At 37.0% G+C, this 288,358-nt stretch overlaps 2 protein-coding genes across 4 annotated transcripts in view; one reads left to right on the top strand and one right to left on the bottom strand.

Moving 5' to 3' along the window:
• Positions 1-73,228: 73,228 nt before the first annotated feature.
• LOC134529298 (ATP-binding cassette sub-family B member 6) lies at positions 73,229-192,001 on the top strand. 2 transcript variants are annotated; one of them, XM_063363205.1, is made up of 15 exons: positions 73,229-73,418; positions 92,762-92,966; positions 95,557-95,875; positions 108,974-109,173; positions 111,827-111,977; positions 127,494-127,677; positions 135,414-135,580; positions 136,147-136,384; positions 137,874-138,049; positions 164,760-164,965; positions 167,320-167,527; positions 168,461-168,639; positions 181,188-181,302; positions 189,955-190,217; positions 191,494-192,001. In XM_063363205.1, exons 3-15 carry the CDS (start codon positions 95,579-95,581, stop codon positions 191,612-191,614), a joined length of 2,505 nt encoding a protein of 834 aa, XP_063219275.1. In that variant the 5' UTR covers positions 73,229-73,418; positions 92,762-92,966; positions 95,557-95,578; the 3' UTR covers positions 191,615-192,001. The 2 variants fall into 2 exon arrangements, with proteins under 2 accessions (XP_063219275.1, XP_063219276.1); XM_063363206.1 differs by having other exon boundaries at positions 73,234-73,418; positions 92,785-92,966.
• An 80,610-nt stretch (positions 192,002-272,611) lies between these two features.
• LOC134529296 (flotillin-2) overlaps positions 272,612-288,358 on the bottom strand; it is a 413,942-nt gene continuing 398,195 nt past the window's right edge. The window contains exons 8-9 of one of the 2 annotated variants that reach the window (XM_063363204.1): positions 286,198-286,344; positions 272,612-278,716 (exon numbers count right to left, since the gene is read on the bottom strand). In XM_063363204.1, the coding sequence (XP_063219274.1) occupies positions 278,687-278,716; positions 286,198-286,344 (177 nt within the window). In that variant the 3' untranslated portion in view covers positions 272,612-278,686. Of the gene's footprint in view, positions 278,717-284,438; positions 286,345-288,358 lie in introns of those variants that run through there. The other variant, XM_063363203.1, reaches the window with a different exon arrangement.

Below are 288,358 nucleotides of genomic sequence, written 5' to 3'. Positions count from 1 at the left end.
AAACCATAACCAGTTGTTGCAATTGTTCAAGACTTTTTCTAGCAGACTGCAAAACGACAACTACGCCATTATTATTAAAGCAGACAATGTGCCCTACGGAGAGCACGCAGGCACATATAATGTTCCAACTATTAATGAAGTTGCAGTTGTTATGGCTGGTGACCCATGTGAACGTCGGGACATTTGCATTCAACGCAGAGATAATACGATGCAAATAATTCAAGACAAACAGCGTTCTTGCGATGCATTGCAGTATCCGTTGATATTTTGGGAAGGAGAAGATGGATTCAATTTAAGTATTAAACAAAGGAATCCAACTACAGGTACAACTTATAGACTATCTTACAGATTTTTTTTTTCAAATAATTTCTGTATCTCTCATATATATATTTATTTGCAGGTGAAGAACTGGTCAAGAAAGTTAGTGCTATGAACTTCTACGCATATCGATTGATGATTCGTGCTAATGAAGACGATACCATTCTCCGATGCAGACAGCTATTTCATCAGTATATTGTCGATACGTACGTAAAAATCGAAAGTGAGAGATTACGATATATAAAATTTAATCAAACAAAACTTCGTGCTGAGGAGTACATTAATTTGCGTGACGCTGTTATTGGTAACGTAGATGCATCTAATGACATCAACAACATCGGTAGCGCATATATTCTCCCATCATCATACATTGGTAGTCCGCGTCATATGACAGAGTATATTCAAGACGCCATGACTTACGTATGTGCATATGGCCGACCAGATCTTTTTATCACATTTACGTGTAATCCAAACTGGGATGAAATTCAAAGTTTTTTGTTGCCAGGTCAAACATCGATGCATCGCCATGATATCACTGCACGTTTTTTAAACAAAAATTAAAATCTTTGATGAATTTGATTACACATCACTCGGTATTTGGTGAAACACGTTGTTGGCTTTACTCTGTTGAATGGCAAAAACGAGGTTTACCTCATGCGCATATTTTGATTTGGTTGGTGGATAAAGTACGCCCAGAAGAAATCGACAAAATTATTTCAGCCGAAATTCCAGATCCGAATGTTGATCAAGAATTGTTTGACATTGTAACTACTAATATGATCCATGGTCCATTTGGTACTCTAAACATGATGTCACCATGTATGGACAGTGGAAAATGTACGAAACATTTTCCAAAACCATGCCAATCTGATACTATCACCAATATTGACGGTTATCCATCTTACCGGCGTAGAGACGTAGACAATGGCGGTCAATCATATGAATTGCGTCTGTCAAACGGTGTGAGAGTAGATATTGATAATTGCTGGGTAGTTCCATATTCACCATTGCTGTGCAAAACCTATAGAGCGCACATAAACGTTGAACTATGCAGTTCAGTGAAATCTATAAAATACATTTGTAAGTATGTTCACAAGGGCAGTGATAAAGCTGTATTCGCTGTTCAAAATGTAAATGACAATGACGAAATTACACCTTATCAAATGGGTCGATACATAAGCAGTAACGATGCTATTTGGCGCATTTTTACGTTTCCTATACATGAAAGGGATCCTGCTGTTATACATTTGGCTGTGCATCTTGAAAACGGACAGCGTGTTTACTTTACAGAACAGACTGCACTACAACAAGCTCTAACGGCTCCAAAAACAACTCTTACTGAATTTTTCAACCTTTGTTGCCGACAAGATGTTGTTGGTCAATTCGCAAGGACATTAATGTATACTGATGTTCCTAAATTTTTTACGTGGAATAAACAATCAAAAAATTGGGAACCACGGAAACGAGGCATTCCAGTCCCAGGATTCACCGACATATTTATGACAAATACTTTAGGTCGAATATATACAGTTCATCCTAAGCAACGCGAATGTTTTTTTTTTTTGCGTTTGTTATTGGTTAACGTTCCTGGACCAACATCTTTCCGATATTTGCGAAAAGTCAATGGTACTTTATACGACACTTTCTTTGATGCGTGTCGTGAGTTACATTTATTGGAGGATGATAACCATTGGGATCTCACACTTGCAGATGCAGCACTGAGCTTATCTCCACAACAAATTCGTCAATTATTTTCAATAATATTGACAATGTGTTTTCCGTCTGAAGCATCTGCTTTGTGGGACAAATATAAAGACACAATGAGTGAGGATATTTTACATCGGATTAGAATTACTAATCAAAATCAAAATATCGAATTCTCCGCAGAAATATATAATGAGTCATTAATAATTATTGAGCATATTTGTATTCTTATTTCGAATATGCCGCTCATCCATTTCGGCATGCCAGCGCCTAACCGCCCAGCAGTAGATACCATCAACAGCGATGTTCAACGGGAACACCACTTCAATAGAACTTCTTTGGCTACTTTTGTTGCCAATAATGAACAATTGCTCACTGCTGAGCAACGAAATGTATATGATCAAATTAATGTATCAATTGCAGCGCAACAAGGTGGATTCTTTTTTTTGGATGCACCAGATGGTACTGGTAAAACATTCCTCATTTCATTGATACTTGCGCGCATCCGATCACAAAATAATATTGCATTGGCTATTGCTTCATCAGGAATCGCAGCAACGTTACTTGATGGTGGACGGACGGCGCATTCAGCGCTTAAATTACCTTTGAATGTTCACACAAATCCCGAAGCAATGTGTAACATAAAGAAGCATTCAGGCATGGCTCAAGTTTTGAGAAAATGCAAAATTATTATCTGGGATGAATGTACCATGGCCCACAAGCATTCTCTTGAAGCTCTCGACAGGTCCCTGAAAGATATCAAGGATACTACTAGGCTTTTCGGTGGTGCTCTATTGTTGCTGTCTGGTGATTTCAGACAAACATTACCAGTCATTCGACGCGCGACATATGCAGACGAAATAAACGCATGTTTAAAAGAATCTTATCTATGGCGAAGTGTCAGCAAATTATGCCTTACTATTAATATGCGCGTTCAACTTCAAAATGATCCATTAGCGTCAAGATTCTCTGAACAATTGTTGGATATTGGCAATGGTAAAATTGAATTGTATGAAGATACACAATATATTCGACTTCCAGAGAATTTTTGCAACATGGTGGCTACCAAAGATGAGTTAATAAACAGTATCTTTTCAGATTTGAGAAATAATTGTACTAATCATGGATGGCTACGAGAGCGAGCAATTTTAGCTGCGAAAAATTTAGATGTTGATGCTATCAATTTCAAAATACAGCAATTACTGCCTGGTAATGAAACTACATTTAAATCGATCGACACTGTTGTTGATCCTGATGAAGTTGTTAACTATCCTGTAGAATTTTTAAATTCATTAGATTTACCTGGAATGCCACCACATAATTTGCGACTGAAGGTTGGTTCACCTATAATTTTGCTTCGAAATTTGAATGCTCCAAAATTATGTAATGGAACGCGATTAGTTATAAAAAAAATCATGGGCAACATTCTTGAAGCTACTATTTTGAGTGGAAAACTTCAAGGTGAGGTTGTACTTCTACCACGGATCCCAATGATTCCTTCAGATTCGCTTATACCATTCAAACGTTTACAATTTCCAATCCGCTTGGCATATGCTATGACTATAAATAAGTCACAAGGCCAAACCATGACAATTTGTGGCTTAGATTTAGAAAATCCGTGTTTTTCTCACGGTAAATTATATGTTGCGTGTTCCAGAGTTGGAAAACCATCGAATTTGTTTGTTTATACACCTCAAGGATTAACTAAAAATATTGTACATCCAATAGCATTAAGATAAATTAAGTTTTTGTAAATTAATAAATAAATGTTATAAAATAGTTTCATTATAAGATTGTTTACCTTTACTTAAAACAAGTTAAAGTTTGTATTTACGATGCTGTTATTGCCACACTCCACGGATAATATCCCAACCTGTAATCAGTCATTTCATTCACTTAAAATTTTCGGTGACGCCTAGAAATATCCGTGTCAATAATCATAGACAGTGGCTGCTATTATCCAGTCTACAAATTTCATCCGTGGAGTGTGGTAATAGATGCATCTTTTTAGTTAACACAGCTTCTACATTTCACTTCACTCATACAGTATATGCATACTTACACACACAGTATATACTCACATGCTACCGATCGGTCGAATTTGTATAAGTGTACATGTAATGAAGTTAGATATTAAAATAACTCTTGAATAATAATTTTCATCAAAACAGTCCAGATTGTTACAGCTTATTGAAGAATGTTTGAAATTTTCGAATTAACGACATGTGTACAGGACAACGTCTGTCGGGTCTGCTAGTTGACCTATAAATTTAAAAAAAATCTTAAATTCAGCGGAAAAAAAATCACTCATTAATTTACATAATTAATCGATACTTAGGCAATGCACAAAATGAAGTAATTTAATTAAAAATACTACAGAAGTGACATGTTCAAGAAATAAAACACCACAAGTTCTTTTACAAACAAAAATGTTATTATATAAATTCCACACTACTACAAGTACAAAAAACACATGCAAATTACTAAAGTTTTGAGCATTTCTCGATTTCTGCCTCTGCTACCCAAGAATTAAAACGACGTGGAAAGCCCCACCACTTGACTTAGGATCGTCCATTTCTTCGTTTTATAATTTTCTCCACCAAGTATGTATCGGGATACAACATAGGCTGAATCTCTACAGCATAGAAGCTACCACGAATAGGGTTGCAGTCCAATTCTTCGAGGTAGTAGGTCCTAGGCTCCGATTCATGAACATGTGTCAGATGAAAAAGTTCGGGACTCCAGTTCGCAGTGAAACCTTCCTGGAAGATGCCTTTCTGCTTGGAGATTCACACAATTTCACCGACGCTAGCTTTAAGCTTTCGTGGATCTTTCTTCTTTATGTTGGAAAACACAGTTTGAAACAAGTGATAATCCTTTACGTCTTTAGGCTTTGTTTTCGTGGTAGAATGCACTGTGGAATTTTATTCGCTTATTAGTTTCGGCAATATGCCAAGCCACTTGTAATTTCCGTTAGCAATGAACTGTCGCCACATCTTGGAACGTAAAGTTCTGTTAAACCTTTCGACAACAGAGGCTTTGACATTACTAAATGTAGAGTAATGTTTGATGCCATACTTCTTCATCAAAGCCTTGAAGGTTGCATTGTAGAATTCTTTACCGAGATCTGTTTGTAGGTGCACTGGTACACATCCATCATGCAATATATTATCCATGGCCTTGGCTAGTTCATTTACACTCTTTGATTTTACAGGTCTAGCCCAAGCGAACTTGCTGAACACATCGATGGCTGTCAACATGTACTTGAAACCTTTATTCAATCGGGAATATGGTATCATCTCAACAAGGTCCGCCTGGAATAAATCATCAATTCCACAAACTATGACTTTGCGAAGAAGGTATTTTCTTCTAGCAGGAGCATGAAGTTCGTGAGCGATTCCGGTTCGACTCATTGTATGTAGCCAGCTTCCCTCAGTTCTTCGAGTATGAATACTATTTCGTTGATATGCGAATAGTTTCCTGCACTAAGCGAAGCATGTAAAAGTCTAAGACGATCAACTAATTCATTGGGGTCGTCCCAATACACATAGTCAAAGTTCCGACCACTTTCTAGCTTTTTAAACCATCGCCATGTACTGTTAGTTCACTGAAGAGATTAGCGATAATGTCGATTTTTCATGATCTTCGTAGATATTTTTCACGAACAGGCTGTATAGCTCTATAAAGGTCACTAGCCAAGTCCGACATTGTACTGGCTGAAAACATATTGCAAGACCTCCTTTTATACTTTTTTTTAATCGTTAGAAGAAACCTCTTTATTGTGTTTGGCTAAATCTGAATTTGTTGACAATTGAGTTAGTGATGCATTCAGACTACTTTGGAAAGTCCTCAAATCGTCGCGTCTTTGTGCATTTAATAATTCGATCATGTCGCTAATTCGAGAAACCGAGGCTTCCACGCGCTGGTCGATGGCTATCAGGTACTCTAGTAATTCGTTTTTCACACTTTCTACCTTTTGAGCCAGTAGTGAAATGTATTTGCGGATATAGATGTCGTGACACTTGAGAGCAATACGTAAGTCTCGACTGTCACGACCGAATTTAGAAATGCTATGGTTCATGTTTGACGATAAACTGATCGAAACCTTGTCTATGCCTGCATTTATATAGATGCCAGTCCTTGACCCTAACTAGGAATCCGTGCTCGTATTTCCAACACAAGCAGCAACTGTCTTTGAATTCCTGTAAAGTCATGTCGGTGTTTACGTTGTCGTCGTCCCTCCGAAGGCCATAGAGCCCGGCCTCCACCCGCCAGTATTAAACCCCGCTAAAGGAATGCTCCCCTAGCACATTTCACGTGAGTCAAGCGAGCTGCCGATACGTCCATATGCCAACACCACCAAACAGTTCTCACGCATCATAAATTGCTGTGATTAATTAAGTGATTTTTAATTAGCAGAACAACACTTAATAGTGAAAGTGTGTCGTAGGGGTGCAGCGGTTTCCCCCGTGGGAAACCGCAATTAATAAACATCCGGAATGTCCCTTGCGGCCATCCGCCAATAATTAACCACAGTGTTAACCAACCTAATTTACCTCCCTGTTTTTACTTGCGAATAGCCACTGGAGTATTCAACAAGTGACAGTCTCCAGCTTGACTTTTTATTTTCAAATATAATTAATCTAAATTTTGTTATGTATTATTATAGGCCTTCCGCCAACTAATTCAGACAGATGTCATTAAGATACGAGTGTTCTATAAATAATAATGACTAATTATGATTACAAAGTTGGAATAACGGCACATTAGAAAGTTTGGCGCGTCATGACGCTTCCTCCCCTCCTATGCCGGCACAAAGCGGCAGTAGAGTTTTACTCACGGGCCGGGGCGGCCATGTCATCCCGCGGGGAGACTTCAAAATTTTGTGCTTCTGATTCGTCATTCTTGTAACTATTATAATTCGCTAAAACCTTTTTCCTCATTTCTCTCCCCGCGTGCCCCCGTGCCCTTTTCCGGTGCAGGGCTTATCCCGGCCGCTTTAATTTTTGCTCGTTGCGGAACAAAGGTTCGTGACGCAGTCATCTTCCCGGCTACAGGTTCTGCGGCCCCGGAACTAAACTAGCGAAAAGGTTAGCGCGTGGTGACGTGGGCGTTAATTCTCGTTACGAAAATTGCAAGCAGCGCAATATTGCATATTCACTCAGCAAGGATCTGGAATCCAGGCACCAAGCCGACGAGATATTGGCACAGGAAGCCGAAGATATAAGTAAATCGTCGAACGCGGGACGAGGAGAGAAAATCGCGGCTTGTGGCGTTTCCAAAATCATGTAGGCAAAGACTAAATTAGGAATGGGTGCTCGTCGAGCTAGCTCCATCAAGTCAAAGACTAATTCACACAGGACCAAAAGCAAGACTGGTGCAGGCGTGCAAAAAGCCAAGAAAAAATTACAGACTCTCGACAAGAAGATTATTGGAGGATTTCTTCCTTTGCTTTTGCCTGCATTGGGTGCTCTCGGTGGCCTCATCGGTGCGATGAGCGATATAGTGCAGGCAGTCAACACTTCGAAGAATGAGCGCAAGCAGTTAAAAGAAGCACAACGACATAATGTCAGCATGGAAGCTATTGCCATGGGTAAAAAAATGGCGCAGGACTCTACTTGAAACCTCACAAATTAGGAAGAGGCATGAGAAAGAAACGAATGAAAAAATTCTAAGTTCTTTGCCGAAATGTCCGCTCACCAATATAGATTTAATCAAGTACACCCGAAAACTGAAGATACCAAATTTCCGAGGCGTGTTTATGCGAGATATTTTACCCAGCAAGCCAAAGACACGCGAGTGTGCCAATATTAATTTATATACGTCGTCAGGTCGTGGCACGCACTGTGTAACGTACATTAAGTCCGGAAAATGGTCGAGTACTACGATAGTTTTTGTAATTTACGACTTCCGCCATAACTTAGATGGTACTTGATCTGGGCCAATACGTTGTTCTACAATTACGAAACCTAACAGAGACCTAATCAATCAAACTGCGGACACTTGTGCCTTCGCTTTTTAACTAAAAAATATATATATGTTGCTAACAAAAAATTTGCTACTTAAAGGCTGTGCAGTGTTGATAATTTATTAGTCATGTCGATATCACTTACCTTGGCAGATCACGCATCTGAGCTGCGGGCGGTTCATTTCCCGCCCCTGGATTTACACGGTAAATGGTGTCTCCTGACACGTAGATTTTCAAACATATAATGCTATAACGAATATCTACGAAGAAAAATGCAAAATATGCTTCCTGAAAAATGATGGGACCGCTCATGAAATACAGTTACCTGTTGGCTCTTACGAAACTGACGACAGTGCAAATTACATCAGAGAAATTTTACCACATGATGTAGACTTTCAACTGCGTGGAAATCCAAACACTCAAAAAAGCATTCTAACATGCAGTGAAAATATCGACTTTACAAAACCTGGGGCCAAAGGTACGATGCTCGGATTCGAACCAAAGGTGTATGATACAGGAAGAACATATGAATCTACGCGTGCAAGTAAACATTTTGCCTGTGAATGTCATAAAAATAAACTGTAATTTGGCAAGTGAAATGTATTTCAACGGGAGACTAAGCAACATTCTGCACGAGTTTTCACCAATGGTCCCATAAGGATATAAACTGATCGATGTACCGCAAAGTATCATTTACCTTCCGGTCATCGCGAAGTGCGCACATGAAGTCGTCGTGACACCAAACAGTTATAAAAGAAATCGCATTGTTGTGAATAAGATCAGTTATCTACCAGACATCGGTGCATTAACATCTGACAGCATAAAGTATCTTCTTAGTATTAGACAAGTGCCGAATAAATATAGAAGACGAAGTACTCAACGTGGATGATACAGTCATTTTTGATGATAGCATTACGAAAATGGAATTGCACGAGTACCAGCCTTACATGCTTGGACCGTACGCACTACCTTCAGAAGTACGCATTGCTGTACAGCACCAAGATATCTGTACTTTACCTTCGCAGTCATTTCCACGTATAAGAGGCATGCTGATAAAAGCGGATGGTACGCATCCGACAACGAAGTCAATATCCTGCAATGGTATTCTTCACCTAATCGAGCGAATTACATATGTAGCCTACTCAATGGCATCGAGGTAGACCAGATGAGAGATTTAGGCATAACATCTACTATGAAAAATTACTTTTCGCTCACACCAAATGAACTGTCTGCTGCAAAGATGGCCGGTTGGGCTCTCGAGGATGAATATAAGCTTCCTGTTTATGCCGAAGGAAAGATCGAAGTTTTGTTCCACTGTCAATGCTCCTTGGATTCGCTGAGGACTACAAGCATATAATCATTAATTCGAAACAAGAGCTCGTACTGCTTCTAGCCAACACGCACATTAATGCAATTGTCGCTGCTGCAGAAAACCTCAAGATGTCTTGCTAACACTGCAGTCTATCGAGTGGATGCTGCCCCACATCCAAGTGAGTACGGTTGAACATGTCAAGATATTGAAGAACATATAAAATGGTAAGAACTTCGATGTGCCATTCCGATCCTGGATCCTTGAAACATATCCTGGCCTGCCTCACAGTCAGCGTATCAATTGGATAGTAAAGTCCAGCTTCGCTACGGAAAAACCAAGATACATCATCATCGGGCTTCAGACCGAAAGACAGCTCAATACAGGAGTAAGTCGATCCGTACTAGATTACTGTCAAATACGTAATGTAAAAAAATATTTTTGAACAGCGAAGCTACCCATATGTTGATATGAACATGGACTTTAAAAACCGAAGATTTCTTCTCGCATATAAAATGTATGCCAAGTTTCAGCAAGCATTCTATGGGCACAGACAGTCACCGATACTGAGCCCCCACAATTTCAAGAACAATGGTGTTTGATGTTTCCAAACATGATGATCGAATAAATTCAAACATCATCGACTGTAGGATCGAGATATCGGCTAGCGGAAATATTCCACCAAACACCTATGCTTTTTGTCTGATACTTCTCGATCGGCTTGCATCGTACAATTGTCGAGACATACTTGTGAAAATTCTGTCATAAATATCGGAGAGTTTTTGATATTAATTTAGTTACGACCGAGCATTGCTAGCGACAAGATGTACTGCAACCTGCAAGGTTTCCAGAGCCAATATGGATTCGTGCTCAAGGAAATTTCCGTTACCTCCGGAGACAAGACTTGAACCTGCACCTTCCAACCTCTGTATCCATGGAAATTATTAGACGAAAAAAGTAAACGCTCAAACGAATGGCTATGTAAATACTACAATGGCCTGGAGTGGGACGAAGGTAAAATTCCGTACCACCAAGTGAAAAACATTATTGAAGATTTATTATTTTAAAACGAAATAATTTACTTTGCTGGACCTGAGCAGAAGAAATAGTTGAGCAAGTTGTGTAATGTACCAGTGGAAATAGTAGATCTGCAGACCGACTACAGCTGTCCTTCTGACGTGCAGCCACGTGACAAGTTTGAACGAGTATGTGCCTGTACAAACTCGCAGGTAATGCAGAAATGGCACACACAGTGTTAGTAGGAGCCTGCATATTAGGGATGAGCGTTATTTAACGTAGTTGTTATATTTTAACCGTTATCAAATAATAATCGTTACGTTATTGTTCTCTTCGATTATCATAACAGTTACCAAGAACGATCACTAAAAGCTGATGGAGAACATCAAGCAGCCGAGCACACAACTTATCGGCACTGAAAAGAACTGTATGGTTATGACCACGTTATAATACTGCTGACATTACCTAGGTCGCGACACTGCATGCGCACTGTTAGCTAGCTAGTATCGTAGCTCAGCTCCTTGTTCTAACGTCATTTCCGTTCTGTAAACTGTTCCCAGTTCTTGAATAACAGTTTAGCACTTTTTTGATATTTGTGTCCCGATTTGAGTTAATGAATTAACAGCCTAATAATGTACGAACCAAAACGGCGTAGAACGAGTGAAATTTGGAACTTTTTCTCTCCCATTAATGATAAAACTGCATCATGTAACATGTGCAAGCAAAAATTTTCGTACAAGAGTACAATTAGTAATTTACGAAAACATGTTTTACTTAAACACCCAATGGTTTCATTACCTTCAACGACAGACGCAGGAAGATCACAAAGTGAAAATCGATCGAATGTAAGTTGACATATTACTCCTTTTTTGAGTAAGATTTTTCAATCATGTAATAAATAATAATAATAATAATAATGATAAATTAGCATAATTTTGTACGATATATATTATGTCATGTGAGTGTTTCTTTTAGAAATATTTTGGAAAATGCCTTTAAAGATGCCTATTTTTTTTTCAAATTTGCAATGAATGAAAATTAGTGTTACACTGAAAAAAACATCGATCACATTAAGTTACTTCAAAGATTGTTTTAAAATGATTTGTAGGCCTATTTGGCAATTGTTTCCCCACTGCAGAATATAATGTATGCTGATGGTAAATTGAAACCATTGTGAAAATATTGTCAACATAAATGTAGGGAATTACTATTTTTATCACATTCTTTTGTTAGATTAAATTGTGAGCATTTGAAATTTGGCGTCTGCACTCAACATTTGCAAACTTCTATATGTGGGCGCTAACGACTTTCCACTAAAAATATTATGTAAATTGGAACACGTCCAGCACATTTAGCTGCAGTATAGTTTGCCAAATGAATCTTTAAAAAAAAATGTATAATTTTTATGTCTTTCATTTTAAAATTTTATTAAAATTATTTTTTGATTAAATTTTGATGTACCGTATGTGTTAATTTTACTACGTGTTTGACATTACATTATATGTTTCAGGAGCATATTTGCGTGGACGAAGAAAGGGAAGACGATCCTGTTCCTAACATACAAGCAGCACCTTGTGAAATTGAAACTAATTTAAAGAATGGCGAGTCTAGTAGTGCGTCTGTTTATCAGACCATGTCTGCTACTCAGATGCCATCATCATCAAGAAATATTTCAACAATAACTGCAGCTTGTACTTCACAGTTTACTCCCAAAATGTGTTACCAGCAAAAAATATCTACATTCATGCCAAAAAAAACTAACCGAGAAAGGAAAGAAAAAAATTGATGAAAGGTTAATGCAGTTGTTTACTAAAGACTTCCAGCCATTTAGCATAGTAGAAGATGAGGGGTTTAAAGAGTTTGTACATGCTTTGAATCATTCATATCAACTTCCCTCGAGGCACTTCATTTCAAAAACTGGGATACCAGCATTGTACGAAGAGTATTTGACTGAAATGAAGAACTTAGTTCAGTTAGGAGACCATTTTTGTTTGAGAACAGATTGCTGGACTTCGTTGAATGCAGACAGTTACATTGGTCTGACTGCTCACTTTGTGGATGAGAACTTTGATTTAATTTCAGTTCTGTTAGAGTGTTCAGTGATGACTTCATCACATACGAGTGAGAATTTGGCAACCGAAATTAAAAGAATTGTAACTGAATGGGGCATAGAAAACAAAATTGTTTTGGCAGTTTCAGATAATGCTCACAACATCAAAAATGCCATTTCCAAACAGTTAGAGTGGAAACACTTAGGCTGTTTCGCTCATACCCTGAATTTAATCGTTAGTGACTCTTTGCATGTTGAAATGGTTACAAATGTAATTCACAAAGTGAAAAAATTGTAACTCATTTCAAAAGAAGCTGTGTGGCAAAGGAAAAATTGATGACATATCAGAAAAACCTTGGAGAACAACCTAAATGCAATACAAGACATACCAACAAGATGGAATTCAACATATTTCATGTTGGAACGTTTTGTAAAACTTGAGATTGCTATACGGAGTACATTAGCTCTCTTAGACAAAGACCTTCCTGCACTAACACCTGAAGAGTGGAAGATTGCCAGTCAGTTGTGTCAAGTTTTAAAGCCATTTCAGTCTGTTACCAAAACTATTAGTGGGGAGAAAATCTGTTCTGCGTCTCTTTTAATTCCGCTCACCAATGGCTTGAATAATGTGTGTGAAAATTGTTTGAAAAAGAGATACTCCAATTCAGTAATTGAAGTTGTTTCAAAACTGCTGTCAGGACTTAGTACAAGACTAGGCAATGTAGAAAACAGTACTACATTGTCAGTTTGTACCTTTCTGGATCCCAGGTTTAAGGGAATAGCTTTTTCCAATCCAAACTCTTCAGAGCATGCAAGAAAATTAGTGACTTCCGCCATATCATGCAGCTTGGTTGAAGTTTCTGGTGCAAACTCAGAAAACAGAAGTGAAGCTACAAGCACGAAACAAACCAACCAGGAAGATGACAGCGAGTTTTTGGTGTGGCAAGCTTTTGATAGAAATGCTGCAGTAGGAAAGCCTAGAGGAATGCCAACATCCCGAGCTTAAGTTGAAGTTCAGCGGTACATGGATGATGATCTTCTACCAAGGCAAAGCAACCCGCTGAATTGGTGGAAAGAGAATAGACAGAAAAATTTCCCTCAATTGTCGGTTTTGGCAAGGAATCTGCTATGTGCACTGGGAACATCTGTTCCTTGTGAGCGGTTGTTTTCAAAAGCTGGCCTTTTTCTGTCAGAGCGAAGAAGCCGATTGAGTAAAAACAAAACAAAATGTTGCTATTTTTAAATAGCAATGCACAGTGGTGCAAAAAATAAATGTATTTTTTTATTGTTGTAAGAAACTGTATGTAAGTATTCTGTAAGCAGAAAATGTAATTTGTTTACATTTTTGGTTTGTGTATTATTAATTATGTATATCAATTTTGTGTTTTATTTGTTAAAGTGACTGTAAAATACTTGGTTTAAACTACTTGGAACATTTTGCCAACTGTTTATTGGGGCCTATATTATATATATTATTTATAAGTAAGATAATGTATATTGTATAATATTTGTAAATATTCCTTTTTTATGATAAACTTCAAATTTTAAATAAAAGTTATGTACTTAGTTAAGATGAGCGTTATTATTACGATAACCGTTACGTTTCTGGTTATCAAGAACGAAAGAATCGAATTCTAGACTGCTATGGTAGCGCACACGCCCGATCTAGCGAGCAAATAAAATAGGTACTATAACTTCAACTCCTGTACAGGAGCTAGGTGTCGCCATATGTACATTTCATTAACGAAAGACCTGGTAAGACTTTTGTTTATCTTATTTAAAGTAATGATTGGACAAATGAAACAGAGTTTTTATATCATTAACTTACTATCCCACGTCTAGTAATCCATACTTGTTCGCTCTAACGAATTCTTGAAAGTCTTTTTTGGGATACGTTTTTCGCAGTTCTTGTGATCGTTACGTACTATCGATTCTCAAATTCGGAAGGAACGAATCTGACGATACCGATATTTACACAGTTCTCGTTATTCAATAATAGTTTAGGAGATGAGTTCTTGGGAACTGTTTATTATACCCAGTTCTGGACAGTTCTTGCAATCAATATATAGCTGAAAATGTTACTTTTTTTTAATTACAATGCAGGCTGGTCGATGAAATAAATTTCCTATTTGTTTTCTGATAAAAACTGCATTTTGGATATTGTTTAGTTGAATTTTTTTTTGTAAAATAATTTCTCACACATACACATGTCAAAGTAGATGTGTCAGTGCTTGTATTTTATTGTTTTTTACGTTGTTTTTTTTTGTATGTTGTGTTTTCGTGTTGTTTTTATACTGATGCTAAAATTAAAAATAGTTTTGTAGCTTCGAAAAAAGTAAGTTTTTGACGGGCCATAGTTATATTAAGCTGAATTATAAGAAATAGGTAATTTTTTTATTTGTTCAAATTTTAATTTATTGAGACCGTGTACACGAATGTATGTGTGTTATAATTTTTAAAAAAATGCTTAGTAGATAGTAGGTAGGTACCTTGTTTTAAAATTTTGTTGTTTTCATACGATATGATTTTAAAAACCTTTCATTATTTCAATTTGTAGCCAAAATAAATTAATTATAATATAAATATTCAACCTAGCATAGTTTTTGGTCTTATTTTACAATATAGTGGTCTTGTTAAAACTGAATTGACAGTTAATATGAGTTTACCAGAATTCTCAAATAACAGTTATTCAAAAACAGTTTAAATAACCTGTTATTCACCAAGAACTGTTATGGAAATAACTATTACAGAAAAATAACCATTTAGATCATCACTACTGAAAATGATAAAAGGTGTGCATCCGTTCGTGCCTTGAGTTCTCGTTCGACCTGCAAGAAGATGTTTTCGTTTCATCCTGCTAATGTGTATGTGATCATAAGACCTAGCTTCAGCAGTGTCGAGTACAGCTACTGGGATTCCGGGTATCTACGTACATATACGGAAACCTGTTATGGAGGCACTCAGCACTGGCGGTTTTCGCACTTTCCTGCGTCCTACGAACCGACTCAGCAGCTACTAAATTATTTCGAACTAAATTGTTTGTGCCGTCTATCACATAAGACCGCACACAATCCTTCCTGCTAGTATTCCCGAGGTGGTCGCCTCGTCTGCACGTGCAACACCAAACATGGACGTGTTGCAACTTGTTGCGACCTGTGATGCTTCTACACAGACGTCCAAACGACGTGTGTCTCGTCGTCGAAGTTAAGACAGTGAATCTGTCCCAACTAGCACTGAAATAAAGCCCAGGCGCAGACGTGGTCACAGAAGTTATCGACCATGTCTCACCAGAGTTTTCGTCGGAGCAGAAGATGACCAGCTGGAAACCCATGTTCCTGATCCTGTGACTTAAGAACCAGTTGGAACCGGAGTCGACGAGCCAGTTGGAACCGGAATCGACGAACCAGTTGGAACCAGAGTCGACGAACCAGGTGGAACCGGATTCGACGAGACAGTTCGTGCAGCATTAAAGACTTTGCTTGAGAAAATGCTTAATTCCTTAACCTTATGTGCATTTGTGTTATTATTTCTAAATAAATCTTTAAAACGTGAACTTGTGGGTTTTTATTTCTATAATTTTAAGGTACCTATAAAAAAATAATTTTAAATAAAGCCAATATTTTGACTCATGTAGTATACCAGTAAGCCTCGGGTATATAAGTGAGGTCCAGCTGACTGGACCCTCAGTTCACCTCTGGCCACGGTGCAGTATGGTCCGGCTCTCTTCAGTATGTTTTGGGAGAATCAGTTACTGTTCCAATGTCGACCTTGATGGATGATCTACCATCAACATCGGGGACCAAAATGGCATCGACAACGACAACAGTGATGATAACGACAACGGAGAGCTCAATGTCAGCGGCATCGGCAGCCGCGTGGATCCTGACGTCTTCGGTACAATCAACTGCAGTCATTTCGATGCAATCCGTGATACCAGCATCGGCTGAAGTTCCAACAGCAACATTTCAGACTTCAATGGATGGTGGACTTTCATCGCGTCAGTGGAAATACTGTGGTGCATCATTTGCTACCACTTCAAGTGCGCGCAGACATGAAAAGAGTGGGTGTCAAAATAATTTACTGAAAAGAATGGAGTTTCAATGTAACAAGTGTAATAAACAATTTGTACGACATGATAACTTGAAAAGACATCTTATGACCTGCAGTAGGTGTCTGATAATCTCTCGAAAGACATATAAGTGTGACAAATGCGATAAGGTTTTTTTCACATCGTAACAGTATGGGTAGTCACAAGATTATGTGCACAGGAAAACAAACAAGTGCTAGTATGCTTCCATACCATCAGACATCATCATTTATTGCTTTACCTGAGTCGATAGTCAACAAAAGAGCAGTAGCCAATTGCCTAAACTTGAAGGATCAGTTTTAATTTAAATGGAGTATTTTTGCAAGATTTGTCGAGGGAAGTCATCAAAACCGCGTTGATAAGAGGTATTATGCTTTGGAGAATAAACACAACTTGGATGGTCAAAACTATCCACTACCATTAAATCAGATAAATATATTTGAGAAAAATAACCCTGAAGTTTCAGTTAATGGGTATGTGCTAAATGAGGATAATAAGGCGTGCCCGATTCGAGTAACTAAACAAGAAAGAAAAGATCATTTCGATTTGTTTCTTGTGATAAATGAACGAAATGCTGCTCACTACTATTACATCAAAAACTTCTCCCGATTTGTGAGATCTCAGGTTACAAAACATCACCTTAAGATTTATGTGAATAAGATGTGCTTTAAGTATTTCGCTAATCATTCACGAGAATTTAGGTCAAACAGCTATACAGTGTCTTGAAGGGCACAAAATTAAATGTGAAAATATATCTTGAACAGAATTTGATTAGATTATCTCCTTCTTTAATAATTTGCCTGTGTTTTTTTTTGTACTTGTAGTACTTTAGAATTTATGTAATAAAATTTTTGTTTGTAAAAGAACTTGTGGTGTTTTATTTTTTGAACCTGTCACTTCTGTAGTATTATAAATTAGATTACTTAATTTTGTGCATTGCCTAAGTATCGATTCAATATGTAAATTAATTAGTGATTTTTTCGATGAATTTTAGTATTTTTTTTTTCAAATTTATAGGTCAATAAATATAAATTTCAAAGATAGCAGTCATTACGGCTTACTGAAGGCTGGTAGTAGAGGATTTTAAGCCTCTTTAAAAATTTTGAACATGATTTATCGAAATTATTATTTTTTACATAAAATTAAAAATTTTTCCATCGCCCGTAGAGCGAACCGAGCACTGGAACTGATCGAATCAATCAGTAAATTGATTACAAATTTTTTTGGTGAATTTTCGAATTTTTCCCCAATTTCTAGCTAAGTAATTACACGATTCCAAGATGGCGCCCAAATTGCAAGATGGCAGGCGCCTCAGTAATAATAAATAATAACTGCACTCTAGTGGATAATAATTCAAATAACATAACAGCAGCGCACTCTAGTAGACGAAAACAAGATGGTGGCCTCCAGCATACGAAAACAATATGGCGGATGTGACATCATACTATCTGGCGGTATATATACCTTGGCATTAGTGGTGGGAGTCCGGTCTACATGTAGCTTTCATGGAGGAAGGATCGGTCACCATTTTTTTTATTTTTGCTCTTACTGGGTTCGAACCGAGCACTTCAAGACGAAAGTGTGTTTTTAAGTGTTATTTTATTAAAATTTTATTATAAAATTTTATTATAATTTTTGAAATTTTTTCCAAATTTCTAACATAAAATTACGGGTTTTCAAGATAGCGGCCTTAACGAAAAGGGCAATGATCTAGAATCCAAAATGACAGAAATAACGAAAAGTGTAACGATGATCATACTCATCCAAGATGGCGGGTGTAACAAAACATGCAAAATTGATATAATTCAAGATTGTGGGCGTAATGATAAGTGCAATAGTGTTTTATAAGATTTTTATTTAAATTTAATTATTTTTTTTTTAATTTTAAAAAAAATTTTCATTTAAATCCGGATAACAATTAAAGATTTCCAAGATGATGGACATTACATCATACTAGCTGTCGATATATATACCTTGACATAAGTGGTGGGAGGTCAGTCTGCCGACAGCTTCCATGGAGGAAGGATCTGTCGCCATTTTTTTTACCTCGCCGGGTTAGAACCGAGGACTCCGAGCTCCATGGCATAACTGTATGTTTTTTATAATTTTTTTAAATAATTTTATATCTAGTTTTTTCTTAAATTCGATCAATTAATTTTTTTATGAATTTTAAAATTTTTCCCGATTTTCTAAAATCAAAATTATGGATTTTCAAGATGGCGGCCGTAACGGAAATTGCAATGGTGACGTCATAATTCAAAATGGCGGATCCAAGATGGCCACCAAGGTCAAGGTCAAAATTCAAGATCATCCAAGATGGCCACCGTGATGCTACAATCCATGAAGGCGGACATCGGTACCAGCACCACGCGCCAGCGTCAGGCGCAGGTCATACATTTGCATACTACTTTTGTTCTTGTTGACTTGTTGGCATTTTCATCATCTGTAACATATAACTCGATGGTAGTTGTACCATCGTCTACAGTAAACCGGTAATTAGTTCTTCATCAGTTACATCATCATCAGGTTTGAATCTGAAAGGTTTGTCTTCATAAACTAGGCACCCTTGCAGCTACTGTAATATGTTCTTCGCAGTTTCCAATGATACATGAAGACATGAAAGGAGCAAATGTGTAAAGAATCCTTCTTGTACGAAGTTTTGCTGCGATGAATACCATGTTTTTTTTACACGTATGGGCAGTTTTCAATGGCACGCGAAAAAATGTAAAAATTAAATCTGTGTGCCTACTGTTGAACTACCTGGAGACATTTCGACTCCTCGCTTTAGATAAGAGACTAGTATGCGTACAAGCACAAAAACATATGTTCAGCAGCCTGTACATGAATCGAAGCCTAAGACTGTGGTTGGTGCATTACAAGTAAATGATAATGAATTATTTTTGGCGAAATTTGCATTTCGTGGTATGTTGAAAGACTACCGTTATCTAAATACATTTAGTGAGTAAAAAGACATTTGTACTTTTCTTGATGATTTCAAGCAGAAAATAATCAATCATCTTACAGATGAAGTAGCATCATATGAATCTTTAAAATATAATTTGTGGCTGGACTACGTATATGGCAAACCATTTCCATTCGTGGACAAAGTGGAAAAGTTTGCATTTAAGACAGTGCATACTCCCATTTACAATTCCGATGATGTGAAGCAGTCGGTTAAACACAGTACCGAGAAACTCTACTGGGAATAAAAAGACTATTTAGGCAAAGGAGCTAAGAGTTAGTCAGTTCAAACCGATGCAGAACTAAATCTTTATTATATTGCTAACTTTCGCAAGTGTTCCTGTAGTTGAGTAGAAATTATGTAATCAATTGTTTTTGTACAAAAAGTTTTTTAGAGCTTGTCACTTTTATGTTAAATTTATGTGATATTTAATTAAATTTGAATTTTTTTCATCAATCAAGGATCGAACCGCTCTCAATAGAATAATTTAATACATTAATGAGAAATGTTTTGATGATTTTTTGGAATATTTCCAAATTTCTAGGTCAATTATTGTGGATTTCCAATATGGCTGCCAATATGTCATCAACATCTTACTGGAGGCTGGTAGACCAGGAACCTAAGCTGATTTTAAGACTTTCCACCATATTTTATTAAATAAGAATATTTTTAACCTAAAACTACCTTTTTTGATCGAGCAAGGATTGAACCAAGCACTGTAATCGATCGAATCAATTAATTGATTGCTGATTTTATTATGAATTTTGTAATTTTTTTCCGAATTTCTAGCTTTAAAAATACAGTTTTCCAAGATGGCATCTAATACGGCCGAAAAATGGCCAGAACTATGGCAATAAAGAATTACTGCACTCTATAAGGTGAAAATTAAACTAATATGGCGGTATCGACCTCCGCCATACGACAACAATATGGCAGCAGCACACTTAAGTAGACGAAAAAAATATATGGCGGCCTCCAGCAGACGAAAACAAGATGGCTGCCTCCAGTGAAAACAATATGATAGCTTCCAGCAGACGAAAACAAGATGGCGGATGTGACATCATACTATCTGGCTATATATATATATGCCTTGGCATTATTGGTGGGGGGTTAGTCTGTCTTTAACTTCCATGCACTAAGGACAGTCGTAATGTTTATTTTTTCCTCACTCGGATCGAACTCAATACTCAATTACATAAGTGCATTTCAATTAAAATTGCATTAAAATTTGATTTGTTTTTTTATTTTGTACATTTTAAAAATTACCTATTGAACATTTTGGAAAATAATTACGGATTTTCAAAATAGTGGCAGTGATGTCATATCCAAGATAGTTTTTTATAAATTGTAAAATTTTTCCCGATTTTCTAGCATAAAAATACTGATTTTTAAGATGGATGCCATAACGATGGTTTCAATGGTTAAACCGTATTTCAAGATGGCGGCCGTGACATCCTAATGGTCGAGGTCATGCATGACCTGTTGGCTTAGAGCAGCTTGTCGCCAGGGAATTTAAGCCACTTTGGAAAAAATTTCAAGCCGTTTGCATTTTTGAGGACTAAAACGGAAATTTTCCCTCAAAATAGAAATTTTCCCTTAAAATATGGAATTTTTCATTTTTCAAATTTTGTTGAGATTTTTGGTGGAATTTTCTCCCCAAAAACTGTGAATTTTAATGGATTTTGACGAAAGTTGGGCAAAATTTTGTAAATTTTTATTATTGTTTGGCAAATTTAGAATGTCAAGGTCAAGGACATAGGTCAAAGTCAGAGTCATCCAAGATGGCCACCATGATGTCACAATCCAAATCTGCAGACATAGGCACCGGCACAGCATGAAGACTGTGCCAGCTCCAGCTGTTATACACTAAAAATGTCAAAGGTCAAGGTCATCCAAGATGATCACCGTTATGTCACAATCCAAGATGGCGAGCACCAGGCTCTAGCTCCTCACTCAGAATCCAGCCGCAGGGCATATGTTTATATACTACTACTGTTATAATATTATACCTAAACTAATGTTACTATTACATTTGCCTTTTAGAAATGAATGTGGGGAAATATCTGGACAGAATTTAATATTTTAATACTAAAATCATAACATTTTTATTTTCAGGGATTTCGCAAATTTCAGGGAATTTATTTATAAGGTGGAATGAAATCCCAAAACAAGCAAATCGGGTAAAGGGACCTAAAAGCAAAAATGGAATGCTGCAAATTTACAGGCGCGAATGTTATAGCGCAAATTTAAATTTGGCGGTCTTCAGGGGACTTCTTCACTGGCTGAGAGGATGCGCGATCGCAGTTCAGTGCTGTTCAAATGCTACGCGGGAAGCAGGCAACGAGTCGGGCGCAGCCGCCGCCGATCCATCATACTGCCATCCGGGGCATTTAGTGTGTGCGAGACCAGAAACCGAGGTTTCTATAACTCGCTTGGTGCATTTGACGCCGTCCCCGTTGCCTGTATTAAAATTATTATAATTTTATTACGTTAACTAGAATTTGATCTCGAGGGCGGGGTTCTTTGCCTCGTGGCTGCAGGCAGGGACGCGTCTACAAAGGGCCCTCCGGGCTGTTTTGGCCACCCAGGACACCATAACTATTGAAAAACACACATAACTGGTTTTATTGCTGCGTCACACATTACAGTACTTCACCTTCTACAGTACATCTTCACGTTACTAGCCGTATCATCGTCTACCCTCTCATCTTCGCTCACACGGCCCTCGATTGGCGGTACTAATTAGCATCTGGCGGTATTCCAGGAGACTACCACACCGAGGGACGCAGGCTATCCTGAGAGTGACGGCGATGACGATTAAGACACGCGGCGAATTTAGTGATTAGGACGTGGTAGTCCGGACGGTATGTTACAAACAGAGTTCACTAGTTACTGATTAAGGAATTAGACAGAACACTAAAATTGACGCTTACGCATGGCTGATGGCAAACACTAACACTAACATTTGAACGATAGGAATTACATAGCACACGAAAACGACTCGTCGTCGAGTCACACATTTTACTGACGGACCGTACGACATGTCATACGGCCGATTTAGGGCCGGCCGTGGAGCAGATCAAAATGGATTTGGAAACATTACCTATTGAAGCTACATGCTGGTTCTGGCGCGAAAAGTTGGAGGCTCCACGTGCGCGGAGCTGCCGGCCCTGGTGAGTGCTGGAAGGCTACTGACGATTCTCCCTGGCAACCCGGCCAGAGAGGGGAAGAAAATCCACGGGAAGTTACGGAGCGCGGCAAGATGATGCCGGCCAGTTTTGTGAACGAAAAGAGTTTACAATTGCACTATTTAATTATTAAAGAAGATTTGACATTAAAACTTTTAGTTGGTGTTTGTACTTTAAATTGCATATGCACTGAATCTCCTTTTGCGCATTGCCACACCCGGCCGGGCGCTTCGTATACACAGCCGGCAGTGACTTACGTCACGCCGTTCGAGACACTGCTTCCCCCTACACTATGTTGCACGCGCGGGCGTGTTCGTAGCACTGGCCCTAAATCAGGTGTTGAGGACACATAACGGCCTGTGCTCTCAGAGGGAGCACCGACGGTGGCGTCAAATTGTATATCAGGTGCACCCCACAATTTTGTTAGAATCACTTGGATCAACAGGTGGGGTGTGTGTCTTGTGCGATACGTTAAGAATACGGGCCTGTGTGTGCGCTGGCTTGTAGTGTAATGCTAGAAAAGTTACGTGTACCTGTCGTCGGCGGGGGAGGGAAAATTTTTAAAGCCTAGGTCGATGTTGCTTCCTTTTTAAATTTTAATTTCATCTAGGTTTTTTGTGTTTTCGTTGCTCGGATGAGTCGTAAATCGCTATTGAATTTTTTAAGATGTTTTCATGTTGCGGTAGATCAAGGTAAAATTTGCTATTATTCTTTGTGATCATTTCTTTAATGTACGGAATTTTGAGTACTTTGTATATGGCTTCATTGCTGGTGTGTCGGGTGCAGTTTAAGATAGCTCTTAAGAAGTTATTTTGCATTACCTGGAGTCGTTTATATAGGACTGGGCAGCGTAGCCCCGCACCTCACATCCATAGAGAAGCTGCGGGCTGACGATTTGGGTATAAAGTTGGAGCTTTTTCCGGTGTGGTAAATTTTGTAGCTTTAAGCATCAGGTATAGGTTCCTTAAATTTCCTGTTTCTATATTGGTTGATTTTTTAATATGTTTATTCCAGAGCAGAGATCTGTCTAGTATAAGGCCCAGGTATTTGGCCTCATTGACATGGGGAATAGTCTGTTGAAAGAATTGCAGTTCCCTGTTGGCTCTGCCTCTGTGTTTTGTTATTATTAGTGTTGATAATTTAGTTGCATTTATTTTGATTCGCCAGTGAGTGTAGTAGTGTTCCAGAGCTGTTAACTGTCGCTGAACAGATGTCATGGCATATTTTAAATAACCAGATTGCTTAATAATTGCCGTGTCGTCCGCGTACATTTTCACATAGGCGTTTTCGTGTGGGATGTCAGCTGTGTATATATTATAAAAGAAGGGGGAGAGTGAGTAGGAGCAGCAAGCCGTTTCTGGGACCGATGTAAACATTGAAAGATGTAAACATTGCCATGGGGGCCGCCAACTTGTTTCATGAGGTCCGCCATTGTTGTTGACAAGTTCAACCTTGGTTACCAGGGCGCGCCACCGTCGCTGCCACTGGGGGCCGCCATCTTGTTACATGGAGGCCGCCATCTTAGTTGAGCCTTTGGTTACCGGAGCGCGCCACCGTTGCTCCGAAGGCAGGAATTGTATACAAAAAATCCTGGGTGGTATGGGGATTCGATCCATGGGACGCAGCAACATCGAGTTTACAAGGCAGACACCTTAACCACTAGACCAAGAGATCAGTTAAGAAGAAGAGTAGAATTAAATAAGGAATGTATGCTTAAAAGGCACCATACTAGCTATGTTTCAATTTCGAAAAGAAATAAAATGCCACCATGTTGTATGCTTAAAAACAATAGATGCCATATATAAATTTCCAAAAAGAATTAAAATACCGCCAAAATATAAAGTATGCTTAAGCCACCATGTTTGAAAATTTCCAAAAGAAAAAGTATGCTTAAAGCAAACCCCCACCACTCCACAAATGCTGCAACACCCCACCACACAGAAAATGCCGCTATGCTTAAAAGCCCCACCATACTAGCTATGACTAAATACAAAGAGTACACGTCACAGAGCCTAAAATTTTTCAGCCTAAAATTAGGCTGGATGTATTTTAGGCTGAGTGACTGTAGGCTGAGTGACTATAGGCTATGTTACTTTAGGCTGGATGTATTTTAGGCTGAATGACTTTAGGCTGTACGACTTTAGGCTGAGTGACTTTAGGCTGAATGATTTTAGGCTGTGTGACTGTAGGCTGAGTTATTTTAGGCTGAATGACTTTAGGCTGTACGACTTTAGGCTGAGTGACTTTAGGCTGAGCGACTTTATGCTGAATGACTTTAGGCAGAACGAAATTCTGATCTTGGCTGTTAATGTATGTGAGCGGTTGTATTTTTAGGCTGAACGATTTTAGGCTGAATAAATTTAGGCTGAGTGACGGTTCTGATACGCAATGGCATAAAAGTTTAAGTTTTGTGCGCTTCGCATCTCATGTAGTAACATATTTTATACCTAGGTGGCAGCACTGATACGATATATCGTAGAGGACGGTAGTGTCAGATTTCACCTGAAGATGGTGCCATGAGCACTACATTTTCGACCTTTTCATTCAGCGGCAATAACAGCTAAAGCCACAGAAATTAAACTTAAATGTATAATGAATTGGCAAGGCGAACACAACAAATATGTTGCAAATACTAAAAAGAATAATAGTAGTAATACGTTGAGAATTGCCATAGCATTATGAAAATGTAATAATAATATACAAAACATTTCACTTTATTGGTAGAGGTCGATTCTAAATGAATGTGTGCATTAATTACAAAAATAATCTATAACCTATTTTTAATAAATAAAAAAAACATTTTGGCAGGTCAGTTATTTGTAGACTCAGTGCTATTTTGTGCCAAAAAATTAAAACCATACTGAACGGCTTGAAATTGTGTTAACAGACACATTTAGAATAAATTGTGGACGTTATATCCACCACGCTACCATTTGACACTGGCGTCCTTTTCTTTCTTAATATGTTTTGTATGTGTACCTATAATTCAAAGTTTTGTAATTATTCTATGACATGTTTAACAACAATTTTTCTTGAAGAATTGCACTAATAAGTTTTAGGGTTCGCATTGGTATATTGTAGGAAGATGTAACTTTCTTGCGACGCGATATGTGTGTCATATTACAATAATATTAAATTCTTTTGAATAATTGTGAAGTGTGTGCATTTTGCATGGTTTTTTGCAGTTCAAGTTCAACAATGTCAGATAATTTGTTATCTGTGAGATTTTTTGAGTACACGTCACTGAGCGTCAGCCTAAGAATACAACTTAAGACGGTACAATAATCACTGCAATACGAAATAATTAGCAACTAGACACAATATAAAAAATAAATATAATAAGTCTTGTGGCAAGAAAATTCAATAACAAAGTTCTTGTCACCATATCACATAATGTGAAAATAAAATAATGAAAGACTTTACGTCCAAGGAATGAACATTGGCTATCATAAACCACACATATAACAGACACAATTACCATTAAAATTGCATAGCTTTGTAGAGCTTTACAATAAATTCTTCACTAGGACTTTAACTTTTGTGAATAGTACTTGAATTATTCCCTGGGTAAATCAGTAAATAGATCAACTGAAATTAATTTCTCGGGACCTCTGGGCTAGTACATTTTAAGATATATTCAATTAAACGTCAAGGACGAGTTCAGGAATACCAGTAACGTTTGAGCGATGACGTGAATTAAACTCACATATTTTAGTACAAAATACACTTCCTAAAAGTATGGGTCGACAATTTGATTAAACGAATTTTCCATGACTCCCTCGTAGGCTTCTCTTGTGGTGACGCTTGACATCGTGCACTAAAGAAACTATTTAAAACTGAATTTTAAACCAATTAACACTGTATTTTTACCTCAAACTGTAGAAAACTTGTTTACTGCCAAAACTATGCTGATAATAGAAGATTAAGGGCCGAATTTATAAACGACATTCGAATGACTGCCGGCAAGCCGCCGGCTGTCACCCACCCAGCGGCTTACTGGCGGCAATCCACCCTTTCCTAGTTATAAACATATGCCATTTGACCGCCCGAAGAATGAGAGTTGGATGGCTCTTCACCTTGAAATGTGGCAACGTTGCTGTGAATTTTTGTGTTTGAAATACTTCCGAACCACACTTTTTCGATATTTTGGAAAACGCCTTCGAAAATCATTTGCATTTAGCTTGTTATTGTTTTTGACTGTGAGCTAGGTGGCTCGAAAGTCGGAAAATAGTTTTCAGGTTATAAAATGTAAATACTAGAGTATGTGTTAAACATACTGTCATTTTGAATTAATAATGCTATTTACTTGAATATAAATAAGCGCGACGTGACGGAATACAAGAAACTTAAGGCAATTTGAATTAAGAAATTTAAACATGTAAAAAGGTTAGGGTGCATTGGGATTGGTCATATTTCTACTAATTGCTTTCGTCCTATTGTATATGTCCTAAAAAAATTTAATTCAACAACAAATATACAATAAAATTGTAGTTTGGATAATAAAATATTATGGTACACAGTCAAATGACTTACTCAACTCACGCATATTTGCTTGGATAAAGTTGTTAGTGTTAAATGAATTTAAAACCATGTTGACTAGAGATCAAACAGCAGTTGTATCTTTACCTGTTCTAAAACAAAATTGATTTTCTGATCTTTAAGATGGGGAGGGAAAATCAAAAAACTACTACCCTGCGTTTTTTTTTTCCAGCAAAAACCAAGCATAGTGGCAATGTCAGTTCAGAGTGTATCAGAAAATATTATCCATAGGCCACTCACAGTACAAAGCTCTGTTAACTCTGAACGTGCCATTAGCACAAACAACTACACAACTTAGGTCAACTACTCCATAAAGAATTGTAGTTCAACTTATGGTTGCATGTTGGAAATCTTGCACAGTAGACCTAAAATTAAAACAAAAAAAAAACGTGCTTTCTATCATCTGTAGCACCAAAACTAAGCAATAATGTCAGTAGGTAGTGTACATAATAACCTAGTTACAGTAACGGGGTAGGATGGTTTAGGAGAGGATTGGATCCTCCCAATAAAGTGTGATTCATTAACCTTTCCTAATAATTCTTCTTGTACCATTTTTGTTTTGTCCTACTGAGCGAAAGTGGCATTTGGAAAATGATGGTTTTTATATTAGTCATGTATTTAATCACATGGTTGTTGTATTCGAGTTTTGCAAACACTACTGATTTGCAAAACACCACCAAGAAAACATCACATCCATTGTACAATTACTTGCTCGTTACCACAATTATATTAATCGCAGTTTGACTGTCTCCAAGTTGGGTTAGCCACTCTATAATTGTACTCTGTAATTAAATCATCTGATCATGTGTTATACCTATCATATATGTATAACTTCTATGACTAGTCTGTATATAATTAGGTACTATTATTTCATGAATGAATTGTATTTGCTATAGGTAATAGGACAACTATTATTATTATTTTTATACGGGCGCCACACTTTAATATTACTATATTACTCATAAATATTTCCACTGCTATAAGTGGTTTTTCAATTGCGGCTTATGCCCAATGTTACCCATTTCAAATATTAATACAACTGAAAATTATCACTTTTATTTATTAAAATTATGAATAAGTGTAAACACAATAACAATAAAGCTTAGTTTGACACACATAAGGTGATTAACACTGGGAAACAAGGTTGCTTACACATAACTCATATAAAATAAAATAAAATATAAGTTATCTACATAGTTATGTTGGGCACAACCGAAAGAAAAAGTTCATTTATGGTAAATAATAATACTTAAAGTGAGTTAAAAATCAACTAACTCAGTTCCCTCGGATCACACAAGAATCTTTAAGTCGAGACTACTGGGTGAAAGTTAAGATAATTATGTTGTGCCATGACGAAAACCAGAGGCATTAACAGGAACAATCAGTTACTAGGCCGAAACAGTTAATATATGGGGTTCGCGGAACACAAAACTTCAGGCCTAAATACATTAAACTTTCGTACCTTATATTTCCATAGATAAAGGTAGCCCCGGTAATTAAATATTACCGTAACATTCGCCCCGGCTCAGGGGCGCAACAGCTCACTTATTCAGTGAAATATCTGCTGAAAATATAGCTGAATTCCGCGTCGGAAATGCCCGACGCGGCCACACACACCAGCCACAAAAATGGCACACAAAACCTTCCTCTTCATTATTCTCTCCAAAATTATATCGTCAAAATTCCAACAATGCCTAAATTTTCCATTTTAAAGGTCCACCGATCCATAGACCAATCACCTTCTCTTAATCACGTATCTTTTTCAAACATTAGAAAATTTTGTCAAAACATAGAGACATTGCTACTGCTCTGAGCAATAAACAAAACAAACTCTAGAGATTATTACAATTGAAAGACATATAAATTTGACATAAATAAAATTACGTGAATTAAAGTAAACAAACACTGAAAAATATAAATAAACAATTTAAACTAAAGTTTCAGTGTTCTGTGATACTTAGTATTATCACACCATGTTATATGGTTTTGTGAACATCTTTTTGTTTAACATCTTTTTGTTTTGTTTAACATCTTCTTTTAAAGATTGCACTCTTATGTTAGGTTTTGTTTACAAATACCGATACACACATATTTACAAACTGTACGACTATTTAAATTTATCACGTAGCAGTAATCAAACGGGTCTGCCATGTCCCAAAAGTATCTTTTTCGTACCAGCAATTATTCCGTTTACTCGATTTGTTTGTATAAGCTGAAAACATTTTGCATATGCTACCTAACCTCATCAGATATGTTGCCATTTTCACAAATAGAGATGTCGGATGTCCGCTGGAGGACCGCTGGCAGAGCGCCAGACCTCATCCACCCTGGAGTGGAGGTCGGTTGTTCGCCGGCGGTCAACCGACCTCCGGAAGAGGACTATAATATACGAAACCATCGATTGCGCTGGAGGGCAGTTGGTTTGGTTGTCATTCGAATGAAGTTTATAATTACGGCCCTAAGTTTCTAAACTATTAATTAGGATGAATTGAGACATGACTACGCCTCAGTCACGTCTTCATCGGACAAGGTTCGAATCAGCTTTGCTAAAAAAGCCAAAATCTCATTTAAACTGTGCACCAAAGATATAAAAATGTAGGTGACACTCAGTAAGGAAATATTTCACAAAGCAGTAATAATTCAACTGGCATAGTAATATGAGAATGTTCTAGCATAGAGAAAAACAAATAAAATATTAAATGAAATAAATAGCGTTATTTTAAAGAAATAAATCAATTAATAATTCTTAAAATAAACAAACAAAAATATGTTAATATTGGTCAGTGGGTAATTAGGCTATAAGTAAATAAACAAAATCTTAAACAGATAATTTTAACTAGACAAATATCAATATTACTAAACCGGATAAATAAACAACTTCTGTGAATTGATTCTTTCACAATAATTTGATTGAGTAGCATAAGTTTTAACACTACATATAGCACTTGAAGTGCATGATTATATGCCATTTGTGGTACATACAGAGATAGTCGAATAAGATTGTATCAAATCAAGATTTCCAAACTGACATGTTTTCCCCCGGAAAATTAACATATTATGGCAAAGATGATGAACATATAAATCTTTTTTTAAGTGTTGGTTTATGAAACTATAGCGTTTGCACATTAAGTAGAGTACTAATCAGTTATGAAGAAGCTGTTCACGCAAAAATAAGAAATTTCATCTCCAAAGGTATGGGAGTTGGATGAAATATGTTTTCAATAACTGGTTCAATATTTTTGACGCGTTATCGATACGTGATTTAAACTTAAATTGGTCACTCCAAATAATGTCATAAGATCAGTTAGTTTTATGAGTTTTTTTTTTGAAATTCTACGTATTAGGAAGTGAAACTACTAGTCATTTTAATCTACGGTCTGAAGTTCGCACCGATTAAACGTGGGGCATTTAAAATCAAATTTTATGATATTATTCTAAGGCAAAACATTATTACAAATTGCTACGAATATTTAACGCCAGCAAAGCCGTGGGTGGACGTGCACGCGCAGGTAGTATTCTAAAATAGGAACCGAGTTTATCTAAGTTCCCATGCAGCAAACTACAGTTGTCCGTTTGCACGTTTACTGCTGGCAATGCTGGGTAGCTTCTGGCTATGATAAATAATGGCTCTGCTAGCTTGTTAGCTATGGCCGACTTTCTAAAATACAACACTCGAAATTTCATTCATGACCCATTGGTAGAACTCAGATCGCTGTGGCTGTGAGCTGCTGCATCGGTGATGGCCCACATGCTACGCATCATGTTATAAGTGGTCCAATTTTTTTTGTGTGTACTCATGAATATATATTTACTTACCCTGCCTAATTTTTTCATTAGCTCTCCAATGTAGTAAAATCATTTTAACAGATTACACAGCTGCAGGCCTAAATCAGGTTCGTGTTGAACTTGAACTTGAGTTACGTGGCCAGCACACTCGTGTGAATATTGTTCATTGAACTTGTTCAAGGTTGCTTTAATTTAAATTTAGTGTACGTGCATATTACAAAGTTCTATCATCTCACATGATACTACCAAACATGTATGAAATGGGGAGGGTACCCGAGGGCAGGTATTGTACACCGAATGCAGATTTCTGTCTGGGAGCCCGGACGCAACTACGTGCGGAGAGTTGACGGAAACAGAAGATTCTCTAGAAAACTAGCCCGCCAACGGCAACGTCCACCACGGTTCCCACTTGCGAAAAATCGGGGGCTGACTCCACCGGAGATCGAACGTGAATCGCCTTTGTGGGTGTCAAGTGGTCTAACCACACTGACACTACTATCACCACTCACAAAATACTATTACGATGCTATGTATGAATGCAAAGTAAGATTATATTTATTTTAACTACAAAGCTATGTACAAAATGGGAATGCCCACAACTACATCTATAAACTAATCGCAAACTTTTTTTTTTAAATTATTGTTCACTGTTAGCATGCCTGCATATTAATTTCAGGACCGGAGGTTTGAATATTGGCACTGCTTTGAAAGTTTGAAACAGAAACAAATGGTAAGCACAACAAATATAAAAGTAATTCAAATAGAGGCAAATATGTTGCGGGCATAGTATAGCATTGTTAAAGTTACCAAGTTCGTTTGCAAACTTAACAGAATCAGATGGTAGGCACAACAAGTAGGAGAGTATTTTAAAATGAAGCAAACGTGTTGCGGGCATTATATAGTACTGTTAAGGTTACCCAGTTTGATTGTAAACTTTTAACAGAATCAGATGGTAGTCACAACAAGTAGGATAGTATTTTAAACCGAAGCAAGCTTGTTGCGGGTACGATATAGTACTGTTAAGGTTACCCAGCTAGTTTACAAACTTTTAACAAAATCAGATAGTTTCTAGAACCAAGTTATTGTAACTGTAACGGAAAGTGATTGGTGCTGCTTGCGAAACAGTTTGTTGGCTCAGCAGTAACATGTTTAGTAATTTTTACAATACTTCGAGACAGTATTTTTAATCATTTATACATTTGTAACAACAAAACTGTCTGTTCTGTCTACAGAGAATATAGTTCCTCCAACAGAAAACGCGTTACAAGATTTGGATTGTTCTTCAAACGATAGTTATTGTAATGAAGTAGGAAACAATCTGTTAATATTACTAAAGTCTTGTTGCAGGTACCATTTAAACGGATTACAGAACAGTTTTGTTGATATCTCAGTGACTATTTTTCTCAGTGGATATTTACAGACATTTTTACTGTGAGACAGTTTAGTGAAAAAAAACTTTCGGGTTCTATTTTATGTTTTTTCTCTCCTAACGGATTTTTAAATTATCTACGTCTCATTTGCACCATAATAGTAGACATTTGTTTCAAGTATTCAGTTTCAATTGTATAATAGATGGTCTAGCCATTTAGAAAAAATAATATAAATGCATATGAAGGAGAGCAAGTGTATAATACAAAAGTAAGTTCAATTCGCAGCTTTCGCTTCCTATTTTCAGAGACTAGGGATCAGTGACATCGTCGTACAGGTAAAGCGAACCATACGCTACTGAAGTCGTCTGCACGAGGTATTCCAGTGCACAGCAATTTCGGAGCTAAACAACTCGTTCCTATGCAGTTGCTATGGTAAAATAGTACTGTGCTTCGTTGAAAGACGTTTTCGTAGTCTTTTTTCATTTACCTTTATCGCAAAAAAAATTTTTGTTATATGATAACTTATTAGAAGAAGGCTGTACGTAAAATTACTCAAAAATATCGTGGGTATTTGCTGTTTTGGGTAACGCATAAACATCTCCACTTTGCTTGTATTACGAATTGACCACAGTTAAGGAAGATGGTTTTGTGAATATTATATTTTATATTTCTAAGATCGTAGTAGCATGTCTCTTACCTTCCCCCCCGCAAATAACAAGGAAAAAATTATAATCACAGAAAGGTAGGTTATGAGCCTCATTACTGCTGTCAATCAATGCGTTTCGTACAACAGTGTGCACACAGCAGACGTGAATTATTAACAACTATAAAGTCAAAGTATTATAAATTACATTTTACAGCTACCGTTCATTACTTCAATGGCTGTTATTGTTATAATGTTTGAAGTGCCGAACAGCATTAAAGTTTACAAGAAACGATTTTATTACTAGAAAATTAATTTTAATTTATAAAGTTTGATTAGCTACGCAGATATGAACGCAACGAGAAAACTTACAATGTAATATCTAATTAGGCCTTATGACGATACATTTCGCGAAAAGTCGCATTGTCATATTCCATCCAGCATTTTCCCCCAGATTCGACTCGAAGGTTACATTTGTAGGGTCATCACATTCAGCTTGTAAAGTTTTATGAACAGTAAAGTTGTAAACGTAATTTTACCGAAACATTTATAACATAATGGCTATTGTAGACATGATTACAATATATTTCGTGAAGCCCCATATTAAAATGTAATTCACAATTTCCCTTAGATTGGCCCTTAAATATTCCTGGGAAATACCTTGTCCTATACAAACATATAATTGGTTTCTATCGGCTCAGGAGACAAAAAAATTGTATTGTAATACTATACATTAGGATAGTCAATTGTGTGGTGATTACCTAGTATTTTCTTTGAGCTATTTTCTCAAAACGAGAGCTACGTATAAGCACACTGACATAATTGTTTGTTCAAAGTTTCTCTTCGGCAGTTACAAACAACAATTGTCTGTATGCAAGTTTGTTTTCCACGATAATAATAATTAATTTGTTTTTAAGGGAGCCGCTTGGCATGAAGACAAATACTCATTGCAACGTAATTGAAAACACGTTTTGTTCGACAGAACTATTTCACGTGCCTACATTTTGTTTACCTACAAAAAGAAAACGCACTCAAGACGAGGGCAGAATGTAACTTTGAAGACGACACGCATGCTAGAAATATCATTTTGGAGCGCTGCAACATAGTCAAACAGGGCTTCTTCACACTGAAGTATATTTCATAAATACCAACGGGGCACAAGCAAAACTTAGATTGAAGTATGCGTTAAATTTTGCTACAAATTTTTCACCAATAACATTTTACGTTAACGACTGAATGTCCCATTACAAAATGTGTCGGTCATTCCGCATACACGCCAGTTGGGAGCATTGATAACACTCAAAAGTGCTAGTGCACTCGGTACTCATAGCCGGATCAACCTTATCGCCCCATCTATTGCGAGCCTCGGAGCCCCAGCCAGGCGGCTGCCTTTAAAGTGAACAGTATATAGGTCTAGTGGACGTTTAGTAATTTTAAATTCATGCTGCCCTTGCTTTCAGTAGCCCTACTTTTTCCATCCATCTATAATAAAATACATAAATGAAAAAGTGAAAAAAAAAATCAAACACAATGTTTAATTGAGTAGGTTTAAGAAAACTGTATTTAACTCATATTTCCATATTGAGGTTCATTAGTCAGGTAGTTGATAGCTTACATTTTCTATTGTTGATAGACGAGATAGAAATAATAATATGCAATTTCGGTAGACATTAATGCACAATGTGCATCAATAACAACTTGTCATGCGATTGGTATGCAAAGCGAAACATTGTGCACGTTTCCCTAGGAATATTATGATTTCAGCGAAGCATTAAAAAGTAACTTAACCTTGTTTCTTCCAACTAAATATGGCGTACAAAAACCAAATGCAACAAATATCTGGTCCCATTACCATTAAGAAGGTTTTGTTTACATCCAGTACTGTGGATGCTAGGCCACTCAAACGGATATAACATCAGCTTCAGCATCGTTTTTCCTTTGCTGGTCTCTCCCTTCCCCACAGTTAATCATATTTAAGTTTCCCGCACCCCTTCTCAAAACTAGTGGTACACGAGCTATTGCCTGTCTGTAGCATGAAACAGGCTGGGGAAATTCCAGTGTCACTAATGTGTTCCTAAATGCCTTATCCTTTCCGGTCCAAATCACCTGCTAATTCCCCCCCCCCCCCCCCCCCCCACACACACACAGAACTTATACTGTCGTCTTCCTACCTGAAATTTTCAGATGAGTGAGACAACACGGCACCACTAGAGTGGCGGGTTGCATTTGATATATTTGGAATTTCAGGGGATACATTACTTCCGTTGGAGCTTACGATTTTGATACAGTAAGAGTCACATATTTTATTTTAGATGAATGTATATTCAGATAGGTATTTCGTAATATTGTATTATTATATGTTTTATACAAATTTTTTTGGTTCCAGAAAAAAAGTGAAAATTTCTCATATTCTGGCTCAAGCACACGAATAACTTATTATTTTTAAAAATTTTAAAATATATCTCTCATAGTATGCATAATGAACTTGTAAACTACCAAAAATGACTAAATTACATCGATCGGCTACTGAAATAATACCTACAAGAAATGTCATATATTTCAACTTTGAGTGCCTGTTATGAGAAAACTATAAGTTTTAGTGAAAATCGGTTTCGCAGAGAAACTTGTACGTATGAGGCCAATATAAAGACAAAATAATATGATATAAATGAATTTGGGCCTAACGCCCTTAATAATCCTGACAACTAACCATTCGGAAAAGTATCCGCTGAGTCCGTGCAGTTGACTCATTTACTCGTCACTATATGGCAGATGTAAATCTTAGCTGTATGCGAGTAGATGCGGATGCAGATGACGTCCTCGCCAATACCATATTTCCCCCCTGACACGAACAAGCGCCACACAACATTACATATTTCTCAATCTCGCTGGTAAAAATGCTCCAATGTGAGTGTTGCTGGAGACGGCCAGTGATTTTATCATAATTAAAACACATCCGCATTGACTGGCTGCGACGCCTGACGTAATGGCTAGCAGTCGTAATCAGGTGAACTGTATTAAGGCGGGTGGCCTGTGCGTTGGCTGAAAGCGTGTCCCAGATATCCTGGTTACCGCGGTCAGCTATTTAAACTTGAGATATTCTCACTATATTTGCGAACACAGTGCGTAGCTCTGTACCTAGGAAGCCCGGATAATGTGATGGCTTGTCTGGTATCGTATGAAGTATGCAAAAAGTGCTCTTTTTTTTAAATATAAAAGTAAACCAATAATAAATTATATCAAATAAAGTGTATGACCTTTAGTAATTTGTTAATTTGTTTAGCTCGCCGAATGTACTACTTCTTATACTCTAGAATATAGTTAAGGAAGGGATTTTGATCGTATTGAGCAGAACATACTTATAGTTTGTATTGCGATATATATTGTATGAATTACTTACAAATTATTTCAACAAATAAAGAAAAACATACAAATAATTACATTTTCCGAATATTCTTGTCCGTTTGAGTGTATTTGTTTCTGTTTTAATACCTCAGCAGTATAGCAAATGCATAGTTTGATATATATAGACTATATATTTGTATATATATTTAATTAAAGGAAACAATAACCACAAAATAAGATTGTCGAATGAATATTGATCTCAAGTGATTTCACATAACATATTGTTCGTCTGGATCTGAAAAGCAGCCCATTAATATTACCTTTCCAAGTGGTTGATATAATTAGATGAAATTGGAAATCAGCGTACACTAAAAATGCCAATAAATCTAGGCTTTTTTAGATGATTTCAACCAAATACTACTCGTATCACCAGAAATTCCCAAATGTTGTGACACTATAGTTACTTATTGCTGTCATGTGATTATTTCATACATGGACATAGTAAAAAAACAAACCCTTACTTTATTTAAATTACTTTAAACTTTCACTCGGCTGATGCCAAGTTATCATTACATACGCCGGTCAGATACACATTGAAACTATCATCATTTAAAACACACACCGTGTTTGAATTATTATTTTTGTAGACTAGTACATTCATATTTAGAAGCTTTCAATTGGGAAGTCACAGGCCTATATCGTCATTTGTTCAGCGATGGTTGCGATGTGGTCATTAACTTAATTCTGAAACACACAAAAAATCGTACAGCATTTTTGCCGTACACGCCACCGTTTTCGAAAAAATTAATGCATTTTGTTCGCGTCGTGAATTGTCCATACTTTTGTAATTTAAATGATAGAAACAAGCTTTTTCGGTGTTTTAATATTCACATATTGTTTTAAAAGATATTTTCATTTCAAATTAAAAATTTAACTATTATAAGTTTTTATTATTTTTTTTAAAATGTTTTTGTAGGTTTTGCGTGCTTTCCGGCATTCTGGAGCGTTCAATACTCCACAGCTTTGGTTCAAATAATGGAGATTTTGTGCTCCACAAGTCGTTCAAAATCGTTGCACTTGCCAACATCCATCGCAAAGCAGACATGAAAAAGGTTATGTAGGGTGATGTTCTGATTACAAACTAGCTGCAAAGTTATCTTTTTAATTAAGTTTTCATGAACAAACTGTTCTAAAAATGTGAAATGTGAAATTTAAAAATGGGCTATGTCTATAGAAATAATAACTGAACAATTACAATCGGCTTATGCATTTAACAACATATGCATAATAAACAAACTTGACGAAGAACGGTTTATACAGTAAGTATTGCTTATTTGTTTATGAATACTTGAGAAATAAGTACTTATGTCTTATAGTGACTATGAAATCACAATAAGTTGTACTTCAACAAGTATTACTTCACGAAGTATTACTTTAAAGCATTCGAATAAGTAATACTTATTTATTGTACTGTGAAATGAAAACAACGCAGTTCACTATGAATTCCGCCCTAACTGTCCTAGGCGCGAATCCCGGTTATTGAAATGCGTTGCAATCAGACATTGCAGTTCTTTCTTGAATCAGGTAAACAAAATTGCTTCCTCCCGCCACCCTCTCGTTTCTCGGAAAATCCACAGCTATGGCAAGCGTTAACCTTTCTTCCCCTTCCTCTGTTAACATTCCTCAGAGAGCGAAGCCAAGATTAACCTTGACTTCTTTCTATCCATCCCCTGGCATCATTTCGCATTATTTGATGGCAAGAGTGCTATTTCCTTATTTCGTGCTCTCGCATTCTGAATTGGGACAATGCGATATCTAAGCAATGTTAGTATGTATTTAAAACACATGATACGCGCAAAAAATGTATGCACAAATTAAAATAAATTACAACTGCAATGCTTTGTTGCATTGAAATATTGTGATGTCTCAGCACCATTTTTAACATGTCCACCGTTTGCAATAACCACGTTCTACAAATATAAACAATATAGCGGATGGCAGAGAGTACGAGAGAGTGCAGCAAGTATATAGCATCGCTTTCTCTGGTACTCTCGCTCTTTCGCACTCTCTCAGCGCATTATCGAGACGGCCAGAGTGCTCTGTACGATGAATAAATGTCGTAGAAACCTGAGCACGACAGAGCACTCTAAACAAATTGAGACACGACCTGACACACGCCCTAATATATGCAATTTGCTTGCTCACTAAATAATTGACAAAATATCCGGTCATTATCAAGTTGTTTTATAGTCATTAATATAATATTGTTTATCGTACTACCAAGCAATGTTATATTTATATGCACTTTTCATATTATCACATTTAGAAAACGCAGATTTTTTTTACATGTATAACCCCCAGTCTTTTCGTTCTTACAGCTGCAGCTTTTTGTGAAAAAAAAAAAAATTGTTAACATGTTTACCACGTGATTTCTCATACTATGCAGCCCTGCTATATTCAGTAATTTATTTGGTTTGTTGTTAGTTAACAAATTTCGGTTCAACGTAGCTGGAAGAATGTTAGCTCTACTATGTAAATAGCTAATACTGGCCGTGCATGCTACCTTTGATAGCAACCCAGAGGTATGCGAGTCAGGTACCGGCCTAGCGTGGTAGATAACCTGCAGAAAACGAAGAAACATAATACATCAACGTAACAATTTATTTACAGTAGCCTATGTGACGAGAGGCCGCGGTTGGTTACAGGATACTGCGCTCATCTTCTGGCACGTTTTGTTGTTGACTGCCTTACATTTACGTTTTCTATATATCAATGATCAACGAACACTACACTAAAATAGTCTTGATTTTGCTTTGCTTAGCTGTTATCATCATCAAACAACTGTACTCCATCCCATACTTTTACGTTTCCGAAATCTTGTAGAATTATATAGGTTGTAATATATATTAATCTTGTAGAAATTATATATATACATAAATAAAATTAATCCTTTACAGACAAATGCGTACTAAGATATGCTGTAAACGTAAAAAAATACTACACTCATTTCAGTGGCCTGCGCGTAGACGTGCGAGGCACTCAGTACGGATGTATAGCGTTTGTGCGCCTGAAGGTCTCGAATATGCTAAATAATTCTAGCCGGTTGCTTTCAAAACAGTAAGAAAATACTTATGTTACTCCCCTACCACTTCGTTTCCTCCATAAATAATGTTTAGTAGTACATTCTTGACCTGTTAGTGAAACGGTTTTCGGTTTTATATTTGTGTGATTTTACCAACGTCTGTATCATTTCGACGGCGCGACTTTAACAACATCTTAAATTTTTATTATAATTTTTAAAATTTATGTTTCTTTTAATAAGCAATTATACATTAAATGTTGGCACATTGCATTTGCTTTCATCTATCAATAACGGTATCTTCTATTTTTACATAAATACTGCCAACAGTATACACATGAAGCCACCACCTACCGTGCTTTTATGAACACGATGGCATGGCACTTGCCATCAGAATTATAAATAATCAGACAGTTTTGTAGGAGCAGAAAATTTATAGTGTGTTAACTTGGTTTGACAAGCAATAACGATGTCACAAATCTATGCTTGTACTGTACAAATGAAACGATATTCTATACTTCAAAAAGCTTAAAAAAATTGCCATAACTCTGACTTAATTTGCAGTTCAACAGAATTCTGTCAAAAAATCGTTTTATATTCACTATGATAGTAATAATGGGAGCAGAGATAAACATAACAGTTACAATAATATAATTGCACACAAACCATGTTCTAATGAGAAAAACAATATTTATTGATTTCGTTTAATATATTGATTTATTTTGCTGTTTGCTACAAAACACGTGGACAATAAGTTACATGAACGACAAAAGAGTTACCACGAATTCAATCGTATCCTGTATCTTAGCAACAATTACTCACTTTTTAAAATTGATACCTTCTGAATAACGATTTTTTTTTCTCTCGTGATGTATTTCAAGGCCATCTTTTTATTTACTTCGTATTTATATGCAAAGTGATGTGGTAATTTATCCAGTTCCTAGACAGTATCATTATATATACACGCAGAATAAAAATTTAAATAGTCACATAATTTGCCTTGGGCTTTAAAAAAAAAAACTAAAGGTTTACTAGGAATTCCCCGGCCAAGCTGTTATGTAGAATTTCTGCTGTATTGACTAGCTGTCAAAGGGAGGAATGGCCGGGGACCCAGACGTTATTCCCGACTTTTACTGGCTTTAAGCATGGCAACATGGTAGGTCGCGAAATAAGTTGTAGATCTCATCGCACCCTTGACATTGCCAACACGCCCCAGCGGATTTTTCCGAAGATGACAGGTACCTAACGCCGTTAATGTTTCAAAAATGCCGAAAAACTAATAGCGTCACATACACATGCCATAAGAAATAGGAAATAACAAGTATCCATCATACATTATTAATGGCAGGGATTCGGGAAGTTGCAAATCATTCGAAATACTAATCCCGGACTTCACAGTTCTATAACTGGCGTAATTGGTGCCATAACAAAATTTAAGTATGGTACACAAAGCATAGAGGTAATATACATGTGGATGATATCAAGACAACTTTTTATCAAAATGTTAACATAGTTGTGTCGTAGTAAAAAATATTTAACATAAAAAAAATTACGTAAATAGGATAATAATGAAAATCGAGAAATTTGTAAATTTTACATGTTGCATTACGTTCATAAAAATAAATATTTCAGAGCGTACGATCTATGTCATGGTTTCGTTTAAGTAATGCTATTAATAGCGATATAAATACAACATATTTTTACAATAAAAACCCCAATATAAAGTGTCAAAAAATCCGCAATTATACAAATGAAAACTTACTCGAAAAACTGAGAAACAGATTTGTGATATGTAAGCGATTAATCAGTGCTTACAATAAGAAGTTTATATTAAATGCATTTTTAGGCAACACATTCTTTGTTCTACTGTTCATTTTTGATGTTCTTCATTAAGAGATTCTGTTAAGAGAAGAAAAACAAAGAAATTTCACTTCTATGCGGTCCATCGTTTGCCATATTAAAAAGGAACACAGTCTGTCGCCCAAGGTACTCACTTGCTATCATGTCGGAATTTTTATATGTAGGCTACGATAAGTATAATAGTAATGCCTAAAAGATAACAGTACGACAAATAATATTGTTTTAAAAATTTAGTGTACAGTCGTACTAAAATAGAATTATGGCCAATACCATAAAAACTCGTCCACGTACCAAAGTTTTCGTACAGTATATACGCTGTCATGCTCTTTACTTTGTTACCGAATTTGTGATAAACTTTAATATTTGTTAGTGTGTTACGATTATGTTTATAATTCCTTTATAATAAAATTTAATATTTACACGTTCTTTTATTGAGTCACCCCTATATTATTATGTATGTGTAAAAACGTGGAAAAATTTCACAAATAAATTGTGCAAAGCTTGTGTTCACAGTTCGATATTGACTGCTTCCAACGTTATTATTTTAGGTTTAAGAAAATATAGCTGCTAAATACAAATGTTTAGTGATTTTTATATATGGTATATTATACTGAAGTGTCTCCTGTCATTTTTCTTCGGCTCGAATTTAATCCTATTTCATGCATGCAAACATATGAGCACATGCTGCTTATCATCATTCTGTGGGTTCCCCAATCCCTTACCAGATGTCAGACATTTTGCTTTGCATCTCGAGAGTTAGGTTTCGAGAATAGTTCCAACACTGCTTCCTAGATAGCACTACAATCACTGAGCGATTGTAATAAAAAATAACGGTTTTACAGCAGTCTGATACTTAAAACATAAGACTTAAACATTTTAGGCTGAACAACTTTAGGCTGAACGACGTTAGGCTGAGTTACTTTAGGCTGAGTGACTTTAGGCTGAACGACTTTAGGCTGAGTGACTTTAGGCTGAGCGACTTTATGCTGAATGATTTTAGGCTCTACGACTTTAGGCTGAATGATTTTAGGCTAAGTGACTTTAGGCTGAACGATTTTAGGCTGTGTGACTTTAGGCTGAATGATTTTAGGCTGAATGACTTTAGGCTGAGTGATTTTAGGCTTAATGACTTTAGGCTGTGTGACTTTAGGCTGAATAGTGTTTCAGAGAGGGTATTAGGCTGAACGATTTTAGGCTAAGTGGTGGCAGTCCAATACAAATACCTGGGAGCAACATAACCTCAAAAACCCCGCGCACAGAGAGTGAGATGTTGTCTGCTGGGGCATCACGCACACAATGTGCAATAATAATTCCCACATCATATTATATATATATTTAAAAGCATAATAATGTATTTAAATATTTAAAATATAAATTTTACCAACGCCGTGTGGGGAACAGAAGCCTGCTTGTGTAACGTAAAATATGCTTAGTGGTAGCATAAGAACAAATAACACTGGCTCTCTGCCAGTGGCATAAGCATAGTTAAAATTTATAATATTGTGAAGACAGAAAAATAAGCATAGTTAAAAAAATGTAGATCACCATTTAATAGTACTGGACCAGAGAGATAAAATATGCCATAGCAATAGCATGTCAAGTAATAAGCATAGAAATGTATTAAGCATAGTTAGGACAAAGACTATTTATTATTTCTCTTCCACTCCGTCAAGTAAAATCAATTTAAATAAATATCGTACAAACGTCGTGTAGTAATTGGCTCTCTACCAGTGTGTTAAGTAATAAGCATAGAAATGTATTAAGCATAGTTAGGACAAAGACTATTAATTATCTTCCACTACATCAAGTAAAATAAGCATTGTACAAATACCGTGCTGAGAGCTGGACGATCGCTCGTGCACCGCTCGTGCGCCGGCAACCAGGAAGACAACACAAGGGTAAAAAAGAATGTTGGTTTTATTTAGTTTGGCATATATAGTATCAACGTCGATCATTCATGGTTGGCGGACAACCCCAGTGACACGTCCCTGAAGGTCCCGCCAACACTTCAGTTCCCTCGGCCGCAGCGAGCGCACGGTCGAGCCATCGCTGCGGACAATTTCAGGGTCACGTCCCCAAAGGTCCCGCGGTGGATGTGGGAATCCCTCCACCACCTCCTCCATAAAAAACAATTCGGCTATCCTTGGTGGTATTTGGCTCGCCAAATCCTCGCGCGTGGACACATCCATCTTGTGGGGAGATCTGCAGAACAATACACACACAGTAGCTACAGCATAAAACAGATAACCCAAGTGTGTAAAAGAGAAAATAATTACATGTGTAAAAGAGAAAATATGTTAACTTGCGTAAAAAATAATTTATGTGTGTAAAAGAGAAATTAAATATATGTAAAGGTATGAAAATTACGGTAACATTTGTATTAATTACGTTAACATTTTTTTAAAGAGAAAATAAATATGTGTAAAATAAATTACTTGTGTAAAAGAGAAATTAAATTACGTGTGCAAAAGAGAAAAATAAAATGTTAACATGAAAAATTAAATTACGTGTATAAAAGAGAGAATAAATTACATTAATGTGTGTAAAATAAATTACGTTAAGACCATTCTAGCTTTAAATAAAAAAAAATTATTATGTTCACATGTGTAGAAAATAAAATACATGTTTAAAAGAGAAAGTATGTTAACATTTGTAAAAACCTGAATAAATATACAGTGACATACCAATAGGTTATTCTCCACGTGCAATAGTGTGTGGTTCGAGGGTGGGAGGATCAGAGCGCTAGGCAACCACCACTCGGGGACGACAGCATATCTGAACGTAACATACAGGGAATGGCTAAACCATGGTCCAGGGAAAGGCGTAGGTCCTTATGTCCCCAAGGTAGAGTGCTGACACCATCTTCAGAAAGCCAACGCTTATCATCTCCTGAAGACAAAGCTACCTTGGTCACACACTCTGTAAACACAGTGTGGCCTCACGATCGGAAATGGTATTGGGTCGCGAGAACCCGTGAATTTCGAAGCAAGCAATCCAGGTATTGAGGAAACAGGAATGAATGTAGTGCGCTGGCCTTGATTACCTTGGCCTTACGCGTAGAAGAGCCATCCTCCATCTTTAATGCGTAAAGCTTCGGGTGAAGACCAACAAACTCTGTGATGATATTGCCAGCAGCCTCATCCTTCATCACCCCTGTTACACCCTTATTGACCAAGGGGCAGCGTTGCTCATTACCTGGCGCATAATTTGAAGTGTCAAAACGTGAAGCTAAATCGGGGCGAATGGAATCATAAATGTTGTCACACACAACATGGTAAATTAAAGAATCCGTATCCGTGTACAAGAGATGCAGAGACTGTGGAGGGAATTTCTTTTGCATGTAATTATAATGAAAATCGTAAAGAACCAATTTTGATAAATCTAAAATGGCGACACCTGTGTACAATGGTCTATCAAAGGTAATCGACCCTTTCTGCAACTCTATGAGGACTAAATTCTCATCGATGATTCGCCAAGCCTTCAATGTCGGACGACCAATCAGCTCAGCCGCCCCATAAATGGAATTGTATCATGAAGCGATGCGTATATCCTTATGCTTTCATGTATTTTCTAAATCTTCCCGTACACAGAATTCGACAGTAATTTAAAAAACGATTTCTCGAAGGGGTTCGCAGCCTGGGCACGACGCTCAGCATTAAAGGCTATGTAATCCCGCATCCAGGCCGCCTGCTCAAACCGCAGCACGCGGTGAACCTGGCCGATGACCGCCCCATACTGAACGTAGTGCCGCAGTGTTTTAGCATGGACAACATTTTTAGTACGAGGCGCGAGAGTTAACAGTAATATACTCATACGCCAGTTTGGTGGTATGCCATTCACAGGGGCTAGAGGCAGATCTGATAGGCGATCGTGACAATCATCGGGAAAAGTCAAATCTACTTCCGCGAAAAATAATGTATCACCATCGATGTCAATGGTGTTGAAATCCCAACTCGTATACTCATCCCTGGGAACCCATTGGAAATTACCCACAGGAATATTATCCAACATTGTGTGAGCATACAGAGCGTTAACAACGAAATAGCAGATGTAAGAAGACAGAAGGCTCGTGTCGTGATTGGACATGTAAACATTATTAGCTTTCGTGTGATGTCGACTTACATTTGTAATACCTCCACGAACGGCAGAATCTAGGAAGAGGTATATGTCCAGGTCGGTCACAAGCTCAAGATGCACACCGGTTTTAATTAAAAGTGCATCCCACGCGAACGAGGGAGCGGTAATTTAATGAGCGGGATCTAATGAATAATGCTGTAGGCAAACGAAATGAAACGACTCGAATATGTCGGCCAGCAAACAAGTATCCACCTAAGGTAACTAAGTGCGTACTCTTTCAATGTGGCACAATGGAAGACGTCCCAAGCCCTTCGAGCGTGAGTATAGTCCAGATCACTCACGTCCGTGCCACTCAAAACATTATGGAATGCTTCCTTTGGTGGTAGCGAGGTAGTCTGCAATTGTTCACTAGACTTAACAAAGTCATAGGGAAACACACCTTTATGCGTAGCTAACTGAAACTGTGCGTCATCCGGAAACATTGAACGGGTGAGTTTCAACTGATCAGGCATGAGATTGCCAGCGAGAGTTTCCAGAGATGAATTTTAAAAAGTTAAGTGAATCAATAAATCGAAGACGTACAGCGCGCATGCCTCCTTGTGCATTCCCTGAGACATGTATGTATTTAGTAATACATTTGTAACTCTCTAGAGTTACGCCTAAGACTTTGACCTCGACGGGATTCTCCACAACAAAGGAGCCATCCGGCTGTGCAATCTGCCGCGAAACTAATTGCTTCATTAAAAAGTGGGCATCATAATTTTGTAAATGATCAAAAACCACGACAAGCTGTTTCTTTTGCATCCTGAAAGCTAGGTTGCATTTCGAATGGGCATAACCACGTATTTCACCAGTAAAATGGCAGTGATCAAGCACCTTCTGCCCAGCCAATACCTTCTTACAAATATGGCAATGGGTTTGACTCGCAAGCCTTGCAGAGACGGCTGGAGTCGGTGTCTTAACAGGAATGGTCTTTGAATAAATATCACATACCCACTTTGTCATTGAAACTAATTCGGCGACCATTTCAGCAATACAATTATCACCCTCGAATTGCACATACTTGGTCAAAGAGCTATCATATCCTCACACTAATAAAATGCTGCATGCTATGGTACATGTTCGTTTACCCGTGTGGTATTAGATGTCTCATCACCGGGTAAACAGGTGGATATCGGCTTAAGGTATGACTCGGTGTCACGGTACGCAATAAAGCCGAGGCGATCCTGTTTTGCAATGTTTGTAAATTGTAAATATTTGTTCTCCTCTGTATGGAAACAGGAACACACAGCTTGATGTTGGCTGCAGAGAACAGTGTGTGTAGTTAACCTGTCTTCACTTGTAAAGTATTGAAGACAGCGCTCACAAATCCATTTCTTATGAGTAGACTTTGACAGTTGTGAACGTAATAAACTGGACAGACTCTTAATAGTTACAAAGTGTAGGTGCTCTGTCGCTTCACTAGAACCAATCGCTAAAATATTTACATGCCTCACCCCTCGCTCAGAGGATATGCGAAGAGGCTAGATAGAGGATTCAGATTTGCCACTAAAACATTCATCAACAATATTCCTCTTACTGTCTACACATGCATAAACATAAATGCAAATATTATTGTTCCTCTCGAATGTTTTAACCTGATGGAGAGTAGACGGCAAACTCAAACCAGACATATTGAAAGCCACAAGTGTATCCGGATACGAACTGGCTCGGCTAACATTGCCTTCCGCAGTCATCACACCTGCCATAACGGCATACAGAAAGCAATGCTGCTCGGGACAATCAATATTGACACAGACTTTCCTATTGGACAAAAACGTCGGTAATTTCGTGTGCGGTGCGCCAACAGTGAAAGCCCTATAGCTTGAAACATGTACATCCATGTTAATCAATCGCTGTAGAGCCCACCCACTGCCACGAGCAGCGAAATCGCTAACGTTCCTATTGACTTCCGGAATGAATACTGAATCATAAATTTCCCCAACCTCATCAGAGAGCAGTACCACGGCTGAGTGGGTTGTAAAATGAAATGTCTCACTCTCGTCTCCCTCCACAGATTCTTTAACAAATGAAGCGAGAGTGAAATGTAAACTTTAAAGGGGCATATCAAGACGGAAGTTAAGGCCAGAAAAGGAACCCTACATCTCTGTAGAAACCATTCCAAATCGGGATCAATAGACCCAACATCATTACCGATCCGAAAGTCCACTATCCGGTTAGCAAAAGCGGAGTCCAAGATAACACTCTGCAGGGGAGGGGCAAGTCGCCAGCTTCATGCGGCTCCACCCCGGAAGCCTGCGTGCTGTCGCGAGTGTCCGACGTGGAAGCCTCACTGGGACAGGGTCGCTTCGCCTCGTGGGGAGTAGACATGGTGCGGAGGGGATAGACGGGAAGTTAGGTTCAGCAATTCAAATAACTCTCTGGAAAAATAAAAAATTAACATCATTATTCCTGTAAATATTAAAGGAAACGGTCTTGTGTATACTGAGTGAAGCCCAAGCTATGTGTACATATAACACCGTAAGCGCGACTGAGCACAATCAGAGTGAAGCCCAAGCTATGTGAACACATTACTCTGCGCGCATCGTAAACACGACTGAGCCCATTCCCCTCCGCACCGTGTTGTCATGACAATGGACCTTACCCCGCCCACAGTTGGGGAGGGGTGCCTGCCATTAATGCTCCCTGCCCCGCAGTCGGGGAGGGTATACGCCCCGCGTAGAGATGTGATTAATAGAAAATGTGTAATACATGTAACAGAGGTCTTGTAAGTTGAATCAAGCATGTTGCAGTAGAGACTTACCTCACGTAGCATGCGCGGACATCAAATGCATGCATTCACCTCCCGCCGGCGGTATTAATGCATGTCTAGCTAGGTCAGTCCGGGTTGGCCACACTTTCACCTCACATCCGTAAACATGTACGTCACACAGACGTTTTTTTATCTTAAGACAAAATTATGTGTTAACACATTAGTTCCAAAAAATATTTATGTGGTTTTCAGGGTCAAGTGTGAACACATTAGTTCCTAAAAAATATTTATGTGGTTTTCAGGGTCAAGTGCGAACACATTAGTTCCTAATGCGGTTTTCAGAGTTAAGTGTGAACACATCAGTTCCTAAAAATATTTATGTGGTTTTCAGGGTCAAGTAGATAGAAAAAAAAATACATCGAGAAATTTTGTTTTTATTAGTCAACGGTAGCCCACACCCGCTGGGTTAGAGTTACAAACCAATTATTGTATTAAATGATATATTTCTTTAAAAAAAATGATATTAACAATAGTTAGGTATAAAGATATTAAGTTACATTACACTGAAATAAATAAAACGTATAAAGCAATGTGACAATGATATTATGTTACATTACATGGAAACAATAATACGTATAAAATATAAGTTATTTTACACTGAAACAATTTTACGTATAAAGCAATGTGAAAAATGTAAGTTAAATTACACTGAAATCAATTTTACGTATATAAAAAAATGTAAGTTAAATTACATTGAAATCAATTTTTACGTATAAAGCAATGTAAGTTAAATTACACTGAAATCAATAATATATATAAGTTACACTGAAAGACATATTTTCTTTATAAGGTGTGTAAGGTTCTGGCAATGTCTAACACTCTTTCGTCCAATGCTTGGTAGTGGTCATTGCTCACCGCCGAACCTAGGTCGCCCTCATCAAGGCCTCGCGCTCTGCGGGAGGAAGGGCAGCATCGGCGTCTCGGCTCTACCGACGGCGGCGGCGGTGAAGTCTGGCTGCAGGACCTGTTACTTGGGTATTTAGATACGAAGGCACTGTGAAGTTGTTTAACTTTAATATGTAGGCTCGCCCCACTGGACACAAATGATGACTACAAGGCGTGTTATGCGTTTGTATCCATCTTGTTGGTAATTGAAGGTCATAGCGATAATGTGATGATCCGGTACACGACTCGACGTAACCGGATTCTTCAGCAGGTATTCTGGATGCTTCGAGGTCTTGATGCATGCATGGGTCTGTTGACTGGTTAGCTCTGGACCACCGAGGTATATTTATACCGACATATCATCGTCCCCTGTTATTGTTTTTTTATGCTCTCGCCGCTTGCTGTGACCTTGGAGCCTAACTGCGACGTCGATTCCGCATCTCCACCTACCCCTCTTCCTCCTCTGACATTTCCGCTTTCTCATTGTTCCCGGCAATGTTTTCAACCATCCAGGCTCTGAGCAGCGCTGCATTGTGGTGCGATGATACCGGTCTTGTACCTCTGCGGTTGTTGCTGTACGATTTAACTAATATCTTTAAGGATGGGCAGCAATATTCACTTTGAACGTCCACTATGCGTACATGTTTGCGACAATGTTTAGCTAGCCAACGTTTCTGTTCGGCCCCGGCAACCATTATAGTTCCACTCAGGTGCGCCGCCAATACGTTTGGCAGACTTGTGTAGGGAAATATTCCGTCTTCCCATTTCAGATTGTGGAAGTTGTTAGTGAGCCATGTATTTGTTCGTTGATGCTTTCTAATTAAATGTTCCCACGCAAATGGTAATTGAAACAAGCGCATAATCACATCCCCTTCCGAGTCTGCAATGCTAACTTCCTTAACGATAAACCCATGCTGCGAGAAGAAGCCTTAAAGGTTAACACACTTCACCATGGCAGCTGAGACACGACTGAACCTACATTGCTTTTAGCTCATTATTTTAATACTTTGATCCCTCGGGTTGTACGATACTAATCTATCGTGTAGAATAATTGCATATTCCTGTGTTAGCGGTGGTATATTGTTTGTTGCGGTAATGTCTATTTTACAATCTATGACAGTTGAGGTTAGTTTATCGTTTTGATGTGACATGTCGAATACAAAGAGAGGGGCTTTATCTTTAAATCTCTCTGGTTCAAGTAGAGGTGTATTTAGTCTACTATAGTAGCTCGCTTGGAAGTCTGAGAACATATTATATGCAAGTAGGTAGTAACCATTCGTAAAGTTTATTGCTAGGTCCGAATATGGATACGCCTCGGAATTAAGATAGACCTTGATATTTTGTAAATTACAATGATCGAATTTAGATTTGTTTGTGGTTAGAACATTATGCCTGCCGGTTTGAAATGCCACTAATATATAACGAGGGCGTTCACTGGAGAAGCTAGATTTTACATCCCAACTGACACTCTGTGATGGTGGTAAACTCGGGTAAACTTATACTCCCCAAAATCTGAAAGCTATATCTATGTCGCAACCTTTTTCAACAATTTTCAACAGTCGTGTGTGCTGGGCGGGGCTTACCGTTACATGCGGAACAAGCCAGTCGATAGATTGCAAACTTAATGTCACTTGCTGTGGCTGATCGCTTGTGTCCATTATAGCGTTAATATAACTGTTTGCGGTGATTATAACGAGCATTTGTTTACAATTTATTAATATTTGTTTGTAGTCTTCTGCAAAATCTAGCAACTGGTTCAACGGGATGCATATTTCAAACTCGCCTTGCGCTGTAAGTGGTAAACTGTAATCGCCGTCCGGACACCATCCCGCCATCTTACTTATGGATGTTTCATCACATGTGCGCGATAATAAGTTTTTCACTGTTGTCACAATTCCAACTTCGCGTACTTCGTCGATTGTCACACCGTTAAGTTCGAATGATATTTGGTTTATCATATGTAACATACCATTGTTTACGATTTTTGCATTGTCTGGTTTCTGCCTGTTTGGTTTCGTGAATGCACCGCGAATTCGCAGAAACGATTTAGCAATGAGTGTATACACGTCAGAGTTTTGTATTGCTATAACTATCTCGGAACTTGGCTCGTACGGTCCCGCAATGTATGGTTTTTACGTGTGCATTTCACATTTTGAGATTGCATCGTCAAACTGCGGTGACTGTAAACATCGAGTATACTATATTCCATTTGGAAATACTTTGAAACCTAATTTTTCTAGGAACCTCACGATGACAGGTGTTAACCGCTTGATGTTTGCTTTTGTACTGGCTCTATGCTTGCTCAGCCCCACCCCTTTATGCAAACCAAAGTATCTTACCCCAATACTTTTTTTAAATGTAAGCGTAATGTTATCACCTCGTTTCTAAAGTTGATTAATTTACCGTTCTGGTTACCACTCTAATATCCAACTCTCGTAATTGTTGCATGGTAACCGGACTGTAAATGAGTGTTTGAGGTGTATCACTGAGCTTATATCCCGGAGGAACGTCCGGGGAAAATTCGTGTATCGTACTGTTTGGTTTTAAGGAAGCTGTGGCCAATGATATTCGCCGTGATTCTAATCACATTTACCGGCATCACGTTTACAGGCTGCGTCGACTTGTAAATTATATTCGCCTCGTAGACTTCCGGTTCGAAACCAAGCATCGGGGATAGGGAGCAGTCGCCAGTGCAGTCGATTTGTGCATTGCTTTGCAATACGCATTGTAGAGTGTTTGGATTACCTTTCAACGAAAACATTACGTCTGTGGATAGGTGTTGTTTAATATACGTTTCAATGTCTAAGACTTCGTAGGAACCTATAGTTAATTTAATCTCTCGCGCCATCTGTTCATTCTTCAGCTTGTACCTAAATATACGGTTGTTTTCGTCCACGTTCGGGATAGAATTGTATACAGTAAAATCCACAAGAGCGAGTTGCCAGTACCCATCACTTACATCGATCGGTGGGAAGTGTGTTGAACACAGTTCTGATGTGTTTCCACTTAGTATAAGCGTGATGGACATGTTATTTCGAAGCAGGTTAGACTGTATGTGCTGTGGTTGATGCTTCTTATATACCGAGATGAGAAACTTTATGCATAAGTGACCGCAGTTGAATGAGTTTAACTTTTGCTGTCTATCGTAATTATATATTATTTTGCAGCCTCTCAGGTATCGCTGCATTTCTAAAGGGGGTGGCAGGTCTCCAAAACTATCGTAATACCGAGCCGTACCACCAGTCTTGGCATATGCTACCCAATGCGTTCCAGGTCCCTTACTCGTATCTAAATTAATAATACCGCTCTCATTGTAATATGGTTTTGTAGGTAATTTATCCTTCATACACATTTCTAAAATGTGGAATTTTTAATTTCCTAATTGCTGTCTTTAGATCTGTGGTGGTAAGGGCTCGCAGGTTACTCAGTATCCTCATTTCCTTTTCCCGCATCTCTTCCTTCTTCTCCGCTTGACCCCCCCCCCCCCCCCCGACTTTGGGTAGGGACGCAGGTATAGACCCGAACCGTTTTTTGCAAGCGCCCGCAATTTACTATTGTGCTGTACCTGACGCTCCACCTATCAAACTGCCTAGCGCTGCCAGCGCTGGGAAAATGAAAGGTAATAGCCCACCTTTTTTCGCGCGGTTTTTCTTTGTTGAGACACCGCCACCAATCTTATGTTTTACTCTCATTATCTTATTGATTCCTCACGCTGCGATCTTTTCACCAAATTTCGTTGTGGGGTTCTTTGCTATTTTTGCCGCTTGATTCGCTAACATACCGTCGGCTATGTGTCTGTCACTTAGGTTATTACTTTTAGAATAGCTAATATCGTGGAGACGACACGCCTCGTCAAGGGAGTTGACACCTGTATCACCGCATGCTAGCCTCTTGGCGAGTTTCGTTCCAGGACCGCAGAAATTATATCCTGGCAGATGTAATTCTACTGCTAGCTTGTTAATAACAGAGTTTATTATTCCTCCACCTCTTTGTACCGTCTTTCGTGTACAACACATTACACTATGCTGATTCGAGTTGGTATAAGTATGCTGTTATTATAGTTTTCTGTTTATTTGTGTGATAGAAGTAGTGCCACAGCGCGAGTCGCTGCCTGTGCGGATTACACAGGCTGATGAAGCCAGTGCTCGCGAGTCGCGGCATGGTTCTTTATTACCTTCGACAATAATATGTTTGATTGTCGGTCCATCCGAATGCGGAAATACGTGTGACCTACTTAGTTTACTTGAGGAACCGAACGGTCTTCGGTTCGAGAATGTGTATCTATATTCAAAGTCGCTGCAACAACCAAAGTATTAACGGTTGGCTACGAATCTTAGAGCGGTGGAAGGCTTGGGATTTTTCCCGTATACGGAAAATGCAGATGTGATACCTCCTAGCGAGGCCAGGGCAAATTCAGTGTTTGTGTTTGATGATATAATGTGTGAGAAACAAGGAATCATACAGCAGTATTTTTCTTTGGGTAGACACGCACATGTTGATTGTTTTTACCTAGGTCAAACTTATGGCAGAATACCTAAACATTTGCTTCGGGATAATGCGAATGTTATCGTGCTTTTCCACATGGATATGCTTAATTTGTGACATGTCTATGATGATCATGTAAACAGTGATATGGAATTTCGCACGATTAAGGATATGTGCTTCTTGTGTTGGAAAAATGAACATGGTTTTCTTCTTATCGTAAAGGATTATCCTTTACTAAATGGCAGGTATCGTTGTGGTTTTGATCATTTTATTGTAGTGAGTCATTGAAGGATGTCCTACAGTGTATCCAAGATTGGAGGTGGTCCTCTGAAACATCAGCTTGACTCGTGTATATCTCGCGATCTTGATGGGAATTGCGATTAAGGCAGAAAACTTTTAAAGTGTGTGGGTATGCCTTAGGATGCTGGGGATGGCGTGAGTAAACATTATTTTGACTCGGTCGCGGGTGTATTCACTCGCACGATGACAGAGGAGCTGTTGCGTCGGTTTATGGAGCTCAATTCATTGTTAATCAATGTACGGGATGTGCAGGTTGGTATTATCGAGTTTTTATGGAATATGGAGGTGAAGGAACAGCAGTCTGTGGATCCAATCAATTCTCGTCTGTCGGTACTGCCAACAAAGTTGGGTGATATGTATGTTAATTTGTTGGCGAATAAACTCGATCTATTTGAGAATACGATTATAGAAAAGGTAAATGATGTTATAAATATTATCTTGGCGGAACTGATATCGAAACTTACCGCTAGTAGCCCTGACATATCGCAACAGGTTTCTCAATTGGCTCGTACTATTGGTGTTGTGAAGAATGGTGTTGATGGATTGGTTTCTGCAGCGACTGCGAGGACTGTTGCTAAGCGACCCACACCTCAGAGACCACTTCCTAAAATTACATAGCTCTAGACATTTTGTAGTTCTGTACATAAAAAGGCTTTATGCTGTATGGTTATCTTCAGTCATGTCTGCCGAGGCAAACGCTTTAGATCATGTCATACGGAACATACGTGCCAAATATATTTTGGCTAAGCGAACGCGAATGGAGAGGGATGCGATTAATCAGGAAATATTCAAGTCTGTTAATTCGCGTTTGGATAAGCTTGGACAAGTCTCATCGCTCGTGCAGTCTATCCAGCAACATCATATTGTTCCGAAACAAGAGTCTTCGGAGGTGAAGCCAGAACCGGTAATGAGTGATGGTTATGATTCTGACACTAGTATACATCGCAATGTTATGACTGATTCTTTGGGTGAAGTACAGAATTATTTACGGAGCCACAACCTTCGCTCGGGTGATGGGACCTACGGTCTCTATAAACGCAACAACCGTTGGTTCTTAGGGGATACGGAAGTATTTTTTCACGATAATAATTTAATTCGCGTTAATGAAGAATTGATACAGCCTGCTCCTGGTTTATTCGAATTATTGTTCCGCCGATTGCCGCACACCTACTCAGAGTCCACCTTAAAACAATACGGACATTTACTAGGTATTACAAATGCTTATTATAAAAGAAATGATCCTACGACAAAATGTTATAAAAGCGAAACACATGCAAAGTTTGATATCATTAAGGGATTGTTTCCAACTATTGACTCACCTCAGTGAGGAAGTGGTTTGTTACAGAAATCATTGGATTTGCAACGCACAAAGCAATTTGTTTATTGGGAAAACCCAAACCAGATTGTTGCTCGCCTCAGATTACTTATGGCCTCGCAAGCTGCTGGCCATACCGGACATAGCAACGAGGTGATATCTATTCTTGAAGAGTTGAAAGAAGCGGGATATATTGCGAAATGAGTGTCGCACAACATGGGATTGCTAATGAACTGCATCGCGGAGTTCGCAGAGTTTTTCCTCGTAGACCTGTGTTGACCTATGGGCTTCGCGATTTATTACAGATTGATTTGGTGGAGATGATTCCGTACAGCAGGATAAATAGCGGTTTCAAGTACATCCTTACTGCTATAGATGTTTATAGCAAACGTGCTTATGCGGTTCCAGTTAAACGAAAGACAGGAATATTAGTTACCGCGGCCATGAAAAGTACTTTTAATGAGGCGGGAAGTTTTAAGAATATTCAAAGCGACGCTGGACCGGATTTTTACAATAAACATTTTCAAGCCTTAATGCAAAAGTATGCAATTAATCATTACTCTAGTTATAGTGAAGTCAAGGCATCTGTTGTAGAACATTTTAAAAGAACATTAAAGGATATGCTTTACCGTGAGTTCTCGGCACAAGGAAACTATAAGTGGCTTACACTTTTACCGAAATTACTTTCTGTCTACAATAATAGGTTCCACCGCACTATAGGCATGGCTCCGAATGCTGTGAGGGATAACTCTTTCCTACAAACAGTTTACAGATATGTTAAGAAAATTGATTCTAGACGGTTAAAGGCTCGCATGGGTTCCTATGTACGTATATTAAAACACAAGACGATGTTTGAGAAGGGATTCAAACCGAGGTGGTTGTATGAAGTTTTCAGAGTAGTCAAAGTTACGCATAGTTTTCCACGTGTGTTTCATTTGAGTGATTTGGACGGTAATGAAATTAAAGGCGGCTTTTATGGTCCTGAGATTCAGGTAACTGCGTACCCTGACACTTATTTAGTGAATAAAATTCATAAAAAGTGTGGCGAACGTTTCCTAGTGTCGTAGAAGGGGTTTCCAGTGTCCGTAAAGACGTGGATTAATGCTGGTGATATTCAACGGTAGGATGTGTCTTGACCATCGGAGTCGGTATCCGGGACTGGACTGGTGACAATAACAACTTTCTCCTCCTTCCCCCTCGGGCTTTGTTCTGGCCTTGCGTGCGCATTGGAAAATACTTTCACTGACGTCAGGCGGTTGTCAACAGGTCCTGCAGACGCGGCGCGGCTAGCGGTGCGCGAGCATGCTTACAGCTCCCTACACAAAGTTTGTACAACATTTATTTAGATTTTTATTTATGACCATTTTTTTTATTTATTTACTTATCATTACATGTCGCCGGGGTGGGCGGGGTGCTTCCGGTGAGTTTTTTTTGTATGCTTATTTGCTACATGTCGCTGAGCGCTATTTGGACGGCTAGTACTGTTTTTTTTATTTTTTTTTAACTATGCCTATATGTGTACATGGTTTATTTTTTATTACCTAGGTAATATACGTACATTTATTTCTAGCGTTCGTGTAGCAGCTGAGCGTTCCTACAATTTTATTTTAAATATGTTTATTACTTAACACTACATGTTAACTGTAGGGGTCCTATGTTTTAATTTTGCTTTTGGAGCTTCGCACAACTACTAACATTACTCGCTGCACCGTAGGGGGCCTAAAAATGCTTATTACTTTTCTATGCTTATTACTTGACATGCTATCGCTATGGCATATTTTATCTCTCTCTGGTCCAGTACTATTAAATGGTGATCTACATTTTTTAACTATGCTTATTTTTCTGTCTTCACAATATTATAATTTTTAATTATGCTTATGCCACTGGCAGAGAGCCAGTGTTATTGGTTCTTGTGCCACCACTAAAGCATATTTTACGTTACACGAGCAGGCTTCTATTCCCCACACGGTGTTGGTAAAAATTTATATTTTTAAATATTTAAAGACATTATTATGCTTTTAAATATATATAATATGATGTGGGAATTAATATTGCGCATTGTGTGCGTAACGCCCCGGCGGACAACATCACGCTCTCTGTGCGCTGGTTTTTTGAGGTTATGTTGCTCCCAGGTATTTGTATTTAAACATATAAGTATGGCGGCATTTGTTTTAGGCATACTGGTGGGGGGGGGGGGTTTGCTTTAAGCATACAATATGGCGGTAATTTATTTCTTTTTTGGAAATTAAACATGGCTGCATTTAATTTCTTTTTGAAATCCAAACATAGCTAGTATGGTGCCTTTTAAGCATATATTCCTTATTTAATTCTACTCTTCCCAACTGATCTTGTGGTCCAGTGGTTAAGGTGTCTGCCTTGTAACCTCGACGTTGCTGCGTCATACGGATCGAATCCCCACACCGCCCAGGATTTTTTGTATACAATTCCTGCCTTCGGAGCGACGGTGGCGCGCTCCGGTAACCAAAGGCTGAACTAAGATGGCGGCCTCCACGTAACAAGATTTCGGATATGCAGAGCATCCAAGAACACCAATATCAAGACCAGAATAAATGGATTAGAACCATCCCATTAGGGAAATAACCATGGCACAATAGGAGATATCATCAGGCTTCTACATAGTTCTCAGGTATTCCAGTACCATAGGATAGGAGGCCACTCACGGCACTACACTTGCCAAGAACTATGGCATATTCAATGAGACTGACCAACATGCAATAAGATCTCACAGCAAGAACAGCAGCATGAAAACGAGCACATGCCAACTATTTAGGAAGAGATAGCCCCTAGGGTATTATCAGAAATCTTACTTCAAAGGGGCAATGACAGTCTGTTACTTAATGTATGGGTCAAAAGTACACCGTGTCTTTGTAGTGGTCGCAAACTTGCCACCAACCATTATCAAGAAAAAAAATTATAGCTTCGCATTTTCCAAGAGGAAGGTTTCCATCAAAAAACAAGATATGGAGAGTATATTTTGATGTAGCTTCGTCATGTATATATATTTTTCTTCAAAACAACTAAAACATTATTTTGATTATCCTTCTTTACCAACATGTATAGGAAATATCTTAATTTTAAAAACCTGGACACAATTAAATATAATAATACAGCTATATGTTCATTTAACATTAAAACATTTATAGGATTGTATAAAATTTTCAGTTAATTATCGTTTCGAACTTGAACATTAAATTAACAGTCATATACACTTAAAAAACACTTATCTTTAAACTGCAGAGTCCAAATTACCCTCCCCATGAACGAAATGAACCTCTATTTATACTAATTCCCAATACCAATGATCCCCGTCTTCCAGCACCGAGATCTGTCCATATGCTCCCACCAACATGGTGCATGGGTAAGCTTCGCCTAGCTGCCCCCACATGTTAGTGGAATGTTCTGGAGTCAACACATACAATGTATCGTGTTTCTGTCTTTGTGCACTCAAGTATGTTGCTAACCGCCAGCCGATGCCCAAACATTGTGACTACCATGAATACAAGGTAAGAGAAATCAGAACGAGCAGGCAGGAAATGTGACGACCGTCACACAATAAGATCTTACAGCAAGAACAGTAGCAGGGAAATGAGCAGTAGTTGGAAAGAAGTCACTTGCCAAATCCTCAGGAAGAGATAGCCTCTAGGGTGACATTTGTACCCTTACTCCATAGAGGCAATGGCAGTCTGTTACTTAATGTATGGGTCAACAGTAGACAGTATCTTCTTACTTTCGATACTGGAGCATTAGCATCTACAGTTAGTCAGGAACAGTCACTTTTATATAGTCTGAAAACAGCAACTCGGTACACATCACCCGTACATTAACAGCTGGTTTTGGAGGTAAGGATCAGATCTTTAACATTTTAATGGACCTTTTAGGTCACTGACATCACTGATGAAGTTATCTTGGTAATGGGCAACTTGACTCATGGTGGTTTTTCGTGGAGCAGAAGGGCAGGCATGTATATGAGAGAGAAATAAGTAGAATTGTGTATTTCCAACCAATTGAAAGTGACACTAATGCAGGTAGAAGTTAATAAAACTGATTCAATTCAAGCCAACCATGAACAGATAAAAGCAGCCTGGATGAAGGGAGGCTCTAAGGTCAACATATGCTACATAATCGAGCCAAATTCGACTACAGTCCTAAAGAAAATACTGATCGCTCAAAGCATTGATAAAATTGGTGAGATTGTGCCAGTAAGGGCGGTCAACCTCGATTCGGAAACACCATTATAAATCAAGGAGAACCAATAACTAATTATGAGCTAGGATTTTTTGTGTCCCAGTGTGGAGCAACCTACTTCACATAATGGGCATACTGAGCAGTCACTTAGCCCTGGATTAGAGCAATTTTTGAAGGGATCTTAAGGAAATTTTCACCTGAAGAAGTGGAATAAGTTACTGCCTTTCGGTCAGGCAACCAAAATGTATTCTCCCTAGATGATACTGACCATAGGAGAACAAGAATATCTTCCCCCGCAAGATAAACACAGGTAATACAGAATAAACCCAGCAGGCACCATGGTGATTACCTTTAGAGAAAGAAGAGAAAATGATTAACAATATAACAATCATGGTGTAATAGAGCCATCAGAAAGTCCTTTTGGTAGCAAACAAAGATAGCAAACTGAGGTTCTGTGTAGACTACCGGATAGCTACAGGATAGCTACCCTCTTACACATAGCATTGTTACCATTGACACACTGGCTGGCACCAGGTGGTTCTCGACACTAGACTTAAGTGGTTACTGACAAGTGGAACTTCACCTTGATATAAAGTAGAAAACTGTTCAAACTTTAGTAGAATTGTTCCAGTTAAATGTACTGCCATTTTTGGTTATGTAATGCTCCTACCAATTTTAAAAAGACTTATGGGATTTGTTTTGCATGGATTGACGAGAAAAACATACCTAGTGTACCTATATGACATTACAATGGGGAAAATACTGTAAGAGAGCATCTACAGAACATTGTAACCCCCTCTTTTGCCTGGCCGGACCAGCAAACACTAATAGGGACCAAGCAGAAGGCTGGATTACAATAATAAAACCCAGGCTGATGGTATTAGTTTATAATATTCAGTTAAACAAGAAAAATATAAACCGTAAATATTCCACATCAGAAAAAGGCATTAATTCATTCACAGACTCCAACAGTCTTAAGATCATATAAAGGCACATAGTAAAATAGTTAGGATAACCGATGGGGGTCAAGGTCTCAAGCAAAGAGGGCATACAGGCCGTTCCCCTCCAATACAAAACCTCCTGCCTCACAAATTCTTAAACCACCTGCCCCCGTCCGGTGCACCGGTTACACCACACCACTTAACTCCATTAAAAAAAACTCATAAAAAATAATATAAATAACAAAATAGTATGTGTAAAAAATCTATATAAAAATATTTAAATTACTCTGTTCAGGTACTATTAAACACAATAATATCATACACATTAGGCCACTGGCTTTTCCACATTAATAAATATATTTTTAGCACCAAAAGATAGAGAGTTACTGAGTATTTGAGAATGTACCTGCACTTGTTCTAAAACAAATTATAATAAAACACCAATTTAAATAAATTCCTTCAAGCTGGACTGGCAATATAGTCTATACCTACTATGTACTTTGTAATCACAATATAATGCCACAGAACATTTAGAAAATTAACAATCACCTGACAAGTATTATAATTATACCTAACCAAGAAACAAATGTTTCCTCAGTTCACTATTTCCTTTTACGAATTTACTTTATAAAGTTCAAAAATGGTGAGCACTAATAAATATAATAAATATAATTTAAATGCCAACCTATTAAGATAACAGAATAAAATCAACTTTACTTTAGCAGGAAAGGCGATTTTTTACAAACTACTCATCCTATTTGTGTGGCAAACCTGTCTAAGCCTCAACACTACCTAATCGCCAGATTTACAGCCGAATTCTGAGTCGCCAGCAAAAAATACAACAACGAAACAGCGACTCAACGTAACATTAATTCAGAGCACAACTTCACGAGACAAAAAATTAATTCTGAGGAAGCCTACACATACCTAGACTCCTGATTAAGTGTACAATAAATCTTCGATAGATCCACAGAAATAAAAAGCCAACACTTACGGTTTGAAGGAAGACTGAACTAGAAAGAAAAATTAAATTGCCCCCAGCAATTTACAGAAGTCTTGGAGAAGCGGCCCCATTCTCTCGTGCCGCTGATGTGCCTTGAAGTCGCTGCGCTGACGTCATCACAGCTGCACTGCACTAAAACTTCTATTCGTAGACTCCGCCTTCTACTTGAATATCCAAGCAGGTAGAAAGCGGTATCCTCGTAGCAGAACTCTTCGTATCTTCATTCCCTCTCTCTGCAGTACATTTCCCTCTTGTCCTCGGCAAATAATATTATTGCAACTTCTCGTACCCCGACGTGTAGATTTATAGGAGCAAAACGTTTTATTCTCGTGATCAGTCCAATACTCCGACGCAGTTCGGCTTCATTTTTTCTCCACTTGCTTACTCATAATCACAACCCCTCGTGAAACTAATGCTGATTGAAATAATAACTCTCGTTAGCTAATCGATGAAAGGTGAACCTCTCTTCCGTTGTACTGTTGTCTCGGGTGTGAAGCTGAATTTTCATTTTAAAACGGCTAGTCATTTCTTGTGTAGGCTTATTACAGTTAACCCGTTTTAACTCCTGCTCCAACTCTTCTCTCCAGTAGGTACGACATTACTCCCCGAGGCGACTCACATCAACTCCCCAGGCCAGCTGTCTCACACAAAAGCCTAACGCACGGCCACTACTACCAATTCCTTTTCCCCAGCGCTAAATTCCCTCGCGTGCCAACTGCACTAACACTAACGTTCGCGCGTCAAACACACACCAAATCGCAGCGCCGCACGACAAAAACAGCAACTAACCAGACCACCACACGCGCTCGCACACAGATAGCGACCACGACTGCGCCCGCGCCTCGATCACACACAAAACCTAAGCAAACAAAACGTGGCACTCAAAAGAGTGTCACAACATCAAGGAATTTTTTAACAAACTTTGCAATGCGCAAATGAAGCTAAGCACCAAAAAATTGAATTTTTGTTCCAGAATTAAGCAGCCTGTCGTGTTAGTGCTGACCCTCATGTCTGATGGCATCGTTCGCCTAGCAGGCCTCACCTCCAGTGCCGGCTGTGTTCTGAAGGACATGAGATCTTGAATTGCAAGCAAAAACTTAAATATAAATAACTAAATTGCTATGCCTAAAATATAACCATAATGCTAATTCAAAATAGTGCGAAGCATACAGGTGTATGTACAAACCCCTCGGGTTCACTGCTTGTTGTGTTAGTTCTGACCTCATGTCTAATGGCATCGCTCGCCTGGCAGGCCTCACCTCCAGTGCCGGCTGTGTTCTGAAAGGCATGAGATTTTGAATTACAGCTTAAATAAATTAACTAAATTTTTCTTTCTTCGTAATTTAAGTGGGCTGGCTGGCAGCCAGGCGGGAAAAGACTAAAGTCGCCCCCGAAAAAAACCTGTTCCACCCAAACCAATGCGCACAGCAATGTTCAAGGCCCCCCCCCCCCCCCCCAGGGAAAATATACTCTTTTCTACTTTGTCCAACTCTTCTTCAGGAACCATCCCTCTGTTTCCTGTTATCAACCTGCTTGCCAATAATGCATGAAATTTTGCATCCCGCATGTAAGTGCCCAGGGTTTTCCCTGTGTCTATACAGGTTTTACCTGGGCCCAACTTATCTAGTTTATAGTCTAGAATAGTCAGTGAGGGGAGTTAGTCATGGCGCCAATCGCTGCCATGGCTGGCCAATCCCCCTCCTAGCACATGATGCATGCACCCTCTCCCGCATGGCTTATACCCTGCATGATTAGAGCATATAGGCTTCGGCCTGAGACACACTTAGAGTCTATCCCTAACATAGACCCCTTCCAAATACACTTAGTTTTAAATTAGGTTAGAAAAAAATAAATAAAATACATACCTACATACACTTGAGGTCAACCAGAAGCTCTGCTGTTTCAGGAATAGCCTGTTTACTCGTACACAGACCAGGTGGTATTGGTAACTCTTAGAAGTGAATACACACTCCACAAATCGGGGGGTAGCTTCCCCTACTGCCTAGTCACAAACCCATTTGACTTTGTCCCGGGTTTTGTTAGCCAGAGAGTTAAAATGTGTAATAGGGTGTTTGCTACTAGAGCAAAAATGGCTTCGGTGTCAGGTGGTGCCAATAAAATTATGCAGGAGTGTATTAATGCGCACCTGCCAAGCGACGATGATGCTGGCATGAGCAGTGACGAGGGTTATTTACCAGTCGTTGACAAAAAGAAAACGACCGGGGGGAAACCGCGACAGGCTGCGTCCCCAGCTTACAAACCCCGCGATTTTCAGGCAGCAGGCCGAGTGGTCGCATAAACAGCCATCAGTGCGCAGGACGAGCAACCCGGCCGGCCAGCCAACCAACGACAGCTGCAAATGCCGGTTCTAAACCCTGCCCCACCAAACCCCACCCCACAGGCAAAAAGATCACAGATTAAACCTCTGTATGTGTTTGTTGACCAGGGTCACAGCTACCTTGTGATAAAGGCAGTGCTAGATGCAGCACTGCAGGAAAAGTGGTCGTGAATCAGCCGTGGTCACGACCAATTAATAGCACATACTGCCACAGTGGTGGAGTACCACAGGGCAGTGCGAGCTTTGAAACAGGCCGGAGTGTAACACTCCGTGCTATTTCAATGGGACGAGATACCAAACAACTTCGTGTTTTGTCGGGTGCACAGCAACACCGACAAAGATTTCATTAAGGTGGAGCTTGCGGCAATGGGACTCCCAGTGCAAAACTTCTGGTTTCTGTTTAACAGGCAGACCAGGCAGCCAATAAACAAACTTGTAGTCGAGCGGCCGAATGCTGTAAATCCCGAAAGAATTTACAGTCTAAAATCATTCGGTGGCCTCAGCATTCGTGTTGAGGACTACTGTCACCCTAAAGGTCCCCTCCAATGTGGCAACTGCCAGAGGTTTTCCCACCCCACAAAGGGCTGCAGAGCCTCCCCTGTGTGTCGCTGGTGTAGCCAGGGCCACAGGATAGAGTCCTGTCCCCAGGGAGGAGATCGCGACAGGGCAAAGTGCGCACTTTGCGGCGGCCCGCACTGCGCCAACTACAGAGGCTGTATGCCCTATACAAGAGAAAACTGGCGTCACCTACCGCAGCAGGAACGGAAGGATAGAGAGATGCAATCCAAGCATGCAATGCGCGATAATAAGCGAGCTGCAGCCGCAGCTCAAGTCCTCCCGCCCCAAAAACAAGCTGCCTGACCCATCTAGCTACTACCCCCCGCCCCCTAGGCAGGCGTGGCGTGCCCCACTACAGTGGCAGGGCCCCAACCAGTATGCAGTACTAGGCGACAGGTACGAGCTGGAGTGCCCTGTCGTGGACAACGCCTGGAGGCCTAGAGACCAACCACAGCTACAGAGAGCCCTCAAAAGGCACCATTCGGGGCACAACAATGGAAAGTGGAATAGCGCCCCGATGAAACAGCCTGGTACCAAACAGTAAAAGCCTGCCCCCGGCACTCAGCCCCCCTCTCCCGCCGACCAAGCAGTCAACCAAAGTCGCGCCCCAGCCGGCGCCAGCAGCCACTGAAATGCAGATGGAACTGGTGCCTACAGTGCAGTCAACTGGCCCACCACAACTCAGTCCCAATGAAAAGCCAGCCCCAGGTTCAGAAGATTTTCTAAAGGTCGTGGGTCAATCCAAGACCTTCACCCAGGACCCGAACCTGGCTCAGGTCCTTCAGCCGATGTGCCAGCTAATGGCCATATGGTGCAACTCAGCCATGTCCATTCAGGACAAAAAACAAGACACCATGGGCTTTGTGACCACCCTAGCGGCCAGCTTCCATGGCCCGCAACCTTAAGTGAGTTACTAATCCCACATCTGTAGACAGTAGGTTGACCACCATCCTTTACTGGAATGCACGTGAATTAAGAAATAAAATAATTGAATTTACAGACCATTTAGTTAAACATAATATTAAAATCGCTGTAATAAACGAAAGTCATTTAATTCCAACAGATCGCTTAGTGATCTTAAATTACCACATCTATATGCACGATCGCGAAACTATAAGAGGAGGGGTCACCCTAGAGGTCCACAGTAGCATAAAGCATACATAATTTAATTTACCGGAATTTGATCAGCTAGAAGCGGTAGCTATTAATATCAAAGTTAATAACCAACAGATCGTGCTTATTTCAATGTACGCACCGCCGGGCAGATCATTAACTGAGAACGAGCTGAATATCCTTAATGGCTCAGCTCCCGCGAATTTAGCAGTTGGCGATATTAATGCCAAACATAAAGACTGGAACTGCCGGAGCAACACAGCCAATGGCTTCCTATTGCAAAGGCACGAGTCTAATAAAAATTACCAGGTCTATGTTCCCTCAGAGCCAACGCACGATAGTGGAGCACTAAGGTCTAACCCCGACATCTTATATATTGTTTTAAATAAGAGAGTTCATTCGGGGTTCGAACTCCATGTCGCACATGAAATGTCGTCTGATCATTTCCCAGTACACATAATATTCGATGACACGGACACTAACACCAATCCGCCGAGAAAAATTAAAGATTACAAAAAAGCTGACTGGTGAAGTTTTCAGACGTAGGTACTTAATTGACAATTGTCTACAGCCGACGCTGCCAACCTAGAAACAAAAGAAAATGTAGACTCAGCAGTGACGGAACTTACAGTTACAATCCAAACTCCAATGCACTCGTTCATTCCAGAAAAGAAGGTTAAGTATAAACAGGATGAACTGCCGGCGTATATTAGGGATTTAATTTCTCAAGAAAATAGGTTGAGGCGAGAATATAGTAGACGTAGGCAGCGTGATATAAAAACAAGCATAAACGAATTACAAAATAAAATTTCCGATGAAGTAACTCTGTGAAGAAGCAGCCAATAGGAGACGAATGTTTCCGAACTACAGGTGCAAGATGGCAGCACCTGGAGCATGACCAAGCGGTTCCTCCACAAGAGAGATAAAATTCCTCCTGTGCAAATTCACACTGGTGTCGCTTTTGAGCCGATAGATAAGGCACAAGCCTTCACGAATACACTAGAATTAGCTTTCCAACCTTATCTTCAACCGTTCGACCCGCGATTTAATGCTGAAATATATAGAGAACTTAGAATAAAACTTAATCAACCGTTAACCTCAGAGCCGTATCTAACACAATCACAAGAAATTAAACAAGCTATAAAACATACGAAACATCGCAAAGGCCTGGGAAATTATGGAATTCAGGCAGTTGTACTTAGAAAATTGCCTGAAGAAATCCTACAATATCTAGCCGAGTTAATAAACACAATGTTTGAATTACAATATTTTCCCAAACAATGGAAAGAGGCTAACATAATCGTTTTCCACAAGCCCGGTAAAGATAATACACTCCCGCAAAACTATAGACCAATTAGCCTCCTTAGTACAGTTTCAAAAAGGTAGCTGAGTATATAATATTGCAGCGACTCAATACATATCTTAGAGAAAATAATATATTTCCCAATGACTAATTCGTTTTCCGCAACGTGCATTCCACCACACATCAGTTGGTACGAATGACCAAGCAAATAGTGACTGAGTTTACTTGGAATAGTTACATGTAGCAACGTTTTAGACGTAGAAAAAGCCTTCGATAGGGTATTACATGCAGGGCTAATTTATAAACTATATCAAACAGGCTTCCCCGATTGCTATGTAAAATTATTGGCCTCATACCTAAATAATCGTTCATTTAGAGTTACGACAGAAGGCGCACAGTCTGACGTTAAATTTATTAAAGCAGGTGTCCCGCAAGGCAGAATTTTAGGGCCCTTTTTGTTTAGTATTTACATTCACGATCTGCTTAAGCCCGAGCATCGACTAGTACAGTTCAGCCTATACGCCGACGATACAATACTATTTAGTAGGTCCCGTAATTTAAATCTTGCAGCGGAAAGGCTACAAACTGCGTTAAATTCATTCGAACAGTGGTGTATGAAATGGCGAATTAAAGTTAATCCGACCAAATCCGAAGCCATAGTATTCACTCGGAAACAACTACCGCCACTAGAAAATAGGCCACGTTTAACCCTATTTGCTGAAGAAATACCACATAAAAACGTAGGTAAATATCTAGGCGTGTATATGGATCGCAAGTTACCATGGCGCGATCACATAGATGAGAAACGAAAAGCAGCATTTGCTGGATAATAATGACCCTCTATCCAGTCATGAGTAGACGACCAGGTAGCTCCGTAAAAAAGGGCCTCATCATTTATAACGCGTTAATTAAACCAATTATTACATACACGGCACCAGTGTGAACAGCAGCAACTGAATCACACCTAGTAAAGTTGTAGATAATACAGAATAAGAGCATTCGTATCGCAACTGATGCACCTGTGTATTGCCCCATCAGGGCCATGCACAGAGAGCTTAAACTAGAACTTCTGAAAGATTTTTACATCAGACTGCTCAAACATTTTATGATAAATGTTCCATAAGCATAAACTCATACAAATAGTATGTAAATGTATGTCCTGGGACAGGATTCAGGGTGTGGTGCCGTGGTGCCGACCGCTATCTTGGAATGTGACGTCACGGCGGCCATCTTGGATGACCTAGACCTTGAACTTTGACCTTCAAAATTTGCACAAATTTGCCCAAAATACCCCAAATACACCAAAATTTCCAGTTTTTTTGGAAACAAATTCCACCAAAAAATATAAAACATTAAAAAAAATTAAAAATAAATTCTTTTCGAGAGAAAAATTCCCGTTTAGAGGGGAAAATTTACCAATTTCAGTCCTTAAAAATACCAGCGGCTAGAAATGTCCATATGAAGGCATAAGCATACATGTCTACAGCCTCCGACAAGCCTCTGATGTCATCATGAATTATGACTTCACCGTCGCAATTTACGTTATAGCCGCCATCTTGAAAATCTGTAATTTTTATGTAGAAAATCGGGAAAAATTTTTAAATTCATAAGAAAAATAATCAATAGAATTTAATAATAAAAAATTTAGTAAAAAATATTTTTAAACAAATTCTAAAAAAAATGTGAACTTACATCATGGAGCTTGGAGTCCTCAGTTCAAACCCAGCGAGGTAAAAAAAAGATGGCGACTGGTCCTTCCTCCATAGAAGCTATCGGCAGACTAACCTCCCACCACTTATGTCAATGTATATATATCGTCAGCAAGTATGACGTCATGTCCGCCATTTTGGAAATCTTTATTTACTATCCGATTTTAATGAAAAAAATATATAAAATTTATAAAAAATTAATTAATTTTTAAAAATCTTTTAAAAAACCGTTGCACATATCGTTACGTCCACTATCTTAATTCTAGAAATGTTGCATGTTACATTATGCCTGCCATCTTGGATGACTATGATGTCATCATTACACTTTACATTAGTCCGCCATTTTATATTCTACAATGTTGCACTTTTCATTTTGGCCACCATCTTGAAACACAAAAATGTTTATGCTAGAACATCGGGAAAAATTTAAAAATTATAAAAAATTTAATTTATTAAAATATAATAAAATAATATTTGAAAAACGCATTTACGTCTTAAAAACCTCGGTTCGAACCTGGTAAGAGCAAAAAAAAAGTCGTCGACAGATTCTTCCTTCCAGTGTCAGAAATCCTTTGGTAGAAGATATTTCTTGAATTGACACTGTAAGACCTGTATAGCTAAGGTGAATAAAGATAACGAAGTCTGGGCTACAACATCGAGGAAGAAGAACGAAGGCGAAATATTTGACGACTATAATGATTACGAAGAATGTAAAAATGCTAATGCTAAAAATACTGTTCTAGATCACGATAATAATTAAAAATTTAAAACTAACGATGAAAGTAGCAACCTCATTAAAATGTAAAGATATTTACACCAATATCTAGTCGCCTCCATGTAAATGTGAACGATTAAGAACCACCTGAAGCTGACAAGGATGAAGACTGTGATGAATCATCTGAAGCTGACATGATTGAAGACTGTGATGACACATCTGAGGCTGACATGATTGAGGACTGTGCTGAAGTACCTAAAGTAGGCAAGACCGAAGACTGTGATGGTGTCCTGAGACCAAAACAATGGAAACATGGTAATAAAATAAATTATCCTGATCAAGTTTGTGATGATCACTGGTTCGATGACGAAAGTGACCTTGTGGTTGGTGTTAAAACGAAAGACATCAGAGATCATAATATTTACTATAAACATGCAACGAAGATGAACGTAGCAGAAGAGATTGATTATACGTCATGGAAAGATCCTAACATATTAGTTGATGGCTAAGACTTCTACATGCTTCGCTTTGTGTAGGAAACTATTCGAACATCAAATAAATATCCTTCATACTTAAAAAACTAAGAGAAGCTGGCTACATACAATAATGGCTTAAATTAAATGCATGTGTATAAAATTGAAGAAAAAATAATGTTTTTTATAATAGATTCTATCATTTCTCGAAATCAGATTTCTAAAAAAAATTATAACTTAAATGTGTAAAAATAATTACCATTAAAAGATTTTTAAAAAATGTAATTGAAATCAGTTGGAGCCAAATGTAGATGGAGCAGATGGAACACTTCGAGAAATTGGAGCACTTGGAGCAATTGGAACATTGGAGCTCTTGGAGCAATTGAAACATTGGGGCTGTTGGAGCTTTGGAGCTGTTGGAGCAATTTGAGCTTTGTAGCTTTGGAGCTTGGAGCTGTTGTAGCTTTTGGAGCTGTTGGAGCTTTGAAACTGGTAGAGCTTTGGAGCTGTTGGAGCATTAGGAGCTGTTGGAGCATTGGAGCATTTGTAGCTTTGGAGCTGTTGGAGCATTTGGAGCTGTTGGAGCATTTGGACCATTTGGAGTTGTTACCGCAATTGAATCTGCACATGCTAAATGGTGCCTCAGTCCAAGCAACCCAGTTTTGAGAAAAACGATTTAATCTGTCTCTAAGCAACCCTTTTAGCGTACATTAAGAATTTCGCTAGCTAATATTAGCTAACCCGCATGTGTGACTCAATCCCTTTTTGCATAGCTAGTGGAAGCTATCCTATAACATGCGATTTTCATGCTTAACTCACTTTGCCATTTATTGTGACTGAGGCCCTTTTAGCATGTGTCGATTCAATTGGAACATTTGGAGCTTTGGAGCTGTTGGAGCTTTGGAGCTGTTGGAGCTTTGGAGAATTTGGAGCTTTGGAGCTGTTGGAGCAATTGCAGCTTTGGAGCTGTTGGAGATTTGGAGCTGTTGGAGCATGTGGAGCTGATGGAGCATTTGGAGCTGTTGGAGCTTTTGGAGCTGTTGGAGCTTTTGGTGCTGATGGATCATTTGGAGCCAAAGACATTTGTACTTTCCTTGGTGATATCATGCAGAATATTATCAATCAGCTTACTGATGATGTAGCAACAAATGGTCCTTTAAAATATATCTTGTGGTTGGACTGTATATATGGAAAACCATATCTGTTCGATGATAAAGTGAAGAAGTGTGCATTCAAGACATCGGCTGCAGTAATTTACAGTTCTGACGATGTGAAGCAAACTGTTAAACACGTCCAGAAACTCTGTCAAGAAGAGGAGGACTAGTCAGTAAAGGTTCTGGGTGGTCTCTGTCTAGTATAAACCGATTGGAGCTAAAAATTAGTCATTTCATGCCTATGCAGACCTAAATGTTTATAATATTGCTAACCTTTGCAAGTTATCCTGTAGTAGAGTATAATTTACCGTATGTAATAAAATTTATTTTGTAAAAGAAATTGCGGAGTTTTATTTCTCGAACCTGTCACTATTATGCTAAATTTATGTTGTATTAAATTATTTTATATCGTCCAGGGATCGAACCAAGGACATAAGTTGATCTAGTTAATCAGTAAATTAATGAGTGTTTTTTATAAATTTTGGGATAATTCCCGGATTTTTAGATCATTAAATGCAAATTTCCAAGATGGCGGTCATAACAGCTTATATGTTATTGGATTGTTAGGAAACTAAGTATGTATCTTTTATGTCTTACTACCTTATTTATTGAAATTTATTTTTTTTACATAAATTTAAATATTATTGCATCGCTCAAAAACCGAACCAAGGACAGGAACTGATCGAATCAATCTGTATATTGATTGCATTTTTTTCTGGTGAATTTTGGAATTTTTCCCGAATTTCTAGCTAAGTATTTACACAATTCCAAGATGGTGCCCAAATTTCAAGATTGTGCTCATCACAGCAATAATAAATGATAACTGCACTCTAGCAGGTAAAAATTAAACTAATATGGTGGCCTCCAGCAGACGAAAACATAATGTGGGACGTGAAGTCATAGGTACTAGCTGGTGGTAGATATACCTTGGTATTAGTGGTGGGAGGTAAGTAAAAAAAAATTATTCAAAAATTTATTAAAAAAAAAACCTGGACGAGGGCATCTCTCTGCTCGAACAATAATAGAATAGGACAACCTTCATTTATTATTTTCACTTTCTATTTTTCAGGTGTAGAAGACAACAGCCTGGGGGCTAGCTACAACAATACTGGCTCAGCCTAACTTCGACCGAACTGTATTGGAACGCAATAGTTCGGTCCCTAAGGCGGCCTATAGAGTACTAACCTATGTTTTTTTCTTTTTTCGTTCACCAACACGACCACACGATGATATGCCTGTGCGAGTGTCGGCCAGGACTACCTATTACATGCACATATGGGCTAACTACCCATGCATGTTCTGTGTTCCTAGGGGTTCGGAGGAGCGGCTCGCACAGCTTTACAGTACACGCCACACCCGAGTTTAATTAGTTCACTTGCAAATACAGCACACTATCAAGCCTCTAATGCACACCAACATGACACTACATCACGCCAGCTAGCCGATCTAGCTGGTGGGGAGCTTCTCTCCCCCGCCGAATTAGGTACACGTAATTTATATAGCATTACACAACCTACCAGCACACACACAGGCCCGTGTGCCAAACTTATCCAACAAGACACGTGCCCCGCCCATTGATCCAAGTGATTTTACAAAAGTGTGGGGTGCACCTGATTTACAATGCACTAAGCGAGTTATAGAAACTTCGGTTTCTGGTCTCGCACACACTAACTGCCCCGGATGGCAATATGATGGATCGACGTGGGAGGTCAGTCTGTCGGCGGCTACCGTGGAGGAAGGATCTGTCGACGTTTATTTTAATAATTTTTGTTCTTACCAAGTTCGAGCCGAGGAATTCAAGGTGTAAGTGCGTTTATCAAATATTATATAATTATATTTTAATTAATTAAATTTTTTATAACTTTTAAAATTTTTCCCTATTTTCTCGCATAAAAATTATATGGTGTTCAAGATGGTGGCCGAAACGAAAAGTGCAACATTGTAGAATATAATATGGCGGACGTAATGTATAATGTAATGATGATGTCATAGTCATCCAAGATGGCGGGCATAATGAAACATGCCAAAATTTCTAGAATTAAGATAGTGGATGTAACAATATGTGCAATGGTTTTTTTAAAAAAAATTTATTAAAAATTAATTAATTTTTTATACATTTTATATATATTTCATTAAAACATTATAAATTTAAAGATAAAATGCTCTTCTGAAAATCAATTTCCAAAATGTGTATGGTTTACAACTTTAACGGTAGATTAAGTTGGGAGAAAATATGATGAATTTACAATATCGTGAGAACTGTCTATTAGATTACGTTAACTGCAATAAAAATACTTCTAAAAAAGTAGATGGTTTGCTAAGTTATTAGGTAGCTACATCAAAAACACTGTAAAATAATTTTATTATTTCATCCAAGATGGCGTCATTGCTTTTCTAACTCTTCACCTTAAATTCACTATAATATATTTCTGTATTGGTGTTTTAATAACTGTAACGCATTTTAGTGTTTTAAATTTTTATATAACTGTGCATCACTTGTAAGGTTTATCATTTTAAAAGAAACTAATAATTTTTATTTTTTAAGGTTAAAATTATTCAAAAAATAATTCCCTTAATATTTCAAGTTTTTTTTATAATTGAAAGAAATTTTCGTTTACAATGTTTCGGATTTTTTTTTAAGCTGTATGTTTGGTAAGAGTAAACCTGATTTTCAAATGATAATTTGAGGAGTAATATATTTTCTTCTTTGACAGCAAAGCATGACTTTGAAGTTTAGCTGTGGGAGCAAGTATATGATGTGATATATGATTTCTTTCGAACCTGTTGAGAATCGTATAATCTAACTGTAAGTGTGGTCTTTTTTAATGTTTTAAAATTTAATCTAAGATATTTTTTGTTAAGCTTTGGTACTTACTAGGGTGAGCATAAATAAAGTTTGGAACCACGAATGTTCCCGCGAAAGATTATTGTATGTTTTGCTTATTAATGTTTTTTGATTTGCCTGTTTGTTTTTTTGTGTACAACTCATTCTATGATTGTAATTTTGTGCATACTTCCAAAAAAAAAATTCATTTTTTTTTGTTTAAAAAACCAGAAATGTTAGGAATGTCAAGGTTATTTGCAGAGAAACCTTTCTTGCTCTAATGGTAGGCCTATTCTGTACTAATCAATTTTAAAGAATTTTTTTATTGCAATTTTTTTATTTTGTATTTTCTTTGAGCTGTAAGTTTGGTAGTTTTTAACCTGATTTTCATATTATATTTTGAGGAGTAGTTATATTGTTTCAACATTTACAGCATGACTTTGAAGTTACTTAGTTTATTGTAAAATAAACTGTGTACTTGGAACTGATATTTTTAAGCAGTTACGTAATGTCTTAGTTCTTTTCCAAAATGGGGTTGTTTGAATTCATCTTATTGGCTGCTTAGTTTATGAATTTTGTAGAAGGCTATTGCTATTAAAAAAACATTGTGGGGAAACAGCGATAAATATCTTAAGTCACAGCTTTTCCGTAAAGTAAAAGGAAAATTACAAAAATACCATTTACCAACACTAGAGATGTTCCTATATTTACCCTGAAAACAGCGTTAATAAATTCTTACTAGTTTCTGGGAAAACACAGTTTTATCACATTTCAATATCTGTGAATTGCACCGCCATTAATTGTTTACCCATGTGAGTTTGTGTGTTTGTTTTGATGAACTATATTCAAATATTGTGAATGATCGATTATGTAAGGTTAGTTAAGTACATTAAAAATACTTTCAAATGTTGTGGATGGTTGGTTGGGCTAGGCTATTATAGCTACATTAAAAATATGTAAAAATAAAATATTTTTTATGGTTGCTTAGGAATTACGAATTTAAGATGCAGCTATCCTGACCTAACCAAGAATTCACATGAATTTACAGTATTTTTAACATCGCTAACTTAAAGTAACACAAATTTAAAGTATTTTTAATTTAGCTATGCTAATTCAACCAACCATCCACAATATTTCGAAGTATTTTTTACTTCGCTAATGTAACCTATGAATCATTTGGTTACTCTGGATTCAAAATACTGCTTTAAATGAAATGTAAAAGAAAAAAAAAACCTTTCTTAATTCAATGATATTTGGACAAACAACCAACAATCAGAAAATAAAAAATAAAATCATTGATAATATATCCCTACATTTACAATAATGCTGCCATATTAACTTCTTTTATTATAAAACAATACTTGTTGACTAAAGTTCTCCAAAATAAATACAGAAACCAGTATGGGTAAACAATAAATGGTGGCGCACTGTCCATGCACGGGTATTGTAAGTTGAAAGTGTGATTTTTCATAAACTATTATGTATTTATTAACACTGTTTTCAAGGTAAATACAGGAATATCTCTAGTGTTAGTGTTAAAAAATTGTATTTTTGGAATTTTATTTTTACTTTGCGGAAAAGCGGCAACGTAAAATAGTTACTGAATGGCTAAAGCCAATAAGCACATAAGTACCCAGGGTGTCGACAAATCTGGAAAACAGGGAAATGTCAGGGAATTTTTTTTTCTGGAAATGTCAGGGAATTTTAACCTAGCCTCATAAAAGTCAGGGAAATTCTCAAGGCAATTAATAATTATTTTACTAAAATTTACAATACTGCTTGCTTGCTCATCAGTATTTTCTGTTGTGGTTTTTCTAGGACGTTTAACAAAATTAGTTGCATAGTACCGTACTTTCCGGTAGGGTGTGCTAGTGTGTTCCTTTTGTTCTGTGTCAGAGGCAGTTTCTTGTTATGTTTTGGTAATGTCTGCTGGCCGGATTCGTGTGTGTGGATGTTATTACCCTCCAAAAATTGGTAGTTTTAAAACTCTTTCTGCTGCTATTAAAGATCCCCTACTAGAAGCAAAGCTTGCATTCTTCATAACCCTGGCCAATCATGTTCAATCCTTTCTCACTGAATTCCAATCAGATCTACCTTTGGCCCCTTTTTTGCACAGTACACTCACATCTGTTTTGAACAACCTAATGACAAGGTTTGTAAAAGAAGAGGTATTTAAAACAGCAAGTAGTCCTAAATCTATAAATGTAAAAGATACTAAGAATCTAACATCATTTGAAAAAATTGATATAGGGTTTGCATGTCGTGCTGCACTAAAGACCTTCAGATTATGGAGTTCCGTCGTGATTGTCGCAATGCATTAGCGAAAATGGTGTCAAAGTTGTTGGAACGTAGTCCTTTAGCTTATCCACTGACAAGAACAATTACTTGCTTTGATCCTTCTGTCGCAGCTGATCCCAAACTTCGAGCACGGCGAATGATTTCTCTGCTTGACATTCTGACGGAAAATCGTTGGCTTTCTGGTTCAACCGCTGACGATGTTCTTACAGAATTTCAGCGCGTGTGTTCTCTTCCTTCTGTAACAGTATCTCTTAAGAAGTACACAAGAAGTAAAGTGCGATTGGATTCATTTTGGAATAGCATTTTCCAAGAGAATGGTAGTAATCCATCAGTTCTAAGAGTAATGAAGATGATCATGATTCTGTCACATGGAAACTCGAACGTTGAACGGGGTTTTTCTGTAAATGCTGAGTGTTTAATGACGAATCAGAAGGAGACCTCATTGATTGCACGGCGTATCGTCTATGATGCTGTCCTATCCTATGGTGAAGTAAGAGATGTCCCTATCACCAAATCTCTTATTCATGCGGCCAGAAATTCTTGAGTGAAGTATGCAGAGGTGAAAGCTAAAGAGTCCATTGATGCTTGTTCCAAGGAAAAAGAAAGGTGCCAAAAAAGGTATGCTGAAATTTCTGTGAAAGACTTGGAGAAAAAAAAAAGCAAAATTGCTGGAAGATGCTGCAAAGGAAGCAAGTCGTTTGGAAGCTGAAATAGACACACTGAGGAATCAGTAATTTTTCTGCGTAGTGCTGTGTTATTTCAGTTTGGTCATATGTTTGTGTGTGGATTAGTACAGATTTTGGGATTACATTTAAATGGTTTGTTTATCTATATGCATAATATTTTATTGCTTGAAATACTTAAACTTATTTTGAAAGTTAAAACATTTGTATTGCATGGTAAGTACACTATTGTTTACTTTGCCTTTAGTTTAAGTTTTTCATTATTTGCAAACATGTTACAATGCACCGAAGGTCTGTTCAGTTAAATATATAAGTTTTTTTATTTCCGTATAGATACTATTATGCAATCGCACGTGCACACACACACTCCCACACCAAAACTGGGGAAACAAAATTAAAAAAAAATAATCTTACAATTTACAAGAAAGGTCAGGGAAAATCACAAATTTTGATCTGGAAAACAGGGAAAAGTCAGGGAATTTTGTAGAGCTGGTTTTGTAGACACCCTGGTACCTGCTTGAAATTTTACACACTATACTTAGCATTTATGACTTAAAATGGCAAAATTAAATTGGAATAACCTTTGGTTGGTAATTATGGAGCACAGTATGTTTTCTATATTTTTTCTTTCTGACATGTTTGGTAAAATTCTTAAGTCGTGGCTTTTACAAAAAAAATTAATAATAATAAAATTCTGAAAATACATTTTTTGTACATCGGAGACATTCCTGTATTTACCATGAAAATGGTGTTGATATATTCCTACTGTTTTCCGAGAAATCACTGTACAGTAGAACCTCGATTATTCGTGACCTGATTAAATGGGCATTCGGTTAACTGGGTTCTCAATTAAAAATTAAATTTTTTTTTTTAAGGAAGAAAACCAAGCCTGCGAAGTGTAATTAATTGAGGAAGAGGCAAGAAAGGAATAATATAATTCATTTTTTCATTGAAACTGTGTCTTTTGCATCATTAAAAATAATTTCATTCATACATATTTTTAAAAAGTTAGTTTTTGATAGTTTGGTGAATTGCAATTTTGAAGATGAAAACTGAACTGGACTTAAAATCACAGGCAATAGTGTGAAGGTGAAGTTGCTGCAGGAAATCAAGATGGAGGTGACAAGCAACAGTGACGAGACAGCTCTATATTCAAGAGCTCAAGGGCAAAGAAAGACAGTGAGATGCTACAAGTGCAACAAGCCAAACCACATTGTGAAATTCTGCAATAGCGAACACAAGAGCTACAATCAACGACAAGACCACAAAAAGAACATGTCGAATGTCAAACCAAGTGAGAAGAAGGCGTTCCTGGCTGCAAATCCTAAGGACGTGCGTTCCAGAAACGCGTGGTACCTGGACTCATGTGCATCAACACACATCACGCTCAATGAAAAATGGTTGCACAACAAGAGGGTATGTGAGAACACAGTTACAGGGGCAAATGGGGATGAACTTGTAGCTAAAGCCTCTGGATGTGTGGACTTAAATTTTTGTGTGAAAAACGAAGTCATTGAAGTGATGTGCTACATATACCAACCTCAAATGTAAATCTCCTCTCTGTAAGCAAGATAGTTAGCAAAGGAAGCAAGGTATGTTTAAAAAGTAAAGGTGGTTTTATATATGGTCCAGATGGAAACTTGATAGCTAAGGACGATCTTACGAATGGTATTTATCGTCTCTCCACAACTGACACAAGTGAAATATGTCATTATGTTGCTAACCATCAAGCTTGTCTGTGGCATCGTAGGTTAGGGCATTTAAATCGCAAAGGCATGTTGCAGCTAGCCAAGGTATCGACAGGAATGGGGGAAGATGCGGTGACCAAAGACCCATGCAACTTTTGTGTAATGGGCAAACATTCACGTTTTCCATTCAAAATAAGTGGAAGGCGTTTGCAGGGCATTCTGGACTTAGTGCACACCGATCTTTGTGGGCCTATGGAAGTTCCATCCATAGGGGGCAGCAGGTACTTCCTGATTTTTATAGATGACCATTCAAGGTACATACATGTTTATTTCTTGAAGCAAAAATCAGAGGTCAGAGGTGTGTTCAAAAAATTCAAGTGTTTAGTAGAGAAGCAGACAGGTCGCTCCATAAAGGTTCTACGTTCCGACAATGGAACTGTGAATGGAGGTATGAAAAAATATCTCTCCTCAGAAGGCATTGTGCACCAACCAACAGTACGACACAGCCCACAACAGAACGGCATCGCGGAGAGAGCCAACAGGACACTAGTAGAGAAGGCACGCACGATGCTCCTAGATGCCAACCTGCCAAAGCAGTATTGTGCTGAGGCAACTCTCACTGCTGCCTACTTGACAAATCGGTCTCCTTCAAGTGCTCTCCAGCAGGATACCCCCTACAAGGTTTGGCACAAAAGTGAACCCAACTTGTCACACCTGAGAGTATTTGGATGCAAGGCTATGGTGCACATTCCAAAGCCATGCAGAAAGAAGTGGGATCCAAAGTTGGAAAGATTGATATTTGTGGGTTATTGTGAGAATCAGAAAGGGTATAGACTCAAAAATAATGAAACGGGAAAGTTAATCATGTCGTGACGTGTTCACGAAGCAAGAAGAGAAGCACACTCAAGGCGAGGAGGGAATGTAATTACTCTGTACAGTATTCACACAGGAACTTGAGACTGAAAAATTTCCAAAACAGCTGTGCCGGAAATTAGGCATTTCGACACCTTTTTTTAAATTTTTACTATAATTTTAAATTAATTTTTGGAAATTTTATTTTTTTCAATTTATCTGGTTACTAAAGGGGTGATTTACTCTTTGTTAGGCCGGTGTACGCCACGTAGTTAAACTTTGTGCCAGTGGACTGAAGCACCTTTCTCAGGGGCCAATCTGATATTTTGCTAGTCCATACCTGCCAACTTTTTAGTTTGGTCATCAAGAAAACTTTTAAATTGGGAAAATGTATCGTACATAAAATGCGGCAATTTTTTACATGCTTTATGTGCAATTATTTTCTATTTTTCTATTCCATTTGGTTTCTGCTAATTTGCTAATGACATGAAGGGCATAATGATGGCCTAGAATGAAAATCTAATACAGTCAATATTGTAAATGTACTGGGAAACTAAACCTATCCAGAATGTGCCAATTTACACAGCATGTATATGAAAAGCAAAAATAACCAAGTACAAAAAAAAACAATAGTATTCACTAAACAAGATTACATAAAGACATACCTTGCTATATCACATGTTTGTTACATATTTCAGTCATCTCCTGATTATCATCCTTGATGCAATTTTAAAACTTTAAATGTGCAGCAGTTGCCTTCTTTGCTTTACTTAACAAATCTGTGGTAAACCTTTGTTCATAACAAACACAATTTCTTGATTTCAACACAGAAATAGACTGCAAAGTTTCAGATGACATGGAGGACCTAAATTGGGTTCTGTTTTTTTTTACCATACTGAAAATGCGCTCACATTCTGAATTACTGTGGGGGATTGACAGAATTGATAGCATTATCTTTGACAGTCTGTTATACTTCAGGAAGCCATCTACTCCACGAACTCTTGATAATTCAGCCCACTTGACATCAACAGTGCCTTCTTTTTCTAGAAGAGATGAAATGTCATCAACTTGAAGTGCCACAAATTGTTGCTGGACTTCATTCATGGCTGAATCTATTATTTCATTGTCCTTCATAGGAAGGATAAATGGAAACTTTTCCACAAAAAACTTAACAGAGGAGAACTTTGCAATTTCAAACTCATTTAGTCGAGCCACTTCTGCATGTTTCAGAACTTCACTCGAAGAAAATCAATCAGTTTGTGTGCATCTAGACCCGACGCCTCTGGCAAATCTTTGAGCAGCCTTTCTACAGGATGGGTGATTTTTCCGTAGAAACTGGAGCCAGTTTCTGGGGCTGTCGTACTCCTCAGTACTGAGTCATGGAGATGAGCCGAGGGTACTGCCGGCTGAGGTGAAGGCTGATTTTGTGGTACCAAGTGCGACTGAGCGTGTTCCCGGTTCGCCACCGAGGGGCTGATTTGTGGTGGAGTGAGCTGGGGCGTTGTGAGTGGCGGCTGCCAAATACCAGCACTCGGAAGTGGGGGGGTTTGCCATGAAGGAAACTGTGGCTGAAATTGAGCATAAGGATTAAAATAGACCTGAGCGGTCGGATATGGGAAAAACATGTTTGGTGGGTATGGTTGCGTCATTTGGTGTGCCAAGGTTGGTAATCCCTGTGAAAATGTCACGCTAGTAACGGGGTGGGTTGTCACGTGACCCGTTGTAATGTTTGTCGCCGCGGTCGTCAAATGCACAAGCGGCTCTGAATGAGTGGTAGGTACGGATCTTGGTTGATTTGGAAGCAACGTCAGTGGCTGAGAGTCAGGGGCTGCGCCTGGCAATTCGCTAGTTTCCCTCTCCTGTGTGTTTACCGTCGCCCGTACTTCTGATTGTCGCGTGTCGGGTTGCTCTACCCCCAGGGGCAAGCTAGGAGAGTCCCCTTCCGGGAAGGCGGGACAATTGATGCCGAGAGCCTGTGCCTCAGCCACATAGTGCTGACTGCGTCGTGTGTCTTCCAAAAAGGCTGCTCTCGCCGCTAATTTTGTGTGGAAACCTGCCATCTGTTGCAAACATCTGTCTATCTCTTTTACATAAATTCCATGGAGAATGTCTGCCCAAAGCTCTTTCAGGTTTTGTAAGCGTCTGGTAACATGTTTTAGCCTGACTATATGTCGCTCGACATTGGGTAGATTTTCCTCAACATCTAGGTAGCTTACGAAAGCCGAAATATCATAAAACTTGGCGCAAGCAAGGTTGAATTCTCCCGTTACATCTAACTCCAAATTCGATATACTAGTTGGCACGCCATCATGAAGGGCGGCTCTGAGTCTCTTCCTGAGGACTTGGACATTGCCACTGGAGGGCAAATTGCGTAGCTGTAACTCATAGGTCAGCTCGTCTGACAGCAATAACTCCAGCTTAAACATACTTCTCGGATGTAATTTACTGCTAATTAAAACAAAAATTTATACATACATGTACGATTCAAACGTACACTATAAACACTTCTCTCTTAAGAACTATTCTTAATTTTAAATATCTCATAAGGCTTCCTATATTAATATAAAATACCATTGCGCGGGGAGTAAGTCACACTTTCAGGGGGGGGGGGTGTTATGTGCCCAAACTTATTTGCGTATAATTCCGCCGTGCTACTCAAACAGCTGCGCGAACTTCCCTCTCAGCTTGACTTGCGCCACCTGTATTACATCAACAGGGGGAATAACCTGCTGCTCGCAAGGTCGTCTGCCACAAAGGGCAGAGGGAGAGGGGTGTGTGGGGGAAAGGGGCAGAGTCCTCGCCCGCAGATTACGGGTCGTGTTGCCGGGAAGAGGGGGGAGAACTCCAGCTGAGAAGAGAGAGATAATACACGTAGGCCTGCCGTCTGGCCGGACGCCGCGAACTCTCGCGCCGCGCGCAGACTAAGCCCCCACGGGACCTTAAAACTCAATATAAATTTTAAAATAGAAAAAGCAATATAACTACAGGGTGTACCATCGATCAGTTCACAATGTTAAAAATACAAAATAGCTATCACAAAAATTAATTAATTATATATTTTTTTAAATATCTTTTTATATTTTATTTTAGGTATGCCTACTCGACTGAGGTATGCCTATAGACCAAACCATGCTCTACTACCAATTGAAACGCCCCTCGTGCCTCTTAATTAAATTATTTTAAATTAATTAAAAAAGACCTTGAAAACTGCTGTGTTCAAACATATTGTGGAAATTAAAGTTATTGACCAGAGGTGGCACGAGGTGGAGAACAAGACAATTTGGAACTCCCTGCACACAAGCAACTTGGGAGCTAGTGGATCGTTAAGGAGAATAAGGTATATAATAAATAAATAAACACTACACAAGTAGCTTGGTCTATAGGTTCCTGGTTTTATTTAAAAATGTAAACAATTAATTCGGTTTTTCATTTGTTTCGGCATTTGTAACTTTCCCATTAAAGGGTATTAACAATATATTTAACTCAGTTGAAAATGGGATGGCCCGATATTATTAAAACAACACATATTCAACTTTAACAAACGACGATTACATAAACAAAAAATTTGAAGTATCACACCAAAATTTGATTTGTCCAATGATTACATAGATAATTAGTTTCCTTGATTCTACATGTTCTTGAGGATTAAGCTCTTAAATCACAAATCACTGCTCGCTGGTAGGATACTCATTCTTTTAATTTAGTTCGTAGATAGAAAGGGGGGAGATGTTTATTTTACATTATCACCCGGGTCTTCACGGTAAGACGTCGGGCCGGGAAAGATCTCTTCTAACGAGACTCGGAGCTCGAGGTCCAGGACAACAAGCTGGGAGCAATTTGTCTCCCCAGCACTTGGACCCTGTCTGAAACACAAGTCAAATTCAAAACAAATTAGACCTGCTTACAGACAGTCATACACAGTCAGCACGAAAGGCCAACATACGGGAATTTGGGGAGGGAAAAAAAAAAGCCGGATTACTCACCAAACAGGGTGTAGATTCCGGGCTCACGAGATGTCTCGCGCCGACATCAGGATGGCGCGCACCGAGATACTGCGGATGACACGGAAGAAACCAAATTTTTAGTAAAATAAAAAAAAAATTAAATTTAACTAAACATGACTTTTTCTAATGACTACGCCTGACTGGCTACTGTACAAATGGGATCACATCCCTCAAGACCGCTGACTACATTCTTAATAGAAGGCGTTTCCGTCGTAGCCGCGACAACAGACGGAGAGAAGTTTCGCCCGAACTGCTGTGCGGTTAGTAGCCAATGTCAGAGTCCCCTCATGGAGGACTACGCTCCTAATTAAAACGGGCGCTAAGGCCCTAGGTCAAAGGAGGGGGAAGCTTCGGTTCTTGGGCGAAAATTTCCGAAAGAGTCCGAGGCGGGCGTGACAACAACACGACATGCGCGCTCTCTACCGGCGGTAACAGGAAGCTACAAAGAATCGACTTTAACAGGATGCGACTAGAAAGCATAGTGCCTTATGGCGTAGCAGGTGGTGAACTCTGGCGGCCTAAAGGGGAACTAACGGAGACGGTGAACTGACCCGCCACCAGGTGTCACTGGCATTGTCTCTGCTCGCTGGCCACCAGGGCTGAAGTTGCTTTTTCTGCCGCTAAATGTCGTGGAGGTCTCTGTAGGACAAGGGAGAATGTCCTTGGAGCAGGCCATCGTCTTGGCTAGGTTCACGTCAAGTCACTGCTCCTAGCATAATTTATCAGAACTTACGGAAGGTGGAGAGAGAGGGGAGGGTGGACAGAAAACGCCACTAAGCTGGGAACGGAGGTCCACTGGAGACTCATTCGTGACGAGACTCGCTAGTCTCAGCAGGCCTCTAAGAAGTAGCAGCTTGCAGCCCAAAAGCTGCTCTATGCAATTTTGGTCATACAGGGAATTAATATTACAAACCCAGGACGTGACTGCAGGCGAGAAAAATTTCAATCGGCCTGCCCACGTTCACATTAGACTAGCATACCTGCCAACTTTTACGGATTGTCCGTAAGTTTTACGGATTTTAATACTATTTTACGGTTTTACGGACGTCTTCAATATCTTATGGATTTATTTTTGCGTGGTGGTTTATTACCGTTCACTGTAACGGCCATGAATACCTGCCATCTTTTACTGTACCGGCCATGTTACCGACGCACCGACGGAAGGCGCAATGAAAACAAAACAAGAGATAGTTATTTGTATTTTGTATACGGTTTGGACTGAACGGTCTGCGGTTGTTTTCCACTTACCGCAACGAAAAAGTGCTTCCTTAAATGGAGGAACGGACCACAATAATTGTGACGTCAGCCTTACCTCCTTGGTCTGTTCCTTGTTCCTTATATTATGTTTAAAATGGCTGACTATTGTTCGTAGTTCCAATTTTGTGCTGCGCAACCGTTTTTTTCGTGTGTATTTACGTGGTGGGAACCATGAGTAAGCCAGCCAACAAGAAATATGTTCAGACTTACCGTGCTGCGTATAACAACGAATTCCCGTGTATTCTGAAATCGCAAAAAGGAGAAACTTTTGTGTTTTGCACAGTGTGCCGGTGTGATTTTAGTATTGCTCATGGAGGTAGGTCCGACATAACTACACACGTTAAGTGTCCTAAGCATAGGAAAAACGTGCTTTCTGAGGAAGAAAATAAGAAGATTGATAGCTTTTTCACCAGTACTGCACACACGGGGTTGGAAGTGACGAAAGCAGAATGTCTCTTTGTTTCGTTTTTGAATGAACATAATATTGCATTAAACGCAGCAGACCATGCTGGTGCATTATTTAGAAAGATGTTCCCGGACTCTGAAATAGCAAAGAAATTTGCTTGCGGTCGTACTAAAGCAACATGTATCTTAAATGAAATGGCGTGTGATGTAACTTCTGAAGTTGTGAAATGTTTGCAGGTTAGTGCATTTTCCATTGCCACAGATGGAAGTAATGATACAGATGAAAAGCTGTACCCGATTGTAGTTACGTTTTTTGATAATGATGAGAGTAGAATAGTTAGTAAGGTTCTCTCAGTGCCTAAGTTAATCGGTGATTCGACTGGCAAGAACATAGGCAATATGTTGCTTTCACAGCTGAAAATGAATAATATACCTCCAAAAAATTGTGTCTCGTTTTGTTCTGACAATGAACCGAATATGCTCGGTTCTAAGAATGGTGTTGCAGCTTTGCTGAAGGAAAATCATGAAGAAATAATAGTTATTGGGTGTTCATGTCACCTAATAAACTTGGCAGCAGAGAAGGCTGTAGCAAGTTTGCCACTAAAAGTAGAAGACATCCTGATAGACATATTTTCCTTTTTGAGAAAAGTGCGAAACGAAAAGAGAGCCTGCAGAAATTTCAACAGTTGCACAATAAAGAAACAAAAAAAAATTTTGAAGCATTGCTGTACGAGATGGCTATCACTTGGCAGAAGTTTGAAAAGATTGATGGATCAGTGGGAACCATTACTTAGTTTTTTTAAACAAGAGGTGTCTGCAGCAAAGAAATCAAGTAATGCCATTTCTCTGTCATCATAGAAGATCCCTAAAATTCAGAAACCTGCAGATCCTGTTCCATCAAAGGGAAGTGAAAAACATGGGAAGAGAGTATCCGACGTGGTTGCAGACACTGAGGCAAGTAGCAGTAAACGAATTGCATTGGATGATAGATATAGCAGTGCTCCAGTTTTGAAAAATCAGAATCTGTCTTTGAGCCGTGAGGAAAAATTATTTCTGTTTCTTTCCTCTAAACTGAATTGTACATTTTGTACGTTCCTTCTAAACACGATACCTATGTTTGACAAAGTAAATGTTTTACTTCAGTCTGCTTCACCACAAATACAAATTCTTCAAGAAATTCTCACCACATTACTGAGAGATTTATTATCAAAATTTATAAGCCAAAAGTTGTGAAAAGTGGTAATATTCTTCTGCTTAAGTACCATTTGATTGAAAATCAAAGAGAAGATGATGAAGTAGTTGTTGGGAGTGAAACTTCAGCTTTAGTGTCTCAACTAGAAAAAAAAGAATAAGTATTGTTTTTTGCATCAGTGCGAAAATATTTTGTTACTGCATGCGACTATATAGTAAACAAGTTTCCCCTCAAGAGTGAAGTTCTGAAACATGCAGAAGTGGCTCGACTAAATGAGTTTGAAATTGCAAAGTTCTCCTCTGTTAAGTTTTTTGTGGAAAAGTTTCCATTTATCCTTCCTATGAAGGACAATGAAATAATAGATTCAGCCATGAATGAAGTCCAGCAACAATTTGTGGCACTTCAAGTTGATGACATTTCATCTCTTCTAGAAAAAGAAGGCACTGTTGATGTCAAGTGGGCTGAATTATCAAGAGTTCGTGGAGTAGATGGCTTCCTGAAGTATAACAGACTGTCAAAGATAATGCTATCAATTCTGTCAATCCCCCACAGTAATTCAGAATGTGAGCGCATTTTCAGTATGGTAAAAAAAAACAGAACCCAATTTAGGTCCTCCATGTCATCTGAAACTTTGCAGTCTATTTCTGTGTTGAAATCAAGAAATTGTGTTTGTTATGAACAAAGGTTTACCACAGATTTGTTAAGTAAAGCAAAGAAGGCAACTGCTGCACATTTAAAGTTTTAAAATTGCATCAAGGATGATAATCAGGAGATGACTGAAATATGTAACAAACATGTGATATAGCAAGGTATGTCTTTATGTAATCTTGTTTAGTGAATACTATTGTTTTTTTTTGTACTTGGTTATTTTTGCTTTTCATATACATGCTGTGTAAATTGGCACATTCTGGATAGGTTTAGTTTCCCAGTACATTTACAATATTGACTGTATTAGATTTTCATTCTAGGCCATCATTATGCCCTTCATGTCATTAGCAAATTAGCAGAAACCAAATGGAATAGAAAAATAGAAAATAATTGCACATAAAGCATGTAAAAAATTGCCGCATTTTATGTACGATACATTTTCCCAATTTAAAAGTTTTCTTGATGACCAAACTAAAAAGTTGGCAGGTATGGACTAGCAAAATATCAGATTGGCCCCTGAGAAAGGTGCTTCAGTCCACTGGCACAAAGTTTAACTACGTGGCGTACACCGGCCTAACAAAGAGTAAATCACCCCTTTAGTAACCAGATAAATTGAAAAAAATAAAATTTCCAAAAATTAATTTAAAATTATAGTAAAAATTTAAAAAAAGGTGTCGAAATGCCTAATTTCCGGCACAGCTGTTTTGGAAATTTTTCAGTCTCAAGTTCCTGTGTGGATACTGTACAGAGTAATTACATTCCCTCCTCGCCTTGAGTGTGCTTCTCTTCTTGCTTCGTGAACACGTCACGACATGATTAACTTTCCCGTTTCATTATTTTTGAGTCTATACCCTTTCTGATTCTCACAATAACCCACAAATATCAATCTTTCCAACTTTGGATCCCACTTCTTTCTGCATGGCTTTGGAATGTGCACCATAGCCTTGCATCCAAATACTCTCAGGTGTGACAAGTTGGGTTCACTTTTGTGCCAAACCTTGTAGGGGGTATCCTGCTGGAGAGCACTTGAAGGAGACCGATTTGTCAAGTAGGCAGCAGTGAGAGTTGCCTCAGCACAATACTGCTTTGGCAGGTTGGCATCTAGGAGCATCGTGCGTGCCTTCTCTACTAGTGTCCTGTTGGCTCTCTCCGCGATGCCGTTCTGTTGTGGGCTGTGTCGTACTGTTGGTTGGTGCACAATGCCTTCTGAGGAGAGATATTTTTTCATATCTCCATTCACATACTCGGTTCCATTGTCGGAACGTAGAACCTTTATGGAGCGACCTGTCTGCTTCTCTACTAAACACTTGAATTTTTTGAACACACCTCTGACCTCTGATTTTTGCTTCAAGAAATAAACATGTATGTACCTTGAATGGTCATCTATAAAAATCAGGAAGTACCTGCTGCCCCCTATGGATGGAACTTCCATAGGCCCACAAAGATCGGTGTGCACTAAGTCCAGAATGCCCTGCAAACGCCTTCCACTTATTTTGAATGGAAAACGTGAATGTTTGCCCATTACACAAAAGTTGCATGGGTCTTTGGTCACCGCATCTTCCCCCATTCCTGTCGATACCTTGGCTAGCTGCAACATGCCTTTGCGATTTAAATGCCCTAACCTACGATGCCACAGACAAGCTTGTTGGTTAGCAACATAATGACATATTTCACTTGTGTCAGTTGTGGAGAGACGATAAATACCATTCGTAAGATCGTCCTTAGCTATCAAGTTTCCATCTGGACCATATATAAAACCACCTTTACTTTTTAAACATACCTTGCTTCCTTTGCTAACTATCTTGCTTACAGAGAGGAGATTTACATTTGAGGTTGGTATATGTAGCACATCACTTCAATGACTTCGTTTTTCACACAAAAATTTAAGTCCACACATCCAGAGGCTTTAGCTACAAGTTCATCCCCATTTGCCCCTGTAACTGTGTTCTCACATACCCTCTTGTTGTGCAACCATTTTTCATTGAGCGTGATGTGTGTTGATGCACATGAGTCCAGGTACCACGCGTTTCTGGAACGCACGTCCTTAGGATTTGCAGCCAGGAACGCCTTCTTCTCACTTGGTTTGACATTCGACATGTTCTTTTTGTGGTCTTGTCGTTGATTGTAGCTCTTGTGTTCGCTATTGCAGAATTTCACAATGTGGTTTGGCTTGTTGCACTTGTAGCATCTCACTGTCTTTCTTTGCCCTTGAGCTCTTGAATATAGAGCTGTCTCGTCACTGTTGCTTGTCACCTCCATCTTGATTTCCTGCAGCAACTTCACCTTCACACTATTGCCTGTGATTTTAAGTCCAGAATTTTACATTGCCATGATCATTGTCGATATCTCTTAGGTAATCGGGCAAGCAGTAGGGTTCCAATCCACTCATCACCGACATGAAACTTCATTTCATTCAGCTGTATTCGGTCGTTATTATACGATCACAGTAGTAGTCTATTGATCGATATTTCTCTAGAGTCGTCGTGACTAGTACATTCAACAGACCGATGCGTCTCGTTAACCTGGAATCCTCGAACGCACCTTCCAATGCCAGCCATGCCTCAGCTGCTGGCTTGGTGTCCCTGATGTGTGAATAATAAATTTATTTTATCCACAGACAGGACTATAGGTGAATGTGCCTTCTGGTCCCTTTTCTTCCAGGCGCTATTTTCCTCCAAACCTTGTGGCTGCGTCTCAATCACGTCCCAGAGTTCATCATGAATTAGGTAGGCTTTAATGGTGAACTTCCACGAAGAATAATTTTCGTACCCGAGAAGTTTTTCCACGACCGGCAATCCCTATACACCCGAGGTACCCATTTTAAAGCTAGACATTCTTTTTCAAAACTTTAACAACAAAATTTATTCCGCAATTTTTGCGACCACGTGGCACTTTTAGGTTATCACTCTCTTGTCCCCTTTCACTTTCATATGCACTCCACGGTGGTCTCTACAGAAACATATTTGCGAATTGGGGCCCATAACCTGTTGAGCCTGAATTTATGGAGAAAGCATACGAACATGTTTCTTTGAGGATATTTATTTCACGACTATTTTACAACACGATCCTCTCTACATCATGGCTACTGGAAGACTGCATAGACTACAACAATAAAACAGTGAAGTCAATACACTTACAGTTTCCTTCTGCTACCAACTTAATGATTACAAATTTACTCTTCAACATTTATTAAAATAGATAACAACTTCAGCAACTTTCAAATCCCATAGCTGAAACAGTTTAAATGTATATGATCAGTGTTGAGGATCCACGAAACCCTGAAACCAATTAAATAAATTTTATTTACAAAGTATGAATAATAAAACTATAGAATATCGAAAGGAAACTTTCTTTGAATTTATTTGGAATGCATAAAAGCAAAACTAAAACTTTTTAAAAATAAACCATAAAAAACCAAGCTCTGTTTCAACTACACAGTTGGTATACTGTCACATATTTGACAATCAGATTGCTAATTATCATATCTGTTTACAACATAATGCTTATGGTAACCTTTTATAAACAAAATTATTTTTTTACTGCATTGCCCTTGTATAGAGTCATGGAGGATACTTATAGAAAGTAGGTATGTAATACACTTTTCACATTTTTAGAATTCTTTAATGTGAAAAGCTGCACTAGTTTGGTATTTAAAATACCTTTAAAATCATTAAAAGTATTTAATCTAGTAAAAATGAAATATTTTTTTGCACCAAGACCATAAGTTATGTTCATTAGGGTTTGGAAGTGTAAGTACATGTCAGGATTAATGGTCTAAATCATGAGTGTTTTTGACGAATGTTAATGAATGCAACAGCAGCTATGTCAATTGGTTGACATATAAAATGTAACTTTTTTTGCATTATTTTGTGTATTTATGGTATTTTACATTATGCAGTTTTCTGCAGGTCTAGGTGATCGTAAATGGAGTGCCTGGTTTGGGAAGGTACTGACTGGCATCAACATTTAAAATGCTCTGAAATAATGATAATGTATTAATTGCCACAAAATGGCATTTCGACTGGACTTAAGAAATCTCTAGTCTTGAAGGGTTGTGAAGTTGGGGAAAATTGTATGGTTTTGCTATTTTATAAAAAGTATTTATGGCAAATGTTAGTGATTTCAATTATTTTAATTTCAATGTCTTGTTTTTAATGGCTTGTATCATACAAATTCCTTGGCTTCATAAGACTTCCCCTGCTTTAGAGTGTTTTTAGAAACTAATAGGAAATTAATTTTTTTTGGACAAACAAGGAACTTTTCTAATACTTAAAAAATTTTAGTTTTGGAAATTTTTTGAAACTGAAAGGCAGCGACTATATGAAATTACCCCCATGGTGGTGTTTAGTGCATGTTTCGGGCATCGTGCAAAGGATCTTACCATCTGTTTACATGAACATAACTGGGTAAATGGTTTATTGGAAATAAATGGGTTCAATAATTAAATGATACCAATTTTATCTACATCTAGATTTAATACTATGTAATTTTGTAAATGGGCACTTAAAAACTACAAATGAATGGTTTTCTTCACCTGTAAATGATAGTTATTTTGGTAGTTGTTAAACTTATCACACCCCAGACCACCTCACCTAGCTCAAAATTCAGTCTGAAGTGAACATACATGAACACTTCCAAAAAAATTATTTGGGCGCTGAAAGTTATTGAAGTTCCAGAAGAAATGTTACTATCGTCGATTAGTGTATTGGAATAATGTCTCTCGGACACCAAACTGATTTTAATGTATTTTTATTGATACTAGAAGAAAGTTCACAGTCATTGTGTCTGCCATCTTAGGACCACACAAAGCAGTACATTTAGAGTATAAAACTTTTGCAAATAACCTCTTTTCAGTCTTCCACAATAACACACATGTTGACTGTTTGCAGGTACCAAAAGATAATTAATACTTTACAAGGCAGTTACACACAAACTCACGGTACAAAGCCGCAGGACTATGTCCACCAAACAAAGCCGTGATCACTTGAGCCTTTTGGGCGATTACCGACAACTGTGGTCAAAAATTCTAATTGCAAAGTCCAAATGATTAAAACAGATCAATCTTACACGATGGCGCCCAGATCACAGCCTCAAAATGCTCTCTTTTACTACATAACTTTATACTTTGTGACCCACTGCCCAACACGCGGCCAATCGTTAACTCCTCCAAACAATGACTGACAAAACTCAACACATCACCAAGCTTGCACAAATCTCTACTTAGCTGGAGACTTCCCCAAAAACTGCCTTACCATTGGCTGCAACATTTATTCTTACAATAACTATTTAGTACCTCCCCTCTTTGAGGGCTTCCCCTCGCTCAGTCACATGTTCCTTCTCGCACACCTTCCATATCTTTTTAATTTCACACAGAATTTGGGGATTCCAGTCAGATATTCCCACACAACGTATACATTTATGTCCCTCCAATGATGACGCAACTTACGAAACTATTGCTCAGCCAACAACCTGCCCTCGGCATATAGAACTGGCCATGCTACAAAAATGACAGTGGAAAATTACGTTATCCCACATTTTAGGAACCAAACCAAATAATCAATACTGAATTATATGAAAGCATCTAAAAACTAAAATAAATAGGCCAAACTAAGTAAAAATCCAGTTGAACAACTTTTTCATAGTAAAATAAACTATCAGAAACATTAAAAAAAGCACGAACAATATAAACTCTGATAATAAAACAATTAGTTAACACATTAATGCTTCTCAGAAAGAATAACAAGCTGTTACTTAAATTATACCAAGTAAAACTAACCTTAGCATTTAGTATAAGATAACCTAATAAATTGTAAACTGGGTTGCTACAAACTTAACAGTTTATTTTAAAACAAAAAATTCAAAAAATGTTTTTAGTACTAATAATGTTGCTGAATTATCCTGCATAATTAAAGTTTCCAAATTCAAACTGGTTTCGGACAAAACTCGCTAGTTGAAAGGGCGATTAAGTCAGAGGAAATTGTGAAGTAAAAACTTTAAACCAAGAAAATATATACTTCAATGCCCAAATTATTAAATCATTTTAACAAATTATTTGTGCATGATAAAGAATGTTTCAATTTTTACTTGTATAAAAATTTTGATACATTTAATTGATTTTGTTGTAGTTTCAAAATTTGTTAAAACTAGGATTTACCCATTGTTGCTGATAACCAGATTGTCATGTGCCTTACAGTAAGGGAGCAACGGTGAATTCAAGGCAAACATGTGGTGTCCCAAACTGTCTCTCTTAACTTCTTGACTTTGTTTGGCAGACTACACCTGTGTTTGATCTTTTTAGATAACCGTCCATGGTCTTCACAGAAATGTCCATATTACGGTGACTTCATTAGAAAACAACTCTTCAGGCAGTTTCTCTTCTGACGCATGATGTGCATTTGTCTGAAACTACAACCATTCAAACTGTGGAAGTCAAGTGCTTGAGGCTGCTTACAAAAAAGGGATTGAGCGATAACTCAAAACCCATTTATTTGAAAAGGATACGGGTATGTTACAAATTAATATTCTTTGATTTTGTGTCTCTTGACTGTCATCTTGCACATCTTTGTAATTTTTTTTAGTAGAGTTTAAAAGCTTTATTTACAGAAGCTATTAAAGAACAAAACTATACACCAATCCCTCACTTAGCACATTTCAGATTGCGCGAATTCATTTAGAGCGATGTTAATGCTAAACTGTGTTTGCAGAAGCATGAAACAACCTGTGCAGATTCTTGAAAGCACACATGGGACTTGCATCACACCTCCGCCATATAATGCTATGGTCGCCACCAACTAAAATCTCATCCTAAGCGTGACAAAGAGTCTGTCCGCCAGTTCCACAGTCTTACTATAGTCTTTTTCTCCCTTAGATACTTCCCCAATCTTGCATAGCACATCTGAAAATTTCAGTTAGCATGAAATCACCACAGGAAAAAAAAGTCTTGCATTATGCTACAAAGTCTGTTTCAACTTAATAAACAACAGATGTACCTTGGCATACAGTTAGCCATACGAGGGAGGAAGAGATGCGCGCGCAGGTCTGACTACGCCATCAGCTAACATACATCAGATATGGCAAGTTCAGTTATGGCTATGAAGTGTGGAGGACCAAATGTTATGTCCACATTATGCCGCCGCGCTGTACCATTTTTGCCCGGCCAAAGACCAGGCCATGATGAACTTCAGGCTAGCCAATGACAGGGAACTGGCACAAACAGAAGCAACATCATTCATCTGCCAGTAACTGTATGTGCGCAAGCACCTGCAGTTGAAATTATAGTGGAATAATGGTTTCCAAGTGAGAGTATAATGCATCGTATTCAAGTATTTGAGATAAAAAAGTATTACGGTGTGCAGAATGTCATGAAGACCACCTTATGTTGGTTGCACTTCAGTTTTAAGCAAGTCAACTGTGGGCACAACCATACAAAATAAGGACTCTATCAAACGTTTATATAAGTCTGATGCTGTTGGTTGTACTAACGGGAATATATTTGACATTGGATACCAGAATATAAATGAATAGATGGTTCACATGAAAAAGGTTGTTAAATGAATGGTGTAATGAAAAATAAAAATCACGGGCGTGACAAGATTGATGTAAACCATGCGGCGATACATGAATAAGCACTTTAATTTTTGAAAAATTAAAAGGTAAATATCCAGACAGTAATATCGTTTTCACTGCCAGTAATGGATGGTTTGGGAAGTCCACGGAAAGGTACGCGATGTGAATTGAAGGTCATGCCTGGGCGGGCAGTCAACCAGCCGACTGACAATAACTATCTCCTGTTACACGGTGTCGTATTTGTCGTTGAATGTTATTCTATGCATTTATATTAAGTAAAGAATATTCCCCTACATGTTTTGGAACACATTAAATAAATTTGCCTTGCTATTTATGAAGGCTAATACTTAAGAATACGTAATTTTGGATAACACAAACATATTTAGGAATGCATTAGTCATGCTATGTGAGGGATTGGTGTACCTAGTCAGTTTAGCTCTTTTATCATAAAGTTATCATTTACTCAACATACCATAAACCATAAACAGCTCACATAGTTAATTAGTATTAATTTTATTTGTGTGTGTAACATAGTAATTTTTAGTAGTTTTCTCATTTGAATAAAATGAGCTACATATTTTATTAAAATGAAACTTTCACATTTTGATAAGCATTAATTGAAGTATTTTTTGGCATCTACAGAACATTTTTATCTTGTCTTCCTTTTAAGATATTTTACCTTGAAATTAGCAAAATGCAAAAATTTTGAAGCAAAAAAAAAAGCATGAAAGGGTTAAAACATATACTTCAACTGAACACAGCTAGAAAGTACTCTGGCCGTATTTATTACACAGAAACTTTGTCTTTTGGTTCCAGCCCTAAGTCACCCTTAAAGGTCATAAAAAATGCTGAAATGTTTATTATGTTCACATGATTCAAAGTATTTTTACTTAGGGTTCCAAAAGTTATTTAATATATTTTTATACATTATTCTTTTTATCAGAAAAAACAAGAAACTTCTATCTTTTAGACAAGCCCAACAATGAACTCTTATCAAAACCTCTACGAGGCTCTGTATCTGCATGTAGTAGCGAAGATAATCGAGTCTTGATTCAAAATGGTGGCAGAAAAAAATTAAATGAAAATAGTTTTGATGGAATTTTTGATGGGCTTTTGGTAAAAAAAAATTAAATGTTTCAATATGTTCGAGCAACCATTAATTTAAAAATTGGGTGATTGCACATGGAATGACTTGTACTTGTGTGATGATGGTTGCAAATCCAACACCAACCCCTCCTATGACCCACTTTATGAACAGTAGCACCGACTTGTTACCCAAGTGTATCAGAACACAGTATATTTTTGAGGTCCTATTCCCTTAAAGTCTCTGTGCAAAACCATGTGCCATAAAACCCTACTTAATTTTTTTCCCCTAATTTGACAACTACGTTTTTTAATTAGAACTTGTGCATTTTGATTTAAAATTGTTGGTAATAATCATAAGATTTTGTGTTTTTGGTGGATATGTAATAACATTTTTTTTTTTTTAATTTTCTTAAAATAATCTTGTTCATTTTATTTTTAAAGCTGAACAGGCTTAGTTACCAAGATGCTGTACTGTCCGCCAAATGTTTCTCTGAGTGAAGTGTGGGTAAACAATGGAATGTCTCAGTGCTTCATGGAAACTGTTTCAACCAGCATTATTGCTGGATTTCTCTTCATATTTGGCTCAGTGCAGCTTTGGATATACAAGAAATACGCAACTCAAGTGTCCTTGATATCTTTGCCACGGTCAAAACTGTACTATGCACAGATTATATTCACTGTGCTTCTGTCAGTTTTAGCAGTGGTGAGGTGTATCTTGCAAGTAACTATATTGAATGATGGCATTCTTTATGGATACATGGTGAGTAAAATTTTCAAGTATGTTTTCTATTTGCCTGAACCTGCTGTTGGATTGAGTGACTGTACCTTAGAAATATTTTGAGTTTAGTAGTCATAGTAGCAGTAGCTAATTTCTGTTATATCCTGAGGTTATATGCAATGTCGTTGTGCAGGTAGTCACAAAGTCCTGCTACTGTTAAAATGTTTATCAAACAAAATTAAGGCTATCTCTTGGAAGTAGTGTGAATATATCATTTTGAACTAATTTACTAACCATTATTTATTGTCATGGAGCTCATTGTAATTTTTTCTTTGTTAAAAGAAAATATTCTGCCAAATTATATACTATACATAGCAATAAGCATGGCTTGCATAATTCAAGTGATTGCTCACCTAACACAGGGTTTATATGCCTCCTTAATATCCTTAAAAAGTTCTTAATTTTTATTTAATGAATAAGGGCCCTTACAAGTCCTAAATTTCCTTAAGAATCTTTAAATTTTTTTAATAAAGACTGATGCATGTAATTAATGGATAAGTGTGGGTATTTGAAAATTTTTTTGTTTCCAACTTGGCAGCAAACAACGCTTCACACATGTGCATTAAAATTGGCAAATTTTGTGCGTGACTAGATTTAATGTATAAAAATGTTTTGAATTCTTTTTCCATATTTTGTATCTCACCTTTAAAGTAAAAATGTATGTTTTGCTGTCTTAATTTGAACTTATAAAGTAAATGAAATTAGTGATCAAATTTAAAATTAGGGCTACAAATTTCAAATAGAAACTATGTTTGTGTTAGATATATGCTCCAGAAATAATTCTGGACAATAGGGATTTATTTGTAAGAAATTACTAACCAACAAAATTACCTTTTGTGTATTAACTATTTAATATTGTATTTTTCTTCAGGTATTTTGTGATATTACAAATAGATTTCTATCTCTTGATAGTGGCGCAGGTGATAAAGATAATTGTTCTGGGACACTAAAAAACTGGCACCATCTCTGTTCTGGCGGTGTGGGACCACGTGGCAAGGTGGGAATGGCACCATGTGGTCTGTGAGGGGGGCGTGGCTTCACGTGCTTGGACCACGAGGTGAGAGTTGTTGTCGTCTACTGATGAAGTTACAGGCGGCTATCTTGGTTCATTTTTCCGAATTTAGGGAGCACTGTTGTGATATTTTTAAGAATAAAAATCTTTTATCATGGCGACCGTGCCCGAACCTGGGGACGCTAATCGGCAGTCAGCAACGCTAGCCATTAGACCAGAGCGTCTGTTAAGGGAGGAATAATTGAATAAGGAATATATGCTTTCAGTTGGGCGACTGTAAATTCAAACATCAGAGGTGCGCCAAGTTTAAACTTATAGTACTAGTTGTTAGTGGCATATTTCAAAATTATACAGTCCTCTGCTGTAGGCAGCCATCTTTATTACTGGTGCTAAGTGTATTACTGACAGCATATTAAAAAAAATAATATCTATCTTTTTTTTACAGTATCGCCAACTTTGAAAAAAATTAGTTAGTCTGTTAAAGTGAAGCATGAATCTTGCTGATATTTATTTCCACCGCTTCCAAATTTAGAGATGCCCAAGCTTATTCTTCACGAACGTAGCACTATGAAGGAATCAAACCCACAGCAGTAATGACCTTTAAAGAAAAATCCTTAGTTATGACTATAAAGCTATACCCTTCATTGCTATTCCATAGCGAGCACAAACATATTTAAATTTATCGAATAACATGTCAGGTGTGATATGCTCGTGGTAAACATGTTGAAGGTTTAGAAGATCCATTTTAAATCAAATTATCAAATTAGCGTTATCCCAAACCCATTGTTTGTGAGTTTGACTGTGTGTCTGAATTAAATAAAAACAGTTACATGATACATGCTGTCCCATGGAGAAAAAAAAATGCTGCATTATTTTTTGTTTTCATGCCCAATGTCATAAAAAATTATAATTGAATTTGGTAGAACTTTGTTTGGTGGAATGACATCTTCATTTTTGTGTAATTGAAAAATATTAATCCCTTTGACATTATACAGCACCTGTGTGATAAACGCTAATACTTTGGCTGTTCCAGACTCTAACTATACGAATGAATGTTTTCAAAACGCACTCTGTTAGGATGCTGGATAAGTGATAGTAAAATGCAGGTCTTACCACTATTTGAGGGTCCTGCAATTATACATCTTAACGTATTTGGGGACAGAGGTCTATGGCGTTACCGTTTGTTTATCAAATCATCGTGAATAATTTCAATCTGTAGATTAGCATGTTGCGGACTACTTCCATTTTTATGACTAATGGCGGAAACTATAGAACGGCGTATTTATACATCACAGTCATTATGGTGATATGTGTCTAGCAGGAAGGAAGGGAAAGAGTAAAGGACTTATTAACTGAGTCATAAATAAATTGCCTTTTGAGTTACATTTGCCATCTTATCAGTAATGTGGACCCGATACCAAACTTGCCAAACGTGTAGCTTGTGGAGACCCAGGCATAAATATTCTAGACAGTGTGTGCAAAGAGCTCGATATTTCACATTCAAAGACCAACAATTTGGAACATCAAGCGGACTGTATTTTAACTGAAAAAGCATCGCAAATTGCACAGAACCGCAAACGTAAGTTAGGAAAGAAGATTGGGGCTTGGAACATTAATAAAACAATGGCTGTTAAGCGCAAGCTAGGGGCATGCATAAGATTCACAAATAAAAATAATTAAATGGAATAAACATGTAACAAATGGTGGTATTTTGCCATTTCTTTTCCCAGCCTTGGCACCACTAGGCTGGTTGATAGGAGGTGTTGGGAATAGCAAAAAAGGTAACTACAGCTAAAAATCAATCTCAACTTTTACAACAAAATTCACAGCATAGTAAACCTCCGAGAACGACGACAGGTGTATGAATCTCCTTCCTCTCGTAGCACTCGCGACTCACTGACCATTCGTCCTTGCTCGGCATTTCTCGGGAGCGGAGCGCTGATGTCACATTGGCAGGCGCGGGCCAACACACGCACGCACACACACACTTCGGCGGGCGGTCGTAGAGGGTGGTGGTGGAAGGAGGGGGCTCGCAGTGTGTAAGGGGAGAGGTGATGGCACATCGGGCTCAGAAGGGCGCAGCCCGGGACGATGTCAAGGTCACCCCCTTCTCCACAATCTCCGCCACCCTGGATGATGTAGAGGTTGTAATGGGGCCCTCGAGGATGGCCCCCCACCGCAGACAAGGCCTGAGGCTACCGCCTCACCACCTCCGCCAACAAGTACCACGCTGTCATCGGCTGCTGGCAATGGAAAAGAAAAAAATTTAAACTTTTGAAAAAAAAAAATAGTTTAAGTATTTAAAAACCAATTAATCTCCTTGTGTGTTGTCTGCATTATTTAGAAGTACCCAGGTGCTATGTAAGTAATGTTTGTCTGGATGGTGAAAGACTATTCAGGTGCATGTAATATTATTAAAACGTGTGTGTGTTTGGGTTGGGGGGGGGGGGGGGGGGGAGACAACAAGTTATGTTTGGCTTGTAAATATTACTTGGAGGCTACACATTACATTTATTAAGTAGGGCTTCTTCTACGATGCAAACCCGAGAAAGTCACAACAATCTGTTTAAAACAGAAAAAGATGTATATTATTTTTTAGCCGGTTAGTGACAGCAGCTACACGTAATATTTTACACAGGGAAATTAGTTTTATTCAACAAAGTTTGAAAATTACTTTTAGCTGTTTAGTGAAAGCAGTGACACATAACATAAAAAAATCAATTAACTCTGTGATGCTCTACTTGTAAGGGCTTAAAATATTTGTAAATGGGAGAGGTTCAGTGACAGTTATTTAAAAAATATATGTGATGTGTAAGTAACTAGCTGTGTTAGCTTCAAACTCCGCCAGCTCTGTCAAGGCTGCATACAGATGCGGTCATTGGGGAGAGGTCACCCTAATGAAATGCGTAGTCAGCTTACGTACCTGTGCACTCCCGCCCTCCTGTCGGTGTGGCAGGGAGCGCGTCCCCATGCATTGGCAGAGAGAGACCTTCACTGTACCAGTGGCAGATTCAGTAAGACTTTCGGGATGTAGATAAAACATTATGACTATAGCTGCAGAAATATTCTAGTATGGTTTTGGTTATAAATTTGACAATATGTATATATATATTTTTTCTGAACATTTAAATACTTTTTATTAAATAAAAATTACTTTATGCTTAACAACACACAATTTTATTATTATTTCGTAACACAAGATGAAGAATTTATATACTGTAGGGCCGCGACGTCTTGGTGGGTGGACTCCCTAGAGCTCAGCGACCTTGTAATCAACACGTTCCGCCTTGCCGCTCCGCAGATAGCAACGGCCTGGAAGTCTTCATGACGTTCCGAAAACATTGGTCGAGAACAATCTCACGTACGGTGCAACACAGTGCAGAGCTTAATGATACAAAGATGCGATAATGCTTTACGGTAATTTATTATTTAAAGGTAGTGCACTATTTGCTCGACTGGGCAGCTAAGTTATAGTTAAACATGGCTATACAATATTTTAAAGTTAAGAACAAAATTTGTAATTGTGGGTTGCTGTAGGAAACACAATTAATTAAGACTTGCAGGTAACTCCCTAGCTGATGCTTTTTTTCCATTTGGTTTGGCTGAAACGTGAAGACGATCGACATGACACTTTCACGTACTTCAAGAACCTTACCACTTTTATGCACTCGGGTTGGTATTTTTTTCCATAACAGCACTCTGAAAGAACCATTTTAGTCATTTTGAGGGGGCCGAAAACCATATTTCTATCAAACCATCCTCGGGTATTTTATAAAACATTGACCCATAGATAAACATATATTCTTTTTATGTACAATCCTACTGACAAAAAGTTTAGTACTTTGACTCAGAAAATAACACGAATGACATGCTATTATAAAACTATTTAGCAGCCAGTAGAGATTTAAGTTAAGATGAATTACAGCAGTGTCTAATAATGTTAACATTAAAAACACGATAATAGTAACAATGTTTGACAACAATAGTATTAAAACAAAAATAACACAGCCATAACACAATAGTAACATAATATAATAGTTACAGCATATCCTAGCAAACAAAGCCGAAGTACTCCGAAAAAACACTTTTTTGACTAATAAGTTTTAAAACATCTGTATTTAGGTTAATAGAACTCTCTCAAACATAAAAGTATGAATTTTGGCTGTTTAAAGAATCTGAAATAAACAGTGTTGCATAGCAGCATGTATATAAATGTCACAATGGGACAGCAAGAACAGATTCATCACTACTGTCAGTAGTTGCGTCACTATGTTCAGATGCACTGTAATCGCTGTCATTACACACATTTATTATAAAACCTTCCAATACATCCTCCATGACCCAGTCCTTTTTCCAATTCTTGTCCTCTTTACTGACCACGTGTTGACAGTAACCTTCCCAGTCGGTGCTTGTGATGGAATCTAAGGCCCTGGTGGTTTGCGACTGCAACGCTTGCAACGAAAGTTCACCAGAAGTATTGTTCTCACGAATTAATCGCTTCATTTTGGCCCACGCGAGCTCAATAGCATTTAATTCACAATTATACGGAGGCAGACGAATTACACAATGACCATGTAGCTCAGCTAACCTGTCTACTCTGAAACGTTTTTCTCTCGGTCGATGTTTTTCAACAAGTTCAGTAAGTGTTGTTTTCCGCATTTTATTGTCACATTCTATACCTTTTCTGTGCAACCATTGCACATTTACTGTCGTACTTGGATGGCGGTTTGTCTTCCTGCTTGCAATGGTATGGAGCATTATCCATAACCAAGACTGAAGCGGGTGGCAAATTTGGAATCACTTTTTCCGTAATCCATTTTTCAAAGTTTCCAGAGTTCATCTGGCTGTGGTGGTCTCCTGTTGTGGTGCCTGCTTTATAAATAAAAGAGGCTCCGGTAAGGAACCCCTGCCTAGAACCAACGCTTACAACTATCAGTCTGTGCGCTGCATTTCCTGTTGCCATTACACCTTCAACGTCACCTTTCTTTTGCCAACATTTCTGAAAGGTTACATTAGTGTCAACCCAGGATTCATCCATGTAAAATATCTTCTTCCCAGCCTCCCTGCACTGTTTCATCTGAGTCAGGTACCGTGATCGCCAAGCAACTACGTCAGATATTTCGAGAAGAAGCATTCGCTTATTTTGGCTTCTTATCCACACAAAACCCATTTCTTTGAGTATTTTACGCAGCGATGAATTTCCCCAACTGCATCCGATTTTTTCTTTCAAAACTGGCAGTAGTTTCCTTGTTGTGGGAACCACTTTTTTTACTGCATAAAATTCGTGGATAGTGTCTCTGATCACTCTTCTATCAAAGTCATCAACTGACAACAAACGTTTCCCAGTTTTTTTGGCCTGAAATGAATAATTAAACATGAGAGGCTCTTTCACGGTCAAATAAAGGAGTGTTATATATATATGTAAATATGAACATACTTATAAATTGTAAATAAATAATATATTAATATAATATACATTAATATATATCATAAAATCATATGTATCATAAAATATATAATGTATTTAATGTAATATAATGTAATATAATATCATGTAATATAATGCAATATAATGTGTAGCAATATCGACTACACTTGTAGCTAACAAATATTCTAACAAGCGGTGCAGAAAGCCTGGAAAATTGCCAAATGCAAAACAAACAAAACGCGGGTGAAATTACGGGGAATGCGTTGAAAAAATTATAATGTAAGTATTATTATTTAATGTTATAATTACATTTTTTGCCTGGTGTTGTTTGTTTTTTATTTGGCGTCTCTCTGTTGTGTTTTCGGATGCGCGAAACTGATCTTTGGCTTATACCTGTGTATCGCGCAGCTCTTTCGGTTGCTTTTGCAAGAACTAGCAGACATTTGTTAGCAGCTTCTTCATCACAACACTAGATTACACTACTTATAATTCCCCTCTTCCCACTATGTATTACTTTATTGTATCTTGAATGTCCTGCGTCGGGCACCATTGTTCACTTCAGACTGAGAGCGTAGTGCCTGATGTTTTTGCTATGAACCACATAGCGGCTGATGTGCGCGCGCAGCTGCTTCCCCGCAAAACGACACGCCAAGACGTCGCGGCCCTACTGTATTTAATACTGAACAACGTATACCTATATGCTACCATAATTTAACAAATGATTTAAGACTTAAAAGCAAACACATTACACATAATAAGAGGTATAAAAGAAATGAAGACCTTTATTACTATAGGTAAAAATAATTTAATAAGTGAAATACTAAAAAGAATAACTTAACATATATAATTTTTAAATACTATACAGAAATATTACTTAGTATAAAAGAATACTACATAGTAAACAAATTATGGCTGTAAGCTAGTGCTATAAGCATAATTATAATAAATATGTCTATAGCTTTGTTATAGTGGTAGTCAGCACATATGTCAATCCAAGGTGACATCTTTAGTATTAACACTTTGAGTGCTGGGCTTAATGATGGATTCCCTTCTAGAAAAACTGGCCATTTTAAGCCTTTTTTTATAATGTTTTGATAAAAAATTATTTTAATAATAATTGGGCACTAAACATTTTTTGAAAGTTTGTAACTTCTTCTACAAAACAATATATATATGGGTACACATATTGAGTAATTAATTTTTAGAGACATGTCTGAACAGAACCTTTTTTAGAAAATATAAAAAATAAATTACAGTAATAAATTTTACTGTATTCACAATGTGTCTATTGAATTTCGCTGTTATCCACTTCAAAATATTTCTTTAGTCACCTACAGAATTGTATTATATTAGTACATTATGATGTATAGTTTTTTCTTGAATGGTACAGAGAAAAACAAGGTTCAATACACATTGCAAGTTTGCACATACTACACTACCATGTTGTGTCCTTGCGAATTGCTGTGCCAGTCCTTGATCTACCTGTTTCTGCCCACACTCTACACTTCTTTTGTTTCTTTTTCTGTCCTTCTTGAACTGGAATTTTCTCCAGAAAATGTTTCCCCGTGAGTCTAGCCAAACTAGCTCCAGAACGACTTGGCTCATCTTGTGGGTCCTCTTCGAACACAGCCAAGTCACTGGCAATCTGCTTCATAAAAGATGTAATTGATAATTTTCTTGGTTTTACCTGGTTGTACATAATACACACATTAGAAATGCCAATAAGGATCATGTGAAATGCCAACTTCCTCCACCATTTCACAGATCTGTGGTTGAAAGCTCCATATGACATGCGCTGATCTGAAAGGTCAACACCAAACTTCTTAGCATTGTAACTGACAACAGCAGCAAGTTTTATTTTCTCATTTCCCCTCCTGTCATTATATGTTATCATCTTAGCCTCATGTCGTGTGGTGAGCATGTACACATCCCTTGGATCCTTCCAACAAAGCACCATCATGTTTCCTTTCCTACGAAAAATTTGCTCCCCTCTTTGTAAAGTTGGAGTACGAAGTGCACGTGGCGTACCAAGCTGGTTTTTTTGAACAGTTCCGACCAGTCCTGTCTGCACTTTTTCTAGCTGCACAGCTAGGGAAGGGCTTGTGTAATACCGGTCAGTAAATAGTGTGTGACCTTTTCCAGCCAAGTCATCCAGTAGTCGCATGACAACATCGGTAACTACATTGTCTTTGCCACAAAACACATCGTAGTTCCAAACATACCCTGTCTTTGAGTCGGATAGCATGTACACCTTTATCTCATAACGACTGGGTTTTTGTGGCATGTATTGTTTGAAGTACAGTCTGCCTCTGTAGGCACACATTCCTTCATCTATTGTAATGTCTTCTGCAACTTGAAATGATGTTCTACATTTCTGACGCAATAGTTCAAGGAGTGGGCGCACTTTGTGCAAAGGATCAAACCCAGGTTCGCCTTTCTGTTGCATGTGCTCATTGTCATTCAAATGAAAATTTGCTAACAGTGATAAAAATCTATCCCTTGACATCAAATTAGGGCAAAAGTTGCAGGAAACCACTGGTGTAGTGCTCCAGTGGTCTTTCATATCAGGGCGTTCAGAAATGCTCATGTGAATAATTATAGCAAGAAACTTCTTTTCTTCTCCTAGATATACAGGCTTCCAACTCGCTAATCTACTTTTGGGTGAGATTCGGTTGAGACGTTTTTTCTTGTTTATTTTTTGGCGAGCATACAAATTTGTTTGTTCTTTCATATGCTTGATAATATCTGTATTTATAAAATGAGAAAAAAAATCTAGTGGTGCACTGTGTTCATCCAAATCTGTTTCAGGCATAACTCCAGTTTCCCCTGAATACACATTTATGGAAGGCATCCTATCTATTTCCGTCCATCCATCTTGCGAATCTGTTCGTAATTTTCTGTTTTCTCTACTTCTGCTTCGTACTTTGCTGCCTCTTGTACCTCTGCTACCAGGTCTCCTTTTCCGTCTGTCGCAAAGCCTGCCTGTTCTACCTCTGCTTCGCCCTCTGCTTTGCCCTCTGTTTCTTGCCCCAACACCTGGTACTGAACCACTTCTAATACTCTCAGGTTCACTTTCAGAATCGTTTTCTTCATCACTGTCTGTGGAAAATAGTAAAGTGAATTAGGATTTCCATGTAAAAAAGAAAATTTCCTTATGATGAATTTCAATTACTATAGGACTACATGCAAAATCACAAGCAAAATATGCATGTGCAACAAATATTGCTTCTGTACCAAGAAATGTAAGATTCAATATTATAGTTATAATTTCTACTAAACCATAGCGCAGCAATGTTCATATTTTTTTACTGTTGAAATTAGGAAAACTTATACATACATAAAATTTTTGAAACCATGCATTATACTTTTTATTATTTTCATTACTATTCTTTTTAGTTTTCTATATACATACATTGATTGCACATCTGCGCAGTCAATTGAAACCCTATCAGGCCGATACATAAAAACCAATACATAAATATATCCTACCTGAATCTGTATAATCTGAAGATAAAAAAAATTCTGGGTCCACATCACTATCATCACATTCATTTCGCGAGTTACTTTCACTTGTATCACTTGACATTTTTGGTACCTTATTTATGTTTATTTACCACAATATTTATTTATTCACACACAGAAATCCCTAATAAATGTAACACCTACTATCTTTGGGAACACTGAAGATAGGGAAGCCCCTTTGGACTTTTCAAACCCACAGATTACAGGTAGAGAAACAGGGAAAGCCCCCAAAATAATTCCAACATATACATGTTAGTGCTTATAAATACAAAAATTGCTCCATTCAAAATAATAAATAAAAATAAAAAATGAAACGTACTTAGATACTAATATTCAAAATTTAAAAAAAAAAAATTGAATTTTTCCTTTTCTCATATCAAAAACAATCCTTACAAACATAAGAGCCTACTATCAGAAAACTGTACCGTTTATTTGTGTACAGCACTAAACTATCGTGTATGTGTAAGCCAGTATGTATAGTACGCAAAGCTGTAACAAATGTGTTTATTTCATCAACGTCGCGCAGTTGAGAACTACACTGCCACCTAGCATTCGTAGAATGAACTGTCAGGTTGGCCGAAGCAAAACAATCGATTCTATCGGCCCACATTTTCGATTCATATGCAATCTAGCGATGGAATTCAAAACTAAAATATGCAAAGGAACTTTTACTGGTAAAACGGCGGACGTAATACTACGACTAGCCAAAGGAAAGTATTTTTAGATCATGGACGTACCAGTACGTCTGTCACATTTCTCAAAAGAAATCGAAGGACGTAAAATTACGTCCATAGCACTCAAAGTGTTAAAAATATATTCTTTTTAAATTTGAATATCCCATCACCCAATACTATAAAAAAAGAGGCAGATTTTAGAATTTTAAATGTTACTACTACTACTATAAGTTTAAACTTAGCGCCAGTAGTGAAAAAGATGGCAGCCTATAGCAGGTGATGAAATTTTTCAAATTTGGCGATAGTTTTAAGAAAGATAGCGGTCCCTAGCAGCTGACTTATTTTTTAAATTTGGAAGCGTCATAAAAAAACATGGCGGCAGACAGCAGACAATTATATTTTTTTAAACATGCCACCAGGAATACACTTGGTGCCAGTAGTAAAGATGGCTGCCTACAGCAGACTGTATAATTTTGAAATATGCCGCCAGAAACTAGTACTATAAGTTTAAACTTGACGTGTCTCTGGTGTTTGAATTTACCATCGCCCAACTGAAAGCAAATATTCCATATTTAATTCTTCCTCCCTTTACAGAGGCTCTGGTCTAGTGACGAGTGTCTCTGACTGCCGATCAGCGTTCCCGGGTTCGGGGCGCGGTCGTCACGATTAAAGATTTTTATTCTTAAAAATTAACAACACACTAGCGCTCCCTAGCTTTGGAAAAATGAACCAAGATAGATGCCTGTGACGTCACCAGCAGATGACCACAACCACCCTCACCGAGCACCTGGTGTCACGCCCACCTCACCACGTGGCCCGACCACTTGGTCCCACACTGACAGAACAAAGATGGCAGCAGTTTGTTTACAGTGTCCCAGAATCATCACACTGTTCCTACTGGCTCCTTAAAAACTTAATTTTTGACTGCACAATAGGGTACGGACCATGTAAAAGAATCTCGAGTGTTTGTCATTGTTACCATTTTTATGAAACCTGATAGTTATCACTGGTGTTATTTATTTATTAACTAATTAATTTTTTTATTTTATATTTTATTTGCACCAGGCAAATAGCTTTGGCAGCACAAGAAAACCATTGTTCATAGAACACCTAGAATAAATCATTGATAAGTTCATGTATAGGATGACCAGACAACCAAATTTAAAAGTAATTTTTTTTTATCATGTCCTGTATTATGAAATTTTTTTGGATGAAATGCTATAGGTTAATTTTTTTTGTGGTCAAATAAATTCCAACTTTTATTATACTGTGTGTGTATTCTATTTTATTTTGTGTTGAATATAAAAAATACCTGCTGTTAATACTTTATCATTTTTCATTGTAATTTATTAGGGTGAAACTAGAATATCCATATTGTGTTGTATCTGGCCAGAAACTTAAATATTATTTAGAAATTGAAACTATCACAGATTCTTAAAGGCTAGTAGGGCTAAGAATTGTTACTGCTTATGTTTTGTTTGTTCTTTATAAAATTAATTTTATTTAGTGTATCATTTAATACCCGGAAATTTGGCATTCTCAAGTAATCGTAGCAAGAAATATAGTTAAATCCTGGTTGTATAAAGTTCAAAGAAAGTAAGTTTAACCTAAATTTTTGGTTTATTTTGTCAAAAAGCCACAAAGTTAAAGTTGCCTGCTTTAAGAGAGAAGAAAGGAAAGAGAAATTTTGAAGACCTTTTATTTGCTGTTAGAGAATTAATGTATTTTAGCTTAATTCAAAGTTGTCTGCTGGCATGTAGCTGTCACTCTCTTTCATTTCACTGTTGACACTTTTGATGACTTTGATACATTTCATAAAATGCAGCTACCCATTTTTTTTTTATTTTTTTTTTCTATCTTTACAAGTTTGTTACAACAGTTTTGGAATGGAGTTGCTTGACTTCTGGGTTGTAGCTGCATTGAAGGTGACCTTTTCACCCTCATTTGTGGATGTTGCAGTCACCATCATGAGGGTAGTAGTTGCCTACTGAGGTTCTTGAAAATTCTACTGCCTTTATATACTCTCGCCTGAGAGTATCCAATCAAGAAATGCTCCCCCTCTCAGGCGAGAGTATTTAAAGGCAGGAGAATTTCCAAGAACCTCTGTAGGTAACTTCTACCCTGTTGATGGAGACTGCAAGGTCGACCGAAACATCTACGATAACTTTGCTTTTGATATGGCTACAACACAGAAGCTAAGCAACTCCAGTCACTGGCTGTGAAAGTCTGCAATTTTTATTAGTTTTGGAATAGGCAGGTGGTGATAGTAATAACTAGTAAATAAATAGGATGACATAGTTTTATATTACATGTAACAGTGGGAAACTGACTCAAAAATAGTTTAGTTCTTAAATTATAGTTTATTTTATCTGGTGTTTTGATAGTTTAAACAACATTGTATTAATAGTGTAATGGTTTTGCGGTTGTGTTTTTTTTTTTTTTAGATAATGTCACTGCTCTATGCAGTGAGTGTCTTCCCTTTCTCTCTTCTACTTATCACCGTTGAGCGCCACTTTTTGCTACCCTCTGTTCCTACTCGAGGTCATGGGCTCATTTTGCTTCTTTTCTGGACTTTAGTTCTCACCACTGAAAATTTGGCTTTCCTAAATTTACGTAAAGAAGACTGGTGGTTTCACTTGAAAACGTAAGTTTGTGCATTTTACTAAATTAAGTCATTTATGGGAGTGCAAATTTAGTTTTAAGCTTTGTTTTGATCATTAAGAAAAGTAAAATTGCCAGCATCTCCTACTATAAAGTTGTTTAATTTATACAAACCACAAAACTATATGAAAACATGGTGGTTATTTCATTTTCTTGTCTTTACTATTGCAGAAGTGTCTTGTTTATCCGACCTTTGCTTATCCAACATGCTATATTATCTGACATACTAATGCAAAAAAATCTCATCAATCTCCGATAAGAATCTCAAGTTGCACCTGTAAGCGTAGTTTTTTTGGTTGCTCCCAACTCTATCGCACCAAATAAGTTACCCCTATGGCAGTCTAGACAGTGCCTGGCTATTTACAACAATTGTTCCTGTTACATACCAGTCACGAACACTTGAAAAGTTTGATGGGCTCTAAAAAAATTGTTTTTAAGTTATAAATTATTGCTATTGCTGTTTTGATAGGGAATTTAATGATTTTCTTGTTAAAAAAAATAGACATTAATGTTTTGTTGATTTACAATTTTTTAAACCCAAATATGCACAATAATTACACAGTTCTATACAAAATGTAACCCCTGGACAATTCATTGCTTGGAAACAAATTGCAAAAAGTTAAAGTTACTTAACTTCCAAATTAAAAAAAGTTGTTTATATCTCACAGTTGCCTTGAACTTGCGGTACAGTTTGAAAATGCCATTGTTCATGGGCAAAGGCACACCAGAGCCTTGCCGAAGGCCTACACTGCTGTCTGTGGTCAACAATTTCTAGTTCAAAATGTCTGAAGCAAGGTTAAAAAAGACAACACTGCTAGGACTTCAGACATGAAATTGTATACTTTACTACATTAATCTATTATATTTTGCAAGCTTTTGCAAGTGACTGAGCAATGACTGAAAAATAAATAACCTGGTTACTTCCACCCAACAAGGGGGGTTCAGGCAGCAAGTAAGAAGACTGCCTTTATACTTTGACCAATCAGAGCTGTAGTTACAACACAAAAATACTCTACAAACATATATCAAGGGACATTACTTTTTTTGCTCCTTTGTCACACACTGGTAACTTCAGTGAAAATGTCTGTAATCCACAGTTCTCACAGACTCATTATTACAGTATCCAAAATGCATAAACAAATAATTGTAAATGCACAAATATAATAAAAAAAACTTAATTTGAGTAAATTTGTCTAAAAAGACTTACAGCACATCTATTTAGAGAAATTCAGCAATCATACATCAAACCTCAACACCAGTCAATAAACTGTATTAACTGCAAAAAAATTATATCCAAAAACAGGTAGGAGGTGTGACACTTTGCAAGGCCACACCCTGTTTTTTAATTTAATTTTTTTCACTTTTATTGTAAAACATGATTATGTGGTTTGTAATGTGTAAGATTGTAACCTGGTTGGAATTTTGATAGCCTTTTGTTAACACTTATCCTACATTTTTGCTTATCCAATATTCTTTGGGCCTGTTAGTCGGATAAGTGAGACTACTGTATTTAAGGGCTATTCCTGTAAATTTATCACAATGGCTCTTCCATTTTATATTTTAGTGCAATTTGTATCACTTGATATTTTCTAAGTCTTATCTAATATAATTAAAAATTGCACAAGTTTTGATAAATATGATCACTTGAGTAACATTTTTCAGCTTGCAAAAAAGTTTAGTAATTATATGGTGACTTATTTGCAAACGAAAAACAATTAGAAAAGAGTTATTGTGTGAAATCTTTGGGAATCCAAATGTGTTAAAACTGAAATAACCAAATATGTGAGATATTCCTCACCTATCATTCCCTCATTTCTGTAATGTTTAATTCAGTCCTTAAATCACCAGGCACATTTTAATACCAAAAGCTTGCATTTGTTGGAAAACCATATTGGTATATAAGTTTTTTCTAATGAAGAAATAAACAATAAAAAAGTATTATTAATTTTTTTATATTCAGAAACAAAAGTCTTTTATCTTTTAGGCAGAATTTCTCAGGTGTCTTGCATGGTCACACAGTGCTGCTTGATTTATCCTTTGCTTGTGAATAGACTGGAATGTATTGGATGCTTCTCATTTCATTGCATTGTACCCAGAGAAGGAAACTCAAGAGGTTGTGTTAGGGTGTAATAGATGAACAAACTGGACAAAAATAATACAAATCTAAATATTTTTTTGTTGATAGTTAAATAACACTTGGAAATATTTGTGTTAGAATAATAGCTTTTATGTGAAACTGTAACATGTCATTGTGCTAGTTGAAGGCTTTATCATTGGTAATTAGTTGGCAGTATGGCATATTAAATGTGATACTGGTACAGGGTCACCCTGTGTTTTTTGCAGGTGGGAACTGTGACATTTGTTGGGGCACTTCCGTTTACTCCACCCATTTATACAGTCAAGCGCCATTCTTGACTCATTACCCCTCATAGTTTCTAATGACTTATATGACTACTAGACTTTAAGCTGTAATTCATTCATTTATTATGTAAGCGGGTTGTTTTTTCGGGATACATACTCTGTTTCCTGACCGATGCAGAAATACTCATCAGTTGGAAAAATGTTTGAAACTGATTGTGAATGGTACTAGTGTTTTGGTTTTTGATTTCATTATGTTTGTACCATGTTATTTACAGATTATCTGACAAGGTGGATATGGCAATTTTTGTTATTCGTTACATTTCATGCCTGATTGTATTTGTTTTGGGCTTAAGAGCCCCAGGCATAATGACCACAAGGGATTACTTCAATTTAAATCACACATCTTCAGAGAATATTCAGGCTGATGTAAGTAAACACCTGAAACCTGCTTTTATTAGAATTGTGTTTCTTGTTACACAGTTTTCATGTAGGAGGTAATTTTGCAATTCTTAATAACCAATAGCTTTTATAACAGGTTAAGTTTGTTTATTAAGGTGACTTTTAGCAAACTGTACAGGGAAAACGTATTTGGTTCTGATGTGCTATACTGAATAGGTTTTTTTGTAAAAATATGGGTAGGGTATATGTTAATAAATAATTAATGGGTATAACCTCATGCATATGATTAACAGCATATAATCAGTGTATGTTGTAATGTAATTTTCACAAAGCTGTCAAGTAAGTGAAGATAGATAACAATAAAACACCCGGTCAAATTGGCTATGAATGCGCAAAAGTAGTTAGTTCTGTGTAGTAAATGTCTTATAAAGTAATATTTAAATTGGTTACCCCTGGAATCACTTTGACTGCTTTATGCAAATTTGAGTAAGAATTGGTTTGTTGTCCGCCTTTGAAAGTTCGTAATTTTTACATTTCCCGTAGTAGACACAAGGGTACTAGTTTTAAGCCCTTGTCAATGTTAATTTTACCGTTAGGTGAAAAGATACAAAACAGATAAAGAAGATAGTAAGCAGGGCTTTCAAAAGTGTTCAGGATGCCTGACTAGACTGAGTTATCAAAAATAAACCATTTTAAATTTCTTTTTTAGTCACAACAAAAAATACACACTAAATAGTATTTTTTAATCACAAAATATGTAATTTTACATTGCTAATTTTACATTACCCAATGTTTGGATATTTTACATTGTACGTACATTCTAGGAAAGTAACTAGTTTTGATGAATGTTACAGTTGCTTAAGTATTTTTAATTTCACATAATTATATTATATAACTGATACTGATAGCTGTAAGCTTAGCCTAAACCAATTGCAGAACTATATAATTATGATGCCTAACTACATTTGTAGTTTGTTATGCACAGTTGCTTATCTTTGAGTAGTAAATTTAGTCCAAGATTGGTGTTGCTGAATTGCTGTTGTAAACTTTATAATATTATTTGGTGATGAAAAGGCAGGGTGCATGAGTAACTTAGAGTGCAACTCTGAAACAGAATCTTTTATTTTTATACATTTGCTGAACAACTTTCTATTTATTCGTTGCTTTTGACCACTTTTTTTCTTTTAGATAGCAAAGTACTGGTTACCATTTCTAAATTTTTGGGTAACCGTCTCAACAAGAAATATCAGTACTTATGAAAAAATACTATGTCTTTCACGTAAATTTATAACCAGCAGGGATGTAAGCTGAAGGGGGGATGGAGGGGATGTATTCCCCCTCCCCCCGATATGCTAAATATATATAAAAATCTATAATTCCGACCAACACAAGGAAATAAATTGATAGCAAAATTGCAGGCAAAGTGGTTCTATAATCCCTCCCCTCCCCTCTCTTCCGAAATGAAATTCTGTGTACGCTCTTGATAACTGGCACTGTGTTAAAATAGCGACTCACATATTGACAATCATGCACTACGCAACACATCAAGCAGGTGCAGGAAGCCAGCCTTGGGAGAAGGGCAGCTGATGTCTGGCAATCCCCGCGGCTGGGAGCCAGGCTGTTTACCTGCTTGTTCGGGAAGGTAGCCAATGCTCAACCAGACTTCACGGCACTAAGTGAGCAGCGGGTTGCATGCGATATATTTTGGAATTCCAGGCGCAAAGAAAACATGCATTCACCTTTTAGTTTGGATCTGCAGTACTGTTACCAAAATTATGTTATTTGGTGTTTATAATCAAAGTATGTATATGGTTGTATATATTGCATGGTTGTATCGGTTTTTAATTTAATTGATATAGCTTTGATATAAAATTGAAATTTGCGGTTTTTATAACCATGCACAAATATCACTAAACAACTTCTGAAATTTTCAATGATATCAATCAGTAGATCAGATACACAACTTGAACCAGGTGTACTCAACCTTCTTAAGGTGGTGAGCACCTGCAACTCTCAGCTAGAATTGAAGAGCACTGCTAATGTTTAAGTTGAGAAACATACTTAATCTTGCAAAGACACTCCTCTTTATTTTTTTTTATTAGGTATACGACACAGCTGTAAAAGCACGCTGTTTTTTTTTATATATTACAAATTAAGTATATTTTATTAGTTTATTTCTAAACATTTCATTTTAGTATTCTCATATAACTGGCATACAGTAGAAAATTATATTTGGTTTAGGATTTTTGAGCTTAGGTTGCATAAGTATTTTACACTTTGTTCTATAGCCCAATAAATATAATCCTGCAAATTGTTCAGAATCATTGGTTACAATTGTTAAGTTATTTGCAAGAAAGAAAAACCAAAAACAATTTTCCTGCAAAAATAAATTTTTTATCCATACTGAGAGAAAGGAAGTATAACAACATACTACGTGACATATTTTCTAAAATTAATAGTTTGAAATAACATTAAAATAAATTTTAATGCTATCCTTAAATCTACTTGTAGATAATTTCAGACAATTCACAGTCTGCATTTAAACACAGGAATGATGGATACATACAGTAGCATGGAAAAAGAACACTGCTAGTTCACCATGTCTAGTGAGACCCTTGGGCCTGAATGTTATTCACAAGATCCTGGACATCCAACAGGAAATCACTTGTGGCAATCCGCAGACATCAGTCCTCCAAGTGAGTTTCACTTAATCGTGATCACATTTTGTTCTTAACATACTTCATCACTGAAAAAGAACTCTCACGCATATATGTAGTTCCAAACATTGTTAGGCATTTGAGAGAAATCTTACGTAGGATGGGAAACTTTTCTATGTCTTTTGAACCCCAAAAAAACGAGAGATTTTCATTTTAAAATAACAGTTTCATGGCCAGCGTAGACTGCATTTCTATTACTTCCATTTCAGCGTGTTCCAGATCATGAGGCTTTATAAGTTTAACTTTCCTAACTAAGTCAATTGGAAAAGTTAGTGGATTAAAGACCAATGCGAACAGCGACTCATATTCTTCCAAGGTTTGGAATCTCGCGCTGAATGCATTTGTAAGGTCTTGAAGTGCACGAACAACAAACTTGGTACAGTCTTTTCTGCCAAAACTCTGCAAGGTGCGTTCCATTTCCGGAAAGTGCAATAGTTGGTTTTTTTCAGCCAGCGATAAGAATCTTTCAATTTTTGTTTTAAAGGCAAATATTATTTGTTTCAAATCAATAACAGAATTTTGTCGTCCTTGAAGGCGGATATTTACCTCATTCAGATATTCAAACAAATCAACAATAAAAACCAGGGTGACCTTGAAATCATCTTCGTACAGTTGAGGGAACTGAAGGGCGTAACCACGGGAAGAAATAAACACCTTAATTTCTTAAAAAAGTTCCCAAACACGTGAAATATTTTTTCCATGGCTTAGCCAGCGAACATCTGTGTGAAGAATTAAATCGGATTGTGGAGCAAATAAATATTGTAGGAATACTCTCAGCAGGCGTTTGTTCAGAGGTTTTGCGGCAAGGAAATTAATCACTTTCACGATTACTTTGAAATGCTCTGGTATTTCTGGAACTGACTGAAAATGACTAGCTAAGTTTTCAACATGAATCAAGCAGTGGAAATGGATGAAAGAAGGAAAGCGTTCATCTTTCTTCAAAAGTGTAACAAATCCCTTGTTTTCGCCTACCATTGAATCGCCATCCGTAATCACACATACAAGCTTTGACACATCAATTTCATTAGACACGAAGAAGTTTGTAACAGCTGTGTAAATGTCTTGACCCGTAGTTGAACCTGATAGGGGTATAACTGTCAAAAATAAATTATCAACTGTCCCGTGACTATCAATGCAACATACGAAGCACATTAGTTGAGTTACCGAAGCAACATTGGTGGACTCGTCCACCGCTAGCGAAAAATAAACACACTCAGACAATTTTTGCATAGTATTTTCCTTGATTTGAGCAGAAACAACATTAACACATCTGGTGACTGTATCGTTACTTAAAGGAACATTCTTTGCCGCATTTATCATAATACTTCGGTATTTTTCAGGTATGCTTTCAACAAGAGTTGTCACTGCTGAAACAATACAGTCTTTGACCACCTCTCCAACTGAAAATGACATTCCTTGCCAAACTAGTTTGTTAGACATGTCTATGGATACTTCTGTAGAAAGCTTATTAATACAGGTTCCTACAATCTGGAATGTCAGGGATAGTCAGGGAAAGTCAGGGAAAAATAAAGGTGTCAGGGAAAGTCAGTGAGATAGCTATAAAGTCAGGGAAAGTCAGGGAGATAGCTATAAAGTCAGGGAAAGTCAGGGAGATAGCTATAAAGTTAGTGAAATGAAGTGGATAGTAAAATTTCGAAAAATAACTCTGAAAGAAATATATCTAATTAAAAAACATCATAGGTCTGGCTATTAGCTATGTACATACATCATCTCTAGTTGCAATAAATTCTGTTCCGCTCACTGTATCTTTTGAAGGTTACTGCAGTCTTCTGCATGCAGTAGTGAATGAAGATGTGAAAGTAGTAAAGAAGTTCACTAACTCGGCTTGTATGTCTTAAGTTTTGAGATATATTAAGTATTATTCTGTATTTACCATTTGTAGTGTTTTGCCAACACACTTACTAGTTTGTTTCAGAATACAGCGGAACCCCTGAATTACACTTTTCAAGGGGAAAACTGAAAAAGGTGTAATTCGGAGGAAAGTGTAATTGAGGGGAAAGTAAAATTTTACTAAAAACTACATGATGATAGATATAATTATTCTTCAAGTCAACGCTTGATGTAATAAAATTTTACAACAATAACTATATTATTTTTGTTTGCAATAAACTTCAGTATTTAATGGCAATCCTAAAACTTAAGTAAAAATATGTTATAGGCCTAACATTAACAACTTGATATTTTTAATTTTTTTTGCCATTGGTCCACATTGTTCTGCGGAATTTTCGATGGACGTTCGATTATGAACAATTGTGTTTAATGTAGACATGAGAAATTCTCAATGCCTTGGCTAAGGTCACACGCGATCCAACGCGGTTTGTCAAACTAACTCAAAATATTCCATTTTTGCTTAACTGTTAACAGCGTTTCTTTCACGACCACTCCCCATTGCACGAATATCGCGAAAAGTAATCATAAACGTGAATAAATTATCTGTAGAACGTGTCAATAAAGCACGAAAATTTATGTCAAGGTAAACAAAAACAAAGCCCAAAATCACTGGTACCAAACAAACATAGTGGCGTGCAGTATCTGTTGCCAACTTTTGCCAAGGAGTGAGAAACTGTATTTGCTACGCGGACGTGTTCCTTTCACTACATGGAACGATCACCCTTGAAAAACACCATATTTCAAGGATTTATATATTTTACGGTGATATAGGATGTTAAATAACGCGAACCTAACTTAACCTTTCACTTAAGTAAACTTCGGAACTGTTCGGGTTGTGGTTGTAGCTCTCTTGCCTGTGAAAAGAAGGCTACCTGTTTGTTGCATGTGGAGTAGTAAGCTTTTGTGTGTAACCATCCACCTACATTGTTTTGTTCCAGGTTGATTATGTAAAGACTGTTACAGTTCATTATGTCTGACAAAAAAACTGTATTTAATCAGCTGTGGCTGAACTCAGCTCTGTTTCCAGATTTTTCATAATGGGTGCGTCCTGTAGATGGGCATAATACTCAAGCATTTTGTAGTGTGTGTAAAAAGACTTTGAACTTGAGCAATATGAGAAAGCAAGCATTAGTTTCTCATGGGAAAGGACCAACTCATTTGAAAATGGTGGGAGGTGCAACAAGTCGGACTTCTTTGTCTTCTTTTTTTATAAAGACGCCAGGTAATATTGCAAGTTGTTCTGGATCAACAGCGATTTCAGGCGTTAACCTAGACAAGGGACAGAGTAGTGATTCTTCTTGCTCAAATAGTGTCTTCACGTCACAATGCACTCAGCTTCAGATAAACACGGTCACTAGTCTACAGAATGTAGTGCCTCAAAGAAATCTCAACAGTTACGTTTTAAAAGAAGATGCAATGAAAGCAGAGATTATTTGGAGTCTGCAGGTTGTGTGCAAGAAAATGTCTTTTAATTCTTGCAGTAACATAAGTACTGTATTTAAAATAATGTTTCCCGATAGTGCAGTTGCCAATGCATTTACTTTAGGAGGAGATAAAGTTGCCTATGTTCTTGTTCACGGGCTAGCACCGTACTTCCAGCAGAATATGCTAGATCGCCTGAAGTTGTGCGACAATTTTGTATTATGTTTTGATGAAGCATTGAACAAAGTAATTCAGCGAGGACAAATGGACATAGTAATTAGGTTTTGGGATGAAGAAAAGCAAATGGTTATTACCAGATACTTGAACAGTGTGTTTCTTGATAGAAGCACAGCTGAACATTTGCTTAGGAAATTTTTGGATGGAATTGCTCCTCTGTCACCTTCCAAAATAATAAAGGTGTCTATGGATGGCCCCAACGTCAATTTTAAATTTTTCAAATGTCTCCAAGAACACATCAGATCCACCACAAGCAATGAAACTTTCACATTACTGAATCTGGGAACGTGTAGTTTGCATGTGGTTCATGGTGCTCTGAAAACTAGCATTGAATCTGTTGGATGGGACATTAGTACCTTGTTGCTACACTTATATTTTCTTTTCCATGATTCTCCAGCTCGACGAGCATTATTTACAGAGCTGAGGGAATGCACAATATTTCCTTTGAAGTTCTGTAATGTATGATGGCTAGACAATGCCAAGTGCCTTAAAAGAACGTTAGAGATATGGGATCATGTTGCAAAATTTGTTAATGTAGCCAAGCTTCCGAAGACAAAAGTTGCAAAAACCTTGATTGAAGCCGTTCATTTGTAAAGTGTAAATTGGCATTCTGCAAGACAATTGCAGATGAGTGTGAGCCCTTTCTTAAGAAGTTGCAAACTTCAAAACCCATGAGTCCATTTATTTTTGAAGCAGTGCAGAAACTTCTGAGAAATTATGAACCGCTGTGTAAAGCCTGACGTGATGAAGTGTACTAGCACAAATATGCTCTCTATTGATGTAAAAAAATCAGACAATTTGATCCTAAGCAATAAAGTTGATGTTGGATTTGCAGCAAAACGCTTTCTTGCAGAAGTATCAACCTCTGTAATGGAAAGAGAAAAGCTTGAGTTTATGCATGAATGTTGGGGTATGTTGACAGCCATGACTGCCAAACTTCAAGAAAGATGTCCTTTGAAGTACAAAGTAGTTAGAGGATTGTCTTCTCTAGATCCCTCGATTATTCAACACTCACCTTCGCTTGGTCAGAAAAGGTTTTCTTTTCTTTTAGATGAGCTACTTGCTTCAAACAAAATAGATGATGAAGTTGCAGAAAAGGCTAAAAACGTATACTGTAACTTGTGTGATATGAAGAAAACTGTACTTAGTGAAATGTTTCAAGAACACTGCGAAACTATTGAGGAGGCAAGACTCGATAGCACCTATGGAAACTTCATGAGAAGAAGTGAAGTGTACAAAAACCTGTGGGAAGTTATTAAGATATGTCTTGTGCTCTCCCATGGTGATGCAACTGTGGAAGGGGTTTTTTCAATTAATAAGTCACTATTGGTTGAAAACATGCTAGAAAAGACAGTGATAGCACAACGCCATATTCAAGATGAAGTGCAACAGGCAGGAGGGATTGAGAATGTGAAAATAGATAAAAGGATGTTAGATTATGTGAAAAGTGCTCGAAAACGATATCAAGATTATTTGGAACTTATAAAACAGAAAACAAGTGAGGAAACAACAAGAAAGGGAGAAAAGAGATTGTTAGAAAAACAAATGAAAGAGTTAGTAGAAGAAAGAAAAAAATTTATGAGGGAAATAGAAGAAAAAAAGGAAGCAATGGAAAGGGAATTAAAAGAACTTGAAAAATAAAGAGCTTTACTGTAACTAGTATTTCAAATTTTTTGAATTTATTTGTTACAGGTTAATATTTTGTTTTGTAATTGAATTACATATTTATTGAATCACAGTGTTTTGAATTTTTTAATATTCATGTCAAAAATGGAAGTTTTAGTAAAGTTTGTGTCTGCTTTCTGATATTTATATTTAAGGTGTGGTACGGTTAGCTGAAGGAAAGGAGGAGGCCAACATAATTAGGGCACAGTTAAAACATCAATATTTTTTGTAAAACTGAATTTTTTTTTTTTTCGTAATTGGTCAGGAAAGTTTCAATGAATGGTCAGGGAAAGTCAGGGAAAAGTCAGGGAAATAAATTTGACTCAGGCTGTAGGAACCCTGTAATATTACTGTTGGATGAAAACAGTTTTTGCTGACATTGAAACTTCATCTTTAAGTCACTACTCACCTTATGCAATTGTGTGTCTGAATTTACTGGATATTCCTTCATGAACACACTGTTATGAGTTTCGTGATGTCTTTGACAGTTTGCTTTTCGAAATCCAGATAAAGAAGCCGAACAGAGTAGGCAGATTACACCAGTATTATCGTCGTTCTGCACTACAAGATAATCAGTCTCCCAGGTTTTCTGAAATGAGTACGCTTTTTGTTTCTTCCATTCACTGCCTTTATTTCAAACCACTACCGATGATGACAGCGATGATGTCGATGTCTCTTCTTCATTCCCAGTACGTTTCTTAACAACAAATTTATCCATTATAACAAACCATAACCTCATACTTCACGTAACTGTGCTCGGTGCGCAGAAAAATATATGTATTGTCACGGCAATCACAATGGTACGCTCCACGCTATCTATTGTGTGGAGCCCGAAATATTTCAAGCGAGTGGGACACACCCATGCTTATCTGCAACCTCTCGGCAAAGTTATGTACTACATGTGTTGCGAGCGAGAGCATATCAACAATACAAGAAAATCATTATATGTATATATTTTTTAAATGTGGAATAAGGGTGTTCGCGAGCACTTTTCGACCACAACTATTCGAGCACCATTATTCCTTCCGCGAGCACTCGGGTGCTCGCGAGCACCAGGTTGCGTACGCCTGACTTAAACCATACCAACATTGAGCAAATTTTATGAATTATATTTTATAATCCATACTGCAAGAAATGCTACCAAACTAAACTTTAAACTCGTGTAATTCACAAACTATCAGTTTTATTGACAATTATTTACGCACAAATACTAGTTTATATGTAAACAATATTTATAACATAAAAATTGGGAAAAAATAGTTCTGGGTTATATAACCTTAATAACTTTGCATTTCAGGTAGATTTAGAAAAAAGACTACCTATTGTAGCTTACCACCATAGTGCTACTTCCTGAAAATATCTACGTATTTTTTGGTTTCATGGTCCTTTGACCCCAAAATTGGATCAGGGGTCAAATTGGGGAAGTTTTCTTAGGAAAATTGAAAAGAACTGTAATTCACTTAATATGCAAAATATTGCGTTAGTGTGATGTTATGGTACATCATAATATTAATATTAAAACTTTTGATCGAAAAGTTTATTGATAACACCAAACATTAGCTCAAAGGTGGAAAAATAGGTGTTAAAGAATAAAAAATATCAAACTCCTTTATTAGGTACAGTATCAAAACTTAGAAAGTTATTTTAAAACTTTAAATATTATCTGAAACTTTTGTTAGAAACAGTTTTGTATGAACTAACCCTTACTCAGGGTGGCCACTCACCGGGAAAACCGGGATTTATCAGGGAAATAACGTTGATCGGGAATTATCAGGGAAATGTCAGGGAATTTTTTTAATAACCGGTAATTTTTTGTGTCATTTATATTTCCGTGCGTGTTTTGGTAGTGGCCTTTTGAACTTCCGTAATTTCTTTTCTTAAGTTGGGCCGAACCGTGCCTAGTAGCATCAAGCCAACACCGTGCCGAAATGTGCCGATTAGCGCTACGCTGCCCGGACCGTGCCAAGCAGTGCTAGCTGTAGCTGCAGTCACTCGTCGCCATATTGAGGATGTTTTCCAGTTTTGACCGTTATATCGCAGCCAGTTTTCGTGTCTTTCATTAACGAACATGAGAATGGCGTTTGCCAGAAGATGTTCTGTGTTCGTCACTGCCAATTTCAAGTGAAAAACGCAGTTAGTGCTTTGTTTTGATTCGAGAATCGAGTGTCTGCTTGGTGCCACGCTGCCTCTGTGCCTATAGGCATTTTGTGACAAAGCTAAGACTATTTGCGTAACTGTAATGAGTGTCTTTCCGTGGTGTTTAATTTTGCGGGTCCAATAATCACTTTTAATTTGTATTAAAGTGAGATCATATTCAAAGTGTTCATTTTCGCGAGTATGGCTGCTTGATGGTCAATTTAAGGAATGGCTTCAAGATCGTGGAAACCCATTTTCGGCACAGTGCAGTGTCTGTAAAAGTGTCTTTTCTTTGAGCAATATGGGAAAAACAGCAGTTAGAAGCCACATGAAGGGGAAAAAACATCAAGCAGCAGTAGCAGCACTTTCAAATGGTACTTCGCTGAAGGTTTTTTTCAGTCAGAACAAATTGTTACAAACAAGTGAAGTTTCTGAAATAAGCACGCCTTTGACATCTACAGTTGAAGAAACTGTAAGTAATCCTGCACAAGTTCACATTATGCATGAAACAACCGAAGAGTTACGTGGCTTGAATCGATTTCTTTTTAATGATAACACCACTCGGGCCGAAATTATTTGATGTGCCTCAACAGTTATGTTGCACAACTCTTTGCACAGTGCCAAAAAAAATGTCATTATTTAAGATAATGTTCCCAGACTCACACATAGCAAGTAAAATAAATTTCGTACCTATTAATATTTGGTTTGGCACCATACTTTCATCATAATCTAGTAAACATATGTTCTAGTGCCTCACATATAGTAGTTGGATTTGACGAGTCTCTAAATAAAGTCGCTCAGAAGGGTCAAATGGAATTGGTTATTAGGATTTGGGAAGAGCAAAATAGCTGTGTGATCACAAGATACTTTTCTTCTGCGTTTCTAGGGCATAGTACATCATCAGATCTGTTGAAGGCTCTTACCACAGGATTAGTTGGAATCGACATGAATAAAATAATTCAGTTTTCAATGGACAGGCCTAACGTGAATGTTAAGCTCTTAAGGGATTTAAAAGAGAGACTAGTGAGGGGTCCTGGAGAAGTTTTGATTTTGGACATAGGAAGTTGTGGGCTGCATACTCTACATGGTGCCTTAAAAACTGCAATAAAAACCACAGGATGGAAAATTGTGGAATTTTTGAGGGCGTTATATTTTTGTTTAAAAATGTTCCAGCACGAAGAAGTGATTATACTTCACTGATAGGTTGCACTTTGTTTCCATTGAAGTTCTGCCCGGTGCGCTGGGTAGAAAATACAAAAGTGGCAGAAAGGGCAGTAGCAATATTTCCTAGTATTGGAAAATATGTTGATGAGATTTCCAAAATGAAATCTCCTCAGTGCAGTAGCTTTACAGTTGTGTCTGAAGCATTGAAGGACAAATTATTGCTAGCGAAATTGACTTTTTTCCATTCACTTGCTGCAACCATAGAGCCATTTTTGATTGACTTTCAATCAGATGCACCTATGGCTCCTTTACTATATGAATCACTAAATTCATTGGTTCTCAGAATCATGTTGAAATTTGTGAAGAAAGATGTGCTCGAGTCTTCTACCAAAGCTACTTCTGTTGATCTGTTGGATAAGAATGTGTTCTTGAGTGCTAAACATACTGACATAGGTTATGGTACAAGGAATACCCTACAAAAGACTAAGACTATTTCACAACTAGAAATGTTACACTTCAAAAATGAATGTAAGAACAGTTATCAAAAGTTGTGTGAAAAAATGTTTGAGTGCTCGCCACTGAAATACCCCATTACTGAAGGTATTTCGTGTTTGGATCCCGCTGTTACAGCACGGCCAGCTGTGCAAAGAAGGCATCTTAAACAGACACTAAACATACTTGTCTGGTCTCAAGGCAGACAAAATTGTCAGTTCAGGTCACTGTGTGAAAAAGATGATGTTCAGGCTGCATCAAAAATTTTTTCTATGAAAGATGATAGACTTGACAGCTTCTGGATGAAACAGTTACTCTTGGTGCAGGATTCCACAGAACTTTTGTCTTTTGTAAAACTTATATTAATTTTATCTCATGGAAAGGCTAACGTAGAACGAGGTTTCTCCATCAACCGTGAGTGTTTAATAGAGAATCTTAAAGAGGAGTCCCTAGTAGCTCAACGGCAAGTGTATGATGGAATTGTTGCATCTGGTGGCTTAGACAGTTTCGTGTCCAATATTTCCAAGGACATAATACACGCTGCTCGTAATTCACATGCACGGTATAAGGAAGCTATGACTCAACAAAGGGAGGATTATGAATCGAAGAACGAAAGCGAAATGGCAAAGAAGAGGGCAGCAATATCTGCAAAAGCACTTGCTGCCAAGAAACAAAAAATAATTGATGAAGCAAGTAAAGAAGTAGAACTGATAGATGAGGAACTGAAAACATTTACCAGTTAAAAGAGCTTCATTATCATAAATGAAAACTATAGTTTGCATTTGAAATTGCTGCAATTTGTAACAAGATATGCTAGTGTGTATTTAATTAATTTTTATTTGTTATTTGTGAAGAGACATAAAACAAAACACAGACTGCAGGTCATTGAAAGGGACGCTTTAATGTAAAGTGACATATTTAAAATGTATTATGTTATTTAACGAATTTCCGTATGTATATAATGAAGAAAATACAGCAGGGTGCTAAAATGTGAGTAATCTCTTTCTATAATATTATATTATTTCATCAAAAGTATGTTTTTTTTTTTGTAATTGTAAATATCAGGGAAATTTTGAATTTTTAATCAGGGAAATCAGGGAATATTTTTGGTGACTGTGAGTGGCCACTATGTTACTGCAAGGTGTGAACCAAATGTGGCAGAACAAAATATTCATTTAACGCTTAGTAGACACAGTCAGTCCCATTAAAAATTATTGTAAATCCTCTAAATATTACGTAAATATTTAGTTTGAATTTTTTTTTAATAATGCAGCATTTAGCACAAGGGGTTGATCAATTTTTTTTTAGTGCTTAACTTATGAAGTTTATGGGTATACTATTTTCATGATATTTTCACTAGTGGCACAGCTGCGCCAATGTCAAAGATCATGGGTATGTCGTTCTTATTGAGAATATTCTAAAAATTATAATAAATTGCTGGCCTGTTGGAACATGTAAAAATGTTCGATACTTTTGAAATACCAGAGAACATATAGGTTTCTTTGTTCATAAAGTTCCCAGAATGTTCAACATATGTGTATAAAGCTGCATTGCATAGACCTTCATTCATTGCAGAAATTTTTGTGTGCCTTGTAGGCTGGGCTAAAAAGAGAGTTTGTTTGTAAGGTGCCTCACTTCAGACAGTTTTGATCAGATTTATTGCAAGCTTTTTAACAACTATTACAAATTTTGATTTATATAATACTGTATCATTATCTGGAAAGTTACCTGCTATCGTAATTATGTTTTTTATATAGGCCTTTTAAAACTAAGGATCTTGTGGTTTTACAAAGTCTTCATTTTTTCAACTATCAAAATTTTTTGTCTGAATTTTTTTGAGATAAATATATTTAATGTCTTCAGAGTAAGACGAAAAATTAAAGGAATACAGGCAGATCCGAACCAACTACATTGTCTCTTTTTTCAATGTTATTAACAATTCTCAAACTATAACTGTTCAATTCACATTTCACATTGCCGCATCGACAGGCTTTTATGGGGTAGACCATCCTCTTTAATCTGCAAATGAATGACATAAACATTAAATTAATAACCAATTTTAAATTTTTTTGCCCACTAATAGCGAGCCTCTTTTATTGTCTCCACAGCTGCTGGCTCAATTCACGTGAAGAACACTCTTCGCAAGTAAACTTTAGTTTTCACAATTAATTATATTGCTGTTCACATAAAACATGTACAGTTTTATAAAGTTACTAAATATCTTATTCAAATTAACAAATGAATTTCAAAAATATCTAGTAAAAATCTTGAAAACTCTCAACGTATGTCACTAAATTTTCTGCTTTAACTGCCTAAATTGCTACTCGTTATGAGACAGTGAGTTCCTCTATATAAATATGAATCTGTAGAGATAGAAAAAATTTGCATAGTCATTTCATGGTATGGTAGAGTTCAAATAATTTTACTTTTCTGCTGCTTCTCCTGTTGGTTTGCTGTTAATCTGGAGGACTGTGGGCTAGTTAGAGACCCTCAGTCAAAGAAGTTTCGAATCACAAGTTACCTAGTTAAGACGCCTTTCAAGTGTGCAGCCAATGAAGAAGTGACGTTTGCCAAACTATGCAGAGAGACCTTTGGAATTTCTCCTGGAAGACATTGGTCCCGCAAATTTTTCCAGTGCTTATGAATCTTTAAAATTCTTTCGGAACTCACTACCGAAATGAGTAGCTACTAGAGGTGTGTTTTTCACTGTTTCTCTGTACTGCTGGTCGTCACCAACGTGGGTGCACAGTATTTCTTGTGAGCTGGGGCCTCTCCCCAACTTGGCTCTGTCGCCTGGGCCCTTGTTGGTAGTACTCATTCAGGCCACATCATTGTCCGGTGCCCCCTAGACAGGACAGTTTCTGTTACATAGTCCCCTGTGAAATCTCTAGTAGAACCATACGGTCGCTGGCAGCGAGTCATACTTCAACTTGTTCATAGCTGCGTCAACCCCGACACCCATGAAAAGTTCTCTTCATAGCATCTGCTCTGCAAGGCAACTAGCCGGGCGAATCCCACACTTGCTGCCTGTTTACTGCTGTATTTATTGCTGCTCTCTTAATTATGGATGGGTAGGCATCCCACAGGCTTCTGTTGAGGTATCTGATTCAGGCCCCCTATGTATACGTTGATTGATGACATTTTGATCCCGAATGTTTTCCCATGTTCTCAAAGTTCACTGAAGCAGTCTAAATTATGCTGTCACAAGCTGCCTAAGAAATTTCCTGGTGTTGCAAAATAGCAATTAGGAATGCATTGAAGAGAAAACAAAAGGAACAGCCTAAACTTTTACTATATTTTTTTTCATACAGAGACCTTGAGTTAGTTTTCCACACTATTCTCGAAATTTTATCAGCATACCACTCTAGCCTGGCATGCAAAAGGTTCACTGACCTCTGGTATTTTAGCAGGTTTTGACCCACGTAAAAGAGTGTAACAGGCGTACACCCACTATAATGTCATAATATGAAATACAAAATGTACTACGGTAAAAACATATTTTTGATAGTGTGATGAACATTTTACTTTCTTGTAGCCTTTCAGAGATTTTAGGGTTGTTATACTCACATTTTTGAAAGCAATTCTTGACGCACACTAGTACACTGGCATATAGTATTTTGTGTTTGAAATGCTTGTTCGTTTGTAAATTATACATGTACATAATCCTCACAGTAGAAAATGGTGAATTATTTGTTAAACTTAAGCAATCATGTCTGCTTATTAATTTTTTTTTTAGTTGAGAGCAGTCTTAGTTTTATTTAAATTGTTTATTGGATATTAATGAATCTATGTTTTGCAGGAACGAGATGTTTCAAGTCAAGGTTCAACATTCAGGAATGCATGGAAGAAAATAAAAACACTTGCACCTTTCTTATGGCCACAGAAAGATATTTTGCTTCAATTAAGGGTGATATTTTGTTTTATTCTGTTAAGTGGTGGAAGAGTCATCAATCTTTATGTTCCCATCTATAGTAAATTAATCGGTAAGTTTTTTAATTTTTACTGCTGGCATTAAAACTTTTTATACAATTGTTTATTCTTTACAATTATTTGTATATGGCATTCTGGTCAGTATTGGAGTGAACTTGAATTGTTGTTACATAACCAATATTACTAAGTTGTTACCATTCACCACCTCTGGCTAGCTCAAAATTAGGTGATAAGTGTACATACAGGTTGGTAGCAGGTCACGAAGTAATTTATACGCAATGTTCAATCTATTACCTGTTTTTTTTATTCATGTAAAAATCACAATATATTCCGCACAACAGAACACAAAATAAAAATTAGACTACTTCCAGAAAGGAGAAAAGACGTAGACTCTTCTTACGAATTACATTACATTGCCCAGATACGTTCCGGGCAGCGACGGCTGGACAAAAAACCCTTTGTCGCCTACAACTACGGTAAAAAAAAAATTCTAATTAATCAAAATGTTCGGAAAAAAAAGTTATTAGGCGTCGCACAAACCGTAGCCGCAAAATTGTACTTTAACAACAGAACATTACCACGTTATTTCAGCCATCGCCCGACCACAACCTCTTGTCACGGTGCTCGAACAACGACTAATATACAGCCTTCATTCCCTTTGTGCGGGCAGTGCCCAGGGCTCGCTGACGTAATTTTCAGCCAATCACGGCGCATGGCAACAGAAACTTCCACGAAATTCTTCTGTTCCCATGACACAACAATTTTCTCTCTCTCACACACTCCCGTGACAGTGACTCAAACGCCTAGCGTGTGAAACAGTCTCGGTCGTGGAAATAACGAAGGAGAATTACATCAGCATGCATTCCCACACAAAGAAACCAGCAACAAAAAAAAAATTACTTGAAAAATAAACTAATAAATTATAACAATAAAAACATTAAACCCGGTGAATTACCTTCACAAAAACTAAAAGGAAAAACTTTACATCTAACCTGAAATATGACAAAAGATTTATAACAAATTATTATTACCTGGATTGCATGGGGAAGGCTGTAATCTGGGTTGTTACAAAGTTTAAATGGTGAAAGTTAACTAAGCAAAGTTATTGTGTATATATGTTTATAATTATTTAGTATAAAGGGCATAAGTCTTATGGCAACCAAATTGTTTCCTGCCCTATATAACTCCCCATAAAAAATAGGAATGTGCAAAGCTTTGGAAAATCAGTCAAATTGAAGAATTATTTGCTTTTACTTCAGGAAAATTCAGGATTTTTGAAGATACAGAAGTTTTTCAATAGCAGAATACAGTAAAAGCACTATTTAACATGTCTATCCAGTAAATTATGTTTATTCAACAACATGTAAACTCATTTTTAAGCAGTGCTTGCCCTGTGACAAGTTTCATTCAAAACATGGCTAAGAGAAGGAAATGTGTTTGGTTAGGGGGGAAACATTTGTTTTAAATGTACAGTATTCAGATTCAACCTTAATATGTTCTCTATTACACATTATTCTGGTACATAAATGCACAGGGACCAATGGGATGCATGCCACCCCCACCCCCTTCAAATTGATGCTGCCGGATCGCCTGGTGTTGCAAAATGGTAATCAGGAATGCATTGAAGAGAAAACAAAATTAAGGGTCTAAGATTTTAGTATATTCTATTTTCATACACATTAGTAAAATGGAAAAAAAAAACTGAGGCAATTGAGTTTTATTTTTCTGGAACCCTGGCAAGTGGATCAGTTTGAAATGAATTGAGTGCCTGAGAAAGAAGGGACTACACCACACAGTGAAAGTTTTGAGAAAAATGATGTTTTATTAGACTAAGTACAAAATACATAAAATTTTAATTAAGTAATGCTTTATTTGCTTTCGAATATAACCAGGGTAATTGCAAAAATGTGTAAAACCATCTTAATATTTATATTAAAAAAAAAATAAGATTTAAATTCAAATTTAGATGTTGAATTCAAATTTAGAGGTTGAATTCAAGAAAAGTAAGTTTTTAGTTCAGATAATTTTGTTTTGGATTATACAACTGCTAAAATTACAACAGAACATAATATACACTTCTAATGAAGTTTTTGTTAGGACTTTTTTTTTTCCTACTTTAATGTGTGGTATACAGAGGAAACATATTTTTATGTGGTTCATTACAAAATCATTTTAAGAGTCAGTATGTTTTTTTCACATAATTGTGTTTGCCACGTTATCTGTATGAGGTAAAATAGGCTTACTTGTAGGGAGCTACAGATTTTCATCTTCAATTTCTTCTTCACTTGAGCCTACAGGACTTATAGTTTCCGTAGGCTGATATCCAGTTCGTAATACTGCTATTCTTTTTTTTAGAGATAGAAAAAACATCTAAAAATGATTTTAAACATATCCTAACATCTTTCCCTTCATAATTTTTCAGAAAATAACTAAATGATTGTGTTCTTCTAGACTTATTTGTATTAGCACACTTGTTTTTGTATGCACGTTTACAGGCACTTTGCTTAATAAGTCCTCACAAAAATGAATTTTGTGAATTATCGTCACCTAACTTATAAAATCCTATGAAAAGGTTATCGTTGTCTGTCTGTCAATGTATGGAACTCGCACCAACCTTGTTTTGCTTTTTTGTTTTTTATTCACAACCTTCAAGCTGTACTTTTGCTGTCACTTTTTTCTTAGTTTTATCACTTTCACCACTTTTCGTGTCTTTTAGCAACATTTCTCTTCCAATTATCACAGTTTTGTACATTTTTTTAGGCCTAACTACACCATCATCTTCATTCACATCATTACTCGCCATTTTTAGGTTAGCAACTAGTAAAGTTAGTTTTGTTTACAAGCATGAACCTAAGCAGAACAAAGCAACTGAGATGTTCCCCCACCACTGGCAGAGTGGCTTGGCCCCTTCTCTGTCTAACAGTACAGCTGCTGTTCAAACGTCTCTATCTTCAACTGTATATAATCAGACGAGGATATGCCACATGTCCAAATAGTTCCACATATTACTTACAGATAACAGTACTAACAAGAACTGTACAAAGGTTGATATTGAAGATTGTGTGGCATAATCCCTTCTCTTTTTCAGGCACACTATTAGGGTCATCTGCTTATCTTAACAGGTGACTTCCTCCCAATCAAGTACACTGCTTTTTTTTCTTTCTTTTTTTACCAGCTGGCTCTTCTGAGGGGTATACAGTGCTACTAGCAAAAAAAAAAATGAGTTCTGGCAGTACAACAATTTTGGCCATCTTACTAAGAGTTTGTTAAAATTAGTCTGCAGTTGTAAAGTAAACGACTAGAAGATTGAATTAACATTCTATAGCCCATCCCACTCTTAGATTGCAGTACACGGCTTATGGCGCGCGCTGTTGCCAAATCTCTAACACATTACGAATTTCAGGAGATGTGTGTCTTTGTAATTCGGATCGAACAAGAAGCATTTTAAGAAATCATATCGTAATTTATAATATTTTATACTATTGCACATATAAATTTGTAATAATGCCACTTTTATGTAAATTTCAAATAAAAACTACCTATTGTAGACAAAAATTTCTTATAGTTTTCTTTTATGTTCTAAAAATCCCATATACAGTAAACTCCCGGTATATCGCGCCCCGATTGATCGCGGAATCGGGTATATCGCGGGTCAAACCATGTCCCCCAGTCAGAAATGAATAATAATAATGGAATAAATGGTTGACAGCCGATTAGGATAATTTTGCGTTGTAACTAACAAACTAAGCATCGGGCAGAAAAAAGCCTAGGCGTAGAAAATGTCCGCAGTAAAATTCTAAACAAGATATCTCCGTACATTATTCCTCTATCTTGTAGGGTTTTCAAATTATGGTCCAATCCAGCCCAGTGATATTTTCTGAAACACTAGTTCTTAACGTCGCTTTATCTCACAAATGAAGCATCAGAACGGGGACCTGATAAAGCCCACCGTCCAGCGACATTATCCAGCGTGACTCGGCTGGGGATTGATGTTAGATAGGCTTGGTTGTCGGCAAGCGCTGGGTAGGGAGAGGCTAGCCGAGAACATGAAGAGAGGTAGAGATTAGAGCGGGCAGAAACACGAGGGGGAATGGGGGAGGGAATGTGTTCACGCAGCACACAGGCAGAGCATGAGTCACTTGACTGAGCAGCGTCCCTGCGTACAAGGCAAAATCAGGTAGTCCGGTGTTTAAAATTCCACTCCAGAATCTTAATTGGTACTTTACTGGACATCTGTATATAAATGTTTTGTTACAACTTAAACCTACAGACGTAATATTATTGGGTAATTCATTGTATTATACAAGTTCATCTTTTTACTTTGGTATAATGTTTTAACATTAAATAGTAAAGTAAATCGGCTAGCGTATTTTTAATCTTTGCCCAGGAATTCCCAGTGGTCCAATATTTACGTGAACCATACTGTACCACTTTTGCCGTGAGGTAGTAAACAAGTCCCGGAAATGTTTATGTGTAGCGGTCTCCCGACCTTTAAACAGAGGCTGGGGAATATAACACTTGCCGATCCGAGCCACACACACTCAGCAACTCGACACAGCGTTTGGTGAAATAAGTAAAGACAAAGTTTAACACGGTTTTTAATACGGCGTCACTGATTGCGCTAAAATTAAATTGGCGCAATTTTTGTTTCCCACATGTGACCATTTATAATTTACTGTAAGCATGGATAATAAAGTTTAACCACTTGACACGATAGACGATTCTTTATTTTTTATTGTACGAATGCTAGAATCGTTTTTTTTCCTGTATCTGCGGCCTGCTTCTACAAAAGACAAGCTATCTGTAAGTAAATCTAGAATTTTTATTTTGTCAATCAAACTCGGTACTTTGCGATTCATATTCGGTTTGAAGTATCACTACGGCCTTTCTTTTTAGAAGACTTTGACCACAGAATCGTGTGTAACCGCACACACTGCACTTACTTTGTTACGGACACTGACGAAGCAGATACTGTGGCTAACACCACGAGACTGGCAGCAGCAGCTTGTGTGCCGCACGTGTGTATGGCGGCGTGTGGCGCGCTCGTAGGCCGTGCGACAAACTGTGCGCGGCACACGGAAAAATAAAAACAATTCAACATTTAATATTTATCTTTAAAATTTATTATTTTTATTTTTTCACCCGTGTTTAGTGGAAACTGCGGATGCAAAGTCCGCACAAAGGCGGGCCGTCTATACTGTGCGTGCTTGCCGACCTATTAGAACACAGGCGGTGTTTTATGCCTTTTGACCTTGGTCACATCGAAACATCGCGATTATGCAACAACGCGGGTAAAAGTTATGTCCCCCGACAACCGCGTTAAATAGGGAGTGTACTGTATATATACATATATATTTATATGTATATATAATCACATTTTCATCGGCCCGATAAATGCCGTATTTTTGGACAAGTCATGTCCAAAATGATAAATAAAATACGGTAATGGAAATTCTCGGTCGAGTAGTCATGGGAAAAATCCGAACAATTGGGTCGAAATAGGGAAGATTTTTTGAAAAACAGAAAAATCGCAACAACTCCCATAATATGAATAATATCGCATCTGTTTTAACGTATGATTACTCGGAGTACCTAATGCCAAAAAATGTTTTCTAAATAAATTTTTGATACGACCAGCCATAACTGCATGGGTTCGAAAAATATTTTCACCGGACAAAAAAAACGTAACTGCCTTAGTAGACACCTTATCAAATCTGTTTAAATTGTTTGTAAATATCATAATTATTTTCCAAAACTTTGTTAAAAACAATGTTTGATAAGATGCTTGGTGTTGAGAAGGATAGAAAAATAATTCAAAATTTTGTACCATCATCGCTATTAAATTCCTTCGTATTTATTTCATACATTTTACATATTATGTTCAAGATTCAATTCAAATATATTTTGTAACAACCATTACTGCAAGGGGAAGAAAAAAATATGGGTTTAAGGATATAAAAATCCCTTTTTGTTCTAATTTAAAGAAATATAATAATCAAAATCTTCCTGCGCCTTTAGGCTGTGCCGATAAGGAATTTTTTTTTAACTTTAACTTACAACAAGAATCTGTCCACACACATTTCATTCATAGGAATTTATACGATAAATGTAACGTTAACTTAATTAAGAAATTAATAACATCACATACCTTTTAATCACTATCGCTACCGCTGACCAATGTTGATACCCCTTCCATAAGAGTAACACAGAGCTGACCAGAAGAATGGTAAGCTTCCTTAATTGCATTGCACACACTCATATTTTTTGAAAAATACTCAAATACATTCAACTCAATCTTGCGCTCCCTCCCGCGTAGCCTACCGATATAATTTCTTTTCGGTGTTCTAACTCCCATATTTTATATGTACGTAATAAAAATAAATGTATAAAATAAAATCACGTATGTTTATATATAATTTGTTTGTCAAAATTATAACTGTAACGAGTCACTGGACACAACGCGTTGCTTCGTCGCGAGACGCGATACTAACTGGCAGGCTGGTTTTCAGAAATGCGTGTCTAAGGAAATACATGGTTGACTAAGGAAGCCATGTATTTGAAATTGCTTGCAGGATAGAACCCCACTTATCTAAACACACAACCCTGTTTCCTCTTACGACGGCAGCTTTTGAGAGAAACCTCTATTGCAGCGCGCTCTTGTACTGATAAGACACATCTTTAACAGCTATTTCCACGGAAACTGTAGAAGCAATTGAGATGGAGCTGCTTTTAAAAACTAATTCAATTCATTGTGAACATTTTTCACGCTTTCGTCCCCCATCTATCTTTAATAGAAAAAAAGTTTTCCGCTGGTCAACTTTTTGATGTCAGTTTGTGAGAAAATGCATTTCAATATATTAAAAAAATTATTTAAGTGAAACCTGTATAGTTTTTGTCTTAACATTTGTTCGGTGGCATCATAAGGTATTAATTTATTAATAAAAAAATCTGAATGAAATACACATGTAGGTTGTTTTTTTTTTTAATGTGAAACATCTCGGAATACTTCAAAACAGTTCGCAGTCAATAAGTTATGTTTTTTTAATTTTTTTCAGACACTTAAAATATTAAGTATTCAAAATAAGCATTGACTGATGCGTATTTCGATGCTATACAATATGAAAAAAAGCTTGGTCCAAAAATTAAAATTTTAATTTCGTTTGATATTTGGCAACAACGCACGAAGAAACAAGGACAGTGCTAACGGCAATCAGCATGTGTTAGAGAGAGAGAGAGAATGCGCCCATTTACTTCCACACTGCAATCTAGAGTGGGATGCTCTATACCGAGTACAGTAATTGTAAGTTATTTTGTTCTTTTAAGTGTATATACAAAAAAGTGAGAGCGAAATTATTTATACAAAATTTCAAGAACATTCCTTTCAAAAAGATTTTAGTTTTGAGCAATAATAGTAATAGTAATAGTAATAGTAATAATAATAATAATAATAATGTGTTAACAATAATGTGTTAACATTTTGAACTTAGTTATGTATATAATTTTTAATTTATTGTGAATCACAAAAGTAATTTTTAATTTTTTCCTTTGCTTTACAATCGGCGGCAGTTGGTCTCCAAATAGTTTGTATTTATTATTGTGTGTGTTGCATGCAGGAATTGCCTCAAAGGTTCAAAGTTTTATCTGTGGAATTTTTTTAACAGCAAAACGATTGGTGTTTTTTCAACTTTGGAATTGAATAAATGGTTTTCCCACATTCGTAATTTTATACTAGGTGCAATTTTAATAGTGTGTTTGTGTATAAAACCTACAATGCATGTCTTTTTTACAGTTGATTCCCTTGCGGAAGTACCTCCTCGCTTTTGCTGGGATTTTGTTCTTACATATGTTGCCTTCAAGTTTTTGCAAGGTGGAGGCACTGGGGGAATGGGGCTTTTGAATAACCTACGTTCTTTTCTCTGGATAAGAATCACTCAGTACACAACACGTGAAGTTGAGGTTTGTATTATTGCTTAATTTATAATTTGAAGTTTTCATTTGGAAACCTGTGTGCAAAATAACAACATTTGTGCACACTATATGTATAATTTTTGTAAGCTGTGACTTAAGTAACATTGTGTTGCATTTAGTTGGCTTTTAATGTGCCTTGCATGAACCAAATTGGCAATATGTACCTTCTACATGTGTTTACTAATAATTAAAAAAAATTTTAAGGAGACTCTCCATACAGGGTGCACCAGTGTCTCTGAGGTCTTCGAATGTGTGGTTTTCAGGCTGTCTTGTCACAAAATTTATTTGCTTTTAGTTTGCTTTTAATGTGCCTTGCATGAACCAAATTGGCAATATTATGGTGAGCCATACATAATCTTGTTAGTTTTTGCTAGGAGTTACGATATTCTACAATTCAAAAATTGCTTTTAAATTAATTTCTTACATTTCTTTTCTTAAATTTGTTACATATTTACAATTATTCAAATGTTTTGAACATGCATACATTAATTTATTAAAATGAGTAAAATTTTGGTTTGTGGGTTAAATTTATTCAACAAAGCTTTTTTTTTCAGGTGGAGCTCTTTCGCCATCTTCACGGACTTAGTCTGCGGTGGCATCTCGGTAGAAAAACTGGAGAAGTTTTGAGGGTTATGGATCGGGGAACAGATAGTATTAATAATCTCTTAAACTACATACTTTTCAGTATTGTTCCTACCATTGTGGATATAGTGGTAGCTGTTGTGTTCTTTATTTCTGCTTTCAACTGCTGGTTTGGACTTATTGTTTTCCTGACAATGGCTCTCTACATAGGTTTGTATATCTTATTTTTATCTACTATTATGTTATCAGGGAATTGGTTTATATTTGTGTTAAGATATGGCTTAATATATATAGTTTTTGAGTATGGATTTCTTAGTCAAAAATAAAAACATCTTACAGATGTAGCTCACAGATAACTTGGAGATATAATTTTATACTGATTAATTGTAGTTAATGTAACATGTTTGTGAGTCCTTGTATTGTACAAACTTAATTTTTCACACTATATTTTTCATCGATTATGGCTTAATAATTTTCTGTAGCGCACACTTCAAGAATAACTTTTGATATTTTGTTTATTAATGAGCCAATCTGGTTCAATTCCTGACAGGGTCAGGCGTGGATTTTTGTAAGTGCTAGAAATGTTTTCTGCCATAAATATTAGGAATATAAAGTACACTTTCTGTCAAGTTGTAAGTACTCAACTCAAGTTTTATTTTGAGCTCAAAAAATTTTAGTAATTCATTGTTTGGTCTAGAGAAACAATAAAACATTTCTGAAACTGTACTGATACAAACCCAGAGTAATACATAATAATTATGTAGCTTGTACAGTACAGTGCAGTGTAGTTCAGTTCAGTACAAATCTTCGGTAATAATTGCTATCTTCTATTGCCATTTCAGTATAACACTGTAGATAATTAAATAACAAATATTAAGGTTGTTTCATTGTTAGAAATATTGGCTAATTTTTTTACTGTAATTGTGATTTTTCTTAGGATACATTTGTGGTCATTTAATGTATTGTAGCTGTAAATTTGTTTACCTATGCTACAGGTACGAAAGTTGAACTCTTATGTATTAGTCTCATAATGTTATATTGAAAATGGGTTACAAAATCCTCTTCCACATGAACATTATATGAACATTATTTGTACTGTGCATCATTAAACAGTAACAAATGTACAATATACCCTTCTGTTATTTGCAGTCCACCTAGAGAAATAAAATGGCGTATGTGAGAATACAAGTGAGTGAGTGGCAAATAAACTCTGACAAATAAATTCTGACAAAAGTATCATAGCTTCTTACAAGGGTTGTCTGAAAAGTTTCCGACCTCAACATGAAGAAGGCAGAACTTGTCAACAAAAATCGGGGAATTTTTGCTCATGCTTTGGAACGTACTCTGAAATATCAGCCATTTTGGACATTCACTTGTTATAAAATTTTTTTGCAAATCTAAGGACTGTAGTAATTTACACTATGCTATGATTTGAAAAACATTGGGACTTGTACAGTATAGACTTTTATGCCACTTTTTTTTTGTTAATTTATCTTGAAAATAAAATGCAAAAACATTGTCCTTTGACTAATTGTTTTAAAAATACTCAATGTTTTTGCACTACCCAACTTGACATTAAAACTGCTACTTGTGCACCTTAATATTTATTTAAGTTATTGTTAATGCAGTTGTTATTTGAATCTATGCACATTCCACGTAAATTAATAATTCTTAAGTTAAAAGTTTATTTTTTTTTCAGTTGCTACTATAATGGTAACTGAATGGCGTACAAAGTTTCAACGCCGCATGAATCTTGCAGACAACGCTACAAAGGCTCGCAGTGTGGATTCTCTATTGAACTTTGAGACAGTAAAATACTATGGAGCAGAAAATTATGAAGTAGAAAGTTATCGTGAAGCTATTCTAGAATATCAGGTACTTCACTGATGTATTATTTTTTTTTAAGTATATTTGTTGTGTGTGTAATTTATTATCATGTAATTTAGATATAGGTAATTTTTGGGTGGGTCCAATTTTGTGGAAGAGGATGCAGGGAATAGTCATGTGCTGCAAATTAAGATTTTTTTTGGCACAGATTTTTCAGTCCTTAATTTAATTTGTGAACTTTAATTTTACAGTGATTTTCGAGTTAATTGAAATTTATTCTTCTCATTGAACACTCTTATTTAATCTTTTCCCCACTGGTCCCCGAGGCGTTCGCAGTGCCGAAACGGTTATTTTGATAACTTTTTGTGCGTACAGCATGAAGCCTCATTTTTCTTCTGCCTTGTTGCACAAATACTCCTTGAAATTACTGCTGGCCTGTGTGTCCCCGTGTGCTTCATTAAGCTGCATTTGAGTACACCCGCTTTCTCAGAGTTTGCCTCATGTGAATGAATTCGGTCATGCTTCGGATTCTGGATCCCTGTCCTCCCGGTACGCCAACAGGGTCAAGTGAGTCCGATTCCTACTGTGACTGCAGTTTCCACCCACTCCCCCACCATCTTCCTTTTCCCTAACTCGACCAAGAGCACTGACCGATAACCTCGGCGGTCTGTGGCACTGACCAAGGCCAGTCCTCTAGCTTTTGAAGGCACTGCAAATGTCATGTATCGGGGAATTATGCTACTAAAACTGAGTTATTTCTCATCCTGCTTGCCAGAGGGTGACACCTGTCATTGCACTCACCCATATGCTCCAGGCTTAGCACAGGCACTCTGAGCATCCTCTGGTGGTTGTCTCGAGACCAAAGCTTGAGTTAGTTTTTCTGCCTCATGACAGAGCGCACCTCTGGCCAAGTCCAGTTGCCCCTGAAGGTAGGTTAACTGTAGGGCAGCCTATGTTTTTTTTAATTTTTTTAGAGCGGCCTCCTGCCCGCTTTGCTTAGCCAATCAGGAGGCACCTTCCACTCCCATCACCTTACTGTGCTCCGCAGGCCGTTCAATTACTATTACATGAACAACTTGTCTTTCGAGAGTCATCCTTGCACCTTCGGCCTGATTGCTTTCGGCTTGCGAAGCTCCTGTGTGTGCTTTCAGCGCGACTTTGAGTCAAGTGCCAACGACTTATATAGGAAATGTAGTCTAGATGGTTGAGGGAATCTCTACCTAGAGTTTCTACTTTATACTTCTAGTTCTTTGGAGTTATTTATTCTTTTTACCTTCAGATCCACCAATAAATACATGCAGCCTGTTTTTGAGGGATGTACTACTGTAGTCGCCAGAACTCGAGGGCTATCAGCGCGGGAGTGAGGAAACCCTTTTACGAGGGGAGGTCGGGGTAGAAGAGAAAGTTGGCCCCGCCTACAAGCTGCGCTAGGAGCCATTTAAAACACATTGACCTTCGTCTGCGCTGCAGTAGTGACGGGACTGTGAACACTGGCAAGTAACGCGCGGCTAAAGAGATTTAAGAAAGTTATTCATAGCAAGGGAAGAGAAATAATGAGTGTTGTTGAAGCTTGTAACGAATAATCACGAAATAAATGTTTGTAATCATAGTAAAATGAAACGTGTATAAATGGTCATGACATGTCAAATTTTAAACGATGTTAAAGCAAGAGACTATAAATAAGTGTGCTCTCAATAATTTAAATGGATAAATTTATATATGTATATTTAATTTTGTGTTCAAAATTATGATACGGATTTAAATTAAATAGATCAGTTATTTTTGAAATATAATAAAGAAAACATCGTCAATGTATTAGAAACGCTTACCCTACTTACCAGACATAACCATTGAAGAAAAGCAGTATTTTTTTTTTTTTTTGCTTTTGTCTCATAAATAAATATTTTAACGCGTGTGTAAAAAAGATCTTTAGTTTGCATTAATTTCTATATAAAACTAACGACATGTCAACGTTTTTGTACATAGTATATTATTTTATATTACCAAACCTGTACGAGATGAGCCTTGGCAAAAAAACACTCGCACACAGACACACACACACACACACAAACACACACAAACACACACACACAAACACACACACACATATATATATAAGTTATATAAGTGGAGAGGTTTTGATCAAAGCTAAAAAGCGTGGCTTGAGAGCTTAAGAGGATGATATGAGGTATGAAACAGTGGATTTTATCCGGATCGCCAAACTGGAAAACGAATGGTCAGACCATTACATTACCGCTTGAACTTATTAAACTAAATGTATCACTACAGTTTCTCATGCAGAGCTTCATTGTGTGGAATGACAAATAAGTTATAGCTTGACTTCGTGTCGACAGAAGGATTATTTGCAAGAGAACACATTTTTTATCGGGTTTTACAAACCAAGAACACACTAAGTGCACTTTGAACCGATGGTCTAATGCTTTCAGGACGCATAGTAAGCTGTACAGCTCTTGAACTTCTGGAGTGTAACGCCCCTCGTGCCTCAAAATTAAATTATTTTAAATTAATTAAAAAGAGCCTTGGAAACTTGCTGGGTAAGAAAAATAAGAAAATTAAGTAATTGACCAGAGGTGGCACGAGGTGGAGAACAAGATAATTTGGATCTCCCTGACACAAGCAACTTGGGAGCGGGTGGATCGTTTAAGGGAAGAAGGTATATCATAAATAAATTAACACTACACAAGTAGCTTGGTCTATAGGTTCCCTGGTTTATTATTAAGGAATTTTGTGTTCGTATTATTCAAACCTGACAATAAAAATCTTAGTAAATAACAAAGTTAAAGGGGGCGCCCCAGGATTAATTAAAACCATACATATTACACCTTAACAAAAAATTATTACATAATCAAAAATTTAAAAATTGCACCAAATTCGAAAGTCCCGACAATTACATCGATGATTAGTTTTATTGATTCTACATATTCTTGAGGAAAGCACTGTTCGCTGGTAGGCTATTCATTCGATTAATGTAGTTCGTAGCTAGAAAGTGGGGGGGGGGGGGGGGGGGGGGTGTTGATTTCACATTACCACCCGGGTCTTCAAAAAATAACATCGGGTCGCGGAAACCTCTCTTCTAACGTGACCCGCAGTGGAGGTGCAGGACCACGAGCTGGGAGCAATTTGTCTCTCCAGCACTTCGACCCTGTCTGAAACCCAAATCAAATTCAAAACGAATTAGACTTGCTTCCAGACAGTCCTATACCGTCGGCGCCAAAGGCCAACAAATGGGAATTTGGGGAGAAGAAAAAAAGATTACTCACCAACCAGGGTGTAGAGTTTGGAGCTCACTAGGTGTCTCGCGCCGACATCAGGATGCCGCGGACCGAGAAGTCAGGATGCGCGGACGAAACCGGAATTTTTAGAATTAAATAAGAAGAAATAAAAATTTAACTACGCATGACTTTTCTAAAAACTACCTCTGCCTGGCTACTGTACAAACGGGATCACATCCCTTAAGGGTCCCGCCTACCTGGGCACACATACGGTGTGCAGAGCTTCAGGAAAAACCACGCGATTTCAAAACTACTCAAGATATCCGAGTAGGGCCTATTTACGAATAGCATTTAAGAGTTCGCTGAGGGCCGAAAAGTACTTTTAATTTCGGATTAAGTTTTTTAACTGTATTTTTAGAAGCGTTAAAATGCCTAAAACGCATGTTTTCAGAGTCATTTTTAGGCATAAAACAATCAGTACAGATTCTTGAAAGCACTTAAGGGGCTTGCATAACACCTTTATCTTCATTTCTCCACCATATAATGTTACGGTCACCGCTCAAATTTCACAGTTATCCTGTGACGACGAGACGAATGCGCGCCAGTTCAGAGACTTGCGCTTAGAGGCTATACCGCGCTGGAAGCACCAGCGAGCGTAGCGCTTATCATCACGCCTCACTAACACACATACACCCCTGACGAGGCGGGCCCCTTAAGCAAACTGACTACATTCTCGTGCACGCGAAAATCACTGTTCCCGCAAAAAGCCTCTTAGCGCAGAGGACGTAGAGGAGACGAGGTCAGTAGCCGAGGTCAGAGGGCTGAGTGCCCCGCAATCGGCCAAAGCACCTAATTAAATCGGGCGGTAAGGCCCTGGGTCAAAGGAGGGGGTAGGTTCGGTTCTAAGCCGAAAATTTCCGAAGGAGTCCGAGGCGGTCGTGACAACAACACGACATGCGCGCTCTCTACCGGACCGAAACGAAAGTAAAGAACAATCGACTTCTCCGGGCCGCGAGAGGAAAGCATAGTGCCTTATGGCACCGCGACGCTGCCTTCTAGCGGCGTAAGGGGGAACTACTTGAGGTGGTGAGCAGACTTGCCACCAGGTGTCATGAGGGTAAGCTCTGCACGCTGGCGACCAGGCCCGCGGTTACTTTTTTCTCCGCTAGATGTCAGGGATGTGTCTGTCGGACCCGGGAGAAGGTTTTTGCATCAGGTCATCGTCCCGTCCGGTCACTGCTCTTAGCTTAATTTCTCAGAACTGAAGTGAGGAGGAGAGAGAGGAAGGGGGGGCAGAAATAGCCACTAAGGTGGGAACGCAGCTCCACTGGAGACTGCTTCGTGACGAGACATGCTTTTCTCAGCAGGCCTCCACAAGGTAGCAGCTTGCAGCCCAGGAGCTGCTCAAAGCAGTTTTGGTCATGCAGGGAATTAAAATTACAAACTCGGGACGTGACTGCAGGCGAGAGAAATTTCAACCGGGCTAACCATGCCCACATCAGACAGCAAAATATCAGATTGGCCCCCTGGGAAGGGGCTTCGGTCCACTGGCACAAAGTTTAAATCCGTGGCGTACACCGGCCTAACAAAAAGTAAATCACCCCCATTAACAACCAGATAAATTTAAAAAAATAGAAACCCCAAAAAATTTTAAAATTATAGAAAAAATTAAAAAAGTGACGAAAGGCCTAATTTCCGGCACAGGAGGGAGGGGAGAAGCGGAATGCCTGACCTGGGGGGTAGAGCGCGGAGTGGGGGGAAACGAGGACTAGGAAGGCCAGCCCTCACGTCGTTTGGTAACAACAGTAAATCATTTGTGCAATTCTCATGCTTGCCTCTGGCCAGAATTACTTGGTGAATTTGGTTTTATACCCAACTTGACTTCTAGAAAATTTTCTAGTCCCTAAAAGGGAGCAATCATTATGTTATGTAGAGCAAGAACATTATAACAGTCATTTCTACGTGGGCTTACAAGTCCTTAAAATATATCTATGCCTTAGTTCATGACAGTGTTTGTGGCACAGAAGCTGTGAGATTTGCTTTGTAAACATTAGTACAAAAAATGCATAAAACACCGAATTTGGTCAAAAATAATTGCGAGTACAACCATTTTATACAAACCCAATAACAGGGTCATAAAATTTTGCTGTTAGATAAGGTTGACATGTTTCACATACATGCTGACTTGTTATATGATAAATATTACCATAATAAATTAAAGACTTCACGATTGAGATTAGTCAAGGATGAAAGTACAAGTATGTTACTCTACCTTGACAATTTGCAGACAGCAGTCAAATTAAGTTCAAGATTGACAGTTAGTTTACCACCTCATAATTTTTTAGGTTTTATTTATCTATCACAAGTTTTCCTTTAAAATGACTTTTTTTTGGGCTGCAACCCAGTTTATGTGAAAATATATAAAAAATTTAAAAAAAATTTTAATGCTGTAGGTATTATTTTATTATTTTTGCTAATTTTTTAATGGTTAATTTTTTATAATTAAAAATTTATGTCAGTCAACATTTCTGTGTTATATTTCTTTTAAAGCATTTTCCAAAACGCCCTGTAAAAACAGTTTGCGAACTGTCGCTAAATTCATTTTTATTTCAGATAAGTCCAGCAGAGAATCTATTATCTTTCAGCAGTCTTATCAGTTTTAGATAAAGTTAAATATCCTTCTGGATTGCAGACTGCTTGATTGCACTTGTGAATACACATATTAGTAGATGCATTCATGTTTTACTGCGGACTGTCAAAATTTTCATTGTGACTATGGTCTTTCAGTAGAGTTTCTGCCAGAAGAAACAATCACTTGTTAGAATAATGTTGATATTTTACTTTCTTGTAAACAAAATAAATAAACAATAGCTAAAATATCGGTTTTTCTTTTCAAATTGTAAAGAAAATAAACAAAGAAATGTAATTTCAGGACTAAATCATAATTTTATATTCTGTGAAACCTCTGCGCCAGGTGTGACAGATGGGATCCCGATAACGCAAGCTGCAGCAGGGTTTCATCTCTCTTGAGCCTTTTTTTTATGTGTAAACATCTTAGTTCTAAGTATATGACATTTGGTTGGAGTAATTTTGTGAAAATGGAATGGAAGTCGATGAACGTAAATGTGTTGCAAAGATAGCAGACCCACGTGTAGCAACACAAACTCGTATGTAGTCACTTTCATAAACATTAGGGGTTATACCAAACTTATTGGTTGGCCAAATGAAACATGATGGTAGTGAAACTACCCTGGTATATATTTGGTAAACTAAAATAGTCATGGTAGAAAGGAATCTCAAGTTTTAAAATACCCAAGAAAGCTGGCATTACAATGATTATAATACATATTTTCCCTTTTGATTCTCAAGAGGCTTATTAGCTCAGCGGTAGAGCGTGCACTTTTTAACCTCAAGGGGCATAGTTAAAATCTCATCAATGAACAATTTTTCAAAACTTTTTATATTGCATTTTAATATAATAATATAGTAACTAGTCGATCCGTGCGGAATTCCGCAGTTCGCACCAAATCGTTTTGTGTGGCATTCCATTCTTTAAAAATTTGGGAAAATGACATTTTGAAGAAGAATAGAAAAAAGTAAACTTCTGTTGGTACAAAAGAAGACATGTAATTGAACACATCATTAAAAATAGTGGTTACACATATTTCTTTTTTTTTTTTTTTTTTTTTTACATAAGTATTATATTCAAACATACCAATAATATAAGCATTTACAAAACTCTTTAAATACAATGTTGGCAGTGCTGATGTGATTGTTCACTTTTTGGTAGTACGTAACTTAAATACTAACTTATGCTATGAGAAGTAAATGTAAGAGGTTATGTTTGTAGGTTTATGTTTGTGATACAAAATATCAGCAGTAATTTCAAAAGTACTTACTTATAAGAGAAGTCTGACGTGCCAGAAGTTTTGGTTAAGTGGTTTTTTGGTGGAATGTTTTGGTTAAGTTGAAGGATTCTCTAAGATTTCTTTTATCATAAGTTCTGTTTATTATGACAGAAGTGTAATTTAAAAAATAAAAATGGAAACGCTGATGTTTCAAGTGGATATCCGATTCGATATCTATCGAAAAATCAACACATCCATTACCTTTCTTAGATAACTTTAAATTTCAAATTTAAGAAAAGCGGTACATTTTTAGATAGTGGGTCTATTTTATGTCATTAGCCGGCACAATAAGCTTTTAAATGATGGGTAAAACATGGAATTTGATAAAGGAATAAGGAAGATCTCGTGTACCTACAGAAAAACAGGCTAGATATTGAATCAGGCTAAGATATTGAATCAGCTCAATAACAGGATGGCCACCCGACTGTGAAAATTGGGAAACCTTGAATTAGCGGGGAATTTTTTTAGTGCCTAGAAAACCGTGAGAAACTAATTAATTTTTGAAAGCCATCAGTAGGGCCACCTGAAAGTGGTGAATAAAAATGAGGTATTTCGTCATTATAAACAGGTAAAAGCGGTATAAAAATTCGTTAAAAAAACTGAAAAGCAGTGTTAAAAATCGGCAAAAAAAATTACCGGCAAATAATATTGTTTTTTAAAAATTTTTACCATTGAATTTCCTATACTAATATGCATATATACACTTTATTAACTTTAGAATAGCATATTAAAACTAATTAACTTAGCATATAATATATAATGCATTTATATTCAAGCCACTTAATGCATATACCTTGCAATAAATTTTAAAAATATATACATATTGATAATTTATTTAAAATGTACAACAATGTTGTATGCTTGAAATTGTTGGCATGAAGTATCAGACTGCAGTTACAGGAATCAAGTCTTTTCGCAGCCACTCCACACTATATACAATACTTGTGCAATACTTGCACATCATAAATTTACTTCCTTCATCAAAAATAAAAAAGCCATCACTTTTAAATTCCTTACACGTTTTTGGCATGTTGAACTAACCGACAATTAATTACTTCCAAGAAAATTTTTTTTTTTTTAATTTCAGGACCTAATGTGTTGCATTCATTGTGAATACTGAACATATCCAGAACGGCGCCATTTTGGAATAGTGGCGATATTGCCTTTTCAAAACATTGTGCTGTATTGGATGGATAACTTACAGTTCAAATAGAAACCACAAGCACAACCTGAAATCTTCCGAAGTTAAACGTTATCTTAGGTTAGGTTGGCGTTATTTAAAATACTTAATGACCGTAAAATAATAATATTTCAATCCTTTAATTATGGTGCTTTTTTACTTGCGATCGGAAAACTTCGGAACTGTTCGGGTGAGCGGCTTTCTACATCTGGATAGACACATCTATGCATAGAAAGAGTCTGTGACTCTTTGGTCAAATTTGCAGTATCAACAAAGAAGATGGCACGTGACTTCGTTAATAAAATACATTATCACGATCGTTTCGACGGATGGTTCTACGTATTTAATTTTTTTTTACGACAGCTTTATACATACGACAAGTTATCCGAGGTTAGAAAAAATATATTATAAATTGGTAACGTTGCTACGGGGGAAAAAAATACCGTTTGGATTCCAATCCACATCCTTTACCGCATGAATTTATGAGAATACAAGTTTAATACTCTACTCACGTCAGATTTTTAAGGATTGTTGAAATTTTTTGCCGTGTTTACAGTTATAAAACGTATTGCATATTATTTTCGTAGTAAGATGGTACAAGTTGGCACTGTCTCTGTTGTGTTGAACAAAGTAGTTAATAAATATTTTTTGCGTTTTTCGCGTGTTTTATCGTGAATTGTCAAAAAAAAACCGAATTTCGTGGGAAAATCAGATTTAATGAATATTTCGCCTTTTTCGTCGTTTTTTCGCGATCGCGAAAATTGCATGGCCCTAGCCATCAGCAATTATCTGTTTGTCTAGCTAGTTGAAAAGAGTTTAGATGAAAAATTGCTCGTCGTGCCTAAGAACTGCATCACCTACACCATTTTTGATCGAACCTTGGCAGTGGATGTGATATGTGACACGTGTTAGATAACACTGGGGGTTGCCGGCAATTAGTATAGGGAATGAAAGTTTTTACAAAAGTTCTGTTCTTTCCTTTCTTCACTTTTTTTTACTTTACTTTTACATCTGAAGATTTTCACCGTCCGTTACATTGTACAGAAGACCCGACTAGAAACTATTACTATTAACTGTCAATTATCAGGCCCGGATTATCCGCTTTTTGGGTTGTACGTGCTTAGCATTAGTTTAATTATTAGTTTTTTATATTCTGAAGCTGTAAAAAAAAGATGGCCTCCCACTCTCTCAGCTGTCACATTTGTCACATTTCAAATCCCAGGGGATGCCCTGACACTGCTTCACGTCTCCACAGTCTCCATCTGGTTGTTTTCATGTGCCACTTTGCTACTTTCCGCCCCACCCATTGGCCGGGCAGGAGCCTGAGGAGTGACATGACAGACTGGCGGACATTCGGCTGGAGGAATGGTCGCGGGGGGGGGGGGGGGGGGGGCGGGATAGCCAGAATTTGTATGCACTGTTTGCTTGATTGTATCTGGAGCAGTGTTGAGTTAACTTTCCTTCTTCGGCCGACTGTAAACTATCAACGGATGTGAAGACAATTTTCACTTATCTTATCATGACAGGTTTTCATAACGCCAACAATATTGTTTTCTCGTGCTATTTATTTCCCACACTTTTAATTGCAACATTTCATGATGAACACTGCAGCTACGGTTCCATAATATGCACTTGTATTTATTGTTGCATCCATTTATGGTTTATGGAAACTTTCCTTTGTTAGGTCTGTGATAATTAAATTATCTGAGAATCTGTGTATTGAAGTGCTACTTATATATTCTTCCAGTGTAGCACAAGTTTCCCTGCATGCTAGTTTTATGAAAGGACAAGGAACTGAGACGAAAGAATAACTTGCCGAGACGAAAGAATAACTTGCCGCTGGCCGCTGAGGGGTAAAAAAATTAAATACAAGGAAGGGACCCGGGGGAGGGGTTAGAGGAGTGGATGACTGCCGCTTCTCCAGCAGACAGAGAAAAACTGCATGGCGGTATTGTTTGCTTCCCAATATGCAGAGATATAGCACACAAAGACTTCACTTGTGCTCAGAATTCTACTGAAGACAAATATATGGTGCAACCCAAATTTGAGGGTGGTCCTTAAATGTGAAACAGATTATCCGGGTTTTTTAAAGAATTTAAATTATCCGGGCATCTGTTTGTCCCAATTAACAATTATAATCAGGAGTTTACTGAACTTTGATTTGTCACGTCTAAGACTAGAGGCTCTACTGCAGAATAAAACCAGCAAATTAATTTAAATTGGAAGAAACTAGACTAACATATGGCATCGTAAGACAAGGGTATAACTCGGTGATAAATGCAGGAGGAGTTCAAGCAGTTAAAATCACAAATCCCTTGCTGCAAACCGTGCAAATTGCCCATGCTTATGTGACTAGCATGGTGGAAAAGGGAAAAATTTTTTACCAATTGCAATAAAATGTAGAAAGGGAGGAGAAATGATGAGTTGGACAAAAAAAAATTTAATTGCTCAGTGAAGCTAAGAAAGAGGTAGAATTAATATACAGTACACTCCCTATTTAACGCGGTTGTCGGGGGACATAACTTTTACCCGCGTTGTTGCATAACCGCGATGTTTCGATGTGACCAAGGTCAAAAGGCATAAAACACCGCCTGTGTTCTAATAGGTCGGCAAGCACGCACAGTATAGATATAGACGGCCCGCCGTTGTGCGGACTTTGCATCCGCAGTTTTCACTAAACGCGGGTGAAAAAATAAAAATAATAAATTTTAAAGATAAATATTAAATGTTGAATTGTTTTTATTTTTCCGCGTGCCGCGCACAGTTTGTCGCACGGCCTACGAGCGCGCCACACGCCGCCATACACACGTGCGGCACACAAGCTGCTGCCAGTCTCGTGGTGTCAGCCACAGTATCTGCTTCGTCAGTGTCCGTAACAAAGTAAGTGCAGTGTGTGCGGTTACACACGATTCTGTGGTCGAAGTCTTCTAAAAAGAAAGGCCGTAGTGATACTTCAAACCGAATATGAATCGCAAAGTACCGAGTTTGATTGACAAAATAAAAATTCTATATTTACTTACAGATAGCTTGTCTTTTGCAGAAGTAGGCCGCAGATACAGGAAAAAACTATTCTAGCATTCGTACAATAAAAAATAAAGAATCGTCTATCGTGTCAAGTGGTTAAACTTTATTATCCATGCTTACAGTAAATTATAAATGGTCACGTGTGGGAAACAAAAATTGCGCCAATTTAATTTTAGCGCAATCAGTGACGCCGTATTAAAAACCGTGTTAAACCATGTCTTTACTTATTTCACCAAACACTGTGTCGAGTTGCTGAGTGTGTGTTGCTCGGATCGGCAAGTATTATATTCCCCAGCCTCTGGTTAAAGGTCGGGAGACCGCTACACATAAACATTTCCGGGAATTGTTTACTACCTCACGGCAAACGTGGTACAGTATGGTTCACGTAAGTATTGGACCACTGGGAATTCCTGGGCAAAGATTAAAAATACGCTAGCTGATTTACTTTACCATTTAATGTTAAAACATTATACCAAAGTAAAAAGATGAACGTGTATAATACAATGAATTACCCAATAATATAACGTCTGTAGGTTTAAGTTGTAACAAAACATTTATATACAGTTGTACCAATTATGATTCTGGAGTGGAATTTTAAACACCGGACTACCTGATTTTGCCTTGTACGCAGGGACGCTGCTCAGTCAAGTGACTCATGCTCTGCCTGTGTGCTGCGTGAACACATTCCCTCCCCCACTCCCCCTCGACCTGTTTCTGCCCGCTCTAATCTCTACCTCTCTCCATATTCTCGGCTCGCCTCTCCCTACCCAGCGCTTGCCGACAACCAAGCCTATCCAACATCAATCCCCAGCCTAGTCACGCTGGATAATGTTGCTGAACGGTGGGCTTTATCAGATCCCCTGCTTCATTTGTGAGATAAAGCGACGTTAAGAACTAGTCTTTCAGAAAATATCACTGGGCTGGATTGGACCATAATTTGAAAACACTACAAGATAGAGGAATAATGTACGGAGATATCTTGTTTAGAATTTCACTGCGGACATTTTCTACGCCTAGGCTTTTTTCTGCCCGATGCTTAGTTTGTTAGTTACAATGCAAAATTATCCTAATCGGCTATCAACCATTTATTCCATTATTATTCATTTCTGACTGGGGGACATGGTTTGACCCGCGATATACCCGATTCCGCGATCAATCGGGGCGCGATATACCGGGAGTTTACTGTATATAAGCACATAAAATGTGTCAAAATGTAGTAGTAGAATTTTTGTGAACATGTAATCTACTGGAAAAACATTTTCTTAAACAATATATATTGCATGTATATAAGTCATATTTAACTGAAGATTTTATTCCTTTGAAGTTTTGTAATTTCAATTGTAAAACTAAGAAAATTGCAAGAAATATTTGGATGCCTTTAAACTAACTTTTAGAATAATTTTCCAGAAAACTGAACTCATCAAATGGAAAAGTAGCAATGTCTCCAAGTATACTAAACAATTTCAACTCTACAATTTTTTTTTTTACAAATTAAGTTAAATTGCTTGTTTTACTCCTTAAGTCTTCTTGGAATATATCTTTCTGCATAGTGACAAGAAGCATTTATAAGAGATTAAAAACAATAGAGAAATTCTTATGATTGTTTAGAATTTAATACATGCATGACATAAGTTAATAAATTTGCTTGTTAATTTATTAAATTGCCTAGCTTTTCTTTCAGCAGAACGTTTTTTTCAATAATGGATGGCAAAATGTGGAATTTTTATATTCAGAGCCTTAAAAACCTTGAATTACTTAGGAATTTAGAATTCCATTTAGAGTGGCCACCCTGAATAAGTTTTAGGGTTGGTTTGTAGTAAGTATTTACAGACTGATTTAATTCTTTTAAGCAAAAATAAATATACAAACACATGCAAGTGTTAAAATATGTGTTTTAAAATGTCAGGTTAATATTTTAGTAATGCCATAAAAGTAAAACATCAAACGTTTGTAGAAACTTTAATGTACTACAGTGAATTTTAACAAGATGGGCAATATTTTAATAAAATTCCTTTTTGAAAATCAGATCAAAAGCCAGTGTTTTATGGGACCTGTTTCTAATAGTTTAAAATTTTTGGCTGTTTCTTGATGCTAATTGCTATCTGCCATTGATGGTGGCAAGCATCATTTATGATTCAGGCAGTGAATTCTAGCGGCAGGTGCAGAAAAGTATGTGCATGATTTCGCAAACAGAAATTTTTGTATCTGAACAGCCAGTGACTTTTTTACTATCAGTTTATTTATCACACTTGGCATTATTTTAAAGAATTCACGTTAACTTTGTGTCCATGTTTCGTGTTAAAAGTTTGTCGATGTATGGGCTGTCATGTTGTGAAAATTATTGGTTTTTAAGCCCGGAGAGATCTCAAGATGGGTTCCTGGCCACGTGGCTGGAGACAGCAGTGATTGAATGCAATAGGAAAACTGCAAAATGATTCTGGTTTATTACATGAAAATTACTCTTTACATGGTGCTACCACAGCACTCAGCCCATTGTGTTTTGGTGCTGGAGCATGGCCCTGTGTACTTGTAGAAAATGAGTATTACGATTAAGAGTATGTTCGGGTTGTGGATTTAAATGTCCAGCGGCGATGCAGTATGAAGGCCCACGGGTGGTGATATGAGTTTACTGTTTGATTGGCACTTCAAGCCCGTGATGTAGTACATAGTACACAACGAACCCTTTAGGGATGACAAAACACGGATTGATCGACATTACAAAATACACTAAGATTTATGCACCTGGTTCAGTGTCTGTGCACGAATGTCAGACGTTGACACGTCTCACGGAAAGCAAGAGTTCAGTTATGTTATGAATCGTCAAGATGACAAAGCTACACAGGATACGGTGAGTCTCTGGGAAAAGGCTCTCACATACACGTTTCTCATGTGGGTAGACACGGCCTATAGCAAAGTCCCATGGAAGTGAATTAATTACGTAGAAAGTTTTGTGGAACATTTGCACGTTTCGTCCGTGGACAGCCCAGTGTGGGCAAAGATAAAGAGTTCACAAGTATAGCCTTCTACCTGAGGATGGGGCATGCACGTGGCCGGTCTACTACAAAGGGAAAAGGCAAAAAACTCGCGAACGCACGGTTGCGAATAAATTCTTCACAACTACATCATAATTGGGGCCGGCCACCGAGCCGATGAAAAAGGATTAGGAAAGACTTAATATGGCGGTTACAAGCGGTGAACACAAAGCGTTGAGGACCCCCTGGTGCACGGACACGTCTGACCCCTGAGCCAGGGAAGCGATTACTGACACGCCTCCAGCAGCTCCGCGCTGCCGAACACCACGTTTCCCACGCTCCGTGTACTTTACGCGGGAACGACTCGGGCTAAGATTTGTGAATAATCTATGTTTTATTATTCCAGACAAATGATGTTAAGATTTTGAATAATAATTAACAATTGAAGAACTATACAACAAAGTTTTGGAACTAAATGTGGTGGTTTAATATACCTATTGCAACAGTGGAAACACACCTCAACACCTGATAGCCGCACGGGTGGCTATCGACTCGTCAACCTCGAGGTCATTCTCGCTGCACTGCCAATGTGTTCGTGGCATGCACACGCCATCATGTGTTGATGTGGCATAACGGCCTGTACAACAGAGGAGCACCGACGTTTGGCATCAAGTTTATTTGCAACGTGAACAACATGAGAACACATAAATTTGCTTTTTACCAAGGTTAGATGTGTACACAACACTGGCGAGTACTGAAAGACTAGCTCAAAAATTTCTTAATTTTTTCTTTCTCCGGTAAATGAACCCAGTCTCAAAACTACTTAAAATTTACAGTAATGTGAAAAATATGAGGAACATAATTTATGAAAAACCCTAAAATATGGCATGCACTGTTAAATTATTGCTGGATTATTTTTCTCCATATTTCGTTAATTGCTAAATTCTGCACCAGATTTAAAACCATTCGCACATTTTAGTTAGTGAGGCATAACAAATAAGCTGTTGATAAGTCTCCCTCGTCAACAGTAGATGTGCTGTCTATAATCGCGAATAACACTTCTAGCAGATGCCTACCTGAAAATGATGATCATAGCGGAAGCGAGATTTTTAATTGTTACTTGTTATTTTAGCGACCTTAAGTTGGTGTATTTCAGAAGGCTTATTGGGATACACCTTACAAATTAAAATGTGTGTTTAAGACGTTATTCGAACCGGTGACCAAGGGGCTAGAAAACTATATGACTGGTACTGGCTTCAGTGAGTCGGTAAAAAGAGTTAATTCAAATTAAGTGCTTTATTAAAAACTGTGTATAACTTTTATGAAAAAAAAATTTTTCATGGACTATTGCTTGACATAATGTAAAAGCTACCAAATTATGTTTTGGAGCAATAGTTTATCATAATGTAATACTTTGCTGATTAGGTTTTTTTTATATTTTGCATTACCGCCGCTTAGCGAAAAAAGTCATAAGTGCTCTATTTTAAGTCTAAAGTTGTTTGTTTGCAAACTGTGTTTTGTTTTTAAACCATATTTAATGACTTTAGAGAGACATTGACACTATAAATTTTATTTAAATTATAATGTTATGAACATTTTCAGTCATTAAATTCAGTTTCCTTTTGATATCTTAGACGGTGCTTCGTGATTGGCTGAGGCTTGCCGGCACCTCTAATGAAGCACCTGGCGCCGAGGTTGATGAGAAATCAAACATTTTCCACTGCTTGGTCCAGTGAGACTGCCCATCAGGAGGTCCTGGCGTCAGTGATAATTTAAAGTGTAATTCGCGTGTGCTGGCACGTTCGCGGTATTGTGTAGAACCGCGACACTTCCACGAAAATTTTGTGATAAAAACTGTAACGAAATTATACCGCTAACGCCTACAGTGAACTGATATGTAACTGGTCCAGAGATAGTACCAGGTAGGCCATGCATACCTGCCAACCCTCCCGCTTTAGGCGGGAGACTCCCGATTTTATAACCTTTCTCCCGCCCTCCCGATTTGTTATTCAAATCTCCCGCTTTTTGGTTCTGTTTCTCTTGAAGTTTTTAATGCCGTAAATTTATAGTATTAATATGTTTGTACCATTATTCCGTACAAGCGTTTAGTAACTACGGTTCGTACCATAACGTGTGGTTATTTTAATAGCCTCAATGCCCACAATTGTCGGCTAAAACTCTTGGTTAAGCGTAGAAAGAAACGTAGTTATTTACGATAATTATGGTAGCAGTTTTGGTACACGTTCGTCATTGGTGTTTGTTAGCCAACCAGAAAAAGGTTTCATTCGTTTTCCAAGATGGCGTGTGTTGTCAACATTGAAAACTGTTTTCGGTGGTGGTGGTTTGAAATAAAGACGGACTGAATTAATGAGTTTATGATACCACTGTTTACATTCGTGCCCAAATTCACTTTGGTTTGTAAGCCGGCTATGTGTAAATTGTTAGTTTGTGCCCGAACAAATTCGCCTTTGTTCGCGTCTGTGCTCACAGACGAAGTGTAGAGTTAGCATTATAGTCTTTGGCTGTATCCGAATACATAGGGATGCGTCCTTAGCACACACATCCCTACATCCCTTAGCAAATGCAGCCACAATGTAGAGGACGCATTTCTAATGGATGGATAGTATCCGAATACTTTTACTGCTCGCACCACCTGTTGACTGTCAGTCGTACTAATGTTCACACAGCCATTTTGTGTAGGGATATCTAGAATATTCAGCAAAACGTAAATAATAAATACCTACCAATTAAAAAAATAATGTAACGTGTATGTTATACATGTTAGCGATCCAAATAAAATACATTTTATAAATTGTTAACTTTAAAAATACTTATGAGTTTTGAATTATCCTTTAAGTTTAAATTCGTATTTTTATTATATTTATTAACGTCTTCATTTGTCTATGTTTAAGTTATCACTTTCGCTTATAATGCTTTAAACAAATCTTATGCTGAAAATCTGAAGTAATATTATACACAAACAAAATAAAACCCGATTCCGAAGCTAATGGATGTAGGGACGCGTTAGTGGATGCGAGTGTCGCATCCCTAGAAATCTCGAATTAGTGGATGCGTGAAGGGATGCATCGGCATCCCTTGTGAGAATTCGGATTCAACACAAAGATGGCCGCGTCCACTACGATGCACTTTTAGTGGATCCCTTAGCTAAGGGATCCATTAGGCCAGTATTCGGATACAGCCTTTGAATTTATTCAACAGTGTATTCATAAAAATATTATTTTGTGAAGCAGTTGCGTGATGAGTATTTTTGTTTAGTTGTAGGTCTACTCCGCAATAGGGATTTAATAGAAATGGCGCTAAGTAAGCCTACAGTGAAGTATCTTGCTGTGTACAAGAAGACATTCAGTGACGAATTTCCATGCATTTTGCAATCGAGGAAAGGTGAACATGCTGCATTTTGTAAAGTGGTAAATTTCTATAAAATATTGATAATGACATAGGACTTATTTAGGCATAGTAAATATCAAGAAACTTAAAGATGTTGATTGAAAATTGGGAAAAAAAAATTAACAATCTAGAATTAACCCATGTTAAAGATGAGTTAATTTTAAATTTGTTTTTATATGGTGTGCACGTACTATGCCCTCTTTTTGTGGCCCTGCCTACCCTATATTTTGTAAATGGGAAAATCTTTCTCTTTTGAACTCTCCACAGTAGGCACGTGCAGACAATTCTTAAAAATAGCAACTAGCCCAATAAAAATATTACAATTTCAACCAGCTGTTTTTTATAATTTTTACTTAGAAATATGCTTAAAAGCACTATTTTGCGTCTTCAAAACAAAATTTTCCCGGGGAAGAGCCCCCGGACCCCCCACTTTATTGGGGGAACAAGTATTTACTCCACTAAAAAACCTCCCTCTTTTGGACTGGCCAAAGTTGGCAGGTATGGCCATGTTGGAAAGGTCTATTGTCGTAAATCCTCGTAATGCCAACTCATTTTAGGCCCTATTGCATTACAGTAACAGTGTGATTTGTTGTTCATTACACGGCCAATAGTTAGTATGTATAAACTTTGTTTGATGCCCCGTGGCTTTATTATTAATGACTAGCTGCAGTACCCGGCGTTGCCCAGGCTGAACACAGGGTGAAGGGGACCTTTTTCGAAATCAGATGTAGTTAGTAATTGTCTTATTAATTTGAATGTGAAGTGTGCAAAAAAATTTATATCACTTTCAGATCCCGACAGACGTTCTGCCAGTGTATAATTATTTACGTGTGTGTGTGTGTGTGTGTGTGTGTATATTGGTGGTCTGTATGTAATCTAGACTCTATAAAGCACTATAGAAAAAAGCTGAAAAATAAGAAATTACTAATATTGAAAAGATTCCATTATCTAGCTAATGCTCGGCATGCATTGCAATGCCTCAGTCAGTTTTGTTTTGTAATATGTTTGAATTAGTTACGCATATACAAATCATCTATCCATCTCTCTAAACATATATTTTATCTCTATCTACATCTTTATATATCTATGTATCTCTCTATCGCTATTTATCTCTTTATATCTACATATATAGCTCTATACATCTATACATCTCTTTATATAACCCATTTCATTCTCTATACCTCGCTCTATCTCAACTTATCTCTGTCTCTCTCTATCTCACTATATATATATATATATATATATAAACACATATACATATCACTTTATCTCTATCTCTGTCTATCTTTTATATTTAAATAAATTGTGTCATGCGTGTGCACTTGTACAACAAAAACAGACGAAGTGTTGAACAGGAATTAGCCTGTAAATGAAGTGGTGATTGAATAATTATAAAACATTCAAAATATTTTCAAGGAAAAATATACGAAATCGCACACAGCCGCTGCGTAGGGAGCCGACCGCGCGAGTGAGCCGCGTGGCACTTTATTTTGTGACATTGACTCCCCTCCCGCACCACAGTGACGCTGCCTAGCTAGCCGAGCGGGGTGTGGGCAGGGCGCGGGAGCAGAGGCAGGCGGTGGTGGGAACGCGAGCGTCAAGAGAGACACTACGATGACGGACAGTTGCTAGTTACTGAATTACAAAGATAGAAAAATTAAAATACGTTGCTTAAATTATATGGTTAATAAATAACGCGGTTAAAAGTAGCCTATGCTCATCAGGGATAGAAAAATTAAAATATGTTGCTTAAATAATGTGGTTAATAAACAATGTGGTAAAAAGTAGCCTATGTTCAACGGATAATGTCGGCTTCTAATGGAAAAAGAATTTTTCAAATCGGTCCAGTAGTTTCGGAGCCTATTCAATACAAACAAACAAACAAACAAACAAATCTTTCCTCTTTATGATATTAGTATAGATATCAACATATATACATATGCAGACAAACCTGAACATCCAAGGCCAGTAGTCCAGAATGTGCTGGTTTGTGTAATACCAATTTTGAACTAGTCTTAAACTTTTAAAGATACTCTGAGATACTTATTTATTTGAAACTATGAGTTTTAAAGTGAAACAGAAATGTTTGGTAGGTAACTGTGCCTAACCTATTCAGAGATTTTTAGATTTTTGCCTATTTTTTATTTGTATAACCATTGTATTTTCAGAGAGAAATTAGATATTAGTCTGTGGCATAACTGAGTGTTATTATTTTTGAATTAACACTAATTAAAATTTGGCATTTATTTGCCAATATAATTTTTATTGTGATTGTGTTTTCCACCCACCCTTATAGTCACAGTATTGTTTTGCTATCTACAGTTTATTGCATATAGCATTTTTCTTATTACATGTATTACAGTGTTTTCAGATTGATGAAAAGGTCACGTTAAAGCCACGCACATACCACCATTTCAGAGTGGTATTGCAGTCTAAATATAGATATTTATTAGAAACACAATATATATATATATATAATCTTTTTTTCAATAATTTTATTATAAATGCACAGTACATAGTATGTATGGTTCTTTTGAATGTAGTGTTTGACCGACTAGACAAATTTTTATTAGTTCTGAACATTTAGTGAGACAACATGAAAAACCAGGGAAAAATATGTAAAAAAACTTGGAATTTGAAACTGTTTGGAGAATGGCCACTGTGAAGCTAAGTCAGACATAAAATATAAGTTCCTGTATCCTCAATTACTAATCGTCCCAGATGCCTGAATAGTAAACACGTTTTGTTTAGGCATCATGTATTAAACTATAAGTAATGGTTTATTAATATTTTGTACTGTGCTTATTTACTGAAATTAAATATAAAACAGGTGACGAATACTGTTTTTTTTTATATAACCTTTGAGAAATTGGCACAGTTTCTTGACATACAAACGTTTGACAATGCACATCAAAATATTATTTACTAAAACTAATATCTAAACTCTTGAAGCAAGCGTTTATTTTTGCGGTTTGCTCAACAAGTCGAAATAATACTTAAATGAATATTTAGTACAAATTATAATTAGACATCTGAAGTAAACAATAATTAATTAATTTACCACGGCTTAAGTCCGTGAAAATGGAGCAATAAAAAACACTAAAGTATTCAGTTACCTCTGAGAGAAACAAACTAGCAAGCAAGAAATCAAAATGTTCAGTTAACTGAATGAGTTCAAATCAAAGAAGAAACAATGAATAAAACAAACAAGAAGTGAAATTAAAACTGACTAAAATGAATGCTATCTACAAGCCACATAACACAAAAGTTTACCTAAGCAATTTACACAAATAACACTTAGCATGCACATTGCACAATAACATTACAGAAACATACCAATTCGTCATGGACAATAACACAGGTCTGCGATGAAAAAGTTTTTAAAATAAATTTATCACAAACATGTAGATGTTGGTCTGTATATATCAAATATAAACTTTGTTTTAACGTATCACGTCATTCTTTTTGCATATAGATAAATATATAATAGTTTTTTTTTTTTTTTTTTTTTTTTTTTTTTTTTTTTTTTTTTTTTTTTAATTGATTTCATGATCTATATTTCTTTAATATATATTCTATGACCGACCATCCTATAGTCTATTGTTACTAACCTGCATTTCCCCTGTGAGAAAAAGTATCAAAAAATAGTTTTATGTAGTCTATGACCAATCATAGTGGTTTAAACTGCAAAAAAAAAAGTGTAATAAAAGATTGTTTTATTAAATCTGTAACCATGGCTCCTCGGAGTTGCAAAAACAATCCAAATGTATTTTGCTATATTTGCGGACAATATACAATAGTTAAGCAAAGATTAAAAATAACAGACTTTGTAAAAAAAAATGCTTATTATGCTTACTTCGGAATGAGGTTATGTTACCAAGAGAAACAGTGGGTTCCGCATATAGTATGCTGGCTATGTGTTGAAGTGTTAAGACAGTGGACTTACGGTAAATCAAAATCATTGTCATTTAGTATTCCTATGTTGTGGCAGGAACAAAATAATCATACAGATGATTTTTATTTTTGTTTGACCAATGTAACAGGATATAATTCTAATAACCGCGCCAAAATTGTGTATCCTGATGTTTTGTCTGTAACAAAGCCAGTTCCACATGGACCCGAATTACCCATACCAGTTCCTACTAACACTAACAGCTTCGAAACGCCTTTATCACAAAACTCAGAACAAAGTGATCATCTGCAAAGCAGTGGTGAAATTTTTCACCTTACAAATGACCCTCGACCTTTAAAACGGCAAGAACTGAATGATTTGGTACGGGATCTTGGATTACCTAAGGACGCTGCAGAAATTCTCGGTTCTCAACTAAAATAAAACAATTTATTAGATGCTGCAACTACATTTTACTAGTATCGAAGCAGAGAACAAGAATTTGTGGAGTATTTTAAGAAAGAGGATAAGTATTTTGCTGCGATATTGGCGGTTTAATACAAAAATTCAATATTGAATACAATACACAAGAATGGCGACTCTTTATCGATTCTTCAAAAAGAAGCTTAAAGGTTGTCCTTTTGCATATCGGCAATAAATTTGCATCGATCCCTGTAGCTCATTCAGTTTATCTTAAAGAAACTTATGAAAACTTGAAAAATGTTTTGGAGAAAATAAAATACACCGAACACAAATGGTTAGTTTGTGGTGACTTAAAAATCATATGCATTCTTCTTGGTCAACAGCAAGGCTACACAAAATTCCCCTGTTATATTTGTGAATGGGACAATAGAGCAAGAAATTTACATTGGAAAAAAACTGATTGGAAAATTAGAATGGAATTGAAAGTTGGAGTAAAAAAGTCATCAATCCGAGCTTGATGGATCCCGAAAAAATATTGCTTCCACCACTTCACATCAAACTTGGTTTGATCAAACAGTTCGTAAAGGCATTACCATAAGATAGAAATACTTTCAAGTATCTTTGTTCATGTTTCCCTAGCTTATCTGATGCGAAGTTGAAAGAGGGAATATTTACGGGACCTGATATCAGGAAACTGATTAGGGATACAGAATTTGAAAAAGTGATGACAACCTTGGAACGAAATGCCTGGCATGGCTTTAAAAATGTCGTATCTAAGTTTCTAGGCAACACAAAAGATCCTGCGTATAAAAATATTGTCCAGGAAATGTTAAATGCCTGTAAAAATTTTGGCTGTAATATGAGTCTGAAAATTAATTTTTTGAAGTCTCACATTGATTGTTTCCCAAAAAATCTAGGCCACTACAGTGAAAAACAAGGTGAACGGTTTCATCAGGACATAAAAGAGGTGGAAAGAAGATATCAAGGCCGTTGGGACGTTAATATGATGGCGGACTATTGCTGGATGATGCATAGAGATGAAATAAAAAATAAGGAAAACCAACAAAACGCAGCTTTTTTTCAAAAAGAAAACATTATTGTTTTCTTCATGTATACCTTAATGTTGTATTTTAATAGCTATAGACTCAATAAAACTTTATAAAATATTCTAAAATGATTCTCATTCATTTTATTAAATTTCTGTTTTGTTCTTTTTCGTATTCAAATACTATATCATCTAAATCTGATAAATGTGACATGGTATATATGATATGAATACCGTTTTCTATTACTTTTAAGACAATTAAAACAAATATTAACTATTTAACAAAAAAACTTTTCAAAAAAAATTTCGCAGACCTGTGTATTTGATTCTTACTCTCAGTAGATCATACTCAACTGGGATGTCCGGGACCTTGCTGCTTGTCAACTGGCTCAGCCACAGGTACAACGGTTACTGGGATTTTGGAACAACGATATCTTGTACTATTTATTTCTTGAAGACGTGTACACTGCACCAAATTCGTCCACAAAATCACCGTCTGGATTGTCCTGACGAATACTTTTGACGTCTGTAATTTGGTTGATGTGTGCAGTCTGTTGGGCGACACAATTTCTTAACCAGAAAATATACAAATTTTCCAAATTATTTACCTGAATTTTGCTTCCATACTTAACACACAAAACTGTAGACTCGTGGAATGGTTTAATCAAAAAAAGTAGAGCTATACAGTCTCTTTCTTCTCCAAAGTCGAGACACAGTCGAATCTAGGACGATAATTTCTTAAAAATTATACGCTCCACTATGTAGTCTAGAAACTACCAATGATTTAGAAACTACAGATTATTCTATGCATAAATTCATATGTCTCGATGGTAATGATATCCTTTACATAATTCTCACCCATATTTCACAAATATAATATTTTCTTGACAATAAACTCAAAAGTCTCCTAATTTCACACCATTACTTTGTAACAGTTCAGTAGTTTTAGATGTAATTGAGCTTAAAAATACGAGTGTTATATTTTTTTCAATCTCCGATCGGCTGTAATAAAAAAACGGGAATGAATTGGGAAATTATTTTAATGTCAAAAGAAACGTACATCTTTACTCTATTTTTCCACATAATCACCGTGCAGATTGAGGCATTTGTCGTACCGATGCACCAGCTTTCCAATACCCTCTGCATAAAATGATGCCTCCTGCCTATTCAGCCACGTTTTAACAGTGCCCTGCAGTGTGATTACAGTTTCATTTCTCCATGGCATGCTCATTAATCGATACCCTAATCGCTCATACACGAATCGACACGTCTCGTAGTGTTTACCCCCTTCCACCAACCATGTGGAGCGGCCAACTCACACCTCAGTTGAAGCTTGGTTATGGGAATGTCAACATGGCTGCAACGAAAAACTGTACGGCGAAATGCGAGCTGCGTGGAGTCATCCGTTTCTTACAGGCAGAAGGGCACACTGCAGCAGAAATCCATCGCCGAATGAGTGTTGTGTACGGTGAAAACTTTATGAGCGATGGCGTTGTGCGAGAGTAGTGTCGGAAATTCCGCGAAGGCTGTATTGATGTTCATGATGAAGGTGGCCAAGGAAGGAATTCGGTAGCAACAGATGAAACAGTTCAGAGAGTTGATGCAGTTGTTCGTGAGAGACGTCGATTCACGATTTCAGAACTGTCTGAACAATTTCCGCTCATTTCAAGGTCAGTCCTATACGCCATTGTTACAGACAATCTCGGATACAGGAAAATCTGTGCCCGATGGGTACCCAAGATGTTGACTGACATCAACAAGGAGCGGCGAATGGCATCAGCCTTGTCGTTTTTGCTGCGTTACGCAGACGATGGTGAACACTTTTTGACTCAAATTGTGACAGGTGATGAAACATGGATTCATTTCGATAATGAAGAAACAAAACTTCAATCACAACAGTGGATGCACACCTATTCTCCAAACAAGCCGAAAAAGTTCAAACAGACGTTCAGCACCAAGAAACAGATGGCTACAGTGTTCTGGGATCACCAAGGTGTGCTACTGGTTGATTTCATGGAGCCAGGGATAACAATCAATGCTGCTGCATACTGCGCGACACTACGACGGCTAAGACAGTCGATACGCAACACGCGGAGAGGAATGCTGACATCTGGTGTTGTCTTGCTTCATGACAACGCCCGACCGCATAGTGCCGCCGTAACACAACAACTCCTTGCAAGATTTCGATGGAAAGTGTTTGATCACCCTCCTTACAGTCCGGATTTGGCACCGAGTGACTATCACCTGTTCCCCACGTTGAAAAAGTGGCTTGGAGGACGATGCTTCAACACCAATGATGAACTGCAGAGCACTGTTAAAACGTGGCTGAATAGGCAGGAGGCATCATTTTATGCAGAGGGTATTGGAAAGCTGGTGCTTCGGTACGACAAATGCCTCAATCTGCACGGTGATTATGTGGAAAAATAGAGTAAAGATGTACGTTTCTTTTGACATTAAAATAATTTCCCAATTCATTCCCGTTTTTTTATTACAGCCGATCAGAGGTTGAAAAAAAAAACCTCGTATGTAGTCTTTACTACGCTGCTCCCCAGTCAATATTTCTAGATATAACTAAAAATTCAAACTAAACATTCTAAACTAAGAATTTTTTGTTTTCAGTCCACAGTCTTTTTTTTTGTGTTTAATAAATCCAATTTTTAAACAAATAATTTTGTGATGATATGACAATCGTTCATAGAGAAGTTACCTTTACAAATAATTTTTTTGCAAAGATAATTCAACCAAATAAAATATGAAAATTTATACATTAGAGTAATGTTTGAAAATAATTAAAATAAAAAATATAATCACTGAAACGTTTCTCTACGCCACCCTGATTATTTTATGGGTTTATGTTAACTGTTGAATTTAAATTGCACACTTGGTGGTACTCACACTGCTGTTTCATCCATTATGGCTGTCAAGGCCTAGTTTCTTATCTGAGAGTGAGTCAAATCAGAGCAGTATTTTTTTATCACTCTGCACTCATAAACACCACCCAAAAATTGTTAAATAGCATTTAGTTAAGCAAGGTTGCATGCATTACTTTCATGTCCAAGACCGAGTTGCCTTATGGCTTATGTGATGGTTGAAATTTATTTTACTGTTTTTAGTACTAAAAGCAGAACCTTGTTTTATGTACAGTGTCGTCGTGTATGCCGAAAAGTACAGTATTGAGTAGGCTTCTAGGAACCCTGTTTTTTTTTTTTTTTTTTTTTTTTTTAATTCAAACCAAATATCAAGTTAATCATAAATATCAAATATTTTTAAAATAAAATTTAAACATACATTGAAACTATGTTTTCACACTTCGTAGGAGTCCAAAATGTAAAAACACTGTACAATGAAAAAATATATATAAGAATTATAATCACAGGTTTGTTATATATAGAAAGCATGTATTACTGTATTGCAAAAAAACAAATCAAAATTTTGGAACAAATCTTTGCTTCATATATTTAAAACTTTTTTCATTTAAATTACACTTGCTGTATATAGGTAACAACTAATTCAAAAAAATTATTCAGTTTGAAATATTGCATAGAATATATATTATTCCATTTAAATTCAACAGTTTTAAATACTCGCAGACCCCTGGTACTGAAGTACCATTCTACCAGTAATGAAGTCCAGGATTGATTTAGTTGGTGTTTTATTTTTTATATTTTTTTTTTAGAAAGAAGAGTGGAGGTCAATGGTTACTCTAAACATCCTGAACACAGTTCAGAATGTAATTGTATGTGGTGGCTTGCTTGCTGGCTCTCTACTGTGTGTTCATTTGGTTGCTGTTCATCGAGAACTGACAGTAGGAGACTACGTATTGTTTTCATCATATATTATTCAACTCTATGTACCTCTCAACTGGTTTGGAACATATTACAGGTAAATAATAGTTGTTAAAGCTATAACCTATAAAAAATTATTATTTGATGCCCTAATTTAAGATAACTTTATACACTTGTTTATTAGTTTGCAGTTTGTCAGAATATTGAAGAAAAAAATTTTGGGGGGATTAAGACATTAATTAAATATATAAAATCAAAACTACCCAAACTCCATACACATCTAAAAAGTATCTTGTTAAAATATTAATATTTAAATTATTATTTATACACCTGTTTGAGTGTTAGATTAACTGGCTTTTATTTTACTATTGCCAACTTTAAAGATTTTTTCATAAAATGTACAAAATTATTATATTTTTACAATTTCACGATAGTTGCAAATATTTTATGAATTTTTTCACTTTGCATGAGATATGCACATGCGCACCCCTTTTTTTATGAGTCATGAAAGTGTCCCGCTATCTTATCTGAATTGATTGATCGATGGTTGTTTTCTTTGTTCGTGCATCGTGTAGTCGAAGGTGATGATTTAACAGTTAGTCACTATGTTGTACATATATAAATTAGAGCATTGTATTGTATTTCTCGCAATGAGCAGCCCAAGAAAACAATATGTGTACGTAGTGTTTTCCTAAAGAATATTCAGAAGCATACCTGTGTATATTAGTCGGACAAAGGACCCATACATGCTTTCTGTGTTATTTTTCGCTGCGATCTTAACACGGTAGTAGAAGTGACATTTTACTTCATGGGATATAAATTAAACATGTGAACAATGTGCAGTGCACCAAAAATGGCAAGTAAATTAGTGGCTTCTTCAAATATATGTAACTGAAGACTTTGTCACAAGAGCCGAATGTTTTATTACGTATGTACTTCCTCTTTGAACATAACATTTCTCTAAGCGCAGCCAACCTTGTGGGGGGACCCACCCTTGTTTAGAAAAATGTTTCCAAAATCAAAGGAAGCACAAAAATATGCCAGTGTTTGGACAAAAACAACCATTATAGAAGAAATGGTTAAGATTCAAAAGTAGTAATTGTGAACCATTTGCTGATGGGACCTTTTGCTCTAGCAACAAACGATACATATAATTCAGACTCCAAACTCTACCCATAGCTTGTGACATATTTTGATAAAAAAAAAGTTGAAAACTTAGTCTATTGCATTCTGTCTTTGCATAAATTAGAGGACGAATCTGCTAGCAAAATTATTGGGAATTTAATCATTAGTGAATATGAACATTTCGGCATTCCTTTAAAAACATTACTTTTTCTGCAGATAATACAGCAGTCATGATCGGCCATAAAAATGGCATGGTAGCACTTTTGAAATGCAAACAAAATAACATTTTTGTAATGGGCTCTCTTTGCCACCTCATCAGTTTAACTGCTGAGAAGGGCACTGCTTGTTTGCCCTTAAAAATTGATGAGGTTTTGAGAGACATTTTTTATTATCCTGAAAAGAGTGCAAAACACAGAGTGTTGAAAAAATTTCAGCAGTTTCATGGCAGCAAAACAAGGAAAATTCTAAAACATGTGAGTACAAGATGGTTGTCACTTGGCAGGAGTATAAGAATATTAGTTGTATTTATCTTCTTATACGTACATAACAGACTCAAGTCAGGGCAGCATGGTTCCTTTCACACAAGCATTTAGGTATTGGAGGAAAAAAAATGTGCCAAGCTTTTACTAAACTGTATTTAAAATAAGGTGAGTAGTTTTTGGTAGGTGCTTCAGTGAGCATTTAGACTTCGGCAGCTGGATATTCTGCTAAAATTAACAAAATTAATTTCTTTAGAATATTAGATATCCAGTGACATTATTTAGCTGTCTAAGTCTGAATGTTTGCTTGAGCACCAGTCAAAAAAGTCACCATATTGTGAACAAAATGTATCTTTTTTTCCTACATGTAAGTTAAATAAAAAATATAAGACCCCACAAATGTTGGATAGTATACATAAATAATATACTTTGCATAGCTACTGAATAAGTTTTATGAGTTAAGTTTTATGTTTCTGGACCCAACAACAGGAAAATATGATAATGTACAGATGTCTGTTCCTTCTAACAAGACAAGTAATTTAATCTTGCTATTACTCAAGTAATTTTGTTTTACATTTTCTTTTATATACAAGCAGTGGCTATTACGTAACTTGCTAAAAAAATTTCCCTTATTCTTATTTAGTGTGCGATATGCTTGTGAAACATTTACTCAAGCACTTAAATTTGTATCAATGTATGTATTTGGCTTAATGTGGCAAAATATTTAAGCGAAAACTTAGGTATTTGAGTTCGATTTGAATTTTAAAAAACGGTGTTTGCATCTCCGTAGTATATTATGTGTATTATTGATTACTGTACCATAAATATTTTTTTTTTTTGTTACTAGGGCAATTCAGAAGAACTTTGTAGACATGGAAAACATGTTTGATTTGCTCAAAGAAGAACAGGAAGTGAAAGACTTGCCTGGAGCAAGCACGTTGCTTGTCAAAAGAGGAAGTATTGAGTTCCATAATGTAAGTTTTGGATATATACCAGAGAAGGTTGTACTTCATAATATCACTTTCAGTGTTCAAACAGGGAAGACTTTGGCTTTGGTAAGTGTTTCATATTACCTTATAAAAATATTTTCTTTGTAAAAAATAGTTTCTGTTTGTGTGTTCAAAGTATAGCATCTGGTTATGTTCTTCCAAATTAACTTTATTAAATGTTTTAACATTTACATTTTCCCATAAAAACAATTTTTAAACCAATGTGTATGCTCTCAGAGAGGTCTTTAAATTCAAAATATCTGTGATATGTGTAATATTTTGTAAGCCAAGTATTATGATGATATGTTGTGTGAGGGTTGTGACATCATGTGCAGCGTGGAAATGTAATCTGTGGTACAGTGAGAGTTTTCCTGGTGAGATGATAGTGTGGTAGTTCACTATTGCCTTTGACAGTATGAAAGTGAAGAAAAACATGACAGTCTCCTGAACTCTAGGAAGGAATTTTTTCATCTTAAACTCCCATGGTGGTCAGGGATTTTAGCAGAGACCTTTCCCTACTGGTGAGGCCTTCAGTCACTTAACTAATGTCAGATAACAGATAGCATTTTAATGTTATAATTTGTTGCAAATGAAGAAGCAATGTTTTAACTCTTGTATCCTTTTTTAAGTACCTGACCATCCTAGTTTGAAGGTAACACATTTGTGATTGTGACTTTGCACATGAAGGAATGAATAATAAGCATTACATTACATATTGTGCAATGGGTAGACAAATATTTTTGTGTCGAGCATGTAGGTGAACAAATTGGCACAAGTATGTTGTGCCATCATGATAGCTGCAGGTGAGTTCATAATGCAAGAAAATTTGTGGGAACATAAGAAGTAAATTGCAAGCCAATTATATGTGTAGATAAAAACTTTATTAGTATTTTGAATTAAACAGTTATGTATATTATTAACGGTTTGTTTCAACTTTTGTGCATCAAAATGCAAAATATGATGGATTTATTCTTTATTTTTCTAATGTGCCTGTTGCAGGTGGGGCCATCTGGCAGTGGGAAGAGCACAATTATTAGGTTACTTTTCAGGTTTTACGATGTTGACACTGGAGCCATCTTTGTAGATGGTCAGAACGTTAAATTTGTAACACAGGCATCTCTACGGAAAATAATTGGGGTAGTGCCGCAAGATACTGTGCTTTTCAACAACACAATCAAGTGAGCAGAACTTTCTTAAGTTTCTTACATATTAGTTATGTTGATTTTGTATTTCCAGATGAATAAATGTTGTATAGAACATTTTCAGTACCATACAAAGTTAAATATAGTATATTAATTTTTAAAATTATCTGTAGTATTAAAATAATCAAAAAGTTAAATATAATTACTCTAATAAGATTATTTTGTCTTTAATTATTTTTTTTTAGCTTGAAAAATTCACATTCTGGTCAAGGATTTTAGCTAGGACCTTTGGCCCACCAGTCAGGCCTCCAGGCCAATTAACCAAATAGTCATACAAACTGTGCATTACATTGATAACTATTTAGCAGCATATATTTTTGTGAATGAAGCAACTAATGCTGTGGTAATGCTTCAAGGATTGTTGTGATTTAATATATCATTGTTTCTGTGGCTGTAGAATGGAATTTCTAGGAATATTTGCTCTTTTACCTCAATGCAGCCATATTTTGGAGGAAAAAGAAACAATTGAGAATAAACTAAGCATCTAAAGGAGAATGTCTAGCTTTTAGGTAGTATGTTTTTTATAGTTGTAATATTTCATGATAGTTAAATTGATTCAACATAACAAAATCTTTTGAAAAAAATTGGAAAATTCTCTAGACATAAATGTTCTGTTTAATATAAGTACATAAGGTTTGATCACAAATTCCTGTTCATTTCATGTTCTTGTTATTACTGGTCTTAAAGGGCTATTTCTGTAAGTTTATCATGATAGCTCTCTTGCATTTGTTGTTTTGCCACAAAATGTTTCGACAGGCATTTACTAAGTGTAATATATTAGGTATAAAAAGTTGCGCAAGTGTTTATAATCATCATTAATTACATGGCATTTTACAGCTCTCAAATAGCGTTTAGAAACTATCTAGCAAAACATTTTGTCAGGAAACAACAAATGCGAAAAACCTGTTGTGATGAATTTCGTAGAAATGTCCTTTGAGCAAAGCAATGGCATAAAAATGAAATTATTAACATTCTGTGGTTAATGTTTTTGCTGTGTATACAAACTATATTATGATTTTACAGTACCATTTGCATACCACCCCTCATAATTTCCCATAGCTGGAATTTTCCCACATCTGAAATAATTCTTCCTCAAAATTCTGGTTGAGGAGTGCACTATTGTAGCAGTACATACTGAAAATCTATACTTTGTTACTTAGTTAATAAACAAATGTCTATATCGAAAGAGAACCTGTATGTTATTTTTAGTATTTTTCAGTATATTTTTAATGAAATACTTTTTTTGCATCTAATTTTTGTTGATTGTTAATGGTTATTATTTATTATTTAGCAACTCATATTAATCTTGGACACAACATACATTGAAGTTAATGTCATTTACTTGAGGGCGTACCGGTGTTACGATCTGAATTATTTGTGGAAATAGTGGGCGCCACCACGTGAGTGGGCACGTGGACCTGGCTTGATGCTCTTACTCAAGGCGTTACGTACCCCGTGTGCGGCGAGATACTAGCCCTCCTGATACCTAATTCCACAGCTGTTCCTAACCGAGCCCGCTCTCAGCGTCGGGCACACTTCTACTTAACCGCAGTGGGCTCTTAGGGCATCCCACACGCCGCTGACTGGGTTAAGGACCCACGTGGCGCGCCCCCCCCCCCCCCCCCGAACACAAAGACACGTGACTCAATTAAGTTGGTTTTATTTATTTCTACGTTACACATCCTCATACAATCCTTCCTTGATACTGTTAAAAACGCCCGAGGCACGAATCGGTTTAGTTGAGGAGGCGGACCACACACGTGGCCGCCTCAAGCTTTTACTTAGAACACAGGTGGTTAAAAACCCCGGAGAGTATAGAAATCTCTAATTAAACAGCCCCATCGACCGAGAGAGAGCCCGAGGATGAAAGAAAACAATTTGAATTAATTAACTGAACAGAACTACTTATCGGTGAGACAGGGTGGCCACTCGACCTGGAAAACCTGGAAACTTGGAAATGTCAGGGAATTTTGTAGCTACAGGGAAAATCAGGGAATTTCATCAAAAATCTGGAAATTTTTGTTGAAACAGGATTTTTTAAAAATATTACTAGTAAAATAGAAAATGAAAGGTAGGATTTATGTTGAATTTGTATTTTCAAGACCTCGTGTTGTCTCGTAACATTTTGCGGCTTTCATACAATAAGTTGGTGCACCTGTCTCACATTTTATTTTATGGTTTGTAAATCCGTTATTCCGTTCTGTTGTTGGCATGATTATTAGGCCTTGCATATAACTATCTGCACATGGCTTGTTACAGGTAAATGGATAGTTTTTGTTGTAAAACTTTCTTGTGGCCTGTTTTTTTTTAACATTGTGAATAAAACAAGTTAGTGTATGTGTATACATTAATCCTTAAGAACTGTGTTTCATTATTTGTTTTTGTGTAAAAATGGCGGGATACGTCGATGAAGGCTGGCAAGTGTTTTTAGTTTTGGTACGTAAATATGTCGATTAAGGCTGACAAAATTTTTAGTTGTGGTACGTAAATATTTATTTGTAAAGACAAAGTGACAAGTTTTCGTCATGTCGTGCTCCAAACAAAAAAAAAAACTAGCTTTAATTATAAATGGCTTGCGTGTGAAAATTTTTCACAATGGTTACTTGAAGACGAGTCAAATAAATTTTCAGCCTGGTGTTGTTATTGCATGACTAAGTTCAGCCTAAGCAATATGGGAAAACAAGCACTGATAAGCCATATGAATGGAAAAAAACACAAAGAAGCAGCTGCAAACCGTAAGAAGTGTGTGGAAATAGACGTTCTATTAAAACATGGACAAAGCACATCTGAAGCTTCGGTTAGTTAGTACCCAACGGATGCCACTGAACTTGTTAGTCCAAGTCCAGTGACTATGCCTAAGAAAACTTTGCATGCTTTTCTATTACATGATAGCATAACCAAGTCTGAAATATATTGGTATTTGCATTCTGTGACAACATAATTCATTTAGGAGTGGTGCTAGAAGTGCTGACCTGTTTTCCAATACTTTTCCCTGACCGTGAAATAGCCAAGAAAATTCGACTTAAGAGGACTAAAGTTGCATATACAATAGTACATGGGTTAGGGCCTTATTTCAAAACACAGCTGGTGAAATTGATGGTGGCTCAAAAGCAGCAGATGGACCTAATCGTAAGATTTTGGGACTCTGAAAAAAATGAAGTTGCATCACAGTACTTTACATCTGTATTTCTTGGTTATACAATGGCTGCTGATTTTCTTATCCACTTTAAAAGCTCTCTGTCTGATATAAATTTAAGTAAACTGATACAAGTGTCAATGGATGGCCCAAATGTCAATCATAGATTTTTGAAAGATTTGTTATTTGACTTAAAAGGTGACGACCCTAGTAAGCCGACATTACTAGATATAGGATCTTGTGGTTTACACACTGTCCATTGTGCTTTTAAAGCAGCTATACATGGAACTAAGTGGGAGATAGTTGAATTTTTGAGAGCAGTCTACAACATATTCAAAAATGTACCTGCACGAAGAGCAGATTATATACAATACACAGATACAAGAATATTTCCTATGAAATTTTGTTCTATTCGTTGGGTAGAGAACAGCAAAGTTGCACTTCGAGCTATTGAAATTCTACCTTGTTTGTCAAAATTTGTGGAGTGTGCAGTGCGGTATAAGAAAGCATATACTAACTACTAGACAGAATTAATGTTTTTCTGTTGTTTCAAGATGTGTCAAAGACAACCTGTTTGGAGCAAAACTTGCATTCTTTTATTCTCTTGCAGGTTTGTTAGAACCTTTCTTGAGACAGTTTCAGACAGAAACTCCAGTGGCTCCATTTCTTCATTCTGCTCTCTTCTCATTGGTACACACATTGATGGTACGTTTTGAAGGAAGTTGTCATTAAGAAGAATTTTCTTTCACCAGGCAAACTTATTTTGAGTACAGATAACTTGCTACATGCAAAAAATGTTGATGTTGGTTTTGCTGTAAGAGATGCATTACAAAAAGCAAAAGGAGTGAAAGAACTTCAGATTTTGGAATTCAAGTAATGTTGTCGCCAAGCTCTAACTCAATGCACCACAAAATTATTGCACAAGTCTCCTCTGAAATTCAGACTAACTGAGGCACTGACATTTCTTGATCCTGCTGTTGCTACTAAATCTGTTCTGTTCAAGAAAAATTTGGCATCATGCTTGGAAATATTGGTGAAACACAATTGGTTATCTGGTGTGCAAGCCGACAGCATTCAGCGTGAATTACATCTTCTAGAGTCAGAAGAAGTGATTGGACACATGACTGCATTTGAAAAACATTCTCGCCTCGATCATCATTGGATGAAGTTGTTTAGTTCACACAATGTTTCAAGCCAAGTAGTTAATTTTGTTAAATTTCTACTGATAATTTCTCATGGAAATGCTAGTTTAGAGAGAGGATTTTCGGTTAATGGTGACTGTTTGATTGAAAATCAAAAAGAACACAGCCTTGTGGCATTAAGACATGTGCACAATGCAGTTACCTTAGCAGGTGGGGTTGAGCATGTAAAAATAACAAAATCAATGATGCAGTTTGTTAGGAATTCCCATGCAAAATACCTTGAGGCTCTGCAGACACAGCAAGAGCTGGACAAAATTGAACATTATAAACACCAAACCAAAAAGCGACAAGTAAAAGAACTAGAATTGCTGGAAACAAAAAAATTGAAACTGGTAGAAGATATATGAAGAAGGAAGTTGATGCCATCAATGCAAAAATAGACTTTATAAAAAAAATTGAAAGTTTAATTTAGTGTGTGTTTTTTATGTACATAATTTTTTGAACTTTCAATTTTTGAGGGTGTTAAATAATAAAGTGCCCAGTTGAAGAATTTGTTTGTGTTTGATATGCTACAAAAAATGCAAGTACCAGCAGCTTGAATAGGTATGTACGTAGGCCTGAATATATCTCAATTTTTGCTTTAAATTTTAATTAATATTGGAATTTTAACTAGGCCTACAGTGTGCATTTGTTTCTCTTTTTAATTTTCTTTGTTAGAAATTAATATTTAGCATGATTTGTCTGCATGTATGTGTTGTTTACAACGGGCCTTATTTTTAAATTAATTTTGCCGATTTTTACTGGTCAAAAAAACCTGGAAAAGTCGGGGAATTTTTTCAGCTGAATTGAGTGGCCACCCTGTGAGACAACGGTGATGTCCTCGGGGTGTCTGCAGAGACGTCTGCTCTCGGCCGGCTGAAGGAGGAGACTGGGCTGAGACAAGGGCTTGCGGCAGGAAACATGGCGCCCTTCGTGCCCAACACAATTACCGTTAACATCTTAGCTATTGCGTGCCCCGGGTTATTATAGAAAATAACATGAACTCTTTATAAAAATACCAGATACACATCCACGACCAGACCGTCTGTAATTATTACTTATGTGGTAAATTAGTTTGAATAAAGTTATATGTTAGTTCCGTCGTCGCCCGCTAGGGAGTGTCCTTGTCCGTGCTTGCACGTATTTTATTACAAAAAACATAATATATTAGTAAAACAAACGACACTCACTCACTGGCTTGTCGTGACACTATTTTAGGGGCGAAAAGAAAAGGTTACAATATTATTAAATACATATAAGGGTGCGGCGCACTGCAGCTAAGCGCCCTCTTGCGGTAGTTCGTGGCGTGAAATTTAAATGCTTACACAACTACGTATGTCACGGTACAAATGCCGGGTAGGAAAGGTGTGGGAAAGGGAACGGAGGATGATCAGGCTCATGGGGCGAAGCCCCAGCTGACGTCATACTAATGGTTTTTATATTCATGAAATCTTTTTAGACATGGTCATTCATATTTATTTATGTGTAAAAATTTTCCTGTTTAAGTTTTGGTTCAATTGCTTGTAACTTGTGAAATTACACACCTCAACAAAAGTTTGGAATACCACCAAAACGAGAATTCTGAGATATTCTATGCCTCATTGACATAGGTACATTATTCAATAAACCTGAAATTTGACAGTGTTTACTTCAGACATACTTTGTGCTTGTATACTAGTCATGTGAACATACAAAATATAAGTGCTGTAGCAGATGGTGCATTGTCCCATATTACCAAACGATACAGTCAGTTTGTGTTCAGCCTTGCAGTGACATGCCACATAGATAAATACAAACGTTTGACAGGATTCAGATAGTGGCTTTACTTTTGACAAGCCATACACAGCAATATGTTTCTGATCATTTAAATGTCATACAAAGCAGGGTATTTAAGGTATGGAGAAAGTACAGAGAAATGGTAAACGTGAATGATAGGCCTTCCTCATTCTGGCCGTCCTCATGTTACAACACCAGCCCAGGATCGTTATCTCCAAGTGTCTGCTAGTAGACGTACATCATCAACTACCAGGGCTTTAAGGAATGACGTCTATAGAGCATCAGGCGTTCTTATAGCAGATCAAACAGTGCGCAGTAGACTGCATGAAGTTGTTCTTCAGTCCATAAGGCCGATGAGAGGCGTTCAGTCCAGAAGACCAATGGAGAGGCGTTGCACTGAACCAATGGAACCAAGATAATAGAAGTAACTGGACTCTTGCTCACTAACACCGGTCCATTGCAGAATGAGGTAATGTCATGTTTACCGATGAGACCAGGATTGGTTTGAGACCTGATGCCAGATTTACAAGAGTGTAGAGGACTTCTGGATGACGACAGCAATCTAGGCATGTACAGGAAGTCTGTATGCTGGCGGAAGTGTTATTTGTTCTAGACAGGAATAATGCTGGGATGGCGGACCCCTCTCATTCCCATCCAGGATGCAGTGAATGGCCCCTGATATATTCAAGAAGTGCTACAACCATTTGTGTGGCATTTCTGAACTGCATTTGGAGATCATTTTATCCTATCAGATGACAATACAAGACTTCACGGTCATGGGACAGTGTTGTGGTATATCCAAAGACATATCACTCAAATGGATTGGCCTGCACAGTCCTCAAACATTAATTCAATAGACGTGGGACATGGGATATACTATAATTGGCCATTTTAGACTGTCCAAACCCATGGAACAATCTTTAGGAACTTACTGAAGCTGCAATAGAAGAGTTTGATCGTTTGCACTAAGAAAACATGATGACCTCATTCAATTCATGCACCACAAGGTGAAAGAACTCATCTGTATATGGGGTTGTGACACCCATTACTAAAGACTGCCAGCACAGTGCGATGAAGAGAGTTTCAAGTGTGGTTTTTGGACTTGCAGAAGATGCCCTTTGTTTTGCTTGTTTGGTGTATATTGTTTAATATGTTAACCCTTTTGGTTTCCAGTGTGTATCTTTTGAATTGTTTACTTGAATGTTCATAAAAAAATTAGTGAGGGAAAATTACATCTGTAGGTCCGGAAAATGGGGCAGTCATTAATTTTGCTCTCGTGTTGTAGATTTAAGTGTAAATAGATTTTGGATTAATGAATGATGTCATTTGGAAATGTGCACATGTTTGTTTATTCCAATGAAATATTAAGAATTTGGCACATGTTCTTACTTTTATTTTTCTGTGCTTTTTATTTTCATCTGCATACCATTTATTTTCTTTGAAAAATTTGTTTTGGAAGAGGTTTTTAATACATTAGTCTACTGCTTATGTAGATTAATTGATCAACGCCAGTTCTGTTCATATTCTAGTCAAGTCAGGTCAGGTTTTTTGAGAAAACTGCTCTTCTGTTTTCTGTTTTTTGCAAAATCATCTCTAATATAAAATAAAATCATCCCTGGTAAGATATGTAGGTAAAATATGTTTCAAGCACATTTGTTAGATTTTGAATAATAGTATGCAAATCTGATGTGTTGGAATAGAATATTTAGACGATAGTTCATACAAAGAATCAGAACTGCAGTTGTCAGCTTCTGAACCATAAAAAGCATAAAATTCTTCTGGTTCATTAAATTCGTAATTCTTGTGCTATCTTTTCACCATTTTCACCACAGCAAAAACCCGGTAATTTCTCTGGCACAATGCAGTACACTCGGAGCCACTTCACACAGTACAGCACATGGCATCTAGTGGCAATCGATAGAACTACGATGACTGTGGAAAGCGTGCGTGACAATCCAAGCTCTTTTCCACTGGAGCAAGCGCACATAGGTCTGCTTGAGTTAGGCTTGAGTGCCGTTCATTGTATTAAAATACTATGCTCAAGCTAAGCTCGAGCATGGACCCGAATGTTTTAGTATGTTTTTTATTTCTTGTTCCATAAAAACATCAAATTAGATTAATCATTGATACGATTATATTTGTGTATACAAATTTTTAATGCCTCTCATTTATACTTATTTCTTTTAGCAGAAAATAGTTTTTGCTTATTATTGTGCAAAACATTCGTGGACTAACCACATAGCAAAATTTGTGTCTGTTATAAATGTTTGAAAGTTTGTATACTTTAAGAATCAGTTTTTTAGTTTTTCACTAGTATTATGTTAAAACTAGTGATGAGTCAAATCCCAATTTTCTCGAATCCAAATAGCGAACCTGAATCTGAAAGAGTGCCTTGAATCCATCCCTTGAATATGAATCTAGGTTTCAAGAGTCAAAAATGAAATAATGTACAAGAAACTAGAAGTTTAACAAATATGAAATGCTTCTTCATAGTACTTGTTTGTTTCTGAGATTGTTAGCAACATTTTGAATTGTTAATTCCTAATGATTTGACAGTATTTTAAATGTTGCTAACCTATACTAATGAACCCATTTTACAATATCACATTATTATATATATACCTAACTTAACCGTGTGATAAAATGAAAAACTACTAAGTTTAACAATGCCATCTTGCAGAATGATGTGAAAACATGCCAGGAAATTAAGGAAAATTTTTTTTTCAAGGTCCCCCCCCCCCCCTCCCTCCTTTGTCAATCTCAAACAGAAACAAGGCTTTTCTTCAGAATTATTGATTGTTTTTATTAAATAACAGTTTCGGGTTTCAGAATTTATCTAAAAAAAAATATAGATAAGATCATCTCCATAAATTACTGTTAAATCGTTGAAACACGTGGTAGGTACTAAATGAAGCATGAAGCAGTACACCAACTCTATTGTTTGGCATAAACAGGGCTGAACCTATACAATGTGTACATTTCTAGAAGTTGTAATTACTAAACTAAATGAAAACATTTGCACGGAGCTAAACGTACATTAAACACACTGTAACAAGTCTTCATGTACTATTAACAATTATTTCTTGGTCTTACCTACAAGGTCTCTAAAACAATAAGTGTAAACAAGTGCAAAGATAGTTAAATGCTGTAATATTTTTCACTTTAGTTAGGACGTTTAACGGGAAACCACGTTTTTCTCCATTTGAAGAAAAAATATTTTGTGTCACATTAAGTAATGAAAGAAATATACTTAAAACCAGGTAAATGTGTTGCACCTTTTCCTGTACACAAAGCCATCCTTTTTTTTTTCTTCCCACTAAATAACCAAAGATATGAAGATACAAAACATACAAACATAGCACAAAGACAGGGTGTCTACCGACCCTGGAAAACCTGGAAAAATCAGGGAATATTGTAATCAGGGAAAAATCAGGGAATTTTTTTAAAAATCGGGGAATTTTTGTTTGGTAGGTTGTCATTGGCAATACTTTTTTTTATTGATCAGGTTGCATTGACGTAGCATCCCATTTTTATTTTTGAATGGCAAATTTTCTTTTATTTGCCATCAGATTCGGAAGTGGCGTCAAATCACGTGATACAAACTGGTTCAAGCTGGTCTGTTATCCTGCTGACGTGACGTGCTGCAGCATGTGCTTCCCACATTCGGATTATACCGACAGGTGCATTTCATTTTAAGTATCTATGGATGCCCTCAACGTAAACTGGGCATTTTTGTTATCTTTGAAAATACGTATCACAGACACTTTTGGTGAAGATTCACCATCATTGCTAGAAATTGGTAGCTATGGGCTTCATACGGTCCATTGTGCTTTCAAAACTGGAATTTCTGCTACACAATGGGATGTTGTTAGTTTTTTGAGGCACAATGCAAGGAGGGCAGATTACATTAGAATAACTGGATCAGAGCTTTTTCCCAAGAAATGTGCAATCAGATGGAATACTGCAGTTGCTGAATGTGCCATGAAAACGTTACCCCACCTAAAGAAATTTGTTAGTGAAGTTTCTATTTCATCTGTCTCTTTCATTGTAGTGAAAAGTGCTCTTGAAGATAATCTTCTAGAAGTAAAATTGACATTCTTCCACTCTTTGGCATCAGAGCTGGAATTGATTCTCACAATGTTCCAAAGTGAAGCACTCATGGCACCTTTTCTCTATGATTCACAGGTAGACATTTTATTAGCTTTGGCAGGAAAGTTTTTGAAACCAAAGGTACTGAAGAGCTTTAGGGAGAAACGCAATGTATCTCAATTTGATGTAGATAACCAGGAAAATCTATTGACTGCTAACAATATCAAGTTGGTTTATGCAGTAAGCCATGCCATCAAGAAAAAGAACGTACCAGAAAAGTCTGTCCTGTTACTGAAAAATGATGTTAGGACTTGTCTAAAGGTTATGGTAAAAAAAACTTCTAGATGAAAGTCCCCTGAAGTACAAACTTACCAAGGAAATTTCCTGCTTATGTCCGTCTGTGGCTTTAAATTCCGGTGTGAGGAAACAGTGTGTGAAGTACAGTTTTGAATGTTGTCTTCAAAACAGGTGGCTATCAGGACAAGAAGCTGATAACATTGAGTGAGTGATCATATCAGTTGGTATGTTCCTCTCAAGATTCTGAAGCACTGTTCTCATCTTTTTCTCGAGAAGATGGGCACCTTGATCACTCTTGGATGCTTATTCTTAAGGCACATACAGTAGCTGCCAAAACAGGCCGCCTAAAGTTTGTGAGGATGATTTTGGTACTTTCCCATGGAAATGCATCATTGGAAAGAGGATTTTCAGTGAATACTAATCTGCTGACTGAAAACTTGCAGGAAAAAACACTGATTGCACAAAGACAGATGTACGACTTTGTTCAACGTTCTGGAGGTGTAGAGCATGTTGATATCACCAAGTCCATGTTACAGTATGTAAGAAATGCTAGTTGTAGGCATAAGGAAGCCATGCAAACAAAACAAAAAGAAAAGGAAGCCACAGACAAGAAGGCAGAAAAAAGAAGAGTTGAGGAGGAGATCAAGGCATTGCAGTTGAAGAAGATTATAGTGTTGGATTTGGCTCATTCTGAAGCAAGTGAAATAGATGCAAAAGTTGAGTCACTGTTTTTGCAAAAGTGTGTGAAATATTTGTAGCAGCATGTTTTATTTGCCATCAATTGAGTCACTTTGGCCACGTCTGGAAGAAGGTAATTTTTTTACTAATTTGAGTTGAAATACTTTGAAACCCGTCAATGTACTGTTATGCAGTTTTTTCAGTTTCGTGGAATGTCGTAATTGTGTTAAAGAAAACCTGGAAAAATTCAGTTTTAGACCTGGAAAACCTGGAAAAATCAGGGAATTTCATTTACTAGATCTGGTAGACACCCTGCAAAAAGCAACTTATTGCATTTGTGGCGTTCATAAATAAAATGAATTGGCTCTGTAAAAAATACTTTCGAGATATATAGAAGTACTTAGGTATTAAAATTTGTTTCCTGTGTTAAAGATCTATGACTTTCCACATGAGGTTTTCAAACAGAAATGGTGTCGATCAACTCGCCAAACAGCGTGTTCCATGCCAAATTGGTTTTTTTAAAAAAAAAGAGGTTGAGAAATTTTGGGAAGAATTTTAAAAACGGCAGATTTTTTTTTTTTTTCCCACAAATATCATACTTCACCGTATATATGTTTTTTTTTTTTTTTTTTGGGTCTTTAAATATGGCAACCTATTATACATTTATATTCGTTTCATGAACTAAGATTCCATATGAGTATATGTTTAATATGCATATATATGCATATTTATATATATAAAGAATAATATTGTGAGAAATGGTATTAGAATAAGTACAAAAATTAACATAAATAAGCCTTGTAAACTTTTGCCAGTGTTGAATTTTTTAATTAATATTTTTCTTGGAATATTTTTTTCATTAATCCCGAATCTTTTTCCTCAAATCCTGAATCTTTAGAATATTGGAGATTCAGTGGGATTAGAGGATTTGATCCGCCCACCCCTTGTAAAAACATTTGTGCATTGAAATTTTCGACTACACTTATTATTTCAAAGCAAGAATGTATTGAAGCAGCTTATTTACATACATTTCTCTGGCAGTTTCTTGCATGAATGTTTAAAAGTGGTTTAGTTCTTTTCCCTCATTTTATTACATACCATATTTGTCTTCCTCACACACAGCATGCAATAACCATTAAGTCAGCCAATTAAATATCTTGTAAAGAAAACATGGTCAGTTCTTGTTGAATGTTACGTATATGTTATCACAGTACCATACCAAGAAACATAACTGAAAATGAATTAAGAAATAAATATTTTTTTATAATTAATATGAAACACAATGTATTTATGTTTTTTTGGGTTTATTGAACACAATAACATTTATTACTTTCATAAAAGAATTTATTTATTATTTTAATTACCAGGTACAACATACAGTATGGAAGAATTTCAGCACCTGAAGATGACATTATTGCAGCTGCCAAGAATGCTGATATTCATGAAAGAATAGAAAGTTTCCCTGATGGTTACAATACAAAGGTAAGAAATATGTATGTACTTAAGTTGTGGCATTGCAAAACCCCTGCATTTCCCAATTTTTGCATAATGTTTCTTATGACATGAATCTTTTCAGTTAATGCAGTCAATCAGCTGATTATATGGTTCAAGATCATAGTGACTTAGTTTGGTATTTGTATTTTTTTGAGATGAATATTTTTGCTATAGGTTCTGATAATTAATTATTTTTATTTAGAAAAGCAGTTTAACTATACTTTTACTGGGTTTCCCATGGTTTGGTAGGTTAATATTTGTTTAAATGCATCTTTCAGTATATTATCTACTAGTTGAAAGTTATAATTATGGTTATAGAACATAGTTGATTGTTTTGGGAAAAGAAAGGACGCGAGACAGTTGCACGACAAGACGGAGCAAAGTTTCTTGACATTTTTTTCAGCTCCCGAGAAATTCTGCCATTTTCTATATGTACCGGCAGGTGTTCGCATCCATGGGAGGCTGTAAATTTATCACGATTTTATGCCAGCTAATAAGAAGAAACTTTGTGCTTTTTCAAGTTTTTTGTTTTACAAAAATGTCTCAATGTGAGGATAATGCATTTTATGGGTGGTTGTGTCCTTGTACAAGAAAGAGGTGTGATGTGCTTAGTCGGTGAGGTCATGTGACTGCCTCTTCCCTGCATGGTTGTGTCCTGTCACTTTGCCTCGTAAGTCTTTTGAATGCTGTGCTGAGTGGTTGTGCCATTCGGCAGATCACAAAAAACATTTGATGAGTGCATAGATGCAGAAAACTTCATGTCTGGTGTTGAGGCAATGCTGCATTTATTTTTAATCTTTGTTTTTCTTCATTTTTCAGACTATTTTCAATTATAAATTAGGCCTCAGACATGTGGTGCAGGCCCAGGTGGCCCTTGGGTCCACCGTTACTTAGTTCCCATTTATTTTGGTACCTAGCTTAATGAGAAAGTCGCTAGGGACATTATTTCATTGAGGCACAGGACTGAGTAGTTGTTAGCAAAAGTGAGTGTTTTCTTTTGGACAAATCATGTGACAGACATGTATTTTTCGTCAGGAGAAGAATAAGTTTCAAAATTCATTTAAAACTCATTTAATTAAACTCAACCATTAAAATTTTTGGATAATTTAATAATAATTAACAGATTTTACACCCAACTACCTGCAACAGTCGATTAGAGAATTTGTAAGTATTCTTATTTATGTGCAAGGAAATGTTAAACAGATAGTGATATGGGTTTTGTCTGGATATTCTTCTTCTTCCCTCATGACCTGATAAAATAAAACTTTGTTATAGAGAGACACAAACTGTAAACACATGGTAACATATGTAAGTGTTGAAAACAGTCACCTTAAATAGTGCCCTTACTCTTGCTTTATTTTTTTACAGTGCAATACAAACATTTATGTGTAGGTTCAATATTTTGTGGTTAATTGCGATAAAACTGAAATAACACTGAAATACTGGCAAATACATTGTAGAACACTAAAATTCAAGTTGATATACAATATTACTCTGAATTTCAAAATACACCACAGTGAATAAAATAAAGTTACTTAACGTCAAAAAATTTTTTAAATCGTGTACCAAACGTTTTAGTTTTGAATATTGTACATTTGATCATTGTCATTATTTTATTATTTTGGTTCAATCATTTATAGCTCATGATGATTAAAAATAAACTGTTTTCTATTTGACTATGAAGTTCTTAACTTATGTTTATTGTTACTTAACTACAAGGGATACTTGCTTACTGATTTATTTTTACTATTGTCAGTAAATATGCAATGGACATGCATGTTTAACATGAATTAGTTTTAAAAATACAACTCATACCACAGTTAAAATAAAACATTTTTGTCATTTTAGTACTGTGAGACATTTTGTCTTGTGAAACATTGAATAATGTTTTCATTTTAGTAACAAAATGTCTTTCTAAAAATAAAACCATCTTGATTATCCAGTTTGTGGGTTAACTGTGCCATATTTCACTTTTATAAACCATAAAAGCAAAAATAATTTTAGAATTTTAATTTTTGTGTATGCACAATTGCAACTGCTTTTTTGTAGCATTAAATACAATGCAATGAATTAGTAATGCAACAAATTTGTAGTGTGACGACTCAACAAACAATATTTTGCTCTTTCCTCAATAGCTATTCACTTCTTTCATTGCATAATTTTTTACTGCGATGCCTGATGTTTATATTCTGCCATCCTGCATGTCAACAGCAGCTCTGGAGAGAAAAGCCAGAAGCGTTCAAGGCTAGTTTACCTTGTGCTAGTGGTAAATACGCTAGTGGCAAATCATGGCAGACATGCAATTAGAAAACAACAGTGTCGGAAATTAGGTTAACAGGTTTATTAATCTTTCTCATATAGAAAACCTTAAGATGTGGTACGTAACTTTTTAAATTTAATTTTATGTTTTTTAATCTCTAAATGGTATTTAACATTTATTTAAATGTACTTAAAATGTATTTACATAGATATTAGTTCTGTAAATTAATGATTAAAATTATAGTCAACAAACACACTTATTAGCTACTGTCAGTGAGCAGAACTTCTTTTTGTCTGGGATGTTAAGTACTAATTTAAAATAAATTGAAAAAAGTTTTATAACATAAGTAATAATAATTAAAAAATGTTTTCATATTGTTCGGAGAGCTAGCGATAATGCTGGCCAGCAGCCGACGTACTAGCCTTGCGATGGGCCCAATGCAGGTAGCACCTGACCCTCTATTATCACTGCACGGTAATCCAATTAGCAGCGGTGCCCTTCCCTAGCGCTTTCCCATTAAGCCCAGAGATTCTCTGCATATCTCAAGGGTTTGACATGTTCCCAGAGCCTAATCTACGTGAAGTGGCAAAACTAGGACGTCATTGATCTTTGAGCTTCAAGTATAAATCGAGATTCTGATAATGCAACACTTCTGAGGACTATGAGATCTTTCCAGGGCAGGACTTGGCAGGTATATAAACAGAGAGACTAACCTGCGAGGGCAGTGAAGTGAACAGGGTGAGTGACCCTTGGTGAGAGGAATAGTGAATGATGAGTGACGGGCTTCGTGTGTGAAGATTGGTGCATCAGGGACTGAAGCATCCGGGAGGTGTTGCGTGTGCGGGGAACAAGCGCAGTGTGAGGCAGTTTGTTGGGACAGAGGTGTACAGTTAGAGACAAGCAGTAGAGAAAGCTACTGTCAAGCCGAGCTCCAGTGGGGAGAGTAAATTGTACTCAATGTTAGGATGATTAATTTGTGGACAGACATTTAAATTGTAATTTAATCAATAATGTGAATATTTGTTCATTGATAAAACTATAGTTAGTTAATTGTGCTATTCTTTTGGACCTGCTTTTCCCACTTGGAAAAATATGTATGTTTTAATTCAATTTCAATTATTAAATTTTCAAATACTATTGATTATAATGGAATCTGAAGGATTTAGTCCAATAGATTTTTAATCGAAGCTCTCAATTTTTTTCCTGTAGCAAAATTTGAGATTGTGAGTGTTCTTATATATTTTTATAAGATTATCAGAGTAGTTGATTCCTTTATAACTTTAAATAGAACATTCAGTAAATTAATTGGGATTTTTAGGATTAATTTAGAATTTTTGGTTATTTGGAACATTTTCCAATTAATCAGAATATGAGACCACTTTAATAAGAGTCTTGCTCTATTTAATAGGATTTATATTTGATTGGTCAGGGTTTGGTTTTATTAATAAGTAATCTATTAAATTAATGGTAAATATATTCAGTTAAAAATTATTTATCATTTGAAACATTTTTAGGGAGTAAAAGCTCTAATTTCTAAATTAACACATGTTTTAATACTTAATAGCAGAATTTTTTAACTACAGCTGTCATTAAAAGAAAAAAAAATTCTGCAAGTTCTGTTCAGTTCGAAGAGCCATGTTAATAAGTAAAAAAAATCAAACTTTGTCTGCAAATTTGTGTTGGCCTCAAACTCTTGATTGCTTATAAAAATATATTATGGAAAATTGTTTAAATAATACAGCCATGAATAAATGTTATAAACACGTTTATTGGCAATAAAACTCTATAATTAATATCACTAACCAATGAATTTCTGTGACAGTCATTTTTTCACCATTGTTTTCACGACTGTCAATGTTTTTTTTTGCAACACTCCAGACCTCCAACTAGCTCCACATTGGTATAGAGTGCACATGTATGAACACTTGGAGAAATTTGTTGGCCGCTGAAAAATATAATTAGAAAAAGGAGGTTATTGCCGATGATTGATTATTGATAAACGTCTCTTGGAAACAAACTGATTTCAACTGTTTTTTTATTTATTACTTTTTGACAAAAACTCACAATTCAATTCACAATGGCAGTCATCTTACAAGCACAAAACTAGTACATGTCGAAAATACAAATTGGTCGCACAAAACTATTTCATAGACTTAAAATAGATTTACTGTTTATTGGTATGTACTGAAAGATGTAAATTATATTGTTCTTAATAAAATCTTGTGGTTGCTTGCAACTCATGGTATAAGCCGAAGGACTCCGTCCTCGGTACAACAATGACATTATACGATCATTGTTTTGGGCTATTACTAACTACTGTTTGGTTTAATTCTAATTAACAGGTCCAAAAATGTTTTTATGTGAGGTATAGCCCAGACCACAGCTGCAAAATTCTGTGTGTCTAGATGAAAACGTTTATCTGAGCCACCACCTGACATGCGACCTATTGGTACCTCATACAGATGCTGACTGACTCCATGGTCTGTTAATAATGCTTACATAGCACCAGCCAGCTTTCAAACAAATAACCACAGCAAAAAATGACAAAAGAAAATTACGTGAACACTCAAAAACATAACTACACAAATAATCAGATAGGTAAAAATATCTTTAAATGTCTGATGCACAATAAAGGAACAAATCATCAGAAACACTTAACAAAACATGAAACAATGTAAATGATCATAAAAAACATGTCAAACATACATAAACTCCTCAAAAAGAATAAATAGCTGGTATTTACATGATATCAAAAAACATCATTAAATTTTTAATAAATTTATAAACAAGTAGGAAAGGCTGTCCGGGTTGTTACAGTTTATTTGTAAGCCATGTTCATTGCCTATAATTACACATGAACACAGCAAAATCAGTGTTCTCACCTGTGAGCGATATATTTATTGCTGTGGGAGGATATTGAAAAATAGCATCCTCATTGATTCAAGCTGTACGGTTTCTGCAGTGTGTGCCATTCTTTTTAGATATAACCTAGTATACCTGTGATGTTTATGCTGCTACTGAAAGCATGCATGAGATCACGTTACGGTTAATTTTACTAAAAAGTTATAACATAAATTTTGGAAGTTTTGCTGACATGTATATTGAACAATTTGCTTCCGCTGCATTTTTCACGTAAATTTGTAATTTTATATGATTTTTAAAGTTGTGTTTAAAATATCAACTTAAAGATATAGGTTTTCGTTGTTAAAGGTGAACTGGTGCTCATATATCAAGGATGAATGTAAACTCTGATAATTCAGACCGGAAATCTAGTCACAATAATTTAAAAGAAACAATAGGGCTTTTTAGTTCTAATTAATTACAATGATTATTCTGTAAGGGCAGCTTTTTGATATTCAATGAATTTAATAACTGCAATTAAAATGAACTGTTATTTTAGGTACATTCAAAATACTGTTAAATTGTTTGAATGTTTAGATTAACTGCAGTTAAAATACTGTAAAATCATTTGAATGATTTTACTTATTAGATTAGAGTTGTGGAATAATCAAGGAAATATGGTTGCAAAACCTACCATCCACAAGATTTTTCTTAGGAATATTCTCCACTTTAGGAAATTACATTTAGTCCAATCTCTTAAAAATATTTAGGGTCTTAGCGGTAACTACATCATGCAATTGGTGAATTTAGACAATAAAATTGTGATCCCAAGTACATTAGTCAGCATTTCAAGGATGGAGACCACAACAGTTGGTATTTAATCATTATTGAAATTCCTTATGTATGAAAACAAATATTGACAGCATACTTACCATCATTCAATAATATAAATTTAAAAAATTTTGGGTAAAAGGTAAAAGTTAATATTTTTTAATAACAATAGAACAAATGTGCACTTAGAGACCAAAATTATCCCTGTACCGACCGAACTTGCCCATGAGAAAACCTATTATATGAACTAAATTATTTAGTACCAATCCAAGGGCATTGCAATTTAAGATATGTAATTTTTCATTAACATTATGGTACTTGCATTTAAAATACTGTAATACTATTTGTACTTATTAAATGGGGAAAAAAATGCCTGAGAAACATAGCAAAACAGTGACATATCTTGTAATGTTTAAAAATGCATAAATCTAATAAAAAAAATTGTTAGCACTTACTGAACATTGAGGAGTTATTAACAAGGTTTTGTTTAAAGTTCTAGCCAAGAAACTATGTCGTGGGTTTGGTTCAGTTAGTGCATTTTTGTCATATTATAACAGTAAACTTATGTTACTTGTGTTTACTGTGTTAAATTGATTTTAAAATGAAATATAACTATTTTAGTTTTACTGCACAGAAGAAACAACATAGCTCGCACAAGTTAATTTAGTTTGGGGCTCTCAGATAATTGAAATTTTCACGCTCGTCTTTATAAGTTGTTTTTCATTATTTGTAATTGTAAATAAATAAACATTTATTTTATTTATTTTTTATTTATTTATTTATTTTATCAATTTGTTACATGCCTACCAACGGCATAAGGCCATGGGTGATAGGCACGATAAACATAAAAAAAATACATAGACAAAACAAATACATGAAACAATATGAATAACATTGAGGACAATACTATAATAACACATACACAAGACAATACAGCAAGCAACTAACAGATAAACAAGAACAAGATTCATAATTCTATAACAACAGTAATGATAATCCAGAACCTGATTATAAAAAAAAAAATTAAATATGGTAGCATCATTAACCTTAAAAATATTCAAATTAAATTAAGATAAGAAAAATTGTTTTATATTTAAATTATTTTTTGATAGAGAGACATAGCAACCATGTTTATTAAAATTTGTTATAATTCTGTATAATATATCATTTGATTTGCCTAAGGAGCATAATAAAGGTGTCTGTCGACTGTTATAGGTGGGTACTTTAATCCCAGTATTATCTAGAATATAATTGCATTTAGTTTTATTTGTATAACAGTTATAGATAAAAAGGGCATCTAATAGCTCTCTTCTTAGAGTTAAAGATCTGAGAGAGGATAGACTATTAGAATTGTTGGTAATGTTGGTCTTTTGATTAATGATATTGATTAGTTTATTTTGTAATTTATCTAGTTTGTCACTATCTGTTTTTGTGAGATTGTTCCAGACCACGGAGGCATACTCAATCTTGGATCTTACTAAAGCTAAATATAAACTAACAATAGAATCTAAATTAGTGGCATTGAAAGTAATATATTTAATCAACGCTAACAATCTATTACATTGCGATCTAAGAGATTCAATATGGTTATGAAAGTACAATTTATTATCAAGTAAGACACCTAAATCTCTAACACAAACTGACTTCAAGATAACATGATTACCAAGTTTATAATCAGAAGCAATGATATGATGTTTTCTGGAGAAGGTTATAGATGTAGTTTTCTCATAATTAAGGTCAACAAGATTTCTTTTACACCAATCGAAAACTGATGAGATGTCATTTTGAAGAAGTTTACAGTCTAGATGAAGAGAAATTTTTCTGTAAATCTTAAGATCATCAGCAAAAAGTAGGCAATTAGAGAATTGTAATACTTTGGTAATGTCATCTATAAAAATGTTAAAGAGAAGAGGGGATAATGTTCCACCCTGGGGTACACCAGAACTAACTATATGTAGATCAGATTTAATATTATTAATTGAAACATAAAAGATTCTTTCTAATAAATAGCCATATTTTAATTAGATTAAAATAATTTGGTATCTCAGTACATAATTTGGGAGTTTGAAGCATTGTCTTTGAAAAATATTTAATCTGATGGAATCAAAATCAAAGAATCTAATCTCAAATATGAAAATGGAAATGAAAATTAAAATATTCATATTTTATAAATCCTCCAAACACAAATTCATATATGTACACATACTTAACATTGTGGTGTGTGACTTACATGAGATTTAAATTTAAAGATAGCGTGTTAGTTGAGGCAAGAATATATATATTTTTTAAATACTAGTGTAACCATGCAAATAGTATTTGTTATTGAACAATGTGTGTTGGGTGGTTTAAAGTTTTGAATTTACAAATCTTGTGGGAATTATAAATTTTTGTATTGGAAATGTGTTTTTTCCCCAAAGATTTTTAATGCGATTTTGTGGCAGAAATCTTGCAATGGGAATTGTATTGTTTTGGTTTAGGTAACACTCAATTTGAGGCAGAAAGAAACAGTAGTAACATCACTTTAACATTCAGTATAGAAATAACTTGGTGACATTGTACAGTGCAGTTTTGGTTTTCTTTATTGATGGACAATTTTTTCATGTAGTTACAGTGTAACATTTGCATTATATTGTTAATTTATAAAAAGTAGAATTGGAATACTATTTGAAGTTTTAAACAGTTTTGGAATGAGCTATGTTATTTTTCAGGTTGGTGAAAGAGGCCTGAAATTGAGTGGTGGAGAGAAGCAAAGAGTAGCTATTGCTCGAACTCTGTTAAAAGCACCAACAATTGTGTTGCTGGATGAAGCCACAAGTGCTTTAGACACTCAAACAGAACGTAACATACAGGCAGCTCTGAATAGAGTTTGCAGTAATAGGACTACAATTATTGTGGCTCATCGTCTCTCTACAATCATCCATGCTGATGAAATATTAGTGCTTAAGGAAGGAGAAATAGTGGAAAGGGGAAGGTAAGAGTGTTAATATCAATTTTTCTCTTACAAAAGCAGTATTGTAAACTAGTTTCTGTGAAACTATAGTTGTGTGTGATGTTATTTTCACTACAATAATATTTTTAGCTAAGTGAAAGAACATGTACAAGCAATATAAAATAAACAATTTAGTGTCTTTCTCTACAGAAGAACCTCGATGATATGTTCCCGTTTCATACATTTTCCCGTGTCATACGCCGATTAATTTGGTCCCGCCAAAAGTACTATATTTACAATGGTTTACTTTCCCGGAACATACAGTAATAAAATCATTAATTTCCCATTTCATACAATTTTACGAAGCGGTAAAGTCCCAAAATTCACAAATGTTTTTTATATTCCTTCTCACAAACTACGTTTTAATGCTTTTATTTTGAAAAACGTCTATTGTCTACCATTGCAAATGTAAGAAAATAACTTTATTGTGCCATAGATATGGATATTATCAGAAAGACTGTGCACTTCGCTAGTAGCATCTATGGCCAGCATCGAAGCGAGACTAGTGGTGCAAACTAGGAATGATTATGAAAACTGTGCACGCTCTTTACCAAGGCTCGGATCTCATATTTTGTGCATTCATTAATTTTTGAACTGAATATACCTGTTTGTTATTGTTTTCTTACGATCAAATTGTTTTGTATTCTACGTATCGAAGGTTAAAATTTTATTGATAATTGTTGTGTTGCATGAAGTTGTTTGTAAAAATGCTTCAACGGCAATGGAGTCTAGTACCAGGAAACGAAAACCGCTTACAATTTAGCAAAAGATGGACATCTTAAAAGAGTTGGATGCCCATATCCGTACACGTGTGTCGTTGGCAAATAAACTTGGGATGCCGGAGTCGACGATTAACACGATCGCGAAAATGCAAGCGTCTATTGAAGATTGGGCTTGGTGACTTTCCCCCCCCCCCCCCCCCCCCCACCCCCAAGAAAGGACTTCATAACATTTTGTAGGCCACTGTTTCTCATGTCAGCTTTACTTGATTATGTAATGTATTTTTCATTTCTGGTGATTTTATTATATGTATATATAATGATGAATTCATATCTTTCATTAATATAATGCAGTTATTTACACATATGTATTTATGTTTAATCTGACATTGTGCTGGTATGCTAGATTGGGAAAAAAATTTATTATTGCCGTTTCCCTTTTCATACACCATTTTTGTGCCCTCCATTGAAAAGTGTATGACAGGGGTTCTACTGTATTGTGTTTAATAGTTCTAAAATATTTAACTTTTCTTTTGCAGACATGAAGACTTGATTGCAAAAGATGGAGAGTATGCGAAGATGTGGGAACAGCAGCTAAAGAATGAAGACAATAATAAAAATGCTAAAAGTGAAAAAGATGTAGAAGAAACTAGTAGATAGCAATTTATATAAAGTGATTTATTGTAATGTTGAATGGTGGATCTGTTGTAAAAAATTTCTCATAAAACTCTAACTGCTTTGTGTGCTGTGTTTATTGTTTGCAACAGATAGTACCTTTGTAGTGAACAACTGTGTTGAAATTATTTTGCGTTTTACATTATACTTTTATTGAAACGTAAACAGACAGCAACAGTTATGGTTTGTTTATGGTTAAGATGTATTAACAAAAAAATTTTAACCTTAAAAAATAATTTTAAAATTATTACACTTACCTTGTGAAGAAGGTAATTTTGTATCGTTTGTCTAATACTGTTTGAATTGGGATGAAAAGGAAAGAGTGTTACTAACTTGTTAATACACCCAGTAAAAACTAAACACACACTTTTCTTTGGTTGTATTATTTAAAAAAGTTTTTTCTTTTCCTGTTTGCCTGATTTTGAAAGTATGGGAAGATGTACTAAAACTGTTAATCATGTGTTTCTAATATAGCATGTAAAACACTGATTACAAAAGGAAAAGCCTCAGCATAAATAAACTTTTGCATTGTCATACATGATCTCATTCTTCTTTTACTCTGAAACTTATAATTGTTTTTAGTATTTTCACAAATGTAATTCACACACATTATTTAACTAGTGGTTGATTTATCATCCTTTAATTTCTTATTAATTGTTTAATGTTTAAAAATATTGATTTTAAAGAAATGTGTAAATATAAACTAAATTGATTTTCTATAATTTTTTGTATATTTTTCATGGCTGAAAATTCTATAAATACATTTTAATATGAACATTAGAGCTAATTACAGTGTGGCCCCAGACCGGGAAAACAGGGAAAAGTTAGGGAATTTGAAACAAGTCAGGGAAAACCTGGAACAGTCAGGGAATTTCTTGAGATAAACTTGATTCTGCATTGTAAAATGGTTTCTTCAGTATCCATTCGTTGTAAAAACGTGAGTTAGCTCTATCATTTTCAATTACCCAATAACCCACGCAGAAGTTTTCTTAAATTGTGTGTTTAAAAGCATGTGCGTAGCTTATTCAAAACTTGACAATGCTTCATGGCAATGCTGCATAGCACAAGTTCCTTCTTCAAGTTCCAATATTGGTTAACCTGCTATTACCTAACGGACAACCGACATGCTGCATGTGGTTATGAAGTGCATATTTTTTGTGAAAAAGACGTAATGATTACCAAAGGTTTGTGGTTGTGATTATCTATGGAGGCTGAAAGCCCCTAAAATTATGAAAATTTATGAGGAAATGGGAAATCATGCTAGGGGAAGAAATTCGACGTCTACGTGACTGGAGGGAAAAAATAAGATTGTGGCTGAAATTTTAATGGCACTTCACTGCAGTAAACAAAACAACTACGATCCGAACGATAATTTTTCATTCATGACCAATTTTCCTCGCTTCTAGGTAAACATATCATAAACAGTTAATTCATAAATAAAATATTTACTGGCTAATATCTGTGGCGACATGTATTTACAATTCACTTTAAGAATCTGAATGGAAGTATTTAAAATTTTAAAAGTATTCTTGTGGCAAGAATACAGTGCTGAAAAAAATAAATGGAAGACGTCTACAACGGTACCGAGAATGCTATGTTATTTCTACAGAAAACCTTTCAGGCATTTTATAATTTGGAATGATTATGCAAGTCTGGAATAAAAAAAATTAATAGAAAGTTAAAATATGTTTCTGAGGTTTAAGTTTGATGTGAGGCTTATTGCAATTAAAAATTTTTTTCTAAATATCAGGGATGTTAGACATATTCAAGAGCATTTTTTTCCTGACATGTTTTACAATAATTTTTTAAGAGGGATTTGTGATACAAGTGGTGTGGTTAGGTTACGTATTACAACTACTATGATATTGTGAAAATGATCAGTTAAGTTAGGTTAGCTACATTAAAAATCCTGAAATATTGTTCAAACAATTTGTTAGGATTTACCAATGTAATGTAGCCAACTTAAATTAACCAAACATCCTTACTATTTTATAGTGGTTTTAATGAATCTAACCAACAGTTAACACAATTTAAAAGTAAATCTAATGTAAGTAACCTATCTAATGTAACGACTAACCAGTCATCCTCAATTTTACTCTTGTTTAATGTACCAAACATAACCACTCTTATTTATAATGGTCAATTACTGGTAAACTTGTAGCATCACAATGCCCTCTTACATAATAATTGGAAAACCTGTCAGGAAGTAAAAAAAATCGCATTTTGGAATTTTTATCATAATTTTTGTGGGAAAAGGGCTCTCCTTTACAGTCACTGCATAGTATTTTGGGAACTTAATCGTCTGCTACAATTCTATGGGTTGCTTACGTAATCTCATAATGTTTTTACTTTCAATGAGTTTTGTACATGGATAGTAAACAACTAGAAATACGTATTATTACATTTATATTGCCCTATCTTAAATAAAATTAAGTTTAATCTTTGTTTTCCCATTGTCTGTTGAATATTTGCAGTGTAGAAAATTAAGGCTGATTAATTTTTAAAAGTGAAGTAGTGTAAAAGTACAAAATCAGGGTCAGGGAAAACCTGGAAAAGTCTGAGAATTTAAATTGAGATTTTTTGTGGCCACCCTGTAATATTTTTTATTTTGAAAATCTAGTCCAGATTGTCAGTGTAAACGATGAAAGAATTTCCAAAGTAACCATTTAAATGTGTAAATTAATTATTTTATAAAGAATGGGTAATATTTGTACAGTTAAAAATAAGCTTAATACAGTGTTTTATTGCATAATCATCACACATTTTATACTAAAATCAAGTCCAATAAGCAGGGGTACAAATTTTATGAGAAAAAAGTTTTTTTTTTGTTAGGAAAAGTTATTCATAAAAATAAAAACCGATTCATGAAAAGTATGTTTATTTAAAAAGTAGTGTACACCTATCCCTCACTTAGCATGACTAATTCGTTCCTAAAACGGCTCGTGTTATTCGAAATAGCGTATTCTGCAGTATTAGTTTCCATAAATAGCAATGCTAATTTATTTAATGTGTTCCAAAATTGTGTACATAATATAAATGTGTTGAATAACACTCAACTATAAATATGTCACCATTTATCTTAATATGCCTCCCATCGTACTTTGTATGACAAATACAACACTGTGTAACGGGAGATACGTGGTTATGTACTTTATCGTCAGTCGGCTGGCTGACTTGCCCGCCCGGGCGTACCTTTCCAAACAATCCTTTACTGACAGTGAAACAGATATTACTGTCCGGATAATTACCTTTTAATTTTTCAAAAATTAAAGCGCTTATTCGCATATCACCACCTAGTTTAAATACCTTTGCCATGTGAACCATCTGTTTATTTCTGTTCCAGTATCCAATGTCAAATATATTCCCGTTAGTACAACCAACAGTATCAGACTTATATAAACTTTTGATAAGAGTCCTTATTTCATACGATTGTGCGCACAGTGGACTTGCTTAAAACTAAAGTGCGACCAACATAAGCATGGCCTTCATGACAATCTGCACGCCGTAATACTTATAGTTTTGTCTCAAATACTTGAACACGATGCATTATGAGTGATCAAGCACGTACAGTTACCGACAGCTTAATGGGCAGACGTTGCTTTTATTTGAGTGAATTCAGTGCCACTGGCTAGACTGAATTCACGGTCCAGTTTGTGGCCAGGCGACAACGGTATGGCACGGCGGCATACGCGCGGAAGTAAAAACATTTGGTCCTTTACACTCCATAGCCGCAACTTAACTTGCCATAGCTGATGTTTGTACAACAGCCGATAGCGTAGACAGACCTGCGCGCGCATCTCTTCCCCTCTTGTTTGGCTAACTTTATCCCACGGCACATCTGTTGTTTACAGAAGTTGAAACAGTCTTCGTGGCGTCGTGCTCAATTTTTTTTTTTTTTTTTTTTGCCTGCCGAGATTTCGTACTAACTGAAATTTACAGACGTGTTATTCAAGTCTGGGGCAGTAAAATTCACATCGCGTTAAATGAATCCGCGCAATCTGAAGACGTGCTAAGTGAGGGATAGGTGTATACAAAAGCACGCTAAACAATTAAAATTAATGTCATGCAACAAAAACCTTTCTTCTACTTTAAATAGAAAAACATAATGTGTGACGAATGGGAGCCTGAACTAACGCATAAATATCATCGTAGTACACACCACGATAGAGTGCGGGCCATAAAATGTAGTTAACTGGGTACTCGACAAAGACATGCAATTGGCGATATATCGATATTCTACTACATGTGCACGCTCTATTCAGGAAGCAACTTAACCAAACACGAATGATGCCAACTAGCGCTGGCTACATTTTTATAAGCGGTACACTGCGGCGACACAGAACAGCTAAAGGTTATAACGTTTAAAAACGTCTTTAAATGAAAATTTACACATCGGACAACTTAGTATTTCCGTTAAATAAATAAGTAAGTAGTAATGTCTGAATGAATATTAGATTTCTACTTAATAATACATAGTTTTATATGGAAAAAATACCTACACAAAGCGCTCGGAATCTAATAGCGGGACCAAAAACATCATGTGACGTTTACGTGAGAGGTTTTTTATCCAAATTTTGGCGCACTAAAATATTGGTGTGACGATTATGCGCGTGCGACGATTATGCGATAAAATAGTAATCTAATTTTGGTGTAGAAGTCCAGGCTATCTATTATCGAAAATTTTTAATCTGGTAGTCGAATAGAGGATATAAGTTTGTAATCACTTTGTACTAACTGAAATTTAGTTTTGGTTAAAGTTTGAATAATTCTAACTTCATTACAAAAAAATGGTGTTGGTGATAAATCTCCCAAATAGAAAATTTATGAAACACTACTGTACACTAAATGAGGCATCAAAATTAGTTTGTATAACAATTTAATGGAGACGAACATTAACTTTTAAGTATTTTTTGAAGGCTTAAACACATTGCAATAAATATAATTTAATTAAGCTTTATATTTTACTAAAAATTAAGTAAAAAGATTAAAAAAATTGCAAAGTTACCTTGAACCAAATGTAATGTTTAAAAAGGAACAAAGGAATTATTGGGAAAAAAATTACTTTAAGTTTTAAATTTTTAGAGCAAGTGTTAGAAACATGAAGGTATTATTAAATGAAACATTTGGTAGTATAAAGTAATCAATTTGAAATAGTGGCTTCCAGAGTTGTAACTTGAAACAAAATTGCTGGAACTTGTCTTTGACATAATATTTGGCCAAGACATGTTTCATACTAGGGCTTGGTCTTGAAAAAAAGATGAGCTCAAATTTTTAGTCTGACTGTGCTGGAGCTTTGTCCTTGATAGAACATATGGCCAAGGCATACTTCATACAAGTCCAAAGCAATGTGCTATGTGTAGGGAAATGGACTCACAATGAATTCTGCAGGGAAAAGGTACAGGTGAGCCAGAAAAGAACCAAAATAAACAGGAATATAAGAGATAAATAACTGAATGCAGACAAATTGTATCCCAACAATGAAAATGTGCACAGTTTAAAAATTATAGCTAAAATTACAAACTCTTTCTCTCTTTGTGTGTGTGTACAAAATGTTTTTTTAAAAAAATACGGTGAAACCACTAGGAAGCGTATTGTTTACATTTGGCAAAATGTAAACTCTTGTGCACTAGGTAATTTTTAATGTTAAAAAGTCATTCAAAGTACTAAATAAAGTCTTTATAGTTGATGAGAGAGTTTAAATTATGGAGAAGTAACAGTTACTAAGTCTAAAAGGGCAATTGATAGGTTGGTAGAGTTGTTATGAAATTGTTATAATTTTGGTATACTGGTGATAAAATAATGTAAGTAGGTAACGGTTTTAGGGCTGTGAGAACACTCCTAATGCTAACCAAACCTAAAATTTTACACTAGTAGTAGTATATAATAGCCGGAGCTGGCACAGGATTCAGGTTGTGGAGCTGTGTGTCCTTTCCGCCATCTTGGATTGTGACGTCACGGCGGCCATTTTTGACTCAAAATGACTCAAAATTTCCCGTTTTAAGAAAAAATTTCCCGTTTTCGAGGGAAAAATTCCCGTTTCGAGGGAAAATTAGGATTTCGAAAAACCACAAAAGTCGTTTTGCATTAAAAACCACGAAATTCCTGATAGAGGCTTAAGCATCCTTAACTCAAGCCTCAGTTAAGCCTCTTTTAGGATTATGACGTCACCGTTGCTATTTTCGTTACGCCCGCCATCTTGAAAATCTGCAATTTTTATGTTAGAAAATCGGGAAAAAATTTAAAAATCATTAAAAATTATTTGATCGAATTAAAAAAAAATATTAAAAACCACTGTTGGACTTATCGTTACGGTCGCCATCTTGGATTATATAAATGTTGCATATTTCGTTACACCCGCCATCTTGGTTGAGTACCATGTAATTCTTACACTTTATGTTACGACCACCATATTGGATCCTATTAATGTTGCAATTATCGTTATGGTCGCCATCTTGAAATTTAGTCACCATCTTGAAATTTAGACGCCATCTTGGAAATCCGTAATTTTTATGTTAGAAAATCGGGAAAAATTCCAAAATTCATCAAAAAATTAACTTAATAGAATTCTGATTTATTATATCGATTCCCGTCCTTGGTTCGAAACCGGTGAGGGCAAAAAATAAAAAAAATCAGATCCTTCCTCCACAGAAGCCACCTACAGACTGACCTACCACCACCAATAACTAGGTATTTACCATCAGCTGGTATGACGTCATGTCCGCCATCTTGTCTTTGTCCGCTGGAGGCAACCATCTTGTTTTCGTCTGCTAGAGTGTGCTGGAGTCATGTTAGTATAATGTTCTGTTCACCATAACTTTGACCTTGACCCTGAACTTTGACTTTGAACCTTGACCTTGTACTTTGACCTTGACCTTGAAAATTGGCCTTGGAACTTGAACTTTGACCTTGACCTTGAAATTTGACCTTGACCTTGATGTTCATCACGGATCCGTCATTTTATGTTCAGTTCATGCTAGTGGTCATTGCCACCATCATGTTTTCGTCTGCTGGAGAACACCATATTGTGTGTACTCGTCTTACCATCATGCTAGTTTTATTCTAACATGCTACAGTGCAGTAATCATTTATTATAACTGAGGTGCCCACCATCTTGAAATTTGACCGCCATCTTGAAATCATGTAATTATTTAGCTAGAAATGTGGGAAAAATTTCAATAGTCTCCGAAAAAATCAATTATTAATTTACAAATTGAATCGATGGATCCCTGTCCACGGTTCGATTCTTGACCAGAGACAGTTGTAACTAATTATTAAATAAATTTTAGATTCTGTTTTCCATTACCTTTCGCGGAGTTTATTGTCCATTCACTCCTAAATTCACCTAAAAAATCAACCATTCAAGTAATGATTGATTCGATACTTGGTTCGATCTATGGTCGAAGATAAAAATAAATTCAAATACCAGATAAGTGTAAGGTTCGAGAAATAAAACACTGCAAGTTCTTTTACAAACATATTATTTATTACATCATTTCTATTCTACTACAGGATCACTTGCGAAAGCCAACAATCTTATAAACATTTAACCCTGCATAGGCGTGAAATGACTAATTCTTAACTCCAATCGGTTTATACTAGACAGAGACCAACCAGAACCTTTACTAACATAGTTCTCCTCTTCGTGACAGAGTTTCTGGATACCGTTTTTAACAGTTTGCTTCACATCGTCAGAACTGTAAATTACTGCAGCCGATGTCTTGAATGCACATTTCTTCAATTTGTCATCTAACGGATATGGCTTTCCATATATACAGTCCAGCCACAAGTTATATTTTAATGGTCCGTTTGTTGCTACATCATCAGTAAGCTGATTGATTATGTCCTGTCTGATATCATCGAGAAAAGTACAAATGTCCTTCGACTCACCGAACGTATTTAAATAATAGTAGTCTTTCAACGTTCCACGAAATGCTGAATGCCCCAAGTAGAAGCCATTATCATTCACCTGTAGAGCACCGACCACAGTCTTAGGTCTAGTTCCATGTCCAGATACCATAGCAATCGGTTGCTGCGCATCTGTTTTTTTGCCTGTACGCTCACGAGCCTTCAACCTAAACCGAGGAGTTGAAATTTCTGCAGGTAGTTCTGCAGTAGGCGCACGGACTTTACCTTTACATTTTTTCACATGTCGTCGCAAATTATCAATTCGAGTAAACCATTCATGACACTCATCACAGCGAAACTTCATGCGAGAAGGATTCTTCATGCATTTGCTCCGCTCATGTCTTCGTGCATCATGGGAAAATGCGAACGATGTATCACAGTAGCTGCAAGGATACCGTGGTGATGAAGACGAACCTTTAAGACCTGATCCAGATGTCGATGTTACTACGATTTTACTATCTCCAGGCATACTCTTATGAACATCAATGCATCGTTGTTGCACCGAAACCTTTACTTTCTGCCGCACAGCAGGACCTTTGCATGACTTCATGTGCGTTTTCATATTATCTTTTCTAGCAAACTGCTTATGACATTTCTCACAACCAATCATTTTACGATAAAGGTTCTTAGCACATTCGCTCTTCTCGTGTCGTCGAGCATTGCTGTTGTTTGAGAAAATCTTGTCGCAGTAACAGCACCGATGTTCGTTAGTTGTCAAAATAGCATCCATTGAAGTCACCATCGAGGTCGAATCGCCGTTCGTCGTGGTTTCCTGCACAGCCAGCTCTATAGTCATTAAGCTCTCTTCTGCTGGTGGTACCACGACTGATGAGGTCTCCTCCAATGTTGTCGTTCTCGTTGCCAACGGGATCTGCACCTTCTTCGTCGTCGTTGACGTCAAGGTTCCCGTAGTCGATGGTACAACGTCCATCATGTTCGTCGTTAAAGTCGGTAAAGATGCCATCAAGTTCGCAAGATCAAGTAATTACGCGACTTATGCACCAGATGAATCAAATTAGGTGATCCTTGCAACGTCGTCGTCAGTAACAAACTGTGCGACCAGATGTCTAGGACTCGCTTATATACATGCACCGGATGGAATAATACACTTGTCAAATCAAGATCAATTTACTATAATACTAGAGTCAAATCATCATTAAAAATAGAAGCACCATCAAAAAGGCAGCACATTTTGGACGCGCCGTCAATAAAAAGGAAGCACATTCTACAAAACGAAAGCTCATTTAACGAAAAGGAGGTACATTCACACTTACATTAAACTCGATAGGATGCGATCGTCAGTGTTAAGCTAGGATATAATGTCTCCATCAGTCTATGAATCCACCAGTTAGTAGTTCTATAAGTAATTGGCATCAACAGTCTTTTGGCTCCAATATTCATTGTCTCCAATATTCGTAGGCTCCAATATTCGTTGGCTCCAATATTCGTTGACTACAATTTTCGTAGGCTCCAATATTCATTGTCTCCAATATTCGTTGGCTACAATTTTCGTAGGCTCCAATATTCGTTGGCTCCAATATTCGTTGTCTCCAATATTCGTTGTCTCCAATATTCATTAGCTCCAATTTTCGTTTGCTCCAATATTCGTTGACTCCAATATTCGTTGGCTCCAATAATCATTGGCTCCAATATTCACGGGCTCCAATATCAATTGGCTCCAATTGCTCCAAATGCTCCAACAGGCTCCAAAAGGCTCCATCAGTCTTTTGGCTCCAATTTTCATTGGCTCCAATATTCATTGACTCCAATATTTATTGGCTCCAATATTCATTGGCTCCAATTTTCATTGGCTCTAATATTCATTGACTCCAATATTTATTGGCTCCAATATTCATTGGCTCCAATTTTCATTGGCTCCAATATTCATTGGCTCCAATTTTCATTGGCTCCAATATTCATTGACTCCAATATTCATTGGCTCCAATTTTCATTGGCTCCAATATTCATTGACTACAATATTTATTGGCTCCAATATTCATTGGCTCCAATATTCATTGGCTCCAATAGTCATTGGCTCCAATAGACATTGGCTACAATAGACATTGACTCCAATAGTCATTGGCTTCAATATTCATTGGCTCCGACAGTATTTTGACTCCAAAAGTCATTGGCTTCTAAAGTCATAGGCTCCAACTGCTTTTTGTCTCATCAGCGCCAAATATATTTGGCTAGAATGCTACGAGTCTAAGAGACTATGAACCGCAAGACTACAAGTCTAAAAGGATCTAGCTGGTTACGAGTTATACATGCCTGCGAGGCTACAGAGCTACGAAGCTTCTAGAACTCAAGTTTAAGTGACCGCGAGGATACAGGACTACAAGTCTGCATGAGTACTTGACTACGAAGCTACTCATCTACAAGGCTCCAATTGCCGCATCTGTCTTCGTCGGAATTTTCTCTTTTGATCCATCTGCTCCAACAGCATTATGTTATAAGAATTACAAGGCTACTTGATTACATCATAATATTGACATGGATAATCAGATGCACTCGGAGAAAACCACCACACGTTTTCTTTGATATCATAAAATTACAGGGAAAATTTTTTTTAAAAATAAATAAAAAAAATTCAAAAAAGGAAAAAATTATCAAAATACATAAATAGATTCTGCTAGCTTGTGAACTTCTCATTGTGTAACAAAGATAGAGTTCTAGTACAAGCCAGAATTTTATGTATTTTGGTAATTTTTTCCTTTTTTGAATTTTTTTTATTTATTTTTAAAAAAAATTTTCCCTGTAATTTTATGATATCAAAGAAAACGTGTGATGGTTTTCTCCGAGTGCATCTGATTATCCATGTCAATATTATGATGTAATCAAGTAGCCTTGTAATTCTTATAACATAATGCTGTTGGAGCAGATGGATCAAAAGAGAAAATTCCGACGAAGACAGATGCGGCAATTGGAGCCTTGTAGATGAGTAGCTTCGTAGTCAAGTACTCATGCAGACTTGTAGTCCTGTATCCTCGCGGTCACTTAAACTTGAGTTCTAGAAGCTTCGTAGCTCTGTAGCCTCGCAGGTATGTATAACTCGTAACCAGCTAGATCCTTTTAGACTTGTAGTCTTGCGGTTCATAGTCTCTTAGACTCGTAGCATTCTAGCTAAATATATTTGGCGCTGATGAGACAAAAAGCAGTTGGAGCCTATGACTTTAGAAGCCAATGACTTTTGGAGTCAAAATACTGTCGGAGCCAATGAATATTGAAGCCAATGACTATTGGAGTCAATGTCTATTGTAGCCAATGTCTATTGGAGCCAATGAATATTGGAGCCAATGAATATTGGAGCCAATGAATATTGGAGCCAATGAATATTGGAGCCAATAAATATTGGAGCCAATAAATATTGTAGTCAATGAATATTGGAGTTAATGAATATTGGAGCCAATGAAAATTGGAGCCAATGAATATTGGAGCCAATGAATATTGGAGTCAATGAATATTGGAGCCAATGAAAATTGGAGCCAATGAATATTGGAGCGAATGAAAATTGGAGCCAATGAATATTGGAGTCAATGAATATTGGAGTTAATGAATATTGGAGCCAATGAAAATTGGAGCCAATGAATATTGGAGCCAATAAATATTGGAGTCAATGAATATTGGAGCCAATGAAAATTGGAGCCAAAAGACTGATGGAGCCTTTTGGAGCCTGTTGGAGCAATTGGAGCCAATTGATATTGGAGCCCATGAATATTGGAGCCAATGATTATTGGAGCCAACGAATATTGGAGTCAACGAATATTGGAGCAAACGAAAATTGGAGCTAATGAATATTGGAGACAACGAATATTGGAGACAACGAATATTGGAGCCTACGAAAATTGTAGCCAACGAATATTGGAGACAATGAATATTGGAGCCTACGAAAATTGTAGTCAACGAATATTGGAGCCAACGAATATTGGAGCCTACGAATATTGGAGACAATGAATATTGGAGCCAAAAGACTGTTGATGCCAATTACTTATAGAACTACTAACTGGTGGATTCATAGACTGATGGAGACATTATATCCTAGCTTAACACTAACGATCGCATCCTATCGAGTTTAATGTAAGTGTGAATGTAACTCCTTTTCGTTAAATGAGCTTTCGTTTTGTAGAATGTGCTTCCTTTTTATTGACGGCGCGTCCAAAATGTGCTGCCTTTTTGATGGTGCTTCTATTTTTAATGATGATTTGACTCTAGTATTATAGTAAATTGATCTTGATTTGACAAGTGTATTATTCCATCCGGTGCATGTATATAAGCGAGTCCTAGACATCTGGTCGCACAGTTTGTTACTGACGACGACGTTGCAAGGATCACCTAATTTGATTCATCTGGTGCATAAGTCGCGTAATTACTTGATCTTGCGAACTTGATGGCATCTTTACCGACTTTAACGACGAACATGATGGACGTTGTACCATCGACTACGGGAACCTTGACGTCAACGACGACGAAGAAGGTGCAGATCCCGTTGGCAACGAGAACGACAACATTGGAGGAGACCTTCATCAGTCGTGGTACCACCAGCAGAAGAGAGCTTAATGACTACAGAGCTGGCTGTGCAGGAAACCACGACGAACGGCGATTCGACCTCGATGGTGACTTCAATGGATGCTGTTTTGACAACTAACGAACATCGGTGCTGTTACTGCGACAAGATTTTCTCAAACAACAGCAATGCTCGACGACACGAGAAGAGCGAATGTGCTAAGAACCTTTATCGTAAAATGATTGGTTGTGAGAAATGTCATAAGCAGTTTGCTAGAAAAGATAATATGAAAACGCACATGAAGTCATGCAAAGGTCCTGCTGTGCGGCAGAAAGTAAAGGTTTCGGTGCAACAACGATGCATTGATGTTCATAAGAGTATGCCTGGAGATAGTAAAATCGTAGTAACATCGACATCTGGATCAGGTCTTAAAGGTTCGTCTTCATCACCACGGTATCCTTGCAGCTACTGTGATACGTCGTTAGCATTTTCCCATGATGCACGAAGACATGAGCGGAGCAAATGCATGAAGAATCCTTCTCGCATGAAGTTTCGCTGTGATGAGTGTCATGAATGGTTTACTCGAATTGATAATTTGCGACGACATGTGAAAAAATGTAAAGGTAAAGTCCGTGCGCTTACTGCAGAACTACCTGCAGAAATTTCAACTCCTCGGTTTAGGTTGAAGGCTCGTGAGCGTACAGGCAAAAAAACAGATGCGCAGCAACCGATTGCTATGGTATCTGGACATGGAACTAAACCTAAGACTGTGGTCGGTGCTCTACAGGTGAATGATAATGGCTTCTACTTGGCGCAGTCAGCATTTCGTGGAACGTTGAAAGACTACTATTATTTAAATACGTTCGGTGAGTCGAAGGACATTTGTACTTTTCTCGATGATATCAGACAGGACATAATCAATCAGCTTACTGATAATGTAGCAACAAACGGACCATTAAAATATAACTTGTAACTGGACTGTATATATGGAAAGCCATATCCGTTAGATGACAAATTGAAGAAATGTGCATTCAAGACATCGGCTGCAGTAATTTACAGTTCTGACGATGTGAAGCAAACTGTTAAAAACGGTATCCAGGAACTCTGTTACGAAGAGGAGAACTATGTTAGTAAAGGTTCTGGTTGGTCTCTGTCTAGTATAAACCGATTGGAGTTAAGAATTAGTCATTTCACGCCTATGCAGGGTTAAATGTTTATAAGATTGTTGGCTTTCGCAAGTGATCCTGTAGTAGAATAGAAATGATGTAATAAATAATATGTTTGTAAAAGAACTTGCAGTGTTTTATTTCTCGAACCTTACACTTATCTGGTATTTGAATTTATTTTTATCTTCGACCATAGATCGAACCAAGTATCGAATCAATCATTACTTGAATGGTTGATTTTTTAGGTGAATTTAGGAGTGAATGGACAATAAACTCCGCGAAAGGTAATGGAAAACAGAATCTAAAATTTATTTAATAATTAGTTACAACTGTCTCTGGTCAAGAATCGAACCGTGGACAGGGATCCATCGATTCAATTTGTAAATTAATAATTGATTTTTTCGGAGACTATTGGAATTTTTCCCACATTTCTAGCTAAATAATTACATGATTTCAAGATGGCGGTCAAATTTCAAGATGGTGGGCACCTCAGTAATAATAAATGATTACTGCACTGTAGCATATTAGAATAAAACTAGCATGATGGTAAGACGAGTACACACAATATGGTGTTCTCCAGCAGACGAAAACATGATGGTGGCAATGACCACTAGCATGAACTGAACATAAAATGACGGATCCGTGATGAACATCGAGGTCAAGGTCAAATTTCAAGGTCAAGGTCAAAGTTCAAGGTCAAAGGTCAAGGTCAAAGGCCAAGGCCAATTTTCAAGGTCAAGGTCAAAGTACAAGGTCAAGGTCAAAGTTCAAGGTCAAGGTCAAAGTTCAGGGTCAAGGTCAAAGTTATGGTGAACAGAACATTATACTAACATGACTCCAGCACACTCTAGCAGACGAAAACAAGATGGTTGCCTCCAGCGGACAAAGACAAGATGGCGGACATGACGTCATACCAGCTGATGGTAAATACCTAGTTATTGGTGGTGGTAGGTCAGTCTGTAGGTGGCTTCTGTGGAGGAAGGATCTGATTTTTTTTATTTTTTGCCCTCACCGGTTTCGAACCAAGGACGGGAATCGATATAATAAATCAGAATTCTATTAAGTTAATTTTTTGATGAATTTTGGAATTTTTCCCGATTTTCTAACATAAAAATTACGGATTTCCAAGATGGCGTCTAAATTTCAAGATGGTGACTAAATTTCAAGATGGCGACCATAACGATAATTGCAACATTAATAGGATCCAATATGGTGGTCGTAACATAAAGTGTAAGAATGACATGGTACTCAACCAAGATGGCGGGTGTAACGAAATATGCAACATTTATATAATCCAAGATGGCGACCGTAACGATAAGTCCAACAGTGGTTTTTAATATTTTTTTTTAATTCGATCAAATAATTTTTTAATGATTTTTAAATTTTTTCCCGATTTTCTAACATGAAAATTGCGGATATTCAAGATGGCGGGCGTAACGAAAATAGCAACGGTGGTTTTTAAGATTTTTATTTAATTCGATTATTTAATTTTTTAATGATTTTTAAAATTTTTCTCGATTTTCTAACATAAAAATTGCGGATTTTCAAGATGGCGGGCGTAACGAAAATAGCAACGGTGACGTCATAATCCTAAAAGAGGCTTAACTGAGGCTTGAGTTAAGGATGCTTAAGCCTCTATCAGGAATTTCGTGGTTTTTAATGCAAAACGACTTTTGTGGTTTTTCGAAATCCTAATTTTCCCTCGAAACGGGAATTTTTCCCTCGAAAACGGGAAATTTTTTCTTAAAACGGGAAATTTTGAGTCATTTTTAGTCAATTTTGAGGAATTTTGAGGAATTTTGAGTCAAAAATGGCCGCCGTGACATCACAATCCAAGATGGCGGAAAGGACACACAGCTCTACAACCTGAATCCTGTGCCAGCTCCGGCTATTATATACTACTACTAGTTAAAGAGAGCTTCCATGAAAATAAAATTTCTTCATTAATGCTCACCTCTAAATGAAATCATCAGAACTGTAAAAAGACATCTAAACTTGTGGAATATGAAATAATTTATGTACAATATAATTTGATTTCAATATAGAATATTTGCTTAGTTAATTGATAAAAGCCTCATAGAAAAACTGATTACAAACTGACAAAGTAAATATGGTTATTTATTATGCAATTTTTTATACAGTAGAACTTGGTTAAGACATTCCCGCATAATACATTTTCCGTTTATGACGATTAAATTATCATTCCCTCGATCACTCCATATATACCTATGCTAATTTTTCCCATTAAAAACATTTGCGTTTATAGTTTCTTCCTGCATATAACGCTCATCATTTAAGGAAAATAAAAGTAATAAACTTTATCTTTACACTCTTAAACTACATTTAACGTAAAACTTTAAAACAATTGTTTCAAAACAATAACAAATATTACCGTCAAAACATTTTCCGCACGCCGCATGCGGTTATCTTATATTTTTCGACCAATCATCTGCTATATTTCGTATCAACTTTGTGAGGCTGTTTCATCTGTAGGGTAGAGTGGGGGAATTCCGATCACTTAAGCAGGATTGTTCATATTAATACAGTTTGTTACGGAAAGGAGGTGTAAAACGGAATATGTATTCTCCTATATTATGTCTTGACTTGTGGGTATTAGAAATAAAGAAATTTTTATTGGTTTGGGAATTTTTTTTTATTATTATGTCATATGTTTGGTCGGAATTACCCCGACATTTGGGTAATTACGATCATTTATATTCACCAATATATTTAAATTATTTTGGACATATGGCTGTCACTTAACTAATACTAAAAGCACAAATAAATGCATAGCACACTACAAGCTAATGAATTAAAATATTTTGTGTGAAAAAAAAAATTGTTGAGACAAAATAAAAATTATGTAAATTATAGCTGATAAAATCAACTCTTAAGTGATTGGTATTTATGACTGACAATAGTCACAAATATAATTGTCTGGTGTATCAAAAGCAGTGCACTCTGCATGAGCCCACTCTGAACACGAAGTGCACCTATACCAAAGTTTATTGTCATGTCCTTCATCTCCACAAAGAATGCAAAAGTCTTTGCCATTGCTTATTGTTGGTTCTATGTCATCACAAGGATCAGCAACTGCATCATCATCTGAGCAACCGGGAATCTGGGCCTATCTCCTTGAAGTCCTTTCTTCTTTCTTATTCGAACTTCTTCATTTTTTTTTTGCAACAGCCCTTTTTACCTTAGCATCTTCAAGACATTTCTTTTGCGGAGTTGAAGTTAGGATCTGAGAATGCATTTTTCTTCTAGGCCTTGTCTTTGACTCTATTGCGACCCAAGAAATTATTTTTGGGACGAGCCACATCCTGGAAAGAACACAAAGGACCAGCACAACTGGAATGTATAAAATCCATATTGGGCAAGACAATTCTGTTCCCAGTAGTTGAATTTGAAATAACAGGAGAAGTGACAGTGGTAACATTTTCAATTCCTCCTTCTATGATAGACCTATCCACCTCTTGCAGGTTACTGGGAAATAATTCCTCTTCAGAAAAAATATCTGGATCTAGAGGGCAAATTCCAGTTTCCGAAACCACTGACTGCCTTCTCAATTGTTGCTACCTTCATAAATGCAATGTTAAAGAGTCTTGAAAGTTTATCTGGACTGAGTTTTTCGTGGGGATGATTTACCATCCATCTTCTGCATGCTTCGTGATAGGCCTTTTTCAGCGGTGCATAGAAAGCAACATCCAAAGGCTGCATTCTATGGGATGTGTGTGGAGGCAGAGGCAGCATGATTATTCCATTGTGACGACAAAATTCATATGACTCGAGAGATATGTGGCTGGAATGGTTGTCCAGAACAAGCAAAACTGGATTGTTAGGATCTGGTTTACAAATGGCACTGAAATGTTGTAGCCATGCTAAAAATAGTTCCTCATTTATCCAGCCTGACTTGGAACACTGATACAAAGAACCTGGGGGACCATCTGTCTTCATAATCTTGCTCAGCCTTTGACGTGGGTAGATAAACATTGGTGGTGCGAAAGAACCGCTGGCACTCATTGCACATACAACCGTCACATTTCGTCCCCTTTCCCAGCTGACTGCTGTTCCAACTCTCTTCTCCCCCTTTTTGGCGAGTATCTTGCCTGGATTTTGGACAGTACTTATGCCAGTCTCGTCTACGTTGAAGATCCTGTCATGTGAAAATTTGTGCTTCAACATTACGCCTTCCAAATTATCATAAAACAATTTCACTTCAACTTTATTGAACGCTGTAATCCTATTGATGCTGGTTGCTTGTGGTTGTCGGAGTGATATGCTGGGATGTCGCCTCATGAAACCTTCCAGCCAATCCCTTCCATCCAATTTACTTTCCATGCAGAAATTGTGTGGAATCTGCATTTTCTCAGCAAAAGAAAAAGCTAGCTTTCTTAGGTCTGTCATTGTGATCCCATAGAATAATTTTGACAGAAGAATTACATGATCTGCAATATCATTTTCCTCTGCAGTGTTAAATATTGGTGGTCATCCTAAATTAACTTTTGAAAATTTACCTGATTTCAGTCGGTCATGAAGTGTTGCATATGGAATTCCATAGCATTTAGCTGCTTGCTGAATGATTTCCTTTTTTCCTCTATGGCTGTAACATCTGCAGTCAGTGATTCAGTATTCCATGATGCCTTTTGTGTTGTTCGTACTCTATGTCGAGGCATCTGTGAACAGTGTATTACATCATTGTTATTAAAATATTTTATATTATTAAAATGTATTGATTAAAATGCTATTTGGGGTAATTCCGATCATTAGGGGGAATTCCGATCAGCACTGATCGTAATTACCCCGAATTACCATGTGTAAACAAACTCGCATCTTCTGTAAGGCATAATATGATCCAAATTTCTTACACGAATTATCGACAAAATAAACAAAATACTCTTGCGGCTGTCTCTACGCAGGCAGAATCGCGCCAACTATCTGAACGTGCTTCATTTATCCTCCACAAGAGAACAGCATCGTACAACCGACTCAAATAAATCGATATTTCAGAGATCGATAATGGTCGGAATTACCCCGATGATCGGAATTCCCCCACTCTACCCTACACCGTTTCCCACATTCGAGGCATAATTTCTATTAAATGACAAACCACATGCCATTCATTGACCTGTTTGTGTGACACGTGATGCAAATGTTACAGTAATTTAAGGAACTAATCACAGTTTCATTGTTTGTTGAGCACTGTAGTAAAAATTTTTGTATGGTGGATGTAATGATGAACATTTTAATTTACCATTCCTGCTCTTATTCTTATTTTTGGCTGGACTTATACTATATATACCCGTAAATAGTGCACAATTATTTGTAAAACGTTTGTTGAAAAATAATGGTATGATGCTTATTCAAAACTTAACACCTGGCAACGCTGTATATTGCACAGGTTCTTTCAAGCTCCAAGGATGGTTGACCTGCTACTGCTTAAAGGAACGACGGACGTCTTGCATGTGATTTGTGCTTTGTGATTTTGTTTTTCTGTGAGAAGATGTTGCAATGATTGCCAAATGTTTGCGGTAGCAATCATATACGCCTGCTGAAAAAAACTAAAATGATTCAAAAAGCTCGGGATATGAAAAATGAAAACTCTTGCCTTGGGTAGAAAAAACATTGTTGCGGAAAATCGTACATGTGATTGGCGGAAAATAAGTTATTTTTTTGTTTATAATATTTCTAAAATGGCATTGATTTTGTTCGTCTGTGACCGAGATGTTTATGGTGCTTCACTGCTGTGAAAAAATCAGCTGTGGTTGGTAGGTACTCATTACATTCATGAATTTTTTTTTCCATCCCATCACGGTAAACAGTTTATTCACAGTTAATCCATTAAAAAACATTTACTACCTGGTATATTTAGATACATGTATTAATGCCAAAGAATTTTCCTGAAAATATTTACAAATTTTTTAATACTCTTGAAGCAAAATTTAAGAATGCTGCAAAGCAACAACTGCAGACGTTAACACTAGTACCAAGAATGTTAACTGTGCTGAAGTTTGCTCTATCTGCTGGATCTGTTTGGCCACCCGGTTGCATCATGTACAGAGAGCTTGGGACATTAACAGCCTACGCGATTCCACACAACTAAGGCAAAATCTGGCCCGGAAATGTGCAATAATGCAGCTAAAGCTGATGCATAAGGGCCTTCATACAGGTGTCTACCACCATTCAAAAATAAAATTATAGAGGCAACCACCGTACAGGTTGCACCAGGTCCTCCAATGTGTGGTTTTCATGGTAACAACTTAAGTGGTACTTTCATGATAATTACTTAAGTCCATAATAAACATTCCAAAACTTTGTGAGGCTTTTTCTAAACAAAAAAATATTTTTGGTAATGGAATCCCCAGAAATGGACCAATTTTAAAAAAGAAAGCTGAAAAAATAGTGCATAACCTAAGTATGTAATTTGAGTGATTTTTTTGTGTCACAAGTAATCATTACTAATTCCCTTTTAAGACTTTTTCTTTATTAATAGTTTTTAACCTCCTTTCTCTTGAAAAACTTCTTATCAGTGTTTTACTGTATATAAAAAAACTAAAAATTGTTAATATTCACTAGACTGGAATGGAAAGTAAACATTTTTTTACATGTGTGTTTGGGATCCATATTTTTTTTTCAGTTTTGAAGTAATTTTTGGTTGTGAGTTGTCTTTAAGATGTCATTTGATATGCAAATTGAATTAAGTACAGTAAATCAAGAAAGCATTTCTTATATACTCGAATATTAATTTATCTCGAAAATGTTCATTTCGTTGATGAACATTAAGAAAATTTCTTATCAAAATAGAAAATTCTAAACCTTTTAAAATTGATGGCATCACAAAATATTTACCCAATCCTAATAACTTTTGTGACCTAATTACGTAATGAGAATTGTGCCGGAAATTAGGTATTTCCGGCACGTTTTTTATTTTATTTTTATTATAATTTTAAATTATTTTTGGAAATTTTATTTTCTATATAATTTAGTTACAAGAGGGTGATTTACACTTTGTTAGGCTGGTGTATTCTAATTAGTTAAACTTTACTGCAGTGGACCGAGGCATCTTTTCTCAGGGGCCAATCTGATCTTTTGCAAGTCTAAGACGACGTTAGCAGCCCGGATGACATTTCTCCTGCTTGCAGTCACGCTCTCAGGCCTGTAATATTATTTCCCTGCATGACTAAATTTGCACCCAACAGCTCTGGACGAGTTGTTACCACTTCTCAGAGACGAGCTTAGAACAGCTATTCCCGTCACGCATACGTCTTAGGTTCACTCATAGAAAGTCATGTTAGGACGCTCTTTCCCAGCCTCGTTGCGTTTTTTGTCCATCCTCACCTCCCAGTCCCCCACCCTTTGGTTCTCAGAATTTAGCCCAGGATCATTGCCCTGATGTGTACTCGCCAGGCAGTGGCCGACTTCAAGGACGATTTGCCACAGAATAAAAATTTGTGCAAATATGGACCACACACGACATCTAGCGGCAGAAATAGTAACTTCTTCTCTTGTCGCCAGCGAGTGGAGCTAACGCCCGCAACATCTGGTGGCGACATTCCTAACCCTCCTCTTTCTTTCCCCTGTAGGCCGCCAGAGAGCAGCACCGACTGCGCCATTAGCCCCAGGCTGTAGAAGACGCCTCGGGTGAGTCAATCCCTATTTGTTTCAGACACCCCACAATAGGTAGCGCTAAAATCGGCCAGTGCTACCAACTTCGAGATATCGAAGTCAGAGTTTTTTGTGATTCCCACTTGGAGAACTTCGGAACCTTTCGGTCCGGACGCCCTAGTCTCCCCCCCCCCCCCCCTTTCCCACCTTTGGATTGAGCTATTACTTTTAATTACGAGACGCGGCTCTTCCGCGGACACTTCGCGTCGCGATTCCAGACGGACTGTTTTAGATTATCGGCGGATCAGCGAGATGCACCACAAGACTTCTGTCCGGCCGTAACTGACGATGTAGTCTATTAGACAAGGGATGCTATCCCTATTAATTCTTTAAGTAGTTTAGTCCGTCTGTATAGTACACAGCGTAGTAGTTATTTCTTTTAAATAATTTTTTTTGAAATGATGGAAATGTCTGCGCCTCCCGCGTATCCGCGATCTTCAGATCCGGACGTGCTACGCTTCACATCCTAGAAGCCAACTTCCCTGTCTGGTGAGTCACTATCAGCTTTATTCCCCGACCTCCCCTTATCTTTTTGCGGGCATTTTCTGCCCAGTTTGCTAACTAGTTCTGATCATGTTTGATTCGGACTGTTCACAGACAGGGTCCAAGAGCCGGATGCGGACTTAGTCGCATTTTCACACACTTCTTCAACAAAAAGGCGCCCTGGCACCATGTTGACTGCTGAACTCCGGCCAGCAAACATCCGACCTCCGGTGCTACATTATTTATGAACCTTTTTGGAACAACCTTTAAATTACTACGTTCGGAGAAATAAGAACTATATAACACTTTCGTTCTGGACTTTCACCATCGGTAGGGGAGAGGCGGCTAGTATGGCCCACTTAAGTAAAAATGACAATAACATAATAAATAACAGAAATAATTGTGCAACACTCTGTAACAAGAATACGTGACACATTTACTTTACAACTATGATGAAACATAAACTCAAATTCATAAAACATTACATATTTTGTATCATTTCATGAATGTATGCATTCACCATTAAGCGGTTGATGTAGGGTAGTATGGCCCATAACATAAAGCCATACCATATTAATGGAATAAAACACATTTTAAGGTACAGAAGTGCTAAAACACTGTACATTGTTTACAAATGAAGCCATTACTTAAGCAATTAAGTGTTACGTTTACAATAGTCGCAGTAGTCATACAAAGTATTATCAATATCTGCACAAAGTTCATGTGCCCACCCTTCACATGTACGACACTGAATCCAATTTTCAACTAAATATTCACCACAAACAATACAGTCAACATTTTCACCATTCGCTAAGTCCCATGAACCCTCAAAATGAGAGTTATTTTGTTTAATTTTCGTCTTTACCATCATTAACACATTTGATTTAGTTTTTGCTCCTTTTGAATGTCCTGGCTGATCTCTCTGTTCTTTTTCCAATTTTAGTTGGGTTTTTTTTCTGAGCTTCTTCTTTTCTGATTTCTGTGTTTTTCTTTTCTATAAGTGCATCTTTTATTGGAGTTGAGGTCATAATCTCACTTCTTTCTGCCTTCCTCTTACGACTTGTCAGTCTTTTATCACTACACGATGGTAGAGGAGACAATTTTTGGAGGTTTTTCACAAACTCGGAACAGCTAACACTAAGATGTGAATGTGTGTGTAGTTTCAAAGAAGTCTCAACAATTAGTAGAACAGCTGATACTTCAGGCACCCTCGATGTATCAGGAGAAAACACAGCAGACATCGGAACAGCAGCTACAGCAGAAGTTCCAGAAAGCGATGGTACTGCAGCTGGGTCGCCAGGCACCCTTGATGGATCAGGAAAAGACACTGCAGATGTTTGAACTACAACAGTTGCAGAAGTTCCAGTAGTTGATAGAACAGCTAATAGGCCTACGTCAGTCGTCCTCGATGGCTGAGGAGATGTCATGGTAGAGGTTTGGACAGCAACTGCAGCTGAAGTTTCAGGTGTGATTGATTTCGAGTGGCTGAGTGATATGTTGGTTAACTCACTGCCTATGAAGTCCAAATCAGTGAATATTTGTGAATTCCAGGGATATATTCCTGTGCATCTGAAGCCATTTTCTGCTATTTCCAAACGGCTGGCTTGCCTGTATGCATCTGCGACCAATTTTGCGATGTCATATTCGTTTATCTTGAGTCCAGGATTGGCCCTCATCCACAAACTGCAAGCGACTTGTTAGGTACTCTGGGATACTTAGCATATGAACATGGTTTTCACGTGCATACATGATGACATCTTGTTCCTTGTGGCTGCTGTGCCCATCCAGGATAAGTAAAACTGGATCATTTACAGTAGGCTTTGTAAATGAAACAAAATGTTTCAGCCATGACAAAAATTCTGGACCATTCATCCATCCGGTGGGGGTTGGGAAATGGCTACTTTCTGTAGGAGCACCAATCATTAGTCGATCATTTATTATCTTCCGGGGGAATATAAAAAGAGGTAGTATGAAATGACCTGTTGCACTCATACGAACATGAGTGTTACTGTGCGACCTTTCTCCCCCAAAGTCATTTTCCCAACTTGGCACTTTCCTTTAACTGAAATCACCATCTAATTTTCGTGAACGCATGTAACCCCTGTTTCATCTGCGTTATACATTTTAGATGGACGAAAAAAATAGTCTTCTTGAAGCTTCGTAAGTTGATCGAAAAATCTTTCAACTTGGGGTTTGTTAAAACCTACTGATCGCATTAAGCTAGTTGATTGTAGTTTCCGATAACTTAGCTCGGGTTGTCGTTTCATGAAATCCATATAAAAATATTTCCCCGAATTTACTTTCCCTGTTGAATCTATGAGGCAACTTCAAACTTTCTGCTAGTTCGTATGCAAGCTTTAGGAATTCATGTCTCGATAATGGCATAAGTCATGCATCCAAATCTTTCATATGCCTTACAAGCTCGTTTTCATACATCTCATCAAAAATTACTTTGAAGCTTCCAAGCTGAGGTTTAATTTCCACTTGCGATTTTGTTCTTACAGCCAAAATTTTTCTTCGTAAAGTGGTTCTAGGAACATTATGACGTTCTGCTGCTGCCCGAACCGCTATTTTGTTTTCCAAAACATCTTGCACAGCTGATTTCATCGCATCTTCAGACCATTCTCCTCGCCCTTCTCCAGCGGACTTCTTCTTAAATTTAGGCATCGTCCCTGTAATGAATTAGGCCTAAATGAAATCAGCATGGGCTATGAATAAACACTGCCCGATAATAAAAGTTTAAATTTTCTAACTTTTTCTAACTGCAATTTCCCGAAAATTAATGTCTTACAAAATTTGTCCCTGGAATACTGAATCATTCTGCATATTATTTTCAGACTTAATAAACATTCTGAACAAAAAAACTGCCAGGGACAAAAGAAAACATAGTCTGAAGTAAACCAAAAGCAAGGTAAAGATTTTCTTAATTCGGAACAGCCTTAATTTTGAAATAAAATACAAACTGCGCTCATTTAATGGGGTCAAGAATTTGATATTAACTATTTTTGGTATAACTTGCGACTCTAAAATATGTTTTTATGTCCATTAACTTTGGATATGCACTGATATTTTAATGGCCCATACTACCCGCACATAGCATGGTCCATACTACCCGATCGACATTACTGGAAGAAAAATAGCGCTTAACTTAAAGGAACGAAAATATCTCTTTAAAAGTCTGGGGATATTCCCTACACATAGTGCACTACAATCACAAGTTAAAGTGATAGTTAAAATCCTTACCTATTTCCACTCAGTTAATCTCAAAAGTTATTCGAAACAGCAGCCGAAACGAGTAAAACACACAAAAAAAAGTTTCTTCTGACGCACAGCAATGACAACTACCAACAGTTCGCAAACAGTACACAGGCGTGGGCTCTGCATACACACCTCTGTACCGTGCTGTTATATAGCGGCAAGTGTGTGAACTAATGACTGGGCCATACTACCCGACGGGCCGTACTACCCGCCACTCCCCTATTGGGATTGTTATACCACTTTGTATTTCTTTTTCTTTAATTTAATTGAGTTTGCTTATTTATGTTTAATGAAACCTTTTATAATCTAATTTAGGGCCGGCCCATATTTTTTAAAACATATCTGAGAGCTCTTTTAATTATGTAATTGAAATTGTATTTTAACACATTTTAATATCTGTTATAAGTTTCCTTAAATAAATATGGAGTAATTATATTCAGGCGGAATCACACCTTGTTTCTGTTCATTCCTCAAGTCCTTGTGAAACTAAAAGATCCACTGTTACAGCAGTGTATAATGTTTATGGTAGTATTTATGTACTTAATCTGATTTACCTACACTGCCTCAATGTAACAAAAATGGTAGCATTGAGCGTGATTTAACTTTCTATCTGCTTTGGTTTTGATTAATGAACAATGCTGTAACAGAATAAAGGTGAGTGTTAACTGTGGCAGGCATTTACAGGAAATTATTAAAAATGTTTAAAAGAAATTGTTTATAAATAAATGCCATTTTTCAATTAATTAAAAAAAAATCTTTAATGTAATATAGGCACATTTGACTCATAGGAATGTTTACGTGTGTATATTTTTATTATTTATCAGCATTTATTTAACCATGCTTGGCATTTTTTGTTTTTTATGAAAAATGACTTTCATTTTAGGCAACCTTAGTTGAGTGCTTAGTTGAAGCAAAACAAACAAAAAGTTCTACAATCGTACATAGATCTGCAAAAGTGAGCCAGCTGCCAGTGACCCTAGAACAAGCGAAGTTGTTCATCAGTTCCAAAATTATACAGTACATATTATGTTTTAGAGGATAAAACTCAGCACAACTAAATATTTTGGTAAGATAAGTGAATTTTTTCTCCCAGAAAAGGTGAAAGTTAAATTAATAAGGGCATCTTTATTCCCTGGCATCTTTCGTGGCTATATTTTGTGATAAAATGAGTTTATTTTTTGTTTATGAGAAATTTTAAATTAAAATTTAAAACTATACATGATAAAAAATGTTATTATGGCAAGCTTTATTTTTGAAGAGCTGTTTATATGCTTTTCATTACTTCTCTCTTATGCATACATTTTTAGGACATGAAAGGTTTGAATCCATTAATTAAATTATTTATGGTTTTTTTAGGTGGTCTTGGATTTGAACTGAAAAAAAAAATTGTACTCACATCTATAAATATGTGGCCCTTACTATATTTTTTGTTGTAATATATATATATATTTATATTTATATATCTTAGACACTTTATCTCAATTTTCTACAGTTGTTTTCTGCAGGTGCAACAGAAGCTAAATCATGAACATTAAAATTAAATATTTTTTTTAGATTTTTCATACCTGCACCCTCCCAGACATTTTTTTTATTTTAAGATTTCAATATTGCTGATCCTCTACTCCCTGATAACGTTTAAGCATAATTTTCAAGTTTACAGAGTTACAGTATTGGTTAATTTTTTTATAGTTAGTAGTAGAAGCATAATTATTTATTTTCTAACTTTCCTTTGTATTGCAGGCTTAGTTGGCCAGATTTACAATTAAATTGTTTCCATTTATGTGAATCATTGAGGTCCTTTGTGATATGAAGTTTTGTTCATTTAAATTTTTTTTATAAAATCCTTATAGTGTTAATTTATTTCCAATTTGTTGGGTATGTTGGCATGTGTATGTACATAATTTTGGCATTATATTTGACTTAAATTCCTCTTAATTTCAGTAATTTTAATGTTTAAAATTCATTTCTAGACGGTTGTAATTCTTAAATTTTCAAAATTGTATTTTGAAAGGTCAGTAATCTCTTATTATATATTTCTATTTAGAATTCTCATTGTTGACCTTGGCTGCCAGGTCGCATTACTGCGTTGCCCACATTTTTAATTCCCTCAGAGTTTATCATTACTGTCAGATTAATTTAAGTGCAGTATTTCAGGATTTATATCTGGTTGCATTTCACATTTTCCCACTTTGTATTTCCGTTTAAACTATATTATGATCCATAATCCAGAGAAATCACTAATCCTGCACGGACATAGTGCTGAACGTTCCGAATTAATAAACCTTTCCGTGTGGTATGAGAATAAATGACAGGTGTTACTCCACACGGCGGCACCAGAATACATGACTATTCATGCCACGTGGATCTCTGAATGCCGACTTCACAATGTCTAGCTTCGTTTAGTGGTTTGCAGTGAAAATAAAAATACCAGGCATGAATAATAAGAACACAAAAGAAAATTAATGCTGCACAATTAAAACATATTATAAAATACTTAACAGTGCGGATCAAAAATGCTACTGGGTGTTGACTCCAGTTCATATGTTTTTGTAAATTAGTCTTGGTTCAACTGCTCCGCTGGTGCTATTAAAATATTGCTAATCACTGAAAAACTTTGCATTACAATTTGAAAGTGATTATCTAGCAACATACATTCAAAGGCGTGTTCAAAAATGTTATCAACAAAGAAGGTTATTAAATTAATGACCAGCATCTATAAGCTTTAGTTTAGGTGTTAGGATAACCACCGCCGACTATGTGGTTGCTGTGTGCATGGCTCTTGCTTCATCCGTGGCTGGATGTCTGGTGTTGCTGGCACTGAGGTCTTCTCCAGCTAGCGGCAAACTCTTATAGTCACTACTCGCCATGGCTCTGGGAATAGACAGCCTTGCGGGCGGTCACAACCCGTCAGCACAGCATTGACCTGTTATCGTCCCAATAGAATGCTCTCGCGTACTCGCACTGGAACTCCAACCCAAAGTGTTGTCGGAACACTGCAGCGTTCAATGTTGCCTACTCGCTACTCGTAAGGCAAGTGAGTCTCGTTAGCTGTTGCACTGTAACTGCTTGCCCACTGTTGTTCACCTCGGCACTACTAGACCTCTGGCCTACTCGGCCACTGGCTCTTGCTCATCAGGTTGCTCGTCGGAAGTCGATAGGTGTTCGGAATCGTAAGGTAGCCCCCACTCGCATGCATGCTCACCAAGTAATTGTTGCTCTGTCATTTGAGAACTAACACGAGCCAGTTAACTACTCACCACGCCCATGCCGTCACCTTATTCGTCCTCTGTGTTACTCGTTCTGCAATGTTACCAACTCATTACTTACCTAGCGAGTCATCTCTCACAGACACTGGACTTGAAACCCGAAATCCTTGGTACTGGTGACGTAAATACCATCACCTCAACACTGTAATTCCAGGGCTTACCCCTTGGATGATGATGTTTCTCGGTTAGCGTGGCGGGCGGGCAGAGCTTTGCTGAGTCGTGGATAGTGGCAGCGAGGTTGCTGTCTCTGTAGCTGTCTCACACTGATCTGCCCTTATCGCTGCACAAACTGGGGTTTTTATACCCACCAGGGATTACTGTCTTTTTAGTCCAAAGTATTTTTAATTCCACTCGTTTGAGGTGTGCGCAAAACCTACACATGGGGCGGAATTTCCAGTGCCACGTTGCAGTCAAATGAGCGAGAAAGTTCTTGGACAACCTCGCTCAAACTTCCCGGGTCCCCTAACCTACAGGCCAACTTAGGGGCCTCGAACTGCGAGCGCAGCGGTATGTGTCAATACACATGATGTATGTCTTGAAGAACAAACGTAACAGGTGAAAACCACCCATAACAAATTGGTTAGTTGGGCCACCTGTCCGTCTTCCGTGAAGATGAAAGCAGCCATGTTGTCGGGCATGCTAGTCTTTGCTCTGCAATAGAATTAGCAGGTCGTGTCGCTCAGTGGCTCAAGAATAAGTACTGTGTAGTGGTGGCTGTTCCAGGCTGTACTGCAATTTTAACCTCTTAGAGCTTTTTATTTTAATTTGAAATATATATTTTTTGAAGTGATACTTATTTGTGCATGATGGAAGTAAAATTTCAGGACAGAATTTTAATGCAACGTTTCCATGAAACGTATAACAAATTGGTGACACTACAAGAATGGTGAACAAGTTGCGGGCGGTGCATAGAACTGGTTCCCTTGAGCAGGCTCCACGTGGTGGCGTGCGGCTCCGGTTCCTGCCGTGCTGCAGGGATAGGCGGGTCGCGGTGGTAGGGACCTGCCTGCGCCTGACACCTGACTTGCGGGCATCTAGTAAGGTAGTATAGTATTTGGGCAGAGGGCAACTAACACAACAGGGTTTGAGCACATATTGTTATGATTCAACTTTAAGATGGATCTCAATTCTTGACTATTCCAAGACAGGGTGATAGGGGGCTCAAGACTAACAATGAAAGACAATTCAATATAGAGACTTGATTTTCTGTCACGTACTTTATAGAGTTAGCGGTCACCAAATTAGACAATAATGAGGGAGCCTCGCTACCACACCTCGTGTTTGACTCAGGGCGAGCCTCGAAGCCGCTTGCCAGAGTGCTCAGAGCGAGTCATAGCACTCTCCCCCTGGTTGGATTAAGAGGCTGTCCTCAGCCTAGTTCAAGAGGACACTGGTAACTGCATCTTGAAGCGGGACGTAGGTGTCTTGATGCATCGGCCGCGGACTCGATATTCCTGTAGGTGCCTTCACGCTCGGAGCGCCGCGTGTCCTTTCTTCTTTCGCGGTCGGTTACGCGGATCGACTCGCTTTTCTGACGTGGTGTGGTAGCGAGACTGTCTATAGTTGTTAAAACATTTCTATTTAGTATTCTGAGGGTACCGATTTGTGATTACATTTATTCTTTACAACCGATATAACATAACAAAACACAATTTAATATAATCAACGTGTTAACAACTTGATACATGTTAGTTGTATTATAAATACATCAATACAATTCATATGAACATACTCTGACTATATGTATGGTAACCAGATTTTTTTTTTTTTTGTAATTTTACTCTATCATTTATTTATTTATTTATCCATTGTTACATTCACAGCAACACTCAAGTGAGTCTAAACGTTGTGCACGACATACAAGACAACTACTACATACAAAATAATATATAATAAGTGAAATAAAATATAAATACAAACAAAAACAACATTATGACATCAACTTATAACAAAATATACAAATTACAATACAAACCACTTTGGACAACAAAATATACAGACACATTGATAAAGGAATGAAAAATAATTATATAATCTAAAAGGAACATATCTTTGACACAAATGGAATATAAAATTAAGTTTTGTATGGAGTCATATAAATAATTTCAACATAATTATGTTCTTATTTTATATATATATACACATACATATCCTTTTTGTTCTTATATCTAATTAATAACATTTCCCTACTATCTATAGCATATGCCATCCTCCTATATTATAAGCTGTAAGTTATAATTTATTGTATTAACTATTACTAATATCATAATTTATTTTATTAAACTACTCCTTATATCCTATATCTCAGTAACTTATTGACATGGACACTTATCTACACGATTTATACCATTATTTTATTGTACAAAAACGGGTCGACCCTTAACTCTTGTCCACTGTAGCGCTACATAACGTGAACTCCCGGGAGTGAAAATTGGTACCATGGCGAGGGAATTTTATAGGATAAGGTTTTATTTACTATTGTACCTACACCTATATGGGTGCGTTTTTTTTTCCATTTAGACTTGTACCTTGGCTGCTTTTTTCCTAGAAGGTTGGAACGGGTTTGCGGCCGTCTTGTTGTATCCTTATACTTACTCTTATTTTTCTCTCTCTCTCTTTTTGTAGGATCTAAAAATTCAAAACGGTTATCAGTTTTAAAACTGTTTTCCAGTCGTTGCGCAAATGTTTTTAATACTTGTGCATTGCTACACAAATGTTTTTGTGTCATGGAACAAGTCTTGTTCTCCCATTCCTCTATCACCTTGCTATCACTAGATGGTGAAAATGGAATTTTATATAGCAAGGGAATCGATTCCTCATATGTAATTACGCCTTTTTTCTCCAGCCAATACACACCCGCATGAGTACGAAAGCTTGGCATATTGTTACTGACGACACTGACTGCAAACCTGCTGAGTATTAATAGATGCCAGATTCCCTGACAGAACTCCATGATTGGCTCCTCCCCTGTAATACAAAACATGCCATTAGGTTCATACATACTCTACTATGCTATATCAGTATCCTATATATTTGTCTTGCCTTACTGTCTTATTGTTATCGTTATTCTTATTACTAGGCCGAGCATTATCACTCTGATAACAGTACGAACTGTCGGTTTATGTATGCTCGCTTTAAATGACGTGTTGACACAGTGTCGTTGATCATTTTATTAGGTACCTTTCTTCATTCTCAACACTACTGTCGCTGGCCCCAACACCTTGACAACCGGGAAAGGACCTATGTATTTAAATGATAATGACTTATGCCGAGCTTTACGTCTAAGCCATACGGAATCACCTTCCTTGTATGTATTTACTTTAAATTTCTTATTAAAATTGGTTTCCTGTGTTTTTTGACTGTGCATGATATTTGTTTTTTCTTGCTCTCTATCACTACGTAAGTGTTTTTCCCAATCTACCGGCCGACGTGGAAATTTCCCAAGCACAGCGTGTGATGGTTGCATGGCCTCAACCCCGTGTACAAGGAAAAAGGGTGTGTATTTACTGCTGGAATTTACTGTCGTGTTATAATTAAAAATTATGTATTGGAGATATTCATCCCATCCGCGGGGGTCTTCAGCTGCCCATATTGTCAGTTGTTCTCCAATTACACGGTTAATAGATTCCACCAATCCATTACAACAGGGATTGAAACTTGTTGTCTGGAGCTTCTTGATCATTAAATGACGTTCCTCTGTCCGTCAGCAGCCTGTCTGGACATCCAAAACGTAGAATAACGTCCTTGATAAATTCTGCACAGGTCTCGGCGTCGATTCTTGGTACTGCCTTAGCAACTACAAATCTTGACGCATATTCTGTCATAACAAGAATATACTTGTTGCCATTCCTGGTACAAGTAAGTGGACCTTTGGCATCCAGTGCCCACTGTTTAAATATTGGTAGCGGTTCAATTGGTTGCAATTGACCCGATGGTTTTTCACGCCCTTGTTTAGCTCTTTGACAAATTTCACATGATTTGACATAATTTGTTACGTCCTTACTCATTGTATCCCAATAATATGCCTGGCGTATTTTTTCAATTGTCTTAAATATGCCGAAATGGCTGCCTCCTAAAAGTGCATCATGGTGGGCTTGTATAATTTCCCGTTGAAAATTTTTAGGGACTAATGTCAGATGAATTTCTCCTCCCGGTGTATTTAATTTATAATATATTTCCCCATTTTTTTTCATTCCATAACGCCGAGCTAATTTGATGTATTTTCCCTCCGCATGTTCCGGGTCTGTAAGGGCTACTTTTAATTTTAGAATATGGGGGTCTTCGCTATATTCTCCTTGAAAGGGTGATGTGTTTACAATGTCGTTCACTGAAAATAGTAAATCTTCATCTCGTTCAATACCTATATCGTACCTGGAGTTCAACAGTACTGTTTCGAATACTTGTTTATTATGTTTGTTATGTTTGAGCAGCACTATTGTTTGAGTAGGCATTTTAGTTTCGAATGTTTTCTCTTGACATGTTTCGATATCAATTATCTTAATATTGATCTGATAAATTTCCACGGCTGCGTGTAATATAGGCTCACTTAATACCTCGTCCTTACTCATGTTTATTAGTAGAATTTTTTCTTTGTTCAATATAGGGCTACCCAGGTTTTCGTAAAATGTTTTGTAATCACTCCAGTTTTTGTGGATGTGTTTAGCAATGGTTGTTTGTATTTCACTTTCCTTATTTTCTTCCGGAAATGTTGCGTCAGCAAGAAAGTGAAAAATTGAATTACCTCGAGCGTGACATGCTCTTACTATATATTCCTTGTTTCCTACGCGCTTATTTATGTATTGTTCATCTGTCGTCGGCACATGTGATAGAGCGTCTGGAATTTTATTGTTCGCATCTTTCACTATTTTTGCTTCGAAGTCGAACTCAGCAACTGATGTGGCAAATTTTTGTATTCGCGTATTGTGTTCCGCCATGCTTCTTAAGTATCTCAGGCTAGCATGGTCTGTCTCAATAATAAAATGTCTGCCATATAAATATTGCTTAAACAGATGGCAGAAATATTTTATGGCGCCTAATTCTCGTTCTGTTGTTGACCAACGAGTTTCATTGGATGTTAGTTTCCTTGATGCGTAAGCTATAATGTTACGGTTTCCGCTTTCATCCTTTTGCATTAAGGTTGCACCTATTGCCGTTTGGGATGCGTCACATGCTAAAATTGTTTCTCGGTTTCCAACAAATTTTTCTAGTAGTGGTACTTCCAAGACTGCCTGTTTTAACTGTTGAAAAGCAGTTTGCTGTTTTACCCCCCAATGGAGGTTCGTTTGTTTTTTTGTAAGCTCTATTAATGGTTCTGCCACTGTTGCGTAGTTTTTTATATATCTCCTTAAGTATGAAGTCATGCCCAGAAATGACCGTAACTGCTTAATGTTTTTTGGTTGTGTCATACGGTTTATGGCTTCCACCTTGTCTGTATCTGGTTTTATTCCATTCGGTGTTATATAATGTCCCAATATTTTTATTTCATCCTGTGCAAATTTGCACTTTGCAGGGTTGACTTTTACGTGAAACTGCCTTAACCTGTTAAATACATCCTGTAAATTTTGTAGATGTTCCTCGAATGAGTCTCCCATAACAAAAATGTCGTCTGCGTATGCTATCACAGAGTGCCACCTCAGTGGTCCTAATAAAATATCAATAAACTCTTGAAAATAACCTGGTGAGTTTGAAAGTCCCATTGGCATTCTATTGTAGTGATATAACCCTATTTTGTCAATAGTGAAGGCTAACTTATGTCTGTCATCCTTCCTTACGGGTATAGCGTAAAATCCTGAAAATAGGTCCAGTGATGTTATGTATCGCGAGTTCTGTAACGTCTGTAATATATCGTCCGTTCGTGGTGACGGATATGACATTCTCTTGACGTAGTTATTTAAGAGACGAAAGTCTGTTAAGAAGCGTATTCCTCCGTTCTTCTTCTGTATCACCAGTGATGGTGCTGCGTACGCACTGTCCGACCTCTTGATAATTCCGGCTGCCTCCATTTGCTGCACCTGTGCCATTAAAGCTTCTCTAACTTTTGGCGCGATTCTGTATGGTCTTGTGTGGATCGGTTTGTCTGTTGTCAGTTCGACTTTTATTTGATAATTTTTAGTTTCTGTTATGTCTTGTATTTTAAATGCAAAGCGATCTTCGTTTTCTTTAATAAGTCGTCGTAACTTTGCTTGTTCCTGCTGAGATAACTTTTTATTTATTCCTTCATATGGTGACTTCGCTTGTTCGTCCTGCATCTCTTCTACTTTACGAGTACATTCTTGAATCGAACCTGCATATGTTTGGAAGTTTTCATTTATCATTTCTAATTGAATCATTTTCTGGGATTTTGCTGTTTCCATGACAATTATGCCTTCTTTCATAAATGGGTCCACGTTATACTTTTGTAGAAAGTCACACCCAAGTATTATATCTAAACTTAAATGTTCGATTACCAGGAATGTATGTGTGTATGAATATCCTTGTATACTAAATTTTAATTTCACCTGGTGTGTCGGAGTCGGGAGTGATTCTGTGGCTCCCACAAGTGTGATTTTTTCCTTCAATGGTTCTAGTGGTTGGTTGGTGACGATAGTAGACGCAATGCAACTGCGCGTACTTCCTGTGTCTATAAATGCAATTCTAGTGGCCTCTCCTATCTTTACAGCGACCTTGGGCGTTCTTCGTGTCTTGTTATTTTTTTCCCGCATGTGGTCAGCTGATTCTCTTCCTTTCTCGTCACAACCTTGTTTGTCAGCTACGCCACCTCCTTGCTTACTCTGCATTTGTAGCGGAGCACGCGCGCCTGCTGTCGCCGCGTCATCAATTTTGCTGCGATACTTCCTGTATGTATTGTTCTCTCTCCACGGCAAGTCGGGTTGTTTATTTTGCAAACCAAACTTACGTTGAAATTCCTTGAACCTTTCGGACAGATTTGTGTGCCACTCAAAATCTTGATTGGTAAATAATGGGCATTTATCTAAATGATGTCCTGTGTAAAAACACATTGCGCATGTATCCTGGAATTTGTTTGGTCCTCTTACCTGTGCTACTTTCTTAAATCTGTCGTTCTCTGTTACATTTATTCCGACTTCTTGTTCTGTGCCTCGGTTATAAGATCCTATTTGCGCTTGACCATTAATTTCTTGACCTTCCTTATCCTTTGACTTTCTCCTTGTTGCACGTTCACAGTGTTGTTTCTCTTGTGCTATTGAAGTTCTTGAAATTTTTATTTCACACCTTGGCTCTTCGTGTTCTTTTCTTTTAGGCATCTTTTTAATAATTGCTCTATATTGGTTTCTATACAGCGAAATGCATTTATTATCAGGCATAGCATTTCGCTTGCTAACTTCGGCGTAACTACTTTTTATTCTTGATTGATTTCCGTTAATTTTTTTCTGCTTTGGGAGCGCGGGAATCACTGTTTTCACTCCCTGCAATATTCGTTTTTTGAATGTTGCTCATACGACCTGCCCTTATTTCTGTATTGCCAGTTATCCCTGTTTCTTTCTCCGCTCTTGCTCGTATCATCGTCATTGTTGTTCCTCCATTGTCTGTCTTCGTACTGTCTTCGTTCATTGAACGTTCTCCCATTCAAAACTTCGTTTCTCTTTTCAGTTCTTCGTATATTCTCAGCTTTGTCATAATTCGCACGCTGCTCTCTTCTATGACTGTGATTTTGGCTCGGCGACTGCCTGTAATGCGTCTGTCGCATAAAGTGTTGAGCATGCTGACACTGTGCGCAACTATTACTAAGAGCATACTGTGGAGGTTTGCTTCCATATCCCGATATATTGTTTATAAATGTCCTGTCCCTGTATCTTACTTCCGTTGGCCTGTACTGTGGTTTTCTTGTTTTTTCGTGGGTGTCTTGTTGCTGTATGTTTTGTTTCATGCTAGCTTTGTTGACTGTTAAATTATGTATTTCTTCTCTTAAATTACTTATTTCTTTTTCTAATGATTCTGTATTAAGTGTTGTGTTTTCAATGTTGGCTTTGTATCTACTATTTCCTATTTCTATTTTTCTCAAGCATGATTTCATGTCATCTAACGTATGAATGTTTTGCAAGATCAACTTGTCCACGACAGATGGTAAAAGTGACTTCCACAAAATGTCCAAAATCTCTTCGTCCTTCATATCTGCCTTATAGCGTTTTGCTAGGTACACTATATTTTCGACATGCAAGAGACTGCTTTCGTCTGCCTGTTGTCTTCGAGAGAGCAATTCTTGTCTGCGTCTATTAATTTTGTCTGGCGGCTTAAACAAGGCTTTTAATCTTTCGACCGTCTGTTGCCACGTCCTGGTTGAGTCCTGTGCTGTCTGTAAGTTTTCATACGCCCTCTTAGCTGTACCTCGTAGATATAGTCCTAACCGCTGTAGTCGGTCCTGGTCTGTCCATCTGTTGATTTCTCCAATTGTATTGTAATTGTGTAGGAACTCTTCTATATCTTCGAACGCTTTGCCTTCGAATGTACCTATAGGTATTTGAGACTCTAGGAAAACTTTAATTAGTTGCTATGCCATGTTATTATCCTATGTGTGTGTTTCCATGTGTTTGTCCTTTATGTCTACAGTGATCCTACCGTTGTCTTCCCCGGCTGACTTTCCTGAATCTATCTGGTTAAGAACGTCGTCATACTCTATGTCAGTGTTTTGTGTTGGTTCTACTCCTTGTGAAACAAGTTTACTGAGGAATGTTCGAGTAATACGTCTCCCTGTGTGATCCAACTGTTGTACCACCTCTGGATTAGTGGTAACAAGCTGCTGTGCTCGTGCGACTAACGAGTTAAAATCCTGTGTGGCATTTGTGTTTGTATCCTGACTCAGCCGTACTTGCGAGGCGCTAGCCTTGGAGCCGGGGCTTGCTGACAGTGTTTCAAACAATCGCTTGGCTGCACTTTTAATAGGTCGTAGTCCCTCGTCATTCGCCATATATTAACATTACTAACAAATTACACTCTTAATACTAGAGTTAGTATAAGCAAGGCAGCATTAAAAGAGGTTAGTTTGCATGCAATTTTATATAAGCACTATGTCTATTTAATAGGTGTGATAGGTCTGGCTACACCCGTAAAACAAAATATTACGGAAAGGGTGGGCGATGGGGTGATAAACACGTAGCTCGCAGCAAGAGGTGGGAAACTACCCGGCGCCTCCACCATTGTTATGATTCAACTTTAAGATGGATCTCAATTCTTGACTATTCCAAGACAGGATGATAGGGGGCTCAAGACTAACAATGAAAGACAATTCAATTTAGAGACTTGATTTACTGTCACGTACTATTATAGAGTCAGCGGTCACCAAATTAGACAATAATGAGGGAGCCTCGCTACCACACCTCGTGTTTGACTCAGGGCGAGCCTCGAAGCCGCTTGCCAGAGTGCTCAGAGCGAGTCATAACAATATGAAAGCATTGCAGTATGTCTATTTAGCCTATTGGTAGAATCTGTTCACTATAACTCAAAAATAAGGTGTTATTTGCAGAACAAAATACAAAATAGTCTATTAGAATGCTCAATCACATCTAACCTATACATAATATGAAATTAAATTAAAAACTTATTTATTATAATTAATTCTAGCTTTGATATTTACTAAACAAATTTTTCTTTAGGGTGTATTTAAACAGTGAGTTATATTTATTGTTAATTAATCAATATTGTTTGATCAATAATTATTGATATCCTGAGCTGTTATTTTGAAGTGAGTTTAAATTTGTTAATTCATGAATATTAATTTATTTTCATTTTAACCAAATTTCTAATAAAAAAAAGTAAGAATTCTAAAATACTTGAAAAAGAAATGAAAGCCGGAAAACCCCACGCTGTTTTATCTTGTTATTAAATTGAATAAATGGTTATGCTTAGTAATACTAAGTAATATAAATTGTAGTTAGAATTGTTTTCATTCTATAGTAGGGGTCCTGAAAATTTTAATTTAACATTTTATAGTGTGATTTTTTTAACAGTGAGTAATGTTTATTGTTAATTAGTTGATATTGATTTATGAATAATTATTGATATCCTGAGCAGTTATTTTGAAGTGATTAATAATTTTGTTAATTCTTGTTTATTTAGAAAATTGTCTTTTTCTTTTTTTACATGCTTTATATTAGCTTCACCTGTATGTTTGTTTGTCTGTCCGTCTGTAACTCTTTCGACTAAGAGTGAATGGCTCATCACTGTAAAATGTCCCACCAATTTCATTACGTTCGTTAGCCGAGCGGTCTAAGGCGCGCGACTTCTGTGACGTCAGCATTTGGATTCAGCGATCGTGGGTTCTACTTCCGGCCACGCCAAAAAAATTTTTTTTTTTTTTTCCCGGTAAATTCTAAGATTATATCCATACATCTAACTGTAAATGATTCGGAGAGACTTTACCATTTCTTTGTGACGTTGCAACTCCAAATAATTATCTCAGATGGTAATAGGTAGTGTCGGTACCTCATTTCCCTATGATAATTATACATAAATATAGTTTAAAAAACTAAAAAAAAAAATGCTTTTCAAGAATATCAAACTAAAAAGTTAAAAATAAATATAGTTTAAAAACTAAAGAAACATGCTTTTAAATATTATCAAACTAAAAAGTTAAAAATAATTTTAAAATTTAATTTATGACAATAGTATATAAGCAATACTAATATAAACGAGAAAAAAGCATGGGGCGCTTAATATACAAAAAATATGGCACAAAGCGCCTCAAGCTTTTTTCTCGTTTATACTAGTATTGCTTATATACTATTGTCATAAATTAAATTTTAAAATTATTTTTAACTTTTTAGTTTGATAATCTTTAAAAGCATGTTTCTTTAGTTTTTTAAACTATATTTATTCTCTCTCTCTGTTGTTTTACCCCTTATGATATACTTACAATTCAAGGTTTGAATTGCCAAAGAAGTTTCACTTCTATCACATGCACTCTATTTTTTTACCTCAGGCATTTGCATTTTGTTGACCCAATATGATACTTAACATGCTACTGTTACCCCCTAAGAACCTAGAGTCATGCTTGTATCTGGTTATTGAGTACCTAAGTTAAGTTATTTTCATTAATGATCATTTTACAACAAAATATTTTTTTTAATTTTTAGCTCCCCCTGGAAAGAAATTATTTTGTTGGTGTACAAGTGAATAATTTTCTGAAACCGTGTTCGAATGTATTTTGGTAATTGTACATATTTTGGTAAAGAATAAATTTCTAAATTTCTAAATTTCTAAATGATTTTATTAAAATAGTATTCATCCTAAAATCTTGTGAAAAAATTTCACTTTGAAATCAATTTTTTTTTCTCCTGCTGCAATGTTTATTTTCAAGGGGTTTGACCTGAAACTGTGTTGGTCATCCAGAGGCGCACCCAGGAATTTTTTTCTGGGGGAGGGGGGGGTGTTTAAGTTTGTTTTTTTATGAAGGAACACCATTTCAAAAAATTTGTATTTCTAGGTGAAAATTTGTGCTATGTAAGAAGTTTTTGTATCTAATTATTGAATATACTGCTGGTAGAAAAAAGAATAATTTTTAGTATGGTACTAAATTTTGTTTTAGACAAGAATCAAACAAAGATACCTTTATCAAACCCAGGGTCTCATCCGCTCAAAATCAGTATTATTTTAATACCATGAGAATCATAGCATGCATTAAAATCCACATTCTGTGCAACTTAAATCACTGACAATGAAGGGTTTGCTTTTTACTGCATTCACACACACAAATTAAGTTCACTCTACTAGTAAAAACAAAGGGTATAAAATTCACACATATAATGTCTAGTTAAAACTGCAGAAATACAGTCCATAATTATGCAAAAATTGAGATAAACACAAGCACACAAACAATTCTTAGTTTTTATATAACACAAACTAATTTGTGAAAAAATTAAAGTAATTCACGATAGCAGACTACAAATGTAATACTACAATAACACTGATCAGCGATCACCAATCTTTACTACTGAAGGCCCAAAGCCAAAGGAAAGGAAAATATATAACGAAATGAAGTAACTACAATTTTTTACACTATGTGTTAAAGTTCGCACATTACACACTTTAAAGGTAATATATTATAAATCTTTTACTGGTTATAGTAATTTTGGAAGTCTCTAATTTTCAGGAATACTTTTTTTTGTCTAAATCTAATCTAGTATAATACATAGCAAAGTAAATAATTAATACACAGCATCAGTAAAAGAATTGTGTCACTGCATTTGAAGGAATTATGAAAATCGACTTGTTATAATGTTTTGTCTGTCCTTCCAGGAAACGAAAGTCTCATATTTAACAATGCTGCATCAGTTCTGTCAAATACAGTTGACAATACATATTGCAGACATGCTAAATGAAATGTTCGTGGTACACTATTAAAAAGCACTACTAAAAAACTATTATTCACGACAAGGCAATATGATTGGTTTGAACGATCAAGCAAGTCTCGTCCGTCGAAACTCGAATGATTTCACTTATTCCATTCCAAGTATTCCGTCTGCGCTGCTATAATCTACTGTTAAAGCATGGCTCCATATATCAACTTGCCCCCCCCCCCCCCCCCCCCCCCCCGTCCCTTCCCACCAGGTTATTGGCTGGTGACGCTCTTGGGCACGCGTGAGTTGGGGACTGGGTTCTGTACTGACAGACCATTTCCTGGAAAATGTGCGCAGAGCAACAGTTGTTTACTCATCGCGAGATACTTGTAAAGACATGCACGCAATCATTGGGTCGTGCCTGCACTGTGGTAGGAATTATTCGTATAGAAATGTGAATTCATGTTTTTGTATTGCACAGTAATGTATGCTCTCTGGTGACTAGAGCCACGTGATATCACAAGTGCCTCTGTCCAACCTACATTCCTGCCACGGATCTACCCATCATCATGAACTGCAGGTTTACTGTGTTTCATGTAAGTTGGCCGTATTTTGGCGATTCTCTTCCGAAAAATACATCCGCCCTCTCCATTGTAGTGGTAGTGGTGCTTAATCCTAATACTTCCCGGCTTCTTGAAAAAAAAAAACAGGGTCTCTGCTCTCCTGTTTGTGTTTACAGGCACTTTTCTCGGAAGAGCAACAAAAAAAAATGGACAATTACTTGAAATACAGTATAGTAGCTGACACACAAATGAGAAAACTATCAATTCCCTGCAAGCCGCTTACCTTCATGTTCAGCATCATAACTAGTTCCTGGCTTTGGTCGTTTGGAGAAGTAGTTCAGTATATTAAAACCATGCTTACGTTTAGAAATTCTGATACAGCACTCACTATCAACATCAGTTCTAAAACTCGCGAAGAAGAACACTGCCCAGTTCCCACAATCTTTGGTAATGTTACACGGTAGCCAAAACAGACTGAGTAAGAGAAAGTGAAAACGCATCGACTAACAGAGCGAGGGATAACGATTAGAGAAGGGGGTGCCGGGTAGAGATTGCTAGGTGCTGCAGGGGTAAGCATAGTAGTCTGGCGACACCATAATGTATACGCTGACGTGAAAACATCTCACAAAGTTTGGTAGATTGAGCGCTGCCCATAGACCATCGTACCTACTTTGCTGGGACTGGGAATGTTTTTACTTTTTCCATTCCAGATTTTTTCTTCACATTTTCGGAGGGGGTTTAAACCCCCCAACCCCCCCCCCCCCCCTCCCTGGGTGCGCCACTGTGGTCATCTATAGCCAGGCTGCTCTAACGTGTTACAAGCTCTAGGAGTGGGAGTGATGTTTGGTCTTTGTCTCAATTGATCCGCTCACATTTATAGCATTTATGTAAGGTTTCTTTTTGTTCTGTCTTGTTTCTGAACTTAACTGATTGTTTACCTTAAATTTTATATGCAGAAGAGGATGTTTGTCACTTGCCTACGTACATGCACTTAACTCAGCCAAATGACACATTCTGGCCTACCAAGTTGGCTTTCACCCACTCCATCAGTGCTAATGTTTCCTGAGCTGTTTGAGTTTTTTCTGTGTAAACTGTGGTAAGCAGGTATTTGTGTAGGTACCTCTTTATAAATACATACATACATATATACATATGTGTATGTATATATACACATATATATATGTATATATATGTATGTATATGTATATACACACAAATAATTACACATAGATACATGCACACATGTACCTATATGTGCATGAGGTACGGAGTTAGGACCTTGTTCCCAGGTCGTTGTGTTGCATGTAGGAATGGAAGGTTAGTAGAGAGGTTGTAGGTAGGGAAGTTGAGAGTGGGAGTGTTGGTAGTGGTGTGTGGCATGGCGGGTAAATGACGAGTGAACAGGAAATGTAAGGTGATGTGAAATAAAAGATATTGTGCAAAATGGAAGGGGAGTTAAGCTCATTACATGGTGTCAGAAGTGGGATCCGTGAGATAAAAGTGCTGAAGTGAAGGAAGTGTACAGACGGGTATAAAAGTGCGTAATACGAGAGACAATGGCAGAAGCCACGTGCATTCTTTCTCCACCTGCTAGCTTCAACTGTAGGAAACCAGAATAATGGTGCACGTGGTTCAAAAGATTTCAAAGATATCGACTTGTGAGCGGATTGGCGGAGAAAAACGGCGAAATGCAGGTCAGTACATCGGTGTATGTAATGGGACCAGAAGCTGAGGAAATAATTAATACTTTCACACTCTCGGAGGAGGATTTAAAATCATACGACACGGTCGTGAAACGGCTTGAGTCACATTTTATTCCGAGGAGAAATGTGATTTACGAACGGGCTAAATTCAACCTTCGTTCACAAATGCTGGATGAATCGGTGGACTCATTCATTACCGCTTTACATACACTTTCTGAAAATTGTGAATACAAATCATTGCGTAACGAATTAGTGCGTGATATATTTGTGCAGTGGCGTAGCGTGCCATCTCGGCGCCTGGGGCGGGAGACCCATTTTGCCGCCCCCATTCTATAGATGCTTAGTTAAAATTAAATTTCACATGCAATGAGGTACCTTTTATTGAAGTTAAAATAGGATGAGCGGTTTTACAAGTGGATTCTATGGGCCTTATGAGCAGCGAAGTCAGAAATAACTTTATCAAAATCAATATTAGCAGCCAATTCTTGTTCAATCGACAATATAGCCAAGTTTGATAGTCTAGCGGAGCTCATAGTAGATCTGAGGTAATTTTTTATTAGCTTCAACTTCGAAAAACGTCTCTCACAAATTGCAACACTAATCGCCAAAGTCAAATATATACGAATCAAGATGACTATATTTGGAACCGAAATTCCGAGATTCAGTTTTTGAATGAACTGGAGGAGCTCCAGTGGTCCTTTACCACTTATATCTTCCTCTGATTCAGAACAGGCAACAACAACAAACTGCTGAAGACGCTTCCGCTCCATCTGAAACTCGTCCTTGTCGATGTCTTCTAATACATGGGAAAGATCACACTCGAACTTGCTGTCCAAAAGTTTTGCTGGCATCAAAAATCCGAACTTGTCCGATATTGCTTGAATTTGCTGGAATCGAGTCGTCATTTCTTGAATGATCTTGTCGAATGATGCGATAATCTCTCGACGGATTTCCTGTTCGTGAGACAAAGCTGCATCTTCAGAAGATTCATCGCCATGCATGCGTTTTTTCCTGCGAATTCTTCTCGTTTTGAGTTCGATTCCGAGTTTTTCGCAGAGAGTCTTAGCAAAGTCAATTGCTTCTTGCACGAAACGGTCTCTACTTTCCACTAAGAGGGTTTTCAAAGCGCAGAGTTTCTGAGCACACTTATCCACACTTAGTCCTCGTTGCTGCAGGTAAATCTGTGCGTCATCTACTTCAGGTAGCACTGCAGCCCAAAAGCCAAGAAAAGTTAGGAAGTTAAATGACTGCATGGCTGTCAGGAGAAGACTGGCTCCCGATCTTGTTTCGGAAGTTTGAGATGAATCTGTTAATTGTTCCAGTACCTCAAGAACTACCTCAAACTTATTTTAAAGCATCTTTACAGCTACATGTTTAGCGCTCCATCGCGTTTCAGTGACTCGTTTTACTGCTTGACCTGTGACGGCAACCAAAGTGTTCCATCGAACAGTTGATGCGGAAAAGAAGGCAAACAGCTTCTCCAGAGTTCCAAAAAACGTCACGGAATCCACTGATTCAGAAGCAGCGTGTACCCCAGCCAAGTTTAGTGAGTGGTTTGTGCATGCAACGAATATAGATTTCGGATTCAGTGCTTTAATACGGGCTTCAACTCCATTGTGGATCCCTGACATTGTGGCAGCATTGTCATAAGCCTGTCCTCTCAGATTCTGTATGTCCAGTCCGTCTGATGTTATCTTCGCGATTATATAGTTGCTGAGATCTTCTGCATTTTTTCCTTTTAGTTCGAAGAAGTCAATGAAAGATTCTACCACGGCGACTTTTTCTCCTTCGATATGTACGTATCGCAGAACTTGGCTCATTTGGTCATTGTGGGAGATGTCTGGTGTACTGTCGAAGATTACGCAATAATATTTAGCTTCTTGAATACGACGGATGATGGTGGATCGAACTTGCTGTCCCAGTAAGTTTATAAATTCATTCTGGGTTTCTGGAGATAGATACGAAACTGAGACTCTTGCTCCCAGCTTTATCTTTGTCAGGTGTTCCATTAGAAGAGGGTCGTATTTAGCTAGGAGGTGCACTAACTCCAGAAAGTTCCCGCGATTGCCACTATCATCTCCTCGAATGTCTTCTCGATGTCCTCTGAAGGCCAGATTCTGTTTGGCTAAGAACTGGATAATATTCAGCAACCTGTACAGTACATCCCTCCACTTCTTCTCCTCACTTTCGAAAACTTCTTGTTGTTTCTGATCGATGGTTGCTTTACAGTTCAGGCGAACTTCCAACTCCTTCCATTTCAAGAAGCTCTGTTCATGGCCCAGGCTATTTTCATGGTCTCCTATTCTTGGATTTAGCTTCCACCATTTGTTGAATCCTTCTTCAGATGCGAAGTTAGAGCCGGAATTGCCAAACAGCTTGCAAGAAAAACAATACAAGGATTGCTTCAAAGGCGAGTACACCATCCATGTTCGGAGAACCTTTTCGCCGTTAGATAATGGTTTTTAGAACCACTCTTTGGTTAGTTTTCGGGTACCGCCTTTCGTTGAAGTCCCTGAGCGAACAACATCGGCAAATTTGGAATCGATGTGCTGTACTGAGTCAGATCCGCGATGTACTAGAAGCGTTCTTACTTCGTCGGTCATAGGAGAAGGCCAGCAACCTACATCGTCGAGATTCACATCTTTGATTTCGGCAGGAGCAGAAGGCACGATTTCAATTATGTCTTCTTTGGCAACATTCACTTTTTGTGCAGGCTTATGACTAGATGCTTGAGGTACTTTTGATGAGTCGACTTCGTCTTGACCCTGCTCTGTGGTGAGACCAGAACTACTTCCAACTGCGACGGCAGGTACGTCTTCTTCTTGTACCTGTAAAATAAGTTATGTATTCCCATGGATATTGGCCGGAGGACACGTTCGAATTTCAAATAAGTATTTTATCTAACACAAAACAAAAGTGGTTTTGGTGACGGCGCGGTTTGCCGGGCTTATAGGAAAATTTACAAACAAAATTGATTTTGTATGGCAGCTACCTTTTTTAGAGTTTCCCGGTAAAAACTGACTGAGTAAGCCATGTTATAGATGTTATTAAAAGATAAAATGACGAGAAATTTGAGAAAAATCGTTGGCGCCATTTTTGAGCTAAATGAAAAATTATGTTTTCTTTGTATGACAGGTACCATAAATAATCAAGTTATCCAAAAACAAAAAAAAAATATTTCTAGACTACTACTAGATTTAAAAAACATCCCCTATTGAAGTTTTAAATTCAAGTAGCAGGACAAAATTCAGTCGTAAACTTAAAAAGATGTACCTTAACTCAATGTAATTTATGTTAATATACTCCATACTTTTTAAACAATAATCAATGTTCAAACAGCTAATAGAGCAATTTTAAGTGTATTATAAAATAAGATTTAATGAACGAGTGTGACTCCGTACTCGCAGACAAACCTAGGTGAATAGGTTTTGCGAGACTAATGTAAGAAATATTGTAACTTTTGTAAACAATAAATAAATAATAATAATAATAATAAATAACTGGAGTAATTCTAGGCCATGCATGATTCTAGATGGAGGAATCATATACCTACTTACTATGGAATCACTTCCGCTGCTGCAGGATGCCACCGAAGACATTAACGTGGCTTTCGAACCAGAACTGGAACTAAAATATTTCAGTAATGCACCTTGAGACTTCTTCGCATCTGCTTCTTTCTTAGCCTTTTTTTTTGCGGAATTCCGCACCGCTTTCTTTGACTCTTTTCATTTTCAAAAACTAGTTCAAAGATTGGGTAAAGTTCTAAATGTTTAGTTTTAGAATATTCAACAGTATTTAAAAGATCGAAACACAATCAAAATGACTTTCGTTCCGTATCCGAAACTCTCGCGAAACAAACATACGAGTAAAGCGTGATTGCGTAACGGTACTTCACGATGCACTAAAACAAACAAAGATCAGTACTGTAGCATGTGTGCTACAGATGCTACCTTTGATAATGTTTATGTTGGCAGAAATGGTTAACGTATTTTATTAATCTTTCGGATGGCCTGGTAATACGAGTTATTTTGGATTTAAGTTTGTTATATGTTGTTTTAAAAAAGAAATTTGTAATTCTTGTTTAGTCTTATTATTTTTAAGTTTAAGATTTTAAGTTATTAAATTGGTCTGGAAAGTTCGAGGACACTACCGAATCTGTTGGTAATCGCTGCGCTAGACGGCGCGCGAGCAGAATAGCTGATTGTGTGACGTCAGGTGAGACGGGCGAGCGGAGTCTCCTGGTAGGCCCAGGCGGGCGCGCACGTGAAGTAAAACGCGGGTTGGCCATGGTGATGGTTCCACATCGAAGTAACTGTATACGAGTGTTCCTTTTTTAATATGAACGGGGTTCATTTATATAATTTAGAACGCTTTGGTACGATGAGCGCGAGTGGTTGGTGAGGCGTGTGTGAATATCGCGAGGATTTTCCAAGGATGAATTATGTGCGCCGAAATAAACTCCAAGACGGTATGGCGAAGGATTCGTCATATCCGTACAATTACCTGCAGCTACGGTAACGTATAATGGCAAGGGTTTGCCATTAAAAACACTCGTGAGCAAACGAGTGTATTTGGTGACCGGACATCACGACGTCAAAAAGCAAGTAAGTGCCAGCCGTGCCACTGCCCCGTTGACCCCTTTGACCCCTGGTGTGAAACTATAATTTGTGGATTTTTGGGATTTAAATTAACGGACTAATAAAACGGAAACTGGGATTTTACGTTCAGCGTGTTTCACCCAATCCCTGCCAGACCTAGAAGTAAAAAGGCGTCGACCGTTAGAAAATGACTTAACTGAGAAGATCTTGTAAACCCATAATTTGTAATTTGCTAAATTTTTGGTATATTTATTTGCATGTTAAGGTGTGTCAATTTTTTGCTAGATTTCGCCTATGTTAATTGGTATTTACAGCGGTGATACGCCCGGTGCGTATCTATATTTGTATTTGTATTTGTATTAATATGTTCTTATATATTTTTAATGCCTTTTTGGTAATTATATTTAATTTTCGGAGCTCCGAAGTATATGATCAAATTATAATTTTTTGGGGGAATTGTTAAAGTATTTTTTTAGTATTATTATATTGCTATTTTTTATAAGTAGTAATAGGGTATGTATTTTATGATGAATGCGCCGATTTGTGATGAAACGATTTTATGATATATATATTTATTAAATGTTGTAATATAAATTTTGCATTTATTAACTTGCTGCCTTCTCTCACTGTTCGCAACCTTATTAGTATTTTTTAAGCCTGCTATTAGTTTGGGTTTTAATATTTTTTTGGGTTTACCTGCGCTCGCGGTACGGGGCAATATAGGAGTTTTACTGTGTCCCGGTTTGCGGAAGTTGTTGGGTTTGCCCTGGGTTAAGGTCAAACTTTACAGTACAATGCGTAGTACTAAATTCAATGAGTGCGAAAGAGAGGCATCGACATGGACCGACGCGTGAAACAAAAGATTTTGTATGAGTAATTATCATAATAAGGAGTGCCGCTCAACTCGGCTCGCGCGCGCCGGGCGGCGCGGCGTGATGCGATGTTGCTGTTCGTACGTAAACAAACAAACGTTGTAAAGAGCTCTGTCAGTGATTTCGCAGTTTTTCTTTTAAATAAATATTAAAAAATAGTTGGTGCGCAAAATTTTAGATAAAAATGGAACATTATAGTGTGTCTGACACATGTAATGAATGAATCATAGATCAGATCTCAACCCGCTTCACCGGCGACCCGCCCCCGCGGGCTGCCGCCCGGGGCGGGCCGCCCCCTCCGCCCCACCCACGCTACGCCACTGTATTTGTGGTAGGAATCCAAGACAAAAAGTTATCAGAATCATTACAATTAGATTCAAATTTAACATTGGAAAGTGCAGTTACAAAAGCGAGACAGTCTGAGTCGGTTCGGAAACAACAAGCAGTAATTCAGAAATCTACTAGGGAAAAAATTGTAGAGGAAAATATTGACAGAATTAGTGCAAATATCAGCAATAGAAACAACATACAACAAAGTAAACAAACTTATTCAAAGCCAAAAACTATGAATAACCTTCAAAATTTCCAGAGCACAAGGGAATGTTACAGGTGTGGTGGTGCCTATGTAAGAGTACATATGGACAAAAGTCCTGCAATCAATGAGATTTGCCGTAACTGTGACAGAATGGGACACTTCATGAGGGTATGCAAAACAAGGGGCAAACCTAGGCAGATTTCTGAAATTCACAGTAATAACTCTCAAGAGGATTTGTTCCTAGCCACTGTTAACATTAAAGAGAAATCCAGCCCACCCTGGAGAGCAAGAGTTAAAGTGGGGGAAAAAGAGGTCGTCTTTAAAATAGACACAGGGGCAGATGTGGCAGTGATACCAGAATTGTTCAATAAGCTCATTGGGGCTGATACATTAGTGCTAGAGAAGCAAACAACTAAATATATTAGAAAAATTGAGAACCACACTAGCTTGGAGAGGGCACAGTGTCGGTCAAGTCGTATACATAGTAAAAGACTTGAAAGAACCATTACTAGGGAGGCCAGCAGTTGAGTCCTTGTGAATGCTGCAATGGATCGGGGAAGTAAGCTTTGTCAACAAATTCGACCCAAGAGAGAAATACCCTAAACTTTTCCAGGGAGTAGGTTTGATGAACGTTCCCTATGAAATTAAGTTGAAGAGTGATGCACAACTAGTGAGCATACCATGTTCCAGAAGAGTGGCCATTCCACTCCAACCAAAACTAAAACAGGAATTAGATAGGCTCTTAAAGATGGGCATAATCTCCCCGGTTGAGTGCCCAACAGCATGGTGTTCAGAAATTGTAATTGTTCCCAAACCAAACGGACAAATCAGGTTGTGGTTGATTTGTCAGCACTCAATCACTCAGTTCGAACCGAACACATGATTTTACCTACAGTGGATGAATCCCTTGCTCGCCTTCAAAATGCAGTTGTATTTTCTAAACTTGATGCAAACTGTAGATATTGGCAGGTACCCTTAGATAAAAGGTCTAGACTTCTCACTACATTTATTACACCTTTTGGTAGGTTCTGTTTTAACAGATTGCCATTCGGCATTACCATTGCACCTGAGTTTTACTATAGGGAAATGTCTCGCATTCTTGCGGATACTCCAGGCGTCATCTGTCATATGGATGACGTCTTGGTCTATGGATCAAATGAGCAGGAACATTATGAAAACTTGGACAGAGTCTTAAAGAAAATAGAAGCACCTGGGATTACATTGAATGACAAATGTGTGTTTGTAACAAGCAGGGTTAAATTCCTGGGCCACATTGTGTCTGACAAGGGAATGGAGGCCGATCCAACTAAAATTGAAGCAATTCAAGGGATGTTACGTCCTCAATCCACTAAGGAGGTGAGAAGATTGTTGGGCATGACAAATTATGTCGGTAAGTTTGCACCTAATCTGGCTTCCATCACAGAGCCCCTGCGTCAACTATTAAAAGACGATAATGTTTTCTCCTGGGGACAACAACAAGAAATGTCTTTTCAGGATATAAAAAAACTCTTGTGCAGTCCCCCAGTGCTTTTGCATTATAATCCTAATAAGCAGGTTCGTGTAGCTGCAGATGCATCTTCATTTGGCCTGGGGGCAGTTCTGGAACAACCTGATGACAACGGTAACTGGAAACCAGTAAGTAGTCTATGCATTACGGTCTCTATCCTCTATAGAAAAGAAACACGCACAAATTGAAAAGGAGGCACTAGCGCTTACATGGGCTTGTGAGAGATTCCAGATGTACATCCTCGGCAAGAAGAATGTTGACGAATTACCACCTAGGCTCCAGAGATACAGAATGAGGCTAATGAGATATTCTTTTTCTATACCACATGTGGCGGGGAAGCTTTTTTACATTCCTGATGCTCTATCGCGGTCCACTGTTGGCAGTTCCGAAGACAAGGACGACCTAAGTATCGGGGAAATAGAAGAATTTGAATCTCAGCTCATGGTGTGCTTCTAAGCTTCGGACACAAGGATTCAAGAGGTGTTGCTGGCACAAGGTTCAGATAGGGGAGAGTTGGACAAAACCGGGTGGTCTGGTAAAACGGGGTACCGCTGTTATTTCCACTATACCGTGCTGCCATCTACCTCTGATCGTCTCAGTTAATTACTCGTACGAGTACCGCTAGCCAGCAACAAATATCGCGGCAGTCGGCAGCGTCAAGCGTTATCTATTGAGAAAAGTGTGTTTTCTGACTGATGTGATGTAATTTTTGCCTTTTGTTTGTATGATAACTGCAGATGAATGAAACCGTCAAACTATACAGGTGAGTGGGCATAGAAATGAGTGTAGTATACACTACAAATACGTGTGTGTACTAACTTGTACGTTTCTCATCTTTCCTTAGAAATGAATTTATTTTGTAGCAAGGCGTAGTCTGACAAAACAGGGTACTGCGTGGTCGGTTAAAACAGGGTAGTACCCTGTTTTATCCGACTATACCCTGTCTCATCAAACCACTTCATAACTATAGCTTTAAGTACAATGATCATTTGATATTGTTACCTATAAGTTCCAAACCATTATTTATTTGGTTTCGGGCACAAATTAATGTATAGTATTTTATTTATACAGTGAATCATCATGCCTTATGTTCGCCAAACCAAAAAACAGTCTTGGTCTCAAGATGCTATGAAAAATGCAGTTGCTGAGGTTTTGGCTGCCAGAATGGTATACCTTAAGGCTTCTAAAATGTTTGGCGTCCCACAATCAACTTCTTAAAGCGACAGTGAAAAAAGCCAGAACCTGTTTATCGCTTGAGGATGCTACTAAGAAAGGCAAGAACTTTAAAATTATTGCATTCTAAGATGTGTAAAAAATAAATATGTATAATTTTTTAATATACTTATTGGAAAAAAACTAAATAAAATCTCTATTATTTTGCTGAATGTTGACTTTTTAAAATAAGAAGCATCATAATGTGTGAATTATTATGTTTTAGGCTTGGGCTGGATGTTTCAACCTGCTGAAACCACTGAATGGCCTCTAGAGGAAATTTCTCGTCAGCAAAGTTTGGCCATTTCAAGCATCCACCAACCATTGGTACAACCTACCATGGCTGAATCTGAACCTATGGCCAGCACACCTGAACCTGCATCTAGCCAACGTGAATCTCATGGGCCATTTTCGCAGTGTCTTTTGGATTCCGAAGCATCCACATCAACAGCCACATCGGCATTTGCTGTGTCACCGAAAGACATTAAACCCATACCTATAGCTCAGAGGAAGGTTGAAACCAAAATTAACAGGAGACATGGCAAAACTGTGATCCTCACAAGTTCCCCTTATAAAAATGAACTAGACCTAATTGCTGCACAAAGTAAGACATCTGCGCATAGTTCTACTGCTAATCCCAAAACAGTAAAAAGAAAACTGAATTCATCTAGAGACAGGTCACAGTTTAATGAGTCTACAACTCGCAAAGCCCACAGTAATAAAAAATACAGTAAAATATCCGTAATGACTCAGGACAACTCTGAAACATCTGATGAAGAGGAAACAAATGCAGCATGTCTCTTCTGCTATGACTTGTATTCAAAATCCAAATCAGAAGAAGGGTGGATTAAGTGTGTTATGTGCGATGAATGGGCACACGAACAGTGTGCAGGTATAGACAGTGATGATTTTGGTCCTTACACTTGTGATTATTGCCAGCGATAGAATATTGTTTTTGGTATAATTGTGTTGTATAACTGGCACTGATACTCAGATAGTCTGTGATTTCAGGCATTTTGAAAAATGAGATCCTGAGAAACTGATAATGATGACATTTGACTTCCTTATTGTGCTATTTGTTAATGTATCATAGTAAACTGTAATATACATGCAAGTCATAAATCATATGTAATAACGTTTTCAACACTTTTTATTAAATATGTCTCAATTTGTATCGAAGTACCTGCACTAATATGTTCGACATTGATGTACCCCGTTTTATCTGACCGGTATGATAAAACAGGGTACTTAGCAACATGAAAGAAAAATATTAATGTTTTATTTCACATTGCTTGGATCCGACTCTTCAATTGCACAATATCAGTAGGGATATATATATATATAGCGTTTCCTTGCAAATAATGGATACTCAGGTATAATTACCAGCCACTTAATGAGCATATAAACACTAAGTACCCCGTTTTAGCCAACTCTCCCCTACAACATGCAAGGAGCTAAAACAACTTGTGCAAGACGGATGGCCTCAGAAACCTACACAAGTACCAGTTTCATGCCGAGCATTTTGGACAGTACGAGGAGAGCTATCTATCATCAGAGGTTTACTAATGAAGGGAACTACTCTAGTGATACCTACATCGCTAAGGAAGGGGATTTTGACAAGAATTCACTTAGGACACCTGGGCATTGAAAGAGCTAGAACGACGGTTTGGTGGCCGGGCATTACAAACGACATTAAAGAATTTACTTCCAGCTGTGAAACATGCAAAAAGGAAAAACCAAATAGACCGGAACCTCTTATGCCTTCTCCGTTACCCCAAGGACCATGGGAAGTTGTTGGTACAGATTTAGCGAAACGAAAGGGAAAAAGTACCTTATCATGAAAGATTATTGTTCAAGATATCCAGAAATATATGACATACCTAACATTTCATCTTCCACAGTAATATCAAGATGTAAAGCTGCTTTCTCTCGACAAGGAATCCCCAAAGAACTGAGATCGGATAATGGACCACAGTATAGCTTTCAAGAATTCAGGGATTTTGCTAAGTTGTATGGCTTTACACATATAACAAGTAGCCCTAAACATGCACAGAGCAATGGACAAGTGGAGTCTGCAGTCAAGATTGTTAAAAACATAATCAATCTGAAGTGGTCGGTGCGCTGTGGTTGAACTTCGCGCCGCGCGGCGGGCTTTGGCTGTCCTTCCCTTCCTCCTTTCCCCCCCTCCCTGCGTCTAGTGCTGTGCTTGACTTCCCCTCTTGAGGTGTCCGCGCATGCGCGTGGCGCCCTCTGTTTTACTTAAAACTGCGTGTATTGCCTTGAAGGCTCTTCTTGTTCGTTAGCACTCATGTAGATAGATCGTGATAACCAGTCGGTGCTGGTTTCGCACTGAATTAAGCATGTAGGTCAGATAGTTGATTGTAGAGAGAGTGTGACAGCGGGGAGACTGCACGTAAGTGTTTGTAAGGTGGTGACCCTTACAGTCATGTAACTGGTAATAGCTAAACTCTAAATTGTTTATTCGGCCGTCACCTTCTCAATTCCATTTGGCATTTTTACCCTATTCGTTTTTTTGATTAATTTCTCTCTTTGCTACGTGTAGTTTGTCTGACATTTCTCCCCGTCATGTCTTCACTCTTCATTAGGACTTGTCTTTCGCTTTTACGTAATGTATGTAATGTGTTAATTTGTTACATTTGGTGGGTTTTCTTTTGATGTCATGCTTTAAAGTAAGTTTCATACTGCCTAGTATAGGTTAGGCCGCAGTCGCCTGCATGTCCATTTACGGGTTTTGTATTGTCTAATGAGGCATTTGTCTGTGCTAACGACATTCTTGGTCGCTGTGTGTTAACGTTAATTTAACTATAAAGTATTCTTTATTATCCAATACTATCCAATACTATCTGTCTAAAGTATTTGTAATATAAAAATACGTTCACGTATTTTGCCGTGACATTTATACTAGTGCTTTTCTTGCTAATTAATCAGTATTAATTTATATGTGAAAGAATGGTGTAATTGTATGAGGATTTACATGAGGCTTTTGCCCAGGATTAAACGAAATGAGTTAATTTAAATACTTGCTAATTTAACCTTTGCATCTATCCTTGGCTATAATTAATTGGAATACCCTTTTGAACACTGTTTACTCAGCTCATATTATTTTATTAATTTTTAAGGATTGTGTTACACGCGGTTGAAGGTTCTCGTGGAAGTACTTCACCTGTTGACTCTTTCCTATGAAGCTCATGGAAGCCTTCAACTGCGCAACTCTGCTGTTTTGCGCTGAGTGCTAAAGTGTTTGTTTTTCTCTTTTGTCTTGCATGCACCATGGGGTCACCGGTCACGGGATGGGTGTATCGTCTGCGCCGTGACGAGCTGGTTCAAATCCTCTCCGAGGAGGGCGTTCCCTTCGAGGAGGGCGCTACCGTTGCTGTTCTGAGGAGCCTACTCGTCCAGCATGTTCGTAACTCCTGGGAATCGGCGGAGGAGGTACCGTCTCGGCAGTTCCCACCCCCTTCTGGCCCCGCCTTGAACTCAAAATTTAATTCAAAAATATTTTTTTTCCAACCTCAAGCTCCTTCCTCAGCTTGATAGCTGCGAGCCACGAGCTGTTTTGGATTTTTTATGTGCGGCTTCACGTCTTGAAGGGCTGAAATTAGTCAGTGAGGCAGAATTGTTAAAGGCCCTACTAAGTCTCTGTGGAGCCGCATTTTTGCAATTACTTACTGATGCAATTACTCAGAATCTTTCTTTTTCTCAGTTCAAGAGCTCAGTTTTGCAATTTGCTGTCCTCCACGTGTGCTTGAGAGCTGTAAACGGGACTTAGTATTTAGGTTTCAATTGCCTAACGAGCCCACTCTTCAGTTTATTAATTCCGTGGCCAATTATGCGGCCGTTCTTAATTTAAACCTCACGGAAACTGAGTTAGTACAAACTATATTAGGGAATGTCTCTCCGCTTGTGCTTCAACATAGCGCCATGCTTAGTCCTCCAACAACCTTGAATGCCTTACGCAAGTGGAGCTCTGAAGTGGAGAATCGCTTGCTCGCAGTTAGGAAATATAAGGAGGAACTCCCCATTTCATCTACATCGCGGTTTTTTAAGCCCAAAAACTTTGAATTTCAGCCTGCTGTGAATGTTTATTCTCAGTCCGCTCGTGCTACTCGCGCGCCGCAGCTCGTTGATTGTGCGGTTAGTGTAACCGAGCCCCTTGTCGGCGCCGGCCGCGCCACCGACAGGCGCCCGGCCTTAAGGCCAGCCGGTCCAGGTGTGCCAACTGCGGAAAGTTCGGTCACGCGGTGTCTGAGTGCACGCAGCCCGCCGTGAGCCGCGATTTACGCAAATGCTTTAGGTGCAACCGCGCAGGGCACTACAGGGATCAGTGTCCGGGAAACGGGCCCCGATCGGGCGTATGAGCGGTCGCCGCGATCGTCGTCAGAGAAAAGCCGCCTTTCATAAATTTTACAACTTTGTTCATGTTAATTTATTTAATGACATTGTTCCGGCTTTAGTGGATTCCGGAGCCACTCGTTCCTTGTTGAGTGCTGATTTTTTTGATTCCTTACGTAATAAACATCCTGCATTGCAGAGCCGTGTGACTACGTGCCCTGACGTAATTATTTGTGTAGCTAACGGAGAAGTAGTACGTGCTAACATGACAGTTGAGCTTCACATCAAAATTTCCGGATTTTCCTGGAACTGGCATTTTTACGTTATTCCTGGTTTGTGTCATCCACTTATCCTTGGTCTGGATTTTCTGGGGAAAACTCGTTGCTTGATTGACGTGGCTAATCAGCATCTTGTTTTTGGTTTTCGCCCTTCATTAGAAATTAAATTAATCCCGCAGGATGCCGCCCCTGAAGTCATGTCTTGTCCCGACATGAATGACGTGACCTTCAGAGACTCTCTGATTTCGGACGTCTTCAGTCGTTATCCTGATGTAATAAACAGTCGTATAGGTAGGTGTGATGTATTGCCCTACAAGTTTTTTTTAAAGGATCGCACGCCTGTTAAGGCCAAAGGCCACAGAGTATCACCCCCTAAACTACAAAAAATGAAGATTATTGTTGATCGCCTCATGGAAGCTGGGGTCATTGCCCCTTCCATTTCTGATTTTAGCTCGCCCACCTTTTTAGTTCCTAAAAAGGAGGCTGGAGAATTTCGCTTGGTTCACAACTTCAAATCTTTAAATGATAAGGTCATTCAGGACTCTTATGAATTACCGACGGTAGAGAGCGCTCTACAACACCTAGGAGAGGCAGCCATTTTTTCCGTCATCGATTTAAACACCAGTTTCCATGAAATTCTCTTGCATCCTGATTGTCGTAAATACACCGCATTTTCTACCCCTTGGGGACAATTTCAGTTCAATAGGGTGCCCATGGGAGTTTCATTTGGTAGTCAGGCCATGAGCTGCGTGCTGGACCATATTCTTTCTGATTTAAAGTATACATTTGTCTTTAACTATATTGATGATATTATTGTTTATAGCGCTAGCTTAGAAGAGCACAAACAACATCTAACACAGGTGTTTGACCGTCTTCGAGCGGCTAGTTTAACCGTTAATCCTGACAAACTTCGTTTGGCCCAGGACCATGTTAAGTTCCTTGGTTACATTATTTCTAAGGGAAAGCTCATTATGGATCCTGACAAGGTTTTACCCATAGTTAATTTTCCGCCCCCTAAAAACGTCAAGGAAATTCAGAGATTCCTAGGCATGACAGGTTACTATGCACGCTTTATACCGGACTATGCTGCGGTCTGTGGTCCGTTGAATAAGCTGCGTAAGAAAAACATAACCTTTGAATGGGGTGACGCACAACAGAAAGCCTTTGATGGCACTGTTACGCCCTACGTAGAGGAACAAGGTGTAATTTATTACACAGGGAAGTCTGGCAAGCAGAGGAAGGCTGTGGTCCCTGCCTCCCTTCGTCCGATGGTTCTTAAGTATTTTCACGACTCCTTGTTGGGTGCTCACTTGGGTATAGAAAAAACGTTCCGCCGCATCAGCGCGCATCTGGCATGGCCTGAACTACGAGCAGACGTACGTCACCACGTGAGGTCGTGTGTTGACTGTCAGGTTTCTAAACCCTCGCAATGTGCCAAGGTTGGCCTGTATTGTGCGGATCCCCCGGTTGCTCCATGGCACGTTCTGCATATGGATATTTTTGGCCCCCTTACACGCTCCAAAAAGGGAAATATTTGCATTCTAGTTGTTCTGTACATCTTTTCCAAATTTGTGTTGCTACTCCCCTTAAAAAATATGAAGGCGACTAGTATTGTTAAAGCCTTAAGAGAGCAAGTGTGGAAATTTTTTGGTGCTCCTGCTATGATAACCTGTGATAATGCCCGTTACTTCCGGTCTGTATTATTTAAGGATATGTGTTTTGAATGGGCGATTAAACCCATTTACAGTAGTCCCGATTGCCCCCAGGGCAATCAGTCTGAACGTGTAAACAAGGTGCTTAAAGCCACTCTTACTGCTTATTACAGGGATGATCAGTCATTGTGGGACAGTGACCTTGAATTCATCAACGTGGTGTTTAATTCTGCTGTCCATATGGCGACAGGGTTTCCCACTTCCATCCCCTTTCTGGGCCGTGAGTTGACCCATCCCTTGCTTAACTCCTGGGGACTGCCGCCTCTGGAACTCGCCTCTGACAGTGATTCCCTGGAGGCCATGCTTGACGATGTGAGTTGCAATCTTAAGAGGGCCCGCGAGGCTGTAGCCGCCTCTTATAATGCTACGCGGAGACCACATGGTTTTGCTGTTAATGACTTGGTTCTCTTAAAGAATTTTAAATTGCCAAAACTGGCTGATAATGTTAATTCAAAATTAATTTCTGCTTTTGTTGGGCCATTTGTCATTGATAAATTTTTAGGAGACAACACGGTCCTATTGCGTAACCCTTCTGGTACTAGAAAATATAAAAAGGCCCATGTGGGTCAATTAAAGAAATTTCACCAATAATTTTTTTTTTCTCTCTCTTAGACAATAGTTTTTTGTTGTTGTTTGGGTGTTCGTGTTTCTTTCCCCCCCCCCTTTTTTTTTTTCTCCCACCGATGCTCCCGCCACGCCCAGAAGAGGACTTCGCGCCGCAGCGCACCCGACGCTCCTCGCCCTGCCCGAGATACCGTGACCGCAGCCGCCCGCCGGGTTCGTTGTGTCTGCGAGGTCACTTGCTTGCTGGGACGTTGGTCGCCGCTTCGGATGGCCCTGCCTGCCAGGCGCCGAGCGTGGGCAGGCGGTGGGGACGCCCGCCGTTCTCGCCCTGGTGTCGCGCTGGGTGAAGGCATGCTGTTCCTGCTACTCTGGGATGAAGGGGATGCTGCTCGAAATTGAACTTATTATGGACGTCCCGTACTCTAAACTTTCTCTTCAGCGCTGAAGAGTCTTTATTTCAGTGGAAACACTGAAGAATCCATACTATGTGTCTTACATGGAAAATTATGCCAGTCATGAACTCGCTTCAAGAAATAGTCATTTAGAAGCACTTTTTGTTATTGTATACACATAGAAATGTGTTGAACTCGCTTCAAGAAATCGTCATTTAGAAACACTTTTTGTTATTGTATACACATAGAAATGTGTTGAACTCGCTTCAAGAAATCGTCATTTAGAAACACTTTTTGTTATTGTATACACATAGAAATGTGTTGGACTCGCTTCAAGAAATCGTCATTTAGAAACACTTTTTGTTATTGTATACACATAGAATAGTGTTGACTTGACATTTGAGATTCTTTACTTCAAGAGTGTTGTGACCGGACCTGCAGTGCCGGCTCGTGTCCTTGAGACTTGGTTGGCGAGGCTCGCGGTTGCGCTCGTCAAGGGTGGGGGAGTTGAAGTGGTCGGTGCGCTGTGATTGAACTTCGCGCCGCGCGGCGGGCTTTGGCAGTCCTTCCCTTCCTCCTTTCCCCCCCTCCCTGCGTCTAGTGCTGTGCTTGACTTCCCCTCTTGAGGTGTCCGCGCATGCGCGTGGCGCCCTCTGTTTTACTTAAAACTGCGTGTATTGCCTTGAAGGCTCTTCTTGTTCGTTAGCACTCATGTAGATAGATCGTGATAACCAGTCGGTGCTGGTTTCGCACTGAATTAAGCATGTAGGTCAGATAGTTGATTGTAGAGAGTGTGTGACAGCGGGAAGACTGCACGTAAGTGTTTGTAAGGTGGTGACCCTTACAGTCATGTAACTGGTAATAGCTAAACTCTAAATTGTTTATTCGGCCGTCACCTTCTCAATTCCATTTGGCATTTTTACCCTATTCGTTTTTTTGATTAATTTCTCTCTTTGCTACGTGTAGTTTGTCTGACATTTCTCCCCGTCATGTCTTCACTCTTCATTAGGACTTGTCTTTCGCTTTTACGTAATGTATGTAATGTGTTAATTTGTTACATTTGGTGGGTTTTCTTTTGATGTCATGCTTTAAAGTAAGTTTCATACTGCCTAGTATAGGTTAGGCCGCAGTCGCCTGCATGTCCATTTACGGGTTTTGTATTGTCTAATGAGGCATTTGTCTGTGCTAACGACATTCTTGGTCGCTGTGTGTTAACGTTAATTTAACTATAAAGTATTCTTTATTATCCAATACTATCCAATACTATCTGTCTAAAGCAGTGGTTCCCAACCAGTGGTCCGCGGACCATCAGTGGTCCGCGAGAGCTAAAATATGGTCCGTGAAAGATTTCAAACTTTGAATGAACGCGCGTTGGTCAACAAAAGCGAACGCGGCGCGCAGGCGACCGGGGGAAGGGCAAGCAACTGACTAAACATTATGGCGCAAGCCGGTCAGTCAATCGTACACTTTCTTTTGTTTTGCTCAGCAGTGTTGTGTTAGTGATTCAGTTTAGCTGTTTAGTGGGTAAACATCTGTAACTCCTCGATATTCTTATGGATATTTTTATAAAATATGAACAGGGTAAGTAGGCTACGCATTTTTCTCTGTTAAACTTTTTTAATAAAAACATGCAATTACAAAACAGAATGTGGACGTTAGTTTACGTACGAGTCTTGTTCTTATGTATTACAAATGTTCACAACAGTTAGGTACAGTTAGTTGAAAACCTAATTATATTAAAATTAACCGATTTGAAATTAAAAATTAAGATGGTAAAAGAACACTGGCCTCCCAAATTAAAAAGTGGAGCCAGCCACAAAAATTCTTAAAAATATGCTATAAAATTGTTGAATTGTTATTATGCTGTTTTAGGTTTTTCATAACGAAATAAAAACACCGTTTACTCTTTTAATGCCAAAGTCGGATAGATCGCCTTTTCTGTGTCGTACGAAAAATTGGAGGATCGAAAAATCGGACTAAATATTTTTTCTTTTAAAAAACACATTTCCTTCACTTGCAGCGCACTCTACCGTTGTCGGTTTGACTCGCCCTACTATTGAGTTGCTTTTACTCAAAATAGAGAGCAGAGCTGTCACGCTTCTGTCTTCCTTCCCTGATAGAGAGCAGGGTTCTCATGCTATTTTCGAACAGCATGTGAAACAGATTGGTACTGCGTATGTGCGCATTACTTCATTTTGAATTTTACTTTCCGTTGTGAGAAATTCAACTTTTATTTTTAAAAAATTATATTTTTATTCTTTTGTAAATAATAAGTGTTAATTATTTTCTACATAAGTAAGGTAAGAGCACCAGTAGTTGACACTTTAAGGAGCAAAATTCTGAAATAACCCATTTGTAAAAAATAAAAACTTTACTAAACCAATGTCTGGTATGAGTCATGTTTGTTGATATTTGACGAAAGTATGTATATGGTTAAATCAGACATTGTATACTATTTTATATTTTTTAATGATATTATGTTGATGCATGTAAATGCATCAGTAGTTGACAATAGCGAGACTGCTGAATTTGAGTAGTTGACATATAGTTGCACTAGTAGTTGACATCCTTTACAAACACTATGCGTTATGTATTTAAAGTCATGTTACAGACAGAAATGACTAAATGTAAGTTACATTTCATATATGGTTTACACATCGCATGACACAGAACATTGAAATTCATATTTTACTAGGTCATCAGACCCAAGATACCGTGGTTGAGGTAAAACTTCAATGATCTGTTTTGGCTCAACAACACTTACATCTTTTGTATATATGACAAAATCTTTTTTCAGGCTATTGCATGATCGTAGTGCCATTACTTCAACTTCTCCAACATCATACACTTTCTGAACAATAAATACATATTTAAAACACTTTTTCTTTCCAGGGAAAGAAACGAGCACAATATCACCTTTCCTGTGAGAAAATTTAGTAGGTGTAATATCATTGGTTTTTACTTAAAATAACTTTGCGCAAGTCCATTTTCATCAACCATATCCAAGTCACTGTGGTCGAAAATGACATCATCCATACTGCTTCCCTGTTATACCCACTCTTCATCTTCTTCAGTATCAGACACATGAAGTGATGTTTTTTTTGTATTTTCTTCTCATTGTCTTCTTGTTATCATCTAGCTTCAGTTTGTTAGCTCTTTCACGCTCTTCTTGTTTTGCCTTGTGTGCATTAGCTATTTCTTGTTTCTGTTTTTTCTTTTACCATTGCTGCTGCTTTTTTTTTTTCATGATACAACTGCCATTGCTTAGATATCACTACACTTGGTATCTTTTCTCTTGTTCTTGGTTTTCAGGTTTTTGTTTGTATTCTGGCCAGAATAAAGCCTTTTTGAAAGGAGATGGAATATCTTTGATTGTTGATGTGATACATTTACTTTTATTTGTTTTAACATCTTGAAATTCAAGACGATTTTCTATTTCGAGATCAGGTGCTGAATTCTGGATTTGCAGTGTTTGTCTTTCTCCACTTCCTTCATGAACATTGCACAGACTTACTTCGGATTCAAGGTTTACTTGATCTGAATTATTTTGTGTCACAGCATTAATTTCATTTGTTGCTAATGGTTCTTCATTTTATTCAGTGTGGTTTTCTACAATTTGCTGTATTTGATCCATGCAAGTAAGACTTTCATTTGCTTGAAGATCGTCTTGCAAGCGACACTGAAGGAAGCAATCTTCATTAACGTTTTTCCACAGTGAAAATAACTATTGATCTTGGGAATCCCCTTTCCATTCACTACCCGAAACTCGGAAACTTTGAAGCTTATATTCCCCAATATATTCTTTCAAGAATGCTTTTCCAGCTTGTAGTCGTTCTGAGGAACTTCTGTTAGTAAGCACAGGACAAGAATCCATTGTTGGAATTTTGTAAATGTCTACAACTGCAGGATTCCATGGTACAAGTCCACACTTCCTAAATCCATTTTTGAGAATAGAAGGCGTAATGCATGCATTTAAAGTTTCTTTCAGCAAAGGTGCAAAATGGATTTTCTTCAATGTTGGATCAGCTGTGTTACATTCTCCATTGATACACTTTTTTTTTCCATGCTTCTTTCAGCATGTGGAACACAGCAATGTCCATAGGCTGTATCAGGTGAGTTGAATTGGGAAGTAATGCTATAAGTATAATCCCATGTTCTTCGAAAAACTTTCTTGTGTGTAAGGTTAGGTGTGATGCATGCCCATCAACGAAAACGATAACAGGAAGAGGTATATTTTTTTGCACGAGAAAGGGATGGAAAATGTTTGTGATGAATTCAAAGAAAAGAGGAGCAGTCATCCAACCAGTCTCAGATTTTCCAATTCCCCAGTGTTTTGGAACACTGTCAGCTAATTCATGAGGCACTCTTTCATACTTGAAATCCACCAGTGTAGGCGCCAAATCTCCATTTGCATCTCCAGTAACCAACACAGTTAAACATTATTTTTCATCAGAATTCACTTGTTGGTATACATTCTTCTCTCCTTTCACACAAAGCACCTTATTTCCTTTTGGATTGAGAAAGAAAGTGCTCTTGTCCAAATTAAGCGCTCTTTCAGGTTGTTCGAGAATACTTTCGTATTTGTATTCTTTCAAATAGTTACTTATTTCTTCAAAACATCTTGAAAGAGATTCCTTGCGAACTGATGCCCTACTGGAAGTAAGATTTTGAGCCATTCTACTGCTTATGATTGGATGACGTTTCAAAAATGCTAGAAACCATGTTCGTCTTGGCCGATTGTCTACAAATGGGTTTTTATGGTTAAGTTCCTTAATTATGTGCTGTACACTATCTAAAAGCTCAGTTTTCGTTATTGGAAACCCTGCTTTTACCACTGTAGTTATCCATGTCACTAAAACATCTTCCTCTTCTCTTGTGAGCACGGGTTGTGGACCCATCTGGCGTTTTCTAGGAGTCTTCCCTGTCACTTTGTAGAGCAAAGTGACACGAAGTACAGAGTGGCGTTTGGCTGCTCTAGCAACTGCAGTTACCCTAAGGTCATCATCCATTGCAGCATTCATTTGTTTCTCACTGTAATTAAGCAGTTTTCCTTTCACAGGAGGCATTGTGGTATCCTGAATCCAAAAATGAAACACAAAAAGATTCCAGTTCTAGTGGTTGACAAGGGGTGTCAACTACTAGTTACAGATTAAATAGAGCCATTTTGACCATTTTAATGAGAAACACTACTTATAATTTGTATACAGAATATTAGTGTATCTATTAATACAACATCATATAGTTGCACTAGTATTTGACATGGTTTGTCAACTACTAAAAATTTGCAAAATTTTTGTATCAGTACTTGACACCCCCATTAGTTTATATAACATAACCTAAAACCACTTATGCAGTATGCTAAGATATGTAGAATTTCATATAAAACATAATGTAATTATGAAACATGGGTGACATTAATAACAAAACATCATACATCATTTCATGTACCATTACCTGCTTAACTAATTTGTTAAGGAAATAACAAGATTTGGTCACAATACACACATGACTTCATGTCAACAACTCATACTCAAAATGGCGGCAAGGTTGTAAAAGTACTGATACCAACTTTCATACCAGATAGCCTTAGCAATATTTTGACATAGCTAGAAACTTGCTAAAAAATATATTTGGCTTATTATTAAGAATTAAAAATGAAAGTGTCAACTACTAAAGCACTGTCAACTACTGGTGCTCTTACCTTATGTGTTTCTGCTTATAAAAATTTATTTTGCAAATATTTACAAAAATTATATATTTCTGGCAAACAAATAATTAAGTTGCTTTATCAAAAAGTAATAAGCAGTTTCTTGGATATTATAAATTGCCAGCTATTCTTTATTGTTGTTTATTGTGCGTTGAAAATCATTTTTGTAATAGTTGTAGTGATTATATTTTCCCACGAAATTCTTAGGGCCAAGAATATTACTTTAATAACCTTGCTCTATTCGCACACCAATCCATGAAAAATAATATAACTTTTTCACGAGAACTTTAAAATGAAATAAATATCAAATGCATTATATGTTTTTATTTAATCTTAAAAAATTGACAAAGAATAATTTATTTATAAGATGTAAAAAATTTATACTTCCATACTTAAAGGTAACAAAGTAATTAAAGGTAAAAAGTTAATAAAGGTAAAAAAGTTATTAATTTTTAACTCCAGATATGTAATTCATTTAAAAATGACTTGGCACTTTAAGTATAACCGTCATAGAATTAGACAATTTGAGGCTGGCACCAAGAGGGTTAAGGGAAATTTAAGGTACCTACCAAGACCCTTGTGTTTAACGATTAGACAACATTATTATTTAAATTGTGTAGTAAATATTTAAGTTTGTAAAATAATGATAGCGAGGTTAGAATTTGTTGGAAGCCAGTTTATATTTATTTATTTAATGATTTATTTTATGAATTATGAAAAAAATTAGCTTTATTCTTTCTTATTCTTTTACTTGGCATAAAACATTATATAAGCATAACAGTGTACATTCTATTGCATTTTGGTTTGTTTTCAGAAAATGCCGCCTATAAGAAAATATGATAATAGTTACATTAAATTTGGATTTACTTCGATAGAAAGTAATGGAGAAATAAAACCACAATGTGTTATATGCGCAACTGTTCTCGCGAACGAAGCCTTGAAGCCAGCGAAATTAAAACGTCACTTAGAAACGATTCATACAAATTTTTCTGACCGACCACCAGAGTTATTTCAAGGAAAATTGGAGAATTTAAAAAAAGGAAACTCGGGCCTAGTGGTACAAGGTATGCATCATCTAAAAAAAAAAATTAGTAGCATCGTTTGAGATATCGAAATTAATAGCACAATCAAAAAAGCCTCACACAATAGGAGAAACTCTTGTGAAACCTTGTTTGATTGAAGCCGTCGAAGTAGTTTTAGGGTTAGAAGCAAAAAAAAAAATACAAGATATATCTTTGACGAACAATACAGTGAAAGCTAGAATTGAACTCGTGTCAAATGATATCAAGGAGCAACTTGTTTCAAGAATTAAAATGTCGCCATTCATCGCTTTACAGTGCGATGAATTCACTGACATTTCTAATTGTGCTCAGTTACTTGTTTTTGTCCGCTTTTTAGACGACGACAACATAATCAAAGAAGAACTGTTGTTTTCTCAGGAACTGGAAATGACATCAAGAGGTATCGACATCATGAATATAATAACTGGATATTTCCAGAAATATGGCATTATGTGGGAAAAGCTAGTCGGTTTCTGTACGGATGGTGCTCCTGCGATGTTAGGATTACATTCCGGTCTAGCAACGTGAATCAAACAGAGGAATCCGTCAACATAAACATCGCATTGTATCTTTCATCGCCAGGCCTCAGCTTCCAAGACTCTTCCTAATGCCTTAATGATACAATGAAATTGGCCACAAAAGTAGTAAATGTCATTAAAAGCAGTGCCTTAAATTCACGCCTTTTTAAAAAACTGTGCACTGAAATGGACTCCAACCATTGGTTGTCGAAATGCAATATGCTGGAAAGATTATACGAGCTGTTTCTAGGTGAGAAAAAAATGGAAGACTTAGTAGTACAGTTTTCTGATTTGACATCCCAGATGCATTTGGCATATCTTGTGGATATTTTTACACACTTAAATAAGTTGAACTTGCAAATGCAAGGTTCAGGAAACAGACAATTAGAAGGCGTTGCAAATATTTTTAATTTTGAAGATAAACTTCGTGCTTTTATTTGCAATCTTAAGTTATAGATTAGTCAAGTTGGCGAGGGCAATTATAGTGCGTTTGCAACATTGAAGGCACTCCTTGACGACAAAAAGTATGTTATGTTTAGGGAAAGCATACAAAAAAACAGCAAATGTCATTTGCAAATGTTGGTTGATGAATTCAACCGTTACTTCCCAGAATATAACAATACAGAAGCAAATGTGGACCGAAAACTGATACGCAACCCTTTTGGCACTAACGCTAGAGAAGTTGCAGAAGAAATCCAAGAAGAACTTATTGAATTACAAAATGACAGGAACTGTAAGGACGCTTTTGAATCTGATTCTTTGGAGACGTTTTGGTGTAAGAAAGCAATTTCATATACTAAAATTCGAGAAATCGCTTTGCGCTATCTTATGCTTTTCTCAATAACTTATTTATGCGAACAAGGATTTTCTGCATTACTGGTAATTTAAAACAAATCCAGGAATCGACTGAAAGTGAGTGATGATATGCGTGTAGCTTTGAGCAAAAATATTACCCCAAGAATTCAAGATCTTGTACAGAAGATGCAAGCTCAAAAATCTCATTGATGCAAACTGAATTGTGTAATAAAAATATATGTTTTCAATCATAACACTGTTAATTAATGTTTATTTTGATTTTTTAGATTGCTTATGTTTAATGTTTCGATTAACATTGAACGATTATTTTATTTTTAGATTGATACAGATTATTTTTTAACCTTGTGGTCCCTGCTAATAATAATAAAATTAAAGTGGTCCCTGATCAAAAAAAGGTTGGGAACCACTGGTCTAAAGTAAATACTAAAGTATTTGTAATATAAAAATACGTTCACGTATTTTGCCGTGACATTTGTACTAGTGCTTTTCTTGCTAATTAATCAGTATTAATTTATATGTGAAAGAATGGTGTAATTGTATGAGGATTTACATGAGGCTTTTGCCCAGGATTAAATGAAATGAGTTAATTTAAATACTTGCTAATTTAACCTTTGCATCTATCCTTGGCTATAATTAATTGGAATACCCTTTTGAACACTGTTTACTCAGCTCATATTATTTTATTAATTTTTAAGGATTGTGTTACACGCGGTTGAAGGTTCTCGTGGAAGTACTTCACCTGTTGACTCTTTCCTATGAAGCTCATGGAAGCCTTCAAATCGATCAGAAGACCCATACTTAGGATTGCTGTCTTATCGAAATGTACCACTGTCAGGGCTCAAATACAGTCTGGCTCAACTCCTGATGGGTAGATCGCTTAGAGACACCTTACCAGTGTCACAAAAGTACTTGCAACCATTTACGGTGGATAGGCAGGAGTTTGCTACCATGCATCAAGAAGTGAAAGGCTGTCAAAAGACTTGCGACGTTATGGAGTGATAGTATCAGAAGCAGATACCCCAAGATCCTACCTTATCTCTTCAAGTGGGAGGGTGATCCTAAGAAATAAACATTATTTAAAAGTTGTTGGGAAGGCAGGCCAAGAGGAGAAAAAGAGATATAACATGGCAGAAAATGAGTCAGAACAAAAAAATGGGTCAAGTTTTTACCTATCCAACTCCACAGAAGGTGTTCAGATATTTGGGCAGGAGAATAACCATCAGCGGGCACGGCAGAGTATCCAGAGACAAGAAAAGGAACGGTGTGCAGAGCAGGAAGAGGACAAGATGCCAAACCAGGACCACGAACGGTGTGCAGAACAGGAAGAATACAACACAGATGGGGATGAAGAAGGTAGTATAGCAGGGCAAGAAGAAGAGTGGAAGGGTTGGCCAAACACAGAGATGCAAGCATGTAAACAAAGGAAGACAACAGTGAGGACCAAATGTGTTAGGGAAGTTAAAAGGAAAGAGAGACTTAATTTGTGAAGGAACTCAAATATAGTTTATAGCAGGAGGTGCTGTAATACTGTCTTGTAACCAATTATAGTTAGAACATCATTCATTAAAGAAGGGAAGATGTGTTGCATGTAAGAATGGAAGGTTGGTAGAGAGGTTGTAGGTAGGGAAGTTGAGAGTGGGAGTGTTGGTAGTGGCAAAATGGAAGGGGGTTAAGCTCATTACAGTCGTGAAATGATATCTTCGTAAAAAAAAAAAGGGAAATTCCAAAACTTTTTGTGGCTTAATGATGGGGCATATTGTGTGTGTGTATACACACATTAACATTTTAGACATTTAATGTTTAAACAAGTATCTATACTCTTGACAAACAGTGTGTGGACTCAGAGCATAACCAGCAACTCCGAGGACCTGTTGAAAACGAGGACTTAACTTTGGTAGGGATAATTTATATTTATAGCAATTGACTTTGTGTGCAATATCGTAATAAATTCCTCACAGTAACACTGAAATCGATGCTTGTGATATAGCAGTCATCATGTCTGCTTGCCAGTCCACAGTTAGGTGATAATTAAATTTCTACCTATAGCCGCCTCCATTTTCACTGTTACTTGGTTGGTTGAAAAAAAAATATTCAAATAAGGTTTAATTAAATAACACAGAGACACTATGCAGCTCAATATTATCGTTTTACCTAATAGAGAATTAGAAAATTAAATGTGCAACTTGTGAGTAATCTCACACTTTATAGTTCACAAAGTTGCATTATGTAACACAACTTTATTAAGGTTTTACCTTAAACCCATTATCCAGAGAGACCAAAGAAAACCATTTTTCCATGTCAATTATCGAAATATTTTACTATTTACTTAATGTCAACAATTCCCAATGACAAAAAAAGGGAGCAAGAAATATACATTCAATATTAGGCATGTCATTAGTAATAACCAGTTTGTAGATTTTTTATATGTATGTGTTTGCAACACTTAATATAAAAGTAATAAAGAATACACCTCTGACTCGCATAGCACGAGTTCAATTAACGCGAATTTGCATAACGCGAGAACAATTTTTGTGGAATGGTTTCAGATAGTGCGAAATAAAACCCGCATAACGTGAGGTGAGGATTAATTTTTTGGTATAAATTTACTGCCGCGGGGTGTCGCAGCATCGTCGGATACATCGTGTGAATGCCGCTCGGGCAGTGTCTAGCCGAGCTCGGCGCGTCAACTATCGCAGGAAAAAGCCATCTCAGCTGTCATGTTATCGTACCCGCGTGTGCGCGCGTGCGCGCGTGCGCGTGTGTGTGTGTCGTTTTCATGACTCAAAGCGCTTCCCAGGCGACTGTAGATATACTAGTTATCGTCAAGCTTTGTTTTGTTGTACACTTTATAATCAGCTAGTCATTTTGTTGTGCGTGGTAAAGTTCGTAGTACATATGTAATAATTATGAAACGTGCAAAAGTAGTACAGTCTGATAAAGTGGCAGCAAAAAGAAAAACTATTTCTTTAGAAACGAAGTTGGAAGTTGTACGGCGTTCTAAAAACCATGAAGGCAACAGTGCAATTGGTCGCGCATTGGGCCTAAGTGAATCTACGATACGGACCATTGTCATATTTTGGAAAATAAATGAAGCTTGTAAGATTGTAGAGGAGAATAATCCAAACTAAGAAAGAAGTGACAACTTAAAAAAAAATCGATAAGGTATGTCAGGTGAACAAAGACTTGTATGAACACAAAAAAAAAAAAAGTAAAACACAAACACGGCTAGAAAGTTTTTTGCCCCTGCATCGACTTCCAAACGAGCAGACTTTGTGAAGGAGGCTACGGCGCCGGCTTGGGAAAGAGAAGATGAAGGTTGTGACACGCCAGCTACCCCTCCCACTTCAGGTCAGGAAGTTGATTCACCCCGTGCTGTACACGAACACAAAGACAGCTTGTTTACATTTTCACTCGTGGAGGAAGAAGCGACTACATCCACATCCGCTTTTTCTCCGGACAATCTACGTTAATATTTCCATTTATGTAAAGCAATCTGCAACTTATGTCATGTGTGTTTATGAGTTCATTTTTTTTTTGTTTTAGGGTTTTTTTTTAACAGACACACGTAAGAATTTAGGGGAAAATTCAAAGGTAACTTGGTGTGTGTGCGCCCAAACAGTTGTGCCATGTTTCATTATTGTTCTTAGATGTTTTTTTCCTCAAAGTTAATATGACTGATGCTCTCTACCATAGCGTGTGACAGTTTTATTACCTTCCCCTCGTACTTAAAAGGATTTTTTTGTGCGTTCACTAAACCATACCATGTAGAATAACATTTTTATTAACGGGGATAGCGGAACTCGCGTAACGCGAATTCACATAGCGCGAGTATTTCTCGGAACCAATTGTTCGCGGTATGCGAGTCCGAGGTGTAGCTTTATAACACATATCGAAACACCCTGCAATAATAGGAGCTTACGTTTTCCAAAAGTAAATGAGGTCGTACATGCAGTGTAATATTAAGTATTGTAAATCCAATAATATGCACTGAGGATGGACCCTGTATCTTTTAATACGAGTGTCAAACCACATTGCATTGAAGGACTTTTCATTCTACAATATGAGACTAGAACTTCGCTGCAGGGTGTGTTAAAGTATTGACGTCGACCAGGGCTACGCCCTCCCTAAGCTCAATGTGCCTAGTGCCGCTGCTGACCCCATCTCCTCCCACCAACACCCTCTATTTCAAACCTCCCACCAACAATTGTGTGTGTGTGTGTGTGTGTGTTCGGTCGCCCTGCGTGAACCCTTTCGGCACCCACCCTAACTGGAGCAGTGGAGACTTCATCTTTTGAAATAATGTATTTAATACTTAAATAACTGTAATACGTAATACTTAATTCTAAATTAACTTGTAATTTTTAAAGGGTTGAAATATTCATGTTTAATTGTCAGTTATATCAATCTACCAACGGTAAATTCAGCACTTCTTGTGACCATGACACCCAGGGCCCGCGGCAGTCTCTTCCGTTCGCCGTGCGGGGTAGTACGTATCTCAGCACCTCGTCGACTGCAACTATTGCCTCAACTGATCCGTTATCATCCGCCGTCGTAATTATTTTTAAACATTTTTTAATTACCTCCGAGGCCTACCCCGGCGGCAGACTGTGTAACTTAAATAATTAAAGCTCCCTGGATCGTTTTGTATTATTCGGCGAACTTGCACTTTCGGGGCCAGTCCACGCGGTGTCCTGGTCAGCATGAAAGCTGGACTACATGCTGTTTTTTGTATTCATTGTCAGTGTACGTGTCAGCGCCAATAAAACTCAATATTCACCCAACTCGTTGCACTCGATTCTCGACCACGAGGTTTCCAGTACAGACACAGAGGTGTGTGGGGTGCTTCGAGACCTCACAAGCAGTTGTCTTTGCCGTAACATAGCGTGCCAGCCGCTGAGAGTGGGCCGGTGAGTGCTAGCGAGGGGAATTCGAGCCTAGCTCCACATGGGTGACGTCATGGCCCTGGGAAAGAGGTGGTAGCCAGGTCCACTTGCCCATCCACGTGGTGGCGCCCAAGGTCTACACGTACGCCGATCCAGAAACCCCCACATGATAGTATTATATAGCTACGTATCTATATGAACTGTGGACCCTTTGTCTTAAGTTAAAAATAAAACTGAAATTATAATTTAAGTGCTAAGCTACAAACTTATGAATGAACATAAAATGAAATTACCTTGGTGTTAAAATAAATAACATTTATTATGTTTATTTGATTAACTTAATATTTATGAAATTTATATTTTATTTTAAATATTATTTTAAATATTATTTTATATTTTATTTATTTAATGCAAAAGTTTACATACAATAAAAGGAAATAACATTGTTGTACGACTCTGATTTCGACCACAGGATATGCAACTTCTTATGCAGACCTTATATTTACTTTAATGGGTCAATGCACTTCATTATTAATTTTTGGAAAATTACTTTGCTTCACAAGTATTTCAGTTGTGTACATTTCATTGTGTGCATATATAAGAAACGTATTTTCGTAACCGTATTTTAATTCTTAATCATTGCAATCTCCTTTGTGCTCCAAATGAAAACAACCGCACGACATAAATGTGTATTTAATTTTTTTTTTTGTTGATGATATACAATATGTATTCTTAACAAATAGCAACCAATGAAATTAAAGAAGAATTGATATAATGTTGAAATACAAAGATAAAACACGGCCAGGATTTACATACATAATAAAAAAAAGAAGTAATTTTAGAACCCTAAATATTCTTGTAATTAAAAAAAATGTTACGTATTTAAAATGTAAACAATCATGGCTACCACTGTGGTTAAATACTTATATTGCCTTATGTTGGTATCACAGATCACATAAACAAAAGAGTTGGGCATTACCGAGCTAATGTGTAAGGGTTCGTATCCGCATGCATACTATTGTAGATACTTTGTTTCATGAGATCCGTCTCTGTTTACGTGATTCTTCTCTGCTTCCTTGTCATTGCAGAATGAGAAGCCTAATTTGTACACAGAGTTGAGGTCCTATCCGAACGTGCCCGAATAGTTCGCCTTTGGCCAACTTCAGGACTTTGTTTTTCTTTTAACAAAACACGCGGGAATTTGGATTAGTGTATACATGTTTCAGGATAATGATATTTCTCTTTGTATCTATAGCATGTTTCAGTTGTTTTTCATGTAAAATTCGAAATCAGCTTTATATATTTACAGCTTTAAAATTTGCTTTTCTTTCCGGGAGGGTGGCAGGCTAGTTTATGCAACTAACTGTTGCTGTTGAGTGGGTCGTCGGCCCCAGCGTGGTTCACTAGGATCGTGGTGGTGGTTGAATTACTAACTAGAGAAGTCGAATTACACTCCTCAGGCAGCATGGTTGGCTGATGCCTAACTTAGGTAAGGGGGCACTGGAAATCACTGTCAACTTGTTCTCGCATTTATTGGCATGCTATGAGTTGCGGTGTTACACTATGCATTATACATTATACTTTACCCTGACAAAAGTTTCTGATTGCTGCATTACATCTAACAGCAGTCTTGTTGGGGATTTGCATGGAGTTGACCATGCCCGTAAGTTTTTGAACTACGACTCGAACGGGCTCCGCGAGCTGTGAATCTACAAGTGCTTATTATGTCTTTGTTGGAGCCAGCATGTATATGCACGGCTACATTAAATTAAAACGCTTACCTCTGGAGTCGGCCAGTCCCGTAAGTGTCGACCCTCTAGCGTGGTCACGTGGCAGGGTTAAGGGTTAAATTTAAGGCGGTTGGGATAAGCTCGGCTCCGCAAAGATGACCCAGGGACGTGTGGGTAATGAGAGAAAAAAGATTTAGAGGTGAGAAAGTCTACAAAAAATTTATCACAATATTCCAAGACATGTGTGTTAAAATGCTGAGTATTAATATTGTGGTCATTCACTAAAAACTGATTTCATTATATTTGTGAGATTCATACTGTACAGATATAGTGCATGACTATTAAGTGAATTGTATGTGTTATGTTGGAGTGTATGTCTCATACCCTGTCACGAACAAAACTCTTACTGGATACAAGGAATATTGCATCTAACTCTTTCATTAGTATTAGTATTTTTCAGAATGTACTACACTGCAACTAACAACTGCATGTAATATACTGGCATACTGAATTTATTTAACCAGGCTTAAACAAATTCTGTAGGCCAAAATAATAAACAATTACTTTTATGCATAAATTACTACATTCTGTTTCTCAGCATAAAAGTGATTGTCCATGAAGGTAGATACTGAGGTAGTTTAAAACAATAGCGTGTTTTTAGACTTTGGAGTGTCACCTGATGGTATAATGTAAAGAGGAAATATTACTGTGTAAGCTCTGTGTTGGTAATGCTCAGTATAGAAATACAGTAATGTATTAGACATTTTCAGCCTACATTGTCACTAAAGAATATGTTTTTTATAAAAATAAACATAAATATTTAACTTTTTTTTGGGCCCAACAGTAATCTCTTTCCATTGCATTATTTGATCCGTAACAGCCCTGTACAAAAAACCCTATTCATGTACCTTTCCTAGTTGTTTGTCGGTTTACTTGATATGTACCTACACAGTGGGTGAATGTATCTTGAAAGTGATACCATATAAAAGGTTACATGTTACATATAAATGTATGTGTATACTTTATAAAGAAATTCATTTATGTGCTGTGGCATGAAAAAAATGAAGACACATTGAATATTTAAACACTAATATTTTAAAGGCATAAAATATTGCACTTTATTTCTTGTACCAGTAACTGACAATTTTTTTAAAGATACCTGTCATGCTAAAAGGTAAAATTATTTATTATGAACGTTCACCAAAAAATCTTTACACTTTTCTTTCCATTCAAATGACAGCATTATTTTTACATATGAATCACCTAAGTTTGATAAGTTTTGAAGATATAGACAGTATTTGTTGAAATATAAGGTTGTAAAAACATACTCTTTTTATTTCTCTATAAAACATTTTTATTTTAACTTTCTTAGTTACTCAATTAAATGGCAATGAAATAAAATTCTAAGTGAAATAAAAAAATCACAGTTATAGCAAAAATTCATGAAATAATTCATTTTCATTGAGTGTCCAAAGAATTTAATCTACAAGCAAATGTTCTAATTCTTCACATGCCAGCATCAAACAGAAAATAATTCTTCTTTTCTATGGTGTGTCCAAGGAGTTTAATGTTTCAACTCATTTTCTAATTTCTTTATATGTCTGCAACAAATAGAAACAATTTACAAGTAGGTACTGAGAATGTAGAGAATAAGTCATACAAATGGCAATCTGGAGACAAAGTCCATAACAGAAACTGTAGAGCAATAAAGTAAGAGAATCTATATAGCAGAAAAATAATATTAATGGCAACATAATACACACCAGATGGTGAACACTACATTTAATATGGTAAGTACGTATATGTATAATGTGATAAGCTCAATATTTTTGGTATCTTATCTTGTTTAAATGTACACTGTTCTTCATGTATTTAATTTTTGTCAAACATTCAGTTACATAAAAAATTGGAAATATCGTATGCATCACAGATCACAAAGAGTTTGGTGTTTTAATAACATTAATGAAATGGCAAAATATAGCACCAACACACATTAATTTAAAAAAAAAAAATACTTATACTTATAAATACAAGAAGTGGTAACAAAATAGTTACAGCACTTAGCTCTTCATGTTTCTCAGGTATGTAGAAGTATGAATCACAGAGTTAAAAACTTGTGAAAAGCAGTAAAACGATTATGAAAACACTAATGAATGTTAATTTATTGGATTTATATGGTAATGAATGTAGTAGACACAAGAGAAATGAAAGTTCATGTTTCTTTATTCAGTTATTTTAATTATGTGTAGAGTAGGTATACACGTGTTGTGATTGTAGTAGCAACAGTTAGCATTTTCGTGTTGTGATTGTAGTAGCAACAGTTAGCATTTTGCGATACTGCGCACTGCAACATTAACCCCTTAACATATATACCTATTATGGCTAGATATATGTGTCTAAAAAAACCATTTTTTAAAATTCATTTTTTTGCAGTAATCTATTGTTTTTAATATGCAAATAAACGTACCACATGTAAAACATACGTTTTTACATTTTTTACAAAATTATGTAATTTTTAATGCACACTGTTTTACTAACCCGAGTATACTCGTCATTGTTGAAATATATGTAAATACATTATAAATATTTATGGAATATAATTAAATAGATAAATATTTAGATAAAAACATTTAACACAAATTGGAAGTTATTATAACAACATTAGTAATGTTCAGCATGGTTAGAATTATTTCTCAAAAGTAGTTATCTGAAAATCACATTTATGCAGCAATATATTTTACCTATTCAATATGCAAATGGACATACCACACAAAATACATTAAAATTTCACATTTATCACATCATCATGTCATTTTGAATGGACACTGGTTTACTAACCCGTGTATACTCGTCAGTGCTAATATTCACTAAGATTACTAAAAATATTTATAACATTAGCCAGATATAGTATAAGCTTACATAGAAACCAATGAAATAACTTTTGCAACATACCATATTTCTTTTACAAAATTACAAATACTTTTATAAAATTGCCTGAATAACATGAAAAACAAAATATGTACATATGATATGTAAATGTTGTCAGTCCGAATAGATCTTCGTATAAAAAGTCACCTCGCAAGGTTTGTACAGTATACACTAATTGCAATAGCTGAACATTCACAAATACAAGAAAAATCATTGTAATGTCAAGGATGTCATTCTTTACAAAAAACAAAGTTTTTATGTGAGACATTCAGTTTTTTTTCACAGCTCAATAAATAAAAGAATGTTTATTTGAATACAGTAGCTGAATAATGTCACGAGTCTGTATTGACATTTGTGAAGTTATTCTTGAATGCATTTCACTCTGATTGTAAGCCTAACTAATTTCTGCCTAAATGTCTGCTGTTGTATGATAAACTCTGAAGCACGGCACTACACACAGTGGCACACCACAGTCTTCACACATGTACCGTGTTTCACGCCGTATTTTTTTCCCCCGTGCATCTGTCACCCTGCTGCACATTGCACACTGGCGTGTAGGATTGCTTTTTTTGTCAGTTGGCGGGATCGTAGCTGGAAAGTGACGTTCAGTCATTCTCAGTGGATTCGTTGATTTTCCAGGCCTACCTCGTCCTGGCGACATTGTTGGCTTGTGAAACTGTTCAATCAAATTTTTGACAACAGCCTCTCTGTACTCCAAATGTGACTGCTTCCCTCCCAACTTTGAATATAACAAAAATGAATTCCATATTGCTAGGTCCACTAAATGGAAAAAAATCTTCTTATAGTATTTTTTCCCCCTCTTCCTGGGTACTGCATAGTCTGTTGTGCGCTGGTCAACAATGTCCACACCTCCCATTGTACTGTTGTAATCTAACACAACTTGCGGTTTTATGTGCTGTTGTCCATAGATTGTAACACTTTTCATTTCAGAATTGTGGATTGTAGGCAACATTATGACTGGTTTTTTGTCCATCCACTTCAATGCCAATAGTTTCCCTCTTTGGAAAGCCATGACACTGCCTTTCGGCAATTTTTGTTTCCGCAATTCTGGTGGCATTTCTTTTCTTGTCGTTTTCACAGTCCCATAAGAATCGGTTCGATGTGATAGCAACATATCCGATAGCTGTGGTGAGGTATAAAAATTGTCAGTAATGACACAATAACCTTTCCCAAGAAGAGGTTTCACTAATGACATAACTACTTGTGACGACATTGGCAAGTCTTTGTATTCATCATCAAAATTGGTTCCTCGTCCGGTGTAAATTACGAAGGAATATACATATCCACTTGACGATTCACATAACATGAATGACTTTATTCCGAACCGCGCCCTTTTGAGAGGTAAGTACTGTTTCCAACCTAGACGCCCTTTATATAACATAAGGCTTTCATCTACTGTGACATCTTTTTCTGGAGTGTAAAGTTCAGAAAATTTATTTTGCAAATGAATATATATAGGCCATATTTTGTTCAGTTTAGGGTTTGGATGGGTGGCTGCATCATATGACTCATTATCCACAAAATGAAGAAACTGTTTCAGCTGAACAAATCTGCGAAATGGCATGGTTTTCCTAAAAAATGGTGTGTCAAATATTGGGTTCTTAGCCCAGTACATTTGATATGTAGGTTTTTTGACTATGCTTTGAGCCACAACTAGTGCAAGAAAAACATAGATTTCCTCTTTGTTTGTTGGTTTCCATTTTGTTTGAGGATGTGTTTGAATGTACTGTGATGCAAAACGGTTCATTTCTGTAGCTATGAGTTCAGCCAAATCATTATCAAAAAATAAGAGAAAATAACGAAGAAAATTATCGTCAACATTTACATTTACATTGACGCCTGGTTTACCTGTAAATGGGTATCTTGGAGGAGAGATAGTTGGCAAACTACAGTTTATCTCACACCACATTCTGCCAGATATCTCTTCACTACCTGATTCTTCTTGAGCTTGAAATGTCATTATAATTGTCGCTACTATCAGATCCCAATTTATCAAGATCACTCACGTCGCTTCCTTCACTGTCGGAATCACTCATTTTGAACAATTTTTATTATTCACATTACAGTAATGTTGACACCTCAGCTAAAATATATAAACATTGGCGGGAACATCATAAATTCATAATAGTACTATTAGAGACATCTAATGTACAATTTTTCAAACACAAACGGCGAACGCGTGTAAGTAGGCTACCGTGATGGATCGAATCTGCCCTGACATCTAGTGGGTAACATAAAACTACTGGAAGTCTGTTTCAAAGGCTGAAAATACCTACCGCGACATCTAGCGAGAGCTCATGTAACTCATTCGAGAAAACTCGAAATAATATAATCAGACGCACGTTTTTGTTAGTCGGACGAGTAAACTCGGGTTAATAATTACGTGCCAAATGTAAAAAAACGAATATACTCGGGTTAATATGTTAAGGGGTTAAATTAGATTAATGGCGGAACAGTAAATATTTTTGGTGTAAACTTAATACATGCAACAAAAATATGATAGTAAATATTTATTCCCATTTAACCAGAAAAATAGGTGGTTTATTTTAATTATTTTTAAATGTTATAGTAATTTGTAGTAGTGTTTTCTGTACATTGTAATTTTCCAGTTTATCTGATTTTTGCATACAAGAAAATAAAAATTACACAATACCTTTTTTGCTTCCTGATGCACTGTGATATATCAAGTAATGGTTTTATCATTTGTAACATTCGTGATTGCGATAACGCGAGCGCCGCCATGTGCGAGTCCCTGCTGTGCTTGTAAACAGCTTGCTTCAATAAAATCAGGGACCTCAAAATCAGAATTTGTCACATATCAAGTGATGTGTTAAAGTTTCTTGCTGCAAATATTGCCCTCTTGGGTAATGACTCAATAACATATCTGGAAGTAAAAAAAAAAAAAATTTTTAATAATTTTTACTCTTCTTACTTTTATGGATTAAAACAAACTTAATAAAACCTTGTGAAGTTTTGAAAATGATAAACTACGTTAAGTACCTCAACATCCTCTTGGGGAATATTTCAATGCACATCAGGAAATAAAAATAATTATATAATGAAATATGATAAAGTCTTTTAAATATGTAATAAGAGTCCTTAGTGCAGACACTTAAAAAAAAACAGCAGTTTAAATTCTACAATGTTAAAGCGAGACATTAAGCTGGCCAGCAAAAGAAATTTAAAAACAGTTTCTCATAAAAAATAGATTTGTACACAGTCCTGCATTATACTGATAGTTCTACGATTCACGCTGAGGATGTTCAGGTAGAGTTATGTCACTGACAGAGCATTAGAACAAGTCAAAGGGGCAAACACATGGGTAAGCTGCGGCGTGAAAGGCATAGCAAAGTTTTTAAAAGGTGGTCTACTTACTTGTAGTTCAGGGTTGTCAGCATGGTTTAGAGCTTAATTACGAACTGTAGCATGGTCCGTCTTCTTCTTACGCTCTCACACTTCACGACACTTGATTCACATGCCTGTGAGTAGAGCCATGGCAAAGTCAAATTGGCCCTCACTCAAATGCATCACCAGTACACAGGCAAAAAATACGTATACCACCTCATGAATAGCTAATGCAAGGGCACCACAAACACTTGTGCACTTTTAAAGTTCTAAACCGCCGTACAGCTCCATGTACGAAAGAAGAGGCACACCCACTAAAAAGTTTCTACTTGCGCTACGTGAAGCTCCGTGCAGAGACCAACGCGTACAGACCGTCTCTCCGGCTTGCCACCTCTGCGTACAGGCGCTAGTGTCGTACGTCACACGAAGAAGACTTGAATCAAAGGTCTCACACGTAGAATAAATAATCAAATAGTGATCTGCGCCTCGCACAGATAATTATAATAAAAATTAAAATATTACAAAAGACTGATATAAAAGTTACAAACTTACACACTAGTTAAAATTACAAAATATAAATCTTTTAGCGCCTGCCGGTGCTATAGCCAACATAAGGTAAACAAAGCAAAAGGAAAGTGGTAAAATAAAATACTAAAGGTAAATTAAATTAAATTAAAAATGCTAACCAAATATTATTAATAAAAAACAAGGCATATTAACATATGTTAAAATTAACACAACAGCATTAGAGAAGGAAAAATATGCCAGTGGCATGACGAAGCCACAGTAGGTTTCTCAAGGTACTCAGATACTTAGATTAGGGAAATTTTATTAAAAGGTATAATTATATGTATTTATAGGTCCAGTTCTAATTTTTTTATTTATTGTGCATAAAATTTGCTGAAGTGCGATTTTCTTAAGAAAGTTTTACTGTATGATGTGAATGGCTTGAATGTTTGGATGCCTGAGAAGATTTTTCTTTTGGGAAAATCTGATTAACAATATTGTTTGGTGGTTGAAGGATGGATTATATTAAATAATTCCTAAATTAAGTCTAAGTCATTACTCATAATAACTGACAAAATTTGTGAGCTTATTATGCTCTTACTGTACTTTGTAGGAATCTTTTTTTACTGTAAAAAAACAGTTTTAAAACAGGGTACTAATTTTATTGTTGCCAATTTTTTTACTATACATTGATTTAAAACTCATCTTGGTAACATTGAAGATGATGTCTTGCATGATATTTATTAAAGGATTAACAAATTCACCATTCTTATTACTGCTTTAGTTTACAGTTGCAATAAAGTTTATCACACATCCTGAATTCACACATTATTATAAATATGTACTCAACTAAAATTCAGATTTTTCGGAATGACAAAATGAAAGCTTGTTCAGTCATATCAATTACACTGTACAGAACACACAAGCTAAAATAATATAAAAGTGGTGGTTTACTTAAAGCAGCAAATATAAAGTTAAGTCATAGTGAGATTCTCTCTAAATTATTAAAAGCACAACAGGTTTGGAACACTAGGAAAATCCCAAGCTTCATTTTCAAATGCAGACTTTTTTAAAAATTATTTACGAGTGGAAATTATTTTCTTTTCAATTTTATTTTATTGTTGCAAAAAAATGTTGACATCATCATCTTCAAACAAAAATTAATTCATTAGTCTTGATTTACATAATAAAACCCTTCTGTACCAAAATTATATACTGTTTATTGATTTAAATAATTGTTAAATAACAAAAAAAAAATTACAAGTATACTAATGCTCCTGTACCAAAATAGTTCAAAAAAATATAAATATAAAATTTTGTTAAATCGGACATAGGACATTATATTGTTAAATAATGTTGAGCAAAAATTAAATGAAGTACATAATTGAATGTACTGTGAAGAAAAACATAGAATAAAACAATATTCTAAGTTACTAAACTCAAATGCTTTTGATAAATAAATTCAATTCAGAATCCTGTAACGTAGCAACCACAAAATATAAACTTTTAGTCTTCAGTGACTGAATTACATATAACTATATAAGTTATACAGTAACTTGGACACTACACAAAAACATGTAAAAAATATATACACTAGCATTCACATAAATGGTAAACCTAATAGTCACAAACAAATTTTTATTGCTATGGCACATAGTTATTTTGTGCATATGTACATATTTATGAGAACATAGTCCAATGTTAGCCTATATAAATGGCAAAAACATTTTCAACTTAAGCTGCCTTTTCCAAAAATATATTTATTTTTTATGAGTTATTTTATTTACAATTTAGGATGTTATGGCAATTTAAATATGTTTAATACTTTGGCTTTTTTTGGTTGAGCATAAATAATAAAAATAATAAAGATGAGAATAACACATTTATCAACAGCATGTATCTAACAATACCAATACAGAATGTTTCTTAACATCACAAACAATTCCCAGCTAGTGATTCATTTCGAGAAAACAAGCAGAAACCATATCACAATTTTTTGCTTAACATGCACCCTTAAATCAAATTTTAAAACACCTTTTTTTAAACAAGGTTTGGAAACATAGTTAAAAGTGAGTTTGCAAACCTGTGAAAATGTGATTGATATCATTCTCCTTCTTCCACATGTAAGTTTGTAACAAAGTTGTAATCTTTTTTTTAATGGAGAAATATTAAGTACCGTAAACTGGGACAACTTTGGCCCTTCAGGTCAACTTTGTCCCACACAGAGAAAAAAGATGAATTATATTGTTTTAGAAATGTTTTTCAAAATAACATGTCGAACATTAGTTAGACATAGTTCCTATTATGTTACTGTTTAGAATATGTAGGTAGGGAATTTTTGTACCACATCAGATGTGGTGGTATCACTGTTACAAAAGAACCAGCTGTTTCATGAAGAATTATTTAGGGCGCGGTTACACGGGAGTCTGAACTACTTCAGGTGAACATGTTCAGCTGTTGAGTGCGGTTACACACAGTCTGAACATGTTTCGTTCGAGGCCATTTCTCATTTAACTTAAACAGGTTGGCAAAGTAGTTCAGATCGACATATCTTCTACATTAGCCTCTGATTGGCTGGTTAGAATATAAACAGTCTTTTGCAGAAATTCTAGATGGAAAGTGTTTCTGGCACAAGTTCGAGTAATATTTTACCGAATGCAACAAAAAAACCAACAGATAATTATACATATTTTTTAATTTATCCTGACCTTAATTTTCTTAAAACTGAGATAGGTACTCTCGCTCAAAAAATAATAAAAAATAAGTTTAAAAATTTTACTGTGCATGTTTGAATTCCCGATTTGTAAAAAAATATTGAGCAATGTGTAAACACATTTCATTTCTGCTGATAATGCTGTATAAACAAGTGAGAAAATCCCGCGTTTTCTGGATGCAATTAAAAAATAGAGATCAACAACACAGTCATTCGTTGACAGTAGACAATCGGTTTTAGAGCTAAACACACTTTTCAGCAACTACCGTGTAACCGCACACTTTCGCGTTTGTAAACGTGTTTACTTAAACATGTTCACCTGAAGTAGTTCAGGGTCCCGTGTAACCGCGCCCTTAGTGCACAACTTTGTGGTGTGCATAATTTGATTTTAGTCTGAAATATCTGGTAAGTGTAAAATTAATCTATTTATGCATATGTCCTTACAGGAACATTTCAATATCAGCTTAATTGTACAAATTTTTTTCAACTTTGCTTATAGTAATAGCAAATGTCAATTTAGAGGTTAGTTTGGACAACTTTGTCCCGGGTTAAAGTTGCACCATTGAAAAAAAATTAACTTCATTGTCATTCTTAATGTTTTAATGTTTCAGAAAACTTTATATTACATTGAGGCCAAACTATGCTAGATATTTTTCACTTGTTTATATGTTTCAGGGAGTCAAACAGGCAGCACTATGAGAACAGTGAGAAAGGGAAGTAGAAGAAAGATAGGGAGTCGAAGATATCAGGACTACACAGAAGATACTTTACAGAAGTGTTTGGAAGATATTAGGGAAGGTAGACTTTCTCAGAGGGCAGCAGAGAAGTTTTGGAACATCTCCCGCAGCACAATAAAAAACAAACTGAAAGGTGTGCACACTAAAAAACCAGGTAGGCAGCCAATACTAACCGAAGAAGAGGAAGAAACACTTGTTGAACATACTACGATTTTATGTGATTTTGGTTTTCCCATCACAGAATATGCTTTAAGATGTGTTGTAAAACTTTATTTAGACAAAATGGGTCGAAATGTTTGTGAGTTCCGTGACAACCTACCAGGTTATGACTGGGGACGGCACTTTCTGGAACGTCACCCCGAGTTAACTTGCCGCATATCCTCAAACATTAAGCGAGACCGGGCTGGTGTAGATAAGGAGACATTACTTAAATATTTTTTAAATCTGGAGAAAAGTGTCGAAGGCATTCCACCTGAAAATATGTGGAATTACGATGAATCCAACCTGACTGACGACCCAGGAAGCAGAAAAGTTTTATCAAGGCGCGGAATGAAACATGTTGAGCAAGTAATGGATTCTTCCAAAACGTCTACATCAGTTATGTTTTGTGGAAATGCAAAAGGGGAACTTCTGCCTGTCTATGTTGTTTATAAGGCAGAAAAGTTATGGGACACATGGATGGAAGGGGGTCCGAAAGGTGCACGATTTAATAGGTCGAAGAGTGGATGGTTTGACTCAGGATCATTTGAAGACTGGTTTTTCCATCTTGTGCTCCCTAGACTCAAAAGACAAGAAGGAAAAAAGTTACTGATAGGAGACAACTTAGCATCTCACATTAGCAAGGAAGTCATTGCAGCCTGCCAATAAAATGACATTGTCTTTGTTTGCCTGCCCCCACACTCCACCCATCTGACACAGCCACTTGATGTGGCATTCTTTCATCCACTGAAGGCAGAATGGAGGAAAATTCTACATGAATGGCGTAAAACTCCTAGCGGAGAGCGTTTCAAAACTCTACCGAAGGATGTATTCCCTAGATTGCTGAATAAACTTGTGGGAGTCTCTGTTCAAGACAAGGGGCAAAATTTAGTCTCAGGTTTCAAAAGTTGTGGCATTCATCCTCTTGATGCCACCAAAGTTTTGAAACGATTGCCAGGTGCTGAAGTTTCTGTGAATGTTGAGATTGTCAGTGAAGCATTCCTCGAAACAGTAATCAGTAAGAGATCAGAGGCCACACCTTCGATTCGAAAGAAGAGAAAACTTGTAAACGTTGAACCTGGTAAAGGAATCACTCCAACAGACATGGATACCGGTACACAAGTCGTCTCAGAACCTAAACAAAAGAGAAAGAGGGGAAGGCCGAGGAAAGACGATTCTACCTCATCTGACGAGGGATCCAGTTTTGACATTTCTGATTCCACAAGTGACGATCTGGAATCTGAAAACCAAAATTCTGATTCTGAGTGCCTAACTCCACACAAAAATGAATCATGGAAGGAAGAACTAAGTGAGTGTGACTATGTTGCAGTCAAATACAATGGAGAACTCTATCCTGGCAGCATTGTTGGTTTCCCCATAGAAGATAACAGTAGAATTAAGAAAGTTAAGGTGATGTGCATGGAAAAAACTATGAAATTTTGGAGATGGCCAGTCAATGGTAAAGAGGACATAATGATTTATGATTTTGATGACAATAATGAAAATACGTGAGCCTGTGCCAATAAGGAGGGGATATTTTTCTGTCCCTCAACTAAACACTTTCATTTCATAAAGAGTTTTTCTGACTAACCTATGTAAAAATGTTTTTACATTTACTATATGTTGCCTAATAATTTTTAATGGTGTCTCACAAGTGTGCTTGGATATATGTTTGCATTAGTTATCAATATAAGGTACCAATATATTAAAAATAATAAATATTTTACTGTGGTTTTTGTATTCTGTCTTTAGATAATAAGTTTTTTCCTAATAAAATGTTTAAAAAAATGTTTTTGGTGATTTATTTGGTCTTATATTCTAGGTATAACTGTAAATAACATTGTCCCACAAACCCATTTGAACAACATTAACCCTCTAATAAAAATACACTCACTACTGCGGTAAAAATGATATTGGGCTAAAGATGTCCTACAATGGGACAACTTTAACCCACCGAAACAATAATTTGTTAAAAACAATAAAATTTTATAAAACTACAAACCGACATAACTACTTGTTCCCAAAACTTTCATCTCTACACCAAAAATGTTTTGGAAAATTTTGCTTTATTAATGCAAAAGATCAGAAGCATCAAATTTGAAAAATTGAAAAAAGTGGGTTAAAGTTGGCCCAGTTTACGGTGCATCAAAATAAACAAAATGTATTTTCAAAACACTTGGAGAAGCAGTATTTTTTAATTATATATATACATAAATTTCAGATGCTGAATTTGAATTGCCCGACAAATATGAAACACTAACTACACGGCTGTGGTGGTGGTGGTGGTGCTGGTGGTGCTGGTGGTGGTGGTGGTGGTGGTGGTGGTACATTAAGGGGCGGAAATGCAATGCTGCGATAAAGTGAACATAAAACATTATGTATTTAGGTTAAATAGTTTTTGTGCAAAATTACAGACAACTAGTTTTTAATACTCAATAAAAAAAACTTTTGTTTTAAAAATTTATTTTCAAGAAAAATATTGTAAAAATGTTTTCTTATTATTTTTACATCGGGAATCACTAGCTGGGTAAACACTGTTTACTCCAATCATCTACTTCATAAGAAAATGTTACACTGCAACATTTCATTTCTCTTTTAAGTTTCAATAATTATGTAATGATTTTGAAAAATTTACAAACATTTTATTTTATTTCTATATATCTACTAATTTACCAAAAATATATTTTTAATTATATTTGTGATGTAATACAAGATCAGATAGAAAAATGGGATGCAGTCAGTATCAAATATACATCTCTTTGTCACTACCTAAGGTTACACATATCTTCTACTTACTCACATACAAATAATATCTCATATAAAAGTGGAGAAGTGAACATTAGATGGTGCCATTCAAAAGGCTATGAGGATAAATTCACAACTAAACACAATTCTGCAGATCAACATACCATATAAGAGACATTTATTTCAGCAGCGACTCATAATAATTTTTTATATTGTCATTGCAATTTAATTGTTCTCTCCTGTAGTAAACATTCCTCCCAATATATCCACCAAACATGACCTTATAAATGCTGAAAACATCAATGGATGAACATATCTTCAATTATTTGGCACCGGGAACCTTACTCAGCACCTGAAAGAACAGAAAGTCGGCAAAGTGAACATGTTACATAGTGAATACCAATATTTATTTACAAAATTTGTAGTAAGTGGTTGAGTTAATTTGTTTGTAATCCCTCTGTTTACAATTTAAAAAAATGTGGGTAGACCTCAAGTGTGTTGTGAAAACCATTATAAACATACTGAATATTTTACAAATACATATATATATATATATATATATATATATATATATATATATATATACACAGTATATATATATATATATATATATATATATATATACACAGTATATATATATATATTTATATTCGTTAAAATTGACATTTGGTGTATCAACAGATAAAAATTTATAATAATTGTTACAGCGTGAAGTATTTTAAAACAATCAAAAAAAAAATACAACACTAGGTCCTTATTCTAAATATTTCATACAGCTTTCTTGAAAATATTGCAGAAAATAATAAGTCGAAGGCTCTTTCTGTTGCACTGGAAATTCCTGAAGTGGAATAAACAAATAATGAAATGACATCATTGGTGGTGTGTTTATACTACAGTGGAACCTCGATGCATGGATCCCATATCTAACATTTTTCCGTATCAATCATTTGTTTATTCTGGTCCCTTCAATAAGCCCACATAAACAACGTTAAATAATCCCGTTTGTGTCGTTTTTGAATGTTCGTTTTTCCCGTATTGATCGCTCAAAATGTTGGAACGCGCCCTTTGTTTTTCTTGTATAGATCGTTGAACAACTCAAGATGGCGGCTAATGTACTTCTACAATCGATAGTTGCGCTTTTACCTCATCGCTCGGGCGGTCTTTTTGTCTTGTTGGCAACACTCAGGGGCGTAGCCAGGGGGGGGTTTTAGGGGTTCAAACCCCCCCCTTAGCACCAAATCTTTAATTAATTTCTTATTCATCACTCAAACAAATTTCATATTAAAATTAATAAAATTTTTACCATTACAATATTTAAATTTAAGTACCGAAAACCGCTAAAATAGCACTATTTTACACCTTAAAATCCAAATTTTCCCGGGGGAGGACCCCCGGACCCCCCGCTTTAATACGGGGGGGGGGGGGGGGGGGGGTTGCATGCTTCTTAACACCCCCCATACATAAATCCTAGCTACGCCACTGGCAACACTACGCACATTTTTTTAATGTATCTCGTCATCTTTGGTCTAATTCATTTCTGTTTTGTTTTATGTATGTACCTGTAAACATTTTTTGGCACGTGGTCACGTGAAAATACGGTGCATTTGAAAGTATTCAGCAGCTACATTAAATATATTTTAACGTTTTTATTGTGACCCTGGTGATGGCCCGACCGAAAAAAGTAAGAACACTAGACGAGAGGTTAAAGATCGTCGAAGAAGTGGAGAAGAATCCTGGCGAGAAGAGAGTGGATGTTGCTAAACGTCTCGGAATTCCACCTTCTACACTGAATTCGGTCTTCAACAAACGTGAAGAAATACGTGCGCAGGTCAGCAAATACGGCCTATCAAGTAAAAAAAGAAAGACTGGTAGGGAATCTAATTTCCATGAAGTTGAAGATCTGTTTAAGTGGTACCAGCACGCAAGGGCTTCGCATATTCCCGTTGATGGAACAATAATAAAAGAGAAAGCGATGCAAATCGCACTGCGACTAGGCATCAAAAATTTTTCAGCGTCAAATGGATAGTCTACAAGGTTTAAGGAACGTAATGGCCTAGTCTCCAAGAAGGTCTGCGGGGAAAGTGCATCAGTAGATGAACAGGTCACTGGTCGTTGGTTTGATGATCTTCCGAAGATCCTCGAAGGTTATGAACCTCGCAATATATATAACCCTGACGAAACAGGCCTGTTCTATAACTGTTTGCCAGAGAGAACACTTGCAGTGAAAGGAGAAAATTGTTATGGGGGTAAGCATTCTAAAGACAGACTAACAGCGTTGTTGTGTACCAACAGTGACGGTTCTGATAAGTTACAGCCAGTTGTAATTGGGAAATCGAAAAATCCTAGGTGTTTTAAGAATTCGAAAATGTTTCCAGTTAAGTATGAATCAAATAAAAGTGCATGGATGACTGCAGATACATTCACTTCATTTTTGAGGGCTTTGGATTGCAAAATGGGTTCTCATTGCAGGAAGATTCTGCTCTTTATTGATAACTGTGCTGCACATCCACTAGACGTTAGTTTTTTGAGAAATGTGAAAGTTGTCTTCTACCCTCCAAATTGCACTAGTATTTGCCAGCCACTGGACATGGGTGTTATAAAAAGTTTTAAACACCATTATAGGAGAATGCTAGTCCAGAAAGTTGTGTGCCTGCTGGACATGGCCAATGAAGGCAGTACTGTGGGACTCAAGTTGAATGTGCTGCCAGCTATCCACTATATTGCTGCAGCATGGAAGAAGGTGACCCCCACAACTATCACAAACTGCTTTGCCAAGTGTGGTGTTGCATGTGGTGATCTAGCTTCTTCAAGTGATGTTCAGGAAGAAAATGAAGATTTCCATGGTGATTTCGAGAAACTGGACACACAGAATGTTGGCTTCGACACATATGCAAGAATTGATGAAGAAGTTGCTACATGTGGTCCTATTCAAAGTTTAGAGGCCTTGTGTGACATAGCTCAAGCTCTCCAGGACAGCAGTAGTGAGGACTCTGACACTGAACCAACACAGACTGAGGTGGTCCCGTCATTTGCTCAAGCACATGCTGCTTTCGAAACAGTGAAAGCATTCTGCTATTCTTGCAAAGTTAGTGACACAGATCAGGACACTATTTTGCGAATGGAATCAGTGATGTTCCATTTGAAAAAAAATACCAACACCAAACAAACCTAAATAAAGGATTTTTTAAAGAAACATTAATACATATCTATACACTATTTGCAGTCCATAACATTTTTCTGTGAATGTGCATTTTTTGGGTAGTGACTTTCTGGGCTAGGATTAGTACTATGTAATATTTGTGTGCTTTAATATATGTACATAGCTACATACATACATTTGAGGTATGTAAAGTAAACTGTAATATATTTTACGGAACTTGCAAGACGTATACATAATGTGAAATTTTAGAAATTCTTAATTTTTTTAAAATCTGTTTGTTGTTACTACATATTTTGTTTTGTTCAATTTGTGAATTGTGTTAATTGATGTACATATGTATTTTGAAATTAGTGATCTGCTTAAATAAATTAAAACTGATTTAACAAATGATTACTATTATTTAAATTTTTATAATGATTTTATATATAATAAGCTTGGAAACCATCGCATATGCATACATTTACTGAGGTCTGAAAACAAATCCCACATCTATTGTTTTCCTGCATGCATTGTTTTTTTTCTGCTGGTCCTTTGAAAAACGATGGATAGAGGTTTCACATTTTTTCTATGTCATTTAACCGCAAATCTTAAAAACATAAAAAAAACATTAACACATTTTTCTGAAAAGCACGTTAAGAGATCAGTTTAAAAAATCTGGTCTATTTAAAGTTCAAACAGTGGACGTTCTTTAATGTGGCATGTGCGGTACCAATGTTTGTTGGAGCAGTGATTTTGCCGGATCATCGAACATCAAAATAGTTTTCTTGGGAATACGAAAGAAAAATAATATACTGTGGAATGTTATTAAAACAAGTGGTAATAAATTGCTATGTAGGAAGAATACAGATGAGCCTTACTGTTGAAAACAATCTCCGATATCATGGTGCATCCATGATTCAAATCAAATCATTACCTAAATGTAACCTGCTAGAAAACAGGAAACACATACTGAAATGAAAACTGACAGCAACAATTAACTCTGAGCGAAATAAAAAATTGCCGGCATGGCAAGTCCAATATCAACAGCCTTAATCCACCTGAAAAACTGTGAATGTGAGCAGATCAATTGGTGCTGGAATACTGAATGTGCCCAACCGTAGATTGGCGGATTACAGACCTTACACTGCAGTGAAACTCAGAAAAATTATATCTTAAACACATTTTTAATACAAATAAAACACAAAAACCAAAATACTGGATATTTCCAGGGAAAAAAAATTTCCCCAAGAAAGATTTATTGGGACTTAGGATGTGTTTGGGTGTCAACTGAATCTGTTCTGAAAATTATAGCTTATTATTCCAATTTTGGGGGTTTAACCCTTAATTGCACTGGACTTATTATGACTATACAAACTTTGGCCAAAGATAACATTATTTTTTTTTATACAAATGTAGTTGCATTGTTTTCACACTAGTTATACATTCTTTTTCCTATAAGAGGGAAAGTAAATATAATGTTACAATTTATAATGTGGGGAGAACTGAGTTCATAAGTGATAGCCCAATTAAGTTTTATTACAGTTTTATTAATTACAAATATTTACATAAAAAAATAATTGTACTTATAAATTTCCAATCACAAATCACTGGCACTTAAAAATATCTGTTCTCAAGTCACTCAATGTCTGTCAAGTTCCACAGTTCACACTCCTCACTGGAGCTAGGCTCAACAGTGGTTTGCCCCTTACCTTGCGCCTGTCCATACACACAGTCTCGCGCCACTCAGTCGCCGCACTCTCACGATCCAGTTGAACATCGCGTCGCACCACTCAGGGGGATGGGAGGGGTCCTCTCACCCTCTTCATCGATGTCACACTTCCCTTCGGTCGGAATCTGCTCAGAACTGTGGCGGCACTCTTGCAGCACTCATCGCGGTACTCGTAGCGGGACTCCTCTTGAAACTCCTCACGGAACTAACCCGGAGGCCAGCATCGCTGCTTAAAAGTCGAGGGGCGCCCTTCTCGAACCGACGAGAGTGGCTGTGACGTGTCGTGTATTCCCGGGCCAACCCGACGCCCTAACAGTCCAGAATGGCGGTGTCAATTCACACTGCTCCGCACGACGGCCAGCAGAATTACCAAGGCCGCTCAGTGATAGATAACAGTGCTGAGGCAGGATGTTGCACGGGGAGTGGAGGGGGGAGGCTGGTAGCAATGACCCTTGTAATCCGGCCAGGCACGCATGGCATGCCTTACATCAAAGGTCAGTGTCTGACATCAGTGGCCGTGCGGGGCCGCCAGCCAGCTCCAAACCTGGCGCATGTCGTGGTCCTGTCTGCATTCGTAACATTGCCCCCTCCTTAAACCTGTTCGTCTCAAACAAGTAACGCATCTCCTCCTGAGTGTTCCCATGCTACTCGAAGTTTAGGCCACCTACCTTTCCTCCATTGCGGGCTGTATAGCCTCACCAGTTATCCCTCTCTCGCAGTAGATATAGCATGTCGTTCGGCCAGCTGCAAGAGCCGGGCCGACCTTTGCCTTGGACGGGCCCCATACTCTCGAAAGCATTGGTCATTACCTTCCAATGGTTTGCTTGTTTCTTCCCTTTTCTTCCCTATTCCTTCTCACAGCTATTTTTTCACACAGCATTTTTCCCGGCTCTGGTTCGTCTCTTCTTGGTTCCTCATCCCTTTTGGTTCTTTTGAATCTTGTCTGGACTGCACTTAGTTTATCCTTGTACCATCTTCATTACTCCTTGTGTTCTCATTGGCTCTTCTTGGTCTTTCTTCATTTCTTCTTTGCATTTTCCCATCTCTTCTTGACTCATGTTCATCACTTCTCGGCTTTTCTTCAGCTCTTCTTGGCATTTTACCCTCTCTCTTTGGTTTATCTTCATTTCTTCTTGTTCAATATTCATCACTTTGTGACCCATCTTTATCACTTCTGTACTCTTCTTCAGCTCTTCTTTGATCTTCTTTTCCTGGCCGTTTTCTCCCCTTGGCTGTTCTCTTCTTTGCTGCTATTCTCCTCTTGGCTTATCTTTACTTCGTCAATTTTGAGCATCATGGCATTTAACTCCTCTTGTGAGTTTTTTGTTTCATTCTTCCCCTCTATTTGGTTGCATTTATTCTTCCCCTCTATTTGGTTGCATTTATTCTTCATGGTCATACTAGCTTCTTGTTGGTGGTCCATTATTTTACTATTAATTTCATTCTGAATGGCCTCCTGGTTACTCTTTATCTCTTTCTGACCAACCTTTGTCTCCTCTAGGCTATTATTTGTCTAACTCTTCTTTTCTTCATGGTGGTTCTTACTCTCCTTCATTTCACTCTTGACTTCTTTCACAAAGTTCTTCATACTGGTTTTCATTTCCCTCATGTCACTCAAAATTTCTTCTAGGGCAACCCTTATCTTCTTGATATCCTCAACACTAACCTCTTCAGCAGCCATCTCTCTCTAAAACTTTCACTTATTAAATAACCTAAATAATTATTTATTTATATTACTGCTCATAATTTTAAATGACCTAGCCTAAACTTCTAATCCAAACTAACAATAACTCTTACATTCAAAACTAACACTAACTACAGTATACTCAAACTAACATTATAACATTCAAAATTCACTAAAGTTCTTAATGCTAACTTTATTCTCGAAAAACCGAATTCTATTATTTTTTTAACTTTTAGTTTAATTATGTAACTGAATCCTAAATCTATTAATTAGGGCTATCGCACTTCTGACACCAAAAAGGTTACGATTTATAATGTGGGGAGACTTGGTCATAAGGGATAGCACAATTAAGTTTTATTTCAATTTTATTAATTACTAATATGTACATTAACAAATAATTGTACCTATAAATTTCCGATCATAAATCACTGGCACTTAAAAATGTATATTCTCAAGTCACTCGAATGTCTGTCAAGTTCCAAAGTTTGCACTCCTCACTGGAGCTTGGCTCAACAGTGGTTCGCCCTTTACCTCGCGTCTATCCACACACACAGTCTTGTGCCACCCAGTCGCCGCACTCTCATGATCCAGTCGAACATCGCGTCGCGCCACTCGGGGGGAGGGGGATTCTCAAACCCTCTTCGCCGATGTCGTATTTCCCTTCACTCTGAATCCGCTTGGAACTGTTGCAACACTCTCGCGGCACTCGTGGAACTCTTGCAGCACTCGTCGCAGGACTCCTCGTGAAACTCCCCGGGAGGCCGGCGTCGCTGCTTAAGTAGTCGAGGGGCGCCCTTCTCAAACCGACAAGAGCGGCTGTGACGTGTTGTGTCATCCCGGGATGACCTGACACCCGAACAGTCCATACTGCTCCGCACGACGGCCCGCGGAATCCCCAAGGACGCTCAGCGATAGATAACAGCGCCGAGGCAGGACGTTGCGCGGGAAGTGGAGTGGGGAGGGGGATAGCGACAACCCTTGTAATCCGGCCAGGCACGTGTGGCATGCCTTATGTCAATGGACAGCGCCGGATGTCAGTGGCCGTGCGAGGCCACCAGCCAACTCCGAACCTGGCGCGCGTCGCGGTCCTATCTGCGTTCGTAACAATATGTACAGCCTATTTAACCAGTAAAAATTTTTCTATTATTTAATTTGCACATTAAATTACGTTGCAGTAAAGTAAATAATTTTTTTACTGGACATGAAAATATTCTGAGTTACTTACAATACAGAATGTCTAGAAAACTGCCAAGCTGTCAATAGAGTGAAATGGTAATTTACCTTGGACACATCGACTCCAGTAAGAGCATGGACTGCTGGTGGAATTTGACCAATCAGTCTGCTCACTTCTGCTGTAGTTTGGTCGTTTCCCCCGAGAAGCACAATCTCTTCAGTTTTGGCAAGAGGAGCAGCTACTTCAGCAGCAATCTAGAGTTACAAAGACACCATTTTACACAAATGACTCTTCAGAATCATAAACAGTATACACTTCAGTTTAAAATCATAACATTCTAATGCAAAATGTTATAATGTACCTTATAATCAAAAAGGTAAATAAATAAACTTGTAATTTATGAAAAATGCAACTTTAATAATAATAATGGAAACGAAAATTGTCATGTAGTTTCTGCCAGAGGCAGGGTCTTAATGGATGGAATGGGCCTGAAACTCAAAGGAACCTGCTGCCTTACCCAAGAACCAAACCTGGAGAATGCATCATGTGAGGTGAGATTGGGTATGAAGCAGCGATGGAATGAATTGGTGGGGAAAACGAGATTACCCTGAGGAATCCACAGGCCACAGAAACATCCGTCACATTTCCCACTTGTAAAAAATCCAAATTTAACCCTGCTGGTAATCCAACCCTGGTCACCTAAGTGGGGCATTGAGTGTTCTAACCACTCAACAAACATTCCTGTTAATAATAATAATAATAATAATAAACAACTTAAAACCTTGTTGAAACTAAATCTGCTAATCATTAATGATTCAGATAGTTAAGTTAAAACAATTCTTTAATGACCTGGTTTAAAAAAAAGATTCACAATTTAACACTTTGAACACAAAATTCAAAGGACAGTTAATTTAGCCATCCATGATAAGTGGAAAGTTCTAAAAGATTTTATTGGAATACAGGAGAATCGTGAAATTAAAAACATTTTAATTCATGTGGAACTTATAGTCCGAAGTGTGGAATAATTTTTCTGGCATAATAAACACCTCACTTAATTCTGATCCACTCATCTGTTATTTGAGCTAGTGTGTGGCGAATGAGTTATAACTCAACATAGACCAGGGGTAGAAAGATCTATTTCCCGGTCCTTCAGTTCCCAACTTCTTTTTGTGAGGTATTCTTGAATATCTTGACACTGCCGTTTTAAATTTTTTATTCTAACAAAAAAAAAATTGTAATTTGTGATTACTCTAGGGACAACATTTTACTTGAGTTGCGATAAAACCAAAATAACTTTGGAATGTAAGTCGATAAATACAACATATAACACAAAAATGCAAGTTTATGCATGTTGTGTCACAAAATGTAATATAATTCATGAAATAAAACATAATTCTAACAAAACTTACTGAAATCACTGAAATTTTTTCTTAAACATCCAAAATTCAAGGAATGTCATTATTTTCAATGTGGTTTATAACAAAATATATGTATTGCAGGTAGAAATTTACTATTTTGGGTGTTCAGAAATTACTGGACCTAAATTTAATGGATTGCAAGCAATGCCAAATCAGGCAATTTTTGTTAAGAAACAAGTACCCAGAAATGCAACCCTGCAGAGTTAAATATGTGATCAGTAGCTTGAAAATTTGAATTTTGCGCACATTAGAAGCCACTTCATTGGCTGAAAGGATGTGCGATCATGTGCCATGATGTTCAAATACTCCATGGGAAGAAGTGTGATGATTAGAGTGCTGATGTTAAATTATAATAATAAGTAATAATAAGTAATAATAATAGATAATAAGTAACAATAATAATCCATACACACTAGCAACCAAAAGTGTATTGTAGAGCACAGTGTGGTATGTTTGAATGTTTGGCTTTGGGCAATTGGTGTTGAAGGTTAAATGAGTATGGTAGTTGCTTTCATTTTGACTGGCTATAATTTGATAATGGCTAATGTTGTACGGTAAGATACGATTTTAAAATACCATAAATAAATTTAAAAAATATATATATGGGAGCGAATCTTTTAGTAGGTACTCACCAGTGATCTGTAAACATCTAACCTTGATCTAACCTTGCAACTTATGTTGCAAATAAACTTATAATACAAAAATTTAATGTAGAATCCTACTGCTTGATAATGCTGAGGGTGATAAATATACAAAAAGGTAGAGGTAAATGAAATCTTTTTTTTTACTTTCACATTTTACATGTTGCATTTTTCACCCAAATCGAATAAATCTTTTTTAATAATAAAAA

Source organism: Bacillus rossius, chromosome 2, assembly GCF_032445375.1.
Source record: "Bacillus rossius redtenbacheri isolate Brsri chromosome 2, Brsri_v3, whole genome shotgun sequence".
In the NCBI taxonomy this organism is placed as follows: Eukaryota; Metazoa; Arthropoda; class Insecta; order Phasmatodea; family Bacillidae; genus Bacillus; species Bacillus rossius.
Note: the sequence above shows the minus strand (reverse complement) of the source record. Positions and strands in the feature narration are given on the sequence as shown.

What these genes read in the sequence shown, in the direction of transcription:
- LOC134529298 (XM_063363205.1), top strand. Translation starts at nt 95,579, where the DNA reads ATGCTGTACTGTCCGCCAAATGTTTCTCTGAGTGAAGTGTGGGTAAAC. An exon ending in AAGCTATTCTAGAATATCAG is followed by an intron (nt 138,050 to 164,759) that starts GTACTTCACTGA and finishes TTTTTTTTTTAG; the next exon opens with AAAGAAGAGTGGAGGTCAAT. An exon ending in GAAATAGTGGAAAGGGGAAG is followed by an intron (nt 190,218 to 191,493) that starts GTAAGAGTGTTA and finishes TTTCTTTTGCAG; the next exon opens with ACATGAAGACTTGATTGCAA.